The sequence below is a fragment of the Tachyglossus aculeatus genome, chromosome 9 (assembly GCF_015852505.1).
Source record: "Tachyglossus aculeatus isolate mTacAcu1 chromosome 9, mTacAcu1.pri, whole genome shotgun sequence".
Lineage (NCBI taxonomy): Eukaryota > Metazoa > Chordata > Mammalia > Monotremata > Tachyglossidae > Tachyglossus > Tachyglossus aculeatus.
The window spans coordinates 26223333-26511690 of NC_052074.1; the positions used below are offsets into that span (position 1 = coordinate 26223333).

The 288358-nt window shown below is 45.1% G+C and overlaps 2 protein-coding genes and 1 non-coding gene across 4 annotated transcripts; 1 reads left to right on the forward strand and 2 right to left on the reverse strand.

Moving 5' to 3' along the window:
• Positions 1-51837: 51837 nt before the first annotated feature.
• Positions 51838-188918, reverse strand: GALNT14 (polypeptide N-acetylgalactosaminyltransferase 14). Of its 2 annotated transcripts, XM_038751704.1 has the most exons (16): positions 188564-188918; positions 142688-142759; positions 116902-117071; positions 97586-97684; positions 88740-88807; positions 85014-85079; positions 82107-82228; positions 75408-75495; positions 72597-72681; positions 68981-69084; positions 63291-63417; positions 62137-62229; positions 59995-60078; positions 58842-58986; positions 55300-55419; positions 51838-52712 (listed from the first exon to the last, which is right to left on the reverse strand). In XM_038751704.1, the coding sequence occupies exons 1-16, from the start codon at positions 188690-188692 to the stop codon at positions 52554-52556; spliced, it is 1731 nt and encodes a 576-aa protein (XP_038607632.1). In that variant the 5' UTR covers positions 188693-188918; the 3' UTR covers positions 51838-52553. The 2 variants fall into 2 exon arrangements, with proteins under 2 accessions (XP_038607632.1, XP_038607631.1); XM_038751703.1 differs by lacking the exon at positions 142688-142759 and having other exon boundaries at positions 188564-188749.
• A 42348-nt stretch (positions 188919-231266) lies between these two features.
• EHD3 (EH domain containing 3) lies at positions 231267-264314 on the forward strand. The gene is made up of 6 exons (XM_038751509.1): positions 231267-231687; positions 243540-243716; positions 249211-249308; positions 258538-258950; positions 260743-260907; positions 262354-264314. The coding sequence occupies exons 1-6, from the start codon at positions 231461-231463 to the stop codon at positions 262879-262881; spliced, it is 1608 nt and encodes a 535-aa protein (XP_038607437.1). The 5' UTR covers positions 231267-231460; the 3' UTR covers positions 262882-264314.
• Positions 264315-284069: 19755 nt separating this feature from the next.
• Positions 284070-284207, reverse strand: LOC119932655. Its single transcript, XR_005452399.1, has one exon. It is a non-coding gene; the product is annotated as a small nucleolar RNA SNORA7 (small nucleolar RNA).
• Positions 284208-288358: the final 4151 nt, after the last annotated feature.

Genomic DNA, 288358 nt, shown 5'->3' on the forward strand with positions numbered 1-288358 from the left:
AAACCGCTTGTCTGTTCATCGTGCTGATGTGATTTGACTTGTCTGCTGAAGGGACTTTGGTCACAGGCTGCCACGGTGGAGCCAAAAAGCCAAGGCTTGGGTTTCTGCAGAGTAGGAAGCCTTGGCATGAGATTGCCACCTTGAGCCCCCCGGGCATTGAGATTGGACCCGCGATTACTGAATTGACAACTGTCACCTCGGTGGAGTGAGGGGGATGGGGGTGGAGCTGAATTTAAGGGTCCCCTTTTCTTTCCCCTCCACATTCTTCAGCCTGCCTGGACTCTAGGCAGTCGAGGTTAGGCAGGCCAGTGGTGGAGGACGGAAAACTTCGAACTCCTCTTTGTCAATCAGAAGCCAGCAAGATTCCCAGGTAGAACTCAGGGTTCATTGTTCGATCGCCAATAATTCATTCATTCATTCAATCGTATTTATTGAGTGCTTACTGTGTGCAGAGCACTGTACTAAGCGCTTGGGAAGTACAAGTAAGCAACATATAGAGACGGTCCCTACCCAACAGTGTGCTCATTCATTCATTCCATCATATTTATTAAGTCTCACCAGCAGATCTGGAGCGTGACCTGACCTCACGCAGATCCAGGACAAAACCTGAATTTTCTGCAATCAATCAACCACTGGTATTTATTGAGTGCTGACTATGTGCAGAGCACTACCCTAAGCACTTGGGAGATACAGCGGGAAAATGATCCCATGAAAACATATTTGTTCTTTGCAAACACACCCAGAGAATGAGTAAAAAGCACAAGTGGGAAGTGAGAGTAAATGACAGAACACATGCTGATGAGTAAAACACTGAGACATTTGTTAAACTTCCCCAAGGATTTAGTGTATTAAATACCTAAAATATTTTAGGTATTTAGGCTTAATATTGTAAGCCTAAATACCTAAAATATTTTATTAGTGTTTGTTAAGTGCTTACTGCTTGTCAGGCATCATCCCTGCCCTCAAGGAGCTTACAATCTTGTGAGGCCAGGACCACATCTAGTCTCACGACTAAAACTACCTAGAGGAGAAGAGTTGGTATTTGTTAAGTGCTTATTATTTGCCAGGCATCATCCCTGCCCTCAAGGAGCTTACAATCTTGTGAGGCCAGGACCACATCTAGTCTCACGAATAAAACTACCTAGAGAAGAAGAGATGGTAGCCCCCTGCTACAACAGGGAGCCCCTCTTCCGATACTCCATCCATACTGATCAGCTCCTGGGATATAAGTGCTCCTTAGTTGGGGCTGCATGGAAAACCTTCTCTCCATCTCCCCTCATCAGGCCCACTCACCATGGAAATAATCAACCAGTGGTATTTATTAAGTACTTTCTGTATGTAGAGAGTTGTGTTACCACTTGGGAAACTACAACGCAGTTGATAAACACAATCCCTGCCCTCAGGGAGTTTACAATCTAAGGGGGAGCTGAAAACCTAACTCCCAATCTCAACCTACAACCACAAGCCTGGGACAATAATAATGATGGTATTTGTTCAACACTTGTTATGTATCAAGCACTGTTCTAAGTGCTGGGGTAGATATAAGGTGATTGGGTTGGACATAGTCCCTGTTCCACATGGGGTTCACACTTTAAATCCCCATTTTACAGATGAGGGAACTGAGTCACAGAGAAATTAAGTGACTTGCCCAAGGTCACACAGCAGACAAGTGGCGGAGCTGGGATTAGAACGCAGGTCCTTCTGACACCCAGGCCCAAGCAATATTCCCTAAGCCACACTGGTTCTCCACAAGGATTGGTCCCTTCAGCATTCTAAGCATGTTATTGATTGTTGGAGAACAAGGAATCCACTTTTGTCAACCTTCCTCCCATTTGTTGCTACCAACCTCCTCTACTTTGTATTTCATGGACATTAACTTCTTCCCAGGTACTTCTCTAAGTGTTCAGGGGTGTGGAACATGTCAGACACATGAGAAGCAGCGTGGCTCAGTGGAAAGAGCCCGGGCTTTGGAGTCAGAGGTCAGGGGTTCAAATCCCGGCTCTGCCAATTAGCTGTGTGACTTAGGGCAAGTCACTTAACTTCTCTGTGCCTCAGTTATCCCAACTGGAAAATGGGGATTAAGACTGTGAGCCCCCTGGGGACAACCTGATCACTCTGTAGCCTCCCTATCACTTAGAACAGTGCTTTGCACATAGAAAGCGCTTTATAAATGCCATGCCACTAGACAAGGCAATGGAGACTACAATGGTGACAGTGACAGATGGATTATAATTTTAAATATATAGATATGAAATTTTATTATTCCCTTTTTAATCTATTCAAAGTACTGAGCTGCTTAGAAGGTGCAGAATACCAACAATGTAGACTACTCCATGTAGATTTATTACTTTTTCAAAAGGCTAAAAGCCTTTTCCAAAACATTAATGCATTACATCATTAATCCTCACACCCTCCGAGTGGAATGCAGTGTACTATTACTTAATCTTATAGCAGTAAATTTCTTTTTCTCTTTACCTGCCTGAAAGAATAGGAAAATATCATTCATTGTGTTGATAATGGAAGTATCGCAGGTTTAATGTTTTATATTCAAACTGTTCCACAAGAATGGAAACAATTTGGAAAACTTTGTTCCATTTGTTACTTCATTTCATTAATACCTTCCTTGGAACTATAACAGATAAGAATTTGCCTTTCACCGATTTAGTAAAAAAAATTGCTTCAGTCAAAAGGGGTGAATGTATATATAAATATGTGGCAAGTATATACAATGTATGTATATATATATAGAGAGAGAGAGAGAGAGAGAGAGGAGGAGGTGGAGAGGGACAGAGTGAGAGTGAGAGAGACCTGTCCTGTATACCTGAAGAAGATACTAATGACAATGAAATTCATCTATGGGTTTGATTGTGGTTAAAAAGGCCAATGCTTAATTCACTTTCCCAGCCACACTGTGCACACAAAAATGTTGCCCCTTGTGTTGTCATGCTTGATGTTTGCTGAGCTTGGTGCTGTTTCTGCTTTGGCCTCCCACTCTCTCAATCTTTATCATGGATAACATGAAACGTTTATTCAAAAACATCTGCTCCTTCTTGGAGTCAGAAGACCTGGGTTGCTGTGTGATCTTGGGCAAGTCACTTAGCTTTTCTGTGACTCAGTTTCCTCAACTAAGAAATGGGGATTAAATACCTGTTCTCCCTCCTACTTCAATGGTGTGCTCCTTGTGGGTCAGGGACTCTGTCCAATCTGATTAACTGTACCTACTCAAGCACTTAGAAAGATGCTTACTACATAATAATAATAATAATAATAATAATAACAATAATAATAATAATAATAATGACATTTATTAAGCACTTACTATGTGCAAAGCACTGTTCTAAGCATTGGGAAGGTTACAGGGTGATCAGGCTGTCCTAAGGGGGGCTCACAGACTTAATCCCCATTTTACAGATGAGGGAACTGAGGCACAGAGAAGTTAAGTGACTCAGCCAAAGTCACACAGCTGACAATTGGAGGAGCCATGGTTTGAACCCATGACCTCTGACTCCAAAGCCCGTGCTCTTTCCACTGAGCCTTTTGAGTGCTTTTCAAATGCCACGAAAAAAGACACACTGGTCTAATCTTGGTAATTGATTCCCAGTTTTCAGCTGGGATGCAGAAAAATGAAAGAGGGCCTCAGGAGAACTTACCAAAAAGTTGTCATATTGTGTATCATTTTATGCTAATTGCTAAGTGCTTACACTATGTTCCAGGCACTGTTCTAAGCACTGGAATAGATACAAGTTAATTGGGTTGGACACAGTCCCTGTCTCACATGGGATTCATAGTCTTAATCCCAGTTTTACAGATGAGGTAACCGAGGGCCAGAGAAGTGAAGCAATTTGCCTGAGGTCACACAGCAGACAAATGGTGGAGCTGGAATTTGATTCCAGCACTTAGAACAGTGCTTTGCACATAGTAAGCGCTTAATAAATGCCATTATTATTAACCCAGGTCCTTCTTACTCCCAGGCCCTTGCTCTCTCCACGAGGCCATGCTGCTTCTCCTGATTCTTCTCTCTTGAATGATTATTTTTGGGATATCTTGTCAATGTCTTCAAACAGCCGATTGGTAACTGCAGAAGCAGGAAGCTTTTGGGATGGGGTGGTCTTTCTGGCTCCGGTACTTTAATTGTCCGCTCAATCCCCTGCATTCCCTATTTATCCAAGTAGGAAACTGAGCAGAGATGGCATCAAGATCGGATTTTAGAATAAGGGTGCAGTGACTAAAGCCATATTTCTCTCTTTACCCTGTTGGGTAGGATTTCGTAGCCTGAAATGCACACATATGGGCAGGGAACGTACTTGCTAATTCTGTTGTAATGGTACTCTCCCAAGCGCTTAGTGCAGTGCTTTGCAATACCATAGATTGATTGATTGATTTTCTGGCTCTTCATTCAGAGCAGCTGTCAGTCACCTCTGCAAACATCAGGCACAACAACACAACGAGCTCTGCCTTGTTGTGTGCACAATATAGCTGGGATAGTGGCTCAGACGTTGGCCCTATTGGCCACCCAAATCCATAGTTGAATTTCACTGTCAGGAATATCTTCTTCAAGTACCCAGGGAGATTCTGGATTATCTTTCTATCTATCTTTCTTTCTATCGATCTTTTTACCTTTCTATTTATCTATCTATATTCAAGTATATAGGGAGACTCTTTCTAGATATCTATCTACATTCATTCATTCAATCATATTTATTGAGCGCTTACTGTGTGCAGAGCACTGTACTAAGCACTTGGGAAAGTACAATACAACAATAAACTGATATTCCCTGCCCTCAACAAGCTTACAGTGTAAAAGCAGGGAGACAGACATCAATAGAAATAAATAAAATTACAGATATGTACGTAAGTGCCGTGGGGCTGGAAAGGGGGAAAGGGAGGATGACGGTAATGCGGAAAGAAGCGGGAGATGAGGAAAAGTGGGACTTAGTCTGGGAAGGTCTCTTGGAGGAGATGTGCCTTCAATAAGGCTGTGAAGGTGGGGAGAGTCATTGTCTGTCAGATTTGAGGAGGGAGGGAGTTCCAGGACGGAGGCGGGAGGTGGGCTAGGGTTCAGCAGCAAGACAGGCAGGTAGTGCGACCCCAGAGCTTAGTACAGTGCCTGACACCTAGTAAGCACTTAACAAATACCATAAAAACAAACAAACAAAAAAATCTCTTCAAATCACTAGCTGAGCTCATTCCTTCCACAACTTGCCGGTCCCTAGGTTGAGGACTAAATATCGCTTCAGTTTCAAACCCTAGAAGCCCATCTCTGCACGATGGGCCGATATCACAATCACCATCAGAACTTTCTCTTTTCAAACTGAATCATCCAATGAAGTGCAGAACTAAGCCGATCCCTCCTCCGTGCCCCCTCCGGGAAGAACGTCTGGCATCCTACTCCAACGGGTGTTTTTCAAGCCAATGAAAATAAATCTGATGAAATGTAGCGGAACGTGACAACGGGATGGTTTTCCTCCTTAACAAATACTCATTTGAAACGGTGCCCGGGCTCAGAGCAAGGAGTGATCTGTTTCCCACAACACTGTTCCCGCAAAACCGATTACTAATTCCACAACTCAAATTAGAACTAACAGACCTTGAAGGTTGGGGCTGACACCCGACTCGTGGCTGACGGGGAACAAGGCAGGGAGGGGAGAGGGGCCGGGGTGGTGTGGATGTGCCTTTGTTTAATTACATTGTTTAACACATTGAGAATAATTTAGCCATCCAAGTGGAGAAAATAAGGGATTTAAAACCGCTCCCTGGTGGCAATGCTCCACGGCTCACCATCAGCTGTTTCTGCCTGCTAGGAGTCTCTCACGCACCTCCAGGATTTCTCTCTGAGTGAGTGGAAGGAAGTGTTGGTGGGAGGAACGGTGAGGTGAGCCATCAGGTCTCCCCGTTGTGATATACTGAGGAAGGGTAGGAAGAACCTGCAAGCGATTTGCTCTATCTTCCCCCAACGCTTAATACGGTGCCTGGCACACAGTAAACCCTTAACAAATACCACAATAAGCTAAGTGGGCAGGAAATGTGTTTATTGTTCTATTGTCCACAATAAATACTATTGAATTATTGTTATTATTATGGTTGTCCTTATCACAGTGGAAAGAAAATGAGATTGGAAATCAGGAGACCTGGGTTCTAGTCCCAGCTCTACCATTGATTTGCTGGGTGAGCTTAAGTAAGACACTTGACTCTCTGGGCCCCTGTTTCTTCATTTGCAAAGTTGTGAGCAATAAGTCCTGTCTACCCCTAACTGAGAGGGTTGTAGTGAAGGCAAATAGAGATAGCTGACATAAAAAAATTGAGAGGCAGCATGGCCTAGTGGATAGTCCCCCCTTCTAGACTGTGAGCCCATTGTTGGGTAGGGACCGTCTCTATATGTTGCCAACTTGTACTTCTCAAGCACTTAGTACGGTGCTCTGCACACAGTAAGCGCTCAATAAATATGATTGAATGAATGAATGAATGAATATAGCACAGGACTGGGAGTCAGAAGTACCTGGGTTCTAATCCCGGCTCTGTCACTCGTCCTTTTGTGACCTTGGGCAAGTCACTTCACTTCTCTGGACCTCAGTTACCTCATCTGTAAAATGGGGATTAAGACTATGAGCCCCATGACTGTGTCCAACCCGCTTATCTTGCACCTACCCCAGCGCTTTTGAACAGTGCCTGACACATAGTAAGTGCTTAACAAATGCTATTATTATCATTTTGAAGTGGAACATGGACTATGTCCAACCTGATATAATTGTGTCTACCCCTGTGCTTAGTACAGTCCTGGTTCATAGAAAGTGCTTAATAGAAGCCCCTTAACTCTCTGGGCCTCCGTTTCTTCTTCTGTAAAGTTGGGGGCAATAATTCCTGCCTCCTTCCAATCCAGGGAGATATAGTGGGGGGCAAAAATGAGACTACTAGTCGGAAAGTGCTTTGGAAAAATGAAAAAAAAAGTCACTATTCAAATACACGCTATTCTTCTTTGTGAGAAATGCAGATGTGAGCCACAGTGAGTGAGCCAGTTGGTGTGTGGATAAGAGTACCAAGGAATATGGAGAAGGAAAGAAAATGAGGGGATTTGATTGGAGGGGTCCTCAGAAGAAGGTTCTATATGGGCCCTACTTTGGAGAAACTGAGGCCTTGGAAAAGATTCAACCTGTTTAGAATTATTCAGTGAATCAGGTGCAGGTCTGGTTTGGGGGATATATTATGATTTCCCCTTCATGGGTATGTAAATTACAAAACAATACAGATTCCTAAAACAAAATGCTTTGTTTTCTGGCTAGCCCAGCGTTGAATGGGCCTCAGAATTCTGCACACAATGGAAAGCTCGAGGGTAAATTTAAACAGAAATTGATTCCTTTTTTGCACGGTTACCCACTTATAGATCCTCATTGAAAAGTGATAAATAAGTACGGCGCATCGATAACTTGTCAATCCATGATTGAGTCGTCATCTGCAAAATCTGCTTTTGTGGGACTGGCTCAAGGAGAATGCAGTGCCCTTCAAAGGAGAGAGGAACTCTCTCTCGGAAGGTCATGGATTCTAATTCTGACTACACCTGCTGTCTGACCTTGGGCAAATCACTTCTCTGTGCCTCAATTACCTCATCTGTAAAATGGGGATTGAGACTGTGAGCCCTATGTAGGATAGGGACTGTATCCAGCCCTATCTGCTTGTATCCACCCCAGCACTTAGTACAATGCATAGCACATAGTAAGCGCTTAATAAATACTCACAGTTATAACTATTATTATTAATTCATCCATGCCTCAGTCATGCTCACCTCCTCTGAGAGAGAAGAGGAAAGTTCATGTGTTAGGACATGTTTATGAGATTTGGTTTTTTTTAGAAGCAGCATGGCTCAGTGGAAAGAGCGTGGGCTTTGGAGTCAGAGGTCATGGGTTCGAATCCCGCTCCGCCAATTGTCAGCTGTGTGACCTTGGGCAACTCACTCAACTTCCCTGGGCTTCAGTTACCTCACCTGTAAAATGGGGATTAAGACTGTGAGCCCCACATGGGACAAACTGATCACCTTGTATCCCCCCAGCGCTTAGAACAGTGCTTTGCACATAGTAAGCACTTAACAAATGCCATCATCATCATTATTATTATTTTATGGTATTTGTTAAGCGCTTACTATGTTCCAGGCACTGTTCTAGATGCAGTAGTAGATACAAGGTAATCAGGTTGAACACAGTCCATGTCTCACATTCAATTCAATTCAATTCAGTCGTATTTATTGAGCGCTTACAGTGTGCAGAGCACTGTACTAAGCACTTGGGAAGCACAGTTCAGCAACAAAATGATGCTCACAGTCCTAATCCCCATTTTGCAAATGAGGTAGCTGAGGCACAGAGAAGTTAAGTGCCTTGCCCAGTGTCACACAGCATTCCAATGGTAGAGTGGGAACTAGAACCCAGGTCCTTCTGACTCCCCAGACCTGTGTTCTATCCCCAAGGCCGTCCTGCTTCTCCATTGTGAGATGGCTCAGTGGCACCACTCAGCTTACAGTCAACAAGAAGAAATTAAGGCATTCAGGTCTTCTCTTTCGGGAGAAGTCTATCATGCAAATGATCACGCAAGCAAAGGTAACTCGCACACTTAAATAACAGCTTTTTCTTGATGTTCTAAACGGTGACAGGATTAATGTCTGTCTCCCCCTGTAGATTCTGAATTCATTCTGGGCAGGGATCGCATCTATCAACTCTGTTGTATTATATATTCCCAAGTGCTTAGTACCGTGCTCTGAGCACAATACACATTATTGTTTGATTGATTGACTGATTTGGTGGCAGATCAGTTGGGGAAATATAGCTACAGATCTGCGTGCATTGTATTAACCACGGGGGTGGATACCAGATAATCTAGCCCCCCATGGGGCTCAGGGAGAACAGGGAGTATTGAATCCCTGTCTTGCAGATGAAGGAACTGCGGAACAGAGAAGTTAAGTAATATGCCCAAGGTCACAAAGAAGGTACATGACAGCGCCAGGATTAACAATAGTAATAACAATAATATTTGTTAATAATAATAATAATGGCATTTTTTAAGCGCTTGCTATGTGCAAAGCACTGTTCTAAGCACTGTGGGGGGATACAAGGTGATCAGGTTGTCCCACTTGGGGCTCACAGTCTTAATTCCCATTTGACAGATGAGGTAACTGAGGCTCAGAGAAGTTAAGGGACTTGCCCAAGGTCACACAGCAGACATGCGGCGGAGCTGGGTTTAGAACCCATGACCTCTGACTCCCAAGCCCGGGCTCTTTCCATTGAGCCACACTGCTTCTCTTGCACAGTTAAGTGTTTACTGTGTGCCAGACACTGTACTAAATGCTGTGAGAGTACAAGCAAATCGGGTTGGACACAGTGCCTGTCCCATATGGGGCTCACAATCTTAATCCCCATTTTTCCAGATGAGGTAACCGAGGTGCAGAGAAATTAAGTGACTTGTCCAAGGTCACACAGCAGACAAGTGGAGGAGCTAAGATTAGAACCCAGATCCTTCTAGCTAGTAGGCCACGCTTCTTCCCGGGGGGGCATCCTTCCAGTGAAAAATGGAAACAAGGTTCTGGCCATGCGTGGTGGTTAAAGATCCCCTGGTGCTTTTTCAGAAAAGTAAAGATATTAACCTCATGCCCTGGCTCACTTCCGAATCCAGTAATTACACTGTGCTCAACTAAATTCTCTATGGATTCTCTTGCCAGACTCCATTGCTCCTCACATCCCATCTTAAACTCAACTTGTGCCCATTAGAAAATTGCCAAGCACCATTTTAAAAGTGATTGCTTTTCATGAATAGCTCTCCTTCCTCTCGGTTCTACTGAACTCTCGGGGGGATGGATCAAGTTTAATTAATTAACTCCTTCTGCCCTGAAGACGGGACAGACTGGCTGACCTTCAGCTCCTTTTATAGCTAAATCAGAAATTGTTGGCATATAAAGCCAACAAGTAAATAATGTGCCCGGAGGCCCGAGAGTCTTAGATAAATGATCCATAGAAACGCTGATCGTTGTTATGGAACTAAAGCCAGGATGGGAAGTGTGTGATGGAATGGTTAGATCACTGACCTAAAGAGCAATAGATAGCTAGAAAAGACTCTTTTGAGTTAGCTGAAATATCAAGTCACTGAAAGCAAATGACTTGCAGAGTTTTGCCATTAAAATGAACCAATGCCCCACTTAGCACTAACACCAAATGAGTTGCAAGTGAATTTGTGACGGTAAGTTAAAAAACCTATTTTCTTTGTAAAGCCTGGGCCTGTTTAAGCAGCTAACCTATTACTTCTCAGATCAGTTTTGGTAAGGAAGAACCATGGATAATTAGCCCCAACTAATGAATTTATTTTACTTGGAATAGGATTGTGCTCCTATATATTAGCTATTTATTCATTTAAGCTGTTAGGCTTCTAGTTTAAAAGGCTAAAAACCAGGGAAGTCTTTTTAGGCCACCTAATTTAAGGTCCTCAATTGTTCAGCACTTGGGTGACATGCTAGTACTTTAAACTCACTATGTAAATAGCTGATCTTGTCAGGTTCCCACCTAAATTCCCTCTTCCTAACTTTCCCATTACTGCTAATGATACCACCATCGTCCTAGTCTCAGAAGCTCTCATACTTAAAAGTGCTCTTTGACTCCCCTCTGTCACTGTCAACCCCGTGTAGCATGGCCTAGTGGAAAGAGCCTGGGCTTGGGAGTCAGAGGTCATGGGTTCGAATCTCACCTCCGCCACTTGTCAGCTGTGTGACTTTCGGCAAGTCATTTAATGATAACGATGATGATGATGGCATTTATTAAGCACTTAATATGTGCAAAGCACTGTTCTAAGTGCTAGGGAGGCTACAGAGTAATCAGGTTGTCCCACAGAGGGCTCACAGTCAACCCCCATTTTACAGATGAGGTAACTGAGGCACAGTTAAGTGACTTGCCCAAGGTCACACAGCTGACAATGGGTGGAGCCGGTATTTGAACCCGTGACCACTGACTCCAAAGCCCGTGCTCTTTCCGCTGAGCCACGCTGCTTCTCTGAACCTCAGCTACCTCATCTGTAAAATGGGGATTAAGACTGTGAGCCCCACGTCGGACAACCGGATTACCTTGCATCTACCCCAGCATTTAGAACAGTGCTTGACACATAGTAAGCGCTTAACAATACGATCATTATTATTATTATTATTACATCTGATCCTTCTACTCCATTCTTACTCTGGACCCACTCCTCCACCAATTCAAGTTATGATTACTTTAGGATTAAATTACTCTCACAAGCTCTTTCTGGTCTCCTGGCCCCAAGCCTAATCTCAGTGTATGCCACAAATAGCTGCATGCAGCATCACCATCATCATTACCATTATTATTGTTGTTGCCAATTTGTACTTCCCAAGAGCTTAGTACAGTGCTCTGCACACAGTAAGCGCTCAATAAATGCGATTGAATGAATTGAATGAATGAATTATTACTATTATCGTTATTACATTTGTCAAGTGCTGGGCCCACCTTCTAGACTGTGAGCCCACCTTCTAGACTGTGAGCCCACTGTTGGGTAGGGACCGTCTCTATATGTTGCCAACTTGTACTTCACAAGCGCTTAGTACAGTGCTCTGCACACAGTAAGTGCTCAGTAAATACATTGAATGAACTAACGAAAGTGCTTAGTCTGGGTCCACCACTGTTCTAAGTGCTGGGGTAAATATAGGTGTGGCTCACAATCTAAATAGAAAGGAGAACAGGTGTTTAGTCTACATTTTACAGTTAAGGAGCCTGAGGTACAGAGAAGTTAAGTAACTTGCCCAAGTTCACACAGCAAGAGAGTAGGCAGAGCTGGGATTAGAACCCAGATCCTCTTATTCCCAGGTCCAGGTTCTTTCCTCTAGGCCACACTGCTTATCATGTTCTTCTTAAAACTACACTCCTTCCTCTACTTCAAAGAGTTGTCTATCAGAGGAGCACATTTTTCTCTTCTAATACCCTCACAAGCTTTGCCCTAGACAGCTTTCCTGTTGAACTTCATAAAATTTTTATGCCCGACTCTCGCTTCCCATTCTAAGCAGTTCTGAGAATTTCTGTAGATTTCCCGGCCTCTTACACCACAGACAGAACCCCTCCGCCCCCATCAGTCTGGTCCACCCTAAATCCACTCCTGCTGTTTCCATTTCCTCCTTTACAGCACCAAGCGACAGATCCCATCCCTACCACATAGTGAGTTTTAGACTGTGAGCCCACTGTTGGGTAGGGACTGTCTCTATATGTTGCCAATTTGTACTTCCCAAGCGCTTAGTACAGTGCTCTGTACATAGTAAGCGCTCAATAAATACGATTGATGATGATGGTGATGATGAGTTGTCGAGCTAGTAAGCGTGGGAGAGAGCCTCTGATCTAAGCATTTAATCCGGTGGAAGGAGCACAAGGCTGACACTCAGAAAACCTGGGCTTAAATCCCCTTTCTGCTACTTTCTTGCTGAGTTATCTTGGGCAAGTCACTTAACTTTCTTGTGCCTCTGTTTAAATACTTGGGAGAGCACAATACGAGAGTTGGTAGATACGTTCCCTGCCCAGAGTGAGCTTGCAGCCTTGAAGATTGGACGATGACAGTGTCTATCAACTGTTTTATTGTATTCTCCCAAGCGCTTAGTACAGTGCTCTGCACACTGGTTGACTGAATAATAATAACAATAATAATAATAATGACATTTGTTAAGCACTTACTATGTGCAAAGCACTGTTCTAAGTGCTGGGGAGGTTCCAAGGTGATCAGGTTGTCCCTCATGGGGCTCACAGTCTTAATCCCCATTTTGAAGATGAGGTAACTGAGGCCCAGAGAAGTTGAGTGACTTGCCCAAAGTCACACAGCTGACAAGTGGCGGAGCTGGGATTTGAACCCATGACCTCTGACTCCAAAGCCCGGGCTCTTTCCACTGAGCAACGCTGCTTCTCTATGACTCAGAAGGGTGGCCATTATAGGTTAGGGGTGGAGTCAGCAGACATATTGTCTCCTTAGTCATCATCATCATCAATCGTATTTATTGAGCGCTTACTATGTGCAGAGCACTGTACTAAGCGCTTGAGAAGTACAAATTGGCAACATATAGAGACAGTCCCTACCCAACAGTGGGCTCACAGTCTAAAAGGGGGGAGACAGAGAACAAAACCAAACATACTAACAAAATAAAATAAATAGAATAGATATGTACAAGTAAAATAAATAAATGAATAAATAGAGTAATAAATATGTATAAACATATATACATATATACAGGTGCTGTGGGGAAGGGAAGGAGGTAAGATGGGGGGGATGGAGAGGGGGACGAGGGGGAGAGGAAGGAAGGGGCTCAGTCTGGGAAGGCCTCCTGGAGGAGGTGAGCTCTCCGTAGGGCCTTGAAGGGAGGAAGAGAGCTACCTTGGCGGATGGGCAGAGGGAGGGCATTCCAGGCCCGGGGGATGACGCGGGCCGGGGGTCGATGGCGGGACAGGCAAGAACGAGGTACGGTGAGGAGATTAGCGGCGGAGGAGTGGAGGGTGCGGGCTGGGCTGGAGAAGGAGAGAAGGGAGGTGAGGTAGGAGGGGGCAAGGTGATGGACAGCCTTGAAGCCCAGGGTGAGGAGTTTCTGCCTGATGCGCAGATTGATTGGTAGCCACTGGAGATTTTTGAGGATCCTTAGTGATTCTCTTGGTTGCCCGGAATCTCTCTCCTGCAGAAACTTTTGTCTAAGCTCATTGTGGACAGAAAACAAGTCAACTGTGTTCTATGGTACTCTCCCAAGTGCTTAGTACAGTGCTTTGCACACAATAAGCTCTCAATCAATGCCATTAATGGAGTGACTCCTTCTATCTTCCTTTGGTTTGAGCCAGGCATCCTCTCCACCAGTGGCTGTCCAGACTGTTGGCAGCAGGGGTGTGATTTTTCCATCTGGACAAATATCACACTAGCTGAAAAGAAGCTAGACGATTTTCGGGGTGGAAAAGGCATTGTGGAGCAGGAGGGACGTCTGGGAAAATGTAGGCTTAGGCTGAATTCTGTGAAGAATTTTGAACAACTTAGAGAGCACCAACTTTCTCCATTCTATTGTACCCAACTCATGATTTTTATTACCTATTCCATGTACATTTTCAATCAGTGATATTTATTGAGCACTTACTATGTACTAAGTACGTACATACTTAGGTACTAAGTACTGTACTAAGCACTTGGGAGAGTACAACAGAATTAGCAGACCCGCTCCCTGCCCATAATGAGCTTACATTATCATTAATTATTTCTTATAGGACCGATTGCTTTTCACCAATACCAAAGAAAGTGGATGTTTCCTTTTCGATCTTCACTTCTCTGTTTACAGCATTGTATTTCAGGACTTCATGAGCCTCTAACCAAACCAAATGAAAAAAAAAAATGAAATATATGCAAGGCTCCTATGGACTGTCGCGGAATTATAGCGCTAAGCACCGCTTCATGGTTAGGACACCAGGTGTTTTGGTCTGATTATTTCTGGCTCCGTCATTTGATTCCAGTTAGACGTGAAGAGCAAGTCATTAACCCTTTAAGCCCACAGTTCCCCGGTCTATCTGGGGGGGAATTAGGTCCGAAAGGTTTCCCTAGATCTTAGCCGACAGATGCTACACAATGAGTAATTGTTCCTAAATTAATTCAGATAGCTAAAGGCTCAGTCAGGGATCACTTCAGTCTGTCAGTAGCCAAGTCTCAATATCTTGGAACAGGTGGTGAAGGCGGACAGAGAGAGGGTAAGGAACCACAGGATTGGAAGGGCTGAGGTAATGATAATAATGATTAAGAACAACAATAATGAGAGTGATAATGATAATACTACAATTTGTTAACAGTTTACTGTGGACCAAGCACTGTACCAAGCACTGGGGTAGATACACGGTAATCAGATTAGACATGATCCCTATCCTACACTGGTTGACTGACTGAATATTTGTAATAATAATAATGCTGGTATTTGTTAAGCGCTTACTATGTGAGAAGCACTGTTCTAAGCACTGGGGGAGGGGGAATACAAGGTGATCAGGTTGTTCCAGGTGGAGCTCACAGTCTTAATCCCCATTTTACAGATGAGGTAACTGAGGCCCAGAGAAGTTAAGTGACTTGCCCAAGGTCACACAGCTGACAAGTGGCTGAGCTGGGATTTGAACCCATGACCATTATGAATGAGACTATGAGACTTTGTATGAGACTAAATACACATGTGCACATAACATAGGTGTACGCACATATTTAAATAAACTGCTTCAATGAATCAGAGCACCTCCTCTTCTTTACCTTCCTTTCTATACAGAGCCCCTTATTTTGGTAAGTGTGTGGAAAAGAGGGTGGAGAATATGCCTTTAATGTGTGTCTGCCTAACCATTCTTACACATTAAATTCCCAACTCATTTTTCTGGCCTCATTTAATCCCCAGCATGGAGATTCCCCGGCCGACTCTCACTCTAAGATATTAACCACTACGCGATGCGGTAATTACTGACAACATATCCTTCAAAGCAGTGGGTTATGAATGGGGGAGCAGGAAGGTAAAACAGTTTGTACTGCTACAAGGACATCCCTTCTTCTTCCTTTCGTTCTGAACCAAGCAAAGTCGGAGTACACTATACATTATAGAGAAACAGCGTGTTCTAGTAGAAAAAGCACAGGCCTCGAAGTCAGATGAACTGTGTACTAAATACCTGCTCCACCACTTACCTGCTGTATGACCTTGGGTAAGTCATAACTTCTCTGTGCCTCAGTTCTTTCATCTGCAAAATGGGGATTGATTTCTTAGTTCTCCCTCCTAGTTGGATTGTGGCGAGCCCTAAGTGAGGCCAGATTATCCTGTATTCATCCCAGTGCTCAGTACGGTGTTTGCCACATAGTAAGTGCTTAACAAATGCCGCTGTTATTATAATCAGAACAGATGCAGTCCCTGTCTCACACAGGGTTACTTTGCCCAACTCCTCGAGGAGAGAAAGTGTGGCCCCTTCTTGTTAGTCTACCCAGCTACCAGAGCCAGGACCCAAGGCAAGGTGTCAAAGCCGACTGTTGAGTAGCAGCTGCCTAGGAGTCAGAGGGTCTGGGTTCCAATTCCAGCTCTGCCACATGCCTGCTGTGTGTGCCCTTGGGCAAATCACAACTTCTCTGTGCCACAGTTCCCTCATCTGTAAAATGAGGATTAAGACTGTGAGCCCTATGTGGGGTCAGGGACAATGTCCAACCTGATTTTCTTAAATCTACCCCAGCACTTAGAACAGTTCCTGGCACATAGTAAGTGCTCAATAATAATAATAATTATAACGATGGCATTTATTAAGTGCTTGCTATGAGCAAAGCACTGTTCTAAGTGCTGGGGAGGTTATAAGGTGATTAGGTTGTCCCACAGGGGGCTCAGAGTCTTAATCCCCATTTTACAGATGAAGCAACTGAGGCACAGAGATGTTAAGTGCTCAACAATTACCACTATTATTATTATTCTCTGTGCCTCAGTTTCCTCATCGGTAAAGTGGGGATTCAATACCTGTTCTCCCCCACCCTTGCTTAGACTCATGTGCGACAAGCACTGTGTCTGATCTGATTATCTTACCCCAGCATTTAGCACAATTATTGGCATTTCGTCAGCATGTAAATATTATTATCACTGTTATTACTATTATTGCTAATAATAATTATTGTTATTATCAGCTGGAGGAGACTTGAGGGCCTTACCTTTTTGGAAACCAAAGCTTCCAGCAGCACAGTTCTGGGAAGAATGGCTCCGGTTATGGGCTCGGTGCCTTTTCTCCTCTGGCTCCTTCCTTCCTAGAAACAGTTACTATGGCCCTTAGTTGGTTAAATAATAACCCGAGGAAGATGGTTCAGAAACCCTCACTGAGAATGTTGAGTAAAGGTGACTTAGCCATTCTCTGCTGCTATTTCATTTTTCATCACCAGCTCTTGCCTTGCCTTACTTTTGATTGGTTTGGCTGTTCTGATTGATTGGCAAGGCTGGTATTGGTTTCCATTGTTTGCCAACTAGGTCTGCACGTTATTGCATATTTTTCCTCTAACCTGTTCTCCTGGACCTCCCCTAGAATCCCCAAAGTTATTCTTGGGGTGGGAATTGCATAGGCAGGGGAAGGCAAATGTGTTTCTCTCTTCCTTTTAGCATGCAAATGAGTTATCTCATCCTTCAACCTGGAAGAAAACCTCCTGAAATGAATCATCTCTTATGCCAGGTACTGATTCCTTCCCTCTCTGTTGCAGGGAATGAAAGTTGGGGGGTGGGGGTGGGGGGCTTCTCTAATCATTTGACCCCCCCAGCGTTTAATAATAGCATTTATTAAGTGCTTACTATGTGCAAAGCACTGTTCTAAGTGCTGGGGAGGTTAACAAGGTGATCAGGTTGTCCCACAGCGGGCTCACAGTCTTCATCCCTATTTTACAGATGAGGTAACTGAGGCCCGGAGAAGTTAATTGACTTGCCCAAAGTCACACAGCTGATAAGTGGTGAAGCTGGGATTTGAACCCATGATCTCTGACTCCAAAGCCCGGGCTCTTTCCACTGAGCTACGCTGCTTCTCAATCTTGAATGACCTCAGTAAGTCTTGGGGAAAGACTAAGAGGAGAGATAAGGAACCCAGGGATCCCAGCAGAGGAATAAAGAAGGCTGAGCAGGCTTGAAAAGTGATTACAATTGAATAGATCAGGTCCATTTTGAAATGACAGGTCAATCAGGAACTGCTTGAACTCGAGGTGACTGAGTTAGTGTCCAAACTGGGTGGAAAAAAGGGAGAAAAATGTTTAAAGTGGGTCAGAAGGGCAGAGTGCATGCCAACACTCAGAACGGATAGAAAGCAGGAAGCAGTGTGGCCTGGCAGAATGAGCATGAGGCTGGGAGTCCGGAGGACCTGGGTTCCAATTCCGGCTTTGCCTTGTGCCTGCTGTGTGACCTTGGACAAGTCATTTGACTTTCTCTGCGCCTCAGTTACCTCTTCTATACAATGGGGATTAGAGCCAATTTCCCTCTCCCTTAAACTGCTAGCCTCCATGTGAGACAAGCTGTTTGATCATATTTCATCTACCCCAGCCTTCAGCACATAGTAGGCACTTAACAAATATCACAATTGTTATTATTAGAAAGCCATCAGGGCAGTCCAAAACAATCAATCAATTGTATTTATCAAGTGCTTACTCTGTGCAGAGCACTGAACTAAGCACTTGAGACAATGCAGTATAACAGAGATGGTAGACATGTTCCCTACCCACAGTGAGATTACACTCTGGTGAGTGAGACAGACATTAACATGAATAAATAAATTACAGATATGTACATAAGGGCTGTGGGCCTGGGAACGAAGATGAATAAAGGGAGCAAGTCTGGGTGACACAGAAGGGAGTGGGAAAAAAAGGAGAGGAGGGCTTAGTCGGAGGACAAATGGCCCAAGTGGATCTCTGGGGACAGTTTGAGTTCAAAATGCTTATTGACAAGGAGGTTCCTGGGGTAGAGTTGCTTTTTTGAGGTGGGTAGGAGAGGAAGTAACAGTAGGATTCACAGTACAGGAATTTATCCTGAGGGAAATGATTTTCTAGGAAGATGGAGTGGGGTTTTGGGAACAGGCTATGTTTCTAAGAGATTTTCTTATTGAAGTCTTCCGAACCAACTTCCACCTTGATAATTCCCTTTGGTTTGCTTCCTTAAATGGCCTTTGTTTCCTCGGCACATTCTTAGTTCATCTCCTGAACAGTAATGCTTACCTTTTATTCATCCAGAGATTAATGCCTCCATTTATCTGTCTGTGAGCACCCATGGAGTCTCCTCGAACAAATTATTTACCATAATGATATGCTAACTACTTTGAAATGCACACTGTTTCCACAGTCTTCATGGTTACCAAAGCCTAAAGTGAAAAATGGCACAATAAATTCCAGATAGAAACAATAAGGATTTTTTAAAAAATTTGAGTGGGTCTTCACTCTGCTTCCTTCACCCTCGTCTGTTTCTGTTTTCTGCTTCTTTCAGACTTAGTAGAGCATTTTTCCCCACCAGATTGGGGGCAGGTGCAAACCGAAGTGACTTCTCTCTGCTCTCCCCAGTCAATTCCCCCTCTGCATCCACCCTGACCTCCTTGCCGGCCATCTGACCCACTTAAAACATTTTTCTCTGTTTTTTCTGTTTCCACCCAGTTTGGATGCTGACTTATCCACCTCGAGTTCAAGGGACAGAGAGGCTGCTCTGTGAGAGATGGAGTCTCTGGTGCGCGATTGAGGAATGGACCATCTGCTGGAAATACACGGGAGAAGCTGACATCAGGTTGGCCTCATGTGACTGGCAGAAGCCACTCACGATGGCAGGTCATAGTTCAACTGCTTCTACTAGGGATTGGTAGGATGCCAAGATGCATTATTAATCCAATCAAGCACATTTGTTCAAATCACACCCTCTGTTGTGATCCTCCCAACCCTATGTCTCCTGTTCCCCGAGCCTCCAGCACCCCCATAATTTATTGTCTCCTCTTTGGCTTCTACATTCCTTTTCTCTTCTCATAACCTGCTCACCAACCCTCTTGAATTTCAAGATTTCACCTTTTTTTAAATCGGACTGCATACACACCCTCACCTGAGATCTGCAGGATACTCCTTCCACTATTCTGGTAAACAATGTAAGAAAATCTCTACAGCATATTTACTTTATATCTTCATCACCCTCCCACCTTTCAGAGACTAAACCCAATATTAACAAAGGTAATTAGCTTAGCCTTTCCCTATAAACATTGAAACAATAGGCTCTTGTTCTAGGGGAAACATGAATATGGAAGATATTTGCAATGTAATTAAATTGCTCATCCAATAGACCACAAGTATATTTTCATGTTCCTTCAGCTGGGGTACTTGAGTCCAATATTCTCGAGCAATAAAGTCAGCAATATGTTTCGCTGTTTGTTTGTCTCGTGGGCACAATTGACCAAAAGGCCGTTGGCTTTTGGTAACAGTGATAATCTTAATATCCTGCTTCAAAGACTGGGCTCAGGGGGAGGAGGGGTCATCCAGTTTTCTAAAAGCAGAGCTTTCATATTCTGCTCAAGAGAGAAATCCTAAATATGTGTTAAGCAGAGTGCAAAGGACTCGGGTAGATCCAATACAATCAGATCTGACACAGTCCTTGTCCCACATGGAGCCCAGTCTAAGGGGGAGGGATAACAGCACAGGGGGCTGGGAGTCAGAAGACCTGGGTTCTAATCCTGCCTCTGACACTTGTCTGTTGTATGACCCCTGGGCAAGTCATTTAACTTCTTGCTTCAGTTTCCTCATCCGCAAAATGTGGATTAACTACCCGAATCTCCAAATCCCTTAGACTGTGAACTCCATATGGGACAGGGACTGCATCCAACTTGATTATATTGTGTCTTCTCTGGTGATTAGTGCAGTGTTTGACATATAGTAAATTCTTTAACTAATACCGGCATTTTAATAAATGCTGTCATACTGTACCCTTCCACGGGCTTAGAACAGTGCTCTGCACACAGCAAATACTCAATAAATAAGATTTATTGATTAATTGATTGATTGAATCAAGATGATAAATGGAGTATTTTCCTGACAAGTTAGCTCTTTGAAACCTGCCCACTTCCAGTCCCCACCATAAAATCCCCATCTTCTTTTTGCCTGCCTCCCTGCTCAAAGTTGACACTCCTGGAGGGTATCGGAAGTAAGACAACGCTTAGTAGAGTGCTCTGTATATGATAAGTGCTCAATAAATACGACTGAATGAATGGAGGCCAGAGTTGGGGTCAGCTGGGGAAACAGGTAGGCAGGAGAAGCAATCTGACAGGCAAGAGAAAAAGAAAAACAAAGAAGGGGGGAAAAGGCCTCCCCCAAATCTAAACTATGTCTCTTTTTCCCACTTCTAACTTGTCATCCCTAGACCTGAGTGCTAGAATTGCAGCCAAATGACCCCAGCCCTTCTCTAAATGGGAGTTTGCAAAAGCAACTCATAACCCACCTCCTCTATTGCCCCTGTGAGTGAACAGTACCCACTGCTCTGTTCCAGCCAGAAAACTCTGGGCCAAGCGAGCTGGGGCCCCATCACCCTGCCCTCAGGACGGCAACCCACCGAGTTCTGCTAAGCACCCCTTCTCTGGCATCCCACAGTACAGTCTCTCTCCTCCAGGAGCAGAGACTCAGCGTCTGGAACCAATCTCTCCATTCGAGCGATGGGATTAACCCTAGAAAATATATTCATTGCAAAATCGATTAGTGAGCAGCTAGCGAGCCATCTCCCATCATGGCTCCCCAGCTACTCAGTCCTCGGGAAACGCTCGACCGTGGGCAGAGGCATGTTGGCTTCCATTTCACATTGGCTTCCTAAGCTGACAGATAGGGGATCTAAGCAAAACAGACATCCCTGCTAATAACGGCTCAGACTATCGTTAAGTGTTCCCCACATCAGTCTGATCCCACCAGCTGTTATGGTTGGATGTTTCAACAGGTACTGTATACTTTCATCATCAATAATAACTAGTAATTCCGCATAGTCTCCCACGCTAAGATAAGAAAACCAGGCACATTTAAAGCTTCAAGGAATAAACCAATAGCATGCAGGGTTCAGAACAACAGTGCAAAGCAGCCTGGTCTAGTGGAAAGCACCTGGTCCTGGGAATCAGAGGACATGGATTCCAATCCCTGCACTGTCACATGTCTGCTGTGTAACCTTGGGCAACTCATTTCACTTCTCTGTACCTCGGTTATCTCACCTATAAAATGGGGATTAAGACCTTGAACCCCATGTGAGACAGGGACTATGTCCAACCTGATTACTTTGTATCTACTCCAACACTTAGAACAGTGCTTGGAACATAGTAAATGCCTTAAAGTATTACAATTACTAGTATCACAATTACTATATTAATAAGGGATGTGAAAAGGGGAGGGTTTGAATGGAAGCCACTTGAGAGAAGGGACAGACTTTTCTCTTTCCCCACAAAAGGCTTAACAAAATGCTGGATACATAATGGTCACTCGATAAACATTACTGAAAGAATTCCATCTAACTGGATGGACAAAAGATCTCATCCTTCCTGGCCTATCTCGTATCTTTATTGTCCTACCATAGAAGTGAGTCATTTCTCACATTCCTGCTACACTGCAAACTTCCTTCATCTATCCATGAAGTCATCTAAAGAGAAACAAAGCAATATGGTAAAATGATAATTATAATATAATAAGAATACTATGGCATTTATTAAGAAATTACCATGTGTCAAGCAGTGTTCTAAGTGCTGGGAAGGATACAAGCTAATCAGGTCCCTATCCCACCTGGGGCTCACATTTTAAGTAGGAGCGGGGGAGAGTAAGCTCCTAAATGCCATAAAAAAGGGTGTGGGTAGGGTGACTTGGGCCACTGTGCTGTAGGTTTTTTCTGCCAGCACAGAGTTGTCAAAGCCAGACTCTTCTTGGATTTCCCAGCATCTCTAAAAACGACATCTGCAGAACTGCATTCCCTATCCTATCCTGAACCAGAAAAGCCAACCAGTTAGGAAATAAAACTCTATTTCCTGTAATGCTGTGACTCGGGCTTGTCACATTACTTCCTGGGGCCTCAGTTATTCAATCTGCCAAATGGAACATTAATAGTCCCCCGCTCAACATCCCCGTACCACCTGTGCTTAGTAAGAAAGTTGTGGCAGTGAATAGGAGATAGATCTGAAAGCAATTTACAGTGTGAGGAGAAAAGATATAAATCAATCCAAGGAATCATAATTATTTCTGCCCTCTCCTGAACCTAACCCCACCCTACCCCCACCCCTCTTTTACAGATGAGGAAATGGAGGCCTGGAGAAACAAAGTGATTTCCTCAAGGTGACACAGCGGGCAAATGGTGAAGCCAGAATTAGAACCCAGCTCCTCTGACTCCCAGACTTGTGCTCTTTCCATTAAGGCCAGGCAGCTTCTCTGAACAAACCCCGGCTCCGAACCTGACTGGACCAAGAGGACTGTACGGATCAAAGGGGTTTGAAAGTGACTTTGATCTCCCATTTCTCTGATTTAATAAAATGAGATCAGTCCAGAAATAAAAACTGAATTAGAAGGCAAGGGAGATATGAAAGCAGAAACAGAAGAACAGAAGATCCCAAGGATGAAATGGAATAATTGTCTCCACATCCCTTCATCTGGACTCCAGGGGTTCATGGGAATGAGGGGAAGGGGGATGACATGGCTCTACTGATTCCCCAGCCCTGTCTGTATTTGATAAGTGCTTCCTACGTGACAAATACTAAGTACTGGGGCAGATATAAGATAATCAGGTTGGATTCAGTCCCTGTCTCACATGGGGCTCACAATCTAAGTAGGAAGGAGTAGGATTTAATCCCCATTTTACAGATGAGGAAACTGAGGCATAGAGAAGTTAAATGAGGAGTGGTAGAGCCGCGATTAGAACCTCTGACTCCCAGGCTGGTGCTCTTTCCACTAGGCCGTGCTGCTTTCTATGGGGAGATCACATTAGACTTGGATCTATTTCGGTATCTGTCTGTAGACTTTAGGGACAAATTTCCCATCACCAGGCTCTGCATCCAGCCCTAGCATCTGCTCAAACTGAACTTTTCATCTCTCATAAGCCCCCCGTGCCTCTCAACATCCCCATCTCTGTTGTCACCATCCACATTCTCCCTGCGACACACCGATAACTCTGGTGTCACCCTAACCCCTCACTGTCATTTTGCTCTCACAGCCCATCTTCCGCTAACACCTGCTTATTTTCCTTCAAATACCTTTTGTGGATCGGGTCCTTCTTCTCCACCCAAGCAGCTCCTACTCTGGTTTGAGTAATCGTCATACCAAAACAGACTATTTACATCAGCCTCCTTTCATGCCTTCATACTGCCAGCCTCTCCTTAGTTAAGTCCCTACTTCACATTTTGGACAGGATCACCTTCCTGAAACATTGGTCAGTGCACAGCTCCCCTCTCCTCAAAACTCTCCGATGGTAGCCCATCTCCCTCTAAATAGTATTATCATTATTATTATTGTCACACTTGTTAGGTGCATACTATGTACCAAGCACTGTACTAAGCACTGGGCTGGACACAGCATAGGGCTCACAGCCTAAGACGAAGGGAATAGGGCTAATGACATGGATCAAAGACTCCTTACTCTTGGCTTTAAGACATTACTACCTCTCTATTCACCTTACTGTCATCTCTCCACCATCCCTATTCCCATGTTCTTTGCTCCTGCCAAGACTGCTTCCTAGCTGTTTCCTGTTTTCTTTCCCAACTCTGATCCCATGTTCAAGTTGACCCCAAGACCTCGAACTCCCTTCCCCTCAATAATAATAATAATAATAATAATAATAATGGCATTTATTAAGCACTTACTATGTGCAAAGCACTGTTCTAAGCACTGGGGAGGTTACAAGGTGATCAGATTATCCCACGGGGGGGCTCACAATCTTAATCCCCATTTTACAGATGAGGTAACTTAGGCCCAGAGAAGTGAAGTGACTTGCCCAAAGTCACACAGCTGACAGTTGGTGAAGCTGGGATTTGAACCCGTGACCTCTGACTCCAAAGCCCGGGCTCTTTCCACTGAGCCAGGCTGCTTCTCAATATGCTTCTCCATATGCACCAGATGTCTTTCCTCTCTATTTTCAATTCAATCAATCAATTAATCAATAACATTTAGTGATCACTTACCATGTGCAGAGCACCATACTGAGCACTTGGGAGGGTACAATATAACAGAGTTGGTAGACACATCCCCTGTTCAAAGCCCTTCTAAAATTCCTACCGTCTCCAACAAGTCTTCCCTGATCAATGTCTCAATTCCTAACAATCCTCAACCCTCTCTTGCATTTATAGACTTATTCATTTCCATACCCAGCACTCATTTAAGTATACGCATATCCAATATTTCTAAGCCTGGTACTTCAATTAGAGTGTAAGTTCACTGTGGGCAGGGAATGTGTTTTTGTTTCGGTTGTATCTCTCAAGTGCTTAACACTGCATTGTACCCCATAGGTGCTCAATAAAATAGTGGTACTACTACAACCGCAAGCTACAAATCTACAAAACAAAACTAGGACATTTGCTACCGGGTTTTAAATACAGCCTTGCCCAGGAGACTGCCAAGCATCCACGGCCTTAATAAAAATACAGCCTTCCTGCTCTCCGATACTGCTGTTCCTACATGATTTATAGATTCGAGGTCTTGCTTGACAGAGCTGATCCAGATGGATATTCTGACCCTAAAGAAGAAGCTTAAAGCATTGTAGTTCCCTCTGCAGGTGAGAGGAGGCCTCAGGCTACTTTATTGGGAAGCTGTGAGTATGTAAAAATGTGTGTGTGTGTTGTGTATGTGTGTTTTGAAATGTTATCTAAATCATTCCTCTCCTTCATCTGAATTTCAATCCCCAGGTTTATTACAGTATCCAGAATCTGAGCTTTCACTACATTTAAAACTGACTGCAGAAGCAAACCGTAACTGCTTTGACCTGGTGCATGTTTTGGTGAGTGACAGGGAGTGCGATTGAGGAAGAAATGCTGTGGCAGGTGAGGGAATCAGAAGCCAAGAATAAAGAATTCTCTCACTCAATGCCGGGGGAACTGCCCGTTTCCACAGAGCCCATTACTGGTGCTCTGCTTGGTCTCTTTCTGAGTTGGGAGCCAGGGTGAACGGGACTATGGAACTGAGAAAAGCAAGGCAGGTGGAAAAGCTGTGTGAATGATTTTTCCCTCACAAACCAATAGGCATAGCATCTTTGGGTCAACGCTTGGAGCCAAAGCAGGGTAAAGTCTGGCCACCTGTCTTTCTCCCCTCCCTTGCCCCTCCTTTCTCTGCTTGTTATCAGTCTTTGGGAGGCATCAGAAAGTCAGTCAGTCAATCATATTTATTGAGCGCTTACTGTGTGAAGAGCGCTCTACTAAGTGCTTGGAAGAGTACAATATAACAATAAACAGACACTTTCCCTGACTACAACGAGCTTACAGTCTAGAGGGTGGAGACATTAATATGAATAAAAAAATTACAGATATGTACATAAGTACTGCGGGGCTGGGAGAGGGGACCAACAAAGGGAGCAAGTCAGGGAGACACAGAAGGAAGTGGGAGATGAGGAAAAGTGGGGCTTAGTCTGGGAAGGCCTTTTAGAAGAGATGTGTCTTCAATAAAGCTTTTCAGTGAGGCTAAGCTTGGTCAGAAAGAGACCTTGTGTAGCACCAGTAATGGGATCTGTGGAAATGGGCAGTTCTGTCAGCATTGAGTGAGAGATATGAGGAGGGAGGGCATTCCAGGCTAGAAGCAGGATGTGGGTGTGAGGTGGGTGGCGAGATAGATGTTATCAAGATACAGTGAGAAGGTTCGCATTAGAGGACTGAAGTGTGTGGGGTGGGTTGTAGGAGAGTAGCAAGCTGAGATAGGAGGGGGCAAGGTGATTGACTGCTTTAAAGCCAGTGGTGAGGAGGAAATGGCAGGCAGGGAGATGGAGAGCAGGAAAGTCTTCCTGGGAGAGAGAGCAGCAGGGGGATGGAATTGAGAAGCCGACCCATTGCCAACCGTTTCTGTTTCCTTCCTGGGAGATCCCTCTAAGTCAGGATATACCTGGCTGGCCAGGACCAGACTGGGGTCTCTTTATCTCAGATGGAAGGGAGGAGAAGGGAAAAGTTTGAATGGCAGTAGAGTATTGGGATTGTTCAAAGCATCATTTGAATGACTTATTTCAACAGAGCTAGGGGTGCAAGTGAAGTGATACTGGGGAGCAAAATGATAATAATAATGGTGGCATTTGTTAAGCACTTACTATGTGCAAAGCACCATTCAAAGCACTAGGGAGGTTACAAGGTGATCAGGTTGTCCCACGGGGGGCTCACAGTCTTCATCCCCATTTTACAAATGAGGGAACTGAGGCACAGCAAAGTTAAGTGACTCGCCCAAAGTCACACAGCTGACAATTGGCAGAGCTGGGATTCAAACCCATGACCTCTGACTCCAAAGCCTGGGCTCTTTCCACTGAGCTGCTTCTCTACAGAGAGACAATTAAACTTGTCAATGGGGGACTAAATGGTCTTAGAGACTAGTCTTCTTTCCTTCCCCACTTCTCTTTCTCTTTCTCTATCTACCTTTTGTCTCTGAGTGCCAATGCTCCACAAGTCAACCCGGGAAAGTGGAAAATAGGTGAATATGGGCAAAAGAGAGATGGTCACAGAGTGTTTGCAGGGGGAAAGATGAGGGAGGGAAAAGAAGTAAAGGAAGGAAACAAAGCAAGAGGGAGAGACAGCTTCCTCAACCGAAAATGGGAGCCAACTTTTAAATAAGGATCCTGAATCTGCACTGAACTTTTGACAATTACTGTACGTCAAACTGGTAATTGATTCGTAATTATTTTATGGAAGTTTAGCAACTCTATATGTAACCGGGAGCGGAACAGTTGCAGAGCTGTTAATCTCGAGTGTTTATTACTCACCATTCAATAAACAGCTTAATAAATCCAAAGAAGTTTAATTTACGAGGGTAGTTATGGCGCACTATTCAAATACCAAGCGATAACATTAAACATGTGTTTATTGAGAATGGTGGGTTCTTTTTTTCCTCATCATTTAAATCATGAGCGGAGAAAGGATGGAGAGCGACTGTGCTACGGGATATATTCTGCTCTCCATCTGTAGCCTGGACAGAAATAGAAGTGAGATTTCACTTATCTTCCTTCCATTCCTGCCCTTGGAGTCTGACTTGAGATGGAAAGAAGCATGACCCGCTGTCCTTCTTTTTTCTACACATGGTAGTTTTGTTTTGTGGTATTTGTTAAGTGCTTACTATGCGCCAGGTACTGTTCTAAGTGCTAGGGTAAAGCTACAAGGCAATCGGGTGGGACTGGTACTCCATGTCCCACATGGGGCTCACAGTCTTAATCCCCATTTTACAGATGAGGTCACTGAGGCCCAGAGAAGTAAAGTGATTTAGAACCCAGGTTCTTTTGACTCCCAGCGCGTTCAGCGCGTATGGTGTGCCAAGTTCTGTTCTAAGCTCCGGGGTAGATGCAAGGTAATCCAGTGGAGGGAACTCTCTGAAAACAACAGCCAACCCCTGGATATTTTTTTATGGTATTTGTTAAGCACTTGCAACATATAAAACACTGTTCTAAGCGCTGGTGTACATGTTAGTTGGGTCACTGCCCCTCGTGCGGCTCGCAGTCTAAGCAGGAGGGAGAACATGAATTGAATCCCCATTTTACAGTTGAGGAAAGTGAGGCCCAGAGAACTGAAGTGAGTTGCCCAAGGCCACACAGCAGACAAGTGATGGAAACCAGGTCCTCTGACTCCAGGCCAGGGCTCTATCCATTAGGCTATGCTGCTTCTGGGCTATTACCCAGATCCCCTGACTGACTTTCCCAGGGAAAAGCCACCATCCCTCGTGACTGGAGATCTGCCCAACTCAGCCACCGTGGCTGACACCAGAGCTAAGCCACCCAGTGAACGTCCTGCCAGCTGAATCCCCGCCGGTGACTACCAGCCAGCGGTTCACGTGGCTTTTTCATCGTCGGCCCGTGTTGCGCAGTTCTTCCGGGCCCCCGGATCGGTAATTCATGTTCTAGTCAGTGCGTGTCACCGACCGAGTGTTTTCAGTGGGGTTCGACGTAATTGCCATCATCTATCACTTTAATAGCCTAATGAAGGTGAGATGTAATTAGAAAGGGTGTCGATGGGAATATAGAGTTTGTTTTACAATTATCTATACAGCAGAGGGACCACAGAACATTGCCTTTTAGGAGCGTGAGTTACGTGTGGCAGCAGTGTCCCTCAACGGAGGATTGAAAGGGACACTTCATTATTCTGTACTTCCCAAGGGTCTAGTACAGTTCACCATCAAGTGGGTGCTCAATAAATGGTATTAATTTCCCTACAACTACTACTACTAATAATAATGATGGCATTTATTAAGTGCTTACTACTACTACTATTATTACTAGCACAGATTTGTAGAAAGAGTCTGTGGGCTGGGAACTAAGTGACAGGTTTCCATTCCCACCGCTACCACTTTAATTCATTCATTCAATCCTATTTATTGAGTGCTTACTGTGTGCAGAGCACTGTACTAAGCGCTTGGGAAGTACAAGTTGGCAACATATAGAGACGGTCCCTACCCAACAGTGGGCTCACAGTCTAGAAGGGGGAGACAGACAACAAAACAAAACACATTAACAAAATAAAATAAATAGAATAAATATGTACAAATAAAATAAATAAATAAATAAAATAATAAATACGTACAAACATATATACATATATACCACTTGCCTGCTGTGTGGCCTTGGGAAAGTCACTTGATCTCTCTGGGCCTCAATCCCTCATCTGCAAAGTGGGGGATAAAATAGACCCCGAGCCCGATGTGAGATAGAGACTGTGTCCAAGCTGAGGACCTTGGATTAACCCCAGGGCTTAAAACATAGAAAGTGCTTAATGAATGCCTAATTATTATGAGTTCTAATATCGCCGTATTGTACCTTCCAAATGCTTAGTACTGTGTGATGCAAACAGTAAACGTTCAATAAATATGATTGAGTGAATGAATACTACTTAGTAATTAATAATAATGGTATTTATAGTCTTCTAGACTGTGAGCCCACTGTTGGGTAGGGACCGTCTCTATATGTTGCAACTTGTACTTCCCAAGTGCTTAGTACAGTGCTCTGCACACAGTAAGCGCTCAGTAAATATGACTGAATGAATGTGTTAGGCAATTACTATATGCCAAGTACTCTACTAACCCTCTAGACTGTAAACTCACTGTGGGCAGGGGATGTGTCTACTTATTGTTGCATTTTACTCTCCTAAGTACTTAGCACAGTGCTCCATACACAGTAAGTGCTCAATAAATACAGTTGAATGAATGAATGAATGAGGTCCTAGGTCTGCAGTGTGACCTTGGACAAGTCACTTCTCTGTGCCTCAGTTACCTCAGCTGTAGAATGGGGGTCAAAACTGTGAGACCCACGTGGGAAAGGGACTGTGTCCAACCCGATTTGATTTTACCCACCCCAGCATTTAGCAAAGGGCCTGACACTCAGTAAGCACTTAGTAAATATCATTATTATTATTATTGTTATTTTGATTATATTCCCCCAGTGGGGCTTCGGCAGAAAGGTCCTTCGTACGTTTGTGAGTGTGGTTCCTCTGTATTTGCGAGAGCGGTGAAGATTCCGTCCAACGGTGTGGCTGACATCAAGATCACCACAGGTCACCTATCAAAGCCATACCTTAGGTTTGCCAAGATGCCCTGAAAATTTAAATTGTTTTGTTCCCTGCTCTTGGCTTAAATCAATTTGATTCTCTGGAAAGGAATGAGCAGCAGACAGATTGCTGGATGGTTGACCCTTATTTAAAAGATACTGTCAGTGGAGAGAACATTGCTACCAGATAATGATCTCCTGCTGCTAGATAAATGCTAGGACTTGTCGCCTGACGGATGTAATGCAAGAAAATAACAGTCGCTCACTGTAGCATTGTTGGATTGCTGAAGATTTCTAATTGGTTGGTGGGGTTAGGGTTTCATTATGGACCTAGACTGTGAGCCCACTGTTGGGTAGGGACGTCTCTATGTGTTGCCAACTTGTATTTCCCAAGCGCTTAGTACAGTGCTCTGCACACAGTAAGCGCTCAATAAATACGATTGATTGATTGACCAAAGCCAGTCGAGTGACAGAGAGGTGGAATGACTTCATGACCAGGGTTTGCCAACCAGTCTTAGAGTGGGGAAGCCAGTTTTATAACTGGCTCCCCCTGCGACCTTGGGCCGGCCTTGTCACCTCTCCGTGCCTCAGTTTCTCTGGCCTATATGAGAAGAAAAATGCTGCTTGCCAGCTTCCTGAAGATGTGCCATGAAGCTTGGGAAATCACTTAGCATCTTGGATTAAAAGAGGCGATGTGAACAGTTTTAATAACAGTAATAATAATAATAGTATTTGTTAGCGTTTACTATGTGCCAGGCACTGTACTAAGCACTGGGGTGGATACAAGCAAATATGTTGGACACAGTCCCTGTCCCACTTGGGGCTCACAGTCTCAATCTCCATTTTAGAGATGAAGTCCAGAGAAGTGAAGCGGCCTGCCCAAGGTCACACAGCAGACAAGTGACAGAGGCAGGATTAGAACCCAGGTCCTTCTGACTCCTAAGTCGGTGCTCTATCCACCAAGCCATGCTAGTTTTACAGAACTTTCTGCGTGTCCAGTTTTCTGCCCACTCTGTGCTGGAAGTGAGAGTAGAGCAGCCAGCAGGATTGTGGGCAGAAGTGATGGGCATATCCCGGGGACACAAGAAGAGGGAGGGGAGCTCCGTCCAGGGCTCCCACCCTCACAGGAAGAGAAACCGAGCCTGGGCATATCCAGTAAACATCAGAAGGAGGTGTCATATGTAAGCAGAATGGACAAGTGACTGCAGAAGGAGAGGGGGGTTGCACTAAGATGCATTTATGATGCCTGATATCAAGTAGAATATGGCTCCAAAATTAGGACAAAGGATGGTCTTACAAAAGCAATTCAAATCAATTTAAATAAATCCCCCTCCTTGACTATAAGCGTACTGCAGGCAGGGATTGTGTCTACCAACTCTATTGTATTGCAAGCACTTAGTAACAGTGCTCTACACACAGTAAATGCTCAATAAATACAAACTGATTGAACTAAACATTGGCAGCTGAGTCATGTCAGATCCCAGCTCCTAGCCTGAATCTCCCCCCCCATCCTCCCCTTCTCCATCCCCGCCGCCTTACCTCCTTCCCCTCCCCACAGCACCTGTATATATGTATATATGTTTGTACGGATTTATTATTCTATTTATTTATTTATTTTATTTGTACACATTTATTGTATTTATTTTATTTTGTTAATATGTTTTGTTTTGTTCTCTTTCTCCCCCTTCTAGACTGTGAGCCTGTTGTCGGGTAGGGGTCGTCTCTATATGTTGCCAACTTGTACTTCCCAAGCGCTTAGTACAGAGCCCTGCACACAGTAAGTGCTCAATAAATACGATTGAATGAATGAATGAATGAATGAATAATTACTGATGCCCACCCACCCACTTGACTGTCACCTGCCATTTTGGAAAGGAGCGTGGCCTAGTGGGTAGATCACAGCCAGGGCGTCAGAAGGACCTGGCTTCTAGTCCCACCTCCACCACTTGTCTGGTGTGTGACCTTGGGCAAGTCACTTCCTTGGGCCTCAGTTACCTCATCTGTAAAATGGGGATCAAGACTGTGAGCCCCACGTGGGACACAGAGGGTGTCCAACCTTAGACTGCATCTACCCCAGCACTTCGATCAGTGCTTGACACATAGGAAGCGCTTAAGAAATACCGTTATTACCATCATCTTGGAACTCACCACCCTCTCCAAACCTTACCCCTCCAATCTGCTGCAACCCTGGGCAGGGGGGCTCACAATTTTTGTGTCATTTTGCTAGCCTCTTCAAAGTGTTCACGTTGCCCCATCAGTAGCCTCGACTGGGTCTGCTCTGTGGGCCAGTTCTGTGGCTTCTGGAGCCATCTGACATGACTCAATAATCCCACAGCCTGCACAGCTCCCACTCGCCCCGATCCAGGCTTGAACTGCAGTTGATTAGACTCTCAGGAGAGGTGGGAAAGTGACGGCTTTGATTCTGATTGGATGGTTCAGTTTGCTGTTCTACAAATTTGTGCACCCAGAATGTTTTGATTTGTACAATTGCTGGAGTTCAAATGAGTGATTTTATGATTTTGGTTTCTAAATTATAAAAAAAAGGCTTCATGATTGAGTTTGGGAACTGAGATTCACCGGTGCTTACAGATTTGGCCTCCACCTCAATCTTTCCAGCCCTTCAGGGCTCTACGGTGACAAAAGGCAATGGTAGGCTATCTGGCTATTTAATAATGATGGCATTTATTATGCGCTCACTATGTGCCAAGCACTGTTCTAAGCGCAGGGGAGGTTACAAGGTGATCAGGTTGTGCCACAGGGGGCTCACAGTCTTAATCCCCAATTTACAGATGAGGGAACTGACCACTGTTGGGTAGGGACTATATATGTTGCCAACTTGTACTTCCCAAGCGCTTAGTACAGTGCTCTGCACAAAGTAAGCACTCAATAAATACGATTGATTGATTGATTGATTAAGTGACTTGCCCAAAGTCACACAGCTGACAATTGGCAGCTCAATAAAGCGCTCAATAAATATGATTGAATGAATGAATTGGCAGAGCCGGGATTTGAACCCATGATCTCTGACTCCAAAGCCCTTGCTCTTTCCACTGAGCCATGCTGCTTCTCTGCGAGTCTTATTAACATCATTAGAGGTGTTCAAGGATGCCAGAATATTTTTGTCAACTGATTTGTTCCATCCCAACAGGGCTTTTGGGTCCTTTTCCATTTAGACTATGACAGGTCAAAGGAAAGCCTTTGGAATCGGTAGCATTTTCAAATTCCAGAAGGTAGAACAACCTTTAAGAACCCAGATCCTGGACAGGGCTCAGTGATCTAGCTCAATAATTACAGCTCAAGAATAATCATAATAATAATAATGATGGCATTTATTAAGCACTTACTATGTGCAAAGCACTGTTCTAAGCGCTGGGGAGGTTACAAGCTAATCAGGTCCCACGGGGTCTCACAGTCTTAATCCCCATTTTACAGATGAGGTAACTGAGGCACAGAGAAGTTAAGTGGCTTGCCCAAAGTCACACAGCTGACAACTGGCGGAACCAGAATTTGAACCCATGACCTCTGACTCCAAAGCCCGTGGTCTTTCCACTGAGCCATGCTGCTTCCCTAGAAGCATCTAGAAGCTTCAATGAGAAGCAGCAGGTAGAAAGAGGACTTAGTTTCTAATCCCAATTCAACCACTCATCTGCTGTGTGACCTTGAGCAAGTCACTTAACTTCTCTGTGCCTCAGTGTCCTCATGTACAAACTGGGGATTCAATATCTGTTCTTTCTCCCGCTTAGACTGTGAGCCCCATGTGTGGACCTGATTATCTGGTATTCATCCCAGAGCTTAGTGCAGTGCTTCACACATAGTGAGCACTTAATGAATGCCACACTTACTTTATTATTATTAGCCTTTAGACCAGGGAGAAGTCCCATTCATTCATTCATTCAATTGTATTTCTTGAGCACTTACTGTGTGCAAAGCACTGTATTAAGTGCTTGGGAGAGTACAATATAACAACAAACAGTCACATTCTCTGCTCACAATGAACTCACAGTCTAGAGGGAGAGACAGGCATTAATATACATCGGCAAATAAATGACAGATATATATAGCATTTGGGATCAAGTGGACAAGAGGTCTTTGCCTGGCCTGGCAAAGATGAAGATCTGTTCACTGGCAGGAGGTGAGTTAACAAAGCAAGTGATTTTGTTTATCAGAACCAAAGTTGTCATGGAGCCTTACAGAACACATTAACAACTGTTATTTCAGCAATTAAACAGCAGCATCTACTGATGAGATATGGGACTATGCCCAGGCATATAAAATTCCTTCTCAACAATGCTTCCTGATGAGGAAGATCAGCCTAACTCTCCCTCCCTGATGAGTGTAAGAACTTTGGCTTCCAACAAATCTGAATTGTGGAAAGAGATTCAGAGAGTTAGGGCGGTGATCCCTTCACCTAGAAGACAGCGGAAAGAGTACAGGCCGGGGAATCAGGGGATGTGGATCCTAATTCCCGTTCTGCTACTCATCTGCTGCATGATCTTGGGCAAGTTATTTGATTTCTCTGGGCCTCAGTTTCCTTATCTGTAAAGGGGGGATTCAATACCTGTTCCTCCTTCCATTTAGTCTCTGATCCCATGTGGGTGTGTCCAGCCTGATTATCTTCAGTTTGCTTTAGTGCTTAGTACAGTGCTTGGCATGTAGTAAGGGCCACCGTAGTCATTATCATTATAATACCTGAGAAGTAATAAGAAGAATAGAAGGGTTTGGTGAGAGAAAAAGTGAGAAAGACCCCATGACACCTATTTCACTGGACATGGAAAATGGATCATTAATAATAATAATAATAATGGCATTTATTAAGTGCTTATTATGTGCAAAGCACTGTTCTAAGCACTGGGGAGGTACAAGGTGATCAGGGGGTCCCATGGAGGGCTCACAGTCTTAATCCCCATTTTACAGATGAGGTAACTGAGGCACAGAGAAGTTAAGTGACTTGCCCAAAGTCACACAGCTGACAATTGGCGGAACTGGGATTTGAACCCATGACCCCTGACTCCAAAGCCCAGGCTCTTTCGACTGAGCCATGCTGCTTCATCATTAAGTATGAGCCCCATCCCAAACTGGAACCAAATTGAATTCCCCACGTCACCTCATTGTGGGAAGGGAGCGTGTCTACTGACTCTGTTGTATTGTGCTCTCCCAAGCGCTTAGTAACACTGCTGTGTACCCAATAAGCGCTCAATAAATACCATTGATTGATTCAGGCTCTCAGTAAATCTGGTTATAGTATCTGCTTTCCCTAGGCTGCCTGAATCATGCTGCTAAACCAGGGGTTGTTTCTGACAACAGCATAGCTCTTACATTGTATACAGAGAGCACTGGAGGAAATTTCAAAGAGCATTGATATTCACCCCACTCTCAACCCCACAGCCCTTAGGTACATGTTTTAAAATTGTATGTTATAAATTACTTATTTATATTAATATCTGTCTCCCCCTCTAGACTGTAATAATACTAATGATGGTGTTTATATAATGTGCCAAGCACTATTCTAAGCACTGGGGGGTATACAAGGAAATCAGGTTGTCCCAAGTGGGGCTCACAGTCTTAATCCCCATTTTACAGATGAGGGAAATGAGGCACAGAGAAGTTAAGTGACCTGCCCATCGTTGTGAGCAGGGAATGTGTCAGCTGACCCTTTTGTATTATACTTCTTTGCTCTGCTTCTTTGCCTCTTTGCCTCTTTTCCCACACCCCTCTGTGTCACCCTGACTTGCTCCCTTTATTCATCCTCTCTCCAAGCCCCACAGCACTTATGTCCATATCAGTAATTTATTTATATTAATATCTGTCTCCTCCTCTAGACTATAAGCTCTTTATGGGCAGGGAATGTGTCCATTTGTTGTTATATTGTACTCTCCCAAGTGCTTAGTACAGCACTCTGCACACAGTGAGCACTGAAAAAATACTACTGAATGACTGGATGAATGAATCTAAGGCTGCAGAGGCAACTAACCGGATAACTGCCAACATACGCCCCTCCAGAGAGAATCTGGAACCAAATCAGAGAAAGAGTCCAAAATTTGAGGTACATAAAGAGAAAAGTCCTTCTCCATTCCCTCCCATGTCCCCTGTCGACAATCCATCAATAATTCCCGAACAAGGGAATGGAATAGTCAAAGCAACCCTTGCTCTCAGTCTAATTGAGATAAGGTAAAAGACATGATATCGGAAAGCGGGGTTGGGTGATTAAAAATCAGAGGGGAGAGAGTTAAGTAATAACACGAGTACGGAGAGCAGCTGCAATAATAACCAAGCAGCAACAATGAGTTCTTTTGTTCTAAATTAGCTCAACTTCCTTGTGCATCCATGGTTCCATGCCAAGAAATATTCCCTTTAGCAATAAGAGTCTTGTTCTATTCGGAGCTCAGAATCTCTAGGGCTTCTTTGCTCTGAATAGCACACACTCTGATTTCTTTCCTCTATGCCACTGGAGATCTCTCTCTACAGGGGGATTTATTCCATTGGTTTGGAAGGATAGCCCACAGTCCGCCATATGTAATGGAAACATTGGGTTTTGGATGTTTTGAGGAGAGCCTGCAAATTGAAGTTCATTCAATCTGGAAAAAAGAGATTAATCAGTCAATCAGTGGTATATATTGAGCACTTACTATGGGCAGAGCACTGTACTAAATGCTTGGGATAGTATAATACAAAAGGGTTATCTGACACGCTCCCTGCTCACAGTGATGGGCGAGTCACAACTTCTCTGTACCTCAGTTCCCTCATCTGTAAAATGGGGGTTAAGACTGTGAGCCCCACTTGGGACAACCTGATTTCCTTGTATCCCCCCCAGTGCTTAGAATAGTGATTGTCACATTATATAAATACCATCATTATTATTATTACAGTCTAGAGGGGGAGACAGATATTAATATAAATAAGTAATTTATAACATAAAATTTTAAAACGTACCCAAGGGCTGTGGGGTTGAGAGTGGCGTGAATATCAAATGCCCAAAGATCACAGATCCAGGTGCATAGATGGTACGGATGGGAGAGGGAGCAGAAGAAATCAGAGAAGGCTTAATTGGAGAGGGCCTCTTGGAGGAGATGTGACCTTAATAATGCTTTGAAGGTGGAGAGAGTGGTCACCCAGCGTATAAGGAGTGGGAGGGAGTACAGGCTGGTGGGGGGGGAGTGGAAAAAATTCAGCAGCTGTTTTTAATCACAGCATAATAAGCGATGTTGACTAGATAATGGTGAAAATATTTTTTTTCTTTAGTCTCTAAGGACTGGATAAGAAGGAACAGACTTCAACTTTAGTGAGGACTTACATTAGTGGGTAGAAATCTCCCTCTTTGGACACTCTAGAACTTGTTACCAAACAAGTTTATTGAGTCTCTCTGGGGGAACTATAAATTGCATTACTACTAAATTCATTGTCGTATTTATTGAGCGCTTACTGACTGTACTAAGCGCTTGGGAAGTACAAGTCGGCAACATATAGAGACGGTCCCTACCCAACAACGGGCTCACAGGCTAGAAGGGGGAGACGGACAACAAAACAAAACATGTCCAAAGCCTGTTTGTCAAGTAATTTCAATCATCACTGTGAAAAATCAAAATCAATCAATCAGTGGCAATTATTGAGCATTTACTGTGTGTGGAGCAACACAGTAAGTGCTTGTTCTAAATTCCTCAGCAAACTTGAAAATCGATAAACCTAATTAGGGCTAAAGTTCAGGTCAGGGCAAGAAGTAGATTTAGGATTAGGGCTGAAGTCAGGTTGGGATTAATATAAATGTGGGCTAGGCTGAGGTTAGGGTTAAGATTGAGATTAAGTTTAGGAAAGATTTATGGTAGCCCTTAAAGTGAGGGTAGATAAATGGTATTTTAGATTGTGCTTCCAACACCTATGCATTAAGTTTAACTGGTTTGTCAACTGATAATGTGTGTGTCTGATTCTCTGCCATGGCTGTCTCTCCTGGAGATTTAAAAGGGATGGCTTCAGTAAATTCCTACTCAAGAAATTGTGTCAGGTGCTGTGAGGGTAGATAAAGTGTAGATGGTATGGGGAGCAGAGCGGGGATCTGATCTGATCTGATGAGAAGCAGCCTGATGTAGTGGATAAAGCATGGGCCTCTGAGTCAGAAAGTCATGGGTTCTAATTCTGGCTCTGCCACGTATCTGCTGTGTGACCTTGGGCAAGTCATTTCACTTCTCTGGGCCTCAGTTACCTCATCTATAAAATGGGGATTGAGACTGTGAGCTCCACGTGGGACAGGGACTGTGTCCAAACCCAATTTGCTTGTATCCACCCCAGCGCTTAGTACAGTGCCTGGCACACAGTAAACACTTAGATACCACAAATTGTCATTCATTCTCATTCATTCAGTCGTATTTATTGAATGCTTACTGTGTGCAGAGCACTGTACTAAGTGCTAGGGAGAGTTCAACACAACAGTAAACACACACATTTGCTACCCTCAATGACCTTTCAGTCTAGAGTCGGGGAGAAAGACATTAATATAAATAAATAAATTACAGATATGTATACAAGTGCTGTGGGACTCGGAAGGGAGTGATGAAGAAAGGGAACAAGTCAGGGTGACACAGAAGGGAGTGGGAGAAGAGGAAAGGGGGGCTTAAATCAGGGAAGACCTCTTGGAAGAGATGTGCCTTCAATAATTTATGATGATATATCACAACATTTATTATGCATATGATATAATAGCAATATATTATTGTGATCTCCATTTTACAGATGAAGAGACTGAAATCCAGAGGGCTCAGGTGACTTGCCCAGTGTCACCCGGCAAGACGGAGGTACAGCTTAGTCTAGAACCCCGTTCTCCAACTGCTAGGTTTATATTCGTTCCCCTAGGCCATGTGATTGCTTATGGCAGAGTCAGAACCACTGGAAATCTCATTTATGTGTCTTCAGATAACTCTCTCCTGAGCCTCCTTGGACCTTCCCTTTTCCAGAGCACTGATGGTAAAGTTTTGGATGCGTGGTTCATTTTGACAAACCAAAAGAACATACCTGTAACCCCCATCCAGAGGGACTTACCCCCGCCAAATCTATGACCATCCCCTCTCATGAGGGATGTCTGGTCACATCCTTCCCAGTTCTTTCTGCTACCTATGGCATGAGAGACCAACACTGATGATGGACTGTAGAGCAGAGGAGCAGGGAGTTTAAGGATGGGCATGGGATCTTGGAGAAAGAGAGACTGGCAGAATTAAGTGATGGTGGGAAGAGAGAAAGTGCACCTCGTTAGACTGATGGTGGAAATAAGTCCACGGACGAATGCAGTGGCTTCTTGTAGCCCTCTCACAGTTGTTGGGTCACAGCTTGAGAAGCAACTTCAAGGCCACCAAGGGCCCTTCCAGGACACAATTAATTTCCTGCAACTGGCCTTGGAGCATACATTCACCTCTCTCTGATACTACCGGGACTCTTTTTGGTCTAGGAAAGAGGCCACAGCAGAGCTAGGAAGGAAGTGAATTGGGAAAACCCGGTTCAGCCACCTGTCTGCTGTGTGACCTTGAGCAAGCTATTTAACTTCTCTGTGCCTCAGTTTCCACATCTGTAAAATGGGCATTAAGACTGTGAGCCCCAGGTGGGACATGGTCTGTAGCCAATCTGGTTGCTTGTTTTTACCCCACTTTAGTACAGTGCCTGGCACATAATGAGTGCTTAACAAATGCCATTAAAGGAAACAAACCAAAAAAAAAAAAAATGAAGGGCCACCTCCAGTAGCTGTTAAAACCTCTAGTTAGTCTGTACCTTAATCCTTCCAGCTCAGCAATTTCTCCAGGAAAAAGAACCTCTAGCAGCTCTCTCTCTCCACTTTGTCTTTTCCCCAGAGGATTCTGACTTCCAGCTCAGTGACTCGACTTTGCTTTCATTTAATGGGAAAGCTAAATACTGCTCCCATGTCATCGCTAAGGGCTGCTGGGGGCAAACACTAACCAGCAGTGAGAACTGGGTAGAAGCAGTATGGCCTAGGGGAAAGAGTACGAGCCTGAGAGTCAGAGGACTGAGGTTCTAATCCCGGCTCAGCCACTTCTCTTTTCTGTGACCTTGGGCAAGGCACTTCACTTCTCTGGGCCTCAGTTATCTCAGCTGTAAAGTGGGGATTAAGATTGTGAGCCCCATGTGGAACAGGGACTGTGCCTAAACTAACCTGATTAGCTTGTATCTACCCCAGTGTTTAGAACAGTGCCTGGCACATAGTAAGTGTTTAGCAAATACCATTAAAAACAAACAAAAAAATCAGCTGTCACGTGGCATGACGAAGATCATCTTCGATGGCACTTATTGAGTGCTTACTATAAGCAGAGCACTGTACTTTGTGTCAAGCACTGTTCTAAATGCTGGAATAGATACAAGCTAATCAAGTTGGACACAGCCCCTATCCCACATGGGTCTCACAGACTTAATTCACACTTTTCAGATGAGGTAACTGAGGCCCAGAGAAGTGAAGTGACTTACCCAAGGTCACACAGTAGACAAGTTGCGGAGCTGGGATTAGAACCTAGGTCCTTCTGGCTTCCAGGCCTACTAGGCTCTATCCACTAGGCCACGCTGCTTGGAGGAACAGACATTGAGCTTTGTTGAAGTAAAGTACACCCTCCCCTTTCCTTCTCCATGCCACCCCAGAATCTGCTTGCAATCTCTTTGCCCTTCAGGACTCCAGACCATCATGACTGCCCAGCTTTGGCTCCCAGGCACCATATTCATTCGATCATATTTATTGAGCGCTTACTGTGTGCAGAGCACTGTACTAAGCGCTTGGGAAGTACAAGTTGGCAACATATAGAGAAGGTCCCCACCCGGGCTCTTTGTGCCCTGCAGCCAAAATGTTCTTCCCCTCTGTTAAATTCCAGGAAAAACAGTCATGCCAGGTTCCCTTCCTTCCCCCGCCGCTGCCATGGGGTGGAGCAGTCAAAGGGGTTGAGATTTGTATTCCTCCAGACACACAATGGATCAGCCCTTCGACTTTATAAACGTACTTTCCCCGGCATCTAAGGAAGAGTAATGGCTTTCCATTTAGACTGTTGAGTGTGCTGCTTAATAATAAATACACTCCTGACAGTGCTAAATGATAGTGTGCTTCTAATAAACCCCATGTTGATCTGGGTGGGGGCCAGAGTGGGCAATCTGTCTTCCCAGCCGGCTCAAACTTTAGCTGGGATTATAAAGACAACATGAATCAGTGGCAGAGGCCTGAAAAATAAACTGGGCCCCTGCTGCTTTGCTAGTTTTCCAAACAACAATAATGAAATATGGGTTCATTTGCTCCTTCCCCTCTCTTTTCTTCTGACTTTCATTACCGGTTAAATAGACATAGCAACCAGTCCCTAACCCCTGGGGTTGTGAGAAGGAGAGAGAGCGGTTTGTATCATGCAGTTATGCACATTGTGCTTTCCTTTCCCCCCACCTCCTCTCCCTACCCCTTCCCACATCCTGCAGAATAATAATAATAATTCTGGTATTTGTTAAGCGCTTACTGCGTGACAGGCGCTGCTCTAAGCACTGGGGTGGATACAAGCAAATCGAGATGGACACAGTCCCTGTCCCACATGGGGCTCACAGGCTTAATCCCCATTTCACAGATGAGGAAACCGAGGCACAGAGAGGCGAAGTGACTCACCGAAGGTCACGCAGGAGACACATGGCAGAGTGGGGACTAAAACCCACAATCTTCTGACTCCCAAGCTTGCGCTCTCAATCAATCAATCAATCAATCATATTTATTGAGCGCTTACTGTGTGCAGAGCACTGTAATAAGCGCTTGGGAAGTACAAGTTGGAAACATATAGAGACAGCCCCTACCTAACAGTGGGCTCACAGTCTAGAAGGGGGAGACAGAGAACAAAACAAAACATATTAACAAAATAAAATAAATAGAATAGATATGTACAAGTAAAATAAATAAATGGAGTAATAAATACGTACAAACATATATACGTATATACATATCTCTCTCCACTATGCTGTGCTGCTCCCATGTAGTTTGCATTCGACTTGCTTGTATATCTCTTTTACCCATTTAGCAAAATCCAATGCAGTAGAATTTCAGCAAGAGTGATTAAATCACCAACCCTACAGACATTTCTAGCTGAAATGGAGCAAGATTATAAGAATTGGCATGGAGCAAGATTATGCTGGGTTGTTTGTTGGGCAGGGACCGTCTCTGTATGTTCCCAACTTCTACTTCCCAAGTGCTTAGTACAGTGCTCTGCACACAGTAAGCGCTCAATAAATATGATTGAATGAATTAATGATTTGGAAAACCGGAGCCAAGCATTCCGATTTTTCGGACTAGTTTTCCAGGGAAATCTTATGAGCACGAGCTTGAGAGTCAGAGGATCTGCATTCTAATCCCGGCTCTGCCACTTGTCGGCTGGAGCCCCTGAGTAATTCACAGGACTCTGTACAGAGAAGCAGCGTGGCTCAGTGGAAAGAGCACGGGCTTGGGAGCCAGAGGATGTGGGTTCTAATCCCGGCTCTGCCACTTACCAGCTGTGTGACTTTGAGCCAGTCACTTAACTTCTCTGTGCTTCATTTGACTCATCTGTAAAATGGGGTTAAGACTGTGAGCCCCACGTGGGACAACCTGATTACCTTGTATTTACCCCTGCGCTTAGAATAGTGCTTGGCACATAGTAAGCGCTTAACAAATACTATTATTATCATTCACTTCTCTTTGCCTCGGGTACCTCATCTGTAGCCAGGAAATTAAATAATAATAATCGTAATAATGAAGGCATTTGTTAAGCGCTTACTATGTGCAAGGCACTGTTCTAAGTGCTGGGAAGGATACAAGGTGATCAGGCTCTGGGGCTCACAGTCTTAATCCCCATTTTACAGGTGAGACAACTGAGGCACAGAGAAGTTAAGTGATTTGCCCAAAGTCACACAGCTGACAACTGGCAGAGCTGGGATGTGAACCCATGACCTCTGACTCCCTACTTGGACTGTGAGCCTCTCATGTGACAGGGATAGTGTCTAACCTCATCATCTAGCATCAACCCTAGTGCTTTTAATAGTCAGTCAGTCAATCATATTTATTGAGCGCTTACTGCATGTAGAGCACTGTACTAAGCCCTTGGGAGAGTAAAATGTAACAGCATAAGAGATACATTCCCTGCCCACAATGAGCTTACAGTCTAGAGTTTAGCACATAGTAAATGCTTAATAGGTGCTATAATTGTGATTATTATTTGAGGATGAAATCAGGACCTGAGCTTTCTCCTAAAAGGGCAACTGCGATTCAGCGGCCGTCGACGGGAATAACTGCTCTGCCCCAGAAATCAACCATCCTTGCCGCTCCTCGGTCCATGCCCTCTTTGGAGAAAGGAGCGATGCATCACAGACAAGCTGGCAAGACTCCCTGATTTATTGTCTGCCTAATAGGCCGTGCCGAGTAACAAAAAAACCAGCCTTCTCAGCAAAATCTGCTGAATCAGAATTAGCAAGAAGATGTGGTAACCAATGATCAGAAATTACAATGAACTCGGAGGCTCGACTGTTTAAGTAGGTCTCAGGCAGTCTGAAAAGGAGATGTGGAGGATGGTAAAAGAGAACTGCTCTTCTGGGGCACTGAGTGCCTGGAGGAAGAATTGGTGATGGACTTGAGTGAGTTGGAGAAAGGTCTATCCATTTGCCACGGGGGACAATAACTAGAAAAGCCTTGTCCAGGTCTCAGTGGCAGATCTGAGTGTTAACTGAAAGTTAGCAAGACCTCCAGAAACTGCCCAGTGGACGAAAGGTGGACTTTGCCAGCAACTGCACAGCAAATTGCTGTCACTGTTGTCCAGATTGAATAAGCCTTAGTTCCCGGGAAGCCTTTTAGACAGAGACCTTTGAAAATCAGGATTTGAGGTGGTTATGACACCAGGAAGGATGACATAGATGAATTGTAATCAAAGCATCTTACATGCTGTTTTTGCAGAGATTCTAATTAGGAGAAAAAGAGGGGAAACTGACATAATAGATAGTTTTGCTCAAGGTCTAAATGTTTTGAGAACAAGGAGTGTTCCTTTAACAGTTTGGATCGTATTTGTTGTCAAGCACTGTTCTAAGCACTGAGGTAGACACATGTTAGTTAAGACACACTGTTCTAAGCACTGGGATAGACACAAGTTAGTCAGTTTAGATACAGTCCTCCTCCCACATGGGGCTCACAGTCAACTAGGAAGGAGAACAAGTTTTGAATTATTGTTTTGCAATTGCAAAAACTTAGGCACAGAGAAGTTAAATGACTTGTCCAAGGCCACTCAACCAGCAAGAGGAGGAGACAGGATTAGAACCTGGGTCCTTTGGCTCCCAGGCCTGGGCTTTATCCACTAGACCACACTGCTTCCCCAACTTCGATTGTTCTTGCCCAAATTTGCTCTGCACTCAGTAAGTGTTCAATAAATACTATTGATTGATTGAAATTTTCAGTAATATTGCCAAAATATTACCAACTGTTGCATCCATTTGGACACTGTCTATTTACCTATAGCTCTCTTTAGTAACAAAAAAACATATAGTTTGTCTAGCAACAAAACTCTAGGCATTTTGTTCAGACTTAAGAAAATAATTCAACACGGGACCGTCATACACTAGGAATATTTTTACTCTGAGGAAAATGCCTCAAAGTTATGAACAATAAAAGGAGAAGGCTTTGGTAACAGAATGAGTTTCCACCTTAGGTAGAGCACTCCCTGCTGCGAAGGCTCTAATTATCAATATTAAATTTTGCCACGCTTCAGCTGCCAGAATAATGGGCAGCAAATTATATATGAGCTTGCAAAATTACATGTTGGGGGAAAAATCAAATGCAGTTTTATTGGAGCTGCATCTGCGGAAGCATCACGCGGGAAAGCAAAGAGAGGAAACGTCCCTGGCTGCGAAGAAGGCTGAGAAGAGACTAAGTTACTTTCTTGTTGAAGTGAGAATGATCTGCCGCTCTTCATTTTCAATATAGGGCAGGTAAAGGGCAGATGACCTTATATTGAAGGAAGAGAGATTGAGATTTAGACATGAGAAAGAACTCTGTAAAATAAGAAGGCGAGACCCAAGAGACTCTTTCTCTCTGTTTGAATAAAATGCAGGCAACTTTCTTTCTGCAGTGCTCGTGGTTTGAGATCATTTCACTCCAGAAGAATGTGGGTCATCCCAAATATAAGCCTGGGCTCTTTTTCCTCCCTCTCCCCAAGACAGTTTCTGGCCTCCCATTGGTGGGTTGGACCAGGTAGTTGAGTCAGAGGGAAGGGGCTGTGGTCCTTGCCTGGCCAGCCTGTGTTTGTTGCCTATATATGAAGTTTAGGGGATTGGCATGAGCTGAGAGAACTGGAATCCTAGAAGAGCCCAGGATCAGCTGGGCATATGGGACATTTCACTGGTAGCCAGAATGGACAGAGCCCACTGTTGGGTAGGGATTGTAATTCCCAAGCGCTTAGTACAGTGCTCTGCACACAGTGAGCACTCAATAAATATGATTGATTGATTGATTGACATGGGTGGGGATTGAGTTGGGGGAGGGAGAACATTCAATGAATTAAACTGGACTTAAGAATTTTGATGCCCAAAGGACCCTCTCAGCCAGAGGCTAGGGAATGGACGGGGGCAGTGACACAATCAATCTTGTGGTTTAGTGGACAGAGAACAGGCCTGGGAGACAGAGAACCTGGATTCAAATCCCCACCTCCTCCAATCATCTACTGTGTGATCTGGGGCACGTCATTTTGCTTCTCTGTGCCTCAATTTCATCACATGCAAAATAGGGATCAGAAACCTGTTCTCCTCCCAACTACACTGTTAGCCCCATGTGGGCTAGGGATTATAACTGACCTGATTATATTAATTCAATCGTATTTATTGAGCACTTACTGTGTGCAGAGAACTAAACTAAGCGCTTTGGAGAGTACAGTGCAATGACAAACAGGCTCACAATTCAAGTAGAAGGGAGTAGGATTTAATTACCGGGTTACAGATGACGTACCTGAGGCACAGAGAAGTGAAGTGACTTGCTCAGGGTCAAACAGCATGGGGAAGCAGCATGGCTTGGTGGAAAGAGCACGGGTTTTGGAATCAGAGTTCATGGGTTTGAATCCCGGCTCCACCAATTGTCACCTGTGTGACTTTGGGCAAGTCACTTAACTTCTCTGTGTCTCAGTTACCTCATCTGTAAAATGGGAATTAAGATTGTGAGCCTCCCGTGGGATAACCTGATCACCTTGTAACCTCTCCAGCGCTTAGAACAGTGCTTTGCACATAGTAAGCACTTAAAAACGCCATTATTATTATTATTAAATAGCAGACAAGTGGAGGAGTCAGGATCACAACACAGGTCCTCTGCTTTCAGGCTCATGCTTATGAGATTTCCCTGGAAGGCTAGTCCAGAGTCAAATTAGAATGCTTGGCTCAAGGTCACCCAGCAGACGAGTGGTGGAACTAGAATTACAACCCAGGTTTTTCTATCAAACCTGTGCTCTATCCACTAGGCCACATTTCTTCTTCCTCATTACGTGTCTGGAACTGGTGGGTTTCTGCAGTCTGTTGGCACAAAATCATTTTTTTATAGGATTACAGTTCATTTAAATTTCTACATTACCTAGATCTTGGACTACAATTCACCCCTGTTGTCCTCCTGTGTTAGTCTGGAGCAAGCAGAGGAGTGGGGTGAGGGGAAGGATGGAATAAATCAACCAGTCAGCGGCATCTATGGAGGGCTATCTCAATCTCATTCCACATTCTCATTCAGTCCCTCAGGAAAGGGTGACTTGGGCAGCAGGGTGAGTGTATTAAGGGAACATGGTCCTCACCCAAACACTTAGTACAGTGCTCTGCACATAGTAAGGACTCAATAAATACAATTGATTGAGTGATTAAGATAAGGTCCAGGTGTGGATAAGGAATTATCCATTAGGAACCAAAGAATTTTTTTGGAAGGGTTGTGGTCCTAGTTTTACAGAATGTCCTAGTGGAAAGAGCACGGGTGGGGAGAGACACAAGAGCTGGGTTCTAAACCTACCTTCTATGTTTGCTTGCTGCTTGGGCAAGTAACTGAACTTCTCTTCTGTTAAAATGGAGATTAAATACCTGTTCTCTCTCCCCCTTAGGCTGTGAGCCCCTAGGAGGACAGTGACCACATCCAATCTCGTTATCTTGCCCCAGTACTTATTACAGTGCTTGAGACAAAGTAAGTGCTTCGTTGTGAGCAGGGAACATGTCTACTGACTCCGTTGTGTTGTACTCTTTCAGTGCTTAGTATAGTGCTCTGCCTACAGTGAGCGCTCAATAAATAGGATTGATTGATGGATTTTTTAAAAAAATCATTATCCCTAATTCAAACCAACATCATATTCTCTAACTGGTCCTGCCTCCCCACCCTGGCTTCCATTCCTAAGAACCGTGAGCCTCGATTAAGTTCCTGGGCAGCCTAAATCCTCTGACCACCTGGATCCTTTATTTCCTTTTTTCATTTTTCTCTGACCGGCCTTTCACCTTCACCCCAGTGATCAATCCACCAGTCAGAGGTATTTATTGAGCACTTACTATGTGCAGAGCAATATATTAAGCACTCAGGAGAGTAGAAAACAACAAATAAGTAGACATGTTCCCTGCCCATAACAAGCTTCCATGAGGTCACGTCTCAGACCTTGCCCTAGCCTTTTCATCTCTCTTCCTGGTGGATCAGTAAAACAATGCAAAAATGACGGTCAAGTGCTCTAGTTACCTTGGGAAAAGATACAGTGCGTGTAAACGATCGTGAGCAGACACACGGTGCAATTTTTCATAATTACTCACGCAAATCCCCCGGTGACCATAAGCACTCAATAAATGCAACTGAATAAGTGACTGAATGAATAATGGATGTGTCTCCTTCTTTGATCTGGAGATTTCTCATTACCCCCACACCAAGATGCCTCCAGCCTCCTCTAGGCCTTGGTAACATACCTGACCAAAAAATCCCACTCATGAAGGCTTTCTGGGAAGTTTCCTTCCCACAAAAGAGCCTGAGTAGTATTTACAGACTTTATTGACTAACGTAACTAACTCCCATCCCAGCATGGCTGAGTTTGTTTTCTCAGCATTGTTGGAGGGGTTTTTTTTTTCTTTTTCTTTCATTCCATTGGTACTTTTGTTGTATTGTTTCCCGCTGGAAAGCTGCGAAATGGAAATGATGCAATCTACTGCTGTGAAATAATATCTCGCTCAAGTCCTGTCCCAATAAGCCGTTGAGGTTTCACACTGCGTTGCCTTCATTAAATTAGTCAGTTCCCCTGCAAATGGAAAAGCCCTTTTGGGCTTGAACCCTTTGTTAATACAAGGGGGACCATCCAGAACCACCAAAAAACAGGGAGCTCGGCTCTGCACGCTCAGAAGGAGATGTAGATAACCAGGACGGTCCAGTGATTTTCTAGGAAGAAAAACCATTCACTCCATCAGCGGTATTGATTGAATGATTTCAATCAATCGGTCAGTGGTATTTCATTGTCATATTTATTGAGCGCTTACTGTGTGCAAAGCACTGTACTAAGCGCTTGGTAAGTCCAAGTTGGCAACATCTAGAGACGGTCCCTACCCAACAGCGGGCTCACAGTCAGAAGGGGGTGACAGACAACAAAACAAAACATGTAGTCAGGTGTTAAGTCATCAGAATAAAGCTAAAAGGCCATCATTGATGAAATAAATAGTAAATATGTCAAGTAAAATAGAGTAATAAATCTGTACGAACATATATACAGGTGCTGGGGGGAGGGAAGGACATAGGGTGGGGCTGTAGATGACAACTGGCCTGAATGGACAATCTATTTGGCGCTGACCAGGAAAAGATGCTGGACTCGAGTGGCAACAATGAGAACTGTGGTATTAGTTAAGCACTATGCATCAAACACTGTCCTAAGAGCTGGGGTAAATACAATATAAGCAGATGAGACACAGACCTTGTTCCTCATAAAGCTCACTTTCTAAGGGGGAAGGAGAACAGGTATCTTACCCCCATTTTAGAGATGGGGAAACTGAGGCCCAGAGAGTTTAGTGACATGCTCAACTTCACACAGCAGGCAAGCAGCAAAGCAGGGATTAGAACCCAGGTTTCTTGACGCCCAGGCCTGTGCTCTTTCCACTGGGCCATACTGATTCCACTAGCAGAACAGAGGAATAGTAAAGTGGTAGGAGAGTAGAAGGAGAAGAGGTAGGGTTCTCTCCCTCCTTTCTCCCTCCCGGCTCTGCCACTTGTCTGCTGTGTGACCTTGGTCAAGTCAGTTAACTTTTCCGTGCTTCTGTTATCTCATCTGTAAAATGGGGATTAACCATCTGTTCTCCCTCCTACCTAGACTGTGAGCCCCATGTGGGCCACGTACAATGTCCAGCTTGATTATCTTGTATCTATCCCATTGTTTAGTATAGTGCTTGACACACAGTAAGTGCTTAACAAATACCAGAATTATTATTTTTATTATCTTCCTCTGGTCCAACTTCCACCATCACGGGAGTAACAGTAATGGCTCTGAGCATAAAGCCTCCGGACTGGGAGACTGAAGTCCTTGGGCTCCTCACTCTGCTGTGTGATTGTTGTTGTAGTGTACTGTCCCAAGTGCTTAGTTCAGTGCTTTGCACACTGTAAGCACCCAGTAAATACAATTGAATGAATGGTGGCCACATGGGTTCTGGAGCCCTCATTCTGGTGGCCACTTTCAGACCACAGGAATCCTTGAGAGATAATAATAATAATAATAATGATAATGGCATTTGTTAAGCACTTACTATGTGCAAAGCAATGTTCTAAGCGCTGGGGGGGGTTACAAGGTGATCAAGTTGTCCCACGTGGGGCTCACAGTGTTAATCCCCATTTTACAGATGAGGTAACTGAGGCTTAGAGAAGTTAAGAGACTTGCCCAAGGTCACACAGCAGATGTGGCGGAGCTGGGATTTGAACCAATGACCTCTAACTCCAAAGCCCGTGCTCTTTCCACTGAGCCACGCTGCTTCTCTGAGATCCAAGCAGTCAGTCAATTGTATTTATTGAGTGCTCACTGTGTGCAGAGCACTGTACTAAGCGCTTGGGAGAGTACAATGGAACAGTGTAACAGACACATTCCCAGTCCACAATGAGCTTACAGTCTAGAGGACGAGCTTACAGCAGGGTGGACAACCTCTTACTCGGAGCGTGGCGTCAGAAAGGAAACAGAAACTTTAGAAAGGATAAGCCCAGGAAGGGCCAAGTTTCAAAGGGCTAATAATGGGCCGGGAAACCACCATTTGGACTCTTTCAATCCTGGCTGGAAACTCCGATTTTGTCAGAGGCCTTGGGTGAGGGAGGCTTTGGGGGCTATCAGCCCCAGGTAACCGGCACCTGAGGATCGGTGGGACCCATGGTGATGGCAGCTGGGCCTAGGTGGCATGAAAAGCAGAATGGTCTAGTGGTTAGACCACAGACCTCGGAGTCAGAAGGACTTGGGTTCTAATCCCAGCTCCACTGGTTGCCTGCTGTGTGACCTTGGGCAAGTCACTTCGCTTCTCTGTTCCTCAGGTTCCCCAACTGTAAAACGGGGATTAAGACTGCGAGCCCCATGTGGAACATAGAGTTTGTATCTACCCCAGTGCTCAATACAGTGACTGGTACATAGTAAGCACTTAAAAATACCATAAAAATGATGGCTTTGAAGGCTTGGGCAATCCCCTACTCTCCCCACCTACTCATGCCCCCCACCCCTAAAGAGTGGGAAGCCTCCAGGGGATTTTTTTAGTTTTACTCTTCCCTGGGACATAAACACACACACATAAACAGAACCACACAAACACCCTTGAGGATCACACTAGCACCACACCTACACTCAAGAACTCACAAACTTCAGGTTGGGTCACCTGGACAGATGCAAAGTCACACAAATAATAATAATTAATAATTTTGGTCGTTTATAAGTGCTTACTATGTGCCAGGCACACTACTAAGCACTGGGGGGAATACTAGCACATCGGGTTGGACAAACATGCTTGTTCCCAAAGACCTGAGGCTAGAACCCACTGGGGGACACCCGTGGGTCACACAAGCACAGAGGCAAGGACATCTGTGGATCCATGCACACGGGATACATAGAGCACATCAGGAGTATGTCACTATGAGAAACAATAGAGAAAAATCAGGGAAGACGGAAACCAAAATAAAGATAAAAATAGAACAGTTGTTTTCCAAAAGTACATGCTGTGAGGCAAAGTTGTTAGTGCTGGAACTTTTCTATGTATCTCTGATGGTCCTTCAAAATAGTTTGCTAGCCCCTCTGGTGATAAAACATAGTTAACTTGCAAAAACCCATATAGCAGGTTTTTTTTTTTCATTTTGTTGATACCCCAGAGGTTTTGTACACACACTTCCCTTTCTTCCCCTGCAGCCATGAATTTCTAGTTGAAGGAAGATTATTCCTTCCACGGTCACTGGTTTAGCAACTCTGCCTTTTCCTTACCCCAAATAGTTTTGGTCCTAATCTTTTCGGATACGTTGGAGGTGGCTCTGCTACGTGAAAAGACATGTGATATATTCACTCGTTTTCCCATTTGTCCACAGTGCCTTCCCTTCTAAACCCACTATGTCATGCCAATATGATGCTATGAATTGAACTTCGGCAACAACCCGCAGGCCTCCAATGTCACCCACCTTCCCTTTCCCGCTCCCACATGCGACCAGAAGATAATGCTAATAATTCAAACGATGGCATTTATTAAAGAGCTTTCCATGTGCCAAACTAAGTGCTGGGGTGTTATCACGATCATCAGAAGACCATGCAGGAAGCATCCAGCAGGAGGTAGATTCTATCTAAAATCTGGGTAGAGCTTATTTGATTAGGCTTCATGGCTCCTTAGAAACTTTTCTGGGGACACCAACCTCCTCTGGACAATGCTCCGTCACAGAAAACAGAATCAAAGTAACCAAAAGTCCAGTGGCTACTCTTGGGTTATCTTGGTCAGCTCCTCCTTCTCGAAGTCCCCCAACTTTCCGTCTTGGTCTCCTCCGCCAGGCTCACTGCATCCTGGGCTTCCCCTTCAGACCGCTGCTTCCGTTACAGAGGGGACGATAAATAGCGCAGGCTCTAGGTCCAGATGGGATTTTCTTCCGAATCCCGAGGGACTGAGAGGACAACGGTGAGGGGAAAACTTGTCGGAGAGGCCTCGCCTGGGATCAGCTGCAGCTCTGAGCAGCATCCGTTCCCCCACCCTGCCTGAGATGTTGGTCCCTAGTACGTATTGGGGGCTCTCCCTCCGGGCGCTGGCCTATCGTGCCTTTTGGGGGACCACAGACAGCCTCCCGTCTCCCGGCCGCACGACTCTACTGGGGAATTTCCACCCCGTCTCCACCCCGTCGCCCCACTGGACTTGGTTTTAGTGTCGGCTCGGTCCAAACGAGAGCCGGCCCGGCTGCTCAGGAAAGCACCATGTCCCAACGCTGGCTCATGATGGAGATCTCACAGGGGTTAACGACCATCTCTCTGCTGTCCTCGCTGCCGTCTCCCACCATTTCGGTGTCCAGGCAGAGGCGGGAAGCCAAATGCTCAAGGTGGGGACCAGACTTGGCCCATCGCTACCAAAGAGAAAGAGAGAGAGAGAGAGAGAGAGAGAGAGAGAGAGAGAGAGAGAGAGAGAGAGAGAAAGCTTAAGTTTGGGTCTCCGAGACCAACCCCGGCTCCGAACGTCGGAACAAAATCCGAACTTATTCCAGCTACGGAGATAAGACCTCGCCGAGCATTGATCTCCTTGGGTAATAAAACGGCAACTAAGTGATGTTGAGTGCATTAAAAAGCAGAGTCAACACACTTGTGGCCAAAACCCAGGAGGAGAACATATTTTACCAGCCAATAAGCTTCAAAGCAAAATAGGAGAAGCAGCGTGGCCCAACGGATACAACAGGGGCCTGGAAATCAGAAGGATCTGGGTTCTAATCTCAGCACTGACGCTTGTCTGCTGTGTGACTTTGGGGATGTCATTTCACTCCTTGGTGCCTCAGTTCCCTCATCTGTAAAATGGGGATTAAGATTCTGAGCCCCATGTTGGACACGGACTGTAGCCAAACGGATTAGCTTGTATCTACTCCAATGCTCAGTACAGTGCCTGGCACATGGTAAGTGCTTAATAAATACTCTTAAAGCAATAAAGGAGCTGGGCAGATCAGAAAAGGCATTTTATGCTGTTCAGGCATTCACATGCTGGAACCAACTGGGCAACTACCATCATCATCATAGTTAATAAAGCCCAACTGGGTGCAGAGCAGCAGCAAGAGAAGCAGTGTGGCACAGTGGAAAGAGCCCGGGCTTGGGAGTCAGAGGTCATGGGTTCTAATCCTGCCTCTGCCACATGTCTGCTGTGTGACCTTGGGCAAGTCACTTCACTTCTCTGCGCCTCAGTTCCTTCCTCTGTAAAATGGGGATGAAGACTGTGAGCCCCACGTGGGACAACCTGATCACCTTGTAGCCCCCCCCAGCGCTTAGAACAGTGCTTTGTACATAGTAAGCGCTTCACAAATGCCATCATTATTATTATTAGAGCACTGTACTAGGCAGATGGTGAATGCAGACACTGTGCTGGGTGCTTTTTTTTTTGCATTTGTTAAGTGTCTACTATATGCCAAACACTATACTAAGTGCTGAGGTAGATACAAGATAATCAAGCTGGACACAGTCCATGTCCAACTTGGGGCTCACACCTTTAATCCCCATTTTACAGAGGAGGTAACTGAGGCACAGAAGTAAAGTGACTTTCTCGAGGTCACACAGCAGAGAAATGGAGGAGCTCAGGTCCTCCCACTCCCAGGCCCATGCTCTTTCCACTGGCCATGCTGCTTCTAACACGACGCTTATAACATCACACCAAATGGGCCTTCTGGAGCATTAAGCTGTAATGAGTTCAAAGGGAGAAGAAAACATAACTAGGTTTGATGAGGGAAGGACTGGAACCTGCCAAAATCGAGCAGTGTGGATTAAGTGGCCTCACTGAAAGCCCTGTCCAAAGCAAGCCCTCAGGGGAGGGGAGTGAGTTTGAGGCTGAAACCTCAGTAGATAGTCCTCCAGGGCTACCGGACAGTCTTTTACTCATTTTAGGAACATATACTGACTTTGAGGGATCCCTGTGAGTTCAATATTTACCCAAAAAAAGCATTACGATGCCCCAAAACTCAGAAACTGGTAGTGACCATTAGCCCCACGTAGCACCTAATGACCTCGTATCTACCCCATCACTTAGTGCAGTGCTTGATACATAGTAAGCGCTTAAGAAGTACCACAATTTTTATTAATTATTGTCCAATGGACAATTAATCCTGTTTGCAAGACTGATTGACAAGCAGCATGGCCCAGGGGAAAGAGAATGGGCTGGAGTCAGAAGGACATGGCTTCTAATCCTGACCCTATCATTTGTTTGCTGTGTGACCACGGGCAAGTCACTTCGCTTCTCTGTACCTCAGTTACCTCATCTGTAAAGTGGGGATTAAGACTGTGAGCCCCATGTGGGACATAAGCACTATATCAAACCTGATTAGTTTGTAACTACTCTAGCATTTAGTACAGGGCCTGGCACATAGTAAGTGCTTAACGAATACCACAGTTATTATTATTATGTGTCCAGCAGACTTCTAAGTGCTGAGGTAGATACAAGTGAATAAGGTTGGACACAGTTCCTGTCTCGCATGGGACTCACAGCCTTCAATTATGTTTATTGAGCACTTCATGCATGCAGAGCACTATACTAAGTGCTTGGGAGAGTATAACAACAAATAGAGTTCGTAGACATATTTTCTGCAACAACAGAGTTGGTAGACATGCTTACTGCCCACAGCGAGCTTTCATTCATTCATTAATTCATTCAATCGTATTTATTGAGCGCTTGCTGTGTGCAGAGCACTGTACTAAGTGCTTGGGAAGTACAAGTCAGCAACAGATAGAGATGGTCCCTACCCAACAGCGGGCTCACAATCTAGATGGGGGAGACAGACAACAAAAAAAAACATGTAGACAGGTGACAGTGAAGATGGGAACCTGAGAGAATTGTGCCCAGTTGCTACCTCTGCTGGCTCCATCCCAGAGAATGAAGGGAGAGCTCTTGCTCCCCAAATGGTCTCAGCAGCCTTCTCCTCCACAGCTCGGGGATACCGTTCCAAAATTCCGGGTTGGCCTTACCTGCTTCCCATCCTCTTCCTTGCAAGGGGAGAATAGCACCTGAGACCCAGGGAAAAGGGTGTGAACAGACAAACAGAGCTGCTGCTGGCGAATCTGCTGGGCATAAGTGTAGGTCCATTCCTGGAGAGGGAGAAAACAGCATAGGATCCGTCAGCCACCGCTCACTGCGATTCCACCATTAAGATGATGAGAATGGCATTTACTAAGTGCTTACTGTGTGCAAAACACTCCCCCTCCTTTCCCTCCCCATCCCCCCCGCTGTACCTCCTTCCCCTCCCCACAGCACCTATATATATGTATATATGTATGTATTTATTACTCTATTTATTTTATTTGTACATATTTATTCTATTTATTTTATTTTGTTAATATGTTTTGTTTTGTTGTCTGTCTCCCCCTTCTAGACTGTGAGCCCACTGTTGGGTAGGGACCGTCTCTATATGTTGCCAACCTGTACTTCCCAAACGCTTAGTACAGTGCACTGAACACAATAAGCGCTCAGTAAATAAGATTGAATGAATGAATGAATGAAAGAGAAGCAGCATCGCCTAGTGAATAGGGCACAGGCCTGGATGTCAGAAGGAACTGGGTTCTAATTCCGGCTCCGCCACATGTGTGCTGGGTGATCTGAGGCAAGTCACTTAACGTCTCTGGGCCTCAGTCACCTAATAAATAAATAAATAAATAAATAATGAATGAATGAATGAATGAATAAATAAATAAATAGATAGATAGATAGATAAATAAATAATAAATAAATAAATAGTCATGGATGGGGTTGAAGGGACCCAGCTGGATAATTTCATCTGCCACTTCCTTCCCTCTCCACATTGATTCTCAGAGTCTGACTGGATTGAGGAGGTTTAAAGGACTACTTCTATAACTCTTTGACTCATAATCAAGGGCATTTATTGAGAGCTCACTTTGTGCAGAGCACCATACTAAGCGCTTGGAAGAGTGTAATATAACAGAGTTGGTAGACACATTCCCTGCCCACAGGGAGCTGAGGGGAAATGTTTTCTAAGGAGAAAGTGGTAGGAAGAGGCAAATAATAATAATAATAATAATGATACTGATTGTGGTATTTGTTATGCGCTTACTATGTAGCAAGTACTGGGGCAGGTACAGTATCAGATTAAACACAGTCCCTGTCCCACATGGGGATCATGTGACACTTTCTACCACTGTTGGGTAGGGACCATCTCTATATGTTGCCAACTTGTACTTCCCAAGCGCTTAGTACAGTGCTCTGCACACAGTAAGAGCTCAATAAATACGATTGAATGAATGAATCACAGTCTAAGGAGAAAAAAGAACAGATATTTAACCACCATTTTACAGAGAAAAAATCTGAAGTTCAGCGAGGTGACATGACATCCCAGTCTGTGCAGCATATTTGAGATAGTCAATTTCAGAAACTAAGTCTCCAGATAACATATCTAATACAGATATCCAGGCAGTCTCCAACTACCAAGATAACTTAAAAAAATGCACAAAGAAAACCCACAATCATGTAAAGTTAAGGGTGAGATTTTAATTGTGTAAGAGATTGGAATTGGTTGTATCTTGCCGCAGTTTGCTCTATCTTCTGTGAACTCTAACAAGTTCTTAGATGATATTTTCATACCTTCTTAATCAATCGTATTTATTGAGCGCTTACTGTGTGCAGAGCACTGTACTAAGCGCTTGGGATTTACAAGTTGGCAACATATAGAGACAGTCCCTACCCAACAGTGGGCTCACAGTCTAAAAGGTATGGAATCCATTCTAAGACACAGGACATAATAGTGTATAGCATCATGGAATGCAAAAGACTATAGCTGGTCCTTCTAGAATCATAGATAATGAAATATAGAATCTAATACTGAAAATGCATTTCAAAGTTGTTCTTTTACTAATTTGTGTGGATAACCTGAATTACTGACATGCATTGTACCTTTCTCACTCCCATCCATACGTTCTGTGCTTTCCTACGCGCATGTTGTATGATGAAGTGATGTCAATCAATCAGTTTGCTATTTGCTGAGCACCTATTTTGCTGAGAGAACTATACTAAGCACTTGAGGGGATATAACAACAGGTGCTTAAAAGAACTCGGGTTGTTAGTGGAAATCTTGTAACTAAGAATTTTCTGACTTCCATAGGCTTGTGATCTCTACCTTAAAGCTACAATGCCCATTATATATATTTTTCTTTTATTGATCTATTATTTGAGGGTTAGAGAGTATGTTCTGACTGACATTGGATTCCTTTTTCCACCTGCAAGTAAAGTTTAAAAAGATTCCAAATTTAACAGGTAATTCGACAGAGGATTCAATGATGAATATTAAGCTCTTTCAGAGAAATTCTATGCATCTGGAAACAAAGGGAGTAAACTCAGCTGGAAATGATGGGACAATTCAATTTTCATCGTCTGCTCTGATTTCTGCCTACAATGTGTCCGGGAATCACATGCTGTTTTTAGCACATTTGGGACAGGGAATGTGTCTGGTATACTGTGTTGTACTCTCCCAAACACTTAGTACACTGTGAGCACTCAATAAATATGATTGATTGCTTTAGAAAAGCAGGTAAGCGGGGCTAGATCCTTTGGTGGTCTTTCTCATCTCTGATTCAAGTTGTTTAATGGTAGCCCAGTGTGTTACCTGGACCGGTGCGTTAGTGTGGCCAAATTCATTAATTCATTCAATCGTATTTATTGAGTGCTTACTGTGTGCAGAGCACTGTACTAACCGCTTGGAAGGCCAAGTTGGCAACATATAGAGACGGTCCCTACCCACAACGGGCTCACAGTCTAGAAGGGGGAGACAGACAACAAAACAAAACATGTGGACAGGTGTCAAGTCATCAGAATAAATAGAAGTCAAGCTAGATGCACATCATTAACAAAAGAAATAGAATAGTAAATACGTACAAGTAAAATAAATAGAGTAATAAATCTGTACAAACATATATACAAGTGCTGTGGGGAGGGGAAGGAGGTAGGGCGGGGGAGAGGAAGGAGGGGGGTCAGCCTGGGAAGGCCTCCTGGAGGAGGTGAGCTCTCAGTAGGGCTTTGAAGGGAGGAAGAGAGCTAGCTTGGTGGATGTGCGGAGGGAGGGCATTCCAGGCCAGGGGGAGGATGTGGGCCGGGGGTCGACGGCGGGACAGGTGAGAACAAGGCACAGTGAGGAGGTTAATGGCAGAGGAGCAGAGGGTGCGGGCTGGGCTGGAGAAGCAGAGAAAGGAGGTGAGGTAGGAGGGGGTGAGGTGATGGAGAGCCTTGAAGCCAAATGGAAAGAGTACGGGCCTGGGAATCAGAGGACCTGGGTTCTAATCCCAGCTCCACCACTTAACTGCTGTATGTGACCTTAGGCAAGTCACCTAACTTCTCTGTGCCTCAGTTCCCTCATCTGCAGAATGGGGATTCAATACCTGCTCTCTCTCCTACTTAGATTGTGAGTCCCATGTGGGGTCTGATTATCTTGTATCTACTTCAGGGTTTAGTTGAGTGCTTGGCACACAGCAAGTGCTTTAATGAATACTCCAATCATTGTTAGTACCTGGGTCCCTGAGGCCTCTCCTTTGCTCGTGATGCAAGGACTCAAGATGAGGGCTGGGAACTCCTGGCCCTCCACGCGTTGGGATTCCAAGCATTTCTGCCTCTGTCGGATGATTCCAGTCTGGGCTAAGGTTTCCTCAGGAATTCTGAAGTCAAGGGAAAAGGAAGGGTTACGGCTTTCCGTGTTCTCTACCCAAGCCTTTTTGAGTCTGTTCTCCATATGCCTTTATCAGCCCTTATTGTTGACATGGGAACTGGATGTGTTCCAGTGGTGATGGAGAATCTTATTATGGACTGCCATAGCAAGTCTCCCTCTGCCTAGACTGCAAGATGGTTGTGGGTAGGGAATGTGTCCGTTTATTATCATACTGCAGTCTCCCAAGCACTTAGTACAATGCTTTGAACACAGTAAGCACTCAATAAATACGATTGAATGAATAAAAAGAAAACCCATTCCAGGAGAGGATTGCCGTGAGCAACGCAACATCTAATATGTGGTACAGGTCAAGTCGGTGACATTCTGCCACCAGTAGGACTTGTGTCTGAAGTCGTGTTTTACTAGTGGTGATGGTTTGCACTGAGTCATCCACACTCTCTTCCCCAGAGCCCCCGGAAGCCAACAGCATTTCCCGCAAGATGAGACAGACTCACAGGGAGCTGATCAGGCTATCAAATCCATTCCCATGCCTCCAGTGAGAGTTAAATGAAATCACCCCAACCACATGGAGTCTTTCGAATTTAAAGCCCTCTGAAGGAGAAGATAACTTAACCTTCCTGGCTAAAACATTCTACTTTCTTATAACCTTTCCTAGCAAGAAATTCTTCCCCAATCCCTCTCACTGCATCTCAAATCTATTTTGTGGTCTCTGACCTCAGAGTAGATGGAGAATAACAGATGTATCTACCCTAGTGCTTAGAACAGTACTTGACATATAGTAAGGGCTCAACAAATATTATTATTAGTAGTACCATTAAAATCTTAATTGAGTCACATCTCAGCCTTCTCTTATCCATGTTAAAGTAATCCCAGTCCCTTTCATCTTCCCTCCCAGGGGATATTATTTTTTGACTCCTAAACCATCATGGTGGTTGTTCCTCCACTATCTTCACTTTCTCCAACTGACAGCAGGACTTCACGGAATCAAGATGAATACCTGAGTTCAGGATAAACACTCTCCAAGTACCACTTGAAAGGTCTACATTTCAAACTTTTCTTCAGTTCCACTCTGCTCTGGATACTGAGGAGAGAAAAGGAGAGAAAACAAGCTTAAAGAACTACCAGTGTGGTTGTCCCCAGTCATGCTCATGAAGAATGAGGAAAATCTTCCACAATAAGAGAACATCGAGAATGATAAGTGGGTTTCCAAGTGGCACTTAGAGTCTGCCTCTCTTTCTCTGGTGCTTAGAGGATTAGTACGCAAGAGGCGGCAAAATGCTTTACTCTAGAAAGGGCCACAGAAAGCTTTATAATAATAACAATAGCAAAGACATACAGATTTTAGATAAGCTTGTTGTGATCAGGGAACATATCTACCAACTCTGTTGTACTGTGCTCTCCCAAGCGCTTAGTACAGTGCTCTAAAGAAAGTACCACTGCTAGATTGATTGATCCATAGTTCAGAAACTCATTCTACTTCCCAGTAAAAAAGCAGTAAAAATAATAGCTTGAATTAGGACTCTACTCAGTGTCTGTCTAACCCCCTTTTCAACTTCCCCTACTGTTGGTCATTTCATACACTGCAAAGGAGCAGCATGAGAAGCAGCATGGCCTAGTGGATACAGCACACGCCTTGGAGTCAGAAGGACCTGGGTTCCAATCCTGGCTCCACCACTTGTCTGCTGTGTATGACCTTATTCACTTCACTTCCCTGCGCCTTAGTTACCTCATCTGTAACATGGGGTTTAAGGCTGTGAGCCCCATGTGAGACATGGACTGTGTCCAATCTGATCATTTTGAATCCAACCCAGGGCTTAGAACAGTGCCTGGCACTTAGTAAGCGCTTAACAAATAAGACTAAAAGGGGAACTGAGTTTGCCAGTGGCGGGAGACTCAGTGGCAGCAATGTGTTATTGGTGACCTTGGACCAGTCACTTCACATGTCAGTACTTCAGTTTCCTCATCTGTAAAATAGGAATTCAATAACTGTGATGTCAGCTACTGTTCTGAGCTAGATACACGCTAATCAGGTTGGACACAGTCCATGTCCCGCATAGGGCTCACAGTCTTAATCCCCATTTTACAGATGTGATAACAGACACAGAGAAGTGAAGTGCCTTGCCCAAGGTCACACAGCAGACAAGTGGTGGAGGCAGGATTAAAACCTAGGTTTTTCTGACTCCAAGCCCCGTCCTCTGTCCACTAGGCCACAATGCTGTGGAATTGTTTGAGGGATGAATTTGCAGGGACTGCTCAGGCCAAACAAATGCTAGCAGCCAGGTTTTAAGATGAGGCAAATTTTCCAGGGCAACTTCCATTTCACTCTGGGCTTAGGCTGTGTGGAAACTCAACTACGGTCCAGTTGAGGCCTTGCCCAGATGTGTCCATGCCTTCTGTTCTTCCAAAAATCTTGCTGCCCTTCCAGGGAAGACACGTTGGCACAGTGCGGATTCAAGAGTGCAGAACCAAAAGCTAAGCATGCCTCCTGGCTATGCTTTCACAGTTCAATCACAAGACAGGGCAGGGGTGAGCTCTGTTTCCCCGCCTCGTGATATGGGGAGCTAAGAAACATCTAGTCTGAGAGGAGCAGTGTTTCCTAATGGAAAGATCATGGGGCCTAGGTTCTAATCCCAGCTCTGCCACTTGTTGGCTGTTTGACCTTGGCCAAGTCACTTTAATTCTCTGTGTCCCAGTTTTCTCACCTCTAAAACAGGGACTAAGTATCTGTTCTATTTCCCTTTTAGACTGTGTCCAACCTGATTATCTTGCTTCTACCCCAGTGCTTAGCACACAGTAAATGCTTAACAAATACCAAAATCACGATTATTAAAGAGTAACTCCTCCTTCAAAACAACTGGCTGTAAGAGAAGCAAAAAGCTCCTTTAGACTATAAGCTCGTTGTGAGCAGGGAATGTAACCGTTATATTGTTATACCGTACTCTCCCAGAACTTAGTACCGTACTCTGCACACAGTATGTGCTCAATAAATAAGATCGGCTGACAACAGGATTCTTGAAGTTTTCTACTCCAAGAAGAGCATCTTCCTTGACATACTAGAGTGTACTTTATCATGGTTTTGCCTGTTTCCAGCTGGCCTCTCCTGGCTAACTTCTATTCACCGCTCGAGAGCGACACTTACTCTCCGTATGGCCTCCCCTGGGCGGCTGGGCGGGCTGCGTAATAGTACTGTTTGAACTCATCCATCCACACTTCGGCTGTGCGTTTGGTGTTCCTAGGGAAAGAGGATGATTACAGAGGGGCAGAACCCAGAGGGAAAAGCCTTGAGATTTCCAGGTTAAAAGACATTCAGGATATTGATGCTCTAAACTGTTCTGTTTTGTTGTCTGTCTCCCCCTTCTAGACTGTGAGCCCGCTGTTGGGTAGGGACCGTCTCTATATGTTGCCGACTTGTGCTTCCCAAGCGCTCAGTAAATACAATTGAATGAATCTGCATCTGGCAAAGTGGGGTGGGCATTCCATCCTATATTCCAGCTGGGACCTCCTGAAAAGGGCCTGAAATGTTACGGATGGATAAATCCTTGGACAAGTCACTTCCCTTCTTTGGGCTTCAGTTACCTCCTTGGTAAAATGGGGATTTAGCCTGTGAGCCCCATGTGGGACAGGAACTGTGTCCAACCTGATTGACTGTATCTACCCCAGTGCTTATTCCAGTGCCTGGCACTTAGTAAGTGCTTAGCAAATACCATTTAAAAAAATTAAGTGGAGACCTGTTTACCTAGTAATCCATCATGTGCCACAGTGCTCCGCACACAGTAAGCGCTCAATAAATACGATTGATTGAATGAATGAATGCCAGCAACCACATCGCCTAACCTTGCTGCCACTGGAGGGTGGAAATGATTAACTTCGGCAACTGGGTTCAAACCATTAGCATTCCGAGAGCCTATATTCCCTGTTTCACCCCTGCCTTCTGACAGCAGAGTCGGGGAGAAGTCGATGTTATGACAATCGCATCTGAAGATGGAGCGAGCAGAACCTTCTGAAATACTCAGATGTGGAAAATCAGGATCCAGGGACATTCAATAGGCCAAATGTCTCTGCCTAGACTAAATGTTTGGAACTAAAAGTAGACCTCTGCTAGTCAGCTCCACAAGCTCGCTCAGAGATAGGCCGATTCCATCATCTGGATGGTTGCTGGAACTCTTCACCCTTCTCGGTGGTTATCCTGAGAAGGCTGCCCCTCGAAGTTCAAGTTTCGGCCAAATGTTCTCTATAGTCACTGAAGGGGATGCACGGTTCTCCATAATGGGAGCAGCTAGGAAATGCACTTACTTTATATAAGTGTTGGCGTTTCCCTCAGGGAAAACATAAGGATGTTTCTTCCGGAAGACATGTCCGACTCGGCTGCAGGGGATAATTTCTAGGCTCCCACCACACATCCATACACGGAAAGAGATTTCTGTGAAAAAGACAAATTCACTCAGTCCGTCTCCCTCTCAGTTAGCTCCTCTAAAAGCCAGGCTGGTACAAGAGGAGGGGAGGCTCTGATTTGAGATTTGAGGTAGGAATTACAATTGAGAATCCAAAAAGCACTTAGAGTTTAACTGAATCTCTGGAAGATTATTTGAGTAAACTCCCAGAAACCCACATGGAAACCTAATCACGTTTCCGGTTGCTTTGTTCTTAATGCCTCATCTGTACTTGAAAGTTGGAAATGAATTGAAATTTTAGCTCTTCTTTTCCAAATGAGCCTTGTATCCAGAGGCAGTTTCCACACCTTGCAGGAGACCATTCTCTTTATTGTTTTGCACGCTGTCTAGCTTTTCTGAAATTTTCGAAGTGTCTCTTAGGTGCCTTAGGTGTTTCTTAGGTGTTTTGGGGCTGACAGCCCTAAATTCTGGTTACTGAGTTTCAGAGATCTGGAAGAAGGGTGACTCATTTCAAGGATGTGTAGACAAGAGCAATCTCTGTAACTTAGAACAGACCCTAGTCCTGGCTAATCCACTCTGCTGAGCAAAAACCATAAACTGAAGAATCAAACAGCACATTTTACAATTCCCTCGGCACCCCCTAAAATAGGCAGAAATCTGTTATCCCTTGAGATACATTTCTGTAGACTGTAAGCTCAATGTGGAAAGGGAATGTGTCTGTCATATTGCTGTATTCTACTCTCCCAAGTGTTTAGTACAGTGCTCTGCCCTCAGTAAGTACTCAATAAATACGATTGACTGACTGACTGAGACCAAACCAAATTGAAGGACTGACCACAGCTGCACAGTAGGAGAGTGTGGATGGCAGCATGGTTTTGGTGACAGGAGCCCGGGCTTGGGAGTCAGAGGTCGTGGGTTCTAATCTCGGCCCCGCCACTTATGAGCTGTGTGACTTTGGGCAAGTCACAGCTTCTCTGTGCCTCAGTTCCCTCACCTGTAAAATGGGGATTAAGATTGTGAGCCCCACATGGGGCAAGCTGGTTGCCTTGTATCTACCCTAGTGCTTAGAACAGTGCTTGGCACATAATAATAATAATCATAATAATGATGGAATTTATAGAGTGCTTAATATTGCAAAGCAGTGTTCTAAGCACTGGGGAGGTTACCAGATGATCAGGTTGTCCCATGGGGGGCTCACAGTCTTAATCCCCATTTTACAGATGAGGGAACTGAGGCACAGAGAAGTGAAGTGACTTGCCCAAAGTCACACAGCTGACATTTGGCAGAGCTGGGATTAGAACCCGTGACCTCTGATTCCAAAGACAGTGCTCTTTCCACTGAGCCACGCTGCTTCTCACACAATAAGCACTTAACAAATACCAACATTATTATGGTGGGATGCCCATCCTCACAATTTTGAGTTGAGAGGGTAAGTCGTGCCAATGTTAGGAATGGCAGTTAAAGAACTTTACAGTGGTGTCTGCTTCTGTTCAGATAGAGATATTCTGTTCAATCAATCAATAAAGGTCATTGATTGATGGATTGGTTCCCTGACCAAAGCTGTATCCATTCTCCCAAACTTCCACCTTGCAATGAATGTCACTGGACACAGGATGAGAGACCACACCAGCAAAAATAATTTAAGTCTGGCTAAAAGTACCTCATCATTTTCTCCACTTAAGCATAAGTATCTGAGTAATGCCTCCATTAATGGAAGCGGAATTTTGCAGATGCCCAAGAATTCTCTCTTAAAGATGTTCAAAAATACACTCATAGATAGTGTCACCATGAGAGGACTTTCCCCCAGATTTAGTCTAACGTTCTTATTGCTCTTTCTCCACAGCTACAGATCTAAAAGTGAATTGTAGACTGCAAGTACTTCCCAAAACTTTCCCTTGAGCTAGGTGAAGAGTAAATGAAAACCCATATCCCAGAAGAGCTAACGGTGAGATGAGAAGAAAAGAATCCTGCAAAGCGAAGCGAAATATGCCATGAGCTGATAGAAGAAGAGGACCAATCCCTGTGTTTTAACACTCAGCCTTGCAAACAGAACCCTTTCCAGCGTCCTTTTCTGAGTTCCCTCCCAGATACATGGAGACTCAAGTGAAAGCTTTAGACTGTGAACATGTTGTGGGCAGGGAACATGTCTAGTATCTCTGTTATATTGTACCCTCCCAAGTACTTAGTACGGTGCTCTACACACAGGGAGAGAGACTGTTAGCCCGTTGTGGGCAGGGATTGTCTCTATGTATTGGTTAATACACTGCTCTGCACACTGTAACTGCTCAACAAATACAATTGCATGAATGAATAATAATAATAATAATGATGGCATTTATTAAGCACTTACTATGTGCAAAGCACTGTTCTAAGTGCTGGGGACGTTACAAGGTGATCAGGCTGTCCCGGGGGACTCGCAGTCTTAATCCCCATTTTACAGACGAGGTAACTGAGGCACAGAGAAGTGAAGTGACTTGCCCAAAGTCACACAACTGACAGTTGGCAGTGCCGGGATTTGAACCCATGACCTCTGACTCCAAAGCCTGTGCTCTTTCCACTGAGCCACACTGCTTCTCTGAATAACATTCTCTGAATGAATACCGTTGTTTAACTTCTAGACTGTGAGTCCGTTGTTGGGTAGGGACCGTCTCTATATGTTGCCAACTTGCACTTCCCAAGCGCTTAGTACAGTGCTCTGCACACAGTAAGTGCTCAATAAATACAATTGAATGTATGTATGAATTAATCGATTGAAGATGGACCTTAAAATGCTGCCTCCGGACAAAATGATCCGTTAATATTCCCCTGTACTAAGCACTGGGCACATGGTAAGTACTTAACTTAGAGGTAAAACGAGGCTAAAGGCCTCACTCAAGTCTGGTCTTTGGGGCTCTGACCCCAATCCTCCAAGACATTTAGCAATTCTAGGAACTCCTGCAAAGAATCAGGTCCTCTGGACCAGGCAATGGAGAAGCCAGCAAAGAAGCAGCAGTAGGTTCAGCTCGATCCCAGAGATAACTCAGTGCAGGCCAGGATCCCGAGGCGACTTGCGACAGTGATGAATGGTTCTGGAGAGGGCTAGGCCAAGGGTGGAACTCGGCTTGGTTTATGTTTGTTTTCATTTTCCACGGCATCCGTTAGGCCTTCCATCTGCCTCAAACAGGCTCGGAGATGGATTTTTCTGATGAATTTCTTCGGGCCTCCCAGCTGAGCAGAGAAGGTGCCGTGGGTCAGGCCGGTGGCAATAAATTAGGAGGAAATAACTCTTCCCGGCTAAGGAAGAAGACCGTAAAGCACACGGAGGTGGTGGACGGGAGAAAACAAGAGCAGCAGACAATGGATGAGATTACTGCTAAACACCAGAATCTACCATCATAGATCATTCCTGAGCTGGTACTTCTGCTTTGAGATGCTTCTGCTAACCACACTTCCCAGAGCTATTAAGGCATTAAAGCCAGTTTAAGAAACCCTTCTCTCTCCTCACCTAGGCTTGCTCTGTGCTAGCTCTGAGACTCAGCTCGGTCGCTGTGAACTACTAAGAGTGCTCGATTCATTAAGCACTTACTGTGTGTCAAGCACTGTTCTAAACGCTAGAATAGCTACAAGTTTATCAGGATGGAAACAGTTCCTAACCCACATGGGTTCAAGGTCTAAGTGAGAGAATAGGTATTGTATTTCCGTTTTGCAGTTGAAGAAACTGTGACACAGAGAAGCTAGATGATTTGCTCAAGGCCACACAGCAGGAAAGTGGTGGAGCTGGGATTAGAACCCAGTGCCTCTGGTTCCCAGACTGTGATTCATCCACTAGGCTATCCGATTTACAATTGAACTATACCTTTGGTATTCTTCCAGTATGGGCCATTCCCCTTGGCCTGGAATGCCGTCCCTCCACACATCCACCAAACTAGCTCCCTTCCTCCCTTCAAAGCCCTACTGAGAGCTCACCTCCTCCAGGAGGCCTTCCCAGACTGAGCCCCCTCCTTCCTCTCTCCCTCCCCATCCCCCCGCCTTACCTCCTTCCCCTCCCCACAGCACCTGTATATATGTATATATGTTTGTACATATTTATTACTCTATTTATTTATTTATTTTATTTGTACATATTTATTCTATTTATTTTCTTTTGTTAATATGTTTTGTTTTGTTCTCTGTCTCCCCCTTCTAGACTGTGAGCCCACTGTTGGGTAGGGACCGTCTCTATATGTTGCCTATTTGTACTTCCCAAGCGCTTAGTACAGTGCTCTGCACACAGTAAGCACTCAATAAATATGAATGAAGAAGAAGAAGAAGACCATTTCCTTACAAACATAATACCAACATTTCTTCTCTTAGTACTTTAGCAGTTGAGGGAACAGAGGAGGGGTTGATGAAGAAATCCTTCTCCCTGCTCAATTTATTCAATTAACCACTCCCAGTATTTAGGTCTATATCAGTTTACTTCTCATTTAGTTGTTTGTCTTTTATTGCTTTCTTTTATCATCAATTGCGCTCACACACTAATCTTTGTTTCATTTGCCTGAACACTTTTTGGCTGTCTATCTCCCCCTTAAGAGTGTAAACATCCAGAGGGGAGAGACCTTGCCGTTCACTTCTATTCGATGTTCTCAGAGGTCAACTACAGTGCTGTAACTACAGAAGTTGTTCAATAAATACTTCTGGAGCTGGTGCTGATGATGATGATAACAATCCAGAGAAGCAGCATGGCCGAAGTGGATACAGCACGGCCCTCGATTCTAATCCTGGCTCTGCCACTTTTCTGCTCTGCGACCTTGGACAAGTCACTTCGCTTCTCTGTGCCTCAGTTACTTCATCCGTAAAATGGGGATTGAGACCGTGATCCCCATGTGGAACATCGACTGTGTCCAACCTGATTAGCTTTGATCAATCTCAGGCCTTCATACAATGCCGGGCACATCAATCAATCAATCAATCGTATTCGTTGAGCACTTACTGTGTGCAGAGCACTGTACTAAGCTCTTGGGAAGTACAAGTTGGCAACACATAGAGACGGTCCCTACCCAACAGTGGGCTCACAGTCTAGAAGAAGCACAGTCTAGTGCTTAACAAATACCATAGAAAAAAAGAATCCTCCCCATCTGAGCTTTAGGGTCAGGAAGGACTCTGGTGATTGCAACAGTCACAGGAAAGTTAGGTGGAAGAATTGATTTGGGAGGGAAGATGAGGAGGTTAGCTTCAGATATTTTGAGCTTTCAGGAGCTAGCAGGGACAGAAATATGCCATCTCAAGGAACACATACAAAATTACAGTTTCTGGCAAGGATCAGGTTGGGCATGAACCCCATAAATGGGCTTTGTATTGTCCACATCAATGATCTTTTCTGCACGTCACACACTTTTGTTGACCTTCACACAGACACACAAGCATCTATTACCCCCTCAGCGCACAGGCTTGCACACCCACCCAGTTCATCCAGCTCCTGTGATGGCCACCCCAAGCGTGATGAATTCTTGGACTTTCTCTTGCCCACCCTGAGCTCTATGGATAGACCCAAACTTGCCCCAGGTCCTCAGGTAGCTGAGCCAAGGCTAGGTTCACTGGTCATGACAAAGACAACGCATGGAAGTGACTCACCAAAGTTCTCCCCACCCCAGATGTCCATCGCAGTGTCGTACTTCCCCAGGTGGTTAAACCAGGATTTGTCGATGACGAAGAGGCCCCCTGCAATGATTGGGGTCCTGCACATCAGAAAAGGAGGAGGAATGGTGTGTTAGTGAAACTTCAAAGTCCTTCTGAAAGCCCATCTCTCTGGGAGATCTTCTATCTCCCCACCCCTTGTCCCTCCCCTCCGCCACTTGTCACTTCCACTGAGCCTAAGCACTCTGGAAGATACTCACACCCAATCAATTTCTTAGAGAAGCCGCGTGGCTCAGTGGAAAGAGCACAGGCTTTGGAGTCAGAGGTCATGGGTTCAAATCCTGGCCCTGCCACTTGTCAGCTGTGTGACTTTGGGCAAGTCACTTCACTTCTCTGTGCCTCAGTTCCCTCATCTGTAAAATGGGGATGAAGACTGTGAGCCCCCTGCGGAACAACCTGATCACCTTGTAACCTCCACAGAGCTTAGAGCAGTGCTTTGCACACAGTAAGCGCTTAATAAATGCCATTATTATTATTATTATTATTGTTAATACCTTTCATATCTGCCCCTGTGCATGGACTGTCTTTTTTATGGTATTTGTCAAGCATTTATGAGAAACAACGAGGCTCAGTGGAAAGAGCCTGGGCTTTGGAGTCAGAGGTCACGTGTTTGAATCCAGGCTCCGCCATATGTCTGCTGTGTGACCTTAGGCAAGTCACAACTTCTCTGAGCCTCAGTTACCTCATCTGTAAAATGGGGATGAAGTCTGTGAGCCCGACGAGGGACAATTTGATCACCTTGTATCTCCCCCCAGCGCTTAGAACAGTGCTTTGTACATAGTAAGCGCTTAACAAATGCCATTATTATTATTATTATTATTATTATTATTATTATTATTATTGAACACTTACTATGTGCAGAGCACTGTGCTAAACACTTGGGAAAGTACAATGCAACAGAATTAGCAGACATGTTCCCTGCCCATGATGAGCTTTCAGTCTAGAGACTTCCTCTTCCCCCAGTAGCACTTATGTACATGTATTTATACTCTTTTATTTCTCCCACCTCCAATTTATTTTAGTGTGCTTCCCACAGGTTGTAAGCTCCTGAAGGATAGGGATCTTGTCTACTAATTTTGTCATATTCTCCCAAGCTCCTAGTACAGCGCTCTGCACATTGTAAGCTCTGAATAAATCCTTCTGATTGACTGATAAAAGGATTAGGAAGTAGCGGGGCCAAAATTCTCAGCCTTCTATGGATAAATTACTCAGTTTCTTCTTCCCTGAGACCTGAGTCCAATGCAATGCCGTTTTCCACTAAGGGGGACTGGCGAATTTTCATGTTATTTGCGCTGAGGACACAGACTTCAACTAGTTGCCTTGCTGGGTAAAGGGGCGGGCTCGATATTTTTTCACTGTTCACGAATTCCCCAGCACTTGCAGAAAGGATAGTACATCCATCAGCACACTACCCACCCAACAGGGTTCATAGAGCATGGATCTTGGAATCAGAAGGACCTGGGTTCTAATCTCAGCTACTCCCCTTCATTTCTCTGTGCCTCAGATACCTCATCTGTAAAATGGGGATTAAAACCTTGAGCCCCCGTGAGGGACCTGGACTGTGAAGCAGCGTGGCTCAATGGAAAGAGCACGGGCTTTGGAGTCAGAGGTCATGGGTTCAAATGCCGGCTCTGCCACTTGTCAGCTGTGTGACTTTGAGCAAGTCACTTGACTTCTCTGCACCTCAGTGACCTCATCTGTAAAATGGGGATTAAGACTGTGAGCCCCCCGTGGGACAACCTGATCACCGTGTATCTCCCCAGTGCTTAGAACAGTGCTTTGCACATAGTAAGCACTTAATAAATGCTATCATTATTATTATTATTATTATTCTTTGGGCCTCAGTTACCTCATATGTAAAATGGGGATTAAGACTGTGAGCCCCCCGTGGGACAACCTGAACACCTGGTAACCTCCCCAGTGCTTAGAACAGTGCTTTGCACAAAGTAAGTGCTTAATAAATACATTATTATTATTATTGTTATTATTATTATTATTATTATTATTATTATTATTATTATTATTACCCGTTAGAACAGCACCTGGCACAGAGCAAATGCTTGACAAATGCCATAAAAAAAAGGCAGTCCATGCACAGGGGCAGCTATGAAAGGTCTTAAGAAAGCTGCTATGATCCATCTAGTCAATATTAGGACATGAGATCTCTTCCTTTCCTTCTCACTGTTTTGTTTGCTCCATCCACTTCTATATTGGTGGAGAAAGAGGAGGGAACAAAGGCAGAGAAGGGAAGGGGAAAGTGCACCCTTGTGTAAGCTGACCTCTCAAAAGCAATCTTATTGGGTGAATTGCTAATCAGTGGTATTTAGTGAGTTCTTCCTGGGTGCAGAACACCATACTAAATGTTTGGGAAAGTACAATATAATAGAGTTAGTAGATATGACCCTGGCCCATAAGGAGAGACAGGGAGAGACAGATATTAAAATAAATTACGCATTACTGGGTGGGGTCTCTCTGTCTGCTCAGAGAACTCTTCCAAAATCCTGACTCAGGGTAAAAGCAAATACTTGTTTTCCCAAGCTGCTCTTGTTTGCTTTTTCTCCAAGTCAGGAATTTGGAAATGCTCATTTGTCTTCCCACTGCTCCAATCTGCTCTCTCCACTTTCCCTCACCTTAACACCACTATGTCCTTCTGCCTCTCTATGGTCTGTCGTCCTTCCAATCACAAGCCATGATTGTCTCCAGAAAGAGGCCAGAGCTTCAGGGCGGAAGGGGAGCAATTTAGAGGGGAAAGCATGCTCATCCAACCCCACTTGAATAATAATAATAATTATGGTACTTGTTAAGTTCTAACTACGTGTCAAGCACATTCCAAGCCCCGGGGTAGACACAAGCTAATCAGGTTGGTCACAGTCCCTATCCCACGTGGGGCTCACACTCTTAATCCCCATTCTACAGATGAGGATTTGCCCAAGGTTATGCACCAGACATATGGTGGACTGGGATTAGAACCCAGGTCCTCGAAGGTGGCTTTAGGCAGGGACAGTAATTTAACGTGAATGGGTGTTGGTAATAATAATAATAATAATAATAATGGCATTTATTAAGTGTTTACTATGTGCAAAGCACTGTTCTAAGAGCTGGGGAGGTTACAGGGTGATAAGGTTGTCCCACAGGGGGCTCACAGTTTTAATCCCCATTTTACAGATGAAGTGACCGAGGCACAGAGAAGTTAAGTAACTTGCCCAAAGTCACACAGCTGACAGTTGGCAGAGCCGGGATTTGAACCCATGACCTCTGACTCCAAAGCCCGGGCTCTTTACACTGAGCCACGCTGCTTCTCTGGTAGGGGGCCCTGCAGTCTTGGGGCCCTGGGGGTTCAGCTCCATGAGCTCCTGCGTTATTCCAGCTCTTGCTCTCCACTCTTCCAAGTAAACAAATGCCATCACAACTCACCTGTCTCCAAGCCACACGGCCTCCAATGGCCGGGAATGCCCCTAGAGGATGCTGAGTTTGACCCCAGTGTCTCTCCAGGAGCGTGGGCAGACAGAGGCGCTCCGTTTCCTAAGTGCCCTCTTCTCCCCATCCTACTTACTTAATGGGCTCAGTGGGGTCCGTACGCTTGGCCTTCTGCTCTGGGGAGAGCTGTTCCCACTTGAAGTGCAGGCTCCAGTCAAACCCTAAAATACAGCACCGAGAAGGAGGCTGACTCTGAGCCTTTGAAAACGAAAGGGTGTCACACTCCACATTTCTAAGGTAGGGCCTGGCAGCTCTTTCCCTCTGTGCCCTGTCTTGATCTTTGGGCAGGAAGACATTACTGCATTACTTCACTGTTCAGTCCATGTTTCCCCAAACATCAAGAACGTCCATTGGTTGCCCATCCACCTCCGCATCAAACAGAAACTCCTCACCACTGGCTTTAAAGCATTCACCTTGCCTCCTCCTATGTCATCTCGCTACTTTTCTGCTACAACCCAGCCCACACACTTCTCTCCTCTAATGCTAACCTCACTGTACCTCCATCTCGTCTATCTTGCCGCCGACCTCTCGCCTATGTCCTGCCTCTGGCCTGGAATGCCCTCGCTCCTCATATCTGACAATTACTCTCCTCCGGTCAAAGCCTTACTGAAGGTACATCTCCTACAAGAGGCCTCCCCTAAGTCCTCCATTCCTCTTCTCCCACTCCCTTCTGCATCACCCTGGCTCGCTCCCTTTATTCATCCCTCCTCCCAGACCCACAGCACTTATGTACATATCTGTAACTTATTTATTTATACTAATAATGATGGTAGTTGTTAAGCGCTTACTATATGCAAAGCACTGTTCTAAGTGCTGGGGAGGTTACAAGGTGATCAGGTTGCCCCATGGGGGGCTCACAGTCTTAATCCCCAGTTTACAGATGAGGTAACCGAGGCACAGAGAAGCCAAGTGACTTGCCCAAGGTCACACAGCTGACAGTTGGTGGAGCTGGGATGTGAACCCATGCCCTCTGACTCCAAAGCCCGGGCTCTCTCCACTGAGCCAGGCTGCTTCTCCCCTACTGATTCTCAGCTACTAATGTCTGTCTCCCCCTTCTAGACTGTAAGGTTGTTGTGGGCAGGGAAAGTATCTTTGGATTGTTATATTGTACTCTTCCAAGCACTTAGTACAGTAAGCACTCAATAAATATGACTGACTGACTGATTCCAGCTCATTCTCCTTGAGTGACAGCTTAATCACGGCCACTCCTGTGGGGATTCAGCTTCCCAGCCCTTTTCCCATCCTGATGCCCTCCCTGAAGCCACCAGGGTACGAAATGGTGGGGTGCAAGATAGATCTTGAGCAGGCCTGGAAGCATTCCTGGATGGAGAGGCCAAGACAAGGCCAGGCATGCACTAATTGCTGGTTGGGACCCCAGCTACATCCCGTTTCTGGAAAAGAGGCTGTGGGGCATCCTCTCCCTGTCCTCTGACCTGAGAAATGGAACTAGAACTCGGATTCTCACCGTGACTCAGTCACAGAGTTCCCCGCACCTCTTCTGGCCTGCAGAGCATGGAGTATCCTCCTAGAAGTGTCTGCCCTAGAGGGAAGGCCTCTGGGATATAATGTTGTGACAGGTGGAGCAATGAAGGCAGCCTTCCCAGCTTTCCCTTGGAGATAACACAGTTCACCCACAATGGGGCTCAGGGATCTGAACATTAGAGAAGCAGCGTGGCTCAGTGGAAACAGCACGGGCTTTGGAGTCAGAGGTCATGGGTTCAAATCGCGGCTCCGCCATGTCTGCTGTGTGACCTTGGGCAAGTCACTTAACTTCTCGGAGCCTCAGTTACCTCATCTGTAAAATGGGGATGATGACTGTGAGCCCCACACAGGACAACCTGATCACCTTGTATTCCCAACTCCTTAAAACTCAACTCCTTTGAGTTTTAAGCTGTTGCTAATAGTTCCTGGTGAGTAGTTTTGTTGTCTAACGACTTAAGTTTAGGGCTAAGCATAGTGGGGTATCTAATCCCAGTTTGTGTCTTAGCTATCGTGTATTCAATAATTATAAGATCACCTTCGTGGGTGATTTTAGCATAGACTAGGACTTATCACAGATTAGTTCTGCTTAAATCTTATTGAATAAAGTTTTAAACACGCTTTACACCGTTATTTGTTAGGTTAGAACAGTGCTTGGCATATAGTAAGGGCTTAACAAATGCCATCGTTATTATTATTATTATCATGGGGCACCAGAAGCACCCAATAATGTACACAACCTTTGGTCACTATAGACCGTGGCTTTCCCTTCTCTCCAGCCCCCACACCCAATCTTGAGAAGGATTCTAACCCCCGGGTCTGCCACTTGTCTGCTGTATGACCTTAATCAAGTCACTTCACTTCTCTAATAATAATAATAATAATAATAACAGTGGTATTTGTTAAGCGCTTACTATGTGCCAAGCACTGTTCTAAGTGCTGGGTGGATACAAGGTGATCAGGTTATCCCACATGGTGCTCACAATCTTAATCCCCATTTTACAGATGAGGTAACAGGCACAGAGAAGTTAAGTGACTTGCCTAAAGTCACACAGCCGATAAGTGGCAGAGCCAGGATTAGAACCCATGACCTCTGACTCCCAAGCCCGGGCTCTTTCCACTGAGCCACGCTGCTTCTCTGTGTCTCAGTTCCCTCATCTATAAAATGGGGAATAAGACTGTGAGCCCCATGAGGGACAGGGACTGCGTTGGGCTGTGTCCAAATTGATTAACCTCGTATCTACCCCAGCGCTTAAAACAGTGCACAGCCCATAGTAAGCTCTTAACAGATACCATAAAAAATACATAAAATAAGAATTCATTTCCTCTGATTGAACCACCTGGGATGGAGCGTTGGTGAGCACAAAAACCAGGACAAAGCCGTAGGGGGAGAAGAACTGCCACTCACCACCCCTCAGGTCTGAGGAAGCAGCCACATAGGCAAACGTGTCCAAGTTAATGATGTCGATCACCGGACTCACCACCCGCGTAGGATCCTGCAAAAGAACACACAGAACACTCCATGACTCGGTACCCTCTCTTGCTCCTCTTCCCAGTAAAGGGGCCATCTGTGGATAGAGATGGGCCTCAAGGACTCCATCAACAACAAGACCGGTGGAGAAAGATCACACGGATTTGATGCGGAAAGGGGTTTTTACAATACTGGACAAATTCCTCTACCAAATTTCTCCCAACCCAAAGCTTTAATGCAACCATGCATTGAAGTATTTAAACATTCAGAATTCAGGATGCTATGTACGATCCTGGAAAATACTGCGGGTCCCAGACTAATTGTTTTCTAAAGAAAAAGGACAACAGGGAGAAAAAAATGAAGTGAATATTGTAGACTGTGCGCCTGTTAAAAATCTCTTAAGAGGAGGAAGGGAAGAGAATAAATCACCCAGTTATGGTTCCACATTTGCTGAAGAACAGCATTTAATGGCTTTGAATTGTCATGTTTTCCCTATCACGCTCTTTTCAAAAAAATCTCCAAGTCCAATTTTAATTTGAAATTCCTTCTTTCGCTTGAAAGATCAAATGCTTTTCTTCCAGCAGGAAAAGAGAAAGACCAAGAGAGTTGGGAGACTTGTTCATCTACAAAACACACGTACACACACAAACACACACCTCTACCCCCATGCACATTCACTTCCTTCTCTAACATGATAAATTTCATAAAGAGTTTATTTTCATGTGACAAAACCTAACAACTCTATCCAGAGCATCGGTGACCTGAATTGACCATACAATGGCTGGGAGGTCTATTTTGCATTAAATCTTTCAGCCAATTTTTAATCAGTAAGCTCGCTGAGGGGAGGGATCGTGGTTTTGAACGCTCCCAACCACCTAACAGAGTATTCCGCACATAGGTGGTGATGGATAAATAATAATAACGTTGAATGAAAATCCAGAAAAATGATAGTTAACCAATGAATGTTTAAAGTTCTGGCTGAGATTCCCTGTTTCCATCTTCATGTATCTTGGATTGGTGAAAGATAAGGAGCATGATGGAAGTGGCATTACCCCAAACTGGAAGAGAGATGGTTGTTGAGGACAGCTTTGTGTGCTAAAAAGGATAAGACCAGCTTCTTAAGGCAGGATCATCAGGGTCCCAGTATCTGTGAAATTGGCCCAGTCCTTATTCCAGTAGAACTCACGAGACCTGAGTTCTAATCCCGATTCTGCACAGGCATTTTGCAGCGTGATGCACCCCTGTCTTCCTCCTTGCTCACCGGACTCCAAGCCCCAGGGGGAACATGAATGGTAGGGACAAGATAGTGCAAATAGGGCTGTGCCAGCCACTAGTACTATAATCAATTCCTTTGCGCAGGTTCTCAGCCTTGAAATCTCCACTGGTCCTGGGTGGAAATTCTATCCTATCGCATTTGTGAAATAATACTGGGGCAGGAGAAGGGGTGAGAGGATTCTAGGAGGAAAATGGTAGTATATCCCAAGATTTCTGACTGGAACTAACCTTAAGGCATCATAATGGTACATTGATGAAGTGCTTTCTGTGAGCCGAGCATGGGGGGAAAATAAATCGTAAGGGTCAGATGGGTAATTTAAACGTCTTCAGAGTAGGAGATTTGGCAGTCTTTCTTGATCCGTTGCCTTCCACTAAGAGGAAATCCAAACTCGTTTTTTTTCGAATCCCTGGTGGTGGAAGTTTAAGTTCCTGTTTTTTTGCTGGGAGTTCAGTGAAGATGAAAAATGATTGCTCACAGGACCTTTAACCTTGCATCATATCTGCAGCTATCTGGATGTTCTGTCGTCTTCATTTATTGAAATCCTGGCATCCAATCTCATTTCATGCATCTCAACCCGGCTCTAGACCGCTCCTATACACAGGCACCATGCCTTCATCTTGGAGTGCCGGCATATATTTCCTGGTGTAGGAAGCAGAATGCAGGTCCCCAACAGGGCTTTGATTCCTTGGTCTCTCTGCCCTGACTTCCTTGAAGAGTAGGGCCCAGCAGAGGAAAATTCCTGCAGGGGTCTGTTCTAATAATAACAACACTGATAATTGTGGTATTTGTTAAGTACTTACTAAGCGCCAGGCACTGTACTAAGCACTAGGGAAGGTACAGGCTAATCAGGTTGGACACAGTCCCTGTCCCACATGCGGCTCACAATCTTAATCCCCATTTTACAGATGAGGGAACTGAGGCACAGGAAGTGAAGTGACTTTCACAAGGTCACACAGCAGAACCTAGCTTCTGCTGACTCCCTGCCCATGCTCTATCCACTAGGCCACACCTCCAATGGGAAACAGATCGTAACTTCAAAACGTAACTTCAAAACCTGCAGCCGTGAAGTCAAACGCACTTTCCCAGCTTCTCAACCCATTAACAGATTTTCTGATTAAGATTTATTCTTCTGTAAAAATCACAGTGTTCCTGATAATTAAAATCGAACAAAAGTTATGAAGCCTAACTGCATTGGCAGAGAAGCAGCGTGGCTCAGTGAAAAGAGCCCGTGGGAGTCAGAGGGCATGGGTTCAAATCCCAGCTCTGCCAACTGTCAGCTGTGTGACTTTGGGCAAGTCACTTAACTTCTCTGGGTCTCAGTTCCCTCATTTGAAAAATGGGGATTAAGACTGTGAGCCCCCCTTGTGACAACCTGATAACTTTGTAACCTCCCCAGCACTTAGAACAGTGCTTTGCACATAGTAAGCGCTTAATAAATGCCATCATTATTATTATTATTATTTTTGGCAGCCATCTTCTGGAGGAAAGTACTATAGAGAGAGTGTGCACACTTGCAACATTTAAACAGATTGAAACCATCATTTAAAAACACCTTCAACCTCTGTGGTGTAGCACAATTCCATACCCCACTGCAGCCCATGTTAGTTATTTCCTAATTAAGCATTAAGTACAGTGCTCTGCACACAGTAAGCGCTCAATAAATATGATTGAATGAATGAATTACTAAACAGAGTCTTTTAGTTGTGCATGGCCTAGTGGATAGAGCATGGGTTTGGGAGTTGAAGGGAACTGGGTTCGAATCCAGACTTTGCCACTTGTCTGCTGTGGGCCTCATTTACCTCATCTGTAAAATGGAGAATATGACTGCAAGCCCCATGTGGGACAGGGACTGTGTCCAACCTGATAAGCTTGTATCTAGTGCTTAGTTCAGTGCCTGGCACATAGTAAGCGTTTAACAAATGCTATTCAAAAAAAATCTCTAAGAAAGAAAATAGTGCCAGGTGCAATAAACATTAAGCAAGGGAAAACCACACCAGGCACTGTAAACATTAAGTTCAACAACACCATAAGGGATGATATTTTTGTACGCCTGTTAAAGCTGAGATTATAGATACAGCTTTGACTTTTTCAGTTACAAAGCACTCAGATGAACTTTACTGTGAATGGTGTCTTCTTTGAATATGAAGGGCAACTATCTAATCTCTCTCTCTCTCTAATCCCCCAAAACACATAGGAAGCAGCAAGGCCTAGGGAAAAATAAACACATAATAAATAATGATGATGGCATTTATTAAGCACTTACTCTGTGCAAAGCACTGTTTTAAGCACTGGGGAGGTTACAAGGTGATCAGGTTGTCCCACGGGGGCTCACAGTCTTAATCCCCATTTTACAGATGAGGTAACTGAGGCACAGAGAAATTAAGTGACTTGCCCAAAGTCACACAGCTGACAATTGGCAGAGCCGGGATTTAAACCCATGACCTCTGACTCCAAAGCCTGTGCTCTTTCCACTGAGCCACTCTGCTTCTCAAAAACAGTACAGGATTTGGAGTTCGAAGACCTGGATTCTAATCCCAGCTCTGCCACTTGTCTGCCGTGTGACCCTGGACAAGTCATTGGATTAACGTTGTAGCAGTGTGGATGGAGAGGAAAGGGTGGATTTTAGTGATGTTGTGAAGATTGAACTGTCAGGATTTAGTGAGAGAATGAATATGTGGGTTGAATGAGAGAGGTGAGGCAAGGATAATGCAAAGTTTATGGGCTGGCAAGATAGGAAGGATTGTGGTGCTGTCTACAGTGATGGAAAAATCAGGGGAAGGACAGGGTTTGAGTGGGAAGATAAGGAGTTTTGTTTTGGATATGTTGTGTAGGTGGGACATCCACGTAGAGATGTCCTGAAGGCAGGAAGAAATGTGAGACTCCAGAGACAGAAAGAGATCAAGAGCTGGAGATGTAGATTTGTAGGTTGTAGATTGTACCTATTTCTGTACTGAGCACAGTGCTTGGCTAATAGTAAACACTTAACACCACAATTTTCATTAGTACCATATACTCTGTCATTCCACCACCCCCAACAGACACAAAAGGCTACAAAACACCAATCGTTGCATACTCACAAACACACTCCCAGACAGTATCCACACGGCAGCTCACACCAAGACAGCAGAGTTGGAGCTCGATTTTCCTTTTTCCAATCAAAGCCTGCCTGCCGCCCTCTGCTCTTCCCTGTTTCTGAGATACATCCACTCAGGTCCCTTTTCTCCAACTCATACGCCCCCACACACAGATCTGACAAACCGACTGCTTTTCCCTGAGGAAAATGAGAAGTGACAACTGTGCCAGCATGCTGGTCGGAACTAACTCAGAAGCTGCTCAGGCCAACAACCCTTCAAGTGCTTAATAAATACTACAATATTTCAATGTATTGTCTATTCAAATCGTAATGGGCAGTTCTTCCGGGAAGAAGTGTATCTTTTCCCCTTGGAAATCTTTTCCTGGGAGAAATGGATGAGTGGACAGCAGAACAGGTCAACAGGGCGCTTTATGTGAGAGCATCTGTCCAAAGTTTCCAGACCACTGGGACCTGTGAATTAAATTTGGACCATCTCCCCCCAGGTCAGTGTACATCGGAAGAGTCGAAGGAATAGTAGTCGATGGAATTTCTTAAGCACTGACTGTACGCTTGAGCACTGTACTAAGTGTTGGGAAAAAAGTACCCCGCTAGGAGTTGGATACGTTCCCTGGTCCTCCAGAGGTTTACAATCTAAAAACAAGGTAGGGAAGGGTTTAGCAACAGGTAAAATAAGGAAGGTGAATTAATATATAATTAACTTCTCTGTGCCTCAGTTTCTTCATTTGTAAAATGGGGATTCAACACCTGTTCTCCCTTCTACTTAGTGAGCCCCATGTGGGGACTGATGATCTTGTATCTACCCCACTGCTTAGTACAGTGCTTGGCACATAGGAAGTGATTAACAAATACCATTATTATTACTACATAATATTATCATGATTATTGCTGTTATTAACAATAATAAATAAAGCAAAGACAACATAAAAGTATAGCGTGCAAGTTGGAGAAAGATACAAAACTCAGAACATGGATTTCAACACTGAAAACCACAAATACTGTGTTCAGAGCTCTGTACTGTACCAAGTGCTTAGTACAGTGCTCCGCACATGATCAGCACTCTAAAAACACATCGACTGATTATAACTAATTCATGATTCAACTGGAATCCAATTCAGAGTAATATCCCTAGAAATAACCCATGGGTGTCCATGAGGTTTTCCTTCTGAGTAATACTAAGGGCCTCTCAGAGTTGACTTCCTTACTTCTACTGAGGTGGGTTTAAAAATCAGATAATCCTCTCCCCATTTTGGAAAGGGAGCATCTGAGGCCTAGAAAGAGATGTTTTTACTTTCTCCACGGCTGAGGGAGAAAGAGTCCCTCCTTTTAGACTGTGAGCCCACTGTTGGGTAGGGACTGTCTCTATATGTTGCCAATTTGTACTTCCCAAGCGCTTAGTACAGTGCTCTGCACACAGTAAGCGCTCAATAAATAAGATTGATGATGATGAAAGAGTCCAGGTTTTCCTCTGAGCAGCAGGGACAAGGCATCGTGAAGGAAGAGTCAGGAAAATCCAAGCTCAATCATTCCCATCCCTCTCTAAGCCTGGACCCGCATCATCTGCAGCGCTTAGAACAGTGTTCAGTGCTTAGAACAGTGCTCAGCGCTTAGAACAGTGCTTTGCACATAGTTAGCACTCAACAAATACCACCATCATTATCATTAAAGCGCTTAGTGCAGTGCTCTGCACACAGTAAGCGCTCAATAGATATGATTGAATGAATTGAATGACTGAATGAATATACTTGCCAGCTGTGTGACTTTGAGCAAGTCACTTAGCTTCTCTGGGCCTCAGTTACCTCATCTGTAAAATGGGGATTGACTGTGAGCCCCCCTTGGGATAACCTGATCACATTGTAAACTTCCCAGGGCTTAGAACTGTGCTTTACATATAGTAAGCGCTTAATAAATGCTATTATTATTATTATTATTGTCACCTCTTAGAACAGTGCTTTGCACATAGTAAGCGCTTAATAAATGCTATTGTTATTATTATTGTCACCTCCCCAGCACTTAGAACAGTGCTTCGCACATAGTAAGCGCTTAGCAAATGCCATCATCATCATTAAGGGAGTTTACTGAAATGGAATTGTAACATTTTCTATTTCCATCCTCACTCCTGCTGGTGTTTGCAGCCACCCATCTCCCCTCTGAACCGGATTAAAGGGGGGCAGTCCAAATCTTGCTAATCGCCAACAACAGCAAGGCAGACAGGTGGGGGGGATTTGGGGGAACTTTCCCAGACTTTAATCGCCATCCAGTCACTCACTTCCTTGATCCTCTGCAGAAGCGGGAGGAGCCAGTCTTTGTTCACCTCGCAATGGCTGTCCAGGAAGGTGAGGACTCCCGCTTTGGCAAGGTCAGCTCCTCGGATGCGGGATCGGATGAGCCCTGTTGAACAGGCATACACACACATACGTCTCTGTGGTTAAATCTCCATGGGCACCCAGCCCCATACGGATCAGAGCTGAGGAGAAGAAACCCCACCCCTCCTTCCAGAGATGTGGGTGACCCTTGTTGGGAGAGGAGATAAGACTTGGGGAGGAGTCTGTATGCAAGTGTGAGGCACAAGCTCATTGAGCTTTGTAGTTTCATGGAATGGTCCGATCAAGCGCTTAACGCAGAGCTCTGCGCAGGTAAGTGCTCAAAAATTACTTGATTGGTCCCAGGCAATACAATGAAATTTGAGGCCTAAGGACTGAGTTGGGTAGTGTGGGGTCAAGCCTGGAAAAACCAGGTAATTAGATGCTCTGGATCTGTCCCTTCTCTGGGAAATGAGGCTGGTTGGGGAATTGGCCCCACAACCAGAGGGTGGGCGGGTACAGTGATGTGAAAAAGAGATGAGAAGAGAATAAATAGGGACGGCAGTGGAGTGTAGAGGGAGAATGTAAATGTGGAAACCGGAGGACTTGGATCTGAGTTCGAGTTCTGCCTCCGGTCCGCTGTGTGGCCATGAGCAGGTCGTTCCACACCTCAGTTTCCTCATCGGTTAAATGGGGACAATAACACCCACTTTCTTGCTCACCTAGCAGGTCATTGTGAGGGCAAAAATGAGGTAGGTGTTAGGGGAATAAATGAGTCAGGTGTTAGGGGAATAAAAGTACCATCCAGAATTAAGGGATTATTAATAAATACCCAGCATCACCGGACCCTCTAGAGGATACTTGCTTAACCCAAGGGGATGAAGCAAGGAACTCCTCTGATTTCTCAACTTCGCTAATACCGAGGGACAAGTGAGAAGACACGGGAAGGGACAAATCACAAAAGTGAGGGGAATAAGGAGGAGAAAAGCTTCATTACTCCCAACTCTGCCCACATTTTCTTGCACATCAGTGGCAACATACAATACTTCCCATGGAAATCCACTGGCCCCATTTCCCAGAGGCTAAAGGAGATCAGGCCCTCGGCAAGATAAAAGGATTTTATTAAAATTCAAAACTCAACCCCAGCAACCCCAGCACTGGTGCTGTCTTTCTCTAAGGGTCTAATACTCGCTGCCATGAATATGAACATTTTCTTAGCCCCTAGTGCTTGGGAGCATAGAATAGCAGTAGAAGGCCCAGTGCCTGCCTTCCAAAAACTGGCTGCAAACCCAAGAAAGCAGGAGAAAAGGTGGCAAAGTTGGGAAAGGTTCCCGAGCCAGGTTAGGCTAAACGTTCACTTTAAAATTGAAATCGAGATCTGACTGCAGCGTTGACCGGATAGCTTATCCTGAAATGAAGAGCTACAGTTTTAAACAACAGCTTAACCCTTTTACAGCAATTCAGTTCGGAAGTTTGCCAGGCTGGGCTTATGTGGTCCTCTCCCATAACATAAGCTGTAAAGAGTCCGGCTCTGTTTTGCTTTTCCTTACTTCCTATTTTCCTTATTTCTGCTGCAGCTGAACCCATAGGCTCCCTCAGGAGGTTAGCCCAACCCAGACAAAGAACTCACTATCCCCCTCCCCATCCCCTCCACCTTACCTCCTTCCCCTCCCCACAGCACCTGTATATATGTTTGTACGTATTTATTACTCTATTTCATTTGTACATATTTATTCTATTTTATTTTGTTAACATGTCTTGTTTTGTTCTCTGTCTCCCCCTTTTAGACTGTGAGCCCACTGTTGGGTAGGGACCATCTCTATATGTTGCCAACTTGTACTTCCCAAGAGCTTAGTACACTGCTCGGCACACAGTAAGCGCTCAATAAATACGATTGATTGAATGAATGAATGAACTCTATCCCTGCAATTAACTCTCTTCTTGTGACTATTATTGTCCTCATTTTGTCTCTACTAGACCCATCCTTGCTCCTAGATTCAGGGTTATTGAGAACTGGACTCAGAACAAAGGTCAATGGTCAATTTAGCTCAATGGTCCCAGACATCCCAATCAATCAGTCAATCAGTGGTATTTATTAAGCACTTACTATGTGCAGAGAACTGTATTAAACGGCAGAATGCAACAGAGTTGTTTGTTTTGTTTTATGGTATTTGTTAAGTGCTTACTACGTGCCAAGCGCTGTTTTACGAGCTGGGGTACCCAGACATCCCAATCAATCAGTCAGTCAATCAGTGGTATTTATTGAGCACTTACTGTGTGCAGAGAACTGTATTAAACACTTGGCAGAATACAACAGAGTTTGTTTTGTTCTATGGTATTTGTTAAGTGTTTACTATGTGCAAAGCACTGTTTTAGGAGCTGGGGTAATTACAAGACTGCTAAGTTGGACACAGGCCCTGTTCGATATGGAGCTTATAGACTAAGTAGGAGGGATTAGGATTTAATACCCATTTTACAGTCGAGGAAACTGAGGTATGGAGAAATTAAGTGACTTGCCCAAAGTCATACAGCAAGAAACTGGCAGACTCCTAAGCTCTTTCCATTAGGTCATGCTGCTACAGAAGCAGCGTGGCTCAGTGGAAATAGCATGGGCTTTGGAGTCAGAGGTCATGGGTTCAAATCCGGGCTCCACCAATTGTCAGCTGTGTGACCTTGGGCAAGTCACTTAACTTCCCTGGGCCTCAGTTCCCTCTTCTGTAAAATGGGGATTAAGACTGTGAGCCCCCCGTGGGACAACCGGATCACCTTGTAACCTCCCCAGCGCTTAGAACAGTGCTTTGCACATAGTAAGTGCTTAATAAATGCCATTATTATTATTATTATTATTATCTCCGCCACCGCGCCGCTCTTACCTTCCCGCTGTCCATTGCGTAAGCACTTCACCTTGGGTAACGGGCCCAGCAGCTGGCAGTCATCCGCTTGGAAAAGACAAAAGAAGAAAAGGGAGTGTCTCAGATGTGTGGAGTCATAGGGCACTGAGGCCCGTGGGTGAACTCATGGAAAAAGGTAAGGCTGCTCTGGATTGGATTCATTCAATCATATTTATTGAGCGCTTACTGTGTGCAGAGCACTGTACTAAGTGCTTGGGAAGTACAAGTTGGCAACATATAGAGACGGTCCCTACCCAACCCATGGAGAGCCTTGAAGCCAAGGGTGAGGAGTTTTTGCCTGATGTATAGGTTGATTGGTAGCCACTGGAGATTTTGGGGGAGGGGAGTAACATGCCCAGAGCGTTTCTGCACAAAGACGATCTGGGCAGCGGCCTGAAGTATGGATTGAAGTGGGGAGAGACAGGAGGATGGGAGATCGGAGAGGAGGCTGATGATTCCAGCTCACTGCTCTCCTACTGTAGCCCAGCCCATTCACTTCACTCCTCTAATGCCAATCTACTCACTGTACCTCAGTCTCATCTATTTCGCCACAGATCTCTTGCCCATTTTCTGCCTCTGTCCTGGAATGCCCTCCGTCTTCAAATCTGACTGATGATCACTCTCCCCATCTTCAAAGTCTTACTCATTTTCCCTTTTCCCACTCCCTTCTGCATCATCATTTCGCTTGGATTTGCTATCTTTATTCACCCTCCCTCAGCCCCACAGGGTTTATATCCATTACTGTGATTTATTCAGTTATATTAATGTTTGTCTCCACCTCTAGACTGTAAGCTCCTGGTGGGCAAGGAATGTGTCTACCAACTCTGTTCTACTGTACTCTACCAAGCACTTAGAAGAGCGCTTTACACACAGTAAAGCAGAGTGGAAGCAGCGTGGCTCAGTGGAAAGAGCCCGGGCTTTGGAGTCAGAGGTCATGGGTTCAAACCCAGGCTCTGCCACTTGACAGCTGTGTGACTTTGGGCAAGTCACTTAACTTCTCTGTGCCTCAGTTACCTCATCTGTAAACTGGGGATTAAGACCGTGAGCCCCCCGTGGGACAAACTGATCACCTTGTAACCTCCCCAGCACTTAGAACAGTGCTTGGCACATATTCATGCATTCATTCAATCATATTTATTGAGCTCTTACTGTGTGCAGAGCACTGTACTAAGCACTTGGGAAGTACAAGTTGGCAACATATAGAGATGGTCCCTACTCAACAGCGGGCTCACAGTCTAGAAGGGGGAGACAGAGAACAAAACACATTAACAAAATAAAATAAATAGAATAAATATGTACAAATAAAATAGAGTAATAAATACATACAAACATATATGCATATATACAGGTGCTGTGGGGAGGGGAAGGAGGCAAGGCGGGGAGGATGGAGAGGGGGAGGAGGGGGAGGGGAAGGAGGGGACTCAGTCTGGGAAGGCCTCCTAGAGGAGGTGAGCTCTCAGTAGGGTCTTGAAGGAAGGAAGAGAGCTAGCTTGCGCTTAATAAATGCCATTATTATTATTATTATTATTATTATTATTATTATTACAGTAAGCATCCAATAAATATGATCGATCAACTGATTGAAGAGACCAGTGGTTCTAGTCTGGCTTGGATGGCCTGTGAATGCCCTCCCGGATCCTGGACACTGAGAAGCATGTGGCTTCACGTGTGTCATGCCAGGCACACAGTATAATGATAATAATAATAATAATACTTATGGTACTTGTTAAGTGCTTACATTGTGCCAAACTGTTCAAAGCACTGCGGTAGATACAAGTTAATCATATAGGACACAGTTCCGTATAATGATCATAATAATAATAATAATACTTATGGTACTTGTTAAGTGCCTACTTTGTGCCAAGCTGTCTGAAGCACTGGGGTAGATATAAGTTAATCGTATAGGACGCAGTTCCTGGACCCATTTTACAGATAAGGTAACTGAGGTGTGGAGAAATGAAGTGACTTGCCTAAGGTCACACAGCAGACATGCAATGATAGCATACAAAAGGGTTAGCCAACATTGGCACAACCTAAAGTGTTTCTCTGGCAGGAGGGGTGTTCCTGGACCCTCCCTCCCTCCCCACAACTACTGGCTCCAGAGACTTAATGGTCATGGGTGCCTCTTTTGAGCCACAGAACTCAACTCAGAGGCTGGAGCTGAGACAGAGGGAGGCTGGGAGCTAAAAAGACAAACAATTGGTAGAAAACTAGGCTATGCTCCCCCAACACCTAGCCCTCTGGTAATAATCTTCCGGTCTTTCCTTTGAAAATCAGCAAAGCAACCAAGCTGTGAGGTCAGACTGACTGATCGCCTGTGTCAGCATGACCCGAATGGCTAACTTAATGCAAAATGGCTTTAAATGGGTTTCCTGTAAACAAGCATCAGACCCGATGATACCTTGATACCTTTCTTCAGATAACTTCAGAAGTAGAATCTCATTCCACTCCAAAGAGCCCAGTAAGATCGCTGAGAAGCAATGCAGGAATGGTGGGACCTAAAGGAGCACACTGTGGGAGAGTCCAGTTCAGGGAAGCCCACCCCTGGACCTAAGGAGGTGGGCTGGGACTGGGCTGGCCAAGACTGAACAAGCTAATAGCCACAGCCCTCCTCCCCACCCAACTCCTCTCCCACCTAATCACCTGCCACCTGGGTTTCCCTGCTGGACTAAGATGGAAGGATCATGGAGGCTGCTGAAAGTACTCTTAAATGCTCTTTATTCCGGTTTTACCTCTGGTTGTGTGATGTGCAGATAGATAAAGTCATCAACCAAGAAGAACACAGCAACATTCATTTACCTGGGTGCATTTGTGGCTGCTAATACCGGTCGATGGGTCATTGAAATCATGGGTACTTAAAGGGACCAAGACTTTAGACTGTAAACTCATCGTGGGCAGGGAACCTGTTTACCAACTCTGATGTAGTGTACTCTCCCAAGTGATTAGTACAGTGCTCTGCACATAGTAAGCACTCAATAAATGTCATTGATGATTATTATTATTACTCTATTTTATTACTCTATTTATTTTATTACTCTATTTTACTTGTACATATTTATTCTATTTATTTTATTTTGTTAATATGTTTTGTTTTGTTCTCTGTCTCCCCCTTCTAGACTGTGAGCCCACTGTTGGGTAGGGACCGTCTCTATATGTTGCCAACTTGTACTTCCCATGAACTTAGTAATAATAATAATGGCATTTATTAAGCGCTTACTATGTGCAAAGCACTGTTCTAAGAAGTGCTCTGCACACAGTAAGCGTTCAGTAAATATGATTGAATGAGTGAATGAATGAATGATGATGGTAGTGATAATAATAATAATAATAATAATAATAATGGCATTTGTAAAGCACTTACTATGTGCAAAGCACTGCTCTAAGCTCCGGGGAGGATACAAGGTGATCAGGTTGTCCCACGTGGGGCTCACAGTCCTAATCTCCATTTTACGGATGAGGGAACTGAGGCTCAGAGAAGTGAAGTGACTTGCCCAAAGTCACACAGTTGACAAGTGGCGGAGCCAGGATCCAGCATCTGGGAAAGTGTATAAACTTGGGGGTGTGAAAGTCCACTCTCAAGTTCTTCAATACGCCTCAGGATTGGGTCAGACCTTCCAAATATCGATCTGGTCAGGGAAGTCTTTGAAGACTTGGTTTTAGTGGGGGGGTCCTAACAAGAGGCAGAGAGAGAGAATAAATGCTACTTACGGTCATCACTGAAGTCATCTACCAGTATGATCTCATGAACCAGATGCATCGGGGTGCGGTTTAGCACGCTGTGGGACAGGGAGAAGGAAAATCACTACAGCTATTGGAGGCAGAAAACAAAACATGAAGAAAAGGAGGCAGGAGAAGAAATTTTCTGTTTCATAAGGAAGCTAGAAAAGGAAGGGAAACTCCAAAGGAGAATTAACTGCAGTGTCTCAGGGACATTTCAGGTCACTTTGTGAACCTTTGCAAATCCCACATGCTTGTATTTTCGGAAAGATCACTGAAGAGAATCCTTATAGAAGAGCCATGCCAACCCCATAGCCTACAGAGGCCTACCATGAACCCAGAACACATTAATGTTAGATTGGTGTTTAGATGCTGAGAACTTGCTAAATTATCAGAGCTACCCACCGAGAACAGCGCTCTGCACACAGTAAGTGCTCAATAAATACAATTGAATGAATGAATGAATCAACCTGGTATTCTTAAAATGAGAGTTCAATAGTTAGTCCTCCTATAATTCAGGGCTGTATTCCTGAAGAATCTTGTGTCTTAGGGAAACATGTGGCCCGTTCAACACCATATCTGTTTACAAAACTGTTTCTTCTAATACTGCATTCTGTTCTGTTCGGACAGATGCACATTATCAGAAGAAAGTTCCTCAATTCCACAACAACGTTTTAGCAAAATCCAGAGTGAAAATACATGTCAAGGCAGAACTGACTACATAATGTAAATGGATTTAATATCGATAATCGTGGTATGTCATTAAGTGCTTACAATATGTCCTGTACTGTACTACTAAAAGCAAAATAATCAGCCCACATGGGCTCAGAGGCTAAGGGTGAGTGAGAACAGTTATTTAATCCCCATTTTGCAGATGAGGAAACTGAGCCACAGAGAAGTTGTTACTTGCATAAATTCACCCAGCAGGCAAATGGCAGAGTCAGGATTATAACCCAGGTCCTCCTGACTCTCAGGGCTGCACTCTTTCCCCTAGACCATGTTGTTTCTTTTGTAAGATTTCTTACAGTTTAGCATACGTTACCACGTCCTCGCCTTGTTCCCTGCCTCCTTTGCTGTTTGGGAACACCCATCTAGTCATAGAGGGTCTCAGAAGCAGGACCCAGTACAGAGGTAAAACCATACCACCTCTCCCAATCCCCTATCAAACTTGTTTTGATTAGCTATTTTGTATGCCTTCTCCTTGCTTGAAAGATTCTGGATCTATTTAAAATAAATGAACCACAGGCACAACAGCTGTAAATCGCTTGAGTGGAGCAGAAGCACCTGGAGGCTACAGATAGCTCAGGGAGGGTGGGGGGAGAATCAGGAGTTCAGCGTCTTGATTTCAATTCTTCTTCTACGTCAGTGCAGTGAAATAATAGCCCCATGTCCTGCTGCAGCCTTCCAGGGGATTGGGCAAGAGTTCGAAGAGGGATCTGAGAGAGTCCAGGATTTAGCAGGATGGGAAGGAATCAGGAGATGTGGGGAAAGATGTTAGGGCAGTGGTAGAGTATGAAAACTGGGCATTGCTATAGCCATACTGATGCCTGGCCAGAGTGATGGTTAAAGGTGATAAACTAACAGCCGAGGGAAACAGATCCCTTGGCCAGGAGGATCTCTAATCTGAGTCGTTCTCTGCACACAACTGCTCTTCCCTGCCTGGGTCATTTTCCTAAAAAAAAAGTTCCCTCCATATCTCTCCATTCATCGAGGAGCTCCAGTGGTTATCCATCAGTCTCCACATCAAACAGAAGCTTCTTATCTTGGACTTTAAAGCCCCCTTCCTATTTTACCTCGCTAATTTCCTATTACAACCCAGTCAATCAATCAATCAATTGTGTTTATTGAGTGCTTACTATGTGCAGAGCACTGTACTAAGCACTTGGGAAGTACAAGTTGGCAACATATAGAGACGGTCCCTACCCAACAGTTGGCTCACAGTCTAGAAGGGGGAGACAGAGAACAAAACAAAACATATTAACAAAATAAAATAAATAAAATAGGTATGTACAAGTAGAATAAATAAATAGAGTAATAAATGCGAACAAACATATATACAGGTGCTGTGGGGAAGGGAAGGAGGTAAGGCGGAGGGGGAGGAGGGGGAGAGGAAGGAGGGGGCTCAGTCTGGGAAGGCCTCCTGGAGGAGGTGGGCTCTCAGTAGGGCCTTGAAGGGGGGAAGAGAGCTAGCTTGGCGGATGGGCAGAGGGAGGGCATTCCAGGCCAGGGGGATGACGTGGGCCGGGGGTCCACACATTTTGTTCCTCCAAAGTCACTTTACTCACTGTAGCTAGATCTCGCCAATCTCGTTGCCGACCTCCTGCCCGTATCCTCTTTCTAGGCTGGAACTCTCTTCCCTTCCATATTCGACAGACCACCACTCCCTCCACCTTCAAAACCTTGTTAAAGTCACATCTCCTCCAGGAGGTCTTCCCTGATTGAGCTCTCTCTTACCTTACTCCCTCTCCCTTCAACATCACTTGGATCTGTATCCTTTAAGTACTTGATAAGCACCTTCACGGCGCTTATGTATATATCCGTAATTGATTTATTTATAGTAATGTCTGTCTCCCCCCTCTAGACTATGGGTTCATCATGTGCAGGAAATGTGTCTGCCAACTCTGTTGTACTTTCTCAAACCAGTTCTCTGCATCTAGTGAGTGCAATAAATATCATTGATTAATTGATTGATTAAACACTGCCTCTTCCCCTCATCCACAGCTCCACAGTAATCCCCACAAACCCCAGATCTCCTCTCCTCTGCTGCAACTATTCGGAATTGCATCATTTTCCGTCCCCTGTAGAATTAGCCCCACCCTCTCACTCCCCAGCTCCATACACAGCCAATGCCTGGGAAAGTCCTGCCAAAATATCCTGACCCCTTAAGGTCTTCAGGGCCCTTCTGACAATTTTGCAAATCCCGGGACCCTGTTCACTCAGCTTTCTGTTCACCCCTTTGGACCGGCTGCTCCATGTCCCTTTACCCAGAGAACTTTACCCTGGAGCTCTCTTTATTTATGAAATCTTAATTCTCACCATGGTAAGCAGCAGAGAGTGTGGATAAAAGCACAACACAATAACCTCAGCCCTCCCCTGGCTGCCCTGAGCCGAGAAGAGGTTGGAGGGGGCAGTCAGGTGAAACTAGGCCTTGGAAGAGGGAGGATAGGGGACCCTCCCCACGATCATGATGGAAAAAAAATGAAGCAACCCACTGATTAAGGAGGGATGGAGAAGGGATTGGGGGGGGGGGCGGGGGAAATCACTCAAAGAATAAAACCATAATGAGGTTTGATTACGGCTGCAGCTTCTGCATTTTATTCCCTCAAATCCCCGCCAGCTCTTTGAAATTCAAGAGTTCTCTTATGTGAACATCAAAAGGTAAATCGTGTGTGGGGCTCCTCGCTCAGTTGTAGGGAGAGATGATTAGCGAATAAAAAATGTCCAAGGTTTCGGAAGGGAAAAAAAAGAATCGTCAGCAGTAAGTGCTAATTACGGCATTCCATAGTAACACCTGGCTGGTTTGTGCTCTTTTAATCAGAGCAATGGAGGGATGGCAGGGCCCGGGGCAGAATGACTGAGTGCTTTGGAGAACTCTGAGGAGTAATTGTGTTCTATGGGTATCACCCCAAACCAGCGGGAAGGAAGACCAGGGTGAAGGAATGTCCCTGCCTAAATGTCTGAGTTTAGGTCAGTTCAGGCAGGAGTCCTGTTCTGGGAACAGGGGCAAGGGCCATCTGCCTTGAGAATCCTGGCAGGGGAAAGAGAGAGGCTTCCCTCTTCCCTCTAGGAGTCCCCTAATTCCCGTGATGGAGACAGTAGTGATTAAACTGTCTGGGAAGGGACTGATAGGAGGTCTTCCTCTGTTCTGCACAGCAAGACTGACCAGTCAGACTAGAGGGAGAATCTACTGAAGCTTGGGTTGATTCAGTGCGATCAGATCAGACACAGTCCCTGTCCCATATGGGGCTCACTGTCTAAAGGGAAGAGAACACAGGTATTCTCGATCCCCATTTCAGTTGAGGAAAAGAGGCCCAGAGAAGCTAAGTGACCCAATAGGCAAGTGGTAGAGTCTGGTTTAGAACCCAGATCTCCCAACTCCCAGTTCTGTGCTCTTTCCACTATGCCACACTGCTTCTCCCGAGAAGAAAGAACATGGAGAAGAGCATCTTTCTGGAGTCCTCAGTGGGTTCTAGATCTCTCTGGACATACCAAGGGTTCCAGTAGTAGAAAGAATAGAATTTATTGGGTGCTTGCTAGATGTCCACTTGAGCACTTGGAAAGTATTAAACAAAGAGGTGACTAACCCCAACCATAATCCAGCCTACGAGGAACTTTTCAATGGGAATCTCTATGGGAACTTTAATGGGGGAGAAGATTTTTCTATTCCTCAAAGGAGCTCTCTTTCTGTCTCAATGTACCCATCATTTACCCTGTCCCACAGCTCGGCTAAAGCCGAGGCTGCTGGGCCCAATGGTGTGAGATTCTCTGAAGGAGATAGAAAGGAGATGGTCTGCCCCAGGTCCACAGGCTCCACAGAAATGGGAGAGGGAGAGGGTTGGAATGAGAGGATCCCAAAGTACAGCAGGGTCATAAATGGAACAGCTGGGAACGGTGGTGGAGGAAGAGGGCCTCAGAGGACTGTCTCCCCGCACCCTTCCCCACCACATCGTATTGCACTAATCCTTGAAAGGGATAAAAATAATAACTGATGTATTTGTAATAATAATAATAATATAATATAATATAATATAATATAATAATATAATAATAATAGTAATGGTATTTGTTAAGCGCTTACTATGTGAAAAGCACTGTTCTAAGTGCTGGGGACGTTACAAGGTGATCAGGCTGTCCCACGGGTGGCTCACAGTTTTAATCCCCATTTTACAGATGAGGGAACTGAGGCCCAGAGAATTTAAATGACTTGCCCAAAGTCACACAGCTGACAGTTGGCAGGGCCGGGATTTGAACACCTGACCTTTGACTCCAAAGCCCCTGCTCTTTCCACTGAGCTATGCTGCTTCTCTGTGTGCCAAGCACTGAACTAGTGCTACGGTAGATGGAACATGGTAAGCACTTAATAGAGATGATTGAATGAATAAATGGAAGATAAATTGGACACAGTCCTTGTCCCACATGGGACCCCCAGTCTAAGTAGAAAGGAGAACAGGCATCAAATCCCCATTTTAAGGATGAGGAACTTGTGACGCGGAAAAGTCAAGTTACTTGCCCAAGGTCACACAGCAGGCAAGTAGCGGAGCCAGAATGAGAACCCAGGTTCTATGTCTATTAGGTCTTTGCTGTTTCCACTAAGCCACACTTACCTTCCAAGTTCTTTCACTGAAACTTCAGTGAAGGTTAATATTGCTTTTAAGTTCACTTGGATGTGGATTAGTGTATGAAACTGGACATAGGCCCAAAAGCTCTGGGAACCTCTGCTTTCCATTCCCTTTCCAACCCCCGCAGGTCCAGGAAAAGGCAGGTCAGAATAAGGAACGGTTTTCATTGGTTGGGGGTGCCAAGAGAGAACAGGAATGGGGAAATGGGAGGATGTAGGATGGGGATGGGGGGTGGATTGATGGGAGGATGGGAGGATGAGATATACATATATAGATATATCCATACTCTATTTATTTATATTAATGTCTCTCTCCCCCTCTAGACTTTAAGCTTGTTGTGGACCAGGGAATGTATCTACCAACTCTGTTAAATTGTACTCTACCAAGCGCTTAGCATAGTGCTCTGCACACAGCAAGCACTCAGTAAAATGATTGAATGACTGGGGATGGGGATATGGGGGAATGGAAGAATGGGGGTTGGGAAGATTGGGGATGTGGAATTAGTATAATTATTATTATTATTATCAGAACAACAAGCTCCTGTGTGCTCTATGACCTAGGAGAAAGCCCCAGACTGCAACTGAAATGAATATCCTCAAGTAACAGCAGCCGTACGCTCTTTTGGGGTCCCTTGTTCCCCTGGAGACAGACAGCGTCTAGTTGAGCAGGGATCTTGTCCAAGGTGATGTCTAAAAAAGGGCCAGGCCCCATTTCACCTCCTTTTAAAATGCAATGAACCTTGGGGAAAAGACACAGCAAACCCACAGTCCAGTCTAGTCCAGTGTACAGATGAACAGTAATACTCGTCTAATGCAATCAAGGAAGACTGGAGTTGAGTGCTTGCTGCTTGGTTTTTACATGGCCCCTTTTGAGACTTTCCCTTTTACCCACTTCCCTTGTTCCCCCAGAATCTCTGCTTCCCTGCAAGTGACTGCATTGGTGAATTCCTGGGTGTTTTCTCCTCTTTCCTTTCTTCTCATAATTCCTCTGCCTTGCAGGACAAGGAACTGAAACGTGAAGGGACGTTTTGTTACCTCATTTTAAAAGTGGGGATTAAAACTGTGAGCCCCATGTGGGACTTGGACTGCGTCCAACCATGAATCTATCCCAGCACTTAGTCGAGTGCCTGGCACACACAAGCGCTTAACAAATACCATTTAAAAAAATAATAAAAATAAAAGAATCACTGCCAAACCCTCATCGGTCAACAGCAGGAAAAATCGCCTTCCACCAGGAAAATATTGTAGCCTGTAGAATCTCCGATTTTATGTCCAAATTCTTCACTCCAAGCACTGGCCTGACCATCGCAGGGTCTGTCCATTGGAGGGATTTTCTGAAGTCTCTCTGAACTCACTGTACTCTCCCTGACCCGGTTGGTTTCAATCTCGCTTTCTTCCTCTAAACCCTGGCGGCCGTTTGTCCTGATTAGTGACCGATCCGTTTGTCTCCCTCTGCAAGCAATTGGGTTTAATGAGACCTTATAAATCTGGGGCCTGGGCTGGCGGTCTGAGACAAGACTGAGCTCTATGGTATTGCGGGTATTTTACCGCCGGGCCCAGTCAAGTAAACAATAATACCTTGTCTCCAGCGCCTTGCTCCAATGAGTTTAAAGTGATCTACAGACGTTATCTCATTTCTTTAAAGAGATACAGGGTGGGGAGTCTAAGACGCAGCAACTTAGAGTGAAGAAATGGGGAGAAGTCAGCTGGCCCCTCTCTTGTCCTCAGGAAAGATGACATGTTTAATAAACTCCACCACCCAAGAGGGGAATTGAAGGCTTCCAATGTTTTAAAAGCCTCTTGAGACAAAGATTCCATCATCTGAAGCATGGCCTACGGTCACAAAACATATCAGTAGTGAAGGAAGGGTTAGCTCTGGATCCCTGACTCCATCTCTCTAAGGGCTGGATTTGTTTTCTTTGTGCCCTCGCTGCCAACTCTGTTGTATGGTACTCTCCCAAGTGTTTAGTACAATGCTCTGCACACAGTAAGTGCTCAATAAGTACAATTGATTGACTGATTGAAGTGGTGGAGCCGTGTTATATAAGAGAGCAGGGGTTCCTGTGGGCTCCAGAATCCTTGGGCCTATCAGCAATCTGAGAACTGGGTGATGTTAATGTCCCTTATTAAAGTGCAAGCTCCTCGTGGACTCATTACTTCATTCTCTTGCTTGTATACACCCCAGAGCTTAGTACAGTGCCTGGCACATAGTTAAGCGCTTAACAAATAATAATAATAATGATGGTGTTTGTTAAGCGCTTACTATGTGCAAAGCACTGTTCTAAGCACTGAGCACTGTTCTTAATAATAATCATCATTATTCTCTGTACTCCCCATGAATCAATAACAGTGCCCCACACAAGTGGATGCTCAATGATAAGCTGCTGCTTCTGCTAAGCAGAATGGCCTAGTGGCTAGAGTACGGTCATGGGAGTCAGATGGTCAGGGGTTCTAGTCCTGGCTCTGCCACTTATCCGCTGTGTGACCTTGGGCAACTCATTTGACCTCTTTGTACCTCAGTTACCTCATCTGTAAAATGGGATGGAGACTGTGAGCCCCACGTGGGACAGGGGACTGTGTACAACTCGATTGTACACATATGTTGCCAATTTTGTACTTCCCAAGCGCTTAGTCCAGTGCTCTGCACACAGTAAGTGCTCAATAAATACGATTGATGATGATGATGATGATTGCTTGCATCCATCCTCAGCGCCTGACCTATAGTAAGCGTTTAACAAATACCATCATCACTATTATTACTACTGCCGCTACTACTAGAGCAGCAGCGTGGCTCAGTGGAAAGAGCCTGGGCTTTGGAGTCAGAGGTCATGGGTTCAAATCCGGGCTCCTCCAATTGTCAGCTGTGTGACTTTGGGCAAGTCACTTCACTTCTCTGGGCCTCAGTTACCTCATCTGTAAAATGGGGATTAAAACCGTAAGCCCCCCGTGGGACAACCTGGTCACCTTGTAACCTCCCTAGCGCTTAGAACAGTGCTTTGCACATAGTAAGTGCTTAACAAATACCATCATTACTAGAGAAGCAGCCTGGTTCAGTGGAAAGAGCCCGGGCTCTGGAGTCAGAGGTCATGGGTTCAAATTCTGGCTCCGCCAATTGTCAGCTGTGTGACTTTGGACAAGTCACTTCACTTCTCCGGGCCTCAGTTACCTCATCTGTAAAAATGGGGATGAAGACTATGAGCCCCCCGTGGGACAACCTGATCACCTTGTAACCTCCCCAATGCTTAGAGCAGTGCTTTGCACATAGTAAGTGCTTAATAAATGCCATCATTATTATTATTACTACTACTATTATTACTACTGCAGCGGCAAGCTACTACCTCTCCCACCTTCTGTGCAATGGGTGGAGAGTGTTTCCTTGGGCTTTGTGGGAACGCGGTGGTAATAATAATAATGATGGCATTTATTAAGCGCTTACTATGTGCAAAGCACTGTTTTAAGCGTTGGTAGAGGTCTGTTGAGGGGACTGAAGCCTGCCTACCTCCTGATGGTTCTGAGGAGGGTGGAACGGGCTTCGTTGTGGAAGGTGATGATGATGCTTGTGGAGGGGAGGTCCGGGCGGTAGCGCAACGTAGTACACCTGGGGAAAGAGACACATGAGCATTAGAAAAGCAACCTGGCCTAGTGGAGAGAAGGACAGAAGGACCAGGGTTTTAATTCTGGCTCCACCATTCGTTCATTCATTCAATCGTATTTATTGAGCGCTTATTGTGTGCAGAGCACTGTACTAAGCGCTTGGGAAGTACAAGTTGGCAACATATAGAGACGGTCCCTACCCAACAGCGGGCTCACAGTCTAGAGGGGGGAGACAGACAACAAAACAAAACAAAACATATTATCAAAACAAAATAAATGGAATAGTAAATATGTACAAATAAAATGGAGTAATAAATCTGTACAAACATATACACAGGTGCTATGGGGAGGAGAAGGAGGTAGGGCGGGGGGATGGGAAGGAGGAGAGGAAAAAAGGGGCTCAGTCTGGGAAGGCCTCCTGGAGGAGGTGAGCTCTCAGTAGGGCTTTGAAGGGAAGTCACTTGTCCGTTCTGTCACCCTGGGCAAGTTACTTAACTTCTCTGGGCCTCAGTTATCTCATCTGTAAAATGAGGATTAAGACCGTGAGCCTCATGTAGGATGTGGACTGTGTCCAACTTTGTATCTACCCTAGGTGCCCGGCACACAGTAGGCTCTTCATAAATTATATACATACAATAAGTATACAATAAATAAATACCATACAATAAATATACAACATAGATATTGGTTATATATTTGTTTCTATGTGTATAATTTGTTAAGAGCTACCTTTGTGCCAAGCATTGGGGTAGATATAGGTTACAGCACACAAACTGGATTCCAAAAAGCTAAAATGGAGTTGTCTGGTGCCATAATACCATAATTATGATCTTATCGTTATTATTATTATTAATAAACCTTGGGCCATCAGCATTAGGTATTTCTGTAATTCTATGGCCTTATGTTTTGGGTGACAATTTGGTCCAACCCCCATTGGTCAGACTTCCCTTCAAGCTCCCACACAATGTGAAGAGAGCAATATATTTTCCAAAAGCCGTTGGTTGAGATAACCCTTCTGCTTCTGCTAAGTCATTCAGTCATTCAACTGTATTTATTGAGCACTTTCAGTGTGCAGAGCACCGTACTAAGAGCTTCAGAGAGTATAACCCAAGTGGCTCGTTGTCAACACTTGTGGACGAGAAGTGACAACGCAACACTTGTCTGCTGTGTGGCCTTGGACAAACCCCTCTAGACCGTATGCTCACTGTGGGCAGAGAATGTGTCTGTTTATCGTTATTTCGTATGAATAAATGAACAAAATAACAAGGACCGAGGGGTCTTGGAGGAAGCAGGGAGTGAATGGATTTTTTAGAGGATTGACCTACACACCTCCCAGGGAATCCAGGTAGATATGGGGCAGCATGAAATGATTTTTCCACCAAACTAGCTCTCTTCCTCCCTTCAAAGCCCTACTGAGAGCTCACCTCCCCAAGAGGCCTTCCCAGACTGAGCCCCCTTTTTCCTCTCCTCCTCCCCATCCTCCCACCCTACCTCCTTCCCCTCCCAACAGCACCTGTATATATGTATGTACAGATTTATTACTCTATTTATTTTACTTGTAAATATTTACTATTCTATTTATTTTGTTAATGATGTGCATTTTGCATTAATTCTTTTTGTTCTGATGACTTGACACCTGTCCACATGTTTTGTTTTGTTGTCTGTCTCCTCCTTCTTGACTGTGATCCCATTGTTGGGTAGGGACCGTCTCTACATGTTGCCAACTTGTACTTCCCAACGCTTAGTACAGTGCTCTGCACACAGTAAGTGCTCAACAAATACTATTGAATGAATGAATCAGCCACCGGCTTCTTGCTCCCAGGCACTTCAGCCCCCACCTCACCAGAGTCACCCAGGCCTGGTTTCCCCTAGGCAGTGGAAATAAAACCCTAGCTTAAAAAAGCGTTCAATTCAGCATGTCCAGCATTATTCCGTACGACAATTACATCTGGGGTAATTTCGATTTAATACCTCGCTGCAAGTGAAAATAGCAGCACGCAGCCCGAAAATTGCCATCATAATGAAAATAAACCCGTTAAGTGTGGCTGGGCTACGGGGAGCTGTCATTAGATAAACACTTCCTCCTGCTTCACTGTGTTTCAGAGGTCGTCCAAGCCGGGAAATTTTTTTTTTTAAATCTCAAGTAAAAAGGAGGGAAACAAATAACCAAAATTGGAGGGAGAAGAGGGAGAGAAGGAGCTTGGTTCATCTGGTTTGAAATATTCATTCTCAGCTCCCAAATCCTCACAACCCCGGGATGAGCACAGATTCAGGAAAACCATGAAAGACGCCGGAAGGGTGGAGCGTGGGAAGTCTAAGCCCGGAGACAGAGGTGTGGTCGAGGGAAAACCTGCCACATTTAAAGCTGTGAACAGCAGACATGCGGTGGAGCCCGATTAGAACCCATGTTCTCTGAGTCCTGGGCTCGTGCTCTTTTCATAAGGTCACGCTGCTTCTCTTGCATCAAAACACCTCCAGGGAGGGAGGCCAAAGGGCTAGTCCGCATTTGACAAAAGAGGAAACCCAAAATGCCCAAAGCAAGGGGCCAAAACTCCAACCCCAACAATAATGATAATGGTAATGGTATTTGTTAAGTGCTTCCAGTGAGACAAGCACCGTTCTAAGTGCTCAGGAAGAGATGAGGTTATTTATTCATTCATTCCTTCAATCGTATTTATTGAGCACTTACTGTGTGCAGAGCACTGTACTAAGCGCTTGGGAAGGACAAGTTGGCAACCTATAGAGAGTCATTCATTCATTCAATCGTGTTTATTGAGCTCTTACTATGTGCAGAGCACTGGACTAATTGGGAAGGACAAGTTGGCAACATATAGAGATTCATTCATTCATTCAATTGTGTTTATTGAGCACTTACTGTGTGCACAGCACGGTACTAAGCGCTTGGGAAGTACAAGTTGGCAACATATAGAGATGGTCCCTACCCAACAGCGGGCTCACAGTCTAGAAGGGGGAGACAGAGAAAAAAACAAAACATATTAACAAAATAAAATAAATAGAATAAGTATGTACAAATAAATAAATAAATAAATAAATAAATAAATAAATAGACCTGCTTCGGGTCCCTCCCATCTCCCGACCTCCAGGTTATCCAGGTTGGAAATAATCCCTGTCCCGCATGAGGCTCACAGTCCCCCATTTTACTGTTGAGAAAACTGAGGCACAGAGAAGTTAAGGTCATACAGAAGATACACGGCAGAGCTGGGAAGTCAAGCTGCTTTTCAAAATCGGGTGGTTAGCCCCTTTGTCCCCCTTGTGGGAAGGGCAGAGTTCTGTGGTTCAGAGAGCTAGAGTTGTAATCCCAGCTCCTCCCTGGCCTGCTGAGTGACTTTGGGCAAGTCACTTCTTTCTGCCTCAGTTTCCTCATCTGTAAAATGGGAAAACAATAGCTATTCACCCTCACACTTACACAGCGAGCCTATGTCCAACCTGGTTATCTTGCATCTACCCCTGCGCTTAGTACAATGTTTGGTACATAGACCACCCTTAACAAATACCACAATTATGATTATTGAGGCCCAGAGAAGTCCTGTATCTTGCCCAAGGTGACAAAGCAGGCAAGCGATGGAACTGGATTAAAACATAGATTTCATGACTCACAGTCTTCTGCCCTATCCATCTGCCAGGGTGCCTCCTTGGAAATTCTGCAAGTCAGGGAAGGGAAAAGGAAGAGGAATGGAAATGGGAAGCCAGCGGTCAGGGATGGGGTTCAGCAGCTTTAGGCTCTTCATGGGGGGCTGACTCTCGCACACAGAGAGAGAGAGAGAGAGAGGAGAGCTCAAGATCCATGCGGAAGCCCTTGCCAACCAGCCTTGTCGGAGCGGAGGGGACTGACTAATGAGTAGGCAAGAAAGTCAACAGGGATTGGGAGAGAGGGAAAGATAATCATCTATCTCTTTAAAGAAAGTTAACAAAGCAGAGAGAGCAATGCAGGCTTCATTGTTCCTCGACAAATGTGGCAGAGCGTAGGGAGCAGAGCGGCAGGAAATGTTGTGCGCTCACACGGAAAGAGGAGAGAATAAGATGTAATTAGGAAAGGGATACTTGGCTGATTTCTCAGACCGACCGGTAGGTTAGATTCGGCTCCTGGACTTCTTTGCTTCTTCCGGCTCCCTGTGTGAGCCCTGCCGGGCCTGGGTAGGCTAAGGGCAGATTTGGAATTTCCCAGGTGGGCTCTAGTGAAGGTAGAGTACTCTTAGCGGGCTCCAGCTTGCTCATTTAGGCCCAAAGTTGGGCAGCTAGGTTTTCAGTTTAAGGGGACGGGAAAAGAGAGATTTAATCCTGGGGAAAGTGAGGCACGGAGAAGCTAAGTGACCTGCCGAAGGTCATACAAAGGAGATGCTGGCAATGGAGGTTTGGGGATGGGAACAAATAATAATTGGATTTATTAGGTACTGGAGTGGATACAAGCCAATTGAGTTGGACACTGTCCCTGTCCCAAGTGGGGCTCACAGTCTCAATCCCCATTTTATAGATGAGGAAACTGAGACCCACAGAAGTGACTAGCCCAAGGTCACACAGCAGATAGGTGGCAGAGCTGGGACTAAAACCCATGACCTTCTGGCTCCGAGGCCCGTGCTGGATCCATTATTCCATGGAGTGCCATCCTCACTGCACATGGAACGGTCAGAGAGGGGACGGCCTTCCCAGGCCCCCAGTGCACCATAGGAAGGCAAGAGGGGGAAAGGAGTATTTTCAGGAGAGGGACTGTGAGAAAGCCATTCTTAATAGTAAGAATTGTCATATCTGTTAAGCGTTTCCTATGTGCCAGACACTGCACTACATGCTGGGATAGATACAAGATTATCAGATCGGACACAGTTCCTGTTCCACAAGGGGCTCCCGTTCCAAAGGAAGTAGAACAAGCATTTAATTCCCATTTTGTAGATGAGGAAACTGAGATACTGAGAAATTAAGCAAGTCTCCCTTTGGAGCCCTTTCCAGACAGTCAAATGCGGGTGCCTCTGAGCTCCGCGGATTATGGGGAACAGCAGAATAGCAGCTCCCTCGAAGAAAAAAAATTCAGGCACCAGGGTAGATTCAAAGGAATCAATCAATCAATCAATAAATGGTATTTATTGAGAGCTTACTATGTGCAGAGCACTGCACTAAGCACTTGGAAAAGCACAACGGACTTAGCAGACATGTTCCCTGCCCACAGGGAGCTTAAAAATCAATCAATCGATCAAATCAGAGCAGATCCAGTTCCTGTCCCATACTAGGTTTTCATCTTAAGGGGACGGGAAAAGAGATATTTAATCCTGAGGAAATTGAGGCATGGAGAAGCTAAGTGACCTGCCGAAGGTCACCGAAAGGGCAGGTGACAGATCTGGGATTAGAACTCCGGCTTCCTGACTCCCTTTATTGGGTTCAGAAATCTCTGGCTTCTCTGCCAAGCCTTAAAAGTCTAGAGACTCTAAGCATTGTTAGGTGTTTCCTACGTGCCAGGCACTGTACTAAATGCTGGAATAGATAGAAGATTATTGGATTGGACACAGTTCCCGTCCCACAAGGGGCTCATGTTCTAAAGGAAGTAGAACAAGTATTTAATTCCCATTTTGTAGACTAATGAGTAGGCAAGAAAGTCAACAGGGATTGGGAGAGAGGGAAAGATAATCATCTATCTCTTTAAAGAAAGTTAACAAAGCAGAGAGCAAAACAGTGCAGGCTTCATTGTTTCTCCACAAATGTGGCAGAGCATAAGGAGCAGAGCTACCAACTCTAAGTACAGTACTTTAAGTACTTAAGTACAGTTTAAGTATTTTTAACTTTAAAATTTAAGTACAGTTAAACTGTACTCCCCCAAGCACTTAGTACAGTGCTCTGCACACAGAAAGCGCTTGATAAATACGATTGATTGATTGATTGATTGAGAGGAAGAGCAGGTGCCGTTCTGGGAAGGGCATGGTGCTCTGTGCCCAATCTAGCGCTTAGTACAGTGTTCTGCACACAGTACAGTAAGCGCTCAATAAATACGATTGAATGAATCTGCCACCCCAGTGGCTGGGGTGGTGGAAAGCCCAAGGGTTCCTATTCATTTCGGGACTGGAATTGGATCTTGGTGATTGATGGATCAATTGTTGATACTGAGGCTGAGGATTTGAGAAAGATCTTTGCATTTCAAATAGAGCAGTCTAGGACCTCCCCAGAATAACGTTTCCTTTTTGAGGATCCGAAAGACAAATCATCCAGTCTGATCCGTTAAGGGCATGCGAAGGGGGCGGCGGAGGGGGAAAGATTGCCAACGTTCTGATTTCACGCCTGCAAAATGGAGGATTTGCCAAAAGAGATGCTATCTTAATATATTAAAAATTCAGGGCATATTTATGGGTTGAGAAAAGACAAGTCAGAAAGAGGGAAGAACAGAACAAGCCTTCCAGAAGCAATAGGGCAGACTGAACGGCTCCATTAAAGAAAACCAGATTATCAGGGGTGTGTAGCCGGGTGTATGTATGTGTGTGCGTGTGTGAGTGTGTTGTCAAAGCAATTCATGAATAATTCAGGTACCATCGATCGGATTTTCTTCTGGTAATTTAAAAATATTAAACAAGGCTCCCCCCGCCCCCCCCCCCGGCACCATTCCCAGTTAAACCGAGGTTCGCAACTGTGATCCTGACTGATATCCTCCAGCAGAGGAAGAGGTCAAAGCGCCAATGAACAGCCGCGTAGACGAAAATTAAATATTGAATATTTGATCACAAATTGTCCGCCACAGACAAGAACGGGTCTGGTGGCCGTAAGGCAGTCGGACCCTGCTGTGCTGGCGTGGTGGGTGGGTGGGAGGAGGCCTGCCAGTTGAGTTGCCCAAGAAGAGTGAGAAGGGGCACACACCCAAATCAACGGCCCTGCTCTATTCTTTGTCCAGAGATGGAACTGCTCGTGTGTGTCAACAGAGATCTGTTAGCAGAACAAGGCTACATGCCTTCAGAAGCAGTGTGACTTCATTCATTCATTCAATCGCATTTATTGAGCGCTTACTGTGTGCAGAGCACTGTACTAAGCACTTGGGAAGTACAAGTTGGCGACATATAGAGACGGTCCCTACCCAACAATGGGATCACAGTCTAGAAGGCGGAGAAAGACAACAAAACAAAACATGTGGATAGGTGTCAAGTTGTCAGAACAAATAGAATTAAAGCTAAATGCACATCATTAACAAAATAAATAGAATAATAAATATGTACAAGTAAAATAAATAAACTTAACTCACCTTTAAAATGGGGATTAAAATAACTGTTCTCCCTCCCCTTAGACTGTGAGCATTCTGTGGTGCAGGGACTGTGTCCGATCTGATCATCTTGTATTCATTCAATTGTATTTACTGAGTACTTACTGTGTGCAGAGCACTGTACTAAGCGCTTATCTAGCCTAGCTTTTAGCTTAGTATGTCACACAGTAGCCACTTGACAAATACCGCAATTTGAATTACGTTTAAAAATTAAGTGTTTGACTTTTCCAGTAGTTGTAAGTTCCCTGGGGGCAAAGGGCAGTCTTTAATTTATTTGTTTTTTTGTGTATTCCCAAGTGGAGAAGCAGCATGACCTAATGGAAAGAGCATGGTCCTGGGAGCCGGAGACCTAGGTTCTAAGCCCAGCTCTGCCGAGAAGCAGCGTGGCTCAGTGGAAAGATCCCGGGCTTGGGTGTCAGAGGTCATGGGTTCAAATCCCAGCTCCACCACTTGTCAGCTGTGTTACTTTGGGTAAGTCACTTCACTTCTCTGGGCCTCAGTTACCTCATCTGTAAAATGGGGATGAAGACTGTGAGCCCCCAGTGGGACAACCTGATCACCTTGTAACCTCCCTAGCTCTTAGAATAGTGCTTTGCACATAGTAAGTGCTTAATAAATGCTATTATTATTATTATTATTATTATTATGTGACCTTGGGGGAGCCACTTCACTTTCCTGTTGTTCGGGGGTTCGTGGTTTTTGTTAAGCACTTATTGTGTTCCAGGCACTGTACTAAGTACTGGGATAGATACAAGTTAATTAGGTTGGACATAGTCCTTGTCCCACATAGGGCTCCCAGTCTTAATCCCCATTTTACAGATGAGGTAGCTGAGGCACAGAGAAGTGCAATGACCCACCCAAGGTCACCCAGCAAAGTGGCAGACCTGGGATTACAATCCAGGTCCTTCTGACTCCCAGCCTGTGCTTTATTCACTAGGCCATGCTGCTTCTCCCTGTGCCTCAGTTTCCTCACCTATATATTGGGGATTCAATTCTACTCCCTCTAATTTATACTGTAAACCCCTTATGGGATAGTGACTGTGTCCAACCAGATTCATTGCATCTACTCCACCGCTAGTACAGTGCATGGCACATACTAAGTGCTTAACAAGTACCATCATTATTATCCTCCTCCTCATCATCAAAAGCCCTGGACCTGTATATATGTATATATGTTTGTACATATTTATTACTCTATTTATTTATTTATTTATTTTACTTGTACATATCTATTCTATTTATTTTATTTTGTTAGTATGTTTGGTTTTGTTCTCTGTCTCCCCCTTTTAAACTGTGGGCCCACTGTTTGGTAGGGACTGTTTCTATATGTTGCCAACTTGTACTTCCCAAGCGCTTAGTACAGTGCTCTGAACACAGTAAGCGCTCAATAAATACGATTGATTGATTGAGCACTGTTCCATTCCCCCTAGCCCTATTCAGCCAGGGGAGGAGGAGAATTTCATTCATTCATTCAATCGCATTTATTGAGCACTTACTGTGTGCAGAGCACTGTACTAAGCGCTTGGGAAGTACAAGTTGGCAACATATAACAGGAGAATGCACTAATAATAATAATAATTATAATTGTGTTATTTGCCAAGTGCTTACTATGTGCCAAGCACTGTTCTAAACGTTGGGATGGCCCCAGGCATATCGGGTTGCACATGGTCCCTGTCCCACATGGGGCTCAGAGTCTCAATCCCCATTTTACAGATGAGGTAACTGAGGCCCAGAGAAGTGAAATGACTTGCCCAAGGTCACCCAGGAGACAAGTGGCAGAGAAGGGATTAGAACCCATGTCCTTCTGACTCCCAGCTCCATCCACTAGTCCATGCTGCCCCTCAAGACTGTGGAATCCCCAGGGATATGCCTCCAGCATTAAATTCAACTTCCATGGCCAGGGACACACAGCCATTGAACAAAGCGTGGCAAATGGAAAATCAGAAACTCCCCTTTAACCTCATTTCATGGGTGACACTGATTCCCTACAAGGCGCAAAATTTCTATTTCATGTCAATTTCACCCAACTCCGGAACAAGTGCCTGCTGAAAGTCAATTCCTTTCCCCACACAACATGGGGAAGCAGCATGGCTCATTGGAAAGAGGACGGGCTTTGGAGTCAGAGGTCATGAGTTCAAATGCCAGCTCTGCCAATTGTCAGCTGTATGACTTTGGGCAAGTGACTTAACTTCTCTGTGCCTCAGGTACCTCAACTGTAAAATGGGGATCAAGACTGTGAGCCCCTCGTGGGACAACCTGATCACCTTGTAACCTCCCCAGCACTTAGAACAGTGCTTTGCACGTAGTAAGTGCTTAATAAATGCCATTATTATTAATATGCACCTGCCCAGTCCCCTCCCCCTGAGGACTGCCTTCCTCTAACTGCCCCAAAATGTGGAATAAACCCAGAGCCAAAAATGAGAATGTTTCTTCTATAATGGGACCAGGGATTTCTCCAATTAAGCCTTTCTCCAAAATGCTGAAAAATGCTTTACAAACATGCATAGGCTGTCCACACACACACAAAAAAAAAAACTCTGCTAGTTGGGGACAAAGTAAGCTCAATCATGCCCATTTTCCAGATGGCAACCCTCAAGGCCCAGAGAGGGAAAAAAATCTTGCTCAGGTTCCACCGCGAAATAACCGGCCTCCCATCTAGGAATCAAATCTGAATCTCCTGGGCGCTTAGGCTGTTTTTTCCAGTTTGAGATCCCAGGATGACAGCAAGTCACAGGTGGTTAGAGGCAACAGCATTGTACAGCGTTTCCTTTAGGGCTAGAAATCAATCCCCTTATGCTTTTATAGGCATGGGGAAGGAGGACAAGACCGGAGGTGAGTCAAAAGGAGGCTAACCCAAGGTCTCTCAGCCGGTCAGGGTATCAGCCCTGGGTGGAATAAGGGTGTTAGAGCCAGAATGGGTTCAGAAGTCTACATTTCCGTGCTCAACGTTCCCGCTCTCAACCCGAGCCTGAAAAGCCTAATCCTTTCTCTCAATCTAGCCGGCCTACAGGTCACCACAGCTTTTTCCCCTAGGTTCTGTAACCCCAGACTTCCAACTGGAGTAATTTTCCAGAAGGAAAAGTTTGTTTCCTTCTGGGGAAAAATATGACAGAACTTTTGATGTTTTCTTCGCCTAGTCCCGGTAGCCTCAAATGCTCCCCACAGCCCGCACCTAATTCCTACTCGGCTGAAAACAGGAGCGGCTAAGACGCCTCCTCCAGATCCAAGATTAGCCGAAGCTCCTGCAAAGAGGCCTTACTTGGGTGATAGCCAGAGCCCAACAATACCAGCAAAGATGATGAGGCCTGCAAGGATCCTCTTAAAATCTCTAACCTACAAGGCAATGGACAGAGGGAGACTGAGTCCGCTCTTTTCTGGAAAGTTCTCTCACAGTCTAGGCCAGAGGGTCAGGCTGGGTCTTAGTGGATCATCCCCGGGGTAGATACAGGCTAATCAGGTTGGACACAGTCCAGATCCCACTTGGAGCTCGCAGTATTAATCACCATTTTACAGCTGAGGTACCTGAGGTACAGAGAAAAAGTGACTTGCCCAAGGTCACACAGCAGACAAGAGGAAGAGTCAGAATTAGAACCCAGGTCTTTCTGAGTCCCAGACCCATGCTCTATCCATTAGGCTATGCTGCTTCTCTAGCACCCTACTGACGCCTTGCTTCTCCTGTCCCAATTCTCATCCTTTCCTCATGCTCTCACTGCAGTTTCTTCTCTGCACTAAAGGAGAGCTGTCACAATCATTTCCTAAGCCAGAAAAAAAAAATTATCCGGACATTATACATTCTGCATTTTAAAAGGCAAAAAAAAAAAAACCCAAACTCAAACCTCAATATGCTCCAAATCCTTATTTCAGACTCCAGAAAAAGGAGTCTGTCGGCATAGTTCACGATTCTCACACCATCCATTTGATATTACGGCTCCAGACAGCTGTGAAAAGTAGTCTCATGGAAAGAGCGTGGAATCTGGGAGACAGAAGACCTGGGTTCTAATCCTGCCTCTGTCACTTGCCTGCTCCTTGACTGTGGACAAGTCACTTCACTTCTCTGCGACTCAGTCACATCGTCTGTGAAATAGGGAGTAAGACTGGGAGTCTTATGTGGTACAGGGACTCTAGCCAACCTGATTACCTTATATCTCCCCCAGCGCTTAGTACAGTTGTTGGCACAGAGTAAGCACTTAACAAATACTATTAAAAGAAAAAAAGAACCCGTGAGGAGCTTTGGCAGGAGAGACTTCCTGAGCAGCTTTGTAAGACACTGCACTATCACAGGCAACCTGCCGCGAGGACTGGTGGAGGCGAGGTGGGATAAGAGAGAGGCATAGGAAAGAGAGCAATAAAAAAAGGGACAGTTTTAATGTTGCCAGCACACTTCGGGAGGTCTGGCACGAGCCTCAGAAGACTTGTCAGGAAGAACAAAAGAGGTACTAAAAGACCAAGTCCCTTTGGTGAAGCCCAGGGCTGGGTGACAATGACTTGGAGCGTTCCCATTGCCAGGAAGGGTTAGTCTGATTCACTTCCTGATCAGGTTCCTGTGTTCCTTCATCCTAGGGAACGAAACTTCATTTAGGGCCCGAAGCACTGCCAACTCAAAAGGAAATCTGCCGCTGTCGATGAGGAGGCAGAGCTGAGAGGATTTGCTCAGTTTTCCAGTGTTATTCGTTTGACAAAACTACTGACCCACCCTCAAATTATAGAGCGGCCTGTCCCAATTCCACCCACTCCCCTCCTTTTCTTCGCTAGATCGATGAAAACTCAAGGCTTTTCTTGCTCCAGATACATTTTGGTTCTGTCTTTGGATGTGGCTGGTTGCAGTCTGAACAGGGCCTCCTGGATTTTTTTTTTTGTTTGTTAAGTGCTTACTATGTGCCAGGCAGTGTATTAATTACTGGGGTATAAAAAAGATAATCAGGTTGGGTACACTTCATTCTAATTCCATTGCATTGTAATAATAATGATAACAATAATAACAATAATAATAATAATAATAATGGCATTTGTTAAGCGCTTTCTATGTGCAGAGCACTGTTCTAGGCACTGGGGGGGAAATACAAGGTGATCACGTTGTCCCACGTGGGGCTCACAGTCTTAATTCCCATTTTACAGATGAGGTAACTGAGGCTCAGAGAAGTTAAGTGACTTGCCCAAGGTCACACAGCAGACATGTGGCAGAGTCAGGATTCAAACCCATGACCTCTGACTCCAAAGCCCGGGCTCTTTCCACTGAGCCACGCTGCTTCTCTTCTCTCTTCTCTCTACAAATAATGGTATTTGTTAGCGCTTACTATGTGCCAAGCACTGTTCTAAGTGCTGGGGTAGTTACAAGTTAATCAGGTTGTTCCAAGTGGGGCTCACAGTCTTAATCTTGTCTTAATCTTAGTCTTGTACTTCCCAAGCACGTAGTACAGTGCTCAATAAATATGATTAATTGATTGATTGATTAATCCCCATTTTGCAGATGAGGTAACTGAGGCAGAGAAAAGCGAAGTGATTTACTTCACTCATTCATTCATCAGCCGTTATTCCTACTTTCATTCATTCATTCTATCGTATTTATTGAGTGCTTACTGTGTGCAGAGCACCGTACTAAGAGCTTGGGAAGTACAAATCGGCAACATATAGAGACAGTCCCTACCCAACAGCGGGCTCATAGTCTAGAAGGGGGAGACAGACAACAAAACAAAACAAGGGGACAGGTGTCAATACCATCAGAATAAATAGAATTATAGTTATATACACATCATTAAAATAGAGTGATAAATATGTACAAATATACACGTGTTGTGGGGAGGGGAAGGGGGTAGGGTGGAGGGAGGGAGGGGAGGCGATGGGCGGGAGGAGGAGAGGAAAGGGGAGCACAGTCTGGGAAGGCTTCCTGGAGGAGGTGAGCTCTCAAATGATTTCATTTAAAATGATTTGAGCTCTTTGGGAAAAAAGACTTGGTATCAACACAAGTTACCTGGCTGCCATTGATCAAGGTACTTAAACCAATTCCATCTTCAAAACTCACCCTGCTCTTAATCTTCCTCCACTTCTAAGGTCTCTCCCTGGGAGTGCCAAAGTGTGGTCTTCTAACCTGAAATGCATGGGTAGCCACTTCCAGTGGGCTGGCAATTTTTATATTATGCTATTTGTTAAGCACTTACTATGTGTCGGGCAGTGAACTAAGCACCGAGGTAGAGACCCAAGATAATCAGGTTAGACACAGTCCAAGTTCCACTTAATCCCCATTTGCAGATGGGGTAACAGACAAGTTAAATGACTTGCCCAAGGTCACACAGCTGACATGTGGCAGAGGCAGGATTAGAACCCAGGTCCTCTGATTCACAGGTCCGTGCTCTGTCCACTAGGTCAGGTTGCTTCTCCCTGGGAACGTTTCCAAGTTACCCCCAGATTGGCTATATAGCCACTGGGAATTTCCGGCTTGCCAAAGAATGATAATAATAATGATGATACTACTACTAATAGCAGTAATAACAACATTAATAATAACAGTAGTAATAACAACACTTGCGGTATTTGTTTAGCTCTTACTATGTGCCAAGCACTGGGATAGATAGATCAATCAGTCAGTTAATGGAATTCATTGAGTGCTTATTGTGTGTGGAGCTCTGTACTAAATACTTGGGAGAGTAGTCCCTGTGCCACTTGGGGCTCACAGTCTAAGTTTGAGTGAAGACAAATATTGAATCCCCATTTTTACTGACGTGGAAACTGAGGTACCGAGAAGTTAAGAGACTCCCCCAAGGCCAGACAGCAGGCAGGTGGCAGAGCTGGCACTGAAATCTCAGGCCCTTAATTCCCAGGCCGTGCTCTTTCCACTAAGTCATGCTGTGGGGTTGGCTTGTACCTTACTGTGGAATTCCTGACTCTAGGCTGAGTAAGTGGAAACGCCTACTCCCACTGGGCTGATGAACATGGTTTGTGTTTAGCAATTCCAGTCATGGAGATTTTTATCCCACTAAGGCTGGATGGCGTCTAATTTAGGGAAAACAGTGAATGATGTAGTCAGTCATTCCAGGGGTGTAAATACCGAGAAGGGAGAGGAAGGACCGGGGCCAACCTTGAGTCCTCTGGGATCAAAGGAGACAAGGATAAGAGGAAAGAATTCTTCATGGTGAGGCCGAGGAGAACAGGGAATTTTCCTTTCTGGAAAATGATGACTGGACCCGAAGCGGTGAACGTGTCAAGTGGAGTGACCTGTGCTCTGACTGGGCCAGGGCGGGCAGGCCGGCTGAGCCTCCCCACTATCTGATTCCCTCCGGTATCCAGCTAGCAGCCTAATTTGACCTCTCCCGTTTGCTATCCCACGGTAACCAGGGCCCCCGGGCCCCCACCAGACATTTTTTCTTCTGTTCCGCTGATGACAAATCCAGCTGTTCAAGTCAGAGAGCGTTAGAAAAGTGAGGAGCCACCTGGCCCCAAGAATCATGCAGAAACCGGACGGGTTATGGAGATGGGAGGCTTGAAACGTCTCCCCTCGTTTCCAGCGCCCGACAGTGGGTTATGACAGGCTGGTCTGACCCTGCTGCTGTCCACTGGAGCTCAGGGCACAGGACGAACAAACTGGCAAACAAATCTGTAACGTCCCATAGCATTTCCAGGGGTTGAAGTCCTCGGGTTTTACTCTTCTTGGCCTGACACTGACCCTCACCTAATATATACCATGAGCCCGCTGTTGGGTAGGGACTGTCTCTATATGTTGCTGCAAACTTGTACTTCCCAAGTGCTTAGTACAGTGCTCTGCACACAGTAAGCGCTCAATAAATACGATTGATTGAATGAGTGAATGAATATACTTTCAGTCTCCATGATAGGATCTGTGGTGGGGAGGAGAGGAGTGGTCAGTCAGTCAATCATATTTATTGAGCGCTTACCGTGTGCAGAGCACTGCACTATACGTGCTTGATACAATATAACAATATAACAGACACATACTTACTCTTCTGGTTAGGGAAGACTTGTGGCCCCCTCACAGTCAGATGTGTGCACGCACAAACATAAGCACACTCACACACATGATCACACTGCTCCTTACCCACACACATCCTCTTTGGAATTGAAATTCCATGCCAGCCCAAAGCTGAAGCCCTCCTGGGCAAAGGGCAAAAATGCCTCTTTGCTGCTTTTTCCTCACAGCGCCTGTGACAGACCCTCCCCTCCTCAGCATGGGCTGTGAGGAGAAATGACACCCCCCCTTTCTCTTGTGAAGGGCAAGTACCCTGGTGCCAAACATTAACTGTGGCATTTGTTAAGCACTCACTATGTGCCAAGCACTCTACTAAGGCCAGGGTAATCCAAGATCACCAGACCTCATATGGGGCTCACAGTCTCAGTAAGAGGGAGAATGGGTTTTGAATCCCCATTATAAAGATGAGGAACCTGAGAGAAGTGAAGCGACTTTCCCAAAGTCCCACATCAGGCAAGTGGCGGGAGCCGAAATTAGAACCCAAGCTCTCTGATTTCCAGGTCTGGGCTCTTTCCACTAGGCCATGCTGCTTCTCTTTAACTTGGACAGCTGTCGCCTGAATGAAACTTATCCCTCCCTTCTTCTCTCCTCTGCTTCCCAGCCTCCTCCCCCTGAAATCCGGCTTCCTCCGGTTTGGAAAACTATCTGCCACCCGTCTCTTCCTTGCCGGCTCTAATGCCTGGCTAGTCGCTCACCAGTCCTGGAACCATTCAGGCACATTCCATAAATCAGAATCCAATTACCGAGGTAAGAAAAGTGGAAGCAAATTTAATTAGTTCAAACCCCTCCCACATGCTGTTTTTGAGTGCTTCCTCTCGTTAATGAGAACTTTTTTTTTTCCCCTTTCTTTCTATCCTCCTGGTCTCAGAATAAAGCCCTAACAGATCACAGGGCGATAAGAGGGAGATTTGTTTTAGCTCATTTATTTTTCTTTACCCTAAAGGCAGGTGAGAGAGGTGCAGACAGCATTCCGAATGGGAAGAGTTGGTAAGTGGTCTTCCTGAATGGGCTGTGGAGCTAAGGAAGAGGGAGAGTCTTAGGACATGTACAAAAATTCAATGGCAGGGAGAAGGAAGGGTGAGTACTTAGATGCTTGGGGGTAAAGACTCAAAGCGTAGGTGGTGCAGAAGGGAGAGAAATAAAGTATGGAGTTGAAAATTTAGTCAGAGAAGGCTTCCTGGAGGAGATGTGATTTTAGTTGTTTTCGCTCCAGACTGTAAGCCTGTTGTGGACAGGGAGCGTGTCTAACAACTCTGCTGTATTGTACTCTCCCAAGAATTTAGTATAGTGCCCTGCACACAGTAAGTACTCAATAAATACCATTGATTATGAAGATGGGGAGAGTGGTGATTTGTCAGATTTGAAGAGGGAGAGAGTCTCAGGTGGGAGGGAAGATGTGAGCTTGAAGTGGGTGGTGAGAGAGACAAGATGAGGCACAGTGAGTAGGTTGGTGTTAGAAGAGTGAAGACTGTGGGCTGGGTCGTCTTGGGAGAGTAGCAAACTTAAGTTGTAGGCATTGGCTAAGTCGGGTGGAAAACGCTCAGAGGCGGCACAGACAGCTTGTGTCTACTGAATAGTTGATGAAAAGTGAAGTCTCTAGAAAGGAAATGATTTGCCCAAGGACACTGAGAGTTAGACTGAAGGACAGGAGCTGAAGATCTGCCTACTCTCAAGTCCTACCTGACACTCCTCTGCCCTGGTAGGGCCCCCAAACCTCCAAGGAGGAGCTGAGGTCGAAGTCGTATTGGAAATGCAAGTCTTAAGATGACAGGCCATTCTCTTTCCCTGCATGATGAATTCACGCTCCCCGCCCACCTGCAACGCTGAGCCCTCCCTGACAGCAGGTCCTCCCTGACAGCTCTCTACAGTGCGAGCATCCATCAGCACCAAAGGTGGAAGCCAGAAAAGCACATTTCTCCTCAAGGCCTTTCAGTCCCTTCGGAGGTCAGAAGCCCAGAGCACAAAATAGATTGAGTTTTCCCAGCTCAATCCTAGCTCCCCAAGCATCTGTACTCTCAGAGAATGAGGCCAGCTTGTGAGCTGTCCCTCCCTCCCCAGGCCTAATCCTTTCCTCCCTGCTTTGGTTAAAAAAGGAATGCAGCCGAGGAAAAAGACAACATAAAATACGCAACAGAACAGCTCTGCTAGCCCCAAGACTGTTTTCATCTTACCCCTTCTAAATCCTCATTCTGGATTGTACAGAGAGGACGTTCGTTATTCTGGGCTAGAGGACACCGGATCCATTGCATAGCTAAAGAAAACACCCACATCTGCCCCAACACAGGATTTGGCACAACTGTGAGTTTTGGCTTGGGCTGGGGAGACGACGGTCAGGCTTGATTAATGAACTCGGGCAAAACATCTTTCTCCCTTGGAAGTCTCACCTTTTGGTTTCCTGTTTAAAACCGGAAAGTGATAATGAGGAGAAAGAATGTGCCCTAACCCTTCTTTTCTTGGGTAAAGTTATGTGGCTTAGTCAAGGTCACACAGCACACAAGTGGAGGAGCTGGTAGGAGAACTCTAGGCCTCAGACTCCTAGGCCTGTGCTCTTTCCAATAGGCCACACTGATTTTGGGTGCTTAACTTGACACCTGTCTACTTGTTTTGTTGTCTGTCTCCCCCTTCTAGACTGTGAGACCGTTGTTGGGAAGGGCCCGTCTCTATATGTTGCCGATTTGTACTTCCCAAGCGCTTAGTACAGTGCTCTGCACACAGTAAGCACTCAATAAATACGATTGAATGAATGAAAAGCTCAAATCACATCTCCTCCAAGAAGCCTTTCCTGCCTAAGCCCTTATTTCCCCTACTCCCTCTCTCTTCTACATCACCTATGCGCAGAACTTAATATTCACCCCACCCTCAGCCCCAAGTCACTCATGTACATAACTGGAAATTATTTTAATGTCTGTCTCCACCTTTATCCTGTAAGCTCCTTGGGAGCAGGAAATTTGTCTACCAACTCTATGATATTGTACTTCCCCAAGCACTTAGTGTAGTGCTCTGCATACAGTAAGTGCTCAATAAATAATAATAATAATAATAATGGCATTTATTAAGTGCTTACTATGTGCAAAGCACTGTTCTAAGTGCTGGGGAGGTTACAAGGTGATCAGGTTGTCCCACTCGGGGCTCGCAGTCTTAATCCCCATTTTACAGATGAGGTAACTGAGGCACTGAGAAATTAAGGGACTTGCCCAAAGTCACACACAGCTGGTAATTGGCGGAGCTGGAATTTGAACCCATGACCTCTGACTCCAAATGCCATCGATTGATTCATTTGTGGGAAAAGAATGTCTACCAACTTTGTTTTATTGTTATATTGTACTCTTCCAAGTACAAAGTACAATGCTCTGCATACAGTAAGCGCTCAATAAATATGATTGATTGATTGATTGACTAGTTGGCGTCTGTACATTGCGAGGTGAAGCCTGGGCATTTCATGCTTATTAAAATCGTCTGTTTACACAGTTTACTCTTTCCTGATAATTATGCAGCTTGGTTAGGAAGGGAAAAAATAGCAAGAGAAGCCGCCCATACCCCGAAAGCGAAAAGGGTCTTTCAGGTTGCGCCAGAAGATCCATTCATGCATTCAAGTCGATCATATTTATTGAGCACTTAATGTGGGCAGAACATGGTACTAAGCACTTGGGAAAGTACAGTATAACAGTAAACGGACAATTTCCCTGCCAACAGTGAGATCACAAATTTCCACAGATTCCCCACCTTTGCCTCATCAGGGCCCACCATCACCATCTTAAAGCCAGCGCTGGTCCTGGGCCGGCACTCTGAGACCCCCAACATGGGAGCAGTAGAGACCTTGCAGGGTTCGATTTGCTAGAGAATGAATTTGCTTTGCTGGAGAGTCCTAACTCCACCAACACAATGGCAGGAGGAAGAATCACCACGCCGCAACTGAGTTCCGGGTGGCGGGGACAACCGAGAAAGCAGTGCACAAGGAGATAATGACAAGACACTATGGGAAAGGAGGAGGCAGTACCTGAAATGGCGGGTGTCCCGTATAGCCCGGTCGCTGGGGAGTCTCTCGCTCTCCCGCTGGTTGAAGGCATACAGCTTATAGGGGTCCTCCCCGACTCTCCACTTCTTAGCACTCAGGTACCTCCGTTCTTCAAATTGATCCCACAGGTCATCCCAGTCGACGTCCAGGCCCTGCACAATTCCAACATGCCCTAGGTCAGAGGTGCTCGGTGATGCTCCCTCCAACAGTCGATCACTCACTGCCCAAGCCGCCTAAGAGTCAAATCACTCACTGCCCAAGCTCAAAATAGCTGCCCAAGAGTCAGGACATAAAAGCGCCTGTCATTTCCCTCCCTCCCCTTGTTAACACAGCAGCGGGGAGAAAGTCTCCCCCACGAGACTGTAAGCTCTTCGAGGGCAGGGATAGTATTTAACTCTATCGTACTCTTCTAAGTGCTTTGTACAGGGCTCTTCTCTCAACATATCCTATTGACTACAAAAATTCAAAAATGAGAGAAACAGTTTGGCCTAATGGATAGAGTAAAGGCCCAGGAGTCAGAAGGTCATGGGTTCTTAACCCAGCTCTGCCACTTGTCTGCTATGTGACTTTGGGGAAGTCACTTAACTTCACTGTGCCTCCATTACCTTATCTGTAAAATGGGAGTTAAGACTGTGAGTTCATGTGGGACAGGAACTGTGTCCAGCCTGATTAGCTTGTAGCTACCCCAGCACTTAGTACTATGCCTTGGGTATAGTAAGTGCTTAACAAATACCATTAAAATATAATACACCTAATTGAAAGCCAAAGATGGCTCTCTACTGGATCTCAAAAGGCAGTAATTTGGAAAACCAACAGCTCTCCACGGAGAAGGCCTATCCTCCATCCTCCTCCAAAAGCCACATGGACCAATTGTTAAGGGAAGGAGTAAGAAGGAATGGGAGCTGGTAGGGTTAGCAGGTCCTTGACCCAGTCACCATGGTAAAAGGAAGCAAAACCCACCTCTCGGTGACAAATCATTGCCTGGGGAGGAGCGATCAGAATCCCTTTCTCCTCTCAACAGCAGATTCAGGGGTTGGAGGGAGGCAATCAGTCAATCAATCATATTAACTGAGAACTTACTGTGTGCAGAGTCCTGTACAAAGCACTTGGGAGAGTACAATATAACAGAGTTGGTAGACACATTCCCTGCCCACAAAGAGCTTATAGTCTAGAGGTCGGGCTTACAGTTTAGAGGTAGAGAAGGAATGGGGAAGCGGTCTCTGTGGAACCACTCTCCCCTAAACATAGATTTAAAAAAACAGAGTAAGCAACAGCTAGCCATCCCCAAATTCATTGCTGCCAAGGGAAGGCTTCTGATGTTATCCAGGTAAGAGCCCATTTTGGCCCGCAAACCAACCATTTGTGGAGCCAAAAACCCCCCAGGGCTACATCGAGGAAGGGCCAATGACAGCTCATCTTGACACCTGTTTGGCCTCTCTGATGGTCCCAGAAGGGTGACAAGGAGAGACGCAAACTTTAGCAGTCATCCCAGCCACAAAGAATATCGTGATCTTATCTAACAATTGATCTCCCCCTCTCCGTTAATTCTATTTGAAAACAGCTTCCTCTTGCTAATAGCCCAAGATGAAGCTTTTGAAGCTGGTGATTTTTATCCGGTGATTGATTTTATTCATGTTCAGCAATGTGTTTCGCCGTATGAACAATGTAGTGGGAGGGTGGGCTTGGAAAGAAGCGTTTCTGGGCCGTCATCAACCTGGCCTCCCTTGGGTTAGCTGAAGCGATGGACTTTGAGGAGTCCGCAGTTCTAAGATCATTGCTCACATTTCAGGGCAGGACTGATGAGTCAGTCCCACCAGGAAAAATGGATCAACCCTGAATTATTTCCCATTATCCACATGCATCTAAGGAATCTTCATCATCAGCAAGCTATATAGCGAGTGCTTCCGATGGATAGCCATGGCTAAGCTTAGGAGAAGCAATCTGGCTCGGATGACAAGGCCCTCTTCCCTTCCTCTGCCTGGACTCGACACCCCCCTCAAGCCTCAGTACCTCCCCCCTCACCAATCCCAGAAGACAAGGCAACGTGTCGACCGTGTCAGCTTGCTATTTTTGGCCTTTGGCATCTTCTCTCAGACTGCCAACTGAGCTCTCCTGCCGGAATCAGTCTAATAAGGGACAGAGCCAGAGGCAGAGACAGGAGGCCATCTGGGAGCAGCAGCACTGGCAGGAGGAATTCTAGGAACAGCATATTCAGGAAGTAAAATCTCTCCAGGTCATCACTGATACAGATGTCTCCTTTCCTGGGCGTCTCCCTTCGGGTGAGAAGAAAGCTGCCTATTTGGGGGTTTCCACATCCTTGGTATTCTCTTTTTAATGATAATAACAATGGCATTTGTTAATCATTTACTATGTGCAAAGCACTGTTCGAAGTGCTGTGGGAGATACAAGGTAATCAGATTGTCCCACATGGGGCTCACAGTCTTAATCCCGATTTTATAGATGAGGTAACTGAGGCACAGAGAAGTTAAGTGACTTGCCCAAAGTCACACAGCTGACAAGTGGTGGAATCGGGATTAGAACCCATGGCCAATGACTCCCAAGCCCGTGCTCTTTCCCCTGAGCCTCGCTGCTTTTTAGCTGTGATGCTTATAAGCATTTCCACATTATCCTAAGCACCAAGTTTTATAGTCATTTTCTCACAGGGCCTCCAAGGTTTAGAAGCATGTCACATTATTCTCCCTCATACACAGGAGGGGATGGTACTGACAGGCAAGTCATGCCTGACTAAGCCCTCCTTTCCTCTTCTCCCACTCCCTTCTGCGTCTCCCTGACTTGCTCCCTTTATTCATCCCCACTCCCAGCCCCAAAGCACTTAACGTTCACATCTGTAATTTATTTAAGATTATAAGATCGTTGTGGAAGGGAAATGTGTTTCTGTTATATTGTACTCTCCCAAGCGTTCAGCAGTGCTCTGCACACAGTAGGAGGAGCAGCATGAAGTAGTGGATAGACCACGGGCCTCAGAGTCAGAAGGTCATGGGTTCTACTCCTGGCTCCGCCACTTGTCTGCTGTGTGGCCATGAGCAAGCCACTTCACTTCTCTGTGCCTCAGTTACCTCATCTGTAAAACAGAGATGAAGACTATGAGGCCTGTGTGGGACAGGGACTGTGTCCAGCTTGATTTGTTTGTATCCACCCCAGCACTCAGTACAGTGCCTGGTACACAGTAAGCACTTAACAAATAACATAATCATTATAATTATAATTAAGCGCTCAATAAATACAATTGAATGATTGATTGAATGAAAGGTACATCTCATCCACATGGACCACCTCTCGAGCCCCAAGTTTAGCTGGTTCGGCAGTCTGGAAAAAGCTAATGGGAAAAAGAAATAGTCTAATAATCTAGGTTGTGGTTGGGTGGGTGGGAGCGTGGAAAGGTTGGGCTAGGAAGATACAGTAATGCCTTAGATTTGCTGCTGGGAGGCCCCGACACCAAAAAGGTGTCCTGCTCCACTTTTTAATTTTTTTAATGGCATCTGCCAAGCGCTTATTATGTGCCGGGCACTGTTTTAAGTGCTGGGGTAGATACTTTCATTCATTCATTCATTCAATCGTATTTATTGAGCTCTTACTGTGTGCAGAGCACTGTACGAAGCGCTTGGGAAGTACAAGTTGGCAACATATATATTAGATACAAGCTAATCAGGTTGGACATGGTCCACATCTCACCTGGGACTCACCATCTTAATCCCCATTTTACAGATGAGGTAACTGAGGCCCAGAGAAGTGAAGTGACTTGCCCGAGGTCACACAGCAGAAAAGCAGCAGAGCCCCAAAGAGGGCTCAGGTCCTTCTGACTCCCGGGCCTGGGCTCTATCCACTAGGCTGCACTTCTTCCCAAGGGTCTCAGCTTCTGGGGGGCAAATTCATTCATTCATTCAATTGCATTTATTGAGCGCTTACTGTGTGCAGAGCACTGTACTAAGCTCTTGGAAAGTACAAGTTGGCAACATATAGAGACGGTCCCTACCCAACAGCAGACTCACAGTCTAGAAATGCAGGATGCTACTCAGGGGAATGATGTTCCAGACTGCTGGGCCACTCAACTGCCCAGGCCTGGGATGGTGATACCCTTTAGCCTTCCCCCATGATGTCAGGGGAGACCAGCCTCACGTTCCCCTCACCACCTCTTCCATTCCTAATCTCCTCCCCAGCCTGGCTGGAGGCACACCCCAAGAGGAGAATCCCCCTGCCGCCACTTACTGCCATTGTCAAGGTGGGCAATGGGTGCAACGAGCCGGGAAAAATGATCCCGCTTTGAAGATCGCTGAGGGTAGCGGGGTGGGGTGGTTTAAGGAGCACAGCAACTAGCCTGGAGAAGCACAAGCTCCACGAGGACAAAAGTCGTGCTACCAACTCTATTGTACTCTCTCAAGTGTTTAGTACAGCACTCTGCACATGGCAAGTGCTCGATAAATATGACTGATTAATTGATTTACTGATCAGTCGAATCATCTTGTTTCCTCTTTGGGCAGCTTTGTGAGTCCAACCCCAATGTGGTCCTGGCTAGCAGTCCTTTCAGGGCTGTGTGGTCAGTGGGACATACACCCTATTAGATCTGGGCCTCCTACCTAGGGATAAGACTTCTTCACCCCCCACACCTTATCAGGAATATCTCCCTCGTCCTCACAACCCGAGATTTGATCGGAAGTGATTGGCTCTGGGAATCTCACATGACTCCCTGGAAATTCACGTGATGCTGTGAAATGAGCCTGTTGTTGGGTAGGAATTGCATCTATCTGTTGGTGAATTGTACTTTCCAAGTGCTCAGTACAGTGATCTGCATACAGTAAGCGCTCAATAAATACAATTGAATGAATGAATGAGTGATCTTCCCCTCAATGGAGATGAATGGTCCAGAACCATGTCCCTCCCCAAATGCACTGCTATTTTCCTCCTATATGCCAGATAATGAATCCAGGAGCCCTCTCTCTTTGATTTTCCACTCATTGTCTCTTTTAATTCAAGTTTAATCCATCCATTCCTGATTCTCCCATCAGAATGCTGTTTTACAAGCCTGTGACCAAGAAATTTTGCTAATCTGTTTTGCTAATCTCTACCATTTCACCCCAAAATCTAGAAGTCAAGAGCATAAGAGTTTGGATCAGAAAGGAGTGAGACCGGTGGTAAGGAGTAGATCCCAAATTTCTCCCCTCAAATTACTGGGTTTTACAACATCACAATCCAGTCTACCCATCCCATGATGACATCAATCTATTTGTGAAAAGAAGGGTCAATAGGTGGGATTCAAATCTTCAGAAAATAATGAAAATATCAGGTGCAATTTCCATTTTTGAAGAAGGAGGAGGTATAGCAAAACAAAGATGGATAAAACACATCACCTGGTTATCTGGAATACTAAAAACCAGGCTTCTAAATCTCTCTCCCAGATTTTAGTATACTGGCAGTGCCTAAGATTTGAAGTTGCAACAGTCTGGCGAAAAAGCCAATAACAAAACTTGACTAATAAGACGCATCTGTTGGACTCATTCATCAGTTTCCATCCAAGAGAAAGTGTGAATCACCTTTTCCCCTGCTTTTCACTGGTTCTGGTTTTTCTGACTCTAAATTTCCTTTAGGCGGTTTATAAGCTCTCTCTTTGCCTTACTCCTCTCTACTTCTACAATTTGATAATCCTTAGACCTATCTTAATTTTTTTGTTTTCCCACGCCAGCTCTGGTCTTTGTCATGGACTCACTTCTTCCTTTCCTTGTTCACCTAATCTGGTCTTGCCTGTCCAAGTCTTTCCAAACTCCTCTGTCTCAGCCTCTGCCTTTGTTCATCCTGCCGATTTTGGTCTCTCTTTTGCTCTCCCATTTTGCGGCCTTCCCTTCAGTACAGTCTCATCTCCCTCTATTTTTTCCTTCCTTCCTCTCTTCTTCCTTTCATCCTTCCACTCCTTCCTCCCTTCTTCCTTTCCTCCTTCCCTTCCTTCATCCCTTCCTCAGGCTGGCTCCAGCCAGACACCTTTCCATAAAACAAAAACAGCTCCTTATGTTCTCATTATTAAGAGTGCTACAGGCAGCTCATCTCTTTGGCACAACAATCAGTTAATCAGTTGTACTTATTGCGCACTTACCGTTTGTGCAGCCCATTCAATCTTATTTATCAAGCACTTACTGTGTACAAAACACCGTACTAAGTACTTAGGAGAGTACAATATAATAATAAACAGACACATTCCCTGCCCACAATGGACTTACAGTCTTAAGACCAATGTACCAGAGTTGGTAGACATGATCCCTGCCCACAAGATGCCTACAGTTTGGCGGATTCACCCACCTTCCATTCTCCAGCATAGTTCAGGGTATAGTACAGTGCTCTGCACATAGTAAGCGCTCAATAAATACGATTGATGATGATGATAACCAATGAAACTCTAATGTGCCACAATGCATGGCAGAATCACCAACCATAAAACTGCCCGAGGTCATTAAAAAAACAAGCCTGCTAGAAATGAACTTGTAAGTCAATTTTTCAAACCTACCCAAGAGTGTGGTAAAAAATAACTATGGGATTTTTTTCAGCATTTATTTGTGCCAAGCCCCGCCAAGCACATGATAGTTAAGTCAGACACAGTCCCTGTCCCTAACTGGGAGAACAGGTATTGAATCCCCATTTGACAGCAGAGAAAACTGAGGCCCAGAGAAGTTAAATGAGTTGCCCAATGCCACATAGCAGACAAGTGGCAGAGCTGGGGGATTAGGCTCTGAGGCCCAAACCCAGGCTCTTTCCACTAGATCATAATGCTTCATGGCACAAAACTTTATCTCTATCAACAGCTGTAGCGCTTGTCTGGCTGAGGGTGAAATGATTGGTTCTGGGATGGCACAGTGCGGGCATTTGTGACCACTTTTGATGGAAAGATGGAAAAGAGAGAGAGAGAAGTGATACAACTCGAGCCTGATGCTTGGTGACAGGGGAAGGAAAAAGAGTTCATACCTGAGCAGGAAAATCCCTTTCACTCATCCAGGGACAGCACATCAATTATGGATTATTAGATAAGATCTTCATTTTAATATTTCCACCATGTATTATCACCTCTTCCTCTCGCTAGAATTCTGTCATGGGAGTTATTTAACTGATGTGCAGAAATCTAAATTTAATTTATTACGATCTAACTCACTTTAGAAGCCAAATTACCCTGCACTGGAGAAGGATCAAGTCAATATTCTACTTGCCTTTCTATTTATCTTCCGCAGGGTTTTCTAGCTTTCTCTCTAGGATATGTTTCCTCTCACGGGCTGGTGATTAATTTAAATTTTCCTCAGAATTAGGCAATCTCTCCTTCAAGGTTGTGGTTTAATGGTTGGTATTAATTATAAGAAGCAGTCACTGGTTTGACGGACAGAAGGGACTTGTAAAAATGGAGGAAGGTTATTCCTTGGGCTAAATTAGATCTTGGGCCCCTTCAGTGGCAAGCACGGGGCTCCTGCTGTCTGTAACCAGGAAACTTCAGCTACGATTTGGTGGTTGAACTTTGTGTACCAACTGTGTGTGCAGGCCGTGGGCTCAGAGCGCATCGGGAGCGAACCCTGGGGAGTGATATTGTAGGAACAGCATTGCTGCAGAGTGAGAATGGGTCCAAACAACCAGTCCCCTGCATAAACCACCACCGGAAACCCGATTTCTCATGTTCCCATCCTATCCTCCCTCCTACTCATTTTAATACTCACATCCCCAGGCCCACAGCACTTAACGTACATATCATTACATTTTGTTGCTTCCCTTACTTGTCATTTATTTATAATGATGGCATTTATTAAGCACTTACTATTTGCAAAGCTGTCATTTATTTCACTTCTGCCTTCCCCTCTACATTGTAAGCTCCTTGTGGGCAGGGATCATGTCACTGACTCAATTGTGTTGTACTTTCCCAAGGGTTTAGCAGTAGTAATCGCGTTTATTAAGTGCTTACTGTGTGCAGAGCACTGAACTAAGTGCTGGGAGAGAATACACAGATGGAAATTAGACTGAGTCCCTGTCCCTTGTGGGACACTTTTTTTTTAATGGTATTTTTTAAGCTCTTACCCTGTGCCACGCACTCCTTTAAGCACTGGGGTGGATACAAGCATGGGCTCAAATCCCGGCTTCACCAATTGTCAGCTGTGTGACTTTGGGCAAGTCACTTAACTTCACTTGGCCTCAGTTACCTCATCTGTAAAATGGGGATTAAGACTGTGAGCCCCCCGTGGGACAACATGATCACCTTGTAACCTCCCTAGCACTTAAAACTAGAGAAGCAGCATGGCTCAGTGGAAAGATCCCGGGCGTTGGAGTCAGAGGTCATGGGTTCAAATCCCGGCTCCACCTCTTGTCAGCTGGGTGACTTTGGGCAAGTCACTTCACTTCTCTGGGCCTCAGTTCCCTCATCTGTAAAACGGGGATGAAGACTGTGAGCCCACCGTGGGACAACCTGACCACCTTGTAACTTCCCCAGTGCTTAGAACAGTGCTTTGCACATAGTAAGTGCTTAATAAATGCCATTATTATTATTATTAAAACAGTGCCTTGCACATAGTAAGTGCTTAATAAATGCCATCATTATCATTATTATTATTATTGTTATTATAAGCAGCGTGGCCTAGTGGACAGATTCCAGGAGTCAGAGGACCTGGGTTCTAATTCCGGCTCTGCCACTTGTCCACGGTGTGACCTTGGGTAAGTCACCTCACTTCCCTGTGCCTCAGTTTTCTCATCATAAAATGGGGACCAAGACTGTGAGCCCCACGTGGGACATAGACTGTCTCCAACCTGATTATCTCATCTAGAGATATCATATCATATCATATCATATCAGAGAAGCAGCATGGCTCAGTGGAAAGAGCACAGGCTTTGGAGCCAGAGGTCATGGGTTCAAATCCCGGCTCCGCCAATTGTCAACTGTGTGACTTTGGGCAAGTCACTTAACTTCTCTGTGCCTGTTACCTCATCTGTAAAATGGGGATTAAGACCGTGAGCCCCCAGTGGGACAATCTGATCACCTTGCAACCTTCCCAGTGCTTAGAATAGTGCTTTGCACAGAGTAAGCGCTTAATAAATGTCCTTATTATTATTATTATCATTATATCTACTCCAAGGCTTAGTACAGTGCTTGGCACATAGTAATCACTTGACCAGTACCATAAAAAAAAAAGAGGCAGGGGAAAATCTTCCACTCCATCCCCTTCCTCCCTCAGTTTGCCCCTTGAGCAGCAGGGTAAGGACTGGCACTTCACTGGGAGGGACCAGGGACCTCGTGCCCACCATGAATATCCTGGAGAAGTTACTACTATCCTTCCTCCCACCTAAACCAGTTCACTAAGTAGGCTCCCAGTCCCCCCAGCAGCCCAATTGAAAAGCCTCTCACAGTGCATTAAAAATTAATGCTCTCTAAGCAGAAGAGACAAACCACACTTCCTAGCCTGCCTCTTAAATCAAGGCCGGGGAAGGAGCTGGGGGGAGGGGGCGAGGGAAGAAAGTAGGTCATTTAGTGATAAGGAGTACAATTTCCAAGTGATTGTTAATGCTTTGTTTATGTGAATTTCTGCAAATATGACACTTTAATGGCATAATAATTGTGTGATTACAGTGCAGGAGGACAGCTAAGGCAAGAAGAGAAGGCAGTGGACCTGGATTCTTGCCTGCTGGGGGAAGACAATCCAATTTGGGCTTCTGCCTCCAAGGAATGAGGGTCTAATTCTTTATATCTGTTCAGGCAGGCCCCACCCCTCGTCTTTATCCCTAGCCTTACTCCAAGGCCCCGCGTCAATAGGATTCTCGGCTCCTGACATCCCAGCCTGCTGTGCATCCCAGGGCAGAGCCCCGGTCATCAGCCAGTTCCGGCAACCCTCGTTCAATCCCCAAGGTCATTTCAAGCCCTTGCAATGCCAGTCAGCAGTACCCCTCTCTGGAGAAGACAGTGTGGCTGGTTTCGGGGGCAGCACAGAGGAGAAATCAAAGTCGCACGTCCCTCGTGGGACTCCCCAGCTCCTGGCTAGTGTCGGGAGCCATGGTGAACAGTCTGTGGGATGAGGCCCGGCGCCGTCACTGGAGTGTGCCTCTTCCCTGTCCCTGACGCCCTGCTGGGCACGGTAATGAGGACTGCCACGTAGAGGCAGGAGCTCTTTAATTGGTCCCTGAGCTGCACTGGAAGAGGCAGCAACCTCGAGATGTGCTTTCCAAACAAACCATCCCCCACCTCAGCCAGAACGGTTTTCCTAGGCCCCCGACTCACGTCTCTTTAAGATTTGACTGTGGAACAGGGGGCGGCGGGAGGGCTTCTGCTTGCCAGCGGCCCTCGGAGATGGGTTTGCCTCACTTTCTGTCCCAGAGGGCAAGAAGTAGGGGAAGCGGCCTTCTGAGAAGCAGCGTGGTTCAGTGGAAAATCAGAGGTCTTGGGTTCTAATCCCCGCTCTGCCACTTGTCAGCTGTGTGACTTTGGGCAAGACACTTAACTTCTCTGGGCTTCAGTTCCCTCATCTGTAAAATGGGGATGAAGACTGTGAGCCCCACGTGGGACAACCTGATCACCTTGTCTCTCCCCCAGCGCTTAGAACAGTGCTTGGCACATAGTGAGCCCGTGAGCCCACTGTTGGGTAGGGACTGTCTCTATATGTTGCCAACTTGTACTTCCCAAGCGCTTATTACAGTGCTCTGCACACAGTAAGTGCTCAATAAATAATGATTGAATGAATAGTAAGCACTTAACAAATACCAACATTATTATTATTATGACCACTCGAGGCGGCGCTCACTCGCTCCGTTTGTCCAATCTTACCTAATCCCGTCTCCAAGATGGGCCAGATGCCCAGGGAAGTGAGCTGCCTTATACTCTGATTAAGAATGGAGTATTGTATCCCAAACCCTCACAGCTCAATGCAGCTCTTTCTCTGAGGTGCTTCTCAGATGTCCCAGGCAAAGCCTTGATGTATCTTATGATAATAGTAGAATTTGTTAAGTGCTTACTTGGTGTCAATCACTGTACTAAGCGCAGGGATAAATTCAAGATAATCGAGTCCAACATGGGGCTCACAGTCTAAGTAGGAGGGAGAACAGGAATTGAATCCCTTTTTCGCAGATGAGGAAACGGAGGCAAAGAGAAGGTAAGTGACTCGTCCAAGGTCATGCAGCAGGTGAGTGGCAGAGCCGGGATTAGGACCAAGGTCCTCTCTACTCCCAGGGCCGTGCTCTTTCCATTAGGCCATATTGCTTCTTGTTCCAGCCTAGCTCTTAGTGCAGTGCTTGGCAAATAGTAAGTGCATTATTATTGATATTATTACTGTTATTGTCAGTATTCATTCAATCACATTTACTGAGCACCTACTGTGTGCAGAGCACTGTACTAAGTACTTGGGAGAATAGAATACAACAATAAACAGACACATTTCCTACCCACAACGAGCTTACAGTCTAGAGGACTGTACTTCCCCAGCCAGGTCGAACAAGAAAGGAAAATTATAATCTGCTGCCACGACCAAGTCTTAGAACAGTGTTTCACACATAGTAAGCGCTTAACAATTACCATTAAAAATGGGAAACCAGAAAAAAAATAGGAGGAAGTGAAAACTTTGAGACAAATATAAATGATCAGGAGAGAGACAGGAAAAATTGAGAAGATATTTAGAAACTCCTGTGGAAAGCAGAGCCCGCTCCATTCACTAACCTCAGACAAGTGTCAACACACTGCCAACCGGAGCTAAATGCCAGCTGCCTGCACAGGACCACCCATCGCCCATGGAGACAATTAAAATTTCACCTCTGACAAAAGGAGAAAGGGAAGCTACTCCTTCCTTTCTATTTCTTAAAATACAACAACAGGAAACTTTAGACTGTAAGCTCCTTGAGAGCAGGGAACATGCTAACAATATCCAACTCCGTTACATTGTACTTCCCAAAGCGTTTAGTACAATGCTCTCCACACAGGAAAAGCTCAATAAATACAATTCACTGGTTGAATGGAAACTCAGTTCTCACAGGAGCAGATGTTCCTCCTGTTCTCATTGGGTCTTCTTTCCCAGAGAAGTAAAATCCATACCCAGCTCCCTGGAGCTCAGCTGTTGGTAGACTCCCCACATTCCTCACAATCCAGGCCTAGAGACAAGGGGATCTTGCATTCTGCTCTGGAGGTAAGAGACAGTCTTGGACCCCAAGAGATAGGGCGGAACCAAAGAAATGGATAACTGCCCCCTGGATTGTGGGCTACCTGCATCTTCTACCCCAGTGGACAGACCTAAGGGCAAAGCCACACTGGAGTCACTGAAAAAGAGGCCACTCGATTCAATTAAAAGGCAACCACTTTAAAAAGGATTACAAAGGGAAAAAAATGGATTTAATTATCAGTTTTGCTGCTGTGAACTGACGAACCCACGGCTACATAGAGACTAATGGCTTAATATGTCGTTAAACAAAGGATGAGACATTCGAGTGAGTAATAAGAGCATCTGTACTCATACTGATGAGGGTAAAATTACATTCACTACAACCCTCAGGCTTCAGGGCATTCACTCCATCCCTTGACTGAGGTCAGGCTAAAATTTCCCTCCAGTCCTCCCCAGCAGTTTCCCAGAGGCCAGAGAAAGAGCGAGAGTCTGATGGGGGTTCTGTTTATTGTTGTATTGTACTTTCCCAAGTGCTTAGTACAGTGCTTGGCACGCAGTAAATGCTTAATAAATACGATTGAATGGATGAATTAAATGCTTGGGGCTCAGCAATACTGGGAGGGAAAGGCAAGATGCAAAAGGGAGTGGGAGAAGAAGAAAGGAGGGCTTAGTCAGGGAAGGCCTCGGAGCAGATGTGTCTTCAATCAGACTTTGAAGGTGGGGAGACTAATTGTCTGTCGGATATGAGGAGGGAAGTCTTCCACGCCAGGGGCAGGATGTGGGCGAGAGATTGGTGGTGAAATAGACAAGATCGAGGTACAGTGAGAAAGTTGACATTAGAAGAGTGACCTGTGTGGGCTGGGTTGTAGTAGGAGAGTAGCGAGTTGAGGTAGGAGGGGGCAAGGTGATTGAATGCTTTAAAGTCGATGGTAAGGCATTTCTGTTTTTTGCAGAGGTGGATGGGCAACCACCGGAGGTTCTTGAGGAGTGGGGAACCATGAACTGAACGGTTTTTTTAGAAAAACGATCTGGGCAGCAGAATGAAGTATGGACCGGAGTGGGGAGAGACAGGAGCCTGGGAGGTCAGCCAGGAGGCGGATACGGTAATCAAGGTGGGATAGGAAAAGTGATTGAATTAACGTGGTAGCAATTTGGATGGAAAGGAAAGGGCAGATTTTAGTGATGTTGTGAAAGATGAACCAATACGATTTCATGATGCATTGAATATGTGGGTTGAATGAGAGCGAGGAGTCGAGGATAGAGCCAAGGGTACGGGCTTGTGAGACAGGAAGGATAGTGGTGCCATCTACGATGATGGGAAAGTTACAGGGAGGACAGATTTGGGTGGGAAGATAAGGGGTGTGTTTTGGACATGTTAAGTCTGAGGTGGCGGCAGGATACCCAAGTAGAGATCTAATAAATGAAGTGATTTATAACATCTAATTTAAAGATATGCATACAAGTGTTATAGGGTTGGGGTGAATATCGAATGTCCAGGTTTTATAAGGAACTGGGGCACAGAGAATTTAAGTGACTTGCCCAAGGTTACGTAGCAGATAAGTGACAGAGCCAGGATTACAACCCAGATCCCTCTGTGAGCTCATCCACTGGACCACCTCACCTTTCTGTTCTTTAGGCTGCTTTCCAAGTGTTTCAAAGAGTGTTACGATACCGAATTATTTATTTATATTAACGTCCGTCTCCCCCTCCAGACTGGAAGTTCCTTGTGGGCAAGGAATACATTGGCCAACTCTGTTGTACTCTCTCAGGCTCTTAGTGCAGGGTTCTACACACAGTAAGCGCTCAATAAATACCATTGATAATGATGATGGTGAGGCCTGACAGCAGGGCTCCATGCTCAGTAACTTGTAACTGCTTTCTGAGCCCCCTGAACAATTTAACATTCTAATAACTTTGGAGATGAGAGCAATGTCCACCCAACCAAGTCTTGGGTTGCGAGAGTCGCTTAGCCACCCAACTGGGTGATGTTTCCTCAGGCCATCCAGAAAGGTCCATTACTGAGTGGACTTAAAACAAGAATTCAGCTTCCTAAAGGCAGGATTTGGTTCAATTAAGCCCATTGGAAGGCTTTATAACTGCTTGCTATGAACAGTTTGACTTAGTGGCCACAGCAGGGGCCTAGGAGTTAAAGGGCTGGAGTTCTAATCCCAGTTCAGCCACTTGCCCACTCTGTGATGGTGAGCAAATCCCTTAAACTGCTCTGTGCCTCAGTTTCCTCAACTGTAAAATGGAGATTAAATATCTGTTCTGCCTCCCCCTTTAGACTGTGATCCCCATGTAGCACAGGGCTGGTGTCTGAACTGATGATCTTATTTCTACCCCAGCAATGGGGTGCATATTAAGCACTTAAACACCACAATCCTTCTTATTTTGACCCTTACCCTCAGGAAGCAAGGTGATACACCCCACTCCCATTTCCAGCCCCAAGCTGAACTCTTCCAGCTCATTCCCATGTCTTGGCTCTGCATAAAAATAATAATGATGGTACTTTTTAAGTGCTTACTATGTTCCAGGCACTGTACCAAGCACTGGGTTGGCTACAAGCAAATCAGGTTGGATACAGTCCCTGTTCCATGGGTGGCTCACAGTCTCGATCTCCATTTTACAGGTGAGGTAAGTGAGGCCCAGAGAAATGAAGTGATTTGCCCAAGATCACACAGCAGACAAGTGGTGGAGTCAGGATTAGAACCCATGAGCTTCTGACGTCTGTGCTCTCTCCACTATGCCATGCTGCTTCTCTGTGTAATAATAATATTAACAATGGCATTTATTAAGCATTTACTATGTGCAAAGCACTGTTGTAAGCACTGGGAGGTTACAAGGTGATCAGGTTGTCCCATGGGGGGCTCACAGTCTTAAACCCCATTTTGCAGATGAGGTAACTGAGGCCCAGAGAAGGGAAGTGACTTGCCCAAAGTCACACAGCTGACAGTTGGCAGAGCTGGGATTTGAACCCCAGACCTCTGACTCCAAAGCCCGGGCTCTTTCCACTGAGCCACGCTGCTTCTCTAGATGTGTAGCCATCTGGCTTCGGCCCTCCCCCTCCCCTGCATGAGAGGCGGTCCAGTGGGGAGAAATGGGCTTTCCGGCTGCTTGCACAATTCTGAAAAGGCAATTACATGCTTGTTACTCCTCTCGAGGAATGAAACGCGTGTCCCGTGCGACCCGTCTCCCTTCCCCGGTACACAGTCCCTTATCTCAGCCACTCGCTCCCTCCTGCCAGCCAGTGCTGTCAGAAATGTAAGGCTGGGCTCTTAATCACCTGCCAATGGTCTGGGGTTGGGGATGCGGGGGGGAGACAGTCCTCAGCTTGGAGCCGAAAGGAAAGATGTGAGGAAGAGTGGAGAGAGCCGACAGTGACTGGAGCACACGGAGATAGATGGGTTGGGGAAAGAAGAGGAGGAGGAGGAAGAGGAAGAAAAGGAGGAGAAGGAGGAGGAGGAGGGGGAGGAGGAGGAGGGGGAGAAGGTGGAGGAAGAGAATGAGGAGGAAGAGGAGAGAAGGGGGACGGAGGAGGAGGAGAAGGAGGAGGAGGAGGGTGAAGATGAGGAGGAGGAGGTGAGGAGGAGGAAGAGGAGGAAGATGAGGAGGAGGACAAGGAGGAGGAGGAGGAAGAGGATGAGGAGGAGAAGAAGGAAGAGGAGGAGGATGAGGACGAGGGACGAGGATGAGGAGGATAGCCTGAATAGCCATTTGCTGCACTGATGGCTGGTCATAATAATAATAATAATAATAATGGCATTTGTTAAGCACTTACTATGTGCAAAGCACTGTCCTAAGCACTGGGGAGATACAAGGTGATCGGGTTGTCCCATGGGGGGCTCACAGTCTTAATCCCCATTTTACAGATGGGGGAACTGAGGCACAGAGAAGTTAAGTGACTTGCCCAAAGTCACACACCTGACAAGTGGCAGAACTGGGATTTGAACCCATGACCTCTGACTCCAAAGCCCGGGCTCTTTCCACTGAGCCACACTGCTTCTCTGCCATGGTCATGGCAAAGCAGCATTTGTTAAGCAAATACTCGGTGTTGAATACTGTACTAAGCTCTAAAATCATTCAGTATCTACCAACTCTGATACACTGTGGTATAATAGAGAAGCAGTGTGGCCTAGTGGATAGAGCCTAGGCCTGGGAATCAGAAGGACCTGGATTCTAATCTCCGCTCCGCTATTTGTCAGCTGTGTGACCTTGGGCAAGGCATTTAACATCTCTGTGCCTCAGTTACCTCATCTGTAAAATGGGGATTAAGACAACAAAATGCAGTACTGACACTGCCAAACATCAGCAGTCATTGTGACTAGTGTACACAACTTTACACCAACCCACACAAAAAACAAAATGCAGTATTGATATTGAGAAATATGAGCAGTCTTTATGACGTGTACAGAACTTTACACTAACCCAATAAAAACACAAAAACCCACAGATGGTTTCTATGCTTTGATTGCAGATTTAGCCTCAAAGTGAATGCCCCAAAGGGGCTGGGTTAATTTGACTTATCTATCACAACACACCAGAGGTCATGGTGGAAATTGGGAAGCAAAATGACTTAGCTTTTTAGTAGTAGATAATGGATTTCTTCATATTATATTTTACCAAAACCATAACATTATCCACAGGGCCTCATAATTTGTTTCAAGCAGTGCAAGACATGGATGAGGTAACCGAGGCCCAGAGAATTCATTCATTCAATCGTATTTATTGAGCGCTTACTGTGTGCAGAGCATTGTACTAAGCACATGGAAAGTACAATTCGGCAACATATAGAGGCAGTCCCTAACCAATAACGGGCTCACATTCTAGAAGGCGGAGAAGTGAAACGACTTGCCCAAGGTTATATAGCAGATAAGTGGTGGAGCCGGGACTAAAACCCACGACCTTCTGACTCCCAAACCCGTCCTCTATGATCCTGCAATATTTATGAAGAATCTATGCTATGATCCTTCAATATTTGATAGTGCTTACTATGCAGCATGCACTGTTCTAAGCACTGGGGTAGCTACAAGCTTATCAGGTTGGACACAGTCCCTGTCCCACATGGTGCTCACAGTCTCGGTAGGAGGGAATAGGATTTAATCCCCATTTTACAAATGAGGAAACTGAGGCATAATTTAAGTGACTTTTCCAAGGTCACACAGCAGACAGGTGGCAGAGCCAGGATTAGAATCCTGAAGCCTCTGACCCTGTGGCCATGCTGCTTTTCTGTAATCAATCAATCATATTTATTGAACGCTTACTGTGTGCAGAGAACTGTCCTAAGCGTTTGGAAGAGTATGATGAAACAGAGTTGGTAGACAGGCTTCCCGCCCACAAGGAGATTACAGGCTGGAAGGGGAGACAGACAGTAATATAAATAAATAAATTACAGATGTGAACGTAAAGTGATGTGGGACTGAGGGAAGGGTGTATAAAGGGAGGAAATCCAAGTGCAAAGGAGAAGCAGAAGGGAGTGGGAGAAGAGGAAATGAGGGTTTAATCAGGAAGGCTTCTTGGAGAAGATGTGCTGGAGTTTGCCCTCATGGGGACCCATAATAGGAAAATATCGCTTAGAGACCTAGGGCCGTGATAATGGCTCTTTAAGGTCTGAGGCAGCCCTGGTCAAAGTCTCTGCCTTGACTTTTTTTAAATTTCCTCTTTATATTATTTTGTCCATTCCCCTGGGCCAAATACAAGCTTCCTCCTCCCGGTATTATTGCTGTTATTATTCTTTTTAATTTTTGTGTGAAGATTCCCTGGCTGAGTTCCAAGTTGGAGTATTACCTCCCCCACACCCGCTACAGCATCCTGTTGCTTTTAATTGGATACGGAATTCCAGACTAACCATGGTGTGTGTCTGTGAGCTGCCAGTGGGGATGCCTGGCTCCACATCAGAGGTGGCTGAAGCCTGACCATTTCTTCTGGGAGAGAAAAACGTTTGGATGCCGAGGAAGAGATCTGAATCTAGGGAGGTCAGATCTTAAATAAGTTATACAATAGGAACCCAGTACAGAGAAACGGGATGTAGATGAACACACACATACTTCTGTCATTAGGATGGACTACCACTGCCTGGGGGTGGAGAAGGAGCCAGAAAATTTCTCAAGAGAAAGGAGAGGAGAGGCCTAGCACGGGCCTGAGAGGCAGAGGACCTAAATTCTAATCTCAGTTCCACCATATGCCTGCTGTGAGACCTTGGGCAAATCATTTAATTTCTCTGTGTTCTAGTTTCCTGGCCAACATGGGTGCTAGGATGCTTGGATGGTGATTTTCTACCCCTTTAGACTGTAAACTTCTTGTGGGCAGGAAATGTGTCTGTTTATTGTTGTATCGTACTCTCCCAAGGATTTAGTACAGTGTTCTGCACCCAGCAAGTGCTCAATAAATATGAATGAATGAATTTATTGAGCACCTTCTTTGCACAGACCATTGTACTAAGCACTTGGGAGAGCGCCATAGAGTTAGGAAGGCACAATCCCCGCCTCCAAGATGCCTACAGTCTAGTACTTCCCAAATGCTTAGTACAGTGCTCTGCACACAGTAAGCGGTCAATAAATATGATTTAATGAATGAATGAATAGTGGGGGAAATGTACACAAAATAATTACAGGACAATAGTAGCTGGCTGTGTGGAAGTAAAACCAATCAATCAATCCATGGTATTTATTGAGTGCTTGCTAAGTGCACAGCATCATACTAAGCGCTTGGGAGAGTATAATACAGCAGAGTTGGCAGACTTGTTCCCAATAAGTGCTTTAATTAATTAATTCATTCAGTCAATCGTATTTATTGAGAGCTTACTGTGTGCAGAGCACTGTACTAAGCACTTGGGAAGTACAAGTTGGCAACATACAGAGACGGTCCCTACCCAACAGCAGGCTCACAGTCTAGAAGGGGGAGACAGACAACAAAACAAAACATATTAACAAAATTAAATAAATAGAATAAATAGGTACAAGTAAAATAAATAGAGTAATAAATATGTACAAACATATATACAGGTATGATAGCATAGGCAAGTCTCTGTGGATGGGCTCAGTGAAAGTTTAAGTGAGATGGTGGTATAGAAGTGCTGAGGTGATATTTGGGACCCAGGGAGAAGAGAAATTAAGCAGGAAAGGAGGCAGGGTTTCAGAAGAGGAGAACTGTGATCAGATGGATGTGAAGCGGGACGGACTTCCAGGCAAGAAGTAGGGCATGACTTTGGACCAATGCTTCAGTCCATCCTTCCACAACCAACACTCACCTCAACTGTCCTTTGGTCTGTAGCTGTTGCCTCTATTCACAGAACAGACCCCAGCTGCTAGACTTTCAACGGCGCTATTCGAAAGAGAAGGGACCATTTGGAATCAAACCGAGCCATTTAAAGGAGAGAAACCACACAGAATTTAATGGATCTCAATTCACAATTTCACAACATTCGTCGCAGAATCATATTATCGCTATTTCTGCTATTAAGCGGTTTGTATTATATCTGTGGTTTTGATTATTGTCCTAATGCCTAGGCTATGGCTGCACGGTAAACGGAAAAACACAATGAATTTTTGAGGTCTGCTGCAGGGCGTTCATGATTACTGCACATCTCTGGAATGTCATTTTTTTTTTAACACCTTCAAGGCTCGAGGCTATCGCTGCTGCTGTAATTTAAGGTTGCATATTAGGAAAGAGTGATTGTTCCATGGGAGGGCTAGCTACTTCCAAGATCAATTTATGGGAGGTGGGTTTTCTGGAAATGCATAGGCTGCAAATTGCAGTTTGACTAAAAAGACCCCCCAGAGCTAGATCCTACTGCAGAAAGTCAGGGTGACATACAAAACAGCCAGTGACTTTGGGTGGTCTGATTTATAGAAAAGACTGCCCATTTGCAACCATCTTACTTCACCACGACTCTTGGGATCCTTTTAACCTCAAACTCTTGGCTCACTGAGAGACTGGCTACCGCCCCTGTTTCCATTTCACAGGTGGGGAAACTGAGGCCGAGGATCAGGGGAATTGTCTCGCTAAGGGCTGTAAGCTTGTTGTAGGTAAAGATGTCTGTTATGTTGTTCTATTACCCTCTCCCAAGTGCTTAGTACAGTGCTCTGCACTAATGACTGACTGATTTAGGGTTGATCTGGAGTGGCCATGGTCAGAACTTCTGTCCGCCAGTGGTTTACTGCACTGAATCCCTAATTGACTCTTTACTGAGGTTCAGTTATGCTCTGGGTGGGGAGGTAAAGGGGGGAGTCCCTGGCCTAACCAAGACCCAAGGAAGAACCAGACCTGAAGAGCATAGATGGAAACAATTCTTTTCACTTCTCATTAATTCCGTCGGTCCCCAGTATACCATGTCAGAAACACTCTCCCTTTATCGTAAATATGCAAAGCTCCTGGAGTCGGCAGGAAAGGGGGGATAAAACACCCCGGATTATTTACGAGCCTCTGGCTTCAGCACCTGAGCTTTATTTGCCTAATGAAGGACCGGGGCCAGCCATTAACAACGGGATTTATTTGCCTCTGGGAGCAGAAGACACAAGGATGAGAAGGTGTAAATATGACAAATATACAGACTCGGTTAAGATGGTTTTTCCATGGGCTCACATGCTAAATAGCTATCGCTTCAGGCTGATGGATCTGCCAGGTTCATAAAAGCTACTTTCTCGGAAGGAACCTTAGGTTTTGTCTGTAGGGCGGGGGGAATGCAGAGGGAGAGTCGAAGATCTCTACTGAGGAAGAGATTCATGGCCCCTCGCCGCTGTAGGGCTGGCTGGGTACCAGGCAAGAGAAGAGGAAGGATAAGACACTGACCTCCAATTGCAAAGGCATTTATGGCTTGGGCTCACATTCTCTCAATCTTGCGGGCTTTTACCCCCACGTCTTGGGTAGGACAATTTACAGGATCTCAGAGAGAAAATCAGGCCCTGAGTGAGGTGAGTGCCATCCAGGAAACACATGTCCACTGTTTCCCCGGGTTCTGCCATTTGCTTGCTGTGTGACCTTGGGAAGGTCATTTAACTTCTCTGTGCCTCCGTTTCCTCTGTAAAATGGGGATTCTCCCTCCTATTTAGACTGTGAGCCCCATGTGGGACAGGGACTGTGCCGAATCTGATTATCTTGTAATTTAACCCAATGCTTAGAACAGTGCTTGAGACATAGCAAGTGCTTAACAAATATTATTATTATTCATGAATTAAATCATATGTACTGTTATTTGTTATTATCATTATTACTACACATTTTTCCAAGTTCAAAGATGGAGGGTCTATAATTCAGACCCCTGGGCTTTGTTCAAAATCACTTGGAGCCTGAAGAACAGCCTGCCATCTTTTCCTTGTCCTCTCCCACTCATTAATTCTGTTTCAGTTCCTCCTCACTGTTCCCACCTCCTCCTCACTGCTCCACATCTCTGGAGGCCAAGAAAAACATTTAGTGCTATTTACTGAGCACTTATTCATTCATTCATTGTCGTACTTATTGAGCGCTTACTGTGTGCAGAGCACTGTACTAAGTGCTTGGGAAGTGCAAGTCGTCAACACTTTCTGTCTGCAGAGAACTCCACTAAGCCCTCAGGAGGGTACAGTACAGCAGAGTTGGTGGACACATTCCCTGCCCACAAGGAGTTTACAATCTAGAGAGGGCATCTCCAATCACCAACTGTGCTTATGGAGTGCCAGTCAGGGGCAGAACACAGAGCTGGGTATGGGAAAGGTGCTTAATCCTGCAGTATTCTTCTCCCCACCTCCCCTCAACACCCAAATTCCATTGAAAACCTCCCAGAACGGAAAGAGGAAAGGAAAGGAGTAAATTCATTTCTTTCAGCTCACTATCTGATTTTCTTTTAGCCTAGACTGATTTCTTTCAAACCTAGAGAATGGTATTTCAAGAAAGCTGTGTTAGACTCTTACTGCTAATAGCTTTCCCAATTTCTGGGAGGTCAAGTGCATTAGGAATTACTCTTAAGGGCAGAGAAATGACTGAAACACTGTATAGACACACACACACACCACACTTACACATAAAATTTTATTTTCCTCTCTTCCCCCTCAGGTGGTGGTCATCAGAGTGAGTGCTTTCTTCCTGCTCCAACTGCTCTTTTTCAGTCTCTCAGGGACACTGCAGACCTATGAAGGTCACCCCAGCCGTTCCAACACAAGAAGAAAAGAAGACCCAGTCCCACTCTGGATTCATGTGAGCACTCATATCTGCCCATCCTTTGCCCAATGCTCAAGGGAGGGCTGACATAGGGAGAGGAGTTTAGAAGATCTCAGTGCAGGGTGGAATCAATGTGTCTCCAGGAACAAGAACCAGTCTAGTCCATGATGCCTCTGATCCAGGCCATTCATTCCACTACCCAGGTTAAGGAAGAGGGAGAAGAGCACAGGCATGAGTGTCAGAAGGACCTGGGTTCTAATCCAGGCTCTGCCACTTGTCTGCTATGGGCAAGTTGCTTCACTTCACTGGGTGTCAGTTACCTCTTCTGGAAAATGGGGATTAAGAGTGTGAGCCCCATGTGGGATAGGGACTGTGTCCAACTTGATTAACTTGTATCCAACAGTGCTTGGCACAAAATGAGCACTTAACAAGTACCATAATTAGTATTATTATCATTATTACTATTATTATTACCACCCACATCATGTGAACGATGTAGACTTCTGAATTAGAGAAAGAGGGAGGGTAAAAGTTGCTGCTCAGAAAGGACCTTTTTTACGTGCCACCTAATTTGTACTTGTCAGAGATCCCAGTCTTAAGCATAGGAACTTTGGGATCTCAAGGCTTTTTGTTTCCCAAACTGGATGGGACTCTCAACTCTGCCACAAATTCCTTCCACAAGCAGCATTTCGCCACCAGTGACTTCCCGGAAGCCTCTTCAGTTCAAAGGCTAGTGTCCCCCTTAGTGCTCTCCTCTGACTGGCTGGCTGGCTGTCATCAGGAACAGTGAAGAAACACTGTGGCCTAGTAATAATAATAATAATGGTATTTGTTAAGCACTTACTATGTGCAAAGCACTGTTCTAAGCACTGGGGAGGATACAAGGTGATCAGATTGTCTCATGTGGGGCTCACAGTCTTCACCCCCATTTTACAGATGAGGTAACTGAGGCCCAGAGAAGTGAAGTGACTTGCCCAAAGTCACACAGCTGACAGTTGGCGGAGCCGGGATTTGAACCCATGGCCTCTGACTCCCAAGCCCGGGCTCTTTCCATTGAGCCACACCGCTTCTCTAGAAAGCTGCTTCTCTAGTAGAAAGGGCACATACCTGGGAGCCCCACTTGGTTACCGTATGACCTTGAGCAAGTCATTTAAATTCCCTGTGCCTCAGTTCTCTCATCTGTAAAGCAGGGATTGAATCTGGGAGCCCCATTTAGGACCTCGATTGTGTCCAACCTGATTAGCTTGCATCTACTCCAGCGCTTAGTACAGTGCCTGGCACAGATTAAGCGCTTAACGGATACCTTAAACAAAAACAGCAACAAAGAAAATGTGGGGACTGACATAACCAGAAGCATCACTCACCCCCTTGAAACTTCAATCCAATTTTTAGGCTTCTCATCCCTCTTGGATTCCCAGTCAATCAACTGAAGCCACCTGAAACCATGACTGAGTGGGTTTTCATGATTATTTGCAGTTTGGCTTTCCTCTAGATTTCAAAGGGTTTTTTTGCCACCCTAATATATCGTACTCATTTTTGTATGCCCCTCTCCCCCCCCCCCCCTCCCATTAGCTTCCTGTACCCAAGGGCATCTTCAGGCAATTTAGACATATTCAGCTACAGACCAGCATCGTTCTGAGTGTCCAAATGTTCTTCGGCTTTACTGACGGGTCCTCGCGCAATGTAATGGGAGGGGATGAGTCTCCCCGCTCTCAACTCTCCCAGAAATGATGACTTTGAATCACTATCATCATCACCTGAAAACACTGAAATCGAGTCACCACGGGCTACAGCAAGGGGAACAAGAGGAAAAAATCTGTAAGCAAGAGAACATCACCAGGGGACCTGAAACTTTTGGCTGCCTTTCAGGCTTGGCTACAAGGATGAAATCATCACCACGGGGAAGGAGGAGATCATGTTGGGAAAATCCTAGTATCTGCCAAGACAAAGACCCACCTCCTCCTCCCCTAACCCCCATCCACTTCCCTAGAAGGTCAATATAATGACAACTCCTTGAAGGAAGTTGAGCCTGTTTAATACCTAGCACAGAGTGATTCTATGCTTCAGTCAATCAGTCATGTTTAATAAGGACTTACTGTGGGCAAAGCAGTGTCCAAAGCACTTGGGAGAGTACGATGGAACAGAGTTGGTAGGCAAGTTCTCTTTCCACAAGGAGCTTACCACATCCTTTAGGAATGGTCTTAGTTTCTATCTATGGGCTTTGAGATCTGTTTTGCTGTGCAGTTCAAAAAAATATGCAACTGTTATTTTCAAATTGATTATTACAACTGAAAAGAACCAGGAATGTGTCTGTTGTTACACTGTACTCTCCCATGTGCTTAGCACAGTGCTCTGCACACAGTAAGTGCTCAATCAATGCAATCGACTGACTGACTGGTCTAATAGAGAGAACATAGGCCTGGGAGTGAGAGGACCTGGGTTCTAATCCTGACTCTTCCACATGTCTTCTGTGTGACATTGGGCAAACCACTTGACTTCTCTGTGCCTCAGGTATCTCAACTGTAAAATAATAATAATGGCATTTGAGTCTGGATCCCAAGGTGCGGTGCATATACACCATGGCCCGTGGGTAAATTCTTGAAGAAAAATATTCCACAGTCCCATTATTCAATGAGATATTCGCACAGGACAAAGCTCAGGATAGCACTGACCACTTCTATTTCCAGACTGTAAGCTCGTTGTTGGCAGGGAATGTGTCGGCTTATTGTTATATTGAACTCTCCCAAGAGCTTATTACAGTGCTTTGCACACAGTAAGCACTCAATAAATACAACTGAATGAGTAATGCCTGCACTGTTCCCAGCTAAAATGAGGATTAAGACTGAGAACCCCTGTGGGACATGGACTGTGTCCAAACTAATTAGCACGTGTCTACTCCAGTGCTTAGTACAGTGCTCTGCAAGTAGTAAGCGCTCAATAAATAGCATTGATTGATGGATTGACTGATCGATTGATTATATATAGTTTTCTCATCTGTAAAACATGGATTCAGTGTCCTCCCTCCCCTCTTATACTGTGATCCCCATGTGGAACAGGGTCTGTCCCCAATCTGATTGTATCATGCTTAGTACTCTGCTTGTATAGAGCACTTAAATACCACAATTATTACTACTATTTTTATTACGTGCCTGATAACCACACCACAGTTCAGCAATCACTCCTACATTGTGTACTCCATGGAGACTACCCTTTGCTGCACTATTGCATTTGCTCCTTAGTGCCTAGCCCCGTTTTTATTTCTCCCACTCTGTCTCCCCCTTCTAGACTGTGAGCCCACTGTTGGGTAGGGACTGTCTCTATATGTTGCCAATTTGTACTTCCCAAGCGCTTAGTACAGTGCTCTGCACATAGTAAGCGCTCAATAAATACGATTGATGATGAATGAATGAATATAGCTGTGACACCAGAGAGAAGACCAGAAGTCATATCCAGATCCTGGGGCCATTTGGGTAGTATCAACTATGAACCAAACCCAGCAATGAATGGCGAGGCGGAATTTCCCAAACTGCCACCTTGGAACTCAGTTCGCTGACACAGTTTTTCATGGCAGCACAGCTTCTCTGCAGGAGGGAATCATGCAACAGCTGTGTGGACAACCAGAAAGAGCAGAAATAAGACCGTTAAAAACCCTGCATGGTATGGTCTCAAATAACATGACACAGTATCCGCACTGCTCAGACAGGCAGTCAGTTAGTTAATCATATTTATTAAGTGCTTACCGTGTGCAGAACACCTTACTAAACACTTGGAAGAGTACGATACAACAATGTAACAGACATATTCCCTGCCCACAGTGAGCTTCCTGTATCGAGGGGGAGACAAGACATTAATATAAATATTAGGGGAAGCAGCGTGGCCCAGTGGAACGAGCACGAGCTTTGGAGTCAGAGTTCATGGGTTCAAATCCTGGCTCTGCCAATTGTCAGCTGTGTGACTTTGGGCAAGTCACTTAACTTCTCTGTGCCTCAGTTACCTCATCTGTAAAATGGGGATTAAGACTGTGAGTCCCCTGTGGGACAACCTGATCACCTTGTAACCTCCCCAGAGCTTAGAACAGTGCATTGCACATAGTAAGTGCTTAATAAATGCCATTATTATTATTATAAATAAATAAATTGCAGAGATGGATATAAGTGCTGTGAAGCTGGGAGAGGGGATGAATAAAGGGAGCAAGTCAGGGTGACACAGAAGGGAGTTGAAGAGAAGGAAAGGAGGGAAGGCCTCTTGGAGGAGATGTGCTTTCAGTGAGACTTTGAAGGCAGGGGGAGTCATTGTCCGTTGGATTTGAGGAAGGAGGACGTGCCAACCCAGAGGTGGGATGTAGGCGATAGGTCGGCACTGAGATAGAAGAGTTGGAGGAGGGTAATAATTGAAGCGGTCAATCACTGGGATTTACTGCATGCAGACCACTGTACTAAACAGGGAGAAAGGTTAGGCAGGTTAGGCACTTCCCCCTCCTCCTTTCCAGCCCCGAGGAGAAGCAGTGGCTTTTTAAGAGGCTACAGGATGTCTCCACCCTGTCACTCTCAATTAGGAGGAGATGACTCCGTGCGCTCATTTACGGAGACGGGACTGACAGTTCCCCAACGAGCTGCTCACGCTCCAGGCTGATGGGCCCTGTTTCCCGACACAACACGTCAGCTCTTCCCTGCGCTCGGGCTTGCAGAGAAAGCAGCGGCTGGGGAAACAGTTCCCTGGGTCCCTCTGAAAATCTCCAGCGTGTTTCCAAGGGGCCAACTCAGCCGGACTTCCTTAGGGCCGGGAGGGAGGGGGGCAGTCCAGATGGCTCAGCTCTCGGGTTTCAGGGGGAGTCGACAGAGCTGGCAGACAGGCACAGCTGCTGCTTTGTTTCAGGCACCACTGGGTAAGGCCCAAAGTCTGCCCTGCTGCCCAGCTTTGGGCAGGGATTAGCCGAGAGCCAAGGAGGGAGGCCGCGGCTGGAAGCTTTTATGTTGGGCTTTCTGGAGAGAAGCAGCATGGTTTAGTGGCAAGAGTGGGCTTGGGAGTCAGAGGTCGTGGGTTCTAATCCCGGCTCCGACACTTGTCTGCTGTGTGACCTTGGACAAGTCACTAAACTACTCTGGGCCTCCGTTACCTCCTCTGTAAAATGAGGATTAAGACTGTGAGTCCCATGTGGGACAACCTGATAACCTTGTATCTACCCCAATACTTAGAACAGTGTGTGGCACATAATAAGTGCTTAACAAATACCATCATCATCATTATTATAATTATTATTATTATTAACAGGCCGAAGGCGAGACTAAGAGAAGACCCCATCAGGGTAGACATGCACATGACCTGGAAGCTGGAGGGTTTTTTCTTTATCTTTTATGGGTTTTTTTGTTTTTATGGTATTTTTAAGCACTTACTATGTTCCCTTTATTCTTCCATTCATTCATTCAATAGTATTCATAATAATAGTAGTGGTATTTGTTAAGCGCTTACTATGTGCCAGGCACTGTACTAAGCGCTGGGGTGGATGCAAGCAAATAATAATAATAATGGCATTTGTTAAGCGCTTACTATGTGCAAAACACTGTTCTAAGCGCTGGGGGGAGATACAAGGTGATCAGGTTGTCCCACGGGGGGCTCACAGTCTTAGTCCCCATTTTACAGATGAGGGAACTGAGGCTCAGAGAAGTTAAGTGACTTACCCAAGGTCACACAGTAGTAAATCGGGTTGGACACAGTCTCTGTCCCATGTGGGGCTCACAGTCTCAATCCCCATTTTACAGATGAGGTACCTGAGGCCCAGACAAGTGAAGCGACTTGCCCAAGGTCACACAGCAAACAAGTGGCAGAGCCGGGATTAGAACCCAGGTACTACTGACTCGCAGGCCCGTGCTCTACCCATTAGGTCACACTGCTTCTCATGGAGGTTTAGGTCCCTTTCAGCCCAGCGATTCTGCAAAACTGATCCAGTTCAGTCTGGAGAGAGGTGGAGAACCAGTGTGGCCCAGTGGAGAGATCATGGGGCTGGGAGTCAGGACACTGGAGTTCTAGCCCTGTTCCAGTACCTACCTACTGTGTTACCTTGGACCAGTCACTTAATTCTTCTGTGCCTCAGTTTCCTTATCTATAAAATGGGGATCAAGTAGCTGCTTTCTCTTTCTCCCTTAGACTCTGAACCCTGTGTGAGACAGAGACTGTGTGCAACATTAATCACATTATGTCAATTTATCAATCAATGGTATGTCTTGAATGTTTACTGTGTGCAGAGGTCTGTACTGAGCACTTGAGAGAATACAACAGATAATAATAATGATGATAATAATAATAATAATGGCATTTTTAAGCACTTAATATGTGCAAAGCATTGTTCTAAGCGCTGGGGAGGTTACAAGGTGATCAGGTTGTCCCATGGGGGGCTCACAGTCTTAATTCCCATTTTACAGATGAGGTAACTGAGGCCCAGAGAAGTTAAGTAACTTGCCAAAAGTCACAAAGCTGACAGTTGGCAGACCCGGGATTTGAACCCATGGCCCCTGACTCCAAAGCCCATGCTCTTTCCACTGAGCCACACTGCTTCTGCCTACAATGAGTTTACAGTGTAAAATGGGAGATTATATCTACTGCATTGCTAGGCACATAGCAAGTGCTGAACAAGTACCCCAATTATTATTATTATTATTATTATCTTTATTATTATTGTTGTTATTACTTCCAGTTTAAATCACTCCTTATACAGACATGTGATTCTATGAAAATAGCTCTAATAAGTCACATTTCCCAAAGCTTTTCAATCATTCTGAATATCACACAGTCTGATGACACTGACAATGTTTGGGTGTTTTATTGGGTTTTGCATGGTATTTGTTAAGGGCCTGTTCCATGCTAGGCATTGTACTAAGCTCTGGGGTAGATACAGCTAATCAGGTTAAACCCAGTCCCTACTCCACATGGGGCTCACAGTCAATCCCCATTTGACATATGAGGTAACTGAGGCCCAGAAAAGTATCTCTCCCAAGGTCACACAGCAGACATGTGGCAGAGTCGGGATTAAAACCCAGGTCCTCTGACTCTCACGCCTGTGCTCTTTCCCCTACGCCACACTGCTTCTCAATGAGCGGAAGAGTTTTCATCCCCAAGAGCCCAGGAGACAGCATTTCCCCCATTTCACAGACAGGAAAATCAAGCCCCTTAAAAGGAGAGCAGATTTCCTCTTAGTAATGGCAAAAGCCAGTAGTGATTTCAGTAAGGACAGATGTTCCATATTTTTTCAGGGAATTTCACAATAGACAATGTGAGGCAACCCACAGGATAAAGGACAGAGTTCATTCCCCAAAAAGAAGTAGCAAAGGGAACCAGAACCCAAGAGGAAGAGGGTTGGGAGAGTGATATCTGAAAGAAAGAGTTGATGAGGCAGAGAGGAGTGCTTCCCCACTCCCTTGCTCTTTGAGCAGGCTACTTCAGGCCCCAAGAAGCAAGTCACTTCTGGGATCTTAAGACTGACATCGATCAATCAGTCAATCGCATTGATTGAGAGCTCACAGTGTGCAGAATACCATACTAAGCGACTGGAAGAGTATGACACAACAACATCAAAGATATATTCCCTGCCCACAACGAGCTTACAGTCTAGAAGGGAGACAGACATTGATATAAATAAATTACGGATATGTACATAATTGCTGTGGGCCCGGGGGATGGTGGTTAGTAAAGGGAGCAGGTCAAGTCGGAGCAGAAGGGAGTGGGGAAAGAAGAAATGAGGGCTTAGTCAGGGAAGGCCTCTTGGAAGAGATGTGCCTTCAGTAAGGCTTTGAAGGGGGAGAGGGTGACTGTCTGGCCGATATGAAAAGGGAGGGCATTCCAGGCCAGAGGCACGATTGGGCGAGAGGTCGGTGGTGAGATAGATGAGAAGGAGGTACAGTGAGTAGGTTGGCATTAGAGGGGTGAAGTGAGTGGGCTGGGTTGTAATAATAATAATAATGATGGCATTTATTAAGCGCTTACTATGTGTAAAGCATTGTTCTAAGAGCTGGGGAGGTTACAAAATGATCAGGTTGTCCCACAGTGGGCTCACAGTCTTCATCCCTATTTTACAGATGAGGTAACTGAGGCCTGGAGAAGTTAATTGACTTGCCCAAAGTCACACAGCTGATAAGTGGTGGAGCCGGGATTTGAACCCATGACCTCTGACTCTAAAGCCTGGGCTCTTTCCACTGAGCTACGCTGCTTCTCAATCTTGAATGACCTGGGGAGTACTGAACAAATACCATTGATTAATAATAATAAATGATGGCATTTATTAAGCACTTACTATGTGCAAAGCACTGTTCTAAGCGCTGGGGAGGTTACAAGGTGATCAGGTTGTCCCATATGGGGCTCACAGTCTTAATCCCCATTTTACAGATGAGGGAACTGAGGCCCAGAGAAGTGAAGCGACTCGCCCAAAGTCACGCAGCTGACAATTGGCAGAGCCGGGATTTGAACCCACGACTTCTGACTCCAAAGCTCGTGCTCTTTCCACCGAGCCACACTGCTTCTCTGTTGTAACAGGAGAGCAGCAAGGTGAGGTAGGAGATCTTATGGTATTAAAACTCCTTTAAATGGAAATCATTCAGGCTACCAGCCCTCTCTGGAAACCTGAAGTGTCAGCAGCCAGGCAGCTTGTTACTTTCTTTAACTAATGCTTTTCTATTTCTTGCAGAGTAAACAACTTGATTCCATTAGAAGTAGTAAAATATTTACCAAGCATTGAACAATCTGTGCTGGGGAGAGGATGGGTGGAGGGAGGATAGGCAAAGGGGGAAAACTCAGGGTTAGACAGGAGGACAAAGACCAACAGAGACGAAAAGGGCTTCCATCCAGCTAGCACACATTCTGAGAATGCCTCAAATGCTCACGTCTGTGAGGGGGCTGGGCTGGGAAGGAGGGAGCAGAAACAGCAGGTTACAAGCAAAGCCAGTGAGGAAAATGCTACATAGTCACAATTTCAATCAGAAGGCAAGATGCTATGTCCATCGTGATAGAGCACTACGGAGGCAACAGCTAGAAATGAGTACTCCAACTGAAGAACCAGAAGAGCCCATAGCCATGTGCTGGGTAATGCTCCTCACAGTAGAGATGTCACTTGGGTGGAAAAACTGGCAAGATGGGGATGTGATGTTTTCATTCATTCATTCAATCGTATTTATTGAGCGCTTACTGTGTGCAGAGCACTGTACTAAGCACTTGGGAAGTACAAGTCACCAACATATAGAGACGGTCCCTACCCAACAACGGGCTCACAGTCTAGAAGGGGGAGACAGACAACAAAACAAGTAGACAGGTGTAAATACCAACAGAATAGATAAATGGAATTATAGATATATGCAAGTCATTAATAAAATAAATAGAGTAGTAAATATGTACAAATATACACTGGAAGAGGTGATTCAGAAAGGGTCCTGAAGTAGAAGGCTCTGGAATTAGGAGGATCACCTCTGGAATGAGAATGACCCCTTGTCAGAGATCTGACCTCTAGGATGAGGAATAATAATAGAAGCAGCTGTTAAGTGGTGGTGTGGCGTTTAGAACAGTGTTCCAGTGCTTAGAACAGTACTTTGCACATAGTAAGTGCTTAATAAATGCCATTATTATTATTATTATTATGAACACTTATTATGTGCCAGGCACTGTACTAAGCACTGGGGTTGATACAAGATAATCATGTCCAAGTGCTTAGTACAGTGCTCTGCACACAGTAAGCGCTCAATAAATACGATTGAATGAATGAATGAATGAATGGCCATGTCTCGTCCATGTCCTACATAGGGCTCACAGTCTTTGTCCCCATTTTGCAGATGAGGTAACTGAAGCCCAGAGAAGTTAAGTGATTTGCCCAAGGTCACACAGCAGACAAGTGGAGCAGATAGGATTAGGACCAGGTCCTTCTGACGCCAAGACCCGTGCTGTATCCACTACACCACGTTGTTTCCCGTGCTTACTCTGTGCCAAGCACTGGGCTAAGCACTGGGATAGAAATAGGGAATCAGATTGGGCACAGTCCCTGTCTCACACGGGGCTCACGGTCTAAGGGGGCGAGAGGCCAGCCATTGAATCCCCATTTTGCAGATGAGACATCTGAGATACAGAGTAAAAAACTTGTCCAAGTTTCCACACCAGGCAAGTACTTAAACTGGGAGTCTCGTGTGGAACAGGAACACGTCTGACCTGATTATGACATTCAATAATATCTATTAAGCATTTACTGTGTGCAGAGCACTGTACTGAGTGCTTGGGAAAATACAATCCAACAATAAACAGTGACAATCCCTGCCCACAACAAGCTCGCAATCTAGAGGGGGATTAACTTGTGTGTACCCCAGGGCTTAACACAGTGATTGACACAGAATAGGCACTTAAAGATAATGATGATGATGATAGTGATAAAAATAAAGTGGCAGAGCTAGACTTAGAATCCAGCTCTCCTGACTCTCAATCCTGTGCTCCATCCATGAGGCAACACTGCTTCTCAGCAATCCAAACGACAGAGGATGCGATGGTGTGAATAATCTCTTGTGACAGATGGGCTAAACTTGACGGAACAAAAATGACTTGGTGGTCTCAGCCTGGGCCCTCAAGAATCGGTGCCCACATCACACAACTATGCTCTCTCTCAGTGCATTGTATTTAGACACCATCTGCTAAAGGATGGCCTCAAAGCACTTAATGGGCATTCTCTCGTCAACTAAGCCAGCAACCCACAGAGGGACGCAGATGTCCAGCTCCTTCCCCTTCCCACCATTTGACAGTAGGAAAAGCTAGATACAGAAAGACAAACTAATCCGCACTTTTTACCCAACAGAGCATACCTGCAGGAGAGTAATCTTAAGCCAGCTTCCCCGAGTGAAGGATATATGTAACACTGGCAGGAAAACAATCACCTGGAAACTTAGGTTCTCATAATTTCCCCAAGTCCATCAGTGATACTTATGCTTCAAGCCATTTCAAATTGTACTGTACTCTTCCAAGTACTTAGTGCAGTGCTCTGCACATAATAAGTGCTCAATAAATACCACTGATGAACTGATTGAGAAACCAGAAAAATGAGTTCCCACCATTTTCCTAGCCTGGTGATCAAAAGAAAAACTCCCCATCACCTTGAAGGCAGAGAATGTATCTACCTACTCTGTTATACTATCCTCTCCCAAGCGCTTAGTCCAGTGTTCAGTGCAGTAAGTGCTCAATAAATGTCATTAATTTATCACCTACATACAAAGAGGGATTTCTGTGCTTAAAGAAAGGCTCAAATTCTCAGCTGAGGGCAGAATATGAGACATGTGGACCCAGCTGTTGATCTATTATAAGATGGATAACCATAACAAAAGAAGGGGAATAGTATCTGATTCATTAAATAAGAAATGCATCGAGAGCAAATCATAATAACCACCACCACACATGATCTCTAAGCAATTCTACTTCTTTGCCTCTGCCTCTGCCTCTTAAATTAATTGACTCCAACAGTACTGTCTACTGGATCAATGGAAAGAGCACGGACTTTGGAGTCAGAGATCATGGGTTCAAGTCCCGGCTCCACCAATTGTCAGCTGTGTGACTTTGGGCAAGTCACTTAACTACTCTGTGCCTCAGTTACCTCATCTGTAAAATGGGGATTACCGTGGGACAACATGATCACCTTGTAACCTCCACAGCGCTTAGAACAGTGCTTTGCACATAGTAAGTGCTTAATAAATGCCATTATTATTATTATTATTATTATTATTACTACTAGCTGGCCCCAAAGCTAGGTTAAAACCCCATAAACTGCTTGGCAAAGCCACCAGAAAGAGCTAAACTATTCATATGTGTTGTTCTGTTGTGAGCGGTTAATTAGTTTTCTCTGGGGTCTTGAACAAACTTTTGAAGGCTTACTCCACAGAGCTTTGCATGAATGTTTTCCACTCTAAATGACATGGGGTGGAGCTTTTATCAGAAATTAACTGAAATTAATCTGAGGACAATAACTCCCTTGAGGGGCATCAGTCTTAGGCCCGGAAACAAGGAATTTCCATGACAGAGCAAAGAGAAGTGATCAGGAGGTTTAGGTGAGGGGGAATTTAGAAGGGAGACTCAAGTCCTGAGCAAGGAGTACAGTTAGTTGCTTCTCAGAAACTCCTTTGTAAATGATTGATCAATATAATAATAATAACTGTAGTATTTCTTAAGTACTAAGTGCCAAGCATTGTACTAAGCACTAAGGTAGGTACAAGATAATCGGGTGGGATGTAATCTTTATCCCACAAAAGGCTCATAGTCTAAGTAGGACAGAGTGGGATTTAATCCCCAATGTACAGATCAGGTAACTGAGGCAAAGAGAAGTTAAGTGACTTGCCCAAGGTCATACAGTGGGCAAGTGGCGGAGCCAGGATTAGAACCCTGGTCCTCTGACTTCCTAGCCCAAGATTGCTCCACTGGGCCACATTGCTTCCACAATATTTGCTCTGCCAAAGTAGACAGCAAAGCAGGAGGGAAGGACTTCAATCAGTCAATTGTATTTATTGAGCTCTTACTGTGTGCAAAGCACTGTACTATTAGGCACGTTTCCTGGCTCACAGTAAGCGCTTAACAAATACTGTAATTATTATTATCATTTAATAACACAATATTTGTACAATCCCTAGTGCTTTTCCCACCCAAAGTGCTTTTTCGTCATGAATTTCTACAACCTCCCCTACCCACACCGTGAAAAAAGGGAACTGTTATTAACATTGTTTTACAGGTGAGGAAACAGAGTTGGAAAGTTTATGCAACTTAAAACTACCAAGGAAGTCAGAAGCAGAGCAGGGATTACAACTCAGGAAGTTTTAAATCCTGACTCTCAGGCCTTGGATCTGGTCACAAAGTTCTATCATACTGCAAGAAACCTCAGGCTTTTTCTGTAAGCTTGTCATTCATTCATTCAATTGTATTTATTGAGTGCTTACTCTGTGCAGAGCACTGTACTAAACACTTGGGAAGTACAAGTCGGCAACATATAGAGACAGTCCCTACCCAACAGTGGGCTCACAGTCTAGAAGGGGGAGACAGAGAACAAAACAAAACAAAATAAATAGAATAAATATGTACAAATAAAATAAATAGATTAATATGTACAAACATATATACAGGTGCTGAACAGGGAATGTGCCTGTTCATATATTATTATATTGTATAATTAGTATATATTATTATATTGTACTCAAGCGCTTCTACACTGCCCTACACACAATAAGTGCTCAACAAATATGATTGATTTATTCTTCACTCACTGATAATAACAATAATAATGGTATTTGTTAAGTGCTTACTATGTGCCAAGCACTGGGACGGATATAAGCAAATTGGGTTGGACACAGTTCCTGTCCCACATAAGACTCACAGTCTTAATCCCCATTTTACAGATGAGGTTAATAAGACACTGAGAAATGAAGTGACTTGCCCAAGGTCACACACAGCAGACAAGTGGTGGAGCTGGATTAGAACTCAGGTCTTTCTGAATCCCAGGCCCGTGCTCTATCCACTAAACCATGCTGCATTGATCTCTGCCTAGCCCTGACACAGCCCTCGGGATGCAGTCTCAGCAATACCAAGACCCCTAGAATGTACTGCCCTATGTTCAGTGGTTGCTTGGAACAATCCATTCAAAGAGAGATTTCATTCAAATAGAGATGGATTTAACAAAATCACTTTACGGCTAAGCAATAACAAGGGACAGCAGATACATTTCCAAGCTTAATAGGGGAAAGCAAATCCATTCTGAATAAATTGGATCAGCCTCTATGGAACAAGAGGTATCAGTTCATAAAACACTTGCTAACCACTAACTGTCCCATTATTTACTGTTACTAATAGCAACTACTCAAATCTGCGGCGCTCAAATCCGATCGTACCTTTCCAAGGGTTGATTTGCCGTCAACATGAAACTCTGGGTCGCAGTCATCCCCAAATGCACCATAAGCACAAGACCTGGGTGATCTGCTCAAACTAATCTCCCGATTAGCTTCAACAGGGAACTCACAGCGGGGGTGACTTCTCCTCACAAGGGAGCAGGAGGTTGAGGGGTTGAAATGCACCCTTAATCTCGCAGGCACATTTGACTTAGTTAATTAAGCAGTATCTTTCTATGCCTCTCCCTCAGAAAAGAAGTAGTTCTTTTCTTTTACGGGCAGAAGAGGCCAGAATGAGAAGCAGTGTGACTTAGTGGATAAGGCATGGGCCTGGGAATTTGAAGGACTTGGGTTCTAATTTGAGCTCCACCACTCTCTGCTGTGTGACCTTGGGCAAGTCACTTAACTTATCTGTGCCTCAGTTGCCTCATGTAAAACCAGGATTAAGACTGTGAGCCCTATGTGGGACAAGGACTGTGTCCAACTTAATTAGCTTGTATCTACCCCAGCGCCTAGTAGAATGTCTGGCACGTAGTAAGCGCTTAACAAAAAAAAAGGTGTGTTTACAGGGAGAAGGATTCAGTAGATAAAAGGAGAAAGTGGTGAACTCCTCCCCTTTAGGGTCTTCAAGCTAAAAGGTATCTAATGGTCTAGGGAGGTTCACTTAAAATGATGACTGAGCAATACTTTAAAAAGCATGACAACAGATCAAAAGAATAAAGTTAATAGATGACTCAGTAACAAAGAACTAGATAAATCCATAGGCGTGCTAAAGCTAGAGGAAATGGGAATGATGATTTTTGAGGAAGACTTCGAAGGGTGGCATGACAGTTGAGCTGAGGGTTCAGGATTTTGACTGCAAACCTTCCATTTGAAAGAAGAATCCTTCACTTTTTTATAGTATTTGTTAAGTGCTTCCTATGTACCGGGCACTGTTGTAAGCACTGGGGTAGATATAAGCTAATCAGGTTGGACACAGTCCATGTCCCACATCGGACTCACGGTCTTAATCCTCATTTCACAGATGAGGTAACTGAGGCATAAAGAAGTTAAGTGACTCACCCAAGGTCAAACAGCAAACAAATGGTGGAGCCGGGATTAGGACCCAGGTCCTTCTGATTTCCAGGCCCATGCTGCATCTGTTAGGCACACTGCTTCAGAATGTTGTCTGAAGAGCAATCAGAGAAGTAAAAGGAAAATAAAAAGAGTACCCTGTGTATAAAATTAAGGTCATAGAATGTTTCTAAGCCTAGAGATTAGCCAACCATGGAAGAGCAACAGAAAGTTCTAGAATTCTTCTTGAGATTTTAAACCACCAGACCTACAAATCTACTTTCTCAGGAAGTAGAAGAGAGATTCTGGCCTCTCTTTAGTACCCAGAATTGGTAGAGGGAGATAACATAGAATGAGCATGGAATTGGGAGTCAGGAAAGCTGGGTTTCAGTCCCAGCTCTGCCAGTGGCCTGCCAGTGACCTTGGGTAAGTCACTTAAACTTTCCGTATCTCAGTTTCCCCATCTTTAAAAGGGGGAATAACAATTCTTCCTATCTCTTACGCCGTGAGCCCTCTGAGTCTGATTTGACTTTCTTCTACCTATCCCCTCATTTAGTGCAGTGCTTGGCACATTAAAAAAATGCTAGATGAATAACCATAGAAAAGAAGAAATGTGGAGAATACTTTATTCATTCACAACATCTCATTGCCCTAAGGACATTCTTCCTTGGGGAATTCCTGACAGGTCTAAGAGGTCTCCTCTTTTCTCTTCCTCTTCAGAGCAAAGGGACTGACGGAGTAAAATGTAAGCTCATTGTGGATAGGGAACATGTCTACCAATTCCATTGCATTGTCCTCTCCCAAGCACTTAGTTCAGGGCTTTACACACAGGAAGTGCTCAATAACTATCAGTGATTGATTGACTGGAAAAAGCTTGCTCAGACCAATCTTTGCCAGCTTGCCATTTTGAGGGACAATTTTTTCCCCCATACTAATAATTACAGTATTTGTTAAGTGCTTTCTATGTGCCAATCACTGTTCTACATGCTGGAGTAAACACAAGGTAAGCAGGTTGTCCTACTTGGGGCTCACAGTCCTAATCCCCATTTTGCAGATGAGGCAACTGAGGCCCAGAGAAGTTAAGTGACTTGCCCAAGGTCGAACAGCAGACAAGTGGCTGAGCTGGGATTAGAACCTACGATCTTTGCCTCCCAAGCCTGGGATTTTGCCTCTTAGCCATGCTGTTTCTCTTCTCTTCTCATACTGTCTCATCCCATAAAGACGCTTGAGCTATAAGCCACTGCGGTAGTTTTTTTAAAAAATGAAAAAGGCCACGCAGCCAAGCTCTCTCCTGGGAACGGCTTTACCTATACCTGTATCAATCTTAAAAGTAAACTCTTAAAAGTAAACAGGGATGAGAATGTATGTTGGGGAGGGTGGAGGGACGGGAGAGGGAGAAATCGTTCTCCACTCATTCACAGTGATTTGTTACCTTCTCAGTGGCAGATTAAATGGTCTGTAGTGCCTAGAGAGAGAGAGAGAGAGAGAGAGAAAGAGAGAGAGAGAGAGATGGGGATTGGGGAAAGTTGAGCCTCAGAATGAATCAGAAATCTATCCCCTGGCACCACAGACACCATCAAGATTCTGGGAAGGCCGGTTGAGTAAAATAGTTTCCCAGAAGGGTTTATAACTGACCACCAACCTAAATAAACCTTTCCCTGCTACCAGAGAGAACTTGCTTTTTTTCTATATCTGATAAGTAGCTGCATTGCAATTGAAGGTGAATAATAGTAATGACAATAATAATAGTAATAATAATAACAGTAGTACTATTTGTTCGGCATTTATTAGGTGTCAGACAATCTTCTAAGCATTGGGGTTGATGAAGTTAATTAGGTTGAGAACAGTCTGCTTCCCACATTGGACTTAATTTTAGGAGGGAGAACAAGAATAACTGTTTTACAGATGAGGACACTGAGACACAGAGAAGCCAAGTGACTTGCTCAAGGTAACCTAGCAGACAAAGGGGCAGAGGTGGAATTAGAACCCAGGTCTTCTTACTCTTACAGGCCCATACTCTTCCACTAGGCCATGCAGAGGGAAGGGAATATAATAATAATAATAATAATGATAATAATGGCATTTATTAAGCACTTACTATATGCAAAGCACTGTTCTAAGCACTGGGGAGGTTACAAGGTGATCAGGTTGTCCCACGGTGGGATCACAGTCTTAATCCCCATTTTACAGATGAAGTAACTGAGGCACAGAGAAGTGAAGTGACTTGCCCAAAGTCACACAGCTGACAATTGGCAGAGCTGGGATTTGAAGATGTGTGTCCAGCCTGATTACCCTATGCTTAACAAGTACCATTAAAAAACTGCAATAGGAAACCTTCGGAAACCTTCACCAAAGGTGCTGTTCCTTTGGTTATTATTTCCTATATCTGCCTGGGAGACAGTGAATTCTTATGCAGCCCCAGCAGGGTGACTGTAAAAAAAACACACAATAAACCATATAGTCCCCCAAAAGCTCATCCTCTACACAATAAGCTTGCTTTGGTCAGGAATGTGTCTGTCAACTCTTTTATTGCGCTCTCCCAAGCTCTTAGTACAGTGCTCTGCACAGAGTTTAGTGTTCAATAAATATTACTGATGATGAAGTAAGCCATGAAGGTGTCAGAAACGCTGATTTATGCCAACTATATTTAGTTAGGATCTAAAAGCAGAAGAACAGAGATCTTTGATTACATTGTAGCCTGCCTGAGGACAGAGGCAATGTCTTTTATGGTACTCTCCCAAGCACTCTGGATTGCACTCAACAAATAATACTAGTCGACTGATTGGAGCTTTTTTTCCTCAAAATGCAATCAGTCAATGGTATATATTGAGCATTTACTATGTGGAGAGCACTGTGCTAAGCACTCGGAAGAGCAAGCGAAGCAAACCTGAGATTGACATGAATAGCGAGTGGGGGCAAAAAGCTCATTATCCCAAGTATCATCATCATGAATGGTATTTATTCATTCAATCATATTTATTAAGCACTTACTGTGGGCAGAGCACTGTACTAAGCGCTTGGGAAGTATAAGTTGGCAACATATAGAGACGGTCTCTACCCAACAGTGGGCTTTATTGAGTGCTTACTATGTGCAGAGCACTGTACTAAGCACTTGGGAGAGTCCAATTCAATAATAATGATAATAATAATGGCATTTGTTAAGCACTTACTATGTGCAAAGCACTGTTCTAAGCGCTGGGGAGGGTACAAGGTGATCAGGTTGTCCCCCGTGGGGCGCACATTCTTAATCCCCAGAGTATAAAATAAACTGCAATGATGTGCTGCAAGAGAAATCACTGTGCTGAGCCTCAATCAATCAATCAGTGGTATTTCTTTTCTTATGGTAATTGTTCGGCGCTTTCAATGTGCCAGGCAATGTACTAAGCCCTGTGGTAAATACAAGATAATCGGGTTGGACACCATCTGTCCCCGAGGGGGCTTATAGTCTTAACCCCCATTTTTCAGGTGAGGTAACTGAGGCATAGAAAAGTGAAAGGACTTGCCCCAAGTCGACAACTGGCAGAGTGGGGATTAGATTCCAAGACTTCGCTCCATCCACTAAGCCATGCTGCTTTTCGGCATAGCAAGATTCTAATCTCCTGCTGCAGGCTCTGGCCGGCATCTGCTAAACCTCTCCCTTGGCGGGACATTCCTTTTAACCACGTTCTGCAGGCTCTTTACCCATCATCTTTGTAATCAACTTCACCTGGGAAACCCCTCTGGGGAAAAAGAGATCACATGTTCTCAGAAAGAGGAGCATGTTGCCTTTCAAAAGCTGAGAGTGAGAAGCTGTATGGTGTAGTCATTCAGTCAGTCATATTTATTGAGCGCTTACTGTGTGCAGAGCACTGTACTAGGCGCTTGGGAAGTACAAGCTGGCAACATATAGAGATGGTTCCTACCCAACAGCAGGCTCAGTGTAATCGTTAGAGCTCCCGCATGGGACTCGGAAGGCCATGGCTTTACCGCTTGTCTGCTTTGTGATCTTGGAAAAGTCACTTCACTTCTCTGTGCCTCAATTACCTCATCTGTAAAATGGGGATTGGGATTGTGACCCCCCCACATGGAACAGGGACTGTGTCCAACCTGATTTGCTTGTATCCACCCCAGCTCTTAGTACAGTGCCTGGCACATAATAAGCTCTTAACAAATACCGCAGTTATAACTATTATTAAAGTAGACCTGGGAAACTGGAAAGAATGGGAAGCTGAGAAGCAGACCCTACTTCAGTGAGATTAGAGAAGGATAATGTGGTTAACCATTTTGGACAACTCGTTTATCCACTGGCCAGGCTTCTTGGAGCCTAAGGTTTTCCATTCTCAGAGAGATAAGAAAGCAGGTTTGGCATATGTAAATCAAATCTACAGATAATCTGAAATAATCAAAAGCATAAGAGGGGAGTTGGGGGGACCTAGAGAACCAACCTGCCTGTCTTGGTTTAAGCACTCCTTGATCCCAAGCAGTGATAATTACGTTGACCATATGAGTTTTACTGAAAAACTGGACATCCTTTGGCATCCATGAAAGGGAGGGGAAGAGAAGCAAGAGGATATGTTTGAGATGAGAAGCAGTGTGGCCTAATGGATAGAGCAAAGGCCTGGGAGCCAAAAGGACCTGGGTTCTAATCCCTTCTCCACTAGTTCATTCATTCATTCATTCATTCATTCATTCAATCATATTTATTATAATAATAATAACAATAAAATTGGCATTTAATAAGCGCTTACTATGTGCAAAACACTGTTCTAAGCGCTGGGGAGGTTACAAGGTGATCAGGTTGTCCCATGGGGGGCTCACAGTCTTCATCCCCATTTTTACAGATGAGGTAACTGAGGCATGGAGAAGTTAAGTGACTTGCCCAAAGTCACACAGCTGACAATTGGTGGAGCTAGGATTTGAATTCATGACCTCTGACTCCAAAGCCCATGCTCTTTCCCCTGAGCCACGTTATTGAGCACTTACTGTGTGCAGAGCACTGTACTAAGCGCTATTTGTCAGCTGTGTTTCCTTGGGCAAGTCACTTCATTTCTCTGTGCCTCAGTTACCCCACTTGTAAAATGGGGATTAAGACCGGGAGCCCTATTTGGGTCAGGGGCTGTGTTCAACCCGATTTGCTTGTATCCACCTCAGTGCTTAGTACAGAGCTTAACAAATAACATGAAACAAACAAACAAAAAGAAAGAGTACCCAGGATTCTGGGCTGCCTCACTGGTGAAACTTAAACTGATGATGCTCCAATCCAGATACTTTTAGATGAGGCAAAAGAAATAAAGGATCAGAATAAAGCAGGGTGTTCAGTGTAGACGGGACAGACCTAGTTTGGGGACATTCAAATATTTTCCCCAAATTACCCAGGATAGCCTAAAAATTGATCAATCGTTGTTATGAACTGAGGGCTTACCATACTCAGAGAACTGTACAAAGCATTTGGGAAAGTACAATAGAATAAATAAATCTGATCTCTGCCCTCATGGAGATAACAGTCTACCAGGGGAAGCTGATGGTAAAAGACATCATTGGTAGGGGAATCAATCAAGAATAAAAATATGTATATAAATGTTGAGGAGGTAAGGGAAGGGGTGAGCATGTAAGTACTTAGGGAGTGAGGGTTCAAGTGTGTTGGTGATGTAGTAAGGAGGGAAGATAGAAGGGGGAGTTTAGAGATTAATCAGGGAAGTCTTCCTGGAGAAGATGTGATTTTGGAGTTTTGAAGATGGAGAGAGCAGTGGTCTGTGGGGCATGAAGCAGGACGGAGTTCCATGCCAGAGGGAGGGAATAAGCAAGGGATCGACAGCAAGCGATGAGTGAGGCACAGTATGTAGGCTTGTAAAAATCTGAATGATCCCTGCTAAACTGAGACATAAGGTCACCTATCTCTGGGAAAAGTCAGAGGAAAAAGTTCACGAGATACCAAATTTGCAACCACGTAGCATGTCAACTGGGAAATGATGCTAAATAATTGATGAGGGAAACACATCACATCGTTTCCTTAGGGCTTAAAACACTACCATTTAATTCATCCCCATAGATCTCTTTCAAGTAGGTAGGAGGCAGAGAAGCAGCATGGCTCAGTGGAAAGAGCACGGGCTTTGGAGTCAGAAATCATGGGTTCAAATTCCGACTCCACCAATTGTCACCTGTGTGACTTTGGGCAACTCATTTCACTTCTCTGGGCCTCAGTCACCTCATCTGTAAAATGGGGATGAAGACTGTGAGCCCCCCGTGGGACAACCTGATCACCTTGTAACCTCCCCAGTGCTTAGAACAGTGCTTTACACATAGTAAGCAATTAATAAGTGCCATTATTATTATTATTATCTCCTGTTCGCAGTGAAGGCAACGATTCTAGTACTTGGAGGCAATATCACAAAGTGTGGAGGGTAAAGGAGTAGAAACTGACTGATGGGCCAAGTCTATTTCCAACCATCTCTGACCCTTGGCTTGGCTTCCTTGCCCTTGGTTTTAATGCCTGACTCTCTAAATTGGGGGAGATTACAGATGTCATCCATTCTCTGCAAGCAAAGTATAGTATTATGAGAAAACAAGGAGATCTCAAGGATGGCATTTGTTAAGTGCTTAATGAGTGCCAAGCACTGTACTGAGCACTGGGTAGATCCAAGACAATCAGACTGGATAAAATCCCTGCTGTACATGGGACTCACAGTCTAAAGGAGAGGGACAACAGATATTGAACCTCCATTTTAACAGATGAGGAAACTAAGGCTCAGAAAGAATTTAAGTGACTTGCTCAAAATCATACGGTAAGCAGGTGGCTGAGCCTTGATTATTATTATTATCATTGTAAATAACAATAATGATATATGTGGTATTTGTTGATTGCCTGCTATGTGTCAAGCACTATACCAAATGCTAGAGTAGATACTATGTAATTAGATAGGAAGTAGGATTAGAACTCATATCTCCTGCTTCTCAATCCTGGTCTCTTTTCACTAGTCCTCACTGCATGGAGGGGTCAGTAGGGTCAGGTCGGGCCAGTGCTAAGTCAAAACCAGTCAGGTCAGAACAGGCTCAGGTTACCCTGGGGCTCTCACAGCCCACTCCCACTCTGCATCAGGTTTCAGGCTAAGTTGTGTTCTAGCACAACAGTTGAACCAAAGACCGTGCGGGGATGATAGGTCTAAATATGTGTGATAACCTCCTATTCTGAAGAGGTTAAAACCAGGGTGGTCAGCTATGGCATTCAAGTATACAGGTCATGACCCCTTTGCTGAACTATCCCCTCCATTAAACACACACAAGCACACACAGACACATGCACGCATTACTAGATTTGGGACTTTGCACAGACAATTGGTAACCTTAAAAATGTGGTTGTCCCCTGCTCGGCTAGGGGAGTAACTCCCAACAGCCCTTGGGGCAAATCCAGCTACATACTAGCTTCCACTCCCGCCCCACAGGTGCGGATCCAAATCCACTTCCCATTTGGCCAAGGCTCATTCCCAATCCGGTTTGGCATTCCAACACTAAAGTTGGAACAAGGTTGGGTCTGACGTTCTGGACTACAGAAGGCTTGAGTGGAATACCTTGGTGCCTAACTGCAAGGCTGTTGAAATCTGACATGCAAGCACTAAAGCAATAACAAGGATATCTCCTTACCAATGTTCTCCTAAAAAGGCTTTCAGCAGCATCTCCTCCAACATTCTAGCTTGAAGTATGAGGCTTCACATCCCCTATATACAACTCAAACAGACCCTAGCATCTAATCCTCAGGAAAAAGGTGTCTGCATTGTGATTAGTGACCTTAACAAAGTCTCTGAGAGAATGAACTCTCCCTTTACATGCCCCCACTCCACAAAGATAGTATCCTCCTTGGGCCATGCGTGGCAAAAATGAGTACAAAGTCAGATTCATAGTGGCCTGTACTAGAACAGTATCTGGAGTTTAACAGCCTGACAGTTACCTCTTCCAAGGCAAGGGGATATTCACTTCAGACGGAAATCCCTTCCGGGAAAATTGTGTCAGAGATTGGAACCGAGCCCATCAGTGGAGTTGGAGCAGTTTCTAAGCTGCAGCATTTCATGAAACGCCTCTCTGGACAATGTTGACCGAGAGTTGGGATCTGACTTGGCTCTCATTTCAAACAGCTGGCTGTTTCAGAGATCTCTGTCACAGGTTTGTTTTCCCTTAGGCCCCAACTCCTGAAAATAGAAAGTCTAGAACTTCCTATTCATTTCTTCTTTGGTTTTTTTTTAAGGTGTCAAGGGTACATTGCCTGGGTGCATCTGTGTGCATGTAAAATCGATTTTATGTGCTTCTGGGAGTACTAGAAGCAGCATGGCCTAGTGGGTAGAGCATGGGCTTGGGAGTCAGAAGGCCTTGGGTTCTAATCCTGGCTCCACCACTTGTCTGCTGTGTGACCTTGGGCAAGTCACTTAACTTCTCTGGGCCTCAATTCCCTCATCTGTAAAATGGGGATTAAGACTGTGGGCCCCCATGGGACAACCTGATCACCTTGTAACCTCCCCAGTGCTTAGAACAGTGCTTTGCACTCCCTCCCCTCCTTCCATCCTCTCCTCATCCTCCCCCTCTCCATCCTCCTGCCTTACCTCCTTCCCTTCCCCACAGCACCTGCATATATGTCAATATGTTTGTGCATATTTATTACTCTATTTATTTATTTATTTTACTTGTACATATTTATTCTATTCATTTTATTCTGTTAATATGTTTTGTTTTGTTGTCTGTCTCCCCCTTCTAGACTGTGAGCCCACTGTTGGGTAGGGACCATCTCTAGATGTTGCCAACTTGTACTTCCCAAGTGCTTAGTACAGTGCTCTGCACACAGTAAGTGCTCAATAAATACGATTGAATGAATGAATGAATAGTAAGCGCTTAATAAATTCCATCATTATTATTATGTCACTTCACTTCTCTGTACCTCAGTTACCTCACCTGTAAAATGGGGATTTAGACTGGGAGCCTGATGTGGGACAGGGACAGCGTCCAACAGTTTGCTTGTATTCCCCCCACAGTGCTTATACAGTACCTGGCACATAGTAAGCACTTAACAAATACCACAATTATTATTATTATGTATTCTGTCCAAACCAACCATCCTTACTAAGTGAATAGCAACAGGACAATGCATATGTGAGAGAATGAGCACATTGTAAGTGCTCAACAAATACCACAAAAAAATGAAATAGCTCTTCCTCGTATCTTCATTTTGGAAGATACCAGGGCAGGAGATAACCTTGTGTCCTAAGGGTGCTCAATAACTGTCTGGTGACTGACTGATGGAGAACTTTCCCCTGTTTTGTTTTCATTTTACTTTGTGTCCTGATCAAGCAAGCACTTGCTTCAGCCAAGGAGGCACGTTAGAATTATTGCTGCAGGAGGCCAGAGCCCTTGCCACGGGGAGAAGTGTTTTCCATCATTTTGGCATTAACTGTTCCTCGTGGTCCCATGGCGATGAGGGAGTCAGGATTAAATCCCTCTTTATTGATGAGGAAATTGAGGTTCTATGCTCTGCCCAAATCTAAGCATCTTCAGGTAGGCGTACTCTCAATTTCAGAGCTCAAAGATCTCCCAGGGCCTACCTGTCATTGCCACCCAATTAATCAATCGATGCCATTCATTCAGTGCTTACTCAACGCGAGCAATGTGCTAAGTGTTTGGGAGAGTACATCAGGGTTTGTAGAGGTGACCCCCTGCCCGCAAGGATTTTATGGTCTAAGGGGCAGACAGATGCTAAAATAAATTTCAGAATGGGGGAAGCAGCAATACTAAAAAAAATAATAATAGTGGTATTAGTTCAGTGCTATGAGCCAAACCCTGGGGTATATTTAGTCTGCAGCTATCACAGAGCTCACAGTCGAAGAGGGAGGGAGAACAGGTCCATTTTACATCAGATTCTGGCCAACTCAGATCCATTGGTCTATCCTGGGAATTTTCCAGGCAGGAAACATTGGGCCCATGGGGCTGAACCATGCTGCTGACTTTGTAGGGGAAGCCAGCTTACCCACCTCCTGCTACAAAATTATGTGGCCCAAGTACCAGATGGAAATGGAAGGAGGAGGGCCAGGGTAGGGGTGGAAGAACAATCCCAAGTCCAGGAACCCCTGGCCTCACAATTTCTAAAATTATTTAAAAATAAGATTGATTCCCACCTGCCTTCGATGGTTCAAGTGCTGAAAGCAGAGGGCAGGATGAAATGACCTTTTAAAACCCCATCCTTCTAATATGATATGAAGCTTGATTAATATTTTCAATATTTTCAAATGATTCACTGTCAGAAAGATGGTAAATAGTTTTCTACTTATAATGAATCTGAACTTTCCCTAGCAGAGCTGAAACCTGTTATTTTTCCAGTGTTTTCACTGACTAATGAGAATAATCAGTCCCCTTTCCAGCTTGTTTTCCTAAATAGTTAGCACATCCCTCCTACAGGAAACGTTTTCTATAGATTGAATATGTGATGGACTTTCTTCACTTCAATCATTCATTCATTCTTTCAATCATATTTATTAAGCATTTACTGTGTGCAGAGCACTGTACTAAGTGATTGGGAAAGATCAAAACAACAATAAACATTGACAATCTTCTCGTAGATTGTACTCTCTGCCACTTGTCTGCTGTGTGACCTCGGGGACGTCACCTCAGTTCTCTGTGCCTCAGTTACCTCATCTGTAAAATGGGAATTAAGACAGTGAGACCCACGTGGGACAGGGACTGTGTCCAATCCAGCACTTAGAACAGTGCCTGGCACATAGTGAGTGCTTAACAAATACCACAATTACTCTCTCAAGGACTTAAGTACAGTGCTCTGCACACAGTAAGCACTCAATAAGCACCACTGATTGATTAACCGATTCTCTTGAAGCTTACCTTCTCCAAGTGAACAGTGCCCTAATGCAAAAAAAAAACCCAAGTCTCCTCTATTTCCCCAGGCCGTCCAGGTGTGTATGTGGGGGTCAGAATCACACATGTCTGTCAGTGCTGGAGAAAGGGAAAGGAGGAAGGAAGGACTTTTCTATCTTGCCCTTGGATTTCCAAGTTGTTATGGACATTGAGGTCACATTATTCAAATGGGAGTGCCTGTGATTAAATAATCAATTTAACAGTGTAGCAAACAGAGGCACACAACTACACCTAGAGGAGTAAATTGTCTGGCTAACCACATGAATAACAGGAATTATTAAAAGTCCTTGTAACTATGCTTTCATTTCAAGGCTGAGCATGAACCAGCAAAAATTTTGGTTGACATTTCGCAAATGGCCAACATGGGCGTGAAAATGATTGAGTAAGATAAACTAAAAAGAGTGAAGCTGTCAATTTCTTGGGCAGTAAAATTGCACAGCTAATGGGCTGGAGAATGGATTCTATTTCTATGTCTTCTGGTTTGGGATCTCTTTGCCCCAACCTGAAGCCTGATTCTTTTTTCCTTTTTTTTTTTTGCTGGAAAACCTTTTTGTTCTATTCTGATTGACACACCTCTAGGCTAGGAGAAAGAGGATATTTTCCAGCTGTTCTAAAATAAGTTTTTGGAGTTTTTTCTTAAAGTGGAAAAAAAGGCAGAACATTTGACAGGTGACTGCAGATGTTAGCAGAACACATTCCATTTAGGTGATCCCAGGAATAACAATCGGCTGGTTACACGCCATCCATCCAAAATACACATATCATTTATAGATGATACAGAACAGAGGAAGAGTTCTCTAAGATGTCCATGGCCGGTGTCAACCTGTCAACACTCATCTCTTGGTCTGGTAGAGTTTGGCTAATTATTTCAGTCTGACATTTCAGAAGGTCTTACTGCCTTCGGTTCTTACTTCCTCTGAAACCTCTGGCCAAGGAAATTGGACACAGTTCTGAGAACAGTGTTCCTCTAGGGAGCTGTGAAGCATTTTCTGGAGGTCAGCATGACTCCATAAATAAATTCACATTTCCACTGACGACTTGCTTCAAACAGTGTCCGGCACATAGTGAGTGCTTGACAGATACCACAGTTACTCTCCCAAAGACTGACCTTCGACCATCCCTCCAAATTCTCCCGATCTGTTTCCTCGTACTAACCTGTCTTTTTCCAGTGTTGTGGAAAGTAACAGATGCCAAAGATTGTAAATGAGAGGTGCTCTATTGCTACTTAGTATCTATCACATATACATAACTTCATATTTGCAACACCAGAGAGAGGTTGATTGCAAATTGACTGCACAGCACTTTGCAAACATAAAGTGCTGTATAAAAATGAAAAGTGTTTAGCATTCATATAGAATTTTATAGCTACAAGGTGCTTGATGACCTGATAATACTCCAAGCAGGAAATTGATGAATCTGTTCTTCAGCATGCTGATTGGATGAAGAGTTTTAGATTGTACGAAGGTTCTTACTGCTGATTGAATGTCGAATTAATCCAGGCTTTATCCACTGAAATACCCTCCCAGCTCTTAACATTATTTTTTCTTGTGATATTTTCCAAGCGCTCAGTATGTGATAGACACTATACTAAAAGCTAGTCAGGTTGGAGATACAGTCCACTTCCCAAAGGGGGCTCACAGTTTAAATCCTCATTTTCCAGATGAGGTAACTGAGGCACAGAGAAGTAAAGTTACTTGACCAAGATCACCAGCAGATAAGTGGCAGAACAAGAAGTAGAACCCAGGTTCTCTGACTATCAGGCCCATCCTCTTTCCACTAGGCCACACTGCTTCCCATAACTTCATAGTTCTTGACTTTGAGTAATAATAATAATAATGTTGGTATTTGTTAAGCACTGTTCGGGATACAAGGTAATCAGGTTGTCCCACATGGGGCTCACAGTCTTAATCCCCATTTTCCAGATGAGGTTACTGAGGCACAGAGAAGTAAAGTTACTTGCCCAAGGTCACCAGCAGACAAGTGGCAGAGCAGGAACTAGAATCCAGGTTCTCTATCAGGCCCATCCTCTTTCCACTAGGCCACACTGCTTCCCATAACTTCATAGTTCTTGACTTTGAGTAATAATAATAATAATGTTGGTATTTGTTAAGTACTGTTCGGGATACAAGGTAATCAGGTTGTCCCACATGGGGCTCACAGTCTTAATCCCCATTTTCCAGATGAGGTTACTGAGGCACAGAGAAGTGACTTGCCCAAAGTCACACAGCTGACAAATGGCAGAGCAGGGATTTGAACCCATGTCCTCGGACTCCAAAGCCCAGCCTCTTTCCACTGAGCCATGCTGCTTCTCTGTGTAGAGTAGAATCAAAAGTAGAGTAGAAACAGAAGCTACATAACTGATCGGAGAGCGTACAGTCAGTCATGGAAGTATATACCTACTACCTGGCGGCTGAAACTGGCAGCTTTGGGCAATGTAGTCCAGATTTGTTTCTTGTTTTTCAAAACGTCCCTAGAGAAACATTTACTCCAAGACATTAAGGGACTTTCCCCATGAGTTACTGGTAAAACTGGAGATGAGAATTTACAGATGGCCACTACACTGCGGTCTTCACTCCTTTGGAACTCACAAATACATGTAGTCTGTTCCCAATGCAAAGAAAGCAAACAGATGTGCCTCATTTGCATGACTGGAAAAAAGTCGAGGCTTTCGTATGTGAATTGGAAATGTTTCAGGATGAACCCTTCGGTTCCCAGGAAAGCATTTATTGGTATGATGAGGCTGAGGCTACATAAAACAGATGCTCGCTGAAACTGCCATTTGCCATGACAAGCGTGAGGCAGTGTAGATGGTGGGCTCCCTTTCTCAGCTTTCCATCTGTTGCTTTCTCAACTGAGGAAACCCACAGCCTTGGAAATGCCCATTTGCCAAAGTGTCCAGGGAGAGCGATAGCTTCTATCCGATGAGAAGAAAAAAACGGTTGCTTCAATTCATTTTACTTCCTGGGTGCCTGCATTGAAGAGGGTGGGATGGTTAGAAATGAGGGAAATCTGAGGGACTTATTTACAAGGCTGCCTTATCAATTCTCTTTTAGATAGACTGGAGGTACCACAAGTGATGTGGCAGAGCTACATGCAGCTGAGCAATAGCAATGTCAGATGGACCAATCTGGCATGTGGCAATGTAGAATGGGGTGGCTCTTTTTCCAGCGATCTTCAAGAAGATCATGATATTAAGAGGAAGAATTTCAAAGAGCACCGGGCTTTGAAAATAGCAAACAGAATGGCAGATAAAAAGGCAGTCTTCATAAGCACTCGGTGTGGAAGGGAAGATGGATCACGTTTTGACCTTTTCAGCCATGAGGATAAAATCTCTCTGCCAGGAGCATCTTCAAACACAAAGTGCAGCTCCATATGGCCGGGAATATTGTCTTTCTCTGCTAAAGTTTAGAACGAAACATCCAGCGCTTAGAACAGAGCTGGCACACAGTAAGCACTTAACAAATACCATAAAAAAAAGCTCTTTCCTTGAATGAAGTGGGCATATGGTTTGTTGTTCTCCAGGCTGTCACCCAACGAACTCCACAGAGAGGAGGGTCAGACGTGAGGGCCAGAAGCCACTTCTTCCACTCCACCTTTTCCCTCCTTTTCCTCCCTTTCCTCCCACCTCCTCCCTCCCTTTCCAAAGCTCCCTGCCCATTCCATTTTGCTACTCCTTGCCCAACGGTGGGGTAGTGCCCTCTTCCCGCCCTTTGGAAAAGGGAAGGAGCATGCCCTGGTGGAAAGAGCAGGCACTTGGGAGTCAAAGGGCCTGGGTTCTAATCCTAGATCCAAAACTTATTTGCTGTATTATCTTGGGCAAGTCACTTCACTTCACTTTGTTATTACTTCACTTCCCTGTTCCTCATTTTTCTCAACTGAAAACTGGATATTAAATACCTGTACTCTCTCCTGCGTAGACTGTGAGCCCCATGCAGGACAGGGACTTGATTAACATTTTCCTCCCCAAGCACATAGAACAGCGTAAGCACTTAACAAATATCATTTAAAAAAAAGGAGGGCAACAGTCATTTGGGGTTACAAGAATCTTCCAACTAACCAGGGGGATTCAACTCTCCCATGCACCTTACCTGGCTCACTGTCTGCCTAGATATGATTGGATGAAAAGCAAATCAGCAGTAGAGTGGTAACCCCCCAAGTAGCCATTTCTTTACACTGGCTCCAGTTTGGAAAATAATAATAATAATGATGATGGTATTTACTATATGCCAGGCACTGTACTAAGTGCTGGGTTGGCTAAAAGCAAATTAAGTTGAACACAGTCGCTGTCCCATGTGGGACTCGCAGTCTCAATCCCCATTTTACAGATGAAGTAACTGAGGCACAGAGAAGTGAAGTAACTTGCCCAAGGTCACACAGCAGAGAAGGGGGCAGAGTCAGGATTAGAACCCATGACTTTCTGACTCCCAAGCCCATGCACTATCCACTGCACCATGCTGCCTCTCATACGGTGGAGTAGCATTGCAGGCTACAGGTTATGAGCAGGTGAAGCAGTGTGGCCTCGGGAAATGAGCTCTTTCCCCCAGCCTGTGAGTTAGAGGACTTGGGTTCTAATCTCATCTCTGCCGCTTGCCTGCTATGTTACTTTCAACAAGTCACTTCACTTCTCTGTTTCTTAGCTACCTCATCTGTAAAATGGGGATTAAATCCCCCACCCGCTGACTTAAAATGTGAGCCCCATGCGGAACAGGGACTATGTCCAACCTGATTACCTCATATTCATTCATTCATTCATTGTTGTATTTATTGAGCGCTTACTGTGTGTAGAGCACTGTACTAAGCGCTTGGGAGGTACAAGTTGGCCACATATAGAGACGGTCCCTACCCAACAGCGGGTTCACAGTCTAGAAGGGGGAGACAGGCACTTAGAACAGTGCTTGACACATAGTGAGTGCTTAACAAATACTGCAATTTTGATTATTATTATTTATTTATGTCTGCTTGTGTCCTCTGTTTATTTCTGTTCTCTTAAGACACCTCTGTAAAGCCCACTGTCTCTATATTCCTTGCATTTAGGGATTGCTACCTTGACTTCATTTGTATGTTCCCCCACACGCTGCTGCTTTGCTCTGCACCCGATAGATGCTCAATAAATATTGTTGATACAGATACCGATCTCATCTCTCATTCTGCTTCTTCCTTATCCCTCCCTCCAGGTTTGACAACAATTCCTTTTAGGCTATGTGCCAGGATATTGCTGGCACTAAAGAAATAACTACTCTTTTGAAAGAACTCCATCACACACACACACACACACCGAGAAGTCCCTGCAAAATGGTAATTTGCATGCTGCCAGGCTCCTTTCTCTTGCTGGTTGCAAATACCCTAGTGCAAATATTACTGCATCTGCATGATCCACCTGGTCTGGAAAGAACACATTGCTTCTCTCAGCATGATTCTGAAAATTCCCCAACCTGAATTCCCATCTCTGCCTGACCTAACTTGAACCCCGAAGTTTCATGCTACAGATGAGCAACAGCAAAGTACTAGGGAAGTGCTGCTTTGCAGCCATTCCTTCCCCCATAAATATCACCCTCGATAATTAAAGTGGCAGATGGGTACATAAATTCTTCAAAAGTAATTCTCTTGCCAAAGACAAAGCAGCATATGAATGAAGTGTGAACAGTAAATTTGTCCAACTTTTAAGAAGCTGCAAGCACAGGGAAAATATCCTTAGGAAAATCCTTCCTGGTTTTCCCACCAGACTTTGCAAATGTCTCTTTGAGGCTCAAAAGGAAAGAAGCAGTGAGTAATTTTGCCTTTCTCCCTCCCCTCCATGGCCAGGAGCAGTCCAGAGAAAAAGCGGTGAAATGCCAAAATGGCTTTCACGAGGGAGGGTCATAAGTTTTTTTCCATGAGAACGAAGAAGAAGAAGAAAAAAAAGAGAGCTTAATATATTTCTTTGAACTTCCACGGCGTCCTTTCGGAGCCCTTTGCACACTGCAATTCATCTCCACGGCCCCCGTGTGAATAGCGAGTGGGGATGGAAATGATTTCCTCAGGGAACCGCCAACTGTATGACTCCGTTAAATCATCTGTGCACCGTTCAATGACTTTCATCCTGCTGGGTCTAGATCCCTTTGCCACTATACTAGCTCTGCCTTTTCTCTCCTTCCCTTCCCCCTCCCTCTCTTCCTCCTCCCTCTACCCACCCCTCCTTCCCTGAATATGAGGCAGGGTTACCAGATAGGTGGATAAGGTGGAGGAAGGGCCCAGCTTTCAAGCCTCTTCTTCATTGGATACTATTCTATACTTCACTCTGCTGCCCGGATCATCTTTGTGCAGAAACACTCTGGGCATGTTACTCCCCTCCTCAAAAATCTCCAGTGGCTACCTGTCAACCTACGCATCAAGCAAAAACTCCTCACTCTCGGCTTCAAGGCTGTCCATCACCTCGCCCCCTCCTACCTCACCTCCCTTCTCTCCTTCTACAGCCCAGCTCGCACCCTCCGCTCCTCTGCTGCTAACCTCCTCACTATGTCTCGTTCTCGCCTGTCCCGCTGTCGACCCCCGGCCCACATCCTCCTCCTGGCCTGAAATGCCTTCACTCCACACATTCACCAAGCTAGCCCTCTTCCTCCCTCCAAAGCCCTACTGAGAGCTCACCTCCTCCAGGAGGCCTTCCCAGATGGAGCCCCCTTTTTCCTCTCCTCCTCCCCATCCCCCCGGCCTACCTCCTTCCCCTCCCCACAGCACTTGTATATATATTTGTACAGATTTATTATTCTATTTATTTTACTTGTACATATTTACGATTCTATTTATTTTGTTAATGATGTACATAATAGCTTTAATTCTATTTGTTCTGATGACTTTGACACCTGTCTCTATGTTTTCTTTTGTTGTCTGTCTCCCCCTTCTAGACTGTGAGCCTGTTGTTGGGTAGGGACCATCTCTAAATGTTGCCAACTTGTACTTCCCAAGTGCTTAGTACAGTGCTCTGCACACAATAAGCGCTCAACAAATACGATTGAATGAATGAATGAATTGGATCCCGTGACTCACCTTGAGAGCCCATATCCTTGAACCTGGCACCCAGTGAAGGTTGACATTTCTGTGACGCCATCCATCCCATAGTGCTTTAACTGCACCTATCTCTGAAATACAGCTTTTTATTTATTTTTTATGTCATTTGTTAGGCACTTATTTCATGTCAGGCACTGTACTAAGTGCTGTGGTAAATAAAAGATAATCAAGTTGGGCACAGTCCATGTCCCACATGAGGTTCACAACCTTAATCCCTTGAGAAGCAGGATGGCATAGTGGATAGATGATGGGCCTGGGAATTAGGTGGTCATGGGTTCTAATCCCAGCTCTGCCACCTGTCTGCTGTGTGACCTTGGGCAAGTCACTTCACTTCTCTGTGCCTCAGTGATCTCATCTGTAAAATGGGGATTGAGACCGTGAGCCCCATGTGGGACAGGGACTGTGTCCAACCCAATTTTCTTGTATCTACCCCAGCATTTACTACAGTGTCTGGCACATAGTAAGCACCTAACAAATACTATAAATATTATCATCATCATCATTATTATTATTATTATTTTACAGAGGAGGTAACTGAGGCACAGAGGAATTAAGTGATTTGCACAACAGACAAGTGGCAGAGCCGGGCTTAGAACCCAGTTCCTTCTGACTTTTCTTCGTTTCTAAGATAACACTGCAGATTGCAAGATGGTATCTGTGTATGTGAGGATCACCCTAACAATCCACGGGGCCATGCTGCTTCTATAGCCGAAACCTCAGGAATCCGTGCCTGTTAGCAAAGAATGCTCCCCAAAAGCAGAAGGGCGGAGAGAAATCCAAACCCATGCCCCAAAAAGAAATTTGCAGTTACCCTGTTTTCAGCGTAACTCTTCCTTCAATCGATTCCCCCTCTCTCTGCCTTGCAGTAGTGACAGAAAGAGGTGGAAGTCCACCCCTGAATCAGAACTTGTATCATACAAAGCTCTCAGATGAATATAGATCACAGCAGTATCAGCACGGACCCAAATTCAAATGCGGAGAAGCTCCAGTAGAAGAAGGCAAGTCTCTTAAACTCCAAAATGGTGAGAATTGCCTAGTGACCTAATGGGAAGAGTCTGGGCCCAGGAGTCAAAGGACCTGGGTTTGAATCCCTAGCCTGCCACTAGTCCACTGTGTGACCTTGGGCAAGTCACTGAACTTCTCTGTGCCTCAGTTCCCTCATCTGTAAAATGGAGATTAAGGCTCTGAGCCCCATGTGGGACATGGACTATGTCCAACCTGATTATTTTGCCAAATTACCTCAGTGCTTAGCATAGTGCCTGGTATATAGTAAGCACTGAACAAATGCCATTAAAAAAAGGGGTTGGGTGGAAGGGCTCTCCAATTCTTAAAAAACAGTTTGGTTCAAATTGTGCCTAATTAGGGCCTATCAAAACTAACTCACACACACAAATACACACTCATAGGAAATGACATCTCAGTGAAATCCACAGTGCAGGCAGATAGTAGCGGACGTTAAGCAGCCCGATCATTAAACATCTCTCTGGCTTATTTGCGTGCAGTGTGTCTCAGTAATGTGTTATGAGGTGTGTTTGTAATTGGCTACCGCTGATAGTGGTCCTTGAAAGGGAAATGGAGTGTGTCTAAATGCAGACAAAGCTACTTAGAAAGCAAGGACAGAGATGTGACACTCCTCCCCACAACCAAATGGAATTCTCTGGGCTCCTTCCTTCCATGGCTTGAGAAAGAGAGAAAAAATAATAATCCATCTCAATTTTCTCAGCTCCAGAAACAATATTTATAAAATAGAAGGTGATTTCAGACCTCATTTATTTTTGTGGTTCAGTCCCCACTTTCAGCCGACATCATTTTCTAACCAATTTTATTTTCGACAGTTGTAGGAACAGACCTCAGTTCGACTTCAAATCATTAAAAAAAACCATTCTTTCCTTGTCTTGCCGACCCATATTTCAAAGAAATTATTAAATTTCTGGAATGTCTCCTTTGTCTGTAATGTCCCAGGGCTCAGAATCGCCAGACAGAACTCACGCATCGGCTTTAAAAATTCAGGAACGTGGTCCTCTAAGACCCAGACTCGTGATCCTTCTACATCAAGGCCTCTATCCACTAGGACATGCTGCCTCTCCTCTACTGATGTCAGTCATGACCTTTTCGTGATCCACTCGCAAGATGAAACTCTCCCAATCACTTAGTAAGTACAGTGCTCTGTACACAGTCAATGCTCAACAAATATCAGTGATTTATTGATTCTTACTCCCTTCCCACTCCATTTCTTAGGTATTTTCCCTGTCAGTTCATCAAGCATAGGTAATGAAGAGCCTGCATATATTCTCAGGATGACCAAGGAGAAGATATTTCCCGGATCATAAGGTGGTTGACACTACAGAGGAATTCAAAAAAGGTCAAGGGCTTGGGGAGCCTGCATGAGCTGTGAATTCCTCTATTAACTTGAAAGAAGCAGTGTGGTTTAGTGGATAGAGCTTGGGCCTTGGAGTCAGTAGGACCAGGGTTCTAATCCTAGCTCTTCCACTTGTCTGCCGTGTGGCCTTGGGTAAGTCACTTCACTTCCGTGTGACTCAGTTACCTCATTTGTAAAGTGGGGTTTGACCTTGAGCCCCAGGTGGTACATGGACTGTGTCCAACATGATTAGCCTGCATGTCTGGCACAGAGTAAGTGCTTAACAAATGCCTTTAAAAAAAAACTCTGAAGGCAAAGACCTTGTCTTTTATCATACATTTCCATAAGGCTTTGCACACTGAAGCCACTCAATAAACACCTCTGGATGAATGAATGCCTTGGAGTTCATAATAAATAATAATAATAATGGCATTTATTAAGTGCTTACTATGTGCAAAGCACTGTTCTAAGTGCTGTGGGAGATACAAGGTGATCAGGTTGTCCCACGGGGGGCTCCCCATTTTACAGATGAGGGAACTGAGGCCCAGAGAAGTTAAGTGACTTGCCCAAAGTCACCCTGCTGACAAGTGGCAGAGGCAGGATTTGAACCCATGACCTCCGACTCCAAAGCCCAGGCTCTTTCCACTGAGCCACGCTGCTTCTCACGCTAGCACAACATGGCCAGTCAGGATAGCAGAGTTGCTAAAAGGAATATTGGCACCTCCACAGCTGTTTTTCCTCTGAGGGAAGAGGAGTTTATTGTCTGTATCTTGCATTGGAGTCCCAGAGAAATATTTTAAAGATATTTTAATTCATTTTTTCAAGAACTTTGCCATGATCCAGTACCGGCTGAGTCACAAGTCCTGATCTCAGGGCTGTGACCTTGAGTAACCAAAAGTTACTTCCTTGTGGGTGAGATAGGGTGGACTAGGAAGGCCAATTTTGTTTCTGGTAAACATGGGGCCAGCTCGACTTTGTGGACAGTGATATACCTATTTGGTGAATTCCTCAACTGTATTTGATAGGGTTTATCAAAGAGACTAATTCCCTTTCTCAAGGGTGCTAAGATTTGTTTTCCCCTAAACTGTAAGCTTGTTGTGGGCAGAGAACATGTCTACTAACTCTGTTATATTGTACTCTCCCAAGTGCTTAGTACAGAACATTGTAAACAGTAAGTGCTCAATAAATACAACTTAATGATTGATTGCTTGATTGAATGTTTCAGCACTGCTAATGAAGAGGGCCCAGAGCCAGGAGGGAGAGGACTGAGTGGATCAGGGTCCTGTCCAGATTTTCATGGAGATTCGAAGGGGAAAATAATATTTTCTGATTTCCCTCCCACTTATTATTTGCCTACTGATTTCCCTACTACTTATTATTCCCTCCTAGCTTATTATTTGCTCCCCTCCCCATATCCCACTCCACCCTGGTCCTAGAAAGTGAAAAACCCAAGTTTTTTCACAGAGATTTCCTGAGAAAATGATACTTTCTGCTTTCTCTTCCACTTGTTTGCAATTTGTTATCAGACTTCAAAAGGAATTGACACTCTGCCAGGCTCATAAGGGGAGATATAGACCTCTCTCTCTCCCATCCCAAGCTACGGCTATCATTTCCTAGTAGTCAGAAGACTTGGAAAACAAAGTGCCCCGGACATAGCAACTGCTATACAGCTCCCAGCATGCATGATCCATGACCAATATCGAGCTCTCATCCAATAATGCTAGAAGCAGTAATGGTATTTATGGGCCCTCAATGAGTTCAGTGAACTGCACCAAGCATGAGGGAAAGCAGTGTGGTCTATGGGATAAAACCTCGGCTTGGGGGTCAGAAGATCTGGGTTCTAATCCTGGTTCCACCTCTTTTTCTACTTGGGGAAGTCACTTCATTTCTCTTTACCTCAGTTACCTCATCTGTAAAATGGGGATTATGACTGTGACTATGACTAAGACTAAGTGGGGCACAGACTATGTCCAACTTGATTATCTTGTACCCACCCCAGCGCTTAGTACAGTGCCTGGCACATAGCAAGCGCTTAACAAATACCACAAAAAAGAAAAAAAAAGGCAACTTAACTTCTCTGTACCTCAGCTTCCTCATTTGTAAAATGGGGAATCAATCTCCCTATTACTTAGATTGTGAGGATTGTGGGGGACAGGGATTGTCTAACCATTGTGGGCAGGGACTATTTTTGTTTATTGTTGTACTGCACTCTCCCAAATGCTTAGTACAGTGTTTTGCACACAGTAAGCACTCAATAAATACGATTGAATGGATGAATGATTAACTTGGATCTACCCCAGCACTTACTACAGTGCTTACTACAGTGCTTGGTACATAGCTTAAGAAATTCACAATTATAATTTTCATTATTATTACATAAAAGACTTAGTCGAAGGAGTAGTGTTCATTGCTCCATTCATTCATTCATTCATTCATTTAATCACATTTATTGAGCACTTACTGTGTGCAGAGCACTGTACTAAGCACTTGGTAAGTACAAGTTGGCAACATATAGAGATGGTCCCTACCCAAAAACGGGTTCAGAGTCGAGAGGGGGAGACAGACAACACAACAAAACATGTGGATAGGTGTCAGGTCATCAGAATAAATAAAAATAAAGCAGATGCACATTATTAACAAAATAAATAGAATAGTAAATATGTACAAGTAAAATAAATAGAGTAATCAATCTGTACAAACACATATACAGGTGCTTTGGGGAGGGGAAGGAGGTAGGGCGGGGGGATGGGGAGGAGGAGAGAAAAAAGGGGGCTCAGTCTGGGAAGGCCTCAGTAGGCCCAGTTTCCTCCCAGTACCCAGGTGTGTTTGCCTTATAATCCGGCCTTGAAGAGATCCTGTCTTTGTTTCTCAGGGTCCCAGTTTAAATCTCAGTAGAATACTCTGCAGGGTGGTCATCAAATGAATGACAGTCCCTTCAGAAGTTTTCCAAGGCTTCCTGGACAGCTCCTCTCCTGAATTACCTAAAGAAATTAAACCCATTTAGGAGGGCAGTCCAAAATCACACCCTGAGACAATAGTGGATCCACCATTCAGCCTGTGGAAGCATCATCCATCCTTCCCCAGACATGAACCAGGGCCTAGGTGAGGTGTCTGATGTCCGAAATCCTGGTTCCCTACCCCCAGATTCTTCCATCCCACCCCTGATCTGACTTCTGTACAAGCACGGCATTTCAATGTCAGAGAGAATCAAACATCAGGGACACAGAAAGCTCCAAGATATCAAGCAGAACTTGAGCGAGAGATGCCTACACGATTCAGCTTCCCGACTCCGCTGAAAACCACCCGGGAAACGAATCTGCACTGCGTATTTGGAATGTGCATCTGGAATGTCATTTCCAGCTGCCTATCACTGCTGTGGCTTGAACTTGAATCAGTCAAGAGGGCAAGCATCACCAGAGGGGAACTTCTTGAACAAGTGCCAAGAGATCTATACAATGCAAAGCAGGAGGATGGTGCAAAAGAAACCAGTAGAAGCTTAGAGCAGAATAGGAAGCGCAAACACCATAATCCTGATTCAAGACTGGCATACAAACCTGGGAGGAGAAAATTCTGAATCTAAAATACATCCGTACGCAACCGAGGCTTAGGTTATGCCCAACCAACTCTCTTCCATCCAGACTAAGGAACTGGTGCATACAAAAAGCCCAAGAAAAACTCTCACTGCCATTTTTTACCTCCCCACTTCACATATATTCATTCATTCATTCATTCAACCGTATTTATTGAGCGCTTACTGTGTGCAGAGCACTGTACTACGCGTTTGGGAAGTACAAGTCGGCAACATATATATATATACATGCCTTCTCCTCCACGACAATTTTCCAAGAATAACACTGTCCAATGGAACAATGAGTTCTCAGTACCTGAAGTGAAGATTGGAAGGGGGTCACTGCCAATCATTAAAAATAAGACCCATCCCCAGGCCCTCCCCTCACTACGGCCATCTTCTCTAGGTTTGCTTGGGGGCAGCTACCCCATTTTGAGCAGTCAATACACTATTAAGCAAAAAAAGAGAAGAATTACACGGAGTAAACTTTTTCCAACAGGATTGTTTGTCCGATTTTTCTCCACTCTCAATGTAAGTAAAAAGCATGGGTTCTCTTGGTTTCATAGTCCTCTCTTCACCAGTGCAGTGCTCACTTCCAGCCTAACGAAGTTTAGCCATGAAACCTTTTTCTCAAGAGTTTTGAGAAAGCCATAAATCCCACCTTTACCTGGCCAGGATCAAGGAGCTAGGAAGGTAGGAGGATATAAAGACAGACACTCTCCCAAGGTGAAGACTTGCATACAGAGAAGCAGAAAAGGCAGGATCAGGGAAAAATGGGAATTTCTGCTGCCACCATTCATTCATCCATTCATTCAATTGTATTTATTGAGCGCTTACTGTGTGCAGAGCACATACTAAGCACTTGGGAAGTACAAGTTGGCAACATAGAGAGACGGTCCCTACCCAACAACGGGCTCATAGTCTAGAAGGGGGAGACAGACAACAAAACAAAACATATGGACAGCTGTCAAGTCGTCAGAACAAACAGAATTAAAGCTAAGCCACAAACTGCAAGCCAAGCTCAAAGGTGGAGGCAGCCATGATGTTGAGGGCGGAGATGACAATGGAAGTTTCCATTTTCACTTCTTCTTGCTGCTGCTCCACTTCTTGCTGAGCTCCTGGTAGAGGCAGAAACTTCTCTTTGTGCCCATTCTATCCCAATATGTGCACTCTGCTCCCCTGGGGTGGAACACGAGAGCTGTTCGCCCCATCACCTTGATAGAGAGTTGAAGTTGGGGCCCTGCCATAATTCGGCTTCCCGTTGTATCGAAACAATTTAACGAATGAAATTAAGCTTCAACCACAACTGCTCTGTTTAAAGAGGAACAGGAAAGTCACGAGAACAAGGGGAAAAGAAAAATTGATCCAACAGAGCAGCTCCAAACAAACCACACAAGCCACCGTATTAACGGGAGAGGACATCCTTAGCCATTCTTCAATATTTTTCCGAGCGACCCTGATATTAAACCTGGTCTGTCACTACAAGCTCTCCCATTGTCTTTATGGGCCAAGCAGGAACTCTGATTTTAAGGCATTCCCTTGGGATTCCCAGGCATATACACTTTGTAAACAGTGCAGTGTTTCACACTGCAATGGAGTCCTTCCACAGTGTTATAGAAGTAGCATGGCCTAGTGGAAAGAGCACGAGCCTGGGAATTAGAGGCCCTGGTTTCTAGAACGCATGTCCTTCTGGCTCCAAGGCCCATGATCTATCCACTAAGTCAAGCTGCTTAGGGAGGTGCCCGGTGTTTTCAGGTTCAGCCTCTCCTCCACACACCCCAGGTTTGTTGTATAATGAAATCCGCTCTCTGTGTTGTCACATCCAAATATGGGGAACCCTTCAGCCCTCCCACATTCTGCAGACCCGGATCAAAGTTGAACTAATTGAGAGGGGTAGCTGGAGATGATTGGAGGGGATTGGTGGAAGATGGACTTCTTCAAAGGCCTGTGGGATGTCTGGCTAGAGGAAACACATGACAGGCAGGTTTCTCCAAGATCATCTTGTCTAGAGGCCGGATAAATCATCCTGAGTCCTAAGTAGCCTCCTGGTCGACCGTGCCAAAGATGATAATAATTAACAATTGTGGTGTTTTGTTAAGCACTTACTTTTTGCCAAGCACTGTGCTAAGCGCTTGGGGAGGCATATGATAATTAGGTCCCATGTGGGGCTCACAGCGAAAGTAGAACGAGTATTGAATCCCCATTTTACAGATGAGTTAAGTGACTTGCCCAAGGTCTCACAGCAGGCAAATGGGAGGACCTATGTTCTAATGCTAGCTCTACCCCTTGCCCACTGGTGACCGTGGACAAGTTACTTTGCTTCTCAGTTTCCTCATCTGTAAAATGGGCATTGAATAGCTCTTCTTCATTCATTCATTCCAATGTATTTATTGAGCACTTACTGTGTGCAAAGCACTGTACTGAGCAGTTGGGAGACTACAATACAACAATAAACAGACTCATGCCCCACCCACAATGAGCTTACAGTCTAGAGACCGTTTTCCCTGCTTAGCCTGCGAACCCCATACGGGACAGAAACAGTGTCTGACATTATTTTTGTATTGCAGCACTTAGTATTGTGCTTGGCACAAGGTAAGCGCTTTAAAAATACCACTATTTCTATTGTTCTTTGTCCTTCCTTTCCAAAGTCACTGGATTCATCCAAGTCAGCAAGCTCAAGAAACAAGTGGCAATTGGATCTCACCTCTGCCGAGGATATATCACTGCTTCAAATACAATAGACCCTTCTCTGTGCCACTTCTTCAAGAAGGGATTATGCACTCAAAAATTAAATTCCCCTCATGTCTCTTGTCTTCTCATGGTGAGCGTCACAGCGATCTTTCAAGGGAACACAGAAAAGAAACAAGGAGCAGCACGCTTATGTTCGATATGAACCAAGAGATGAATTAAAAATAACCGGCTGCCTCTTTCCTAATAATCCCCCATTCAATACCCAATCTGCAACTCATTGCCCTCCAAGCAAAAGAGATGGGATGTTCTCCAGCTCTTGCTATTTCATCCCGGTTCATAACCCGTTCCCTTTGCCCCACTGAGAATAAGAAATGCCTGTTGGTTTTTCCCCTTGTGGGTTAGAGTGGTAGATTTATTTAGTTCTCCTTGTCCCTTGGAGAGACCTGCCATTATTATTTTTCTAGGCATTAAACAATGGGTGAGTCATGGTACCACTGTAGCTCATCAATTTCCAAAGCCAACAAGACTTGTACGATCAATATTTACTCCCCCATCACTCAAGGCGGTAACATGGAGACATAATAGGCTATAATGGGTGCAAAATTCCTGAATGATTATTGCCATTGACAAATGAACAAGACTGTGCATTTATGGTCCATTGTTTAGCAAGATCGCAGGGAGCTTATGGCCACTAAGGCCCTAGATTAATTAAGCCCCTGAGACAATAGGTTGTTAGTTTGTGGCTAGTTGGTGGCCCCCCCGATATGAGTTTAAAGGCTAGTGTTCCATATTCTCATTCACAGGGAGGCCAGCAGGAAGAACCTGGGGCACAGGAAGGGGCAGGTTGAAGACAGAAAGGAGGGGAAGTTACAAGGGTCCATCTTTATTATGGGCAGATCTGCTGTTCATCTAGGAACTGGAAGATGGTAAATCCATAGGAAGGAGGGAAGGAGGAAGAGGGAGAGAGAGAGGATGGGAGAGCCCAAATCCCCAGTCTTCTCAGCGATCAAGTAATCAATGGTATTTATTCATTCAATCAATCAGTTGTACCAATCCCAGAAGGGAGTAGGAGAGGAGGAAATGAAGGCTTAATCAGGAAAGGCCTGTTGGAGGAGATGTGCTTTTAATAAGGCTTTCAAAATGGGGAGAGTGGTGGCCGGGAAAATATAGAGGGGGAGGGAGGGGGGGAGTGACAGGCGAGAGGCAGGATGTGGGCCAGAGGTCGGCCGAGTGATAGACAAGATGGGGGTACAGTAAGTAGGTCGGCATCGGAGGAGTGAAGTGCGCGGGCTGGGTTGTATTAGGAAATAAAGGAGATAAGGTAAGAGGGGCAAGATGACTGAGTGCTTTAAAGCGGATGGTAAAGGCGTTTCTGTCTGATGCACTTTATCGAACACTTACTGTATGCAGAGCATTGTACGAAGAACTTGAGTGAGTACAATACAGTAGCGTTGATAGACACAATTCCTTCCCTCAAGGAGTTTACAATCTAGTAAGAGAAGCAGTGTGGTCTAGTGGATAGAACATGGTCCTGGGACTCAGAAGGGCCTGAGTTCTAATCCCGGCTCTGCCACCTGTCTGCTGAGTCACCTCGGGCAAATCACTTCACTTCTTTGGGTCTCAGTTGCCTTCATCTGTAAAATGGGGATCAAAACTGTGAGCCCCATGTGGGATACAGTCTATGTCCAACCTAGTTGCCTTGTATCTACCCCAGTGCTTGGAACAGTTCCTGGCACATAGTAAGTGCTTAACAGACACATAAAAAAGTATTAAAGCAGTGTGGCTCAGTGGAAAGAACACGGGCTTTGGAGTCAGTGGTCATGGGTTCAAATCACCGCTCTGCCAATTGTCACCTGTGTGACTTTGGGCAAGTCACTTAAACTTCTCTGTGCCTCAGTTACCTCATCTGTAAAATGGGGATTGACTGTAAGCCCCCCGTGGGACAACCTGATCACCTTGTAACCTCCCCAGCGCTTAGAACAGTGCTTTGCACATAGTAAGCACTTAATAAATGCCATCATTAGTAGGGGAGACAAGTGTTAACTTATAGTTGAATAGCAGGGTATAAGGCTATGGAGTTAACTTATAGATAGGAAAATCAGCTGAGTGTAAGGCTATGGCATCAACTTATAGATAGGGATATCAATCAGGAGAGTATAAGGCTATGGAGTTAACATAAATAGATAGGGGAATACATCAGCAGAATATAAGACTATGGAGTTAATTTATAGAGAGATAGGGGAATCAATCAGCAGAATATAAGGCTATGTTCATAAATGCTGACTCCAAGATGCCACCCCTGCTGACCCACTGCTGCTGGGGACAAAATTGTATCTCAAGCACCAAATACCCAAGCCCAACCTTAGAAAACAGTTCCCCAATGCACTTCTCTTAGCCCCGAGTAAACTCCTCCAACAGGGTCAAAATATTTCCTCTCTTCTGAGCTCTGAGATAAATGCATAAGGGGTGGAACATTGCTGGGTAGCACTGTGATGCTGCTTCATTGAGCAAGGTGAGAAAGCTGAAGGACAGGGAAAAGTGGCGGAGGGAAACAAGATCAGTCAGTCAATCATATTTACACTGAGTGCTTACCGTGTGCAGAGCACTGTACTAAGAGCTTGGGAGAGTCCAATATAACAATGTAATAGACACATTCCCTGCCCACATTAAGTTCACAGCCTAGAGGATGAGCTTATAGTTTAGATCACCGGAGAAGCAATGTCGCTTAGTGGAAAGCGTTAGACGGCCTGGGTTTTAATCCTAGCTCTGCCACTTTCCTGCTTTGTGACTTTGGACAAGGCACTTCCATTCTCTGGGCCTCAGTTTCCTCATTTGTAGAATGGGGATCTGATACTTGTTCTCCCATCTATGAATTGGCAGTATTCACCATTGGGGTGCTCCTCAATGACAGAAGAAAGATTAGGCTGTCCTCTCATTCACCTAGAGAGAAGGATTAATGTCGAGCCTGTTGATGTGATGCTGGCTCTGAATAAGTAGAGGCGATTTCTACAATGGACAGAATGTCAACAGAATAGCTGAAATTCAACATACTCGGAGGACATGATTTCCAGTGTCGTTTTCTATTAGATCGACATGTCTCTGTCCCAGAGCAAACTAGCTCTATTATTAAAAAGGGCCAGACAGTCTCCATCCACCCAGGGTAACAGGTAACACTTTATAACCACTTGGTCAGTACCCAAGGATGACCTTCAGGTAGGTAAACCAGGGATTTCCCCGAAGAAGGGGTAACCGACTCCCTTGTTAGTCAGCACTAAAGATGATGGTCTTTAATAGGCATTGATATTGTCTGCATTTCATTCATGCATTCAATCATATTTATTGAGCACTTACTGTGTGCAGAGCACTGTACTAAGTGCTTGGGAAGTACAAGCTGGCAAGGTGGCCCAGCATACATTACCCCTGCATTTCTTCACATTTCCCGGCCCCACGTCTCCCCTTTGAGAAAGAAAGGAAAGGAAGGGGAGAAGGGATGAGAGTAGTGGAAAAAGGAAGATCCCTTGGGAAATTCTCCCTCCTTGGTCCTTATTTACTTTCTCTGTTCTTCTCTTTCTCCTAGTGTATTGAAACTTAAGGTCAAGAATGCATTCCTCATCTTCCTTCCCAAATCCCCTCCTCCAGATGACATTTCTTTCCCAGCTGGCCACACCACCGTCCTGTCTGTCTCTGAAGTCCACGATATAGGCATTATCCTCATCCACTCTTTCAATCCACATTTAGCTCATCGCCAAACCCTGCTGGTTTTTCCTCCACGACACTTTGAGGAACCACCCCTTCCTCTGTCCAAATGACCACCACGTTGGTTCAAACACTTGTCATGTCCCAACTTAATTATGCATCAGTCTCCTCACTGGTCTCCCTGCTTCCAGTGTCCCTCCTCTCCAGTCCATCAGCTCCTTGGCATGTTTATTATGGACCTCAATACAAGCTGTAAGCACAAGGAAAGCTTCCCTTTGGGGTAACATCTGGTGAGCAGCAATGATTCCTTCTAAAACTACCCCTACTGGGCTCACTTCAGGACCTTTTTTTCATGATATTTGTAAAGAGCTCACTATATGCCAAGCACTGTACTTAAGCACTGGAGTAGATACAAACTAATCAGGTTGGACACAGTCTGTGTGCCACATCAGGCTCACAGTCTTAATCCCCTTTTTACAGTTAAGGTAACTGAGGCACAGAGAAGTAAAATGACTTGCCCAAGACACAGGGCAGACAAGTAACAGAGCCAGGATTAAAACCCAGGTCCCTCTGCCTCTCAGGCTGTACTCTATCCACTAGGCCATCATCTTGTAAGGTTTCACCAGGGTGGCTGTTCTTCAGTATATCGATGGGGTGTGGTCTCGGTGAGTCTGAAGTCTGAGGATGTTATTCAAGACGTGTTTATTTATTTTCCAGTGTTGTTGGTAAAAATAACCAGAGTATGAATAATAGGCAAGTAGTCTCCACTATTCCATTTATCCATCTACATAAGAGGTCTTCTTCAGAACAGCTCAAGCTCCTCTTTAAACATTAACTCATTCCACCACTTCCGGGACTTTCAGAGGGGATCCATAATATTACTCACTCGATTTCACAGCTCAGAAAACTAAGGCAGGAACAGAGAAAGCGTGACTTGTAACCCAGCAGGTCAGCGCCCAAATGATCTGAGGCCGTGATGGCCATGGATAAAAGATTCTCTGTTTCCTTTTGGGGAAGGGGGCAGAGAGGATAAGGGGCAGCCTCACCCTGCTATGAGAAACTCCAGACTAGAGACAAGCCAGGAACCAGCTCAACAGTGAGGCCTCATTCAGACTCTCTTGGCTGGACAGATGGTGGATATAGTATAGAGTCTCAAGAGTGCAATGTGCAAAAAAAATGGCAGGGTTCCCCCCCCGCCCAAAGTGAGTTGCCAGGAATTTTCCAGTACATGCCTACAATGATCCATAAAGCGCAACAGGGAACCAAATGAGAAAAGCCTTGGAAGAGAAAGAAGATGCTTCACATTCAGAACTACAAAGGGTTCCGAAAATACAATGCTGAAAATACTGAAGTGCAATGCAAAATACAATGCTGAAAATGCAGACTAAAGTTTCCATTATTAAATCCCTCCCTTGCCAAGTGCTAGGATCATTAAATCCTTTTTAACAATAATTGGGGTATTTTTCAAGTGCTTTCTATGTGCCAAGCACTGTTCTAAGTGCTGGGGTAAATATAGTATAGGCAGTTTGGCTAGAGTCCAGGCTGTGCAAAGGGCTCACAGTCTAAGTAGGAGGGACAGCAGGTGTTTTAGTGCCCATTTTATACACGAGGAGACTAAGGCTCTTACCAGAAGTCAAGCGCTGGGGTAGATATGAGTTAATCAAATCAGTCAGAGTCCCTGTCCCACATGGGGCTCACAGTCTAAGCAGAAGGGAGAAAAGTTACTGAACCTCTGTTTTATAGCTGAGAAAACTGAGGCACAGAGAAGTTTTAGTGATTTTCCAAAGTCACACATTAGGCAGGTCACAGAACTGGGCTTCGAACCCATGTCCTGTGACTCCCAAGTCCGTGCCCTATCCACTAAGCTATGCTGCTTTCTGCCCTTTGAGAGGAGAGGTGCGGGAAACCAGTTAGCTACACTTCAGCTAGATGCAACAATCTTTATAGTCAAGAAAGGAAGCTGAAAAGGAAGAGTGGATTCAAAGCAGGAGATCCAAGATTTCACTCCCAAATTTGCTAGTGACCCTTTGGTACTGGTGAAAAATGCCTCAGTTTCCCCATGAGGTGATCTTAGATCAGCTGCTTGACAAAACATTCTGGGATCCTCAGGTAAACCCTCCGCCGAATGCCCAGGCTTGATTTGCCAGTCTTTTATGCCCTTTTAGGGTACATCAGGGCAACTTTCTCAGTGACTGGTTTCAAACTATTTACTCCTTTTAATGATTTACACAATTCCAAACCAGTTCTTTAAGTGTAAAAGTAATATTTCAGGATATTGTTTTTATTTTTTAAGGCTTTCAAAGTGAGGGGGGAAAGAGAATCTAACTATTAACTTGAACGGGGTAAAATAATAACAGAATAAAACTTAGTGTAACAGCTGAAGTGATTTGTGCTGGGTCATTGCTGAGAGGAGATATATTTCTTTAGAGTTCAGGAATACTTGGGGAATGAGACATTTTAAGCCCGTATATTTTCCATTGGCTTCCTCAAGAAATACTTTTCTAAGCACTAAAGTGAATTTGACTTAGTAAAATTTTGAAAAACAAAATGTTAACAGTTCAGCTTCCCAACAAATGATAGAGGAAAAACATGAAAACATGGTTCATATCTAGAACCCATCTTCAATTTAAGCTTCAAAGCCTGGTACTTATCTAGAGTTGAGCTATGTCGAGTTCGAAAAAAAAATTGTTAAAAAGAGTCCACACGAAAATCCTGCTCAGGATAAGTCTTGCCTCTGCTATTAATAACGCCGGCCATTGTTAAAACTAAAAGAAAAACCCACTGAACTGTTTTTTATTTATATAAGCGCTTAGTACAGTGTTCTGCACACAGTAAGTGCTTAATAAATACGATTGAATGAACGAAGTTTGCCTGTACATCACTTGGAGCAGAAGCGACGTGGCTTCTCTATACAATCAGATTGATTTTCTGGATCTCAAGCAAAAACTGAGCCAAATAGTATTCCAGCGTTTAAAAGAAGGGGAAGGCACGCTTGTATTTTAGGACAGAAACCAAATAGAAGGTGCCATAAAAACCCTTTGCAATTAGCTCTGGAAAGTGAGCTGTCCGCGTCCCTGAAAGAGGGAACTTAACTCGCCGAGACTGAAAAACGCTGAGCCCTGAAGTTTTATCCCTGTGCAACTGGGAGCTGGTTCTTAGCATGGTGTGCTCCGATATGTCTGCTAAGAATAAACGGGGAGAAGATAGCGAAGTGCAAGAGGGACCAGGGAAAGTTTGTGCCCCTGCTGGAGTTATTAATTTGACCATCGGAAGCAGGGGAGAAGGGAGAAAGAAATGCCTCTATTTTATGGCTAAAAGAGATCCGGGGATCCGAGTGAGCCAGGCTGGCTGAGTGAGGACTGGCTGAGGTTTGATATCCAAGAGATTTGGGGAGGGCAGGGCAGTTCTGGAGGCAGAACAAGAAAGCCGGCGCCCCTGGGAGAGGGTCTTGGATAATAATAATGAATAATTATGGCATTTGTTAAGCGCTTACTATGAGTAGTGTTGCCCCTCCCCTCAAAAGGGCATCGGGTGACAGGTGACAGGGCAGCCCCAAGGACAGGGCGGATTGGTACCTAGCCCAAGAGGAGGGACCGGACGGGTCAAAGTTCAACCCCCCCATCCCCAGGACCACCCCCTTGGGGAAACTAACTTGTGCCCCACCTTGGGGAGAGGAAGCGCATCCGTGGATTTTTTCTAGCGCTGATTAGATGGACTTGGGTTTAGGATGCGAAGATGCTCATTAGAGAGGATGGAGTCTAAGGGCATGCGGTGGGTCACCTCTCCGGACAAGCCCCTTGCCCGGGGTACGCAACCCTTGCCCCTGGTCCCGGGCCCCGGGGGCGGGGTGTGAACGAAGAAGGCAAGCCACTTCTCTGTGCCTCAATTAACCTCAGTTGTAAAATGGGGATGAAGACAGGGAGCCCCACGTGGGACAATCTGATTACCTGGTATCTACCCCACCGCTCAGAGCAGACCTTGGCACGTAGTAAGCGCTTAACAAATACCATTATTATGATGATGAAGGGTCTTTGATCTGCCCAAGACACACACACACACACACAAAAGCAGCCAGAGGGGGTATTTAAAATCCACAGAGATGAGGTACGCAGTAGCCACTGGAGGACTGCCTAATGAACCCCTAGGGCCGGATCTTGCCCCCTCCCCGAGAATGGGCATCTTCTCGCCCAGCATCAGTACCCCAGCCCCCTTCCTCGTCCGTGCCCCCCTCAAATCCTCTTACCTTTGGGGTATGCCCCTCCGGACCTGCGGCCACTTCTAACTTCCTCTTGGCCCCCCAGAAGAGCAGGAGGGCGGCCACCCAGAGGACTCCAACGAGGGACAGAAGCAGCCGGCGGGTCAGCCGCCTCATGATCCCCCGGACCCCCGGACTCCTGGGTCCCCGGCGCCCCGGAGAGCCGGGTGCCCGGGGGTGGGGGTGGGGGGGAGGGAAGCTCAGAGGGGCGATGGGGGTGCACAGGAGGAAGCCCCTACCCCCGGCATGGGCGTGGGAGGAGAGGGGAGACGGGGGGACAGGGAAGGGGCGCGGGAAAGGACTGGCAGCTCTCTCCTGCTCGGTCAGAGTGGAGAGCCAGTCCCGGGAGCTCCTGGGTAGGGGGGAGGGAGGGAGGAGGTGCAGGAGGAGGAGGGGGGGACGGAGGGGAGGAGGAGAAGGGGAAGGAGGGGAGGAGGAGGGGGGGAGGAGGAGGACGAGAAAGGAGGAGGAGGAGGGGAGCAGGAGGAAGAGGAGAGGAGGAGGGGAGCAGGAGGAGAGAAGGGGAGGAGGAGGAAGAGGAGGAGGAGAAGAGGTGGAGAAGAAGGAGAGGAGGAGAGGAAGGGCGAGGAGGAGGAGAGGAGGGGAGAAGGAGGAGGAAGAGGGGAGGAGGAGAGGAAGGGCGAGGAGGAGGAGAGGAGGGGAGAAGGAGGAGGAAGAGGGGAGGAGGAGGAGGGGAAAAGGAGGGAGAAGAGGAGGAGGAAGAGGAGAGGAGGAGGAGGAGAGGAGGAGGAGAGGAGGGGAGAAGAAGGAGGAAGAGGGGAGGAGGAGGACGAGGAGAGGAGGAGGAGAGGAAGAGGGAGGAGGAAGAGGATAGAAAGGGGAGGAGGAGGAAGAGGAGAGGAGGAGGAGGAGAGAAGGGGAGGAGGAAAGGAGGAGAGAAGGGGAGGAGGAGAGGTGGAGAAGGAGGAGAAGGGGGAGGAGGAGGACGAGGAGAGGGGGAGGAGAGGAAGAGGGAGGTGGAAGAGGATAGAAAGGGGAGGAGGAGGAAGAGGAGAGGAGGAGGAGGAGAGAAGGGGAGGAGGAAAGGAGGAGAGAAGGGGAGGAGGAGGAGAGGAGGAAAGGAGGAGGAGAGGTGGAGAAGGAGGAGAAGGAGGAAGAGGGGAATAAGAGAGAAGGAGGAGGAGGGGAGAAAGAGGAGAGGAGGAGGAAGGGGGAGGAGGAGGAAGAGGGGAGGAGGAGGAAGAGGAGGAAGAGGAGGAGGAGGAGGAGGAAATCACTGCGAGGAAAACTGACGAGCTGCTGGAGAAGGAGGAATCTCTGCCTGTGTCAATCTCTGGGAAGAGGAGGAGGGAGGAGGATGAGGATGGGGAAGAGGAGGAGGAGAGAGGCGGATGAAGATGGGGAGGATGGAGGGGAGGGAGAGGTTGGGGGCGAGCGGCCCCCTGGGGGGAAAGGGGACGAGGTCCTTTTCACCTGACTTCTCTGATCAGGACTGTCCGGCCGGGCTGGGATTGTGGGTGGGCAAGGAGTGTCGGGGGCTTCGAGTCCCCGCCGGGCTAAGCCTCCATCTGGACCGTGTAACCCCGGCCCGGAGCTCTGATCTCCTCCTCCCCCTGCTGCCGGTTTCCCATCTCCCTGTCTCCCTGGCCCACCAGCTCGGTGGCATTGAGGGGGGCACGGAAAGATGTTTTCCCATTCCTGTGTTACAGGTGCCGAGTAACTTTCCAGCACTTTCAGCAAGGAGCCCATGTAGACGGGAGTTTTTTTAAAAAAGAAATAGAAGCTTTTTGGACGTTTCCGTCCAGGGCAGTTATTCTGAGATTCGAATGTCTCTGGCTGGGGGAGATTCAGGGTCCCAGCTATCTCTGGCTTTTCCCAAACTAAAGCTGGTTCCAGGCAAAATTCTTTCCTATTCTGCTTTCACTGACCAGCTCTTCGTATTGTTATATTCCACACTCCCAAGCGCTTGAAACAGTGCTTTGCTCAACAAATATGACTGAATGAATGAAAGAATCAGAAAGCCAAAGGTACTGGATAGTTATAGCCCAGTCCTGGAAGGTTAGGGGAAAGTTAGCATGATTATCCATTCCATGAACAGCTGGGGAAACTGAGCCCCAAAGCTGAAACTTGATCACAGAGGAAAGCAATTAAAGCCAGGGACAGAGCTAGACCTCCAAGAGTCTCCTTTACCTAAGAGCCCCAGGACGGTCCTGAATCCTATCCATCAATCATTCAATTTATTGAGTGCTTACTGTGTGCAGAACCTGTACTAAGCGCTTGGGAGAGTACAATATAACAGAGTTGCTTGACACGCTCCCTGCCCGCAACAAGCTTACCATCTAGAGGGTAATACAGACATTAATATAAATAAATAAATTATGGATGTGTACAAAAGTGCTGTGGGGCTGCTGGAGGGGTGAATAAAGGGTGCAAATCCAAGTGCAAAGATGATGCAGAAGGGAGAGGGAGAAGAGGAAATGAGAGCTTAGTTGGGAAGGCCCCCAAACCCTCCAGACCAGGCCCTGGTGGCAATCAAGGTCAAACAGCTGGAGAAAAGCCTCTTTGTTTGAGTCAAACTCTGAGTCAACTTGCAGGCAACCCTGGTAATGCTCAGATCTTGGCCCATCTCACTGGGGCTGCTCTGCCATGTAGATTCCCTGAATGCACACTGGAGCAGCCTTCTCTCATTCATTCATTCATTCATTCATTCATTCATTCATTCAATCTTGTTTATTGAGCTCTTACTGTGTGCAAAGCACTGTAGTAAGCTCTTGGAAAGTACAATTCAGCAACAGATAGAGACAATCCCTACTGACAACGGGCTCACAGTCTAGAAGGGGGGCACAGACAACAAAACAAAACAAGTAGACAGGCATCAATAGCATCAAAATAAATAAATAGAATTATATATATATATATGTGCATATATATATATATATATTCTTTGCCTCTGGATCAGTGGAAAGAGAACGGGTTTGGGAGCCAGAGGTCATGGGTTCAAATCCCAGCTCTGCCAATTGTCAGCTGTGTGACTTTGGGCAAGTCACTTCACTTTTTTGGGTGTCAGTTACCTCATCAGTAAAATGGGGATTAAGACTGTGCGCCCCATGTGGGATAACCTGATTACCTTGTATCCTCCCCAGCACTTAGAACAGTGCTTTGCACATAGTAAGTACTTAACAAATGCCATTATTATTATTATTATTATTATTAGGAGCCATGCAGTTAAAAAAGGCCAGATATTAACTTAATCACAGGTCATGGAGGGGCTGCATAACAGAGACAAAATGCATGCTTAGATACTTAAAGCAAGTGTAATAATAATAATAGCATTTATTAAGCACTTACTATGTGCAAAGCACTGTTCTAAGTGCTGGGGAGGCTAACAAGGTGATCAGGTTGTCCCACAGGGGGGCTCACAGTCTTCATCCCCATTTTACAGATGAGGTAACAGAAGCCCAGAGAAGTTAAGTGACTTGCCCAAAGTCACACAGCTGATAAGTGGTGGAGCCGGTATTTGAACCCATGACCTCTGACTCCAAAGCCCAGGCTCTTTCCACTGTGCCACGCTGCTTCTCCCTTCTCCCTTTTCCCAAACCTCTCTTTGGGAAATTGAAACTATTGCTTTTGCATAGGGTACAGCATCCTTCCACTAGGTTCTAATTCCAGCTCTGCCACTTCAATCAATCAATCAATCAGTGATAAAAATTGAGCATCTACTATATGCAGAGCAATCGATCAATGATATTTACTGAGAGCTTAGTATGTGCAGAGAAAGTGCTTGGGAAAATACAGTACTATAGAGTTAGTAGACATGCTCTGTGCCCACAAGGAGTTTACAATCTACAGAAGGACTACTCTTGCTGGCTGGATGACCTTGGGCAAGTCACTTAACTTGGCTGGGCCTCTTTCCTCATTTGTAAAATGGGGCTACAATCCCTGTTCTCCCTCCCTTTTAGACTTTGAGCATCATGTGGGAGAGGGAACCAAGTCCCACCCGATTATCTTGCCTCTAACCCAGTGCTCAATACAGGGCTTAGTACCATGAAAAGTGCATATCAAATGCCACAGTTATTATCTGATTGTTATATTTGAGACGAGAAAAGGGGAACTTCTGAGGCGGCAAAGAGTGCAGTTCCTTTCTCTGCTCCATATTTGCCTCCATTCCCTGGAGGTCAACCCCCCCCCCCCAGTGAAGTCTGGCAGGAAAGAAGAATATGTGCAAAATGTCTAGTGCATCTGTGATGTTATCTTCCATTCAGGAGGCATTTTTCATCCTGATTCCTTGTCTCCTTACAAATGAATGCACAAAATAACACTCCAGTCCATCATTAAAATGCAGTCAGTCCCTGGAGTTGCTTACTAGAAATCCAGTTGTGCCAAATTTTATGATGATTCTTGTGGGAGAAAGTTGAGCCAGTGTTACACATCGCTTCCAACATGATTTCCACTTAACTATGGCATTTGTTGAGCACTTACTATGTGTCAAACACCGTTATAAGAGCTGGGGAAAGATACAAGTTAATCAGATCAGACACAGTCCCTGTCCCACATTGGGCTCACCTTCTAAGTAGGAGAAGAACAGATATTGAATTCCCATTTTACAGATGAGGACCCTGAAGCAGAGAAGTGACTTGCCCATGGTCTGCAGTTAAGCGGCAGAGCCGGGATTAGCTGATGGGAAAATGGTTCTGTTTGATGCAGAGGTGGATGGGCAACTATTGGTGGTTCTTGAGGAGTAGGGAAACATGGACTGAATGCTTATGTAGAAAATTGATCCGGGCAGCAGAGTGAAGTATGGACTGGAGTGAGGAGAGACCGGAGGTAGGGAGGTTGAAAAAGAGGCTAGTGTAATAATAATAATAATAATAATAATGATGGTATTTGTTAAGTGCTTACTATGTGCAAAGCACTGTTCTAAGCACTGGGGGGATACAGGGTGATCAGGTTGACCCACGTGGGGCTCACAATCTTAATCCCCATTTTACAGATGAGGGAACTAAGACATAGAGAAGTGACTTGCCCAAAGTCCCACAGCTGACAATTGGCGGAGCTGGGATTTGAACCCACGACCTCTGACTCCAAAGCCCGTGCTCTTTTCACTGAGCCATAGGATAAATGCTTGGATTAACGCGGTGGCAATTTAGATGAAAGGGCTGATTTTAGCAAGGTCGTGAGGTTGAATTGACAGGATTTGTTGATAGATTTAATATGTGGGTTGAATGAGAGAGATCAGTTGAGGATAATGCCAGGGTTATGGGTTTGTGAGGCAGTGATGGGAAAGTCAGGGGGAGGGCAGGGGGAGAATAACTCATTCTCCTAACTTCCAATTCAGAATTTTCTCTTCTCACCTGAAGTCTTCTCAACTAAAATTCCCTTAATCCTTAATAACTGCGGTACCTGTTAAGCACTTATCATGCACCGGAGTTCCAGGTAATCAGGTAATCTCCTTGAAGGCAGGGATATCTATCAAATCCATTATATTTCCTAAGCACTTATGTATTTTTTCCTGCACACAGTAAGTGTTCAAGAAATACCATTGCTTGTTGAACCCAATCATGTCAGAAACAGCCCCTGTACCACTCGGGGCTTGAAGCCAAAAGGGAGGGACAACAGGTATGGGACCCCCATTTTACAGTCGAGGAAACTGAGACACAGAGAAGTTAAGTGACTTGCCCAAGGTCACCCAGCAGGCAAACAGTAGAGCAGGTACTGGTTTCCAGGACCTCTGATTACCAGGCCAATGCTCTTTCCACTAGGCTACACTGCTTCAGTTGGGATTTAGAAAGTGCTGAGGGAAGTTGTGCTGTAGTGAGCTGATCTGGAGGAGAGGATTTTTATCCTGGGCTGTCAATCCCACTTCTTTAAATAGCTTCCTGGTGAGGCTTTAAATCCCCAAGCTTATTTTGGACTATATTCTGCAAGACCCTAATCGGGTCCTTCTCAATTTTCCTGACTGTCCTTTGTCAAGGATTTAGAATCTCAGTGTCTTCAATGAAGATCCCAATTGTTGCCTACTGAGGTATTTATGAACTATTGTGGAGTGATTAATGCAGTACATTTATTTCTTTAAAGCATAGCTAGTGTGCTGAGGGTCAATTTCTAACAAGTCATCAACTTCAGAGGAGGAATGGGGAAAGGTAAATTCACAAGGACACACATCTGCCCTAAATATGTATGCATGGATAATTCTGTTTGGCTTCCTTCCCTGTCCTGAGATTTTGATTTTTATCCACTCCTGCCGAAAGCAAGTTTCGTGCAAGTCTCTCTTTCTTGGTGAGAAGACATTACAGAGCAAATTGGATTTTGGAGCAGATGTGAATCGTTCATATTAGCACAGAAACTATGGAATAAAACCCATTTAAATCCCCGAAAGCTGTGCAAAGCAACATATGGAGCAAATGTGAGCTGAGGACGTCAGAAAGCTGTAAAGTCCAATGCATATGTTAAAAGTGGCTTTCGTGGTGGGTTTTCACACTCAGCTTTTAATAATTTTCTTTCAATCTCTTGTTGGCCTCCTCATTTCTAGTTTTTCATTTTCAGTCTCTGGTTTGCAAATGGACTGATTCCAAGCCACTTTTTCCTCTTGCAAACTCTCTCCGTCTCTTCCCTTCCTTGTTTTTCTCATCCTATCCTCTCTCCCCCTCTAATTTTCCCCGGTCGTCTGTGTTTATTTGGCCCATCACAACTAGAAAGATAACATTTGTGCTCAACACAATGAAATTTCATCAACAGCGGTATGAACCATGAACAGATTTTTTTTTCTCTTTCTATGTATCAAGGAGATGTAGCTGCAGATTACAGGAAAAACCCACAGTGACTGAGCTGGGCTTTCTAATAATGAAAATGGCAGACAAGGTCAAAAGATACATTTCTTTACACTCCTGCAGTCTGGATTCAAAAACTCTTTGGATGCTAGTAGTTCCTACTCTGTTCAAGTCCCCCAAGACTGAGGTCATTATTAATCTAAGTAACATCTCTCTTTTCCATGGTACATGTCCACATATTCTCTGCTCCTTTTGTGAAGAACACAGGAAATCAAAATAGGCTTGAAAATATTTTGTGAAGCACAAAACATTATTGTCCCAACAGAAAATTTTAGCAAACCATCAGGAAGACATCTGTACTTATTGACTGTAAGCTCCTTGTGGGCGGGGAAGTTTTTTACCAACTCTGTTATACCGTAATCTCCTAAATGCTGAGTGCAGTGTTCTACACAATGTAAGCACTCTGTAAATATAATTTATTTATTATCTGTTGACTCTAGACTGTAAGCTCCTTGTGGGCAGGGAATTTTTATTGTTATATTGCACTCTCAAGTGCTTAGTACCTTGCTCTGCATATAGTGAGTGCTCAATAAATATGATTGACTGTCTGACTGCACACAGTAAGTGCTCAATATATACCACTGATTGATTCTTATATTAGAAAACGATCCAAGTCAGCAGCATCAGACTTATCAGAGGGGACACAAGGGGAGGTTAATTAGTGAAGCCTTAAGGAATTTGGAGAGGGAAGGACAGCGCCACTGATTACTTAGAAAGACACTGAGAGCAGAATTCTAGTCCAGTTGACTCAGGGCAGCTCTTCTTCTCTGCCTCTCAGGTTTCCCATCTGAAAAGAAGAGAAAGTAAAACCTGGCTTTCTACCTCCCTCTGGGGATCCTGGGAAAATGAATTTTCTTGGGTCAGTAATGCAAACGGACTCAAGGTTCTCAGATAAAGGAGGAGGTATTTAAATACCAGGGCTCTCCTGTTCAGGTCAGGACACACCATCAAAGCAAAATGCAGAGAGGAGACAATTACCAAGTGAACTGAAGCGAACCCCCTCCGAGTTAGCTGTGTTGTCTTAGAATTTGGAGACTGTTCGTTGTGAACTGATGCTTCTCCACAGATGGATACCTGGTCCAAGCTCACCAACAGGGTTCCTGGTAACTTGTGAGCCCACCCCTCCATTTCCTGCATCCTCTCCTCCTCATCCTCTCTTCTACTTTAGGAAGGAGGGTGCCATGAGCCCTTTGGATTTCTGCATGCCCTCCACAGTGTGTAGACAGCTGCCAAGCATGCCCACCCTCATTGCCTTCCCTACACAATCCCTCACAATCCCAAGGAACTGAAGAGCCCTCTGTGGGACAGGGACTGTGTCCAAATTGGCTATCTTGTATCTAGCCTGCCACATCTATTCTGTGATCTTGGGCAAGTCAGTTAACTTCTCTGTGACTCAGTTACCTCATCTGTAAAATGTAGAGTAAAGCTGTGAGCCCCATGTGGGACAGGGACTGTGGTCCGACCTGATTACCTTGTATCTACCCAAGGACTTAGAACAGTACTTGCAACATAGGAAGTGTTTAACAAATACCACAGTTGTTATTATTATTATTCTTCATAGTAAGTAGTTCCAAATACCTTAAGGCACTCACTAACTCAACCACATCTCTTCTCCCTAAGTTCTCTGGCTGCTCATGATGTGGTTTTGCAGCTTTGCAAAATCTCCAGCAATTCCAGGCTAACATTTTGATCATTCTCTGGCTGTCTCACCTTGGATGGCACTGGAGGAGACCTCATATTTTAAATACAGAGAAATTCTGGAAAGTAACCAGGGCAGAGTAAAGAACTCTCTGATCAGAGTCAATATGGAATCAGTGTCCCAGAGGGCTTCTGAAGGATGCAACTAGAGATGCCCAAACTGCGATGAGATGAAAAGAGCAATCCTGACCTGACTGAATTTTAAGAGATAATTAACACACCCCACACCCAACACCTTTCAGAGAAAATGGAACCCAATTCGGGTCTGGAGTCGTGAAGGAAAAAGCCAGGAGATCTGGATCCTGACTCGCTTGGATCAGCCAGTGAAGTACCATATGACCTTGAGAATGCTGTTTCTGCTTTTGTGCCTCAGTTTCCTTTTATCCACTTCAAACAGAAAAAGGATCCTCAAGTCTACAGGATATTATAAACTCAGAAAAATCCTCCAAAACACTAGCTTTTCAGTTTCCTTTCTGGGGAAAAATTTTCCTACATGTGATACAATCGTTCAGCTACTACTAGGGTTAACAGCAAAAAGTAGGTGGGACCAGTTATAGTAGAATTGTAGACAAAACAACATTCGTTTTACCCTTTCCCCCTTCTCTGTAACATTTTTCATTTGACAGTATCATTTTCATTTATGAAAATTATTTTTTCATTGTATGCCCTATTTATTTTATGTAGGTGTCACCTGCATAGTAAAATCGTTCATCTTTCAGGAAGATGCAGTGAAATTTTTAAGCTATTTGAAGATATGCTAAGCGCAGATGAAGTATCGTTACTACTATTGTTATTTTTATTAGTAGTATTATTGTCATCATCATTACTATTACCAATTTTTGCAATCTGGTTTTAATTGGATTTGTGATCCTGCTGGCCTTTGCTCAAAAGTACCATTACAATGGACCTTTAATAAATTCTTATTCTACCACTGAAGTGAGTTGTAGCAATGTTAAACTACTTTCTGTTGCCCTTCTTTGCAGCTATTTGGTGATCTTACTTTTCCAAATGTTGAACAAATATTAATCAAACCCAGATTACTTTAAAGCACTTTTAGCATTTAAACGGATTTTTTTCTGGATCAAGGTATGATATTAATAGTATTTCCCTGCCGCCAGGACATTATAAAAAAAAATAGCACGTCTGTCATTTTCCCATTCAGACGTTTACTCTAGTCATTCTTTGGCGGTTTCACCTTTGCGCCATTGTTTACGTGCAATGAAAGGAAACAATATTTCTCTTGTTCTCCAAAGAGTCAAAGCCCCTTTCCTGGCCCGCTCAGAAGAAGGTGATTTTGAACAGTAATGGGAAGATTTTTGATCAACAGTCCAAGCACGAAGTCTTAAGATGGAGTAATGCATCTCTTTGAAGAAATGCCTTATACTTATGAGGTGGGAGATTTTCAATTTACAAAGGTTTCCTATTTCTTTCTATTGTCAGGATAACTGCATTCCAGAAGGGTTATGCTTCACATTTATAGTAAAGACCTGCAGCTGGGATGAGAGAACTCACTAAGTTTCCATCTCCCACATAAGCTACTGGATCATTGTTACCCAATGGATGATAGGGTTAAAATCATTAGCAGGGGAAATGGGAAAGTTCTCAGGGTAATTTTTTCCCCTCTGCTGGATTTGGGACTGAATTCCAAATTGATTTCCTCAATAACTATTAAGGATCTTTCTAATTAAACCGGGCGTCCTCTTCCTTGACAAACTTTTCTTGATGGCATCTCTGGTTAATTAAAAGTTTGGGCTGTAAAAAAATGTTATGCATAAAAATGAGGGAAACAGTTTGCAAAGGGAAGGCACTTGCTAGTCTTTAAGGCAGGAACAGGGAATGGTCTGTCAGTTTAGGTATCATGTTCTTTAAAGTGCACAAAATATCAACAAGGGCTAATAAAGATGGTTTGCAGGAGCAGTAAAAGGGTTTGATTCCTGCTTTCATTCTTGCTTCATGATTTCTTCTTTATTATAAATTGCTAGTTCTAATATTCTTCTAGACTGTGAGCCCGTTGTTGGATAGGGGCCGTCTCTATATGTCGCCAGCTTGTACTTACCAAGCGCTTAGTACAGTGCTCTGCAAACAGTAAGTGCTCAATCAATACGATTGAATGAATGAATATTCACTGACACAAGGCGTAACATTTTTCATCTGAAATTCCAAAGTGGTTGATATTACAAGAGAACCACGGTGAACAAAGACCTCTTTTATCCATTAGTAAAAGGCACTCTCAGATTAGACTACATAGGCAGACGGCAGGCAGCCAGACACTCTTCCCACTAGAATAAGAGGAAAATAAGGGTGAAGGAGGTGTAACCCAGTGTCATAACTAATCCCTGGAGTATGAAGTTGAGCACTGCAACTCCAGTCAATCAATCAATCTTCTAGACTGTGAGCCCACTGTTGGGTAGGGACCGTCTCTATATGTTGCCAACTTGTACTTCCCAAGCACTTAGTACAGTGCTCTGCACACAGTAAGCGCTCAATAAATATGATTGAATGAATGAATCAATCCATGGTGTTCATTGAGCATTTACTGTGAGCAGAGCACTGCACTAAGTGCTTGGGAGAATACAAACTAGAGTTGTTAGGTTCCCTGTCTACAAGGTATAATTTTATTTGTTCTGATGATTTTGACACCTGTCTACCTGTTTTTTTTTTGTTGTCTGTCTCCCCCTTCTAGAGTGTGAGCCCGTTTTTGGATAGCGACCGTCTCTATATGTGGCCGACTTGTACTTCCCAAATGCTTAGTACAGTGCTCTGCACACAGTAAGCACTCAGTAAATACGATTGAATGAATGAATGAACTCCGCCCTATCGAGTCTTTCCCGAATTCCAGTTACCAATGAGCTTTTTCTTTCTTTTTATAGTATTTGTTAAGCTCTTACTATGTTTCAGGCACTGTGCTAAGCACTGGAATTCATTCATTCATGCAATTGGTGATTGAATGAATGAATACGATTGATTGATATGTAGAACAAGGACTGTGTTCAACCTGAGTACCAGGCACATAGTAAGTGCTTAACAAATTCCAAAGATGAAATCAAAAAGACCTCTTTTATGTTGTACTCTCCCACACTCTTAGTACATTGCTTGGTACACAGTAAGCATTCAATAAGTACAAGTGATTGATTGACAGTACAGTGTTCTGCACATAGTAACTGCTCAATGAATACTATCAATTGATTCAGACAATTAAAACCAAAATGAATTTTTAAGTGAGGGCAAAATATGCTAGGAAGGCCAAGCCAGAGTAATCTGACACAGGGGCCACCTGGTAATCAACACTGCAAATTTCAGAAAACTAAACCGAACTCCAAACTGACTGCAAATTTCAGGGAACTAAATCAAACTCCAAACTGGCTTTTTGGTCTTTTAGCTCAGCAGGGCCCTACCACTTGTCTGCTATGTGAGCTTGGGTAAGTCACTTCGATTCTCTGGGCCTCAGTTACCTTATCTGTAAAATGGGGATTGAGACTGTGAGCCCCATGTGGGACAGGGACTGTAACCAACCCGATTTGCTTGTATCCACTCCAGTGCTTAGTAATAATGATAACAATAATAATAATAATAATAATAATAATAATAATAATAATAATAGCATTTGTTAAGCGCTTACTAGGCGCAAAGCACTGTTCTAAGTGCTGGTGAGGTTACAAGGTGATCAGGTTGTCCCATGGGGGGCTCACAGTCTTAATCTCCATTTTACAGATGAGGGAACTGAGGGCCAGAGAAGTTAAGTGACTTGCCCAAAGTCACACAGCTGACAATTGGCAGAGCCAGGATTTAAACCCATGACCTCTGACTCCAAAGCCCATGCTATTTCCACTGAACCACGCTGCTTCTCTAGCTTCTCTGCTTCTCTAGTACGGTGCCCGGCACTTAGGAAGTGCTTAACAAATGCCACAACCAGAATTCCCCTTGTCTTTCTGAATACTAGCTTTGTTTCTGCCTGGAGCAGGCGATAATTTTTCGGGCAGAAGTGATATTCATATGAAACGATATGAGATAGGGTGATATATTCCCCCCCCCCCCCCGACACACACACACACACACACTTTTAACTTAGTAAGCTGAGTCACTGAGGGGAAACATAAGCAGCAGCTTTCTCATGCACTGGTGTTTCACAGACTCATCTCTTTTCTGGCTGTAATTGCTGCTTCAAAATGTCCCTTGCCATTAGAATGCAGCGGTCCCCAGAGCGATGAGGGAGAGGGCCTTTAAATCCAAAGGACAGGACCAAACTGAGCTGGCTAAATTGATGAGTTGAATTCTCCCTTTCATTCCTGTTCTAATGCAGTGGCTTGATGCTGAATGGGTGTGGAATTCTATAGCCATGCTGCCTTTTGGAAGATAATAATAACCAATTGTCAGCTGTGTGACTTTGGGCAAGTCACTTCACTTCTCTGGGCCTCAGTTCCCTCATCTGGAAAATGGGGATTAAGACTGTGAGCCCCACGTGGGACAACCTGATCACCTTATATCCCCCCAGTGCTTAGAACAGTGCTATGCACATAGTAAGCACTTAACAGATACCATTATTGTTATTATTATTAATAATAGTGGCATTTGTTAAGCGCTTACTGTGTGCCAGACACTTTACTAAGTGCTGAGGTGGATACAAGCAAATTGGGTTGGACACAATCCCTGTCCCAAATGGGGCTCACAGTCTCAACCCCCATTTTACAGATGAGGTAACTGAGGCAAAGAAGTGAAATGACTTGCCCAAGGTCACACAGCAGACACAGGCAAGGAAGTCCTGTCTCTCAGGGCAAGTGTGGCTTCTCTCCCTAGTTGATTTGCATAAGTTCCCCTTCTCTCTTAGACAAGGATCTATATGTCGGCCAGTGTCAAATTTGATAAGCTTGTATCTACCGCAGGGCTTAGCACAGTGCTTGGCACATAGTGGGTTCTTAATAAATGCCATCATTATTAAGGTAGTTCTTTTCTGTTTTTTTACCCTATTGGGGACTGCCTCTTAGAGTCCTGATCTTCATAAAGGCCTTGCTCAAGGAGAGCGACCCCTCTCCTGGTGGCTGCCCTCCAGTCTGCTCTAGTGGAAAGAACATGGGTCTGGGAATCAGAAGACCTGAGTTCTAATCCTGCTCTGCCACTTGTCCGCTGTGTGAACTTGAGAAAGCCACTTCACTTCTCTGTGCCTCAGTTTCTGCATCTGTAAAATGGAGATTACATCCTGCTCCCTCTGACTTAGACTGTGAGCCCCATGAGAGACATGGTCTATGTCTACCCTTATGATCCTGTATTCACCCCAGTGCTTAGTACAGTGCCTAGCAGATAGTACCTGCTTCACAAGTACCTTTGAAAAATATAGAAACAAAAAAGGGGTTGGGAATTCCATATTTGTTTTTGTCCCGTATGCTGATTTAATATTTTAATGTTTCAGCGTGGCTCAGTGGAAAGAGCACGGGCTTTGGAGTCAGAGGTCATGGGTTGAAATCCCTGCTCTGCCAATTGTCAGCTGGGTGACTTTGGGCAAGTCACAACTTCTCTGGGCCTCAGTTACCTCATCTGTAAAATGAGGATTAAGTCTGTGAGCCCCCTGTGGGACAACCTGATCACCTTGTAACCTCCCCAGTGCTTAGAACAGTGCTTTGCATATAGTAAATGCTTAATAAATGCCATCATTATTATTATTATTATTTCATTGCTCCCAATATGTCTATCTTTAGTCCTTCTCAACTCCTTCCTAAATTCATAGCTCTTGAGGCCCATCAAAGGACCAGATCCATGTCTAATTTCCATCTGTATACTCTATCACAGTGCTTAGTACAGTGCTCCACACATAGTAAGTACTTAATAAATACTACTACAACTGCTACTACAACTTCTGGAAGTGGATCTAAATGGAGGGCTATTCATTCATTCAATCGTATTTATCGAGCACTTACTATGTGCAAAGCACTGTTCTAAGCGCTGGGGGGGATACAAGGGGATCAGGTTGTCCCACGTGGGGCTCACAGTCTTAATCCCCATTTTCCAGATGAGGTAACTGAGGCCCAGAGAAGTGAAGTGACTTGCCCAAAGTCACACGGCTGACAAATGGCTATTGTTTCCCTAGTATTAGTTACACCAAATCAATAATTGAGCTATAGTCAATCAATCAATCAAACATATTTATTAAATGCTTACTGTATGCAGGACTCCGTACTAAGAGCTTAGGAGAGTACAGCACAGCAGAGTTTGTAGACATGTTCCCTGCCCACAAGGAACTTACCATCTAGAGGGGAGACAGACATTAAAATAAATTATGGATACGTTCATTAGTGTTTTGGGACTGAGGTGGGGTATTGAGCATTAAGGAGAAAATCCCCATGTGGAACGAGTCTAACCAGGATGCAGGCAGAATAGATAAATAGATCTCTTGCAGCTATGCTGGGAGAGAAGGTATTTGGGTTCCAACTGAATCAGATGACTACATTTCGGGGGGAGCATTCCGCAGGAAAATTTTCCAAGAGAGATACAGAGAAAACCATTCCAAATATTTTTTTCTTTTTCTCTCTGCCCTAACGAGCGAGGTAGAAGCATGGGGGTAATCGATGCATATGTATGAAAGCATAATTAAGAACTATAAGACCTGGAAGAGTTTCAAGTTATGTGACAATTATCAGCTGTGAAAAAAAATAATTCCATTCCTCGGGTTGTTGAGTTATTATTCAGGATTCTTTCCTCATTACAGTGACTGGAGCTTTGGCTGATATGGGAAGCATATAAATGGGAGGCGTATTTACCATAGGAACAACAAACCAGGGGGGCTTAGGTCATGGGCTTGTCTATGAGGCGGGGCGGGCTCTGAATTCTAGACTGGTCTAGTCTTCTAGACTGTGAGCCCACTGTTGGGTAGGGACTGTCTCTATATGTTGCCAACTTGTACTTCCCAAGCACTTAGTACAGTGCTCTGCACACAGTAAGTGCTCAATAAATACGATTGATTGATTGATTGAATTCAGGTAGACATCCCCTTCTATTACTTCCAACTGGGGCCACCAATCAAGTATTTACAGGCACGGCTCTAAACCACTCAGATGGTGCTTCTGGATAGGAAGTAGAACTGTGAGGACAGTCAACCAGTTGCAGGAGGGTGACGTTGCTTAATTATTCTGGATCTGTTCTCCTGGCCAAGCAGTCCTCCATCCATCTTCATCAATCATTGATGATGATCAATCGTATTTATTGAGTGCTTACTGCATGCAGAGCACTGTACTAAACGCTTGGGAAGTACAAGTTGGCAACAGATAGAGACGGTCCCTACCCAACAGTGGGCTCACAGTCTAGAAGGGGGAGAGAGACAACAAAACAAAACATATTAACAAAATAAAATAAATAGAATAGATATATACAAGTAAAATAAATAAATAAATGGAGTAATAAATATGTACAAACATATATACATATATACAGGGACCTCCTCAAGGGGCTGGAGGTCCAGCAACTACACATGGAATAATTTACTTTCTGATACTATGCCTGTTCAGTCCTCCCCACCCACATCCCTGATGATCCCTGACAGAGATCACTCAACTCTTCTCAGAGAACAGTGGGGTGGATACACTGATGGGCACTATCCTCCACCTAGCACTATATTGCCAGAAGCCACCGGCACTCAAAAAAGGGCTCCTTTCCTGGGAGGAGAGAATGGAAAGAGTGACCTTGACACCCAGACACACTTTATATTCCCTTCCAGCTCACCCATTAACATAATCCCACCCACTAAGCACTGAAAAATTCACTCCAAAGCAATTACATACATATCCTTATGCTCAGATCCTTCCCTTACTTACTCCATCTTAAGGCCTTGACAGATCTTGAGCAAGACCAGCCTAATTCAATCCATGGTATTTACTGAGCGTTTACTGTGTGCCGAGCACTCAACTAGGCACTTGGAAGAATTCAGTGCAACAGAGTTGGATGATATGGTCCCTGTCCACAATGATCTCACAGTCTAGAAGGGAGATACACATTAATATAAATGAATAATTTCTTATTCAATCCCTCCAGAACTAGGGCAGCAGATGAGTGCATCATCTCAGAAATGCATAAGAATACCTAAGGCCGGAGTGTGAAGCGGGATACGATGAGCATTCTTCCCCACACGTAATAATGATAGTAATAATTTTGGCATTTGTTAAGCGCTTACTATGTGCCAAGCACTGTTCTAAGTGCTGGGGGAGATACAAGGTAATCAGGTTGTCCCACACGGGGCTCACAGTCTTCATCCCCATTTTCCAGATGAGGTAACTGAGGCGCAGAGAAGTTAAGTGACTTGCCCAAAGTCACACAGCTGAGAAGTGGTGGAGCTGGGATTAGAACCTATGACCTCTGGCTCCCAAGTCCACACTCTTTCCCCTGAGCCATGCTGCAGCGTGGCGTAGTGGAAAGAGCATGGGCCTAGGAGTGTGAGCCCCATTTGGGACAGGGACTGTGTCTACTGTGATGTGCTTGTACCCACCCCAGAGCTTAGTAAATCATCATTATTATTATTAGGCAGAAATACTGTTTATTTATGCACCACCCTGAGCATAACTAAGCCACATAGTGAGATAGCTATATGGTGATGGTATTTGTTGAGCGCTTACTATGTGGCAAGCACTGTTCTAAGCTCTGGGTTAGATAAAAAGCTAAGCAGATTGGACCAAGTCTCTGTCCCACATAAGGCCCCCAGTCTTAATCCCCACTGTAAGGTAACTGAGACCTGGAGAAGCTAAGTGACTTGCCCAAGGTCACAGAGCAGACAAGTGGTGAGCATACTGAGACCAAGGAAATGGCAGGGATAATTTACCCATCCATCAGCTTGCTTCCACGTGGGTCCACCTGGGAGATAACTCAGGCATGGTTAAGGTGGGAAAAGTTTTTCCCTTCTCTCTGCAGTCATACAACCTGGACCTTAACCTGGGCAAAACAGAATATTTTGGGGACAAAGGCAGGTGGAGCGAGAAGGTCCTATTTCCTCCAGAAAGGGGAATAAAAGGGAAGAACTGGTTTCAATAAATACTAATATAGGCCATCGTCAGACTTTTTGACCCCACTGGCTCTTGAAAAATGGATCTCCAGCCACAGAATTGAAAGCCCAAACCAATTTTCCTCCAGAAACAATGTTATGAATGGAGGATTGGTTCCTGACCCAAGGTCAGACACGCTATTTTTACCAATGTTGCAGTTGCACACTCAGTCGACATTAATGGAGTTATAATAAGTCTGGGAAGATCCACCCTAGGATAGCCAACTTATCATTTCAAATCAAACAAATGTGCTGTCCCCGCTTATTGACTCAGCCTGACTTTCAGGTCCCCTCTCCAAAACATCCATTAAACTTCCCTCCGTTCTCCTCCCGATCATGGCTTTTAACACTGTTTCTCTATTTTCCAACAGTCACGCTCTGCCCTGCTCCCTACCCCTCTGAAGAAGAGCTGTGCCATAGGAGGTAAATGGAGTTAATGCCATAAAAAAGCAGGTGTCATAAAGTGAAACCAATCTATTGTTCAATAGCTGCAACAGGGTTTAAATTTAACATCAGAATACTGTTTTAACCTTGGAGCTTATTACAGTGCTTGGTACATAGTAAACACTTAACACATACCCCAGTTATCATTATTATGACTTTGATCATTATTACTACTATTATGTGCCATTCATCATTACTTGACACACTGCAAGTCAAGGACGGCTGGTAAGATGGAAAACAGCAACCACATTAATAAGTGGTCAGAGGCTGTCAGTCCCCAGGTGGATAGTCTGCACCTTTAGATAATAATAATAATGGCATTTATTAAGCACTTACTATGTGCAAAGCACTGTTCTCAGCACTGGGGAGGTTACAAGGTGATCAGGTTGCCCCATGGGGGACTCACAGATTTAATCCCCATTTTACAGATGAGGAAACTGAGGCACAGAGAAGTTAAGTGACTTGCCCAAAGTCTCACAGCTGACAATTGGCAGAGCTGGGATCAATCAATCAATGATATTTATTGAGCACTTATAATGTACAAAGCACTGTACTGAGCTCTTGGGAGAGTACCAAAGTTAGAAGACCGGATTACTGCTCTCAAAGTGTACTTGATTCACTCTGGCCCCTCTGGCCTCTTGATTCACTCTGGCAAATTCTCCCAGACTTTTACTGTGTGTGACTCTGGGGACCCTAGAGAGTCCGCACAATTTGGAGTGGACAGAATAAGAAGCAGTTTATTCACCGGACACGATCTGCCCCATTAAATCAGAGCCAGAATCCATTGCAGCAGCATGGCTCAGTGGAAAGAGCCCGGCCTTTAGAGTCAGAGGTCATGGGTTCAAATTCCGGCGATGCCAACTGTCAGCTGTGTGACTTTGGGTAAGTCACTTCACTTCTCTGGGCCTCAGTTCCCTCATCTGTAAAATGGGGATTAAGACTGTGAGCCCCCATGGGACAACCAGATCACCTTGTAACCTCCCCAGTGCTTAGAACAGTGCTTTGCACATAGTAAGCGCTTAATAAATGCCATTATTATTATTATTATTATTACTGCTTCCTGTGCTGCTGCAGGGGCTGGCAAGGAGCCCCTCTGGAAAACGGAGGAGTCCTGTGGTGGAGGAAGTCGGTTACCCTGCGTAAACACTATCAGTAAATAAATGTTGTAATTACAGAACATTATTCTCTACAGAACAGCAGAAGGGAGAATGATTTGCATAACAGATGGGGATTATTCATGTAAATGCCTGTGTATTTGTGTACCGAGACAGATTCAGACTTATCTACAGGCCCCAAAATAAATTTACATGAGCTGGGTTCAAACCTCTCTTGGGTAACCTTGACCCTTGCTCCCGTCTCACAGTGTGGGAGACGCATATGTGTGTGTTGTGTGTTGTGTGTGTGGGTGTGTGTGTGTGTGTGAATGCATGCACTTGGCTTGTGTGGCTGACAGGAGATGAGCAGGTCGCAGGCCCACTTGGGGTGACATCCTGGATGTCCCAACAAAACAGTGTGGTCCGGTGGATAGAGCACAGGCCTGGGAATAAGAGAACCTGGGTTCTAATCCCTGCTCCACCACGTGTCTGCTCTGTGACCTTGGATAAATCACTTACCTTCTCTATGACTCAGTTACCTCATCTGTTTAAATGGGGATTAAAGCTGAGCCTCACGTGGGACATTGAATGTGACCAACCTGATGCTTCTGTATCTACCCCAATGCTTAATACAGTGCCTGGCACATAGTAAGCACTTACCAAACACCATTAAAAACAAACAAACAGGGAGGAGTTAGCATCAGGAAATAGGGCAGAGAGCAACAGCACGAAAAGCAGCATGGTTCAGTTGAAAAAGCACGGGCCTCGGAGTCAGAGAACTGTGTATATATCTAAAATTCTATGTATCTATTTTGATGCTATTGATGCCTGTCTACTTGTTTTGTTTTGTTGTCTGCCTCCCCCTTCTAGACTGTGAGCCCATTGTGGGGTAGGGATTGTCTGTATCTGTGGCTGAATTGTACTTTCCAAGCCCTTAGTACAGTGCTCTGCACACAGTAAGCGCTCAATAAATATGATTGAATGAATGAATGAACTTGGGTTCTAATCCCAGATCTGCCAATTACTTGCTGTTTTGTGACCTTGGGCAAGTCACTTAATGTCTCCAAGCCTCAGTTTCCTCAACTGTAAAATGGTAACTAAATCCTTTTCCTTCCTACTTGGACTGTGAGCTCCATATGGGACAGGGACTGATTAACCTGTAACTGTTCTATCACTTAGACCAGTGTTTGACACATAGTAAGCACCAAACAAGTGTATGAAGAAGGAAGAAGAAGAAGAGGAAGAAGGAGAAGAAAGAAGAACAAGGAGAAGAAAGAAGAAGAAGAAGAAGAAAAAAAAGAAGAAAGAAGAAGAACAAGGGGAAGAAGAAGGAAGAAGAAGGAGAAGAAGAAGGAGGAGGAGGAGGAAGAAGGAGGAAGAGGAGGAGGAGGAGGAGGAGGAGGAGAAGGAGAAGGAGGAGAAGAAGAAGAAGAAGAAGAAGAAAAAGAAAAAGAAAGAAGAAGAACAAGGGGAAGAAGGAGAAGAAGGAGGATGAGGAGGAGGAGAAGGAGAAGGAGAAGGAGAAGGAGAAGAAGAAGAAGAAGAAGAAGAAGAAGAAGAAGAAGAAGAAGAAGGAAGAGGTGGAGAAGAAGGAGAAGAAGGAAGAGGAGGAGGAAAATGGCAAGGAGGAGGAGGAAGGGGATGAGCAGAAAGAAGAGAAGAGCAAAAAGAAGAAGGAGGAGAAGGAGGAGAAAGAGAAAGATAAAAAGAAGAAAGAGGAAGAGTAGAAGAAGGAGGAAGAAGAAGAGGAGAAGAAAAAAAGAAGGAGGAGGAGGAGAAAAAGAAGGAGGAGGAGGAGGATGAAGAGGAGAAGGAGGAGGAGGAGAAGAAAGAGGAAGAGGAAGAGGAAAAGAAGAGAAGATGGAGATGCAGGCTGGCCACGTAGTGTAGAAGATCTCTTCTCTCTGTCATACAATCACGTGCAGGGAATTTTCATTATGCCAAAAGCTAGAAAGGAAAATCACGGGCTCCTTGGCCTGCTCCCTATCTCAGCACACCCATTCAGATGCTCACTGGGTTCAAGCACCCCCAGGCTCCAGAACCACCATCAAAGGGCAAGCCTGGACTGGGTTAGCCTGGGTCAGTGAATCTGGTTGAGGTCTGCCCCTGGGGGCCGGCTCAATCTCAGGATGGACCTCAGTCAATGAATCAATGGTATTTATTGAATGCTTTCTGTGTGCAGAGCGCTGAATTAACCAACTGAGAGAGGATAATCCAAGAGAGGGTAGATGTGTTCCTTGCTCACAAAGCTTGCAGTCTAGAGTATAAGCCCTCGATGTATGGGTACCATCCCTGCCCTTGAGGAGCTGACAATTTAATGAGGGAGATAAGTGGGCACTAAAATACATAAAATTAATAGAGTCCCCCTTTTTTATAGTATTTGTTAAGTGCTTCCATGCTTTAAGTACCATGCACAAGGGTAGATTCTAGGTAATCAGATTGGACATAGTCCCTGTCCCACATAGGGCTCAGAATCTTAATCCCCATTTTACCAACGAGGTAACTGAGGGAAGAGAAGTGAAGTGACTTGCCGAGGGTCACACAGCAGACAAGTGGCAGAACCAGGATTAGAACCCACGTCCTGCTGATTCCCAGGTCTGTGCTCTATCCATTAAGTTGCCCTGCTTCCCTTCATTTCTAAGATGAAACTGCAGACTGTGAGCTTGTATCTGTGCACGTAAGGGTGACCCTAAGAATCTCTGGCACATCTGGCCCATAAAAACACAGTAAACAAGTAATCAGTGGTTTCTACTGAGGGTTTATTTATGCAGAGCACTGTTCCAAGCACTTGGGCGAGTACAACCATCTAGGCATTGAGAAGTCTGCGTTCTAGTCTTGACTCTGTAAGTAGGGCAGTGGCTTTTAGGACTGAGCCATCAGTGGTAAAGGACAGTGGAGAAAAGGCAAGATAGGAGCATTCATGTGTCCAGTTACTCTTTTAAGTCAGCAGTTACCGAAATGTGATGCCTACAGCAAATGCGATCAAATGGAAGGGAGCGAGAAATGTTGATTTGAAAATGAGGTCACTTCAATGCTTTTAAAAGCCCTCAAACTGCTGGAAAAATAAGTTTGATTGAGACCCAGTGCAGATTAAAGAGGCAACAGAAATGAAGGCATCTCAAGGGCTTTGGAGGAAGCTGCTCTATGAATCTAAGGCTTGATTAATATTTCTGTTACATTCTCCCCCTGGCAGAAAGTTTGTTTTTGGATTATTTTTAAATGGTATTTGGTGAGTGCTCTGACTTGCTCCCTTCATTTATCCTCCCTCCTATCCCCATGGCATAAATGTATATATCTGTAATTTATGTATTTATAGTAATGTCTGTCTCCCCCTCTTGACTGTGAGCACCTTGTGGGCAGGGAATGTGTCTGCTGTTGTACTGTTCTCTCCCTAGTGCTTACTATAGTGCTTTGTACACAATAAGCGCTCAATAAATACAGTTGAATGAATGAATCAATAGCTTCATACTAATAAATAGCAATCATGGCATTAAGGTTGTGTGCCAAGCACTGCATTAAGCACTGGGGTAGATACAAGATAATTAAGTCCCACATGGGGCTGCTAGATTAAGTAGGAGGGAGAACAGGTATTAAATCAAGTTTGCAGATGAGGGAACTGTGTCAATGTGGGTACTAGGGGGAAGCTCTTTGCTCTGCAGGTGACGCTAGCATAGCAAACCAGTCCTGACGGCCCTGATGAATTGAATGTCAAGCTTGGTGAATCTCCTTTCTGGGGAAACTTGGTGTGAGGTCTGGCGGGGGCTTCCATGCAGACTATGATCATTTCGGTCATTTCGTTAGAATTTAGGATCCTTCCTGGAAAAGGCCGTCTTTCCAAGGGAATTACTTGAACACAGAGAGGAAAGGCAAAGCTAAGCTTCCTGTCCTCTTGTTCACCTCCAATGAGAGAATAAAGAGGTGTTTCTTGGGTTCCAGAAGAGAACCCAAGCTTGTTGGGAAAATAAGAAGGTTATTGGATAGAAGATCAAACTGAGGGACAGAGCATGTCAGCCTGGCCACTCTGGGCTTCTCAGAGTGACCAATCAACCTTCTGTCTTCGGGTTTCTCCAATCTGTAATTTAGTGTCTGTCTCCCTCTCTGGACTGTAAACTCCCTGTAGCAGATTCAGCCTAACAACTCTGTGATAATGTAACAATAATAATAATAATAATGATACTTGTTAAGCATTTACTACATGCCAAGTACTGTTCTAAGCACTGGGATAGCTATACGTTAATCAGGTTGGACACAATCCCTGTCCCACATGGGCCTCACACTCTCTTAATCCCCATTTTACAAATGAGGGAACTGAGCACAGAGATGTGAAGTCACCTGCCCAAGGCCACACAGCAGACAAGTGGCAGAGCTAGAACTAGAACCCAGATCCTTCTGACTCGCAAGCCCGTGCTCAATCCACTAAGCTATGCTGCTTTCCAGCCTAGTACTCTCTCAAGTGCTTAGCACAGTGCTGTGCACACAGTTAGTGCTCAATAAATACAATCGATTGATTGATTGACTAGGGGAATTGACTGATCCTCTTCTGGATGGGTTTCATAGAGGGAGGCCATTTCCTTTATCTCTCCACGCCAACCCTCCTCTCCTATTCAGCAGGGATGCTCAAATCACTCACTGCGGTCAACTGATTGGGATCCTCCGACCAACTGGGGCTGACTTGCCAGCTGTTCCCCATCTCCCCGCCAGCGAGGTGACCTGAAAATATAGTGTGGACAGTCAGGGTCTTTGGTGCCTTAGGTGGCTGAAATCTTATCCTTCCTGAGATTACCCACAGTGGAACACTGAATCCCCACTCGCCATCAGATACAGGAATGGGAAGATACTACAGAACAAGTGGGGGGCCTCGTCGATAGCTCTGGGCATTTGGGTTGAGCTCCGTGTTATGCCTGCCGAAATGAGCGTTGGACAGCCCAGTAGGAGTGAGCAGAGGGCTTTGCCCCATTGGCTTGAGACTGAGCAGGAAGCCCCCAACCGTGACCGAAACTTCAGACACTGTTCCACAAGGACACACCTGCAATCCCATCATCAGAATAACTGTGGTATTTGTTAAACAGAGTGCATTCAGCACTAGGGTAGAGACAGGATAATCAGATAGGACACAGTCCCTGTCCCACAGGCCTCGCAGTCTAAGAGGGAGGAAGAGCAGATAGTTAATCCTCATTTTACAGTCGAGGAAACTAGGGCACTGAGACTCTAGAAGTTAAGAAGTGCTTAGGACAGTTGTTGACATATAGTAGGTGCATAACAAATACCGTAAAAGTAAACCAAAAAATATTATAAGGGGCCAGAGGAAGAGAAGAACGGAGAGAAAATATGAGGAGGAGAATGGGGAGAGAGACAGTGAAAACAGAAGGGACACTGGGTTTCTTGAGCGCCTGCTGTGTGCAGAGCACTGAATCCTACAAACAGAATTAGTAAACACGATTGCCACCCTCAAGGAGTATCTGAGAAGAAAATCCACATTGTTTATGGAGCCTAAATGAAGAATGGTAAAACAGCAAACCTCACAGTTTGAGTAAATCAGAATTGCCCTGTGCCTAGAACTAGAACCTTCAATCAATCAGTTAATCAATCATATTTCTTGAGTGCTTACTGCGTGCTGAGCAGTTACATATCGTTAATTTCATTCAGTCATTCGTTCATTCACTTGTATTTATTGAGCTCTTACTGTGAACAGAGCACTGTACTAAACGCTGAGGGAAGTATTGCTTGCTGAATGTTTTCACTGGGTCCTAGGGACAGGATGCTTATAATTGCTAAACTTTAAATGTAATTTCATAACAACTCTTTTCACTTATAACACAATTTCAAGCCAACAGGTTTTCATGAGCCTTATCACCAAAGGCAGGGAGCTCGGACTCTGAGATCCTTCACCACATTTTTCCCTATCTCTCTCCACTCTGTTTTCCCGTTCACAACCAGTAGATGACACACAATGACCCTAGAGAAAATTCAATTCCCACTGCTTCAAGTTGGAACACCCGAGGATGGCAAAAAATCGCTCTGTTTAGGCTTGGGTTCCATCTAGTGGTCCTGGCGTTTGATTTCAGAAGGCGGTGAATCCGAAAGAATTCAAACAACATTCATTCACTCATTCAGTCATATTCATTTAGCTCTTACTGTGTGCAGAGCACTGTACTAAGCGCTTGGGAGAGAACAATATAACAGTCAACAGACATAATCCCTGCCAACAATGAGCTTCGTAACCTCATAATAATAATACTATATGGCATTTGTTAAGCGCTTACTTTGTGTCGGGCACTGTATTAAGCACTGGAATAGATACAAGCTTGTAATAATAATAGTAATGACATTTGTTAAGTGCTTACTATGTGCAAAGCACTGCTGTAAGCCCTGGGGGGGATACAAGGTGATCAGGTTGTCCCACGTGGGGCTCACAGTCTTAATCCCCATTTTACAGATGAGAGAACTGAGGCCCAGAGAATTTAAGTGACTTGCCCAGAGTCACACAGCTGACAATTGGCAGAGCCGGGATTTGAACCCATGACCTCCGACTCCAAAACCTGTTGGACACAGTCCCTGTCCTACATGAGGCACACAGTCTTAATCTCCATTTTACAGATGAGATAACTGAGGCACAGGGAAGTGAAGTGACTTGCCCAAGGTCACACAGCAGACACGTGGCAGTGTAGGATTAGAATTCAGTCATTCATTCAATCATATTTATTGAGCACAAGTACTAAGTGCTTTGGAGAGTACAGTATAAAAACAACACATCCTCTGCCCCCAGTGAGGTCACAGTTTTGAGATTAGATTAGAACCCAGGTCCTTCTGACTATCCACTAGGCCATGCTGCTCCTTAACATTGCAAGAACTTTCCAGGAAAATGGTTTATGTCAAATTGCAGGCTACATTTCCAGCTGACTTCTCTAGACTGTAAACTCACTGTGGACAAGGACCGTCTCTGCTAATTCTCTTGTATTGTTCTCTCCCAAGTGCTTAGTACAGTGCTCTGCATATGGTAAGTGCTCAATAATACCATTGTTTGATTGATTGACTGATTGATTCGGGGGACTGTGATGGTGTAAAGATCAGGTGGTTTCATGTCTGTTGGTGCTGAGCAGAAAAAGTGTTTTGGTCTAGACTGTAAGCTCCCTGCGGGCAGAGAATATGTTCACCAACTCTTGTTGTATGGTAATAATAATAATGGCATTTATTAAGCACTTACTGTGTGCAAAGCACTGTTCTAAGCGGTGGGGAGGCTACACGGTGATCAGGTTGTCCCACGGGGGGCTCACAGTCTTAATCTCCATTTTACAGATGAGGGAACTGTCACAGAGAAGTTAGAAGCAGAGAAGCAGAGAAGTTAGAAGCTAGAGAAGCAGCGTGGCTCAGTGGAAAAAGCCCAGGCTTGGGAGTCCGAGGTCATGGGTTCGAATCCAGCCTCTGCTACTTGTCAGCTGTGTGACCTGGGGCAAGTCACTTAACTTCTCTGGGCCTCAGTTCCCTCATCTGTAAAATGGGGATTAAGACTGTGAGCCCCCCGTGGGACAACCTGATCACCTTGTAACCTCCCCAGAGCTTAGAACAGTGCTTTGCACATAGTAAGCACTTAAAAAACCCATTATTATTATTATTATTATTAAGTGACTTGCCCAAAGTCACACAGCTGACAATTGGCAGAGCCTGGATTTGAACCCATGACCTCTGACTCCAAAGCCCGGGCTCTTTCCACTGAGCCACGCTGCTTCCCCAAGCACTCTCCCAAGCACTTAGTACAGTGCTCTACACACAGCAGGCACTCAATAAATACCAATGATTGATTGATTGATTGGTCTAGAGGTGAGCTATACCTTCAATAAAGCATTATACAACCCTTCTATTCCCTCTCAGGGTCGCACCTGAAGAGGTTCCTGTACTCCATCAGTCTTGACTTTAGGAGGGCGAGTCAAGCAGAGAGCTACCCACTCCTAGCTTGGGCAGTGGCTAGCGAGTGGAAGGCAATCTGCTACAAGTCAAAACTCACCTGTGCTGGGCAGCAGTGGCATGCGATAGATTCGAGGGCGGAGACTCAAGTTTATTGTGTGGAAGAAGGCAATGGTAAACCGCTTCTGTATTTTTACCAAGAAAACTCTATGGATCCACTACCAGAACGATTGCAGATGGAGGTGTGGCATTCTGGGGTGAATGTGTCCATGGTTTCGCTATGGGTCAGAGATGACTCGATGGCATAAGACCAGACAAGACCCTTCTATGCCCTAAGAAAGGAATTGAGCTCCCTGGAGTAAAGAGAACAGTCTCAACTCCAGTAGTCATCCTCTACAGGTAACACTTGGCTAACTATGCCAACAACCCTTCCGTCACACACATGCCCAACATCCTCATTCCATCAATCAGAGAGCTTCAGAGATCAATGTTCCCAAGTCAGTTACCCTCCACATCTGGCATTTATTTATTTATACTGATATCTGTCTCCCCCTCTAGACCATAAGCTCGTTTGGGGCAGGGAATGTGTCTGCTATATTGTTATACTGTACTCTCCCAAGCATTTAGCAGAGTGCTCTGCTCATAATAAGTGCTCAATAAATATAATTGACTGACTGGCTGATCTCCAAGATTAAGCACAGGGCTTATATAAATGGGCTTTGAGGAGACTAAAATGCCAGTCTCCTTCATTCTTAATCAGAATAATAATAATAATTGTAGTATTTGTTAAGCAGTTACTATGTTCCAGGCACTGTACTAAGCACCAGGGTGGGTACAAGAAAATCGGGTTGTTCAGTGTTCCAGTTCCACATGGGTAACCCCCAATTTGCAGATGAGGTAACTGAGGCACAGAGAAGTGAAGTGACTTGCCCACAGTCACACAGCAGACAAGTAGCAGGGCCGGGATTAGAACACAGGTCCTTCTGACCCCTCTGGCCTCACTAGGCCATGCTGCTTCCCAAGCACTGTTGCCTTTGGGACTCAGAATGTCCACAATGGGGTTCCAACACACAATTATCTACTAAAGTTTTCTCTCATGAACTGTGGGAATAATAGATTTATTATTACACAGATTTGCCAAGACCCAGAATACAAGGCAGGCAAAGTCTCCCTTCTTGCCCCCTAGATCAGTTAAAGGTCTCATGTGTGGGTGTTTAATATGTTCTGTGTGGGAGTGAAATATAAATAGTTACTATGTATCAAATAAAGAGCTCGGAACACTTAGGAGACCAAGAATGCTAAAAATGCAGAGTATTATTAATGAAATAAATAGTAAAAAAAATTGATTAACTGAAAAAATCAGTCATTAGGTCTGTGAGCCTGGGGACTTTTGTCTGGAATTAGAGATGCCCAGGAGATTCCAATTGTCAGGTCTGTTACTTGGTTCCCACTATGTGTTCCATCAGAAATGTATTCTCCAGTCAATAGGATTCCCAAACTAGATGATCCCTCTCCTAGGAAACTTGTGGAGAAACCTGTCATTGCTAGTGCACCGGAATCTCCATATTGGCAAGAAAGCACGGTACTGAGAAGCAGCTTGGCTAAGAGGATATAGAGCACGGGCCTGGGAATCAGAAGAACCTGGGTTCCAGTTCTAGTTCTGACACTGGTCTGCTGTGTGACCTTGGGAAAGTCACTTTGTTTCTCTGTGCCTCAGTTACCTCATCTGTAAAATGGGGATGAAGACCGCTAGCCCCATGAGGGACACGGACTCTGTCCAACCTAATTAGCTTGTATCTATCCCAGAGCTTAGTACAGTGCCTGACACATAGTATGCACTTAACAAGTACCTTTTTAAAATGATTCATCATATACAAAATATAGTTTGGGAAGGCGAGGACCCAAACTAATGAGATCTGGATTCTTGAAGTCAGCTCAGGAAGAAAACATCTGTTGGAAATACATGGTCCCAAAGGCAGAGCTTTCATCCTGCTAAGTTTGCTAGGCAATTTCAGTTGTGACAAATACGATGCTGAGGACACGAGCAAAGAAGAATTTCGATTTATAAGAAGGCGTCTGCCCCTAAAGAGTCACAAATAAAAATATGCATTTCCTTGGCAGGGTAAAATCTGCAGGATATCTTGAAATCTAGAGGACGGGGTCCAGCCAAATGGATGAAGGTTAGATTGCAGTAAAAAGGGAAGCCAAAGGTGAGTTGTACCCAGAATGAAGTTATCCAGTGGATTCTGGGATCAAGGAATGCTGAGGGCCTTCAGTCTTCTCCTCTCCGTTTCAGGAATACAGTGTGAGCATCAGCCACTGGGAAACAGTGAGATAGGGAAAACAGACATAGGATTCCCACCAACATCCATCTTCTAAGACATCTTCTGCCTTGGGTGCACACAGGTGCTATTAGCTGTTTGCTCTCTTCCTGCATGTAGCAGGTGATACCAATGGAAGACCTAAGGATTCCCCAATTCTTGGTGAATCAGTCAATTAAAGGTATTCATTAAATGCTTGTTATGTGCACAACACCATGCTAAGCACTTGAGAAAGTACCCCCTCCACCTCCATATACCGCAGACCACCATTTCGCCCACCTTCAAAGCCTTATTAAACTCACATCTCCTCCAAGAGGTCTTCCCTGATTAAGCCCTCCTTTCCCCTACTCCCCCTCCCTTCTGCATCACCTATGAACTTGGATCCATTTTTACCATTTGATATTCACCCCATCCTCAGCCCCACAGCACTTTTTTATGGTATTAAGTTCTCACTGAATGCCAGGCACAGTACTAAGCACTTACGTATATATCCAGAATGTTTAAATTTGCATTAAAGTCTGTCAACCCCTCTAGACTGTAAGCTACTTGTGGACAGGGAACGTGTCTGCCAACTCTGTTGTACTATACTCTCCTAAGCACTTAGTACGGTACTCTGCATAAAGTGCTTAATAAATACCATTGGACTGATGGATGCAATATAAAGAGTTTGTAGGTGTTATCCCTGCCCAAAAGGAGTTGAGAGTGAAAGGCCTGAGAATCCTGGGAAGCTGTTTCTATGAAACTGAACCACAGTGATCTGAAACAAGCAAAGGCAAGCAGATCAACCGCAAAGAGCAAACCCTCCATTTGTTTTCTTAGGGGTCTCAGACCAAATATTCCTTAGTGATTTCTGAGGGTCCACTGGTTGAACAGCGATGATCTAGGGGAGCTTGGACTTCCATGCTGGGCAATTAGCCTCTGAGGAGACATTGTCATAAAGCGGTAAATCTGAAAATGGGGAGAGATTTGTGCTGATTGTGGACAGGGAATATATCTGTTTATTGTTGTATTGTACTCTCCCAAGTGCACAGTACAGTGCTTTGCACACAGTAAATGCTCAATATGATTGAATGAATGAATGAATTAATTAATTAATTAAACCTGATCAGGTGATCCCACTGGCTTTCCCGTGATTTTGGAGAGGGGGGATTCTCCTCAAGTGAGCAGACTGGTCACCTGAACCAGATTCCCTATCCTTAAATGATGGAGAGGGACAATGGGAGAGACCAAGGGACAGTGGGAGAGACCACTTTATAAGCCTCGAAATCAGATGTTTCCTAATGCAAAAAAGGATCAGGGGCATCAGCAGACCCTTTTCCTGGCAGAAATTGGGATTCAGTGACTTTTCCTCCACTGGTCAGGGCAGTTTATCTGGGGAGCCTCTCCTTGCCTCAGGCTTTTGAAGGTATATCCCCTTGCCGTCTTGGGTTAAGTTTTGAAAGACATCTGTGGAGGAAGAAGACAAGAAGAGATAACTTAGAGACTGATCGGAAACTTGGTTCAACCTAACCCTTCTCCTTGCCCCTCCGATTACTTCAAGTGTTTCCATCCTCAGATGAAGCAATAGTTTCTGTCTAGCCCCTGTCACCTTTCTACCAATGTCCGAGTCCAACCCTTCATGAACCACAACTCATGATTCCAACAAGCACATCCTTGTTCACTAGTCTTATGTTGTCAAGTCGCCTCCGACCCACAACGACACCACGGAAACATCTTTCCCAGAATGCCCCATCTCCATCTGTAATCGTTCTGATAGTTTATCCACAGAGTTTTCTTGGTAAAAATATGGAAGTGGTTTACCACTGCCTCCTTCCGTATGGTAAATATGAGTCTCTGCCCTCGACTCTCTCCCATGCTGCTGCTGCTGCCCAGCACAGGTGAGTTTTGACTTTTAGAAGATCGCCTGCCAGTCAGTAGTCGCTACCCAAGCTAGGAATGGAATGGGTTTGCCTCTACTTGACTCTCCCTCCTGTAGTCGAGATTGGCAGAGTACTGGAAACTCTCCAGGTGTGAGCCCGAGAGGGACCTCATTCACTAGCCCAACAAAAATCCACCAAATGACCTGTTTCTGCCTTAAGATCTCCTCCTCTTGTGGGCTGGTGTCATGCCTACATACTCTATTGTATTGCACTTTCCTAAACTCTTAGTACAGTGTTCTGTACACAGCAGGAGTTCAATAAATACCACCGATTGATAGATTTGATTGATTGACTGAAATATCCAAATCCGACCCAGCAGGAATGTGGCGTCTCACATTTCTTCAAATATGCTTCTGTTTCCAATTTCCTAAATGAAAATCGGCCCCTCCTCTTCCTTTCGATAGGGCTTTTGCTTCCTTTTGCAGGTAGGATCAGTTTTCAGGTATTTGGCACCTTGTTTACAAGGAAATGCAGGCTTCTGAATTTATAAGGAGACCGGCCTCATTAAGAGGGAACTCGTTTTTCAGAATATGCTTTAAAGCCCAAGTAATTTTTGTCACATATAGTAGCTTTGCCTATAATTTGGGAAATGATTGGAATTCTTAAATTCTTACCTTAATTTTTAACTGAAAATGTTTGGCATTTTGCCTTTCAGGAAACACTTCTCATTTTATATTGTATCTGCTATCATCCTCATCTTTCATCTGTTATGCCCTACAGAAGAGAAAGGAAAACTTAACAACCACGTAGACAGTGTGAGCGTGTGGATGGCAAACTAACACCATTACTGCAAAAACTGGTCAAGTGCAGGTTCTGTTTTAGGAAAGATATTCTTCTCCTTCTCTTCTCCCTCCTTCCCCAACCCTAACATTAAATCCTATGGAAATGGGTGGTTCCATAATGGGCTTTTGGTAGAAGGAAGAGCAGTTGAACCGCAAGACCTCTTCCAGTTGGGAGAGGCTACCTGGGGACAGAGAATAGGAAAGGAGCTGGGAAGCAGCGTGGTTCAGTGGAAAAGAGCCCGGGCTTTGGAGTTAGAGGTCATGGGTTCAAATCCCGGCTCTGTCAATTGCCAGCTGTGTGACTTTGGGCAAGTCACTTGACTTCTCTGTGCCTCAGTTTTCTCATCTGTAAAATGGGGATGAAGACTGTGAGCCCCCTGTGGGACAACCTGATCACCTTGTAACCTCCCCAGCGCTTAGAACAGTGCTTTGCACATAGTAAGTGCTTAATAACTGTCATTATTATTATTATTATTATTATTATTATTATTATTATTATCATTCTCTCAGCAGAATCTCAGCAGTGACAACGGTATCTCTCACTGGATGAGGAGCAGTGTGGGCTAGTGGATAGAAGATGGGGCTGGGAGTCAAAAGGACCTGGATTCATTCATTCATTCAGTCATATTTATTGAGCACTTACTGTGTGCAGAGCACGGTACTAAGCGCTTGGGAAGTACAAGTTCCACCACTTGTCTGCTGTTTGACCTTGGACAACTCACTTCGCTTTTCTGTACCTCTGTTACCTCAGCTGTAAAATGGGGATAAAGACTGTGAGCCCCACATGGGACAGGGACGTTATCCAACCTGACTTGCTTGTAGATACAGTGCCTAGCACATACTAAGCGCTGAACAAATACCACAGTTATTATTATTATTACCATAAACACACACATACAAGTGCTCGTACACAAAATCATCGCATAGACTCCCTTGTTGCCGCTTCCGTTTTGCCATGATCAACCCTCACCTACCAGCCGTATGGATTTCAAATCCAGCTCCTCTACTTCCTAGGCCTGAGTTCTTTCCCCTAAGCCACTCTGCTTCAACCACTGCATCAACAGAACTACCACTGAACCCTGCCTCCCATTCATCATCATCACCATCAATTGTATTTATTGAGTGCTTACTATGTGTAGAGCACTGTACTAAGCGCTTGGGAAGTACAAATTGGTAACATATAGAGACAGTCCCTACCCAACAGTGGGTTCAGCCCAGTAAGTCAGGAACGCTGAAGGCAGGGACATCAACTAGGGCTACATTTTGCTCCCCTCTACCCCAAATGGCAGTATCCTCTGGAACCTAGTCACCTTACCTGCCTCCAGCGAGGTGCTTTGCCTTGTCCCTGAATTTAGCCAGTCTGAATGGGGAAAGCAAACTTTCTCTGTCATTTAAACCCCCACCCCGCAAATATATATTCATATTCCTGCAGCTCATTTGTGTCTTACCTCTGAGCATGCAAATTCTTTAGCGAAGCACTGCCTACAACCCTGTTTTCTGGGAGGGAGGGGAATACTCATGTTTGACCTCTGGTGAGAGATAAAGTTAGGCGTATTCTAAGCTCCTTGAGAGGTGAGAGAGGCCAAGTCACTCGTCACCTCGGGGAGCAGGTCAGGGAGATGCAGCTACAGGCTAGGGCCTGTAGCTCTCCTCACACACAAAGGAGGCTGACGTTTCCAGAGAAAACCTTGGTTTAATCCAGATCCCACAGAAACGGGAGTCAGAACAATACTAGTAGGGCTTTACATGAATGGTAGTACTTTCCTTCTGCACACCCAGGCTGGGTTGAATCTCACAGAGAGAATTCCTGTTAACAGTGAGTGTTGGCCTCTCCTCTTTCCTGTGGTTGAGATAAGAGCCAACGCAACTGGGAAACCAACAGGGCTATCATTGTTCAAACTAGGAACAGAATATAATTCTAATTAGCTTTAATTCTAATTAATAATAGAGAGAGGAAGACACTTTCGGGCCAAGTCCCAGGGAATTTGGAGGCAGAAAATACATCCTTCTCTTTTTCCCAGTGAAGAAGCAGTGCGGCCTAATGGATAGAGCCTAGGTCAGAAGGACCTGAGTTCTAATCCCAGATCTACCATTAATCTGCTATGTGATCTTGGGCAAGTCACTTCACACTCTATGCCTCAGTTACCTCATCTGTAAAATGGGGATTAATTTACTGTAAGCCCCATGTCGAACATGGACTGCGTCCAACCTGATTAGCTAATATCTACCCCAACACTTAGCACAGTGCCTGGCACATAGTAAGGGCTTAGCTTAGTACAGTGCTCTGCACACAGTAAGCACTCAATAAATACGATTGAATGAATGAATCAAATACAATTAAAGAAAGAAGATCAATAGTATATAATGAGCACTTACTCTCTTCAGAGCACCGAACTAAGATCTTGGGAGAGTACAATAGAGTAAGTTTTTTATAGCATTTATTAAGCGCTTACTATGTGCAAAGCACTGTTCTAAGCGCTGGGGAGGTTACAAGGTGATCAGGTTGTCCCACAGGGGGCTCACAGTCTTAATCCCCATTTTACAGATGAGGTAACTGAGGCACAGAGAAGTTAAGTGTCTTGCCCAAAGTCACTCAGCTGACAAGCAATGGAGCCGGGATTTGAACCCATGCCCTCTGCCTCCAAAGCCCGTGCTCTTTCCACTGAGCCATGCTGCTTCTCATATAAGTGCTGTGGGGAGGAGGGAGGGCTGAGGAAAAGGTGCAAATCAAAGTGCAAAGGTGATGCAGAAGGGAGTGGGTGAAGAGGAAATAAAAGCTTAGTTAGAGAAGGCCTCTTGTAGGAGATGGGATTTTAATAAGTCTTGGAAGGACAGGAAATGTGATGATGATGATGACATTTATTAAGCGCTTACTATGTGTAAGGCACTATTCTAAGTGCTGGGGAGGTTACAAGGTGATCAGGTTGTCCCACAGGGGGCTCACAGTCTTCATCCCCATTTAACAGATGAGGTAACTGAGGCACAGAGAAGTTAAGTGACTTGCCCAAGGTCACACAGCTGACAATTGGCAGGGCTGGGATTTGAACCCATGACCTCTGACAGGGAATGTGCTAAGGTGCAGAGCACTGTACTAAGTGCTGGTGCTCTCAACTTCATGCTGTATGACACAAAGTATTCAGTATTGAATTTATTGTGATTTTTTTGCATTTTTGACCTCAATCAGGGACTCGCCCTCAAAATAAACTAAGTGACTGTAAAACGGCCAGAAAAAATAGCATGCGAAGAGTGGATTTATTTGACCTTAAATTTAATGTAATCCATACTCATAATATAACAAAAAATGATACTGAAAGTCCTTCTCCAGAGTTTTCTCAAGTTCTCTCAAGATTAGGTAACCCATGGGCTCTATTTGGAAGTTATCTTTCTGGGTTGAAGGAGTGGGGAGAGAGAATTATGCACCCAGAGGCTAGGATGAACAGGACTTCACCAGGGAAAGGCAAAAATGGAGAGCTGCCTCTTTGCCGGATGATAAGTAGCCCTCAAAAGAAAAACGTGGCCAATAAGTTTTGTTGAGTGGTCACCAGTCAATCAATCAATCAATCAATCATATTTATTGAGCGCTTACTGTGTGCAGAGCACTGTACTAAGCGCTTGGGAAGTACAAGTTGGCAACATATGTCAATCCCAGCAGAGGACCAAAATCATTGACAGAGTTTCGACACTGCCTCCTTCTCCTCCCCCATCGGATGACTTGGGCAGCTTCTCTCCTCCTGCCTAATCAATCAATGAATCAGTGGTATTTATTGAGCACTTGCTGTATGCAGAGCACTGTACAAAGCCCTTGGAAGATTACAGCACATCAGAGTTGGTAGACACATGCGTGGCTCAGTGGAAAGAGCCCGGGCTTGGGAGTCAGAGGTCATGGGTTCTAATCCCAGCTCCGCCACTTGTCAGCTGTGTGACTTTGGGCAAGTTACTTAACTTCTCTGTGCCTTGGTTACCTCATCTGTAAAATGGGACTTAAGACTGTGAGCCCCATGTGGGACAACCTGATCACCTTGTATTCCCCAACCCCCGAGCACTTAGAACAGTGTGTTGCATATAGTAAGCACTTAAATATCAGTATTATTATTATTGTTATTATTATCCGTAGTGAGCTTACAGTCTAGAGACTCTCAACTCTAGAATCTCAGCCCAATACCTGAGAGCCTCACCTGCCTCCCCTTTTCCAAGGTTATCAGCAGTTTGCCACTGAGGGCTGTTGGGGGAAAAGATGGAGGGGAATGGTTTTAAAGCAGTCAGTCCCCTTGCCCCCTTCTACCTCACCTCACTACTCTCTTACTACAACCCAACCCACAAACTTTGCTCCTCTAATTCTCTCTGTATCTCAATCTCGCCTCCAACCTCTCAATCACATCCTGCTTCTGGCCTGGATCACTCTCCCCCATTTCAAAGACGTACTGAAGGCATCTCCTCCAGAAAGCCTTTCCTTCCCACCTTTCATTTTCTTCCACAACCTTCTGGGTCCCCCTGACTTGCTCCCTTTATTCATCCCCACACCCAGCCCACGGCCCTTTAGTACATAGCTATAATTTTATTTATTTATATTAATATCTGTCTCCCCTCTAGACTATAAGCTCATGGTGGGGAGGGAAAGTGCCTGTTTATACTGTTACGTCGTACTCTCTCAAGCACATAATACAGTGTTCTGTAAACAGTAAGCACTCAATAAATACAATCAACGTAAGCTCCATATGGGCAGGAAATGTGTCTGTTATAGCATTGTGTTGTACACAGTAAGAGCTCAATAAATACGATTGATTGATTTCTAAATATGATTGATTAATTGACTTGAAACCTCTCTGCAGATAGATTTCACAAGCATTCTCTAGGTTACTGTTAGGAAAAGGGCAACAGTTCACTCATTGCAGCAGAAGCAAAACACGAACAAGAAATGACTCAGCCCCTCTCCTTGTGTGGTGAAGATGACCGAGTGACCTAGAGGTAAAAAGTTCTGCTGTTCACATCCGGTGTCCTTGAGTCACCCTATTGTTTCCTTCTGCTGAATGAGCCGAAAATGCCCCTCAACCCATTTTTTTTTCCAAATTCCAGTCTCTGACACAGTGAAACATGTCTGTTCTATTGTTATATTGTACTCTCCCAAGTGCTTAGTACAGTGCTCTGCACACAGTAAGTGCTCAATGAATGGTTTTAATCCTGGCTCCGCCACTTGATGACGATGGCATTTTTTAAGTGCTTACTACGTGCCAAACACCGTTCTAAGCCCTGGGGTAGATACAAGGGTATCAGGTTGTCCCACGCAGGCCTCACAGTCGCTTGTCTGCTGTGCAAACTTGGGCAAGTCACTTCACTTCTCTGTGTCTCAGTTACCTCATCGGGAAAATGGGGATGGACACTGGAAGCCCCAGGTGGGAGAGGGTCCGTGTCCAACCCAATATACCTGGATCTACCCCAGAGCTTAGAACAGTGTCTGGTACATAGTAAGCACTTAAATACCACAGCTATTATTATTATTATCAATAAATACCACTGATGACTGATTGATTGAGAGGGAGTTTTCTCCATTCCAGTCCAGAGTGGGTCATCAAGGCCTGACTGACAGTGGGTTCTCTGTCTACCTGTTTGTTGTCTTTTGAGAGTTTCCAATTCTTCATCTGATCCCTTTTAAACAGTCTGACGGAGAGAGAGCCCTTTGGGAAAAAATATGCCCCTTGGACCTTTGGGATTTTCACTCAGAGACATTTTACCGCCTATTTCCAGCTGTCTCGAGTTGAGTAAAGTCTCTGCGTCTTCCTGGCATTTCCGGAGCCTCTGTGGGGTTGTCCCCTTCGATGCTGCAGTGGCAGAGAATGTTTGTCTTGGGTTTTGGAGCTGGCTTATTCACTGCTAACTTGGCAGCACTGATGCTCACATCACATGCCCTCTGAGCCATTGGGCAGAAAGCCCTTCAGCCCAGCTAGCTGGAGACATCCGTATGAGCCAGCTTCACTTGAGCCGTGGAAAGAGGTATCGGGCTCTTATTCCACTAGGGAGTGGTGACTCCAAGCAAAGCTGAGAAATAAAAGAAGTGAAACAGTGAGGCCCGGGAATCTGGAAACTATGGTTCTGCTCAGACCCCCGGAACTCCCCTTGATGAATTCTGATTCTGCCACTGTCTATAGAACTCCTCTATTTACTCCCCATTTTACAGCTGAGGAAACTGAGGCACAGTTTGGTGAGCCCAAAGGAACACAGAGAACAAGTCCTGGAGTGGGGATTAGGAACCCAGGTACATGACTCCAAGCTCCATTCCCTTTCCACTAGGTTACACTGAAGTGCTTATTACAGTGCTCAGCGCACAGTAAGTGCTCAATAAAAATGACTGAATGAATGAATGCATGCTTCTCAGGAACACTGCATGAAGGTCTTAAGGTTATTCCTTCAACTGTCTATAGAACTCCTCTATCAGAGATTCAGCTTCTTCGGTTTTCACACAGGCCTCAAAATGTCAAATAACAATAACAATTGTGGTATTTAAGAGTTTACTATGTGCCAGGCACTGTACAAAATGCTGGGGTGGATACAAACTTAACAGGTTGGACACAGTCTCCATCCTATATGGAGATGAAAAATCCCCATTTTTCAGATGAGGTAACTGAGGCACAGAAAAGCAAAGCAAGTTGCTTACAGTCACACAGCAGATAGGTAGTGGAGATGGGATTAGAACCCAGGTCCTTCTCACTTCCAGGCCTGTGCTCTGTCCACTAAACCATGCTTCTAGATGCTGTTCTAAGCCTCATCCTTTTTAATTGCTATCCACAAGGCTGGTAGGTGAACTCCTGCTCTCTTCCAGCTGCCCAAACCACCACCACCACCCTAGAATGTGAGCTTCGCTTCTGCGAGTGCTTAAATCCTATTTCCCTCCTCGTTCAAAGTTTCTCCACTTCTGTTCATCATAGAGCAGCTGTGTGGGTTTCCTTCTGTCGTCCGTTCTCCTCACCCAGAGAAGATTTGAAAAGTTCTCCTCACCCTCTGGCTCCACCCAGAGAAGATTTGATGGGGTGAATACTGTTTCAGTGATACTGGACTTGACTATGTTCCTGAAGCTCATTGCCTGAATCCTTAATCTGCTGAGGTCACATAATCAATTTTCTTAAACACTTACTATGTGCCAAGTACTGAACTAAACACTATGGTGGGATACAGGATACTCAGGTCAGATGCAGGCCCTGTTCCACATGGGGCTTACAGTCTAAGGGGGAGGAAGAACAGGCATTTACTCCCCATTTCACAGTTGAGGAAACTGAGGCACAGTTTGGTGAGCCCAAAGGAACACAGAGAACAAGTCCTGGAGCAGGGATGAGGAACCCAGGTACATGACTCCAAGTTCCATTCCCTTTCCACTAGGCTACACTGAAGTGCTTATTACAGTGCTCAGCACACAGTAATCGCTCAATAAATTTGACTGAATGAATGAATGCATGCTTCTCAGGAACACTGCATGAAGGTCTTAATGTTATTCCTTCAACTTTTCCTGTTCTGAACCTGCAATACCCTTGGCTATTCAATTATTATTATTGTTGTTGTTATTGTTATTATTATGGCATTTGCTAAGCATTTACCCTATGCCAAGAAGTGAACTCTAACACTGGGGAGGTACATCATAATTAGATCCCACATAGGGCTCACAGTCTCAGGGAGAGGGAGAACAGGTACTGGATTCCCATTTTACAGATAAGGAGACAGAGGCACAGAGAAGTGAAGTGATTTTCTCAGGGGCACAGAGCAGGCTTGTGTCAGAGCCAGAATTAGAACCCGGGTCCTTTGACTTGGCTACTAATGGACCCTATTTCCTAACAAAGTTCTAATATCCAAGGGAGTGAAGATGAGAGGGGGCTGGGGCTGAAAGAAGGATAGAATACCCTCAGACCTGATCTGTGTCTATCTTAAGTGATTTGAAAAGGAAGTACTGTGACCTCATAGATAGAGCCCCAGCCTGGGAGTCAGAAGACCTGGGTTCCAATCCTGGCTCCACCACTTCCCTGAACTGTGATCTTGGGTAAGTCACTTCACTTCTCTGCGCCTCAGTTTCCTTATCTGTAATATAGGGATTAAATACCTCTTCTCCTTCCCCCTTACACTGAGAGCCCCACAGGGGATGGTGTCTGATATGATTGCATTTTTATCTACCCAGCGTTTAGTGCAGTACTTTGTACCTAGTAAGCGTTTAATGAATACCACAAATACTTGTAGGGTCAGTCCTGCCTCTGGAGTCATAAAAATAAGAATAATAAAATTTGTTAAGACTTCACTGTGTGCCAAGCATTATACTAAGCACTAAGGTAGTTACAAGATGATCAGGTCAGATACCATCTCTGTCCCACATGGGGGTCGCCATCTAAGAAGGAAGGAGAACAGGTATCCATTTTACAGATTAGGAAACTGAGGCATAGAGAAGTCAGGTGACTTTCCCAAGGTCACACAGCAGGCAAGTGGCAGATCTGGAATTAGACTGCCAGATTCGTGCTCTACCCACTAGGCCACACTGCTTCTCTGTATAGCCACTTATTACAGTTCTCTTAACTGGAGCCATACAACTAACAAAACCTGCCCAAAAAACTTATTTGCTCTTTCCCTTTCTGACTAAACTAGCCTATAGCATTACATTTCACTTCTTGGGAGGGAGGGAAGGAGGGAGGTTGAAATCAATCAATTAATCAATTGTATTTATTGAACACAGCGTGTGCGGAGTACTGTACTAAGCACTTGGGTGGGTACAGGGAGACAGGGAGGAAACGAAAGAGAGCAGGAAGGAGGGAGGAAAGGAGGAAAAGAGAGAGAGGGAGGGAGAAGCAGTATAGCCTAATGGATAGAGCCTGGGCCTGGGAGTTAGGAGAATTTGGGTTCTAATCCCAGCTCCGTCATTTGCCCACTATGAGATCCTGAACAAGTCACTTCACTTCTCTGGGCCTCAGTTACCCCATCTGTAAAATCCAGATTAAGAAACTTGAGCAATATGTGGGGCAGATACTTAGTACATTGCCTGGAACATAGAAAGTGCTTAACAAATGCCATAAAGGAAAAAAAAATGGTGAAAGAGAGGGAAAGAAGAAAGAGAAGGAGGGGGAAGGATCGAGAGAAGGAAGAAGGAAGGTGGGAGAGAGGGAGAGAGGGAGGGAAGGAAGAAGAAAGGGAGGGGAAGGAGAAGGATGGAGAGAGGTAATGGAGGAGGGAGGCGGGAAGGAAGAAGAAAGGGACAGGGGAAGGATGGAGAGAGGAAAGGAAGAGGGAAGGATGGAGAGAGGAAAGGAAGAGGCTAGGGAGAGGGGAGGATGGAGAGAGAGAAGAAGGGAGTGAGGGAGGGGAGAAAGAAGAAAGGGAGGGGGGAGAAGGATGGAGAGAGGGAAGGGAGGAGGGAGGAAGGGAAGGAAGAAGAAAGGGAGAGGGGAAGGATGGAGAGAGGGAAGAAAGAAGAAAGGGAGGGAGAAGGATGGAGAGAGGAAAGGAAGGGGGAAGGATGGACAGAGGGAACGAAGGGGGTAGGGAGAGGGGAGGATGGAAAGAGAGAGAAGAAAGGATGGAGGGAGAGGGGAAAGAAGAAAGGGAGGGGAGGAGAAGGATGGAGAGAGAGAAGGGAGGAGGGAGGAAGGCAAGGAAGAAGAAAGGGAGAGGGAAAGGATGGAGAGAGGGAAGAAAGGAGGGAGGGAGAGGGGAAAGATGGAGAGAGAGAAGAAAGGAGGGAGGGAGGGAAGGAAGAAGAAAGGGGAGAAAGGGAGAGGGGACGAAGGAGAAGTGGGGGGTGGGGGGACCAGGGCGCAGGGCGCGCTGGGGAGTGCGGCCCGCAGAGGGCGCTGCGCCGCCGGGCCCGCCCGTCATCTGCAGCGGCCTGCACCGCCTCCCGGACTGCGCTGGGCGCCTCCTCCTCCTCCTCCTCCTCCTCCCTCCTCCTCCTCCTCCCTCCTCCTCCTCCTCCCTCCTCCTCCTCCTCCCCCCCGGCCCCACCTCCGCCCATCGCCCCTCGGAGCCCCGCGGCGGATCCGGGCCGGGAGCCGGACCCTTCCTTGGCGACCAAGTCCCGGGCGGCGACCTGCTCCGAAAGCGTTTTGCCTCCTCCTGCCAGGCAGGAGGGATGCTCGCTAAGGGAGAGGGGAGGCCGGGCCATCCCTCCCCTGCCATCTGACAGCCCGCAAGGAGCGTCCAAAGCAGCCCCTCGGTCCAGCCAGACCGGACAGGGATAGGTGGGGTGACCGGCTTTTATTTGCCATTTATTTGCAGGCTTGCTTTTTAAAGAGGAGATCCAGAAGGACCGTCCCTGCTGCAGAATTTTCCCAGTGGGAGCAGAGAATCCGAATCCAAGCCGGGAGAGGGAGGATTTCTCATTTCGTCCGTCCCGGTGCCCGATTTAGATCTCTTCCCCAAGAATCTCCCCAAGCCGACCTCTAATTTCGCATCAGGGATGTTGTGCGGTGAGCTTCTGGTGGGAAGGGAGGGCTAGAGATGGATGCGCCTTTGGGACTGTGAATCCCTCAGGGTGGCAGGAATAGTGTCTGTTGAGCGTCTGCCGGGGGCTGGGAAAAATTCACAGGTAAGAGTACCAATAATTCGGTGTTTACCGGGGACTGGGAAAATATTGACAGGTGAGAGTTAGACCCTGTCTTTGGTCCTCGGTGGGCTGGCCATCTAAGACTAGGGTGGGGCAGCAGGACATCATCATCATCATCATCATCAATCGTATTTATTGAGCGCTTACTATGTGCAGAGCACCGTACTAAGCGCTTGGGAAGTACAAATTGGCAACATATAGAGACAGTCCCTACCCAACAGTGGGCTCACAGTCTAGGCCAAACCTTTCTGGACGGAGAGAACTGGGTGAAGCGGGGAGGGCTCCCAGGCCGGGTCAGTGGTGGCGAGCGAGCGGAGCGAAAGGGCAGTCGACTGGAAGGGCTAGACTGATACCGAGATGTTCAGTTGGCTTGGCAACGATGACCGGAGAAGGAAGGACCCAGAAGTGTTCCAGACGGTGAGCGAGGGGCTCAAAAAACTCTACAAAACCAAGCTGCTCCCCTTGGAAGAGCACTACAGGTTCCATGAGTTCCACTCGCCGGCCCTGGAGGACGCGGACTTTGACAACAAGCCCATGGTCCTGTTGGTGGGCCAGTATTCCACTGGGAAGACCACCTTCATCAGGTGAGGGCCCATGGCGTTTCTAACTTTCTCGGGGGTTTGGTGCTTCCAACTGGGCCCCAGGGGCTGTGAATAGCCGTCAAGGGGGAATTAGAGCAGGAATTGGTGGTTTGAATTCCACCTATCACGGGAGGAAACTGAGGCACCGGGAAGTTAGGCAGCAAGTCGAAAGTTCTAGGATTAGGGGCACGTCTGCTGTATGGCCTTGAGCAAGTCACTTACCTTCCCTGTGCCTCAGTTACCCCATCTGTAAAAGGGAGATGGAATCCTACTCCCTCCTACGTAGACTGTAAGCCCTATGTGGGACACGGATTGGGTCCAACCTGATTAACATGTATTACTCCAGTGCTTACAACAGTGCCGGGCGCATAGTAAGTACCTTTTTTCATGGTATTTGTTAATCAATCAATCAATCGTATTTATTGAGCGCTTACTGTGTGCAGAGCACTGTACTAAGCGCTTGGGAAGTACAAGTTGGCAACATATAGAGACAGTTCCTACCCAACAGTGGGCTCACAGTCTAAAAGACTTTGTTAACCACTTACTATGTGTCAGGCACTGTACTAAGAGGTAGAGTAGGTGGTTGGACACAGTCCCTGTCCCACATGGGACTCACAGTCTTAATCCCCGTTTTACAGATGAGGAAACTGAGGCACAGAGAAGTCATGTGGCTTAGCCAAGGTCACACGGCAGACGAGTGGAGGAGCTGGTAGGAGAACCCCGATCCTCAGACTCGCAGGCCAGTGCTCTTCCCATTTCCACTAGGCCACACTGATTCTGAGTGCTTATCAAATACTGTAATTATTATTATTATTCATTCAATCATACTGGTTGGGTGCTTACTGAGTATGGAGCACTGTACTAAGTGCTTGGGAGAGTACAATATGACAGTAAACAGTCACATTCCCTACCCTCAACGACCTTGCAGCCTAGAGGAGGAGACAGATAGTAATATAAATAAATCAACTACAGACATGTAATTGATTTATTAATAAATAAATAAATAAATTAGTAAGAGAAGCAGCGTGGCTCAGTGCAAAGAGCACGGGCTTTGGAGTCAGAGGTCATAGGTTCAAATCCCGGCTCTGCCAATTGTCAGCTGTGTGACTTTGGGCAAGTCACTTAACTTCTCTATTCCTCAGTTACCTCATCTGTAAAATGGGGATTAAGACTGTGAGCCCCCTGCGGGACAACCTGATCACCTTGTAACCTCCCCAGTGCTTAGAACAGTGCTTTCCACATAGTAAGCGCTTAATAAATGCCATCATTTATTATTATTATTATTATTATTATTAATCAATGGTATTTGTTTAGTACTTACTGCATGCAGAGCAGACTTTGGGCAAGTCACTTAATAATAATAATAATGATGATGATGGCATTTATTAAATGCTTACTATGTGCAAAGCACTTAACTTCTCTGTGCCTCAGTCACCTCATCTGTAAAATGGGGATGAAGACTGTGAGCCCCCCACGGGACAACCTGATCACCTTGTAACCTCCCCAGCACTTAGAACAGGGCTTTGCACATAGTAAGCGCTTAATAAATGCCATCATTTATTATTATTATTATTATTAATCAATGGTATTTGTTCAGTACTTAAACTGCGCACAGAGCAGACTTTGGGCAAGTCCCTTAATAATAACAATAATAATAATAATAATAATAATAATAATAATAATAATAATGGCATTTATTAAGCACTTACTATGTGCAAAGCATTTAACTTCTCTGTGCCTCAATTACCTCATCTGTAAAATGGGGATGAAGACTTTGAGCTCCCCGTGGGACAACCTGATCGCCTTGTAACCTCCCCCGTGCTTAGAACAGTGCTTTGCACATAGTAAGCGCTTAATAAATGCCATTATTATTATTATTATCATGTACAGAAGTGCTGTGGGACTTGGAGGGGGAGGGAGAATTCATTCATTCATTCATTCAATCGTATTTATTGAGCGCTTACTGTGTGCAGAGCACTGTACTAAGCGCTTGGGAAGTACAAGTTGGCAACATATAGAGACGATCCCTACCCAACAGCGGGCTCACAGTCTAGAAATACATATAACTGGAATGGACACTGGATTGTGTGGAAAAACCCATGTTGTTTAGACTGTGGCAATGAAGCTCACATTGTCCAAGGTGGTCAGAAGGTTGGAGTATATGATTCTCCAAATAGTAGGGCACTGAGGTGCTTAAAAAGTACCACTCCTCTCTCTCTATCCTTCTTCTTTCTCCACTTCCTCGTCATTCTTTATCTCTCTTATCATTCCCAATCCCATCCCTCTCTAGTAATGTAGCCTAGCTGAAAGACTACGGGGATGGGTTGTAATCGAGAGCACTGAGTAGAGGAGGCGTTTCTCGTGGCCTCCCTCAGGGGTGGGGAGGGTGGCGTTCAGCTGGTCGGGCTGACCTGAAAGACGTCCCGGGAGAAACTGAAATGGACTCAGAGGGGTCCATGTTCCCCTTTGATTCCGCCTCCTCCAGTTCGTCCAAGAGTGACAGCGCGCTTCACTCTGGACCTGACGCTAACGTCCCCTCCCTCCTCACTGTTAAAGAAGCAGCGTGGCTCAGTGGAAAGAGCACGGGCTTTGGAGTCAGAGGTCATGGGTTCGAATCACGGCTCCACCACGTGTCTGCTGTGTCACCTTGGGCAAGTCACTTAACTTCTCGGAGCCTCAGTTACCTCATCTGTAAGACTGTGAGCCCCACGCGGGCCAACCTGATCACCTTGTAGCCCCCCCCCAGCACTTAGAACGGTGCTTTGCACATAGTAAACGCTTAGCAAATGCCATTATTATTATTATTATTATTATTGTTTTGACTTGCCGGGTGGCGAGACGCACTGAGCAACCACCGGCTGAGGCTAGGAAGAGAGGGATTATCTGGGACCCCGGAAACCCCAGGACAGGCAGGGGCTGCCTCCCATCACAGTCCTGGGGCCAGAAGGGACCCCGGCAGACCACTGAACCCACCATACTACCACCAGACAGCCTGTGTGTAGACCACCTCAGAGAGCTGGAAGGAACTTCTCCCAGTAGGCATCTGACTTGGCCGAAAATACGGAGAGAAGGGTCTGGGCCTAGCAGGAGATCGGGGATGGGCTGCTGTTGTTTTACTTCCTCGTTTTTTCCTCTACCAACGAGCGCATAGGGCCCAATTTAACTAAGCCAAGAGAATCCTCTCTCAAGGGAGGTAGGGGCAGGGATGCTGGGGAGAGAGAGAAAGAGAAAGAGAGAAAGAGAAAGAAAGAGAGAGTTATTGCATGTTTTACTACCTCCGGAAAAGACGTCTCAGCAAAAACCATCTCCCAGGGGACGGCTGGAGAGTTCCTGAGAGCAGCAGTGTCTCCCTGGAATCTGGAGTAGGATCGGTCAATCAATTGTATTTATTGAGCACTAGCGCTTGGGAGAGTACAGTACAATAGAATTAGCGGACACGTTACCTACCCGTTATAAGCTTAGTCTAGAGGAGGAGGCAGACATTAATGTAAGTGAATAAGTAATTCGATGTATATGTAATTTAAAGATCTGTGCCTAAGTGCTGTGAGGTTGGGGGTGGAGTGAGTATCACATGTCCAAAAGTCACAGATCCATGTGCATAGATGACCCAGAAAGGAGAGGAAGCTGGGGAGGGTTTAATCAGGGAAGGCTCCTTGGAGGAGATGTGACCTTAATAATGCCTTCCCCACAGCACCTGTACATATGTATATATGTTTGTACATATTTATTACTCTATTTATTTATTTTACTTGTACATATTTATTCTACTTATTTTATTTTGTTAATATGTTTTGTTCTCTGTCTCCCCCTTCTAGACTGTGAGCCCACTGTTGGGTAGGGACTATATGTATAGTCTATATGTTGCCAACTTGTACTTCCCAAGCACGTAGTACGGTGCTCTGCACAGAGTAAGTGCTCAATAAATACAATTGAATGAATGAATGGAGAGAGTGTTGGTCTGGCATATATGGAAGGGGAGAGATTTCCAGGCTAGGGGAGGATGTGGGAAAGGGGTCGGCAATGAAATAGATGAGATTGGGGTACAGTGAGTAAACTGGTGATAGAGGAGCAGAGTGCATGAGCTGGTGGGAGGAGGAAATGAGCCAATCAAGGTCATTTCTGAGCCATGAGAAGCCAGGAATCTGCTAGGGACGCTAGCCCCCACTCACCTCTCTCATGGGTCACCTTTGTTGCAGGGCCTTTCCCCCTTCTCGTCCTCGTCGACTCGTCACATCCAGGGATGACTCTAAATTCAGCCCTGGGCTGTCCCCGAGGAAGACCTGTTCTCTCTCTCCCGGTCTGTCCGGTGTGGGTCTGTAGCCCTCTGTTCCGCCAAGCGGGTCTCGTTCTCGCTGAACCAGGACTGTGGAGAAAAGGACATTCTTCTAATGATTAATTAGCGGGCTGAAGCATCTGCCTGAAAATAACTTCCTTGGCCCAAGGCCCAGCCACCAGAATAATAATACAAACAAGAAACCGGCCCTGGAATTGTTCTCTGTCAGGCCGGAGAGCCACTAGTACAGTGGCCCTGAGTCACTCCTCCCCAACCAGGCAGACAGGCAGGTAGAGAGAGGGGCAGGGAGACGAGCAGGTGGGCATGCAGACGGGCAGAGAGGTTAGCCGTCAAACAGGAAGGCAGATAGGCTGGCAGCCAGGCAGAGAGCCAGGCGACAGGGTGGCAGGCTCTCTCTTTCTTGCTGTTTCTCCCCTCCCCACTGCAATGTTCTCACCTGTCAGCCCTCTCTCTCCCTCCTGAGATTTAAGCAGCTACAGACTGGCCTCTCTGCTCTCAGGGCAGATCCCTCCTCTGCCAGTTGTATGTTTCTGAAGGAGGTTTTGCTCCCAGCCGAGAGCTGGCCAAAGGCACCAGACAGCTTGACAGTTTTGGGGGATGTCCAGCCCCCAGGAGCCGAGGGATCTCTGGTCACACCCAGGCTTCCAGCGGCAATGGGGTCACTGCTGTGTCCTCCGTGCCAGTAACGCCCGTGACACCGACCGTGGGCTCGGCTGCGGGCGGCAGCTGGCTGAGCTGAGGCGAGTGTCCTTGCTTCCTGGAGAAAGAGGCCACTCCATTTTCGACTCCATTTTCCATCTTCCTGACTCCAGCTGCCGGGCTGCTGTCCCCTTCTAGACTGTGAGCTCGCTGTTGGGTAGGGACCGTCTCTATATGTTGCCAACTTGGGCTTCCCAAGCGCTTAGTACAGGGCTCTGCACACAGTAAGCGCTCAATAAATACGATTGAATGAATGAATGTCGGTCTCCCCACCGTCAGGCCCTTCCTGTGTGTGCCAGACTCAACAGTGACACGCCGTCAGGGAAGAGGTTTCCCTCCCCCTCCCTTTCAGTCCTGCAGCATGACTGAAGCAGAAACAGAAGGCTTCAGGCCTTCTTTCAATCAATCAACTATAATTATTGAGCACTTACTGGGGGCAGAGCGCTGTACTAAGCTCTTGGGGAAGTACAATATAACAGAGTTGTTAGACACAAGCTCTCTCCATACCCCCACGCCTGTCCCCATTTCCTCCCCACCCTTCTCACCCTTCACTCCGGTCAGTCAATCAATCAATCAATCAATCAATCGCATTTATTGAGTGCTTATCGATCCCGGGGGAAGAGCCACCCTTTGCCGGGCAGTGCCAGGCCGCGTCAAACGTGCCAAACAGAGCGTGGCCCACAGAACTCAGATGATAGCGGGTCCAGACACGCAGGGAGGCCTGGACTAAGCAACTGAGCCCTTCTAGATTGTAAACTCAATACAGGGAGGGAATGTGTCTGCTAACTCTACTGAAAGTATTTATTTTACTTGTATGTGTCTACTATTCTATTTATTTTGTTAATGATGTGCCTGTAGCTATAATACCATTCGTTCTGATGGTATTGACACCTGTCTCCATGTTTTGTTTTGTTATCTGTCTCCCCCTTCTAGACTGTGAGCCCGTTGTTGGGTAGGGACTGTCTCTTTATGTTGCCAACTTGTACTTCCCAAGTGCTTAGTACAGTACTCTGCACATAGTAAGTGCTTAATTAATACAATTGAATGAATGAATGAATGATTATCTCACGTCAAGGCGGAGAGGAGTATTCATTTTACTTGTAAATACAAGTAAAATGAAGGTATTTATTTTACCTGTACATATTTACTATTCTATTTATTTTGTTAATGATGTGCCTATAGCTATAATTCTATTTGTTCTGACGGTATTGACACCTGTCTACATGTTTTGTTTTGTCATCTCTCTTCCCCTTCTAGACTGTGAGCCTGTTGTTGGGTAGGGACCGTTTCCATATGTTGCCAACTTGTACTTCCCAAGCACTTAGTACAGTCCTCTGCACACAGTAAGTGCTTAATAAATACAATTGAATGAATGAATGAATGCATTGTCCTTTCCTAGGCGCTTAGTACAGTTCTCTGCACATACTAAGCACTCAATCCTCATTCATTCATTCAGTCCTATTTATGGAGCGCTTATCGTGTGCAGAGCACTGTATTAAGCGCTTGGGAGAATACGGTAAAACAATAAACAGATGCGTTCCCTGCCCATGATGAGATTACAGTCTAGAAATACCAATACCAATAAATATCATTGATTGATTGATTCGAAGTTTGTCCCCAGAATTCAGGTTGGGCTCGGCCTTGACGTCAAGAACACAGGGACGACAGTGGCTTGGTGAGCTTCGGGCTGGAAGACTGACAGTGCTTACAGAAGCTTTGTTTTAGGATGTTGGTTCAGAGCCAGGGTGCGAATGTTGATCTCTAGGAAATGAGGTTGTTGGGGGGGGGGGGGGTAGGGTCTGCTCCCTTTAGGGCAGGGAATTAACAGGAACTGGATTTTATATCTATCCATGGAATTTATTGAGCACTTACCGTGTGCAGAGCACTGTACTAAGCACTTGGGAGAATACAATAGAATTAGCAGATGTGTTCCCTGAACGTAACGAGCTTCCTGTAAGTCTCCCCCTCCAGCCTGTAAGCTCGTTGGGTGGCAGGGAATGTTTTTGCTTTTTGTTATTTAATACTGTCCCAAGAGCTTAGTTCAGTGCTCTGCATGCAGTGAGTACTCAATCAATCAATCGTATTTATTGAGCACTTACTGTGTGCAGAGCACTGTACTAAGCGCTTGGGAAGTACATGTTGGCAACATATAGAGACAGTCCCTACCCAACAGTGGGCTCACAGTCTAAAAGAAATTTGTCTCAATAAATATGTCTCAATAAATAAATAAATATGTCTCAACAGTCTCAATAAATATGATCGACTAACTGATGGACTTCAGAGCACTGTACTAAGCGTTGTGAGAGTATAATACACAGAGTTGGAAGACATAATAATAATAATAATAATGGAATTTATTAAGCGCTTACTATGTGCAAAGCACTGTTCTAAGCGCTGGGGAGGTTACAGGGTGATCAGGTTGTCCCACGTGGGGCTCACAGTCTTAATCCCCATTTTACAGATGAGGTAACTGAGGCACAGAGAAGTTCAGTGACTTGCCCAAAGTCACACAGCTGACATTTGGCAGAGCCGGGATTTGAACCCATGACCTCTGACTCCAAAGCCCGCGCTCTTTCCACTGCGCCACACAGAGAGTTTGGTGAAGGGAGGGGAAGGTTAAGGTTATATGCAGTCTTCCCCTTGGAGACGCCAAACCACTTCTGTTTTCGCCATTTTGTCTAGTTTAACTCCACCATGGCCCTCTGAGAGAGGGGAAGGTGGGGGTCCCCATTTTTTGGAAGGAGAAATGGAGGTTCAGAGGGGTTAACTGATTGCTCCAGGACACACAGCAAGGTGATAACCAGACTAAGAATCCTCGTCTCTTGGTTCCACGGGTAGCAGCCTGCCCTCTGAGTGACACATGGTGATCATTCCATGGGAGATTCAGGTTTGACAGGGAGAAGTGAGTTTTTCTCTTGCTCCTAGAGTTGGGCGTAGGGACCAGAGTAGAGAGCAGGGGGAAGCTCTCTGGGAGAGGCTTTCTCTCTCCCTAGTCCTGATCATCCAATTCCAGCAATGGACAGGAAGTGATATGTGCTCTGAGGGCTGTAAACACGCTTTCTACCATCATCCTTTCTCCCCACCTCCCCTCTCTTCTCCCTCTCTCTCCCCCCACTCTCTCCCCAACTCTCCCAGCTTTAAATTCACTCTTTTCTTTAGGCCACTCAGTGGGAACATTTTTTTGTCTTCGAACAGAGGCGATTTTTATCGCTTCCCATAAAGAAGCAGTGTACGGGATTTCTCAACCGATTTTCTTTTGTGTGTTTGCTCTAGACATAGTGGGGCCTTTGTGTTTCCCTGACCCAGGGCCGTGTGCTGGACCCCAGGGCTCCGGTGAATTTACCCAGCTCAGAATGTCTACTCTGCTCCAATCCTGCCTGACTCTTTTTCCCCCGCAGATCCTGGAGGACGAGGACTGTCGGACCTTCTGTTTTCCCTCTGCCAGCCCAGCCCCGGGCGATTTCACTTTCCGTTAAAGTGAAATCGAAAAATGGACATTCGCCATTCACCCCACCCACAGCCCCATAACACTAGTATACATATCTTTAAATTATATATTATAAATTTCGTATTCATTTATGTGAATGTCGGTCTCCCCCTTTAGGCCGTAAGCTCATTATGAAAAGGGAAAGTGTCCGTTAATTCTGTTTTACTCTCCCAAGCATTTAGTACAGTGCTCTGCACATAGTAAGCGCTCAATAAATACCATCGTTTGAGTCAAGAGGGGTGAAAATAACCTGATCTGGCTCTTGGGATGTAAACTCTGGATGAGCAAGTCGTGGGGGAAATGATCCCAGCCTGTCCTTGACCACCATTAAAGAGGCCAAGAAAGTTCACGGGATTCTGGCTGGTCCCTAGGAGAAAATATAGTCTAGTATGTGGACACCCTCTCCCAGCCCCAAAGCGCTTATCTGTAATTTATTTCTTTATTCCTATTTATGTCTGCCTCCCATTCTAGACTGTAAACTCATTGCAGGCAGGGAATGTGTCTGTTTATTGTTGTATTTTACTCTCCCAAGCGCTTGGTACAATGCTCTGCACACAGTAAGTGCTCACTAAATACGACTGGCCGACTGACTGACCCCCCGCAGCATCTGTGATGCCCCCGCTCACTGCTATTCCCAAAGAAGAACCTCCATCTTCCCACAGTGGAATAAGTTTGGAGAACCGAAACGTGCCTGGAAGTCTGAGAGTCTGGATCTTCCCCGGTCAAAACGTGCCTTGATGCTGTGGTAATCAATACCGCTAAGCATCTCTCCCCCCCGCCAAATTGTGCCCCCGTGAAATCCACCTCCCACCTGGGTTCATTCATTCATTCAATCGTATTTATTGAGCGCTTACTGTGTGCAGAGCACTGTACTAAGTGCTGAGCCCGGTTACTGAAGCAGGCCAAGCACTGCTAACCTCGGGTGACATCCTTACTCTAATCATTTTTCCTAAATGGCACAAGTTTGCTAATGAGGCACCACCAAGCCATGAAAAATCCTTTGTGAATGACTCAGCCACGCGAAGCGATCTCTCCATTTATCTGGGGCAAAAATCACTGCACTAAAGAGTGAGCAGAGCCCAGCTTTGGGAACTCATTAATAACAGTGGTGTTTGTTAAGCATTTCGGTGCCAAACACTATACAAAGCACTGGGATAGAGACAACTTAATCAGGTTGGACAAAGTCATTAACATCTCTTAAGATGAAGGAAGTTTTCCAATTATCTTTCCCCCTTTCCTTGCCTGGGCTTGTAAAAGGAAAATACCTCCGACCTCCTGCTCATTCTATTCTCCCGCCTTGGGAATCCCTCCTGTCCCAGCCACCAAATCCATGAGAATACTCTTCGAAGCCCTCCTAAAGCCCCACTTTCTCCAGGAAGTCTTTCCCAGTTAATTCACAACATCCTTAGCCGCATGAACCCAGTTTACGTACTTTAGATATTGTAATTTATTTTTCTCCTCTGCATTGATTGATTTATGCCCAGATGTATATTCATTTCTACATTTGATTATTTTTTCAGCTATTTCTCCCTGGCAAATCTGCATTAATTCCTGTTATGCCCTTTTTCTTCCCTCTACTTCCACTTATTCTAAAACTATCAATCAACGGTATTTATTGAGCGCCTGCGGTGTACAGGAGGCTTTATTAAGCACTTGGGAGAGAACACTAAGGTAGACGCCATCCCTATCCTCATAGAGCTTCAGCTTACCTACAAATTAGAATTTGAACCCTGTGTGGTCAGGGGACATAGGTCATACTTCTGTTAGGTCTTACACAATAAGAGCACACAATATTGAGCACACAATAAGTGCTCAATAAATACGATCGACTGACTGACCGTCGTACTTTTCCAAGCGCTTAATACAGCATTTTTGCTTTCATAAGTGCTCAATCAATCCATCAGTGGTATTTATTGACTGCTTGCTAAGTGCAGAGCACTGTACTAAGCAGTTGGGAGAATACAATGCTACCAAATTAGTGGACCCATTCCCTGCCCAAAACGAGTTTACAGTCTAGAGGAATAAATGCAGTAAACGCTCAATAATAATAATAATGATATTTGTTAAGCACTTACTTAACTGTACTACATGCTGGGGCGGATAAAAGCAAATTGGGTTGGACACAATCCCTGTCCCACACGGGGCTCACGCTCTTAATCCCCATTTTACAGATGAGGTACCTGAGGCACAGATGGTGAAGTGAGCAACATGGCTTAGTGGAAGGAAGCCGGGCTCGAGAGTCAGAGGTTGTGGGTTCTAATTCCGGCCCCGTCACTTATCAGCTGTGTGACTTTGGGCAAGTCACTTCACTTCTCTGGGCCTCAGTTCCCTCATCTGTAAAATGGGGATTAAGACTGTGAGCCCCATGTGGGACAACCTAATTACCTTGTATCTGCCCCAGCACTTAGAACAGTGCTTGGCACATAGTAAGTGCTTAACAAATACCATCATCATCATCATCATTCATTCATTCATTCAATCGTATTTATTGAGTGCTTACTGTGTGCAGAGCACTGTACTAAGTGCTTAATCAGATAAGTGGCAGAGTCGGGATTAGAACCCATGACCTTCTGACTCCTAGGCCAGTGATCTACACACTAAGCCATGCTCCTTCTTCAAAAAATTACGATTGACCGACTGACTGACAGAAGGGCATAATAATAATAATAATAATAATGATGGCATTTATTAAGTGCTTACTATGTGCAAAGCACTATTTTAAGCAGCATGGCTCAGTGGAAAGAGCCCGGGCTTTGGAGTCAAAGGTCATGGGTTCAAATCCCGGCTCTGCCACTTGTCAGCTGTGGGACTTTGGGCAAGTCACTTCACTTCTCTGGGCCTCAGTTCTCTTGTCTGTAAAATGGGGATTAAGACTGTGAGCCCCCCGTGGGTCAACCTGATCACCTTGTAACCTCCCCAGTGCTTAGAACAGTGCTCAGCACATAGTAAGCGCTTAATAAATGCCATTATTATTATTATTATTCTAAACACTGTTGTCCCACAGTGGGGGCTCACAGTCTTCATCCCCATTTTACAGATGAGGGAACTGAGGCTCGGAGAAGTGAAGTGACTTGCCCAAAGTCACACAGCTGACCAGGTCAATCGGCGTCAGGATTATGATCAGGGATTCATGGGTGGATCAGACCCCAGACTGGTCAACTTCTCACCCCGGCTAAGGCCGGATGGTTTCCAGGGCAGAGTGCTGTTCTCACGAGTGCTGTTCTTTTAGACTGTGAGCCCACTGTTGGGTAGGGACTGTCTCTATATGTTGCCAATTTGTACTTCCCAAGCGCTTAGTACAGTGCTCTGCACATAGTAAGCGCTCAATAAATACGATTGATGATGATGATGACGATTGCCTTCCATTGCTACCAGGTACCTTCTGGAACAAGACTTCCCTGGCATGAGAATCGGGCCTGAACCCACCACGGACTCCTTCATCGCAGTCATGCAGGGCGATGTGGACGGAATCATCCCGGGCAACGCCCTCGTGGTCGATCCCAAGAAGCCCTTCAGGAAGCTCAATGCCTTCGGCAATGCCTTTTTGAACAGGTGGGTGAGACCGCGCTCCTTCTCCTTATGGTACTTGTTAAACACTAATAATAATAATAATAATGATGGCATGTGTTAAGCGCTTACAATGTGCAAAGCACTGTTCTAAGCGCTGGGGAGGTTACAAGGTAATCAGGTTGTCCCCCGGGGGCTCACAGTTTTAATCCCCATTTTACAGATCAGGTCGCTGAGGCCCAGAGAATAATAATAATAATAATGATGGCATTTGTTAAGTGCTTACTATGTGCAAAGCACTTTTCTAAGCGCTGGGGAGGTTACAAGGTGATCAGGTTGACCCCCGGGGGGCTCACAGTTTTAGTCCCCATTTTACAGATGAGGTCGCTGAGGCCCAGAGAATAATAATAATAATGATGATGGTATTAGTTAAGCGCTTACTATGTGCAAAGCACTGTTCTAAGCGCTGGGGAGTTTACAAGGTGATCAGGTTGTCCCCCGGGGGGCTCACAGTTTTAATCCCCATTTTACAGATGAGGTCACTGAGGCCCAGAGAATGATAATGATAATGATGATGGTATTAGTTAAGCACTTACTATGTGCAAAGCACTGTTCTAAGCGCTGGGGAGGTTACAAGGTGATCAGGTTGTCCCCCGGGGGGCTCACAGTTTTAATCCCCATTTTACAGATGAGGTAACTGAGGCCCAGAGAAGTGAAGTGACTTGCCCAAAGTCACACAGCTGACAAGTGGCGGAGGTGGGATGAATCTGACTCCAAAGCCCAGGCTGTTTCCACTGAGCCACACTGCTATGTGCCGGGCACTGTACTAAGCTCTGGGGTAGATAGAAATTAAGTTTGGACACGGAACATGTCCCACGTGGGGATCATGGTCTTAATCCCCATTTTACAGATGAGGGAACCGAGGCACAGAGAAGTTAAGTGACTTACCCAAGATCACACAACAGACAAGTGGCAGAGCCGGGATTAGCTTCTGCCTCCGCATCACCTCCCTTTTCTCTCCAAGGATGGGGACAGGGCTGGAGGTGGGAATGTCACCGGGGCATCCCAGGTAGCCATGGTCGAATTCAACATCATACTGATGATGATAATAATAATGATAATAATAATAATAATAACAATAATAATAATAACAATAATAATAATGGTATTTGTTAAGTGCTTACTATGTGTCAAGTGCTTACTATGTGTTAAGTGTTATGTGTTAAGTGCATACTATGTGTCAAATACTGTTAGAGAAGCAGTGTGGCTCAGTGGAAACAGCACGGGCTTTGGAGTCAGAGGTCATGGGTTCAAATCCCGGCTCTGCCAATTGTCAGCTGTGTGACTTTGGGCAAATCACTTAACTTCTCTGAGCCTCAGTTACCTCATCTGTAAAATGGGGATTAAAACTGCAAGCCCCACGTGGGACAACCTGATCACCTTGTATTTCCCCCCCCCAGCGCTTAGAACAGTGCTTTGCACATAGTAAGCACTTAACAAATGCCATCATTATTATTATTAAAGATACAAGCTAATCAGGTTGGACACAGTCCCTGTCTCACATGGGGCTCAGAGTCTCAATCCCCATTTTGCAGATGAGGTAGCTGAGGCCCACACAAGTGAACGCCACACAGCAGGCAAACGGCACAACCCGGCTCCTCTGATTCTCAGGACCGTGCTTTATTCGCTGTGCCCCGCTGCCTCTGAGCTTGTGACATGTTGAGCACAGCTCCTGTCTCTGGCCAGCGCCATCAAATACAAAATGCTCTTCTTATGCTTATCGCTTATGGATTCATGTCCTACCTAAGAGCTTGTTGTTCCCACTAAACTCTCCTGAAGAGAGTTCAGTTGCAGCCAAATAACAATCTAAATCCAAACTGAAAACATGCCCCTTTGCTCAATAACAAACAGTTCTAGGTGATCAGTGGAAAGAGCCCGGGCTTTGGAGTCAGAGGTCATGGGTTCAAATCCCAGCTCTGCCAACTGTTGGCTGTGTGACTTTGGGCAAGTCACTTAACTTCACTGTGCCTCAGTTACCTAATCTGTAAAATGGGGATTAAAACTACAAACCCCTCATGGGACAACCCGATCCCCTTGTAGCCTCCCCAGTGCTTAGAACAGTGCTTTGCACATAGTAAGTGCTTAACAAATACCATTATTATTATTAGTATTATTATCACACCAACCTACTTTACTGGTTCTCCTGAAGATCATTTTTATCAGCCTGAAAAATCTTTCCTTTCGCTCTTTCCACACTTGGAAGAAGAGAAACGCAAGAACAATGAGCCCCAGTGTGAGCTTCCCTGTTTTATTCACTCTTACTGTCCTAAATTTGTCCTCTGGAGCTGGTCCCATGAATCTTTGTTCAGTGTCTCCTACTATAGAAACGAGATTATGGCACATAAAGAGGTGAAGGAGGCTATTTGGAGGCTTTTGAGATGCCCCACACTTCTCTGTTTGAGCCATTCCAACCCCAATCGGTCAGTCAATCAGTGGTATTTATTACACTCTTACTGCGAGCAGGGCATTGTACTAAGTGTTTGGGAGAGTACAATATAATATAGAGCAGCATGGCTCAGTGGAAAGAGCACAGGGTTTGGAGTCTGAGGTCATGGGTTCAAATCTCGGCTCCGCCAACTGTCAGCTGGGTGACTTTGGGCAAGTCACTTAACTTCTCTGGGCCTCAGTTCCCTCATCTGTAAAATGGGGATGAAGACTGTGAGCCCCCTGTGGGACAACCTGATCACCTTGTAACCTCCCCAGCGCTTAGAACAGTGCTTTGCACATAGTAAGCGCTTAACAAATACCATCATTATTATTATTATTATTATAACAGAATTGGCAGACATGTTCCCTGCCCACAGTGAGCTTAGAGTCTAGAGTGGGAGACAGGTAGTAATATAAATAAATGAATTGCAGATATGGGCTTTCGTGCCCAGTGATTAGGGCACTCTGTCCAATAGACTTTCTGTCCCCAAATCAATCGATCAATCGTACTTATTGAGTGCTTCCTGTGTGCAGAGCACTGTACTAAGCGCTTGGGAAGTACAAGTTGGCAACATATAGAGACGGTCCCTACCCAACAGTGGGCTCACAGTCTAGAAGGGAGTGGAGGAAGGAGGCCAGGAGGCCTAGGCACTGACTCCAAGAAACCACCACCATCATCATCATCATAACTATGGTACTTGTTTCATGCTTACTATTTGCCAAGCATAGTTCTAAGCACTGGGGTAGATACAAGTTAATCAGGTTGGACAGGGTCCCCGTCCCATATTGGGCTCCCACTTTTAATTTCCATTTTACAGATGAGATAACTGAGGCCCAGAGAAGTTAAGTGACTTGACCGAGGTCCCACAGCAAACATGCGACGGAGCTGGGATTAGAACCCAGGTCCTTCTGATTCCCAGGCTTGTGCTCTATCCACTAAGCCGTGCTGCTTCTCATCATCTTCATCATCAATGGTACTTATCGGGTGCTTTCTGTGTGCAGAGCACCATACTAACCACTTCATTCATTTATTCAGTCGTTTTGTACTTCCCAAGCACTTAGTACAGTGCTCTGCACACAGTAAGCGCTCAATAAATACAATTGAATGAATTTATTGAGCACTTACTGTGTGCAAAATACTGTACTAAGCACTTGGGAAAGTACAACGCGATCTAGTTGGTAGACAAATTCCCTGCCCACAACAAACTTACAGTCTAGAGACCAGTGAGTAAACCCTGAGTGTGGAGGAATGAAAGTAAGTGCTTAATAAATAGGGCTACCCCTGGACTTACTGCTCTGCCCCCCCTTTGACACATCCCCATTGGACAAACAGTCGATCAGTGTGGCTCAGTGGAAAGAGCACGGGCTTGGGAGTCAGAGGTCATGGGTTCTAATCCCGGCTCCGCCACATGTCTGCTGTTTGACCTTGGGCAAGTTACTTAACTTCTCTGAGCCTCAGTCACCTCATCTGTACAATGGGAATGAAGACTGTGCCCAATGTGAGACAACCTGATCACCTTGTATCCCCCCAGTGCTTAGAACAGTGCTTTGTACATAGGAAGCGCTTAACAAATGCCATCATTATTATTATTTGATCAATTATGTGCAGAGCACTGCACTATGCACTTGGGAGGGGACAATACAATAGCATTAGCAGATACATTCTCTGTCCATGATGAGCTTACAGTCTAGAGGGGGAGGATTAAATGCTATCAGCATGACTTTGGAGGATCTGTGCCCAGAAAGCCACAGGGCCTAGCGTAAAGATCACAGGGCTGGGAGTTGGAATACCGGAGTCCTAATCCCAGCCCGGTCCCTTACCAGCTGCTTGATCCAAGTCACTTAACTCAGTTTCCTCATGCATAAAAATGGGGATAGGACACCTGTCTTTCCCTTCTTCACAGAGAATCTGTGAAGAAAAGAAGTGGTAAAAGTTATGCCTAAGCTGTGGAAAAATAAGAGCGTTCTTTAAGCTGTCATAGACCTCTGGGCTGATATTAATTTGTATCTGGAGCGTTGTCTAGATAACCTGCACCTGGAATCCACACGGCTGTTTCAACGTATTTTATTTAGCGGGCTGCCGGGACTGACAGGCTGGGTTCCGAGGCCTGGGGTTGCTATCCTTGAGTCAGGATGGAGCAGGGCTGATAAATACCGACCTCCTTTCACACTCTTCCCAGGCAAATGAAATCCCGAGGAGAGGGCAACTGGCAGAGGGGTGTCAGTGGAAAATGCCATCGCTGCACATGCCTCAGCGATGACTCTGTGACCTGCCATTCCTCCCCACTCTTCCCTGGGGCTGGGGCTGAGGCTTCTGTCCGGCCCAGGACTGTTGGAGGAGAATTGCCAAGACCAAATCCCAGTCCTGTTTGAAGGTGTTGGAGGATCCCTCTCCTCTTAGCGTTGGTCACCTCCTTGTTCCTCTCAGACTGGGACCCCTCAAATCCCCCCTCCCTAAACCCTTCTCTCTGCCCCTCAGTAGGAGTGGGGAAATGTACCCCAAGACTGATGCCATTTTCCAAGGGCTGTACACGGAGGAAGGAGAACTCTTTCCTGTCAATCAATCATCAATCAATCAGCGTGGCTCAGTGGAAAGAGCCCGGGCTTTGGAGTCAGAGGTCATGGGCTCAGATCCCGGCTCTGCCAATTGTCAGCTGTGTGACTTTGGGCAAGTCACTTCTCTGTGCCTCAGTTACCTCATCTGTAAAATGGGGATTAAGACTGTGAGCCCCCTGCGGGACAACCTGATCACCTTGTAACCTCCCCAGCGCTTAGAACAGTGCTTTGCACATACTAAGCACTTAATAAATGCCATCATTTATTATTATCATTATTATTATTAATCAATGGTATTTGTTCAGTACTTACTGCGTGCAGAGCATTGTACTAAGTGCTTGGGGGCGGCCGGTACAACCGGGTTGGTAGACAAGAGTCATTGCAGATGTTTCTTGTGTTGTACTCTCCCAAGCGTAAGCACTAAGGTACAGTGCTTTGCACACAGTAAGCGCTCAATAAATGCAATTGAATGTTTTCTGTTCTGGCTTTCCTGCAGGTTTGTTTGCGCCCAGCTGCCCAATCCCGTTCTAGAAAGTATCAGCGTCATCGACACGCCAGGGATCCTGTCTGGGGAGAAACAGAGGATCAGCAGAGGTAAGAGGGACGAATGCTTTGCAGCGTGGCTCAGTGGAAAGAGCATGGGCTTTGGAGTCAGAGGTCATGGGTTCGAATCCCGACTCTGCCACATCTGCTGTGTGACCTTGGGCAAGTCACTTAACTTCTCTGAGCCTCAGTTCCCTCATCTGTAAAAATGGGGATTAAGACTGTGAGCCCCACATAGGACAACCTGATCACCTTGTAACCTCCCCAGCGCTTAGAACAGTGCTCTGCATATAGTAAGCGCTTAATAAATGCCATTATTATTATTATTATCTGGAAACCGGTGACCGTGGAGCAATAGCCCGCCCAGACTCTGGAAGTCTTAGCCAGTCACTAAACTGTGACCACCAAAATGAGTGAGGTTTCTTTGTGGCAGTCAGGATAATACTGCTTTTCACCACTGTTGAAACTCTGATGACTGATACTCTATGGGAAACTATCTCTCCACCCCAAGGGGATCATCCCTAAGAAGCGGGAAATGTCCAAACCAAACCAGCCCTTCTGTTCCTTTAATCATTTTTTTAATGGTACTTGACAAGAGAAATTTATTAAGCGCTTACTGTGTGCCAAGCACTGTTCTGGGCACTGGGGTAGATATAAGGTAATCAGGTTGGACACAGTCCCTGTCCCCACTTGCCAACTTGTACTTCCCAAGCGCTTAGTACAGTGCTCTGCACACAGTAAGTGCTCAATAAATACGATTGATTGATTCACGGTCTTAATCGCCGTTTCGCAGATGAGATAACTGAGGCACAGAGAAGTGAAGTGACCTGCCCAAGGTCACACAGCAGAAAAGTGGCACCACTGCTACTAGAACCCAGGTCCTTCTGACTTCGAGGACTGTGCTGTTCCCACTAGGCCATTAAGTGCTTACTCTGTGCCAGACTAAAAGCTGGATTAGGTAAAGGTTGGACCCAATCCGTGTTCCACATAGAGCTCACAGTCTTAACCCCTATTTTCCAGATGAGGTAACTGAGGTACAGAGAGGTTAAGTGACTTGCCCAGAGTCACACAGCAGACAGGTGGCAGAACCAAGATTAGAACCCAGGTCCTCTGATCCCAGGCCCATGCTTTTTCAACCAGCTGCTTCTGGGGCCTACGGAAAACCTGGATTCCTTAATTAGAAAGATTACTCTATTAGTAAAACCCATCTTCCCGGATGGTAGTTCTAGAAACCTAATAATGTAGCTTGCATCTGGATTTAGTCATCCCCGGGATAATAAGAAAATAATAACTGTGACATTGTGGAGAAGCAGCTTAGCCTAACAGAAAGAGCAAAGGCCTGGGAATCTGAAGAATGGGGTTCTAATCCCACGTCCAGTCTGACATGTGACCTTGGGCAAGTCATTTAACCTCCCCGTGCCTCAGTTACCTAGTTACAGCTGACAAATGAGCATTAAGGCTGTGAGCCCTATATGGGACAGGGACTGTGCCCAACCTAGTTAGCTTGTATCTACTCCAGTACTTAGTAGAGTGCCTGACACATGGTAAGCACTTAATAAATACCATGAAGAAAAAGTGTTTAACTGCTTTGTATGTTCCAAGCACTGCCCTAAGCTCTGGGGTAAATAGAAAATATATAGTTCAGATCCAGTCCCTGTCCCATATGGGGCTGACAGTCAAAAGGTGAGGGAGAATGCATATTTAACCCCCATTTTACAGATGATGGAACTGAGACTGTGAGCCCACTGTTGGGTAGGGACTGTCTCTGTATGTTGCCAACTTGTACTTCCCAAGCGCTTAGTACAGTGCTCTGCACACAGTAAGCGCTCAATAAATACGATTGATTGATCAATCAATCGTGACTTGCCTAAGTTCACACCTCAGGCAGGTGGCAGAGCTGGAATTAGAACCCAGGACCTCCGACTCCCAGCCCCAGGTTCTTTCCATTTAGATCTGCCGCTTCTCAAAATCATTCATATTAATGAGGTGGAGACAGCTAAATCTGGGACATTTCACTTCACTGTCCCCTTCCCAATCCTCTGATTCCATCCCCATCACTCTATGCCCCTACCTAGCTGTCTCCTCCCCACCTAGAGCAATGAGAAGCAGAGTGGCCTAAGGGACAGAGTGGACATTTATATTAATGTCTTTCTCACCCTCTAGACTGTAAGCCCATTGTGAGAAGCAAACATGTCTGTTAAGTGTTAATTGTGTATTGTGCTTGGGAAAGTTGTGGTCAGGGAATTTGCTTGTTTATTGCTGTGTTGTACTCTCCCAAGCGCTTAATACAATGCTCTGCACACAGTAAGTGCTTAATAAATAAACTGAATGAATGAAAAAATGAATTGGAAGCCAAGAACCAGCCCTGGCCAGTATCTGAGCCCTTCCGACATAGATAGGACATAGTCCTACCTCCCAATATCCTTATCTCCCAGGGAATTTGTCTGTTTATTGCTGTTTTGTACTCTCCCAAGTGCTTAATACAGTGCTCCGCACACAGTAAGTGCTTAATAAATAAACTGAATGAATGAAAGAATTAATTGGAAGCCAAGAACCAGCCCTGGCCAGTATCTGAGCCCTTCCAACATAGATAGGACATAGTCCTACCTCCCAATATCCTTATCTCCCAGGGAATTTGTTTATTGCTGTTTTGTACTCTCCCAAGTGCTTAATACAGTGCTCTGCACACAGTAAGTGCTTAATAAATAAACTGACTGAATGAAAGAATGAATTGGAAACCAAAACCAGTCCTGGCACAGTATCTGAGCCCTTCCGACATAGTCACTAGGGATAGACAGGCCTCTTTCAATCACCAATCAATAGTACTTTTTGAGTGTTTAGTATGTACCATAAACTAGTTGGTCTTTTATGGTTTAAGCGGTTGGTATGTGCCAGGCAGTTTACAGACGAGGTAACTAAGGACTAGAGAAGTGAAGTGACATGCCCGAGGGCACACAGCACTGTGAGCCCCCACTTCTAGACTGTGAGCCTGTTTTTGGGTGGGGATTGTCTCTATTTGTTGCTGATTGTACTTTCCAAGCGTGTGAGCCCACTGTTGGGTATGGACTGTCTCTATATGTTGCCAACTTGTACTTCCCAAGCGCTTACTACAGTGCTCTGCACACAGTAAGCACTCAATAAATATGATTTTTTTATTTATTTTACTTGTACATATCTATTCTATTTATTTTATTCTGTTAGTAAGTTTGGTTTTGTTCTCTGTCTCCCCCTTTTAGACTGTGAGCCCACTGCTGGGTAGGGACTGTCTCCATATGTTGCCAACTTGTACTTCCCAAGCGCTTAGTATGGTGCTCTGCACACAGTAAGCGCTCAATAAATACGATTGATGATGATTGATTGATTACTACAGTGCTCTGCACACAGTGAGCACTCAATAAATACGATTGAACGAATGAATGAACAAGTGGCTAAGGCAGCATTAGAACCCAAGTCCTTCTGACACCCAGGGCCTTGCTCTATCCACTAGGCCACTCTGCTTCTAGTGAGCTGTGCAAATCCGCCCTTCCACCTAGCTCTTCCTCCCCACTTCTATCCGACAGACCACCACTCTCCCCATCTTCAAAGCCGTACTATAAATCAGCGGTATTTACTGAGTGCTTACCACATGGGGAGCACCATACTAAGCACTTGTCGCTACGAAAGAATTGGTCGGCACGATCCCTGCCCACTCCGGGAGGGTCCCATCTCGGTGCCAGCAAGGCAGGAAGGCAGTCGGTGAGCTGCTAAAAATAGGAATGACTCATTCCAGAAGGCAGCGGGAGACGACCTCGTTTCCATGTGTGTGGCTGGTAGCTCTGCCCGGCCCATCTGGACTACTGTCTGCACAAAGCAGGTCTGTTGAAGGAGCGGTCGGCAACAAGATAGCCTGTGTTCACGCCAAGGTTTTGTGTGTCCTGTAAAATGAGAATCTCTGTTCTCCGAGAGGCCCCCTCCGTTCCCTCTTCTTTATCTGTCCGCTCTCTCTGTGGAAGCATTTCCAGAGCGAGGCGTTGGAATACCTCATTGCTCTGGTACCCGAGGTGCTGCCTCAGTGGGAAATATTTCCAGAAGCAGAGGAAGGATCCTCTTAGGTTAAGCCAGCTCAGCAAATAGGAGGCTTTAGACTGTTATTCCCCACGCCGTCCCGCCGGCATCTGATGATGGGGAACAGCCGCAGGCTGAAGGGAGGCAGTATCCATAGAAGAGATCGTGTTTTAGGTGTGCCCTCTGACGAGGGAGTCCCCTGTCGAGATTGCTTGGACGAACCTCAGTCCTTAAACTGCAGGATGAGTTACCGTGCGAAGCTATTGATTCTATTGATAGGGAGTCTGGGGCTACAGATAGGGATAGAGAGTCATAATAATAATTATGGTATTTTTTAAGTGCTTATTCATTCATTCAGTCGTATTTATTGAGCGCTTACTGTGTGCAGAGCACTGTACTGTATTTACTGTGTGCCAGGCACTGTACCGAGCTCTGGGGTGGATACAAGCAAATTGGGGTGGACACAGCCTCAATCCCTGTTTTACAGATGAGGTAACGGAGGTAGAGAGAAGGAAAGTAACTTGCCCAAAGTCACACAGCAGTCAAGTGGATTAGAACCCATGCCCTTCCGACTCCCGGGCCCATGCTCTATCCACTAGGCCTTGCGAGTGATGGTGAGTGAGCTGAGTGATAGGGATTCGAGTGAGAGGGAGTCTAGTAATAGGGAGTCATTTATCTTCTCTTTGCTTCAGTTCCTTCAGTTCGCTCATCTAATGCCAACCTACTCAGTTGTACTTAGCTCTCATCTATCTCGCCGCCGACCTCTCGCCCGCAGAATTAGCGGACACATTCCCTGCCCCAAAACGAGCTTACAGTCTAAATTACAAGTTTCTCATGGGCAGTAATCATGTCTTCCAGCTCTTTTTATCATCATCAATTGTATTTATTGAGCGCTTACTGTGTGCAGAGCACTGTACTAAGCGCTTACAGCTGTGCATACAGTAAGTACCACTGATTGATTAATTGAATGAAGTGGGCAGGAGGGGTTTTCTGCTATAATTCTTCCTTGTCTATGGCATGTTTCTTCCTGCCTATCCCCCCTGTCCATGCCCTGCCCCCACCGACCTCTGGGCCGGTGGTAGTTTGGATTGGCATTAATTTCCAGTCTGCTTTGGGCCCTAACTAGGGGGATACAGTGTGATTGCTCAGCGGTGCAAAGGTCTTTGGGAAGAACTGGGCCTCTGACTCATCAGACTCAGCTCCAGGACTGATCCTCTCAGGCCGAGCCCTCTCCATTGAGGGGGTCAAAGAGATTTCAAACTAGCCTGGACATAATTATGAACAAATACACCCTCCCGAATGCGGCCTTCTCCCTGTAAATACCCAGAGACCAAAATTAACAAAGAAGTCAAGAAACAGCATGGCTTAGTGGATTGAGCACGGGCTTGGGAGTCAGAGGACCTGGGTTCTAATCCTGGCTCCTCCACTTGCCTGCTGTGTGACCTTGGGCAAGTCATTTAACTTCTCTGTGCCTCAGTTACCTCATCTGTAAAATGCCAATCCTACTCCCTCCTACTTAGATTATGAGCCTCATGTGGGAAAGGGACTGTGTCCAAACTGATTATCGTGTGTCTACTTTAGCGCCTAGAACTGTGCTTGGCACATAATAAGAGCTTAAAGAGTATCATAATTAAATTAAATTCTTATTTGGCCGAGAAGACAGGGGACTATTTCCAACACTCTGCTCACCAGAAGCCAATAGCATCTGCTCCTCACGATCAGGGAAACAGGACTCGGTGTGTTCATAAACGATTCAGAAGTCATCAAGCCCCCAGTTGAGAGATCAGAAAATGCCTTTTGACAGAGAAGACACGTTTCTGAGACATGGAGTCGGTAACTCCTGGATGCATTTCTTTTCACGAAATGGTGTTTGTTTTCATCTTATGGCAAATATTTTCAGATCATTTGCCCCCATGCAGCTGGGTACATGATGGTTTCCAGCTTTGGGGTGGTCTCGTAGACATAAATTAGCAGTCAGGGACGAAGGAGAATCTATCCTACTCTCTACTATTTAGCAAAATCGTTCTGAAAAGGATGTGGGAAATGTTTGTAAAGAATTCTGAGATGCATAAAAGACACTGAGAGGCTCAGATATCCAGAACAACAGTAAGGACAATGCTTTATACATCAGTATTTACACGAATCACCAGGATTAAAACTGCAAGTCCCACGTAGGACAATGGACTGTGTCCAACCTGATTGGCTTTTACCTACTTCAGTGCTTAATACAGTTCCTGGCACACAGTCAGTGCTTAACAAATACCATAAAAACGAAAACACCCTGGTATTGCAATTACTATTATTATTATGTAATATTTTAAATGATGATAATGATCACAATGATAATAATAATATAAACTTACGAATCAATTCCATGCTTGTTACTCCCTCTGGACTCTCAGTGCACCCTAAAAGTGGCCAAGGTCGCAGTGAGACAATATTGGGTTCTTCCTCGGTATCTCCTCTGTCAGAATTCAGCAGAACCTTCTGTACCCGCTGACTGACTGGCAGCCCTGAGGGGAGAAGTAACCAGAAAATTCCACGAAGTTGAAAAGAGCAAACTTTGTCTCTCTCACCTGAGTCATGAGACAAAAGATATAATCTTGAGATCCCTACCAGCTCTTCTGCATGATTCATTTTTGTTTGGTTGGTTGTTGTTGTCTATGTGCCAGGCACTGTACCAGGTGCTGGGGTAGTTACAAGCTAAGCAGGTTGGACACAATCCTTGTCCCACATGGGGCTCATAGTCTTAATCCCCGTTTTACAGATGAGGGAACTGAGGCCCAGAGAAGTTAAATGACTAGGCCAAGGTCCCCCAGCAGATAACTGAGGGACCTTACCTCCTTTACCTCCCCACAGCACCTGTATATATATAATAATAGCATTTGTTAAGCGCTTACTATGTGCAAAGCACTGTTCTAAGTGCTGGGGGGGATACAACATGATCAGATTCTCCCACGTGGGGCTCACAGTCAATCCCCATTTTACAGATGAGGTAACTGAGGCTCAGAGAAGTTAAGTGACTTGCCCAAGTTCACACAGCAGACATGTGGTGGAGCCGGGATTCAAACCCATGACCTCTGACTCCAAAGCCCGGGCTCTTTCCACTGAGCCACGCTGCTTCGCTCCATATATATATATTTAATAATGGCATTTATTAAGCACTTACTATGTGCAAAGCACTGTTCTAAGCGCTGGGGAATTTACAAGGTGATAAGGTGATAAGGTTGTCCCACATGGGGCTCACAGTAGATATATATGTATATATGTTTGTAGATATTTATTACTCTATTTATTTATTTATTTTACTTGTACATATTTATTCTATTTTATCTTGTTAATATGTTTTGTTTTGTTGTCTGTCTCCCCCTTCTAGACTGTGAGCCCGCTGTTGGGTAGGGACTGTCTCTAGATGTTGCCGACTTGTACTTCCCAAGCGCTTAGTCCAGTGCTCTGCACACAGTAAGCGCTCAATAAATACAATTGAATGAATGAATGCATGAGTGAACTGACAGAGGTAGGATTAGAACCCAGATTCTCTGACTCCTAGGCGCATGCGCCTTAGTTTACTCTGCTTCTCATAATGACTGTAAGCTCGTTGTGGTCAGGGAATGTGTCTGTTTATGGTTGTACTGTGCTCTCCCAAGTGTTTAGTACAGGGTTCCACACACATGGTGCTCACAGTCTTAATCCCCATTTTACAGATGAGGCCCAGAGAAGTGAAGTGACTTGCCCAAGGTCAAGCAGTAGACAAGGGGCAGAGCCAGAATTAGAACCCAGACCCTTCTGATTCCCAGGCCTGTGCTCTATCCGCTAGGGTGGGGAATTGGGAGATTATTTATGGAAGACTTCCAAGAGGGGATGCGATTTCAGTGGGGCTTTGAAAGCATGGAGAACGGGAAGGGAGTTCTCATCGGGATGGAGAGCTAGATCCAGGGGTCGATTAGATTTCGTTGAGGGCAGGCGCACCTAAAATTGACTAAGCACACAGAATTACTCTCTTCCCCTTCAAAGCCTTATTGAAGGCACATCTCCTCCAAGAGGCCTTCCCTGACTCAGCCCTCGCCTTTCCTCTGCCCACTCCCTTCTGTGTCACTCTGATCCGCTCCCTTTATTAACATGGCTCAGTGGAAAGAGCCCGGGCTTTGGAGTCAGAGGTCATGGGTTCAAATCCTAGTCGGAGCTGTGTGACTTTGGGCAAGTCATTTCACTTCTCAGGGCCTCAGTTACCTCATCTGTAAAATGGGGATTAAAACTGTGAGCCCCCCATGGGACAACCTGATCACCTTGTAACCTCCCTAGCGCTTAGAACAGTGCTTTGCACATAGTAAGCACTTAATAAATGCCATTATTATTATTATCCTCCGTCCAAGCCCCACAGCACTCAGGTACTATTATTAGTATTAGTATTAGTACTATTAGTACTATTATTAGTACAGTGCTCTGCACACAGTAAGCGCTCAATAAATACAATTGATTATTAAGCATCGTCGAGCCATTTCCGATTCATAGCGACCCCATGGATATACTTTCTCCAGAACGTCCTGTCCTCTGCATTATCCGCAACCTTTCTAATGGTTCTTCTGTTATCTTTGTTACGGTCTCTAGCTATCTAGCTCCCGGTCGGCCTCTTCCACGTTTTCCCTGGACTTTTCCTAGCATTAGTCTCTTCTCCAGAGAATTAGGCTTCCTGATTATGTGTCCAAAATATGCTAATCTAAGTCGAGTCATTTGGCCTTCCAAAGACCACTTGGTTTGATTTGCTCCAAAATCCATTTGCTTGTTTTCTCCAACACCAACACCAACCTTCTCCAACACTACGATCAAAAGAATTGATGTTCTTTTTATCCTGTTTTTTCACCATCCAGCTTTCAGATCCATACATTGTCACTGGAAACACCAAAGAGTTGACAATTTGTATTTTCATGGCAACTGTTACATCAGCACATTTCATGACTTCCTCTAGGCTCTCCATAGCAAGTCTTCCTAACATTAATCTTCGGCGTACTTACCTATGATTTACTTATTTATATTAATATCTGTCTCCCCCTCCGGAATGTAAATATGTCCGTTTATTGTTGTAGCGTACTCTCCCAAGTGCTTAGTATAGTGCTCCACACACAGTAAGCGCTCGATGAATATGATCGAAAGAATGAATGAATGAACTAGACCGAACATCCACTGGCGCGTCTCCGCCTCCCCTAAACCTGCCCTGTCTTCCTCCCCAACCCCGTAGGATACGATTTCGCGGCCGTCCTGGAGTGGTTCGCCGAGCGGGTGGACCGCATCATCCTGCTGTTCGACGCCCACAAGCTGGACATCTCCGATGAGTTCTCCGAGGTCATCAAGGCCCTCAAGAACCACGAGGACAAGATGCGGGTAGTGCTCAACAAAGCCGACCAGATCGAGACCCAGCAGCTGATGCGGGTTTACGGGGCTCTCATGTGGTCCCTGGGCAAGATCGTCAACACCCCCGAGGTCATCCGAGTCTACATCGGCTCCTTCTGGTCCCACCCGCTGCTCATCCCCGACAACCGTAAACTTTTTGAGGCCGAAGAGCAGGATCTGTTCAGGGATATCCAGAGCCTGCCGCGGAACGCCGCTCTGCGGAAGCTCAACGATCTCATCAAGAGAGCTCGGCTGGCCAAGGTGAGTCCTGCCCCTTGAGAAAATACAGCTTGGCGTAGTGTGGACTGGGAGTTGGAAGGTCGTGGGTTCTGATCCCGGCTCTCCCGTTTGTCTTCTGTGTGACCTTGGGCCAGTCACTTTACTTCTGTGGGCCTCCGTTACCTCATCTGGAAAATGGGGTAGAGACTGTGAGCCCTAAGTGGGACTGGGACTGGGTCCAATCCGATTTGCTTGTAATAATACTAATAATGATGGCATCTGTTAAGCGCTTACTATGTGCAAAGCACTGTTCTAATCGCTGGGGAGGTTACAGGGTGATCAGGTTGTCCCACGGGGGGCTCACAGTCTTAATCCTCATTTTACAGATGAGGTAACTGAGGCACAGAGAAGTTAAGTGATTTGCCCAAAGTCACACCGCTGGCAATTGTCGGAGCTGGGATTTGAACCCATGATCTCTGACTCCAAAGCCTGGGCTCTTTCCACTGAGCCGCGCTGCTTCTCATTGTATCCACCCCAACACTTACTACAGTGTCTGGCACACAGTAAGTGCTTAACAAATACCATTATTATCATTACTATTATTATTATTATTATGGCACTGAGGACAGTTTTGGGCCCAGGCGGGGAGGCTGGGCAAGCAATGCCTGGTGGGAAGGAGGGCAGGCTGAGAATTTGGCCAAAATGGTTTTTTTATAGTATTTTTTAAGCACTTACTATGTGCCAGACACTGTACTAAGCACTGGGATAGATACAGACTAATCAGATTGGACACAGCCCATGTCCCACATGAGACTCAGAGTCTTAATCTCCATTCTACAGATGAGGGAACTGAGGCCCAGAGAAATTAAGTGACTTGCCCAAGGTCACACAGCAGACAAAAGGCAGAGCTGGGATTAGAACCCAGGTCCTTCTGACTCCCAGGGCCTGTGCTGTCTTTCACTAAGTCCAGCGCTTAGAACAGTGCTTTGCACATAGTAAGCGCTTAATAAATGCCATTATTATAAGTAGATACAACCACAGTCCATGTCCCATATGGGGCTCACAGTCCTAATCCCTGTTTTACACTTGAAAGGACTGAGGCACAGAGAAGTGAAAGGATTTGCCCAAGGTCATATAGCAGACAAGTGGCTGTGTCTGGATTAGAACCAAGATCCTTCTAATTCCCAGTCCCGTGGTCTACCCCTGCTTTATCACTTGTGTGCTGTTTGACCTTGGGCAAGTCAGTTAACATCTTTGTGCCTCAGTTTCCTCATCTGTAAAACAGAAATTAAATCCTCCTCCTTCCTATGTAGACACTGAGCCCCATATGGGACAGGGGCTGTGAAAAACCTGAATATCTTGTATCTATCCCAGTGCTTAGGACAGTGCTCGTACTTAACAAATACCATAATCATTAGTAGTTGTAATAGTAATGGTATTTACTGAGGGCCTGCTGGGTGCAATGCACTGTACTAAGTACTTGGAAAACTAGAACAAAAGGATCAATCAGTCAGTGGGATTTATTGAGCACTTACTATGTTCAGAGCATTGTCCTAAGTGCTTGGAGGAATACGGTGCCACAGAATTAGCCGACATGTTCCCTGCCTATAACATGCTTCCAGTCTTGAGAACAAGATGCATTCCCTGCCAAAAATGAAACAACTGGGGAGCAAAGGAATTGGTAAGAAATTAAATGGTGGTAGAAAAGGCAGCAGGAAAGAGTGGGGTGAGGGAGTTGAGATAAGGTCGAGAATTGGGAGATGACGGGAGGGGTGCAGGTAGAAGAGAGCCGTCAACCACTGCTGTTACTCAAGCCTCCCTTCGCCCTCCTCAGGTCCATGCGTACATCATCAGCTCCCTGAAAAAGGAGATGCCGTCAGTTTTTGGGAAAGACAATAAGAAGAAGGAGCTAGTGAGCAACCTAGGAGAGATTTATGGAAGGATTGAACGGGAGCACCAGATCTCACCCGGGGATTTCCCCAACTTGAAAAAGATGCAGGTAAGCGGAGGGTTGACTCACCTAGGAAGGGGATCGGCCATCTTGCGTTCATCCCCATCGATCCAACGGAAAGGGCGCTGCTCTGGAAGTGGGGAAACTTGGATTCTGGTCCCATTTCTGCCTGTAACAGGCTAATTTGGGAGATAAGCACTTGGGCTCCTTGCCGTTGGCTGCACCCTTACTCGGCTGTTTACTCGTTGTGTCATGTGCCTATCCCAGTGCTTGACACATAGTAAGTGTTTAACAAATAACTGAGAAACAGAATGAAGTAGTAGATGGAGCATATATCTATATGTTGCCAACTTGTACTTCCCAAGCGCTTAGTACAGTGCTCTGCACACGGTAAGCGCTTAATAAATACGATGGAATGAATGAAAGAGCCCGGGCTTGGTAGTCAGAGTTCATGGATTCTAATCCCGGCTCTGCCACTTGTCAGCTGTGTGACTTTGGGCAAGTCACTTCACTTCTCTGTGCCTCAGTTACCTCATCTGTAAAATGGGGATTGAGACTGTGAGCCCCACATGGGACAGGGTCGGTGTATAACTCGATTTGCTTGTATCCATCCCTGTCTGGCACATAGTAAGTGCTTAAAAAATACCATCATTATTAAATAGGAGTATTATTACAGACACCTGGATTCTTATCACAGTTTTTGGGAAAGTCACTTTCTCTCTGTGCTTAATGATAATAATGATAATAATTTTTAAATGGTTACTGTGCGCCAAGCACTGTACTAAGCGCTGAGGTAGATTCAGATAGTCAGAGCCACCTCTGACTTCCAGTTCTGAGTCCCAGCCTTTCTACTAGCCACGCTGCTTCTCGGCTTAGTTTTTTCATCTGTTAAATGGGAGTGAAACAAAACACAGGCCTCAGGGATACATTCAAATTGATGAGTGAACAACATTTAAGGAAACCTTCATGCACTGCAAATATCGACTGATTGACTAATGTTGGACTGGGGGGGGAAGAAAAGTGCTGGATGCGTTCAAGAAACCTGATGATGTCTACAGACCTTGCCTTCTCTCTCTCCCTCTCTCAACTCAAGAAGACCTGGGTTCTAATCCTGGCCCTGCCACTTTTCTGCCATGTGACCTCGGGCAGGTCACTTGACTTCTCCGTGCCTCAGTCACCTCATATGTAAAATGGGGATTGTGACCATGAGCACCAAAATAATAATAATAATTGTGGTATTTGTTAAGCGCTTACAATGTGCCAGGCAATTTTCTGAGCGTAAGAGTTAATCAGGTTGGACACAGTCCCTGTCTCATGTAGGGCTCACGGTCTTAATCTCCATTTAATAGATGAGGGAACTGAGGCACAGTGATTTCCCCCAGGGCACTGGTGGTGTCTACCCCAGTGCTTAGTACAGCACAGGGCACACAGTGAGCACTTAACAAATGCCATTAAAAAGAAAAAAGAAATTCTCTTGCCTCTTTCTCCTTCCAGGACCAGCTGCAGGCTCAGGATTTCACCAAATTCCAGCCCCTGAAGAGCAAGCTGTTGGAAGTGGTGGAGGACATGCTGGCCCGCGACATCGCCCAGCTCATGGTGCTGGTGCGTCAGGAGGAGATCCAACGGCCCCTCCAGATGGTCAAGGGAGGGGCCTTCGAGGGCACCCTGCACGGGCCCTTCGGACACGGCTACGGGGAGGGGGCCGGCGAAGGCATCGACGATGCCGAATGGGTGGTGGCCCGGGACAAGCCCATGTACGACGAGATCTTCTACACCCTGTCCCCCGTGGACGGCAAGATCACGGGCGCCAACGCCAAGAAAGAAATGGTGCGCTCCAAACTGCCCAACACTGTGCTGGGCAAGATCTGGAAGCTGGCCGACATCGATAAGGACGGGATGCTGGATGATGAGGAGTTCGCGCTGGCCAACCACCTCATCAAGGTCAAGCTGGAGGGCCACGAGCTCCCCAATGAACTGCCCTCACACCTGCTGCCCCCGTCCAAGCGGAAAATGGCCGAGTGAAGAGGAGGGGGTCTCAGCCAGGGAGCGGGGACGGCTCGGAGGGAGAGCTAGGAAATGTGACATTTCAATCAAACACCCACATACCCACACATGCCCTCTCCCTCTCTCTCCCCCGTCACGCGTGGTCACCGCTCCGACATCCAGATACAGGCGTAGGATTTTAAATCTCCACCTCTTCGTTAGGGGAAATCACCTCTTCCCAAGTGGTTATTTCTGTCCCGGATTGGAGACGCTCAGACCTCGTCGGGGTAGAAGTTCCGGGCACTTGACCTTGTGTGTCCACGTCCTCGTCCCCACCTCCTCACACTAGCTCTGCCCCGCACGGCCCTTCTGTCTTTGGGATTCCTCAGATCCACCCCTCCCACGTCGAAAAGTAGTCCCTGCTGTTTTGGAGGTTGAAGTCCCCCAGAGATGACACTGGAATTCATAGCTGTTGTGTTCAAAACAAGGAATCCAAGCGGAAGGGAAAGGCTTTATCATAATACACAATTATTTCTTTTGTTGGCTTCCTAATATATGACCCACGTGGGCAGAATCAGAAATATGAAGAACAGGGGAAGCAGAAGGAGAAGGGTAATAAGAGAGAGACACCATTTCAACCTCTGTGTCTATGATGGAGGGGAGAATTCAGCTCGGCACATTAGTAAGCCCTTAATAAATACCATTATTATTATTATCAAGCGCTCGCTGTGTGCAAAGCAGTGTACTAAGTGCTGAAGGCAAATGAGTGGGGAACGGCTTTTGATCTGGGATCCATCTCTAGCTGTTTCTCGGGGTTGATCTAAGTCTCGTCCTTGGCTCTGCTGGCCCTGGGCCCATCCGATTAGTTTATCTAGGGAATTCTGAAGGGATGGAAGAGCAAGGGAGCCGGCTGGAGCCAGAGCAGGGTGTGGACATCAGACTTAAAGCTGAGGCCCAATTCACTAGAGGGGTGGTACAGCGAGAAATCAGAGAGGTGTGAGAAAAAAGTCGCACTCTGGAGGTTGTCAAGTTGCAGCCCTTCACGCTCTAAAAACGTTGCCCAGGGAGAAAGATTGTCTCCTCTCCCCTGTCAGGAAGGATCACGGGCCTTCTCATTTCCAAGATTGAGCCCTTCTCCAACTGTGAGGCAGCCGCTTTTTCTCCGTCCCCACCAGACGTGTCTTTTTAGCAAGGCTCCTTTTCCCCCGAGATTGTATTTTTGCCAACATCCGGCCGCCTTTAACCTCCCCAAATCCTTCCACATCTCTTCCCGCTTCTGGTCTGCTCTCTGTCACTTTATATGCCGTGCTCTTACCGTGCTGAAGAAAAACAAAGACGAGATGAGTGTAATTTATTTTCTATCTCTGTGTTCATATTATAGAGAAAAATATATAATGTAACTATGTATGATGTGCTTATTACTTCAGTGCATTTATCACTCGTCTTACTATTAATACATTAACCCCTTTTTACCCTTGTCCCAGAGCATTATTCAAAGGGCTGAAGGAAGGGATGGGTTTTTTTTTTACCATGGGAAATGAGTTTTATTATAAGGATCGGATTGCCTGGAGTCTGTTGGGGGATACCTCGTGTTCTCTGCCCTGAAGGAGGATTGGAGGAGAAATGGGTGGAGGGAGGGAGGAGGTTTGGGTTATATCTCCTCAGAAGGAAAAGGGGCCCATGGTCTGTAACCTTACCGTTCCCACGTCGAAGAGACATGACACTTAAACAGTGCACCATGACATTGTTATTTCCCAAGTTTCTCTTCCTTCCTTTCTCCCAGGGATTTGTGTGAGCTTCCCCACCCCGGGTTATCTTGCTTACAGGAAGAGAGAGTTCAAGGGTGGGACAACCCCCTTTTAGCTTCACCCTTGGAATCGGTCAGAGACAAGGAGACTCGCTGAGAGTGACACCAGCTGCTCATTTTGAAAATGATATAGACACGTGAAAGCAGAGGTCTAAGCAGATAGTGCTTCTCACCAGGAATAATAATAATGGTATTTGTTAAGCGCTTATTATGTGCAAAGCACTGTTCTAAGTGCTGGGGGGATACAAGGTGATCAGGTTGTCCCACGTGGGGCTCACAGTCTGAATCCCCATTTTACAGATGAGGTAACTGAGGCACAGAGAAGTTAAGTGGCTTGCCCAAGGTCACACAGCTGACAAGTGGCAGAGCCGGGATTTGAACCCATGACCTCTGACTCCCAAGCCCGTGCTCTTTCCACTGAGCCACACTGCTTCTCAGTATGCTCTCAGGAATCTCCTAACATGCCCAGAGCTCCTAGACTGGAAGCCCCGTGATGGCAAAAATTGCATCCACTTATTTACTCCGTTGTAATAATAATAATAATAATAACAATAATGGCATTTATTAAGTGCTTACTATGTGCTAAGCACGGTTCTAAGCGCTGGGGAGTGGCTCAGTGGAAAAAGCATGGGCTTTGGAGTCAGAGGTCATTGGCTCAAATTCCGGCTCCACCAGTTGTCAGCCGTGTGACTTTGGGCAAGTCACTTCACTTCTCTGTGCCTCAGTTACCTCATCTGTAAAATGGGGATTAAGACTGTGAGCCCCACGTGGGACAACCTGATCACCTTGTAAACTCCCCAGCGCTTAGAACAGTGCTTTGCACATAGTAAGCACGTAATACATGCCATCATTATTATTATTATCAGGTTGTCCCACGTGGGGCTCACAGTCTTAATCCCCATTTTACAGATGAGGGAACCGAGGCACAGAGAAGTTAAGTGACTTGCCCAAAGTCACACGGCCGACAAGTGGCAGAGCCGGGATTTGAACCCATGACCTGTGGCTCCAAAGCCCATGCTCCTTCCACCGACCCACGCTGCTTCTCCAGTTAGCAGTTAGGAGAGTACACCGGTACAATGCTCTGCGCACCATATGTGCTTCATAAATACCATTGATTAATTATAAATAATAATAATAATTATGGAACTTGTTAAGAGCTTACAATGCACCAAGCTCTGTTCTAAACGTGGGGGTAGATACAAGTTACTCACATCAGAAAGGGTCCTTGTCCCCTATGGGGTTCAAATAGCAGTAAGGAGCGAAGGGTGAGAGCTACATTGTTGTAGGAGAGCAGTGAGGTGAGTTAGGAGGGGGCAAGGTGACTGCTTTAAAGTGATTTATTGATCTGTAAGAGATAACCTCCTCCTTGGTCATTACTTCTGATCTACTGCTGCTGGAAAGTGCTTAAGTGCATTTCCTTGGGGGCCATATTACTGGAAAAGCTCGGTTCACTGGCATGATTGCCAAGCCACTGCTGCCCGCTTCTCTTCGGTTAAGGCCTCGCCGCATTTTACCAAGGCGCTGCCCAGAGAATCCGCATTAGAATGAGAAGCAGAGTGGCTTAGTGGGTACGGCACCGGCCTAGGAGCCAGAAGGATCCGGGTTCTAATCCTGGCTCGGCCCCATGTCTGCTGTGTGACCTTGGGCAAGTCACTTAACTTCTCTGGGCTTCGGTTACCTCACCTGGAAAATGGGGATAAGAGTGACAGCCCCATGGGGGACAGGGATTATAATAATAATAATAATAATGGCATTTATTAAGCGCTTACTATGTGCAAAGCACTGTTCTAAGCACTGGGGAGGTTACAAGGTGATCAGGTTGTCCCTCGTGGGGCTCACAAATTTAATCCCCATTTTCATCATCATCATCATCATCAATTGTATTTATTTAGCGCTTACTGTATGCAGAGTACTGTACTAAGTGCTTGGGAAGTACAAGTTGGCAACATATAGAGACAGTCCCTACCCAACAGTGGGCTCACAGTCTAAAAGGGGGAGACAGAGAACAAAACCAAACATACTAACAAAATAAAATAAATAGAATAGATATGTACAAGTAAAATAAATAGAGTAATAAATATGTACAAACATATATACAGGTATTTTCCAGATGAGGTAACTGAGGCACAGAGAAGTGAAGTGACTTGCCCAAAGTCACACAGCTGACAATTGGCAGAGCCGGGATTTGAACCCATGAACTCTGACTCCCAAGCCCGGGCTGCTTCCACTGAGCCACGCTGAATATGTCCAGCCTGTTTAGCTTGTATCCAGCTCCGACCTGATTAACTCGTATCTACCCCAGTGCTTAGAACAGTGCTTGACACCTAGTTAAACGCTTAACAAATACCATAATTATTATTATTATAATTATTCTTGAGCTTACATGTCTACTTAATTATGCTATCCCAAGCACTTATTACAATGCTCTGCACACAGTCAAGGCTAGCCAAGGCCCGCAAATCAGGACAATGATAGGGGGCAAAGATAGAGAAGCAGCATTGCGTAGTGGAAAGAGTCGGAGTCGGAAGGCCTGAGTTCTAATCCCAGCTCCGCCACTTGTCTGCTCTGTGACCTTGAGCAAGTCACTTTCATTCATTCATTCATTCAATCGTATTTATTGAGCGCTTACTGTGTGCAGAGCACTGTACTAAGCGCTTGGGAAGTCCAAGTTGGTAACGTCTAGAGACGGTCCCTACCCAACAGCGGGCTCACAGTCTAGAAGGGGGAGACAGACAACAAAACATATTAACAAAATAAAATAAATAGAATAAACATGTACAAGTAAAATAAATAGAGTAATAAATACATACAAACATATATACATATATACAGGTGCTGTGGGGAGGAGAAGGAAGTAAGGTGGGGGGATGGGGAGGGGGAGGAGGGGGCGCCTCTCTGTGCCTCAGTCACCTCATCCGTACAATGGGGATTAAGAGCTTGAGCCCCACATGGGACACAGACTGTGTCCAACCAGATTAGCTCCTATCTACACGAGCACTTAGTACAGTGCCTGGTATGTAGTAAGCACATAACAAATGCCATTAAAAAAAAAGGATGGAACGCCTTGATGCCTCAACCAATCCAGCGCTCTGGGGACATACTGCAGAATCTACCCCAGCACTTAGTTCAGTCCCTGGCACATACTAAGCGCTTAACAAATACCACAGTTATTTTTAGAAGTAGTAGTAGAAGAAGACACTGTCCCTTCCCTTGAAGAGCTTACAATATGATGGGGAAGACAGACACAGAATAAATGCCCAGGAGGGAAATAAGAGGGAAAGCAGAGATACCACTGCAAACGGCGAAAGCAAGAAAATCGTGAATAAATGAATCATTTAAACATGACAATATACTGTTCGTGTCATTGCAGAAGGTAGCTGACGGGATGATTATAAGAGGGAGGTGGAATTTCACTGGAGAATGCATTTCCCCACAGCACTTAAGTACAAATCTTTACATTATAATAAATTAATTATTTATTAATGTCTGTCTCCCCCTCTAGACTGTAAGTTCATGGTGGGCAGGGAACATTTCTGCCAACTCTATTGTATTGTACTCTACCAAGCACTTAGTACAGTGCTGTGCACATAGTAAGCACTCAATGAATACTATTGATTGACTGATACTGGCGGAGATTATTTTCGGAGGGGTTCAAAGGTGACTGGATGTGGTGTGGCAGATTTGAGGAAAGATGGGAACTTCAGGCAGAGGGGAGGGTGTGGACATTGTCAAAATGGGTGAGGTTCCAAGAAAAAAATCTTCCTGTTGAACTGCTGATTTCAGAGGTTCCTGCTCTGCAGGAAATTAGATTCCCAGAAGTATGTATTTCAAAACTGCCTCTGGAGCTAAATGGGTTACTGCCCTTTCCCTGTGTTTGTGGGTGGGAAATTTGCACCCTAGCAACTCAAAATGATCGAGGGAAATACAAATTGGATATGTGTTCAAGCCACTCTGATAAGAGGCAGGGCCCTGGGAGATACAGGGGGATCTTAGGGACCAAGATTTCATTGTGTGATGAGAGAAAGTAAGAAGGGAGGGCTTGAAGGAAGCAAGGAAACTGGATGAGCCTCGGTAGTGACAGGCTGGTCTTTTAACTCTGAAACTCTTAGCCTTTTTCAAACATATTTGGGTCTTGCCAGAGACCAAGGATAAGTGAGGTTAGGCATCCAACTCAAACAGTCATGACGGCAAAAACGTGATTTGCCATCACAACTGGAAAACCACTGGCTCAATGTTCCCCAACAGTCTCCTTGCCGTTGGCCTGTACAAGGTGAACTGTTTGACTAAATGAGGTTGGGAGATTATTAGTATTCTACACCATTCCTGATCTGCAATTCCAGGCAGCATTGAGAATATACTGTACTCTTACAGGCTCTTACATTTTTGACCAGTGTTAAAAATTACACTTACCGATGAGAAGAACCAGAAAAGACTTACCCTCTCATTGCATACCACTTGCAAAACTTCTAGCAGTATTTGAACCTTCACAGCGGAAGAGATCGATCAATCCATAGCATTTACTGAGCACTTTATGCACAGCACTGAACTACACACTTGAGAGAGAACACTAGAGTTGATGGAATTGTTCTCTACCCTCCACGGGCTTACACTCACATGGGGTAGACAGATTCTAAAATAAATTACAGGTAAAGGAAGCAACAGAGTACAGTGATATGTAGAAGCAGTGTGGCCTAGCGGAAAAATCACGAGTATGGGAGTCAGAAGGACCTGGGTTCTAATCCCGGCTCTGCCACTTGTCTGCTGTGTGACCCTAGGTAAGTCACGTAACTTCTCTGTGCCACGGTTATCTCATCTGTAAAATGGGGATTTAAACCAGGAGCTCCATGTGGGACATGGAATATAATAATAATAATAATAATAATAATAATAAATAATGGCATTTGTTAAGCGCTTACTTTGTGTAAAGCACTGTTCTAAGTACTGGGGAGGATACAAGGTGATCAGGTTGTCCCACATGGGGCTCACAGTCTGTATCTGCATTTTACAGATGAGGTAACTGAGGCACAGAGAAGTTAAGTGACTTGCCCAAAGTCACACAGCTGACAAGTGGCAGAGCCGGGATTAGAACCCATGAACTCTGACTCCCAAGCCCGGGCTGTTTCCACTGAGCCACGCTGAATATGTCCAGCCTGTTTAGCTTGTATCCAACTCGGTCTTAGTACAGTGCCTGGCATAGAGTAAGCGCTTACAAAATGCCATGAAAAATAATAATAAGTGCAGTAGGGGTGGGAGTGGAGTACCTAAGTGCTTAGGGGGCATGGACTCAAATACTAGTATTCTTTTCTGTTGGTATTTACACCTGTCTACTTGTTTTGTTTTGTTGTCTGTCTCCCCTTCTAGACCGTAAGCCCGCTGTTGGGTAGGGACCGTCTCTATATGTTGCCGACTTGTACTTCCCAAGCGCTTAGTACAGTGTTCTGCACACAGTAAGCGCTCAATAAATACGATTGAATGAATGAATGAATAGTAGTAGCACTTACTATGCGCTTTCTGTGCTGGGAAAGTATATACAGTAGGGAGAGAATTAAGGTGGGGAGTTGAGAAAGTAAGTGGAGCAAATGGAATTTCAGGAGGGTTTTGCAGACGGAGAGAGTGGTGACTTGCTATTCATGAAGCGGGAGGGAGTTCCAGAGGGGAGGGAGGATATGAGGAAGAGGTTGGTGGATAGAGAGATGAGAAGGAGGGAAGTGAATCTGAAAACAGAGCCCCAAAACTGGTTCAAGTGATACTCCCTAAACCTGCCACTACTCACCGTTTCAATCAATCAATCAATAGTATTTATTGAGTACCGACCACGTGCAGAGCATTCATTCATTCAATCGTATTTATTGAGCACTTACTGTGTGCAGAGCACTGAACTAAACTCTTGGTAACAGAGTTGGAAGACATGCTCCCTGTCCGCAACGAGCTAAGAGTCCAGAGGACAAGCTTACAGCCTAGAGATCCTACTTGGTGGATATCTGTGTTCCCAACCACGCCCTCTCTGAGCTACTTTCTTGTAGTGTGTCCCCAGAAAAAAAAACCCAGAACAACTTGATGTTGAAGTAAAGAGTGATGAAAAGACAAGAAGAGGAAGAAAGGGTTTTTTTTTTAAGTTCAGGCAAAGCTATTGACTTCCTAGATAAGTAAAAATGGAAACATATCATTGATTCCACAGTCACCACCAACACTTGAATCCATTAGTCATTTGCTAACAATACTACCTTCCCCAAATCCCAAAGGTCTAGGAGGAAGATTTGTCACGAGAATGACATGATTAGCAAGGCCTCTTGTCTTCCAGCATTGATTAAACAAGGGTGGGCTCAGAATAAACCTTTCATCTGCCACCTTCCAAAGTTTTCTCCATTTGGACATTTCAGCTTTTATAGGATCTGGCCCTGATCAGACGCATTAAAGCCAAAGTCCCCAAGAACTGGCAGTCCTCACTAGGTGTCTGGTTCCTACCATAAAGCAAACAAATGTGCTTTGTCGGTGATGATGATTTTTTAATAGCAAGGTTTCTCTCCAGATACAGCATTTTCATAACCTACGAGCCCCTCTACACTGTAAGTTCAATATTGGCAAGGAACGTTCCTGATAATTCTGTGGTACTGTACTTGCCCAAGTGCTTAGTACAATGTTCTTCATATAGTGAGCGCTCAATAAATAAAGATTGACTGATTGTTGAGGCATCTCCAGAATCTAAAAGCCTCCCTGAAACAGGTTGAAAAAACCAGTGTCTCCTCACCCCTAGTATGACAACAGTGGCTCAGAGACTTAATTTCACAAAAGATCACACCAGTTTATTGGAACCAATCAAACAATCAGTAGTATTTATTGAGTTCTTACTGTGGACAACTGTACTAATCATTTTGGTAAATACAAGTGCTTGGGAATGTAAACCCCTTGAGGTCAGGGCCTTGAACTGTCACTTTTTTTGTATTCTCCCAAATAGTTAATACATTTCTCTGCATACAGATGGTCCTCAAAAATTACTATGATAAATTGGCAAAGCTAAGAACTACCCACGTCTCCTAATTCCCCGTCCAAATTTCTGTTTAGTAGGTCACAAAAGCGATTTCAGATCCCAATTATTTCTGAGGCTCCATGTGGTGTGAAGCCCAGGGCTACTCCAACCAACTTGGGGGAGACTAGGAAAACTCTAAAGGAAAAGGGAGAAGGGAAAGAGGGAAGAGGAAGAATGGGAAACTGAAGAGAGTGGAAGAAAGAAAAGAGAGGGAAGGAGTTGGGGTGAAGGGAAGGGGAAAAAGGAGATAGGAAGAAAAGGAGAGGCGAAGGGGAAGGTGGAAAACAGGAAAAAGGAAAAGAAGGGAATTCTCTTTTACTTATTGTATGTTTGGGGTTTGTGAATGCTTGTCCTCGTCATGGGAATATAAGCTCTTTGAAGGCAGGGACTGGTTCTTTGGTTTCTGTTGTATGTACACAATAAATCCTCAGTAAATTTTGTTGAAATTGAAGGAAAAGGGAGAAAAATGGGAAGGGGAGGATTATTGCTACTACCTGCTTCCATTCCTCGCCATCTGGGCCCCAAGAAGTCCCCTCCCCAGCTCTACCTCTCAATCTATCCCCCGCCTCCCTTCCCCCAACAGTATCTACGAAGAGAAACACGGACCAGTATAGGCAAGCATCTCCCTCATGTCATTGACCCTTCCCTTCACCTGCAGGATGCATCTCAGGATGCACTTCAATCAGAACAGATACCATTTTTCCCTTGCTGTTTTTTGGCGTGTAAAACGTAGCCCAAAGAATCCGGAATAGGTGGTGGAATTTCAGGGTTTGTCCAGCTAGTCACCTGACTTGCGATCAATTTTAAAAGAGGAATGCGCAGGGGAACGGAAATATGCCAAAACATCTGAAATCCTCAGACAGCCTACCTCCAGTTGCTCTAGCCGCGCATCCCAAATTACATCTTAACGATGATAATAATAATTACATTTGTCAAGCATTCAGTCTTTCAATCATATTCATTGAGCACTTACTGTGTGCAGAGCACTGTACTGTTTGGGAGAGAATAATATAAAAATAAAACAGATACATTCCCTGCCCACAGTGAGCTTAACAGTCTAGAGGGGGAGACAGACATTAATATAAATAAATAAATTACAGATAAAATAAATCAGTTACAGTTACAATAAATCAACTTCAGGTATAAGCAGTTATTAAATGCCAAGCACCATTCTACAAGGCAATCAAGTAGGACACAGTCCCTGTCTCACACGCGGCTCATAGTCTAAGTAGAAGGGAGAACAGGTATTGATTCCCCATTTTGAAGATGAAGAAACTACGGCACAGAGAAGTTAAGTAACTTGCTCAGGGTCACACAGCAGATAAGTAGCAGCGCTGGAATGAGAAACTGGTCCCCTGACTTTCAGGCCCGTGGTCTTTCCCCGAGGTCACTCTGATTCTCTACATCTGATTTTTTGAGTCTAAGTCAGGGGCTATTTTGGAGGAAATCTGTCTCATGACTTCTCTGTCTGACTCTAGGATGCGATGGAAAAGCCAACGTGATGAATGAAAAGAATTGCATCAGGAAGTTTTCTCTTTCAATTAATAAAACTCCCTGCTTCTCTGAATAGCTCAAACTCTTCCCTTTCCTATCAGAAGAGTCATCGTGTACGCATGAAAGTTTCATTGTTCTTGGGATTAATGCTGTCCTACTCAGGAACGCGATGGAATCTCAGATATGTCTAGGAAGACAAATAAATACACTTGGACATGATGCTTTTAGCCAGCCCAATGGAGAGCCGGTGATAAATGTGTCTTAAGTCACTACTTCTCTCCCAGGCAGACAGCGCTTTTTTTCCTGCCACCAAATTCTTGTTCGGCCTTCAGGCAGGGAATACACTTACCAAGTCTGTTATACTGTTATATTGTACTCTCCCAAAGACCTCAGTACAGTGCTCTGCACACAGTAAGCACTCATATTTATTGAGTTTTCTCAAGCCACAACTAAATCATTAAGGTAGAAGGAGCATTCGAGGAAACACACACACGCACGCCTCGTTTATCTGTAGTCTCCTGCCTCTGTTTTACCTTTCCTTAGTCTGATTATTTTAAAAAAGAAAGCTAAAAAACAAAACAGGAAAATCTTATCAGTTCAGCAGGAAACTCTCCTTTATTCACTTCACTATCAGCCCCGCAGCACTTAGGTATGTATCCATAATGTATTTATTTATATTAAAGTCCGTCTCCTCCTCTAGACCATAACTGAAGTAATTGAGGCACAGAGAATTTAAGTGACTTCAGTTCATCAGTCAATCTATCGTAGCACTCAATAAATATGATTGATTGATTAATTGATGAAGATGGGGTCATATGCCCAGCTGTGCAGTCGTGTGCCTAGAATCGTATAACATCTTCTGTTTTGTTTTGTTGTCTGTCTCTCAGTTCTAGACTGTGAGCCCGTTTCTGGGTAGGAACTGTCTCTATATGTTGCCGAATTGTTCTTCCCAAGTGCTGAGTACAGTGCTCTGCACACAGTAAGCGCTCAATAAATAGGACTGAATGAATGAATGAATGGTGAGTTAAAGGCCTTGATTTGGAGGTTATCGTCAATGCCCTGATTCTAGTAGTAGTTATAGCATTTATTAAGCATTTACTGTGTGCAGAGCACTGTATTCTTTCCCAGAATACACAGACGGAAAATAGTGAGCAGTGTGTAGTGTGCTGCTTCTCTAATCTAATCTAATACAGTACAATATAACAAATATTACTCACTATTCACTACACACTGCTCACTATTTTCCATGTGAGTAATATTTGTTACATTGTACTATATTAGATTAGATTAGAGAAGCAGCATGGCTCAGTGGAAAGAGCACGGGCTTTGGAGTCAGAGGTCATGGGTTCAAATCCCGACTCCGCCACATGTCTGCTGTGTGACCTTAGGCAAGTCCCTTAACTTCTCTGAGCCTCAGTCACCTCATCTGTAAAATGGGGATTAAGACTGTGGGCCCCCCCATGGGGCAACTTGATCACCTTGTATCCCCCCCAGCACTTAGAACAGTGCTCTGCACATAGTAAGTGCTTAACAAATGACATCATTATTATTACTTTCCCAAGAGCTCAGTACAGTGCTCTGCATGCACTAAGTGCTCAATAAGTACAACTAATCGACTGACATATGGGATCGATTGACTGATATTTCATCTTAGCCTCTTCCACTAATAATGCACGCTCCTAAACTCGATAGACAGGTCACCTGTGACGGTCTTTGGTGGGGCTCTCATGGGTCATGACCCTGAGACATCAGAAAGTGTTGATGACACGTTTCTTGCTTGACTCCCAATAGTTGATTTTCATTTCTAAGTTGTCATCTTTAAGAGCCACGGTGTTTATTGAGCACCATCTGTGTTTGTGCAGAGCTCTGTACTCGGTTGAATGGTTGGCACAGTTTGGGACTTATCTGACATTCATTTATCAATCAGTCCATCAATCATATTTATTGAGTACGCACTATGTGCAGAGCACTGCACTACACTACATGCTTGGGAGAGTAAAATATAACAGAACTGGTAGACAGGGTCCCTGCCCACGAGAAGCTTAGAGTCTAGAGGGAGCTTACATTATTAATCCAGTCCTCACCACCTTCCATGACTGCAGCTATCTGCACATCTTCAATCCCATTTCTCTGAAGCTAATCAATCAATCAGCCAATCATATATATTGCGCTTTTACTTCATGCAGAAAAATGTATTAAACACTTGGGAGAGTACAATATCCAGAGTGAGTGGATATATTCCCTGCCCACAGGGAGTTTACAGTCTAGAAGGGGAGACAGACATCATAAATGGCTTCACCCGGTGGATAGATCACAGGCCTGAGAGTCAGAAGGACCTGAGTTCTAATCCCATCTCAGCCACTTGTCTGCTGCATGACCTCAGACAAGTCACTTCACTTCTCTGTGCCTCAGGTATCTCCTCTGTGGAATGGGGATTAAAACTGTGAGGTTCATGTGAGATTTTTAGACTGTGAGCCCACTGTTGGGTAGGGACTGTCTCTATATGTTGCCAACTTGTACTTCCCAAGCACTTAGTATAGTGCTCTGCACACAGTAAGTGCTCAATAAATACGATTGATGATGATATGGACTGTGTCCAACCTGATTATCTTTTATCTATCCCAGCACTTAGTGCCTAGCACATAGTAAGCGCTTAACAAATACCATACAAAAATAAAGAAATAAATAAAAGATGGCTATGTACATAAGTGCTGACCGAGGGGCAAATAAAGGGTGCAAATAATAATAATAATGACAGCACTTGTTAAGCGCTTACTATGTGCAAAGCACTGTTCTAAGCGCTCCAAGTGTGAGGGTGATGTAGAAGTAGAAAAGCAGTGTGGCTTAATGGAAAGAGCCGGGGCTTGGGAGTCAGAGCTCGAGGTTTCTAATCACGGCTCCGCCACTTGTCAGCTGTGTGACTTTGGGCAAGTCACTTAACTTCTCTGTGCCTCAGTTCCCTCATCTGTGAAATGGGGATTAAGACTGTGAGCCCCACGTGGGACAACCTGATTATCTTGTATCTACGCCAGTGCTTAGAATAGTGCTTGGCACACAGTAAGTGCTTAACAAACACCATCATTATTATCACTATTATTATGTAGAAGGGAGTGGGAAAAGAAGAAACAAGGGCTTAGTTGGAAAAGGCCTTGACTTGGAGTTTTATTCTCCAGAAGGCGCTGGAGAATAAAACTCTAACAGGATAAACTGGGAGATCATTTTGCCCTTGGATTCTCTGCTTCCAGACTCCAGGGAAGTACAAAAACAAGATCATAATTTATACTAGGAGACAATGAGCCCTGTAAATATACATTTCTAGATAATGCAAATTCTGCTTCATAGTCAAGCTCTCTCCTCCTCCGTCTTCTAGCCTCGTGTTCTCCCGTCCCACCCCAGATGAGGAAAAACTCACGCCCATTTCAGACCATAAATTATCCCCAAACAGCACCCGGAAGGAGCAAGAACCTTAAGACAACACCATCCATGTGGCCGTAGAATTTCCTGCTGAACTGATAAGATTTTCCTGTTTTGTTTTTTAGTTTTCTTTTTTAAAATAATCAGACTAAGGAAAGATAAAACAGAGGCAGGAGACTACAGATAAACGAGGCGTGCGTGTGTGTGTTTCCTCGAATGCTCCTTCTACCTTAATGATTTAGTTGTGGCTTGAGAAACCTCTGAAAGAGCTCGGGTCAAAATGGCCAAGCACTCTAGTTGTCAGTAGTTGTACTCGCAGTTAGGCATTCAAATAATAATAATAATAATAATGATGGCATTTGTTAAGTGCTTACTATGTGCAAAGCACTGTTCTAAGCGCTGGGGAGGATACAAGGTGATCAGGTTGTCCCACGTAGGGCTCACAGTCTTCATCCCCATTTTACAGAGGAGGTAACTGAGGCACAGAGAAGTGAAGTGACCCATCCAAAGGCACACAGCTGACAATCCAACCTAATTTAGATCCTTCAGCTTCCAACTTTCCCAAAAGATTGGGGAGTAGGCTTGGGAATCTCTGTCCATGGAGATTTACCAATTCTCTTAGTAACTGCCCCCTTTATTCACTTCACTATCAGCCCCGCAGCACTTAGGTATGTATACGTAATGTATTTATTTATATTAAAGTCCATCTCCTCCTCTAGACCATAACTGAGGTAACTAAGGCACAGAGAATTTAAGTGACTTCAATCGATCAGTCAATCGATCATATTTATTGAGTGTGTACTGTGTACAGGGCACTATCCTAAGAGCTTCTCTGTGCTTCGGCTCCCTAATCTGTAAATTGGGGGTTAAATACTTGCTCTCCCTCCCGCAAAGACTGTAAGCCCCATGGAAAACAGGGACTTCTCCAATTGGGTAATCTTGTTTTTACCCTAGCATTTGGCACAGTGTTTAGCACATAGTAATTATTTAGCAAATGCCACAATTTATATCCTTACTGATATGGAAGCCTTGGCCCTTGTGATAGCCATGGACGCTTTAAGGCCCACGGTAGTGAGGAAATACAATGTCCCAGAAGCATACGGGTGGTCCTGTCAAGATTTCCTGACTCAACAAAGCAGAGGATGCACAATTATTTCAGATACTCAAACTTTTGGGTGGGTAGCTCAGTTTAAATCAAGGGAAAACAGCTCGTAGGACTGGAGGCAGGTTCGGATAATGAACATTCAGACAGATACTAAGCAGCATAAAAGACCTAAAAAGAAAGCAGCATCTGAGGGGGTGGGAAAGCCTGCAGGGAGTCAATCTAAACCAATGGACAATCTACTAGGAGAAGATAAAGAGAACCCCCATTCTAATCCTTGCTCATCAACTGGCTACGTGTGGGACTTTCAACAAGCCATGTCACAAATTTAGCACAGTGCCTGGCACATAGTAAGCACTTAAGAGATACCACTATTGTTATTATTGTTACTGTTATTAATCTCTTTTGCAATTTGTGCACCGTTTAAATGAAAATCAATGAAATCTTGTTCTGCCAACCTGTCTGGAGTGCAGTAGTAGTAGTAATAATAGTATTTATTAATAATAATAATTCCTGTTAAGTGCTTACTATATGCCACACACTGTTTTAAGCGCTGAGTAGATAGAACCTAATCAGGGTGTACACCGTCCCTGTCTCACATGGGGCTCACAGTCTCGGAAGGAGGGAGTCAGAATTTAATCCCTGTTTTACAGATGAGGAAATTGGGTTATGGAAAAGTGAAGAGACTTGCCCAAGGACATAAGCAGACAGGTAGCGGAGCCGGGATTAGAACTCAGGCCTGTTCTCTATCCATTAGGCCGTGCTGCTTCCCATTCTAGCTGCATTGCAGAGCACTGTACTAAACTCTGGGAGAGAAAACAGAGGTGGGAATAAGATATGGTTCCTATCCCCCTGAAGGCTCGCAATCTAAGAGAGTCTAGTCCCTAGGAGAGGGGCTCTGCATGGAGGAGACTAATGACATTTATTAAGTACCTAATAATAATAATTGCGATATTTATTAAGCACTTAATCTGTGTCGGGCACTGTACTGTTCCAAGACAAGGGGTTTTCCCAGCCTGGGTTCAGATCAAGCCTGGAGTTAGTTTGGCTGAATGTTGGCTGAAAATACATCAAGTTGTTAGTTTTAGATCTGCATTTCTCTTCTAAATCTCAACATCTCAGCATGTTATTGAGAATAGCAGTAGAGTTGGAAAGGTATGTAATTAACTGAACGAAGTGGGGAATGCAAACTTAAATATCCTTTGTTCTTCTCCGTTTTGGAGCCAAGGATGAACTCATAATTTTTCTAGAGGCTTACTTGATGAATGTTTGGGTTGACTCTGACGTATTGTCTCATAAATGTTTATAAACCTTCGTTGCTGAAGTTAGGAAAGGGGTTGCTATTCAGGTTCACACATATAATGAGCCTCCATGAGAAGCAGCACTGTCTAGCAGAAAGAGCACGGGCCTAGGGGGCAAAGGACCTGGGTTCTAATTCACAGTTCTGCCCCTTGCTTGCTGTGTGACTTTAGGCAAGTACGTAACTTCTCTGGCCCTCAGTTACCTCATCTGTAAAATGGGGATTAAGACTGTGAGCCTTCTGTGGGACAGGGACTATGCCCAACCTGATTAGCTTGTATCCACCCCAATGCTTAGTGGCACATAGTAAGTGGTTTTACAAATAGCATTTAAGAAAATGTAAGTACAATAATAATAATGGCATTTATTAAGCGCTTACTATGTGCAAAGCACTATTCTAAGCGCTGGGGAGGTTACAAGGTGATCAGGTTGTCCCACGGGGGGCCTACAGTCTTAATCCCCATTTTACAGATGAGGGAACTGAGGCCCAGAGAAGTGAAGTGACTTGCCCAAAGTCACACAGCTGACAACTGGCTGAGCTGGGATTTGAACCCATGACCTCTGACTCCAAAGCCCGGGCTCTTTCCACTGAGCCATGTTCTGTGCCTCGGTTACTTAATCTGCGTGTCCTATGTGGGACAGGCATTGTGTCCAACCCGACTAGCTTATTTCCACCCCAGCGCACAGTACAGTGCCTGGCACATAGTAAGCACTTAAATACCATTGAAAAAAATACATAAACTAATTAATTCAAGAGAAAGGCCAGAGTAGGATGGATCTCATGACAAGTTCTTGTTTTTCTGTCATTGGAATCAGCGACTTGTCAGTCAGTACATATCTATTCTATTTATTTTATTTACATATCTATTCTATTTATTTTATTACGTATCTATTCTATTTATTTTATTTTGTTAGTATGTTTGGTTTTGTTCTCTGTCTCCCCCTTCTAGACTGTGAGCCCACTGTTGGGTAGGGACTGTCTCTATATGTTGCCAACTTGTACTTCCCAAGCGCTTAGTACAGTGCTCTGCACACAGTTAGCGCTCAATAAATATGATTGATGATGATGATGATGATAGAGGGGAGATTTAGAGGAAGCCCATCTGTTCCCATAGCTTCGGCTACAGTGATCATTTCAGTGCAGGTGACTCACGAATCTTTCTCACTTGTTTCGGCCTCTTTGTGCCATTTGGTGTCAGTTTATTTTTATGTTGATTATTGTTTTAGAAAGGATATGCATATGCTCACCTTGCAGTGGCTTTGAAAGCTCCAGTAAAGCTATCTTTGAGTTCAACAGCAATGCTGCGGCCACTGAGATTGTAACCAGGAGCATGAGCATTGCATTTTACACAAATAAAATGGAAAATAGGCAATGGAAATAAAATGGAAAATAGGAAAATAGAGTCCAGGTACCTTGTCTAGTTCCTTGCCTTTCTAGCTAAGCATTGCTTGGGCCTTAAGGATGGTTTTGAGTAGCCCTGCTTCCTCCCCTACATAAAGACTGTAGCTCACCCTTTAGACTGTAAGCTTACTGTGGGCAGGGAGTGTGTCAGTTTATTCTTGTCCTGTATTAGAGAAGCAACATGGCTCAGTGGCAAGAGCACGGGCTTGGATGTCAGAGGTCATGGGTTCTAATCCCGGCTTCACCAATTGTCCGCTCTGTGACTTTGGGCAAGTCACTTAACTTCTCTGGGCCTCAGTTACCTCATCTGGAAAATGGGGGTGAAGACTGTGAGCCCCACTTGGGACAACCTGATCACCTTGTATCCTCCCCAGTGCTTAGAACAGTGCTTTGCACATAGTAAGTGTTTAATAAATGCCATCATTATTTTATTTTTTTCTTCTCTGTGCTTCAGTTACCTCATCTGTCAAATGGGGATTAAGACTGTGAACCCTACGTGGGACAACCTGATTACCTTGTATCTACACCAGTGTTTAGAACAGTGTTTGGCACATAGTAAGCGCTTAACAAATACCATCATTATTATTACTACTCTCCCAAGCCCTCAGTATAGTGCTCTGCACACAGTTAGCACTCAATAAATAGAGAAGCAGCGTGGCTCAGTGGAAAGAGCCCGGGCTTTGGAGTCAGGGGTCATGGGTTCGAATCCCGGCTCTGCCAACTGCCAGCTGTGTGACTCTGGGCAACTCACTTAACTTCTCTGTGCCTCACTTCCCTCATCTGTAAAATGGGGATTAAGACTGTGAGCCCCCCGTGGGACAACCTGATCTCCTTGTAACCTCCCCAGCGCTTAGAACAGTGCTTTGCACATAGTAAGCGCTTAATAAATGCCATCATTATTATTATTATTATGACTGAATGAATGAATAAACTGATGCATTGCGATTACTAGGAATTTCCTAGGACTTTCATTTAAGGTTGGGAGAAGTTGGGATAGGTATAAGCCCCACCCACATTCACCCCATTTCTTACTCAGAAAATTTCCCCCATGCCGTGCAATCCGCTCTCACCCAATAGCGCCATTTCACTCTCCTCATTGAGCAAAATCACATTCACCCAATTAGACACTCCCATTATCATCTACTCACCTCCTATTGCCAATCTTGTCCTGGGATGGGTGCTTATGGAGTTGTGGGAGAAGTTAGAACCCGCTGCGGCTAGAACTTGTAAGCTAGAGAGCCACACAGAAAAACTGTGAAATTCTGAGGTTTACTCAGGTTTAATCTTTCGTAGCCCCTTTGAGTTGGGCAAAATTCCCTTTCATATAGGACTGAATAACAGGAGAAAAGCATCACAATTCAATTCAAAAGTATTTATCGAGCGCTTACTGTGTGTGGAGCACTGCACTAAGCACTTGGAAAGTACATTTCAGCAATAAAGAGAGACAATCCCTGCCCACACAGGGTTTACAGTCTTGTAGGGTGAATCTGATTCCCAACTAGCATAAGCTTTTGCACAATCAATCAGTAATATTTATTGAGTGCTTACCATGTGCAGAGCCCAGTGCAAAGCACTTGGAAGAGTACAGTATAAAAGAGTGGGTAGACGCATTCCCTGCCCACAAGAAACTCACAGTCTAGAAGGGAAAAGGAGTAAATGTATTGTTTCTCTAGTCCAGGTACCCTCACGGCTGGTTAATATGTCTCCATGTGGCCAGATTTTACTCCTGGAACCAACAAAACAAAGGTGTAAAGGTGCAAAAAGACCTGTTGTGCAACATAAAGTGAAGAGAATGAGCCTCTTGCTTTTTCTCAGGTAAAGTGACAGTAGACAGTGAGGCTACGCTTTTTGTGGGTTTGGGGGTTGACTATCATGGGGTAGACAGGAAAGTTGGGGGAGATTTCTGACCATCTATGACTTCTCAGAGTCCCTCAGGGAGGTAGGAGAGGGCAGAGATCAGTTCTCTAATTAGCACTTAGCTCTAGAAAACACTTCCCCAAAACAATACTTCCCACCCACATAGTCGATACACCTTATTTGATTTCCCGCCTCTGTACAGAATGGTCAAAGAATCATTGCCAGTTCCCTTCTTCCTGCGATTCAGGGCCAATTTCTCTCAGAGGGAGGATAAGGAACTGAAGATTTGGGAGGGATAGAGAATAAATTTAGCACATGCCCCTGTGTGTGTGTCTCTCTCTCTCTCTCTCACTTCTGTATTTTTAATTTGAGCATCATGTAAAAATAGAACTTCCTGTTAAGCTGATAAGAGATTCCTGTTGTTCTCCAATAATTCCATTTCTATTAGGGGGAACAGGCGGTGGAATGGTATTAATGAGCTCCAAGATGGGTGGCTTCATAAATGTGGGTAAGGGAGGAACTCTGTCCTTATTTACTTGGATAAGTTTCCTATTAAAAAAGAGGTAGACCTCCCATGCCTCGAAGAATGACATAATTAGATTACTCATTTTCTATGTATGTTAATACTGGTCTGATTTTGGAAAATACCTCTCATATCTCTCTCTCTCTCTCTCTCTCTCTCTTTCTATGACAGTGGCAACAGAATGTTTGGAGGAGGCATGTGTTAGTTTTCCTCCTCAACAGCAGTGCTAATATTTAGGGATGAACAAACACCCCCTATCTTTTCCCTCTACAAATTAAACTTTCTCTCTATTTTTTCAATAGCATTTGTTAAGCACTTATTATTTTCCAGGCACTGTACTAAGCGCTGGGTAGATACATAATAATCAGGTTGAACACAGACTTGCCCTAAATTACACAGCAGACAAGTGGTGAAACTTGGATTAGAACCCAGGTCCTTCTGACTTTCGGTCCCATGCTCTATCCACTATGCAACACTCCTTCTCTCCTCTAAGTACCCCAACTCTTGACCCTGAATTTCTCCAAACTTCTCTTGAATCTGTTGATATTTTTTGCCTTAGCCGGGAGAAGACGTGTTTCCTTGCATTTGCTTTGAACCTTCTACCCTCGAGCTTCAAAGAGTGCTTTCTTGTTGTTTTGGCAAAAGATTTGGTGAACAAGAATTGTATAAAGGCCATCTGGCTCCCGTGACTTGTTCCCATTTAGTTTATCAATTTGGTCTAAAGCATCCTGTGTGGTCAGTGATCTCCATGTGGGACAAGTACTCTGTCCAACCTGATTATCTCATAATCACCCTAGCACTTTCTTTTAAAATGGTATTTCTTAAGTGCTTACTTATGTGGCAGGTACTGTACTAAGCACTGGGATAGGTTGGACACAGTCCATGTCTCTAATGGGGCTCGTATTCTTAATTCCCACTTGACAGATGAGGTAACTGAGGTGCAGATAAGTTAAGTGACCTCCTCAAGGTCTCACAGCAGACGAGTGGCGGAGCTGGGATTAGAATCCAAGTCGTCTGACTCCCAAGCCCCGCTGCTTCTCTAGTTCAGTATTTGGAACATAGTAAGCACTTAAGATCTTGCCTTATGCTGTCGAGTCATCTGCAACCCATAGCGACTCCATGGACACATCTCTCCCAAAATGCCCCACCTCCATCTGCAATCATTCCGGTAGTGGAGACATAGAGTTTTTTTCTTGTTAAAAATAAGGAAGAGGTTTACCATTGCCTTCTTCCACACAGTAAACTCGAGTCTCCGCCCTCAGCTCTCTCCGATGCCACTGATGCTTAACACAGGTGATTTTGACCTTTAGCAGATTGCCTTCCACTCGCTAGCCACTGGCCAAGCTAGGAATGGAAAGGGTAGGCCTCTGCTTGACTATCCCTCCCATAGCCGAGATGGGTAGAGTACTGGAAACTCTCCAGGTGCAATTCTGAGAGGCTAACTTAACAACTAGCACTATTCTTTTCATTACTGGCCCCCACAATTTGATACCATTTCTCTGACTCCGTGCTCTCCTCAGTTTCACAGTTCCGCTTCTGATGATATCTTTGCTTGGGATAAGAAGTGATAAGGTTAGGCAAGAGGACCATCAAAGAAAAAGAAGAAAGTAAAAAAGAAGAGGTTAGTTCTTTAAGCAGGGATGGCCGAGAAGTTCCAAAAGTGAGATTAAGCCTTTTGAATTTCCTTTAACCTAAACCCGCATAACTGCAGTATCCATCACCAAAACGTTCGACTGCAATCATTAAATAGAAAGAAAGGAAAAGTTGAAGTGACTGCAGCCAAAGTTTTGCTGAGGCTGATAAAATAACGCTGGGCTTGGTCTGACAAACCTGTATTTAAAACCTCTCAGTGTCTGCTCCTGGTTACACTGACACTGGAAGTCAGCAAGCTGACTATTATGAGCTTTTCAGACAAAAATCCAGCGGCTCAGCAAAGCAGTAATTGAATGCAGCAGACTGTGATGTCTGTTTTTCAGGCTCGTGTTTTTAACACCTGTCAGCCTTCTACAAGACTACTGGAATAACAAGAAACAGACACAGCAAGATAACATAAATCAGATCATGCTCCTAAACCACCGAATAATAATAATGATGATAATAATAATAATAGTACTTGTTAAGTGCTTATGATGTGCCAAGCACTGTTCTAAGGGCTGGGGGAGAAACAAGTTAATCAGTTTGGACACCGTCTCTGTCCCACATGGGGTTCACACTCTTAATCCTCATTTTACAGATGAGGTAACTGAGGTCCGGAGAAGTGAAATGACTTGTCCAAGGTCACGCAGCAAAAAATGGTGAAGCTGGGATTAGATGAGGCCTTTTTGACTCGTCCTTCTGACTCCAAGGCCCGTGCTCTATCCACTAAGCCATACTGCTTTTTTAATATCATTTAGATACTCTGCTACTTCACCACTATCATTGGGTCAAGGACAACTATTTTGTGCGTGTGTAAGCTCCCCGTAACCTCTGACCCCAGGTCTTGCCGAAGAAATTTTTCTTTCCTCTTCCTCTCAATTAGAAAAGGACAGAATAGATAGATCTGATAGGATAGAATCATTTCACTTGACAGTTTGTGGTAATTCTTCTTTTTCCATCCTCTCCTTGCTGTTGTTAAATCATCATTCAATCTACTACAAAATTGCACCTGTCCTTCCTGTAAGATCTCTCCCAATTCCACCCCTCCAAGAGTTTCTAGAACCCCAATCATATAAACCCACTATCAATCTCCAAAACTTATCTACTTATTCCTACCCACCCTAAGCACTTTTCTGTGTGTTTTATTCAATTATACTTTCAAATTCCTACTCTATCTGTACATATTTTATGACTGTATCCCTGATCAGAGTGTTAAACTCCCTGTGGGCAGGGAACATGACACTTCTTTGCTTTGTACTTTCCTTAGATCTTAGCGCAGAACATTATAATTGAATGTATGTGCAGTAAATGCTTCTACTGTGTGGCTCAGTGGAAACAGCACGGGCTTGGGAGTCAGAGGTCATGGGTTCAAGTCCCAGCTATGCCAATTGTCAGCTGTGTGACTTTGGGCAAGTCACTTAACTTCTCTGGGCCTCAGTTCCCTCATCTGTAAAATGGGAATTAAGACTGTGAGCCCCCTGTGGGACAACCTGATCACCTTGTAACCTCCCCAGTGCTTAAAGCAGTGCTTTGCACATAGTAAGCACTAAATAAATGCCATTATTATTACTATTATTATTACTGTATAGTGGGTGCTTAATAAATATTATTCTACTACCACTGCTACTATTACTACTATCATTACTACTACTACTATTATTACTACTACTTTGATATGATGTTTCCTTGCTGACCATCTGCTTTCATTCTGACATCCCTGATATTTAAAAAATGTTTGTCCAGGCTTCAAATGAATAATATATATTAGCTGTCCACTATTGTACTAGGACCTTGGAAGAGTACAATGAAAGTAAAAGATACGAGATAAAAGAGTTCCAGGCTAGGGACTGATCTGGTCCAGTCCGAAGCAGCGTGGTCTTGTGGATAGAACTCGGGCCTGGGGGTCAGAAGGACCTGGGTTCTAATTCTGACCCTAATACTTGTTTGCTGGGTGACCTCAGGCAAGTCATTTCACTTCTCTGGGCCTCAGTTACCTCATCTATAAAGTGGAAATTAAAGACTATGAGCCCCTTGTGGGACATGGGCTGTGTCCACTCTGGATAGCCTATATCTACCCCATTGTTTAGTACAGTGCTCGGCACATAGTAAGTGCTTAAGAAATGCCATGATAAAAGGTAGACCTTTGCTACTTGGTGGCCAATCCTGTATAATAATAATAATAATAATGATGGCATTTATTAAGCGCTTACTATGTGCAAAGCACTGTTCTAAGAGCCGGGGAGATTACAAGGTGATCAAGTTGTCCCATGGGGGGCTCATAGCCTTAATCCCCATTTTACAGATGAGGGAACTGAGGCCCAGGGAAGTAAAGTGACTGGCCCAAAGTCCCACAGCTGACAATTGGCGGAGCCGGGATTTGAACCCATGACCTCTGACTCCAAAGCCCGTGCTCTTTCCACTGAGCCACGCTGCTTCTGTATGATATAGTGATTTTTTTAACCAAGTTTGCGCATCACTATTATTCAGATTGCCCATGCTAATCCGTCTTTGGGATGTTGGGACCTGCTGTCGTGGGTTGATCTAAATCTCTGTCAAAAACTATTTTCCTTCATCACAGTGCTCTATTGTTTCTGTTTGACCACCGCGTTATTAAGGGATTTGGGCACAGGATTAGGAGAAAGGTTTTCTGGGATCCATTCCCACCACGCTGGTGACTCAATCCGTCAATCAGTGATATTTACTGGGTGGCTTCTGTACTGCAGAGCGCTGAACTAATTCTCTTGGGAGGCTAAAGCAGCCCAAGGTCAGGTTCCCTGACCTGAAGAAATTATGCAAGTGACTTATAATGCCAAGGGCGTTATAGGAAGCAGCATGTCCTAGTGGAAAGAGCAGAGGCTTGGGAGTCAAAGAACCTGGGTTCTAGTCTTGGCTCCACGATTTGTCTGCTCTGTGACCCTGGGCAAGTTACTTCTTTTTTCTGGGCCTCTGTTCCTTTAACTATAAAATGAGAAGCAGCGTGGCTCAGTGGAAAGAGCTTGGGCTTTGGAGTCAGAGGTCATGGGTTCAAATCCCAGCTCCACCAATTGTCAGCTGTGTGACTTTGGGCAAGTCACTTCACTTCTCTGTGCCTCAGTTATCTCATCTGGAAAATGGGGATTAAGACTGCGAGCCTGCCGTGGGATGACCTGATCACCTCGTAATCTCCCCAGCGCTTAGAACAGTGCTTTGCACATAGTAAGTGCTTAATAAATGCCATCATCATTATTATTGTTATTATTATAAAATGGGTATTCTATCCTACTCACTCCTTCTTAGACTGTGAGCCCCAAATCCTGTGCTCAGAACAGTGCTCAGCACATAGTAAGCACTTAACAAGTATCATTATCATCATGGGACAGGGACTGTGTCCAACCTGCTTATCCTGTATCCACCCCAGTGTTTAGAACTGTGCTTGGCACACAGAAAACACACAAGCGCTTAGTACAGTGCTCTGCACACAGTAAGCACTCAATAAATACGGCTGAATAATAAATACCATTTAAAAGTGCTATTGTGTCTCAGTTTGTCAACCAAACAACCACGGGTATTTATTCAGTGCTTGCTCTGTGCAGAGCACTGTACTAAACACTTGGAAGAGTCTAATACAACAGAGTTACCGAGCGTGTTCCCTGCCCACAATGAGCTTACATCCTAGAGGACAGGCTATATAACGTCTTTACTCTATCCCATATAAGCAGGAGAACATTTTTGACACTGCTCCATGAGCACTGAGAAGTTGGAAAGGCCCTTTACTCCTCCCTTTTTCCCTTGAGAGAACTCCTTCCCCTCTACAGTCTACCGAGTCACAACTCTCCCCATCGTCAAAGCCCTCTGAAAATCATACCTCCTCCTGGAAGTAAATCCCAACAAAGCCCCATTTCCCTGGACATGCTAAATCATAATTCACTTATATAAATCATAATTCACTTATACCTTTTTGAACATGTCCACTTATT

Bases quoted from the DNA above. Each gene is read 5' to 3' on its own strand.
- GALNT14 (XM_038751704.1), bottom strand. From the start codon at position 188,692: ATGAGGCGGCTGACCCGCCGGCTGCTTCTGTCCCTCGTTGGAGTCCTC. The intron at 88,808-97,585 runs GTAGGCAGGCTT...CCTGTCCCACAG, and splicing joins CTCCTCAGAACCATCAGGAG to CGTGCTAAACCGCACCCCGA. The intron at 82,229-85,013 runs GTAAGAGCGGCG...CCTGTTCAACAG, and splicing joins ACGCAATGGACAGCGGGAAG to GGCTCATCCGATCCCGCATC.
- EHD3 (XM_038751509.1), top strand. From the start codon at position 231,461: ATGTTCAGTTGGCTTGGCAACGATGACCGGAGAAGGAAGGACCCAGAA. The intron at 249,309-258,537 runs GTAAGAGGGACG...CCAACCCCGTAG, and splicing joins GAAACAGAGGATCAGCAGAG to GATACGATTTCGCGGCCGTC. The intron at 258,951-260,742 runs GTGAGTCCTGCC...CGCCCTCCTCAG, and splicing joins AGAGAGCTCGGCTGGCCAAG to GTCCATGCGTACATCATCAG.